The sequence below is a fragment of the Actinia tenebrosa genome, unplaced genomic scaffold (assembly GCF_029948245.1).
Source record: "Actinia tenebrosa isolate PJP-AT-01 unplaced genomic scaffold, QUT_ActTen_1.0 PGA_scaffold1__47_contigs__length_23844297, whole genome shotgun sequence".
In the NCBI taxonomy this organism is placed as follows: domain Eukaryota; kingdom Metazoa; phylum Cnidaria; class Anthozoa; order Actiniaria; family Actiniidae; genus Actinia; species Actinia tenebrosa.
In genome coordinates, this window is record NW_028292578.1 from 1,186,000 (window position 1) to 1,470,229 (window position 284,230).

Consider the following 284,230-nt stretch of genomic DNA (forward strand, 5'->3'; position numbering starts at 1 on the left):
AGCTTTCTAAAAGTACTTTAGAGTACTGATAATCAGTTAAGAAGATTTGTTCAAACAAGATATTTTCAAAAACGCCCTCTCGAAAGTAATTAAAACACCTGCTTGATGTTGTAAAGAAAGGGATGTAACTTTTCATGTTTATTTTAAACAATGGGTTATTTTAATTAGTTCGACCTTCGACATCTGCTAACGCCTTTGCACCAAACAAATAGAAAATAAAACATCTTAAGAAGAAAGAAAGAAAGAAAAACAGAAAGAGAGAGAGGGAGATAGAGAGGAAGGAGGGAGGGAGGAAGGGAGGGAAAAAAAGCAAATATAAAATAAAACATCTCAAAGAAGAAGAAGGAGAAAAGAGAGAGATAGAGAGACATGGAGGGGCGGGGGAGGGAGGAGAAGGGAGGAAGGGAGGAAGGGAGGAAGGGAGGAAGGGAGGAAGGGGGAAAAAAAACAAATACAAAATAACATCTCAAGAAGAAAGAAGAGAGATAGAGAGACGATATAGAAGGCGGGAGGGAGGGAGGGAGGGAGGGGAAAAAAAGCAAATAGAAAATAAAACATCTCAAGAAGAAAAAAAAAAAAAAAATATATATATATATATAGAGAGAGAGAGAGAGAGAGAGAGAGAGAGAGAGAGACGGAGGGAAAAATCCAAGACTTTATTCCCTACTGAAAGTTCTCATTCTAGTCTCCAACCGGTAGAAGAATTAACCCACTTTGGTTTACATTTTACATTTTTGTATGCATTGTAATTAAAATCACAAAGTTGGCCTACATATTAGAATCTTCTCATATATAATTCATAATTCCAGTCTGAGAGGGAGGGATTTTCTCAGCGATGCTAATCTATTACCTTTCTTTAATTAAACAAAAAATAAAAAAACAAAAACTTCTCTTACTTCGAAGCATAAATATTATTCGGCTAATAGTAAGTTTTCAATACCTTTTTAACAATATTTTTTATCAACTTTTTAGTCGATTATTTTTCAACGCACTGACATTGATAAACTCGAATTGATTTTAGAACAAAAATGTGTTAATAAAAGCAATTAATTGACAAGGTGGTATTTGTGGTCAATTGAAAGTTTCTATTTAAAAGTTTCCCATTCAAAATGGAAAATCCAAAAGTGTAAAAATTATGGAACAAATTAGAACCGAAAGCAATCGACATGCCTATTTCACTATGACTTCACAGCTTTTTAAAAGTGAAAAAACAATAACTGAAGAACGTGGACTAATTTTACTCTGCAGCTAAATGGATAGCTTTGAACTAACTGGTTTTCACTGAAATATTTTATAAACGGGTGTTAACGTTTATTCTATAATATATACGCTATTTGGTGGCTGTCATTGCTTTGTAAGTTTTAAAAATACGGTTTTCGCAGGTAATTGTTTGTGTTATTTTTGTCCCTTTTCGAACCATGATTCGCGTTAAAACAAAAGATTGGTTTTTAAAAGTATTTTGAGAAAAAATACTATTCTAAAAGTTAAGATGGTTAAATCCTAGAATAAAATAAAATGTTGTAAAGCGATTTGAATGCTGATGGTGTAACCCTTTTATAGCCACGCGTGTCATATTTTCCTTTCATAAAATTCACAGCTCGAAACCGTTATATCGAAGAAGCCATTCTAGTGCTTTGAAACATATTCAAAGAAACTCATGTAATTATCAGGCGACTTAAATATACCAAGCGATATAAAAGGGGTATTTTGATATTATGCATACTTTTGGAATCCATTACAATGCTTTACATTAAAGAAAACCATTTCAAAGCTCACACACATATAACCATTTTAGTGCCACACAGGGTTTTCCGTACATACTTTTGGGAACCCGTTATAGTATTCTTTTATATAGAAGCTCGTTTTCTTTCATGAAATTCACAGCCAGCATGTCATCTTTGGAAACTATTGTTATGCTTACCGATAGAGAAGCCATTTCAGTTTTTTTCAAGTATATAAATGCCACTCTTTATCAAGTATTTGTCATCTTTCAGAAATTTAATGTCATGTTCAGATGAATTTCAGTTAAGAGGAAAAGTTATTTTGAAATGATAAATATTTTTGGAATCCATTAAATGCTTTAGATTACAGAAAAACCATTTTAGAGTTCTTATCCCATATGAAACCCACTATTGCAGTGTCACAGCAAACAACTTTTGAATATGCATGATGGATGCATTTGGAACCCCCATTCCAATGCTTTTCTACTGACAAACACTTGGGACAGTCGATGTTAAAGAAAAAACTTCGGCTCCAAAATTAAAACTCGATTCCTAACCAACAAATTCTTGGGGTTCAACAATATTACTCAAAGTCCCTTGAGATATCAATAACAATATTATAGTCAACCTGCATCATAGACTTGTTTGGAACTTCCCCTTTTTCACGGAAATCTTAAAATACATTTTAGAGCTAGAAATATCTACCCTTTTACGCCAGAGTTCTCCATGCTCCCTTTGTTTATTTATTTGACGCTTCATGCTAACTTGCTCTCCCACGAATCCAGCTGCGTCTGTTGGTTCCCTTCTTCATCAGCCTTATTTTCTGGTTAGGTAGCTAAGGAAGAAGGAGAAAGGGAAAGGAAAAGGGTGGGAATTGAAAAGAAAGGAAGAGAAAGAAGAAAACAACTAAGGGAGGAAAGACAGAAACATAAAAACAAAGAAAAAAAGGAAGAAAGAAAGAAAGAAGAAGAAAGAGAAGAAAGAAGAAAATTAAAGAAAGAAAGGTGGGTGTGGAGAGTCAAAAAAACAAACAAAACAAAACAAAACAAAACAAAAGAAAGACAGTAAACCTTGAGCAATAGAAAATGTTGCAATCAAGTTCAAAAGAAATGAAAAAGTACTCAAATTTCGTAATTTCTTATCATTTTCATTATTTAGATTCGTTTGAAACCGAGAGACTAAGCCTACCCAAGCACATCCTGGAAGACGCCGATGTAGGGGATCCCGTAAGTATATCCTGTTGGAAACATATGTTATACTTTAGTTTCCAGCACTACGCACTGTTAGTCTCCCCCACAGCCGCTTTCAGTGTCGTCACGCAACGCTTTTGCGTGACGAATGAAGCGGCAATGTGGGGAGAGACTATACGCACCGATGATATGGTTTTCTTTCCTTTCCATTTTTTTCTCTTTTTTTCTTGTAACGTTTGTATTTACTTGAATAATTAATATATTTTGAACTTTTGCATGTAAATAGTGCGAGTAATGAATAAACTACACTAAAAAAACTGCACAGTATATGAAGGTGCACAGCATATGATCGGCAAGTGCTGAATGGAAAAACTGGGGCTTAAATTCTGGCGCAAAATGGGGGTTGTATTTTAATAAATGTGTGTTTTCGATTTATTTATCTTCAGCACTCTTCGATGAAAAAGAGAGGTAAGAAAATCTGTTATAGTTATCACTATATAAATATGGTTCATAAATATTTAACCATTATTCGCCGAAGGCGAAGTGAATATCGGGGAATATTTACCCAGACGCGAGTCTTCGAGCGGCGAGGTAAATATTCTCGATAATCACTGAGGCTGAGGCAAAATAGTTTAGTATAAATACCACAGATGATTCTTTACAACAAAAAAATAAATAAAATAAAATAAAAATTCGGGTAACAGCAACAAAGCGCTGGCCGCCATTTTGATTATTATCCCTGGAGGGTTCATCAGTGTGATAGTGCGAGTTCATAGACCAACCAGTGCGCGAAGATTTCTTTAATCACCTGGTATTTATACTAATTAATATTATATTTGAGCCTATTTAAAAAAAGTAACGATAAGAAACGGTTACGATTCTCATTACTAATAAAATGTACTAATAATATTTATTATTATCTTACAGGAGCTGACTTCGATAAGGCCTTAATCTATCTATGATGTTATATCAACCGACTTGAACAAGAGGGCAGGTATGTGGAGAATTAAAAACGTATACAAGAATTAGTAGGGTGGGGCGGAGGATCATTTAGGGGGAGGGGAGGGTGTCCTTCATCATAGTAATCATAGACTCATCGCGATTAGTGTTTAAAGGCATGTCTGGTTATATAACAACTACATTTGTAGGGGGGTAGGGTCTTTAGCCCAAACCAATGGAGGACCAGGGGATCACTCTCTTCTATAGTCCCTACCCTTATGAATGGCTCCTCCCTCCCTAACAGGAGTCCCTCTTCTTAGCGTACTTATTAATTACTGTTTTTTTTTCTTCGACAGCTTGTACTCACTACTTCCCAGCTTTGCCCTACGTTGGCCAGGAAAGGGTACTGCAGCAAGGCGAAAGCGGGCAGAAAAGCAGCATTGTGACCAGATTCTGTGGCTGGGTTTGTAATGGCTGTAGGTAAGCGAGAAAGAATGCACATGGTTTTCCCCATTTGCTTTCCCGACACAGGAGGCCCATGAGTAGAAAACACAAAGATTTAGGCCCCCTCCACAATAGTGCGTTTTCGTTTTTACTTTCAATGTGTTTTGGCCTTGCGTCCACAGTAAACTCTCGAAAACGCTGAGCCTTTTTCGCGGTTTAAATGTGAAAACGTTTTCCGTCGTCATTAATTTCCATCGGCAAGTCTGTTTTTCGCAAAACGCAGACGATGATTATTACAATATCTTTTCGACGGTATCTGCGCTTTTGAGAACGGTTTCAAAAAGGCTAGAAAGGATGCGAAAATTTCGATGCATTTTCGGTGAGACCAAAAACGTTGCGTTTCGGAAACGAATATAGTAACAGCCGTGGTGAAGTAGCAGTATGGGAAAATAAAGAAATAGAGAGAAGTAAAAATTTAAGTGATAAAGGTAACCACGGGAAGGGGGGGGCGGGGGTACGGTACTGACGACATAGAAAATGGGCTTTCCCTGCATTTTTTCCCAGGTGCATTTCAGTCTGGGACCTCAAGAACTAGCGAGCAGTCCCACTTTCCCCTCTCTGAATGTGATTTTTAGTTCTAATTGCACATTTTCTTGCTTTTCAGATTGTCCTAGACCACTCATTGATGAATACAACTTAAATGGGTGTTATTTCACATCTGTTATTCCAAGTCTTTTTAATATCTACATTTTTAAGTTAAATAAAAACTTAAGCAAAACATCGCTATCTAAATTTGGTCAACTTGTTTAAAAAATCCATTTTTCTCTGCAGTTTATCGCTAGTTAATCATACATATTCGAATATAGTCGGATGTTCGTTCGGGTGATGATCGGGTGATTTCGTCAATTCCGTTATGTGTAAGCGGTTGACACAATTTACATATCACGAGCTATTTCATATGATCAAGTGAAAACTACGTTTAATCACATGAAAATATTACCCAATAATTATTCATGGTCATTCACTAATAAAGGACTATAATCACTAAACTGTCTCTTGGTGAAAAACATTGTTCATAAATGCTGGGAATTGCTTACTACCAATCACGTGACTTTTTGGAGTTGACTGGGGGGCAAACAAGCGGTTGACTGAGGGGCAACTAGCGGATGTTAAGTCAAAACATATCAAAATAAGTCCTCAAACTATTGTATTTGACTATTTCTACGACATGAAACCAGAAAACAAGAGATCAAAACAACCTCCAGGTTTTACGAGCCATCAAAAAAGAGCTATTACCGGAAGTGATGTCTATTGATCGAAACCTATTGATCGGAATGGGCCTTTTGCATGTGACGTCAAAGCAGCTCGATCTCGGGGGACAAAACAAAAGAATTCCAATTGCCTGAGAATTGGAACCTATTGCTTTGTAACCCAGATTGAGCTGCGTTTGCAAAGTGCTAGTGGAACATAATCATGTTACTGACTGGCAAAAAAATCGGGCTTTCCTTATCTAAAACATGTTTTGCTGGGATTGGTACTAATGTCATACCCAAAACCTTTTCCAAATGAAATCTTTTTCTGTAACATGCTTTGAATTTCAAGATATGAAGCATTTTGAATTTTGTTTGCCAGTCAGCAGAGCCTTCCCCAAGGGACCTTTGGCTCAATTGATTCGTATCCAGCTGATATATCAGCACGTGACTGTTTGTTGCAAAGGGCCTTTGTGGAATGAAAAATAAAAAACAAACAAAGAACAAAGTAGCAAAAACATTCAGGATAGGGATTCCAGAATACATAATGACCTCTCCCCACCCTCCCCCCAGGTACGAAAATTACTACAGGTAAAGAACTTGAGAAAAATTGGGAATGAGTCACTCTAAGTGGCGAGATATATGACATTCATTGATCATTAGATTCTACAGGGTTGATAAATACTGATTATTAATTGGTTTCAATATGAATTTCCTTGGCAAGCTCCCCACCCCAGTGACATATCTGAGATATTTCAAGGGGTTGACTGTTACCTAAAAAGGCCATCACATTGCGTCCTTCTTAGGTCGTACCTCATCCTATATTCTTATTATTTTCAACTCCAAAGGGGTGGGGGGGGGTAATTGCTAGCCACCCAATCCGTGCACCCCCCACTATTTGCCCTTGTACTCTCTCACAAGCCTGAGCCTTAACATTCATTGGTACGGCACATTTTATGATTCATCTCTACATTGAAAATATTTGCTTTTTTAATAAATGATTATTTCTTATTCAAACTATATCCTCGTATTACTCATTTAAAATTTACACTCTAAAAATTTTACAATTTTATCGGTTATTTTTCTACAGGGATCCCAAGTTTGGTTTTTAGGCAATACTTACAAAATAAGAAAAAGGATATTAAAATATAAACATCCTGTAAATTTGAACCAGTTTTTCAAATATAAATGCTGCATGAAAACTGACTGAAGTTTATCAATAATTCTCTTACTTTGGGCATATGGTTTTCCCATATCAGGCACGTGTCATTCCCTAGAGTATCATTTCTTTGTTTAATGGTTTGACATGAGAGGCACTATGAATATGGATACAACTGAAACGAAGAATCTTATTCTCAAGAAAATGACACGTGGCCTGAGATGGGAAAACATTAGTCCAAATTCAAAACTCGCACAGATGTGAGGCTTAAGTTGTGAACAAAGGGATCTGGCGTGACTCCAAATGAATCTGGCGTGATTCAAAAGTCACGAATCACGCCAGATTCCTTTATTCACAACTTAAGCCTCACATCGGTGCGAGTTTTAAATTTGGTCTATACGGCCCAAAGTAAAGAGGTCTATGTTTCTTGAAAACTGGTATTTAATATAAACATTCACTAAAACCCTAGCTTGGGACTTTTGTGTTTTCTTTAGAGTCGATCGATAACCAAGCCCCTTCTGCATGATCACGTGACATGTCATGATCGTTTTAAAGGGTTGTCTGAGAAAGACTGGTTCCTTGTTTTGAGTGTAAACAGAGGGTATTCGGTTTGTCGGTGTAGAAGCAGATGATCTCTGGCAACGAGTCAAAAGCGTGTTTCCCAATCACAATTTCTTACTTGGAGTTGTCTCGATTGGGAAATGGCGAATTCTAAAACAAAACAATTTAGGAAAGCTAAGAGGTTTTGGAACGTTAAAAAAACATTTTCTTTGTCTATCAGTTCTACGTTTAAAAGACTGCACTATCCCCCCTCTAATTAAGGCAAGGAAGTCTTGACAGTGGTATCTTAGGTGCGCAAAAAAAAACAAGCAAACAAACAAACAATCAAACAAACGAAACTGACAAACGAACAAAAGAACGAACGAACGAACGCACGAACAAACGAACGAACTGACAAACAAACAAAACTGACAAACGAACAAAAGAACGAACGAAACGAACGCACGAACGAACGAACGAACTGACAAACAAACAAACTGACAAACAAACAAAAGAACGAACGAAACGAACGAAACGAACGAAACGAACGAACAAAAAGAACGAACGAACGAACGAACGAACGCACGAAACAAACGAACGAACTGACAAACAAACAAACTGACAAACGAACAAAAGAAACGAACGAACGAAACGCACGAACGAACGAACGAACTGACAAACAACAAACTGACAAACAAACAAAAGAACGAACGAACGAACGAGAACGAACGAACGAACGAACGAGCGAACGAACGAACGAACGAACGAACGAACAAATAAGATAGAATCACTTACTTTCGGGAGAACTTCACTGAGAGCACATACGAAGCGAACTGAAGAAAAGAATGGCAAAAGTTGGTATCAATTTTTGATTTTCCATCTAAGAATTCACAGGCTCTGTAGAACTCGTTTATAGAATTATTATAGCAAAATTCAACATTACAAATTTGATTACCTTCTGACTGCTTTCCCTCACAAGGAAGTCCAGCTCATTTGCCGTCTAGACAACAACAAAAAAAAAAACAATCAAAATATATCTAATAGCCTTAACCATCGAACAAAAATTTCAATCTTTCTCAAGTAGTGGCTCAATAAGAGCGATGTTATATGGCACTGTTTATCTTTAACAGTTATCCAAATGATAACCGCAGATTGATAGCCGTACCTTTAGCATTATTTCTTCGCATGTTTGTCGCTTCAGTTTGCCCCGTAATACCAAGGCGCAGAACCTGAATAAAAATATGTCGACATGAAAACGTCCGTCCGTGCTGCGAGCATTTATAAAGCATGCGGGATGTTGTGTTCTCATGAAGGATGGTGTTAAGAGAAATGGCGGAGTTCTTCTCGACATCTCTCGCCGGAGTGTTCTGCCAATTCCCCCAAGAGTGCTTTATAACTTCAAACAGCAAGAAAGCAAGTAGTAGTAAGCAAGTTTATTTATTTATTTTTGTTGTAAATACGAAAAAGAATAACAGTTATTTTGGATACGAATGACGAAAAAGAAAGTGTGCTGTGCTCTCTCATAAAGCACGTGAAGCCAACCATTCAGAATGCGAGATTCATAACAGTTACTTCATGACAGGTGTTATCCCCCCCCTCCCCCCTAGTTCCGCCACCCATCAAATACCCTCAAGTACATACTTGCAAATCCGAAGCTTAAGAGACTCAGTTCCTGAAATTGTTTCATAGAGGTCAAGATTGTCTTCTTGAGAACTGCTGCTCCCAGTTGCATCGAAGGATTGGTATCGCCTCTTATCCAGGCGTGGAGCAGGGACCGGTGTTTTGTTGTGTAGTTCTTTCAACTTCTCAGCCATGTCTGGTTTGTCCTCTTGTATGTCACCAACGGACTGTGACCTGCGATTGGGCTGGAACAAACAACACTTCTGTTATTGAATTTCGTAGAAATAAAAGTTACACAACGTCTATACTAAACTGGATGAGCTGGTCTATCAATCAATGCTGCATTCTGATTGGATGAGCTACTACTAGGCTATAAGGTATATCCTACTAGTACCGAAAAGTGCCGCCTTTGAAAACTAAAACATTTTTTTTTTTTTACATCTTTATATTTGACAAACTAGTTGGATTTGACTAAAACAATTAGTCCTCTCGCCTTCATGGCCTATGAGTCAAAAGCCCTTTCAGGCTTGAATACTAATCGCTAACAAGAGACTATTCTCTTGTTGCTAAATATTAAGTATTAGAGAGTTTTAGATTGACTTTTTTTCTCCCCGCAAACGGCAAACGTTACCACGTTTTCATAGTTTTCCTGTATTCTACTTTACTATTTACAAACCTTCTCATCAAGCGTAAATACTCTTTGTTTTTCTACTACTTGGACTTTTTTGCGATTCTTTTCAGTCATTTTAAAAGAATTTTTTACTGGTTAACTGACGTTTCACGTTTGCCGTGAACGTAAATCTAAACTCTCTATTTTCCTTGTTACCCGTCCTTCCAACGCCATTGACGTGTTGTAGGATGTGCTCAGGCACCCATCCTTGGCGAGATGGTTCATCAAGGGTTGACACGTAATAGAAGGAACCATCCTTGATCGTTGCGCGGACTATACATCCTGCTGATATGGGCAAGTCTTCATAGCGGTCAGGAGGGACGTCGTAGTCTGCAGCGGCCTTGAACAAATTGAACTGCGAATGCAGACAAAGTGCTCAGTAGAAACAAAGAGAAAGAGTGACACCAATATGGAAAGGAGGAAATTTCACAGCAAGAAACAAAATGGTCATCAACTTCACCATCATCATCGTCACCAACATCATTGTCAACATCATCATCATTAACATCAACATCATCATCCTCATCATCTTCAATCATGAAAAACATTGCCATCATCATTAACCCTTGATCATTTATTTCTTGCATTTGTGCATCATGTAAGAGGAGGAGGTAGGTAAAAAAAAACGTATATAAGAAATATAAGGAAAAGAGACAGAAAATGTTATGTATATCTTTTTGTATATCTGTATATTGTAAAGTGTCACGTCTTTGTTTTAAAAGTATTTAATAAAAAAATTAAACAAAATTAAATTTAAAAAAAAATGTACATCACTAAATCAAATCCTAAAGGACATGCTATGGTTTTAATATGGTATAGCAACTCACCCCGTTGCTCACATTCAAGTAACCATGCTTGACAGGTCCTGTACTTGTGGCCGTTTCCTCTGCAGGAAACTGTGTTTTTGAGTCAACAGGCTCTAAGTATTGTTCTTCCTGGGGGGTGAGTGGAGTACTATCATTGTAGCTGTTTACGAAGCATGGTGGCAGTGTTGGGGCACGATCTTCTTTGACTTCTTCATATGTTCGCTAGATTTGTAGAAGAAAGAAGGTTGGATTACTAAAGCCACAGGGAACCCAAATTAATTGAAGTGCTAGGTAAAGATAAAATCTGGAAAACATATCATCTATCAAAACATATTAGAAAAGATGATAATGATGATGATGATTGTTGTCGTTGTTTGTCATTATTATTATTATCATTATTATTACTATGTTATCTATTTTTTATATTTATCAATGTTATCATTATATTATTATTAGAATATTATTTTGCATGCTATATTTTACTTACACATTTCCTCTATCGGCCTTATGGTTGTCTTGTGTATACAATTTAGAATGATTGGAACTTTAAGCTTCTGATGAACTTACCTCTGGATTGCTACTCTTTGGGCTTTTCGATGGTGGAGGTCTGAACGAAAAGATTCGAAAAAGGTTACTTTGAATAAAAAGCTTTTGGCATGAATAAATGAACAAATGGAATTGAATGAATGAATGAGTGAATGGATGGATGGATGGAAGAGAATGGATGGATAGAAGAGAATGGATGGATGGATGGAAGAGAATGGATGGACAGAAGAGAATGGATGGACGGAAGAGAATGGATGGATAAAAAGAATGGATGGATAGAAGAGAATGGATGGATGGAAGAGAATGGATTGATGAAGAGAATGGATGGATAGAAGAGAATGGATGGATGGAAGAGAATGGTTTGATGGAAGAGAATGGATGGATAGAAGAGAATGGATGGATGGAAGAGAATGGATGGATAGAAGAGAATGGATGGATAGAAGAGAATGTATGGATGGAAGAGAATGGATTGATAGTAGAGAATGGATGGATAGAAGAGAATGGATGGATTGGATGCATGCATGAATGGATGGATGCATGCATGAATGGATGGATGGATGCATGAATGGATGAATAAATGAACAAATGGGAATGAATGAATGACTCAAAAATGGATGAATGTCAGAGAATGGATGGATGGATGGATGGATGGATGGATGGATGGATGGATGGATGGATGGATGGATGGATGGATGGATGGATGGATGGATGGATGGATGGGTGGATTGATGGATGGAAGGAGAATGGATTGATGGATGGATGGATAAATGGATGAATGGATAAATAGATGGATAGATAAATGTATGATTGATGCATGTACAATGTGATACCATGCAGTATTTACCTCAGGTGCTTAGGGATAACAGTCGAATACAACACATCACAATTTTCCCTGTTAAGACAAATCAACAATCACATTACATCATGTAATAGGAAATGATGTCAAGTGAAATCAAGCAATTGAACGTACTCTGTTGGTGATGCAGGAAAACCTGACCTCGGGCTGTCGACTTGAGCAACCGCATACTCAAGAGTTTTCGCATTGTCTGTGGAGATATCATAAAGAGCTAGTATATAGTCAAAGGTGTCTTCAAAGGCATTTTTATGGAGACAACTTCCGTTTGTAATCGATATAAGACAACAGACCTATAAAACTTGGGTTTTAAGACTACAGGGAATTCCCCGCGAAAGTCCTCAGAGAGCCAACGATTTCAGGAAGGATGCTCATGCACACGTTCCACTAAAAAACTGGGCCGAATTATCATTGCAGTACATGAGAATCAGATTGTAGGGCTGTACATACGTCCTAGAGGACAAATTTCCAAGATGGCGGCTATTTATAGTCCCATAAAACAGCCCCACAATGCACTGCAATGCCAACTCGACCCAGTTTTTTATCAACCTCAGGATGGCTAATAGGAACCCCCTCCCCCTTAAATACACTTCCCTGAAATTTATTTTAAGTGTTATTTAAAATTAAATTGCAGTACCTGGATTTGGAAGTGCTGCACGTGCAAGCTTTTCTTTGCTTGAATCCCTTTGGGAACAAACCATGTACATCAGTACGTTACAATCAAGCTTAGTCACCCATCTTTAAGTACCAAGTTTCACTATTCCTAGCCATCTTCCCCTAAGACGATCCTGGTATATAAATAGTCAAGAGAAGGCCGCAACCCAAACAATATTTCTCTATCTTCTCGACAGATTCTTGAAGCAGAAAACAACAACAACAACAATTATCATCGCTAATCACCACTGCAAAGTACAGCAGTTGCGCAGCTCAACGGGGTTGAACTGAAAGCATGTGAAGGCGCCTCCGGCAGCCGCTATGGTTGGCAATTTAAACAACAATTAACCAAAAATCTCTCAGATCTATCAGTAATCCTTTAAGAAAATACAAACCTTCTCGGTGGTGGTCTTCTCATACTGGCATAGATGGGTCCCACACTTGTAAAAGATGCTCTCTGGATGACAATGAAAAGACAAATAAAAATGTTCAGTATTGATCAGATTCCTTGCAGTTGATTTTACGTCGATCAGTGACGTAGGGGGTCGGATAGCTCACTCTTTCTCAAAGCTATTCTTACCCTGGTCGCTGGTTGGGCGGCAGTATTATAGGTGGGATTGCTAATGGTGATTTCATTGTTTTCCTGCTTTGGTCTCAGGTTGGATGCCGGAGTGACGCCTATCTTTCCATGATACCTATAACACAGTCATTGAGGGATCTATCAGGATGCATCATATATAATCAGTTATTAGTGAAATCATGAAATCTTTGGAAAAAATATCGAAAGTATCGTAGGATCATTAGGATCAGTATCTATAGTACCTGACTTTCCACCAACCAAAACTACTGGTGGCGATAACCTTCATCTCCTCTCCTTTAATGTAACTCACTTCATCATGACTCTGTGCTTTGTAGGATTGAATGGCCACCCACACACCTAAAAAATAACAAACATACTTTATACGACAGCCTTCTAACCCACAGATTAAACCCTGAAGTAACTGTGGGCTGATCTAGTCAGCTACGCTGGATTAAAAGGAGTCAAACTGAGTGCATTATAAGCGCTATGAACATTAAGCTCACGTGAAAAAACGAATGCGTTGACTTTAAGCGATACTTTCAGGGGGAGGAAAGGGGGGTACTTCGGAGCACCTTGTACGTTGTGTGGACGGACTTTCGACCCCTTAACCTTTTATTTACCAAAAATGTTAACATATTCACGACTCTTAAAACTCCAGTGTATGCAGGCTTAGCCTCACTACTGAGGTCCGTAAACAAAAGCAGAAATTAGAATAACAAAACAAGCAACTCCTAGATTCGAAGCTAAGCCCCAAGGGCGGATCCAGGGGGAGGGTCGGGGGGTCGCGACCCCCCCTGTCATTCCTGAGGTCAAATGGTCTTCCTGTGGTAAAAATGCGACTGGGATTCCTTTGCCCACAAAATTTACCCCTGAGACCCCCCTTCAAAAAACCCTGGATCCGCCCTTGAGCCCGCATACACTGGAGTTTTAAGAGTTGTCAATTCTATAACTAAACTCACGAACTTCCAACCCTTTTTATTTTAGGAAAGGAAAGAAGGCATACTGAGCAATTAATGTTCTGAAAGTCTTTTTACCGGCTACACCCCAAAACGAAAAGCATTATGGAGAATGTGAAAATGGCGACTAAAATAGTGGATACTCACGACAATCACCGTCATAATCGATCCATTCTTCGCACTCAGATTTCCTGTTTGGATCCAAAGGCTCTAGAAACGTTGCAGGTGCAAAACCATGCTGTCCATTATCCTTCGTAACCAGCCACCAACCTTGAAAGAAACTTAAGGTGTTATTTCGTAAAACAGACCCAAATGGCATCGTGGGTTTTTAGTCCTACGCTTTTCTCGTGTTCTCTCAGCATCACGCGTGTTTAGATCAGAGTATCTAAGACGGAAGACTGGTTTATATTTCTTAATTCTCCTTAAAAGACAGAGATTTGAGCTCTAAAGAAAGCCCTTCTCTACCGACCGGCAAGAAAACACGTCATCATAACGTTATAAATCCACAAAATCTTTGATTCCCAAATCCCCATTATCGAAGACTAATAGACTAATTCCATATACTATTAGTGCGAAAAATACTACAGTAAAATGGCTTCCAGACCCTGCGAAAGTTCTGATAAATGATCCACAGAACCCATTTCACACAGAAATCGCGGAGGGGAGTGGGGGCCTGAGGGTATTTTCCAGAGACACTCCCCAAAAAATTACAAAAGATTTTTGTACTGGCAGATTGTCAGAGTCTTTACGCCTCTTCTCCCCATCCTCTCTCCTTCCCTCCCTAACCGCCAATTGAAAACTCTAGCGTCGCACTAGCGCATGCCCTTCTCACTCAAACCAGACCTCAATACCCTCCCTACCTGTCTGATTCTTCTCTATCACTGTCAATACTTCATTCTCATCCAAGTTCATCTCTCCACTCGATGAGGCCTTGTAACTCGCCATCGTTCTGTACTTCTCGACTAAGTTATCCTTGGTTTGTTCCCCAGGCAAAGAGTTTCGTTCGAGCAAGCCTCTTTTGTGTCTGTCTTGGTAGACTGCATCTGTACCCCATTCACTGAAAAACCTTTCTACGATGTCTGATTCGGACACCAAGGAAGGGAGACGAATGATTCGCTGTGGAAATAACAAACCAAGTTATATGAGTTTACTGAGCCCGCCGAGAAATAAATAGATAGATAGACTTGGTAACTCAATCAGTAAAATAAAAATTGCTTTACTAACTATAAGAATTGCTGATTTACTCTGCTAATTTACTCTGTGATAACTAAGGCCCCGTCCACACGTATCCGGAAATTTTTGTATCCGCAATTTTTTTTTTTTGCGGATACGGGTTGCGTCCACACGTTTCCGCAAATTTTTGTGTCCGTATCCTCAAATTTTACGAAAACGGATACGTGTGGACGGTGAAAACGATTCGAATACGCTGCGTGTGAACGCAAACATTTTCGTATTCGCAAAAAATAATTTGCGGATACAAAAATTTCCGGATACGTGTTGACGGGGCCTAAAAGACGGACAAACAGAAAACAAAGAAAAGATTGGGATATTCAGATGTCTTTACCTGACAAAACTCCTCTATCACCTTACTCTCTTTCTTTGCTAATGATGAAAAGAGCATGGCCCCACGAAACTTTGGAACTGTAAAATAAATAAATAAATAAATGAATAAATAAATAAATAAATAAATAAATAAATAAATAAATAAATAAATAATACCATGAATATATATAGAATATGATGATGACCATCATGACACTGAAGCAACACTATTGCATGCCCCTACAAAAGGAAGCTAATTTACCTGGAAGTTCAGGGATTGTGATACTTGGGTTTCCCTTGTAGATTTGCTTCAAGCCACCCTGAAGAGGAAAAATGAATGGAAAATGAAACTCCACCCAGGATGACAACTGATTTTCAATGAAAATGTCGTTTGATAGACTAGTGTTGTAGATTATTACAATTTTATGAAATTTTATAGTATTTATTTCTGTCATCTAAAAAAATATTTTTTCACATCTGACACCATTATGAGTCAAGTGAAAAATTACTTAGACCTAGGGCAAACGTCGAACTTTCCATGCACCGAACTCATTAAAAACAATGGATATCAGGTGATAATGAGGCTGCATTCTTTGATGTAATTAAGTGCGGTGCATGGAAAGTTCGACGTTTGCCCTAGCCCTTACAGTATTTACTTGCTCAAAATATTTTGTTGGAATATTCAGTTCAGTCACTTTTAAGAATATAAATAAATAAATTGGATTTAACAGTGGCATTTCCAGAGAGTGGCTTTTCGATCATCCACTGAATTACATTTGGATTTTAGAAGTTCATTTTTGTGGAGGGTGGAAATCCAGAAGAAAACCCTCGAAGCACAGGCGAGAACCAACAAACAATAGGGACCTTAAGCTGCAGGATGGCAACGACGACGACGACTGCAAACATACAATAGCACTAATTGCACTATTCAATAGATACTCGTTGGAATGTACGAAATACTGTGCATCATTGCCGTCTTATGCTGAAAGTAAGACGTAAAATGTCCTATTTTTACGTACGGCTACGCCAAAAGCTTATCTTTGCTAATTTTCGTTAAAGCGCTACCAAAAGACGACATTTCACTCTAAAACGGGGATGCTTATTGAGTAAAATACTAGGTAAACACGAAATAATAATACAATAGAAGTTTGAAACGCTTCAATTTCGCCGCCGTTGTCGCCCACGTTAATATTTATGTAGCCAACGAAGTCAAACACCTCGAGGGAGAGTTGGGGGTTTGTCGTCATTCCCTAGTGGATGATGTCATCATCACAGCGGAAGTAATTATAGGATTCTTATATGGTAAAGAGGTTAAATCTTTTGGAACGAGCCGCGAATAAACACGCAAAGGACCCACTGGAACAGGCCTCAACAGCTAAATTATCATCATACAGCTAATAATGATTATAAAAAAAATTCGAGAAATTCATTAAGAATTCGTTTGAAATTCTTTTAAAATGCCGATCAACTCTGATAGCACAGAGATGTGAAACTTTGGTATTGTTATTTATCATAAAAGGCTGTTTAAATAATTATTGCCGACGAATTACATTATAATGATTCCTAAAGAAATTGAAACGGCTTGATATGCTGAAACAAAGCTAGGCTTGAAGACTACATTTCGCTATATATAATGAATTTTGCTTTCATTTTCAGTATTGTAATTCGCCAGACAAAAACCCTAGATATAATTGTCATTGTCGTTAGAATCGTTAATAACTGAAGTTTCAATTTAATTTTAAGATAAAAAAAACTTTTGGTTTAAAGATAACTAAGCCCTATAGTTGTATTTTTAAAAAGGTAGTAAAATTTTACCCCGGTATGTGGAAGGACTGACAAATAATTTTGATGTTTGGTTAGTCCAGCTGGCGGAAACATGTAATAAAATATCATCCCAGATGATCAGTTTGACCTCATAGTTAAAGTTTACTATCCATTGAACCGTTTCGCTGATGACAATTCTTGATAATTATTGCACATGTAATATTCTTACCTGTAGGTCGAAAAACATGCTGTACTGTCTTGCGATAATCTTCTGGTCGCCATTAGACCACTTGACAATCAGCACGAACTCCTGTTTAATAGCCCAACAAATCAACCAGAAATTAAAAGAATTATACTTTCCGAATTAATCGTATTATATTTATACTATTGCAGTTGGATGAAGAATAAAGTTATTTTATTAAGCAAGTTAAACGAGAAATGTTATGATATCTTAAAAGTTATATGGTTTACGTACCAAGTTTTTGTCCTTTCGTTTTTCAATTCCTTGAACTTTTACTTCAACGACAAGAGACTTTACGCAGTTCATTTGTGATGGCCTCATTTTGTCTCCTGACTTAGATTTCAACTCAAGTCAATCGCATCTTATACTACTACTAATATATGGTGCCAAAATATTAGAAACCATATCTGCTGAATCAAAAATTGACTGTAATCATTACTGGAACACTAGTGGTCAGACGTAGAGGACTAGAACAGGATATTGATGTTGATTTTGATGAATAACCAACTAACCGTAGCTGAATGAATGGAGAGCTATGGAGGAGGAGTCAAATGAACCGATGAACCGCGATGACAGATCGTCAACCATCACTTCAGGGGGAGAGGGCTGCTGAAGGCAAAAATATACCGAAGTAGACTAATAAAGAAAAGTTGCTTATCAAATAAAAAAAGGGCCGAAAACTTACAAAACGAACTTCAAAAATTGGATTACATCTAGTTCAAGGACGTTGCAAATGAGGGAAAGTCCGAGCCTAGTTCGATAGTGGACAGGAGGTTTTTTGGTTTTAGAAAAAATGAGGTAAAAACAATGAAAAAAGCTGCAAAGGAGGATAGGAGTAGATCAGGAATAACCCGGGCGACAAGGCCAAACTTTGGTCAACCGAGTTTACTCAAGACTGTCGAAGTCTTTCGAGGGGACATCCAACAAACCTCTTGACCCATTTCCTCTCAAATATTTTTATTTCGTAACTTATCGAACCCATATCTCTGAAGTCCTCAGTCACTCTCGATTCATCTCAGGGGAATTACCTACTCCGGGTGTGGATAGAAATAATATATTCACATTCATGGTGCAACCGCTAAATATGACATAAGATTTATGCGCGCGGTTCAATATTAAACATTTACTATCTAACCACACGCAAATATTCCCTGCGTAATTAGTCGAATGATTTGGAAATCGAATTCAATCGTATGAATGGATTCGATTGCATTCGGCAATCGAACGAAATCGAATGCTGAAAAAATTATGAATTCCATAGCATTTGATTTCAATCGAACGTAATGGAATGTCCAAGTACAAGAAACAAATTATTATTGATATCAGTAAAACTAATTTCAGTATTTCAAGATTCGATTTTCCCCACCCTATTCCTATCTTCCCAGTAAGAAGTCTTTTTCAAAACTAGAATCTTTCTAAGTTTCTATTAATTTATAATTTCGACAAGTTAACTTTAATGATAATGTATAATGTTATGGAATTGGTTTGTCGTGTCTGTGTTTGTATCTGAAGAGAACTCCGTTCACTGGGGGCCGACGTACTTGATATCAAAAAACATTGAGCTCCCCCAGGTAGACACGGGAAACAACATTCATTGATTTATGGTTCTGGAATACTGACTTAGAACCCCCCAAGTAGGCACGGAAAACAATTTCGATTTATATTTCTGGAATACCAACTTAGTTTCCTCTCTCTCTTACCCTCCCCTCCCCCCTACCCTGCGAGTAGAGGCTGTTTTTCCTTCTCCTCCGTAACGTAGGGCTGAATGACAGGCTGGTACCAAAATGGAGGGCAGGAAAAATCCTCTGCTAGCAGGCTAACCCTCTTCTCAATTTCGAAATTGGTAAACAGTGACAGCACACTACGGAGCTATAATCAAATGCTGTGTTTTGTATTTGAATGTGTTTAAAGTGCTTATTTACATATATTTTTGTTTGTCAAATAAACATATCCCACATAGCTTATGCTACAGATAAGGTGGCTTATCAGCTGATACCGCACATGGTACGATACGGTACTGTAACGAACAACTGTCACGCGATCCCACGGTTTCGTAACGATATGCCTCAATCAAATCACTAACAAAAACACATTATTGTCACAGTAAGAACGTACACGGTAGCGACTAGTGGCATTGGTTACGTTGATGTCACGCTATTGCCTACAGTCAAGGTACGAGCCCATGATGGTCAAGCTAGCTATGAGTTAACGACAGTAATGACACAAGAGAATCATGTTAACAACACAAAACAACAATACCATCACGGTAAACACACAGTAGAACTGACATTGGTCACGCTGTGGTCACGTTACGGTCACGCTAATGCGGAATAAGGATTTTCAATATTAATGGCAGCTGTTATAAGATTATTACCGGGTTACCTGTGATAAACCGGTCATTCTCCATCAAGCAAAGATGTAGTAAAAAATATCAATAGACCCCTTGCATGTGACGTCAAAGCAGCTTAATTTGGAGGACAAAACAAAAGAATTTCAATCTCATGAGAATTGGAAACCATCATTATGTCATCCAAATTGAGCTGCATACCCCTGCAAGGGGTCTATACGGTAGCCTAGTTTAATAAGACTATCATATTGGTGGTATTTTAACAAAATATTCTTCTCATTAGCCTCCAACATGGCCGCCATCAGAAGTTCATAACTAGACTAGTTATGGACTTCTGCCACCATTTGTTTATCATGTGACTCGAACTATCTCTGAATAATAATAATGTTGGTGGTATTCAAACAAAATATTTCTCATTAGCCTCCAACATGGCCGCCATCAGAAGTTCATAACTAGACTATTTATGGACTTCCGTCACCATGTGTTTGTCATTTGACTGGGATCTCTGAATAATAATTCTCTATAAATGTTGGACATTTCTTGGCCGGTTAAAAGAGTAGAATCCGTCTTTCCACCGGTTTTCTACACATTGGACATTCTTGCATCCTGTCTCCACACAGCTGGCACGTGCCGTGTCCACACAGGAATATCAGGTTCTTTCGTCTGTCCATGCATACTGGACACATGGTCTGGGAATAGAAAAACATTACAATATTGAGACCTTCCTCAAATATTGCATCCTCTTCCGGTTTCTGATTGCAAGGGCTACGCAACCACCCTACTCTTATAGACCCTTTGCATGTGACGTCAAAGCAGCTCAATTTGGGGGACAAAAAAGGAAGAATTTCTTGAAAATCTCCTGAGAATTGGAAACCTATTTCCTCCAAATTGAGCTGCATTCCGACGTGCTGCAAGGGTTCTGTAGGGGATAGTTGCTAACGAGAACAGTAATGGTTGTCAAAAATCCATATTCTAAATTCAAAATTATCCCAACTTCTATTCACTAATAACGAGCTTTCAACTCACGAAGTTAATTCTAGCAACGACTACAAAGTTGTTCACGCTATAAAATTGCGAGAATGAGTCCCAATGCTACGATAGATGATTTCTTGAACAAGTTCTCGTAGCAAAATTGCGAAGCAAATTTCGAGGAACATTGCGTAATGTAACAGAGTATAGAGCGTTTGCGCCACCACGTGATGGCGGCCATGACAGGACGCATGAACAATTGAATCTGGTCTAATCTGAGCAATGATTCAGTTTCCCAGAGGAAAAGATTCTATTGTTGTTTCTCCTGTCATGGCTGCCATCACGTGATGTTGCAAAGCCTCTTTTCTCATGAATAGCTTTTGGAAATTGTGTGGGATCGATTTAAGAGTGTTGCGCTCACCTGTTCTTTCATATCTTGCAGCTGCTGCTGTAACTGTGTCAGATCTTGCGTGCTGATCTCTTGTTTGTTGGACGCTTTTTCGGACAACGGTGAAGGAGCTACCAGAGGAAAAGTAGTTATGAATTTGCATTTACATCTATCGGTAAACCAGGAATTGACTTTATGGGGATATGAAACAAGCTCTGAGACTAGTGCATTTTAATGTAGGTCGTCAAGCCACACGGTAGTGAGTGAGTTTTTCAAGCGTGTGGGCTACCTGTGTTGCAGTCTCCTACGCAGCCGCTATTAGTGTCGTCACGCAACGCTCCCTCCCATAGAAAGAGAATACTCTGATGCTTATTCTATAAAGACCTTCCGCTGTCATATACCTTGTCGTGCAAAGAGACCTCACCTTTTCCTCCACAGCAGACGATAAACGGTACCATCTCCTCGATGTCTTCACGGCACTGAATACACTTTTTCATCAGAGAACCGCAGACTGAGAATCAAGATTATCAACCATTAAACTTGAGGTATAGGATCATGCAGCAATGATGAAAACAATGTTGATGACAACAGTGACGGATTTAGAACGATTTCGGGGGGTGGGGGGGGGGGGGGGGGGGGGGGCAATTCAGAACGATTTCAAGAGGGGGCACTTTTACCTAGAAAGGCTTCACATAGCGTCCTTTATTCTTATTTTCCAACTCCAAAGGGGGGATGGCTAGTCAACAGATTCAACTCCCTTGGATCCATCCTTGGAGCAGTAATAACGACAGACCTTTTCTGATATAGCGAACATGGTGCATTGTGTTTTAGCATCGGTACGAACATCTGATGCCTTGTATGGTGTTGTTTGTACACAGGCTAGCTCACAATGTTTCCTTTTATCGAAATCAGAAAAAGTTCTATTGAGAAGATGTTAACATAATCTTGATGATCTGGAATGATTTTGAGATCGGTGGATACGCACAGCCGAAATTCTGCTTTCTATGGGGGACCAACCCCAAAAAATATCAAACAGAAATCGTATCTTTAACCACATGGATAATGGATATTATGTAAGAACATGCGTACTAGGTAAATCACGAGCCTTGTATGAAACGACTGAAGAAGAGGGCCAATGGGCCTTTCACAACTTCAAGTCGCGTATATTGAGCCAGCTCAACTAGAAACCGTGGACAGCTGTTTCGGGCTGTATTGGGCCTCGTCAGCACGGTGTATCTAGTGAGCTGGTAGAATCCCACAAAAAGTAGTACATGAGAGGTGAGGCAGTAAGCCGTGTGGGATGGGCTCGGAAAACATATAAGAACATGCGTAATAGGTAAAGTACGAGCCTTGTATGGTTATTATGGGTAATGATGGCGGGTATAATGGGGGATGATAATGAGGTCCTACCTTCACATGCAGATATATGTCCACAAGGTTTGAATAAAAGATTGGCCTTCCTCTCTGAACAAACCATACACTCTTCGATCTGTATTAGCAACAACGAGGATATTTATTTTGTTAAATTAATGGCAACGAATTCATAGAGCTTTTATGTGTGACGTCACTAATATGAAAGAAAAAAAAAAAAGACTTCCGGGTCCAAAACAACAACTTTTTTTCGTGACAGGATTCGTGCTCCAAAGTTCTAATTGTTTCAGATGGAAGTTATATCGATGACAAAATTTCTCAATTTATTTTAGCGCTATTTATGAGCAGCTGGACCCGGAAATACGTCACAACTTGACAACTCGATTGGTGCAAATATTTGTAACGAACACTTGACGAACCTAGACGCCAACATGGCCGAAAGCTGGGTAATAATCCCCAAAAATCTAACGTAGATAAGGCGTATTTTTTAATTCCAAATGAATGATGATGTTGACAATAATGAGTTTTGATGGTGATGATGACGATGATTCAGTGGTGATGATGATGATGGCGATGACTACAGCTAGCGGAGAGTAATATGTATGCATAAGTAATCCAAACATATAAAGAGGCAAGCCCCCAATATCGTACCCAGAGCCCACGTTCCTCTTGGTCAGCACCGAGAATCGTTTCTCGGGCTGACCAAGAGGAACGGGGGCTCTGGGTACGAGATTGGATAAGCCCCTAGTTACCTTGGTCCTTGATTGCACCGGTTCTTTACACATCAGACATTTCTTTACCCGAGGAGAGCACAGTGAGCAAGTAGTCACGTGGAAACACGGTCCAAACAGCGTGTCTCTCTTGTTGTCCGAACAAACCACGCATTCTTGTAACGCTTCTTCGTTGATTTCTGTTTGAGATATGTTTAATTGGTTCTTGGCGATCCTAATGAAACACAATTTTAGCAGAACTTGAAATAACTATAGAATACGATGCAAGATTTTTAAGGTGGACGAGATAAGCCTTGGGCTCCCTCGGGAATAGCGTAACACAGGTGACAAATGAACAAAACGAACAGTGCTTAAAATTTCAGAAACGGTCTTTTTGCCTTGGGCGTTTTGTTTTCCTATTTCAGACCACGTGCCATTCTCTTGAGAATAATGTTTTTTGCTTGAGTTGTACTATCCATATTCATGTATTCTGATGCGCATTTGTTAAACAAAGAAATAATACTATAGGGAATGACAGAGTTGGTTGATATTTTATTGCGTAGCTTGACATTCCCCATGACGATGGGTTAACAATCCGAAAGCTTGTGATTTTCGAAATAAAACTCAAGGTAGAAGAAACAAAAATATTTCAAAGATTGATTGATGAAGGTACTAACCCCTTATCCTTGCGGCATTTAGCAAGTGCTTTACAAAGATTGGGGTCTGGGCACAAGTCCAGAGGTGTCTGTCCTTTGCTGTTTTTCATAGTCAAGTCGGCGCCATTAGCAGCGAGAAACAGTGCTATTGATGCGCTACTCTTCTTGTCTGTTCCCTGGGTACCTAACCCCATTAATAACTGAAGACAAGAAATAATAAACCAGCAGATCAGTATTAGTAGACTGTTAAAAGCCCAGCAAATTTCTTTCATTTTAAGCATAGCTTTGCAAGAGTTGGGATTTTGGCACCCACCACACCTTAAAGGCTACTTTTCAAAACTAGATTGGTTTCACTTCCTGTGCTCATTTCTGGGCCCGGTTGTACGAAGGGTGAATACGGATATCTGACAGATAAATCCTTGTCCAGTGGATTAGTGGATGCTGGTATCCAATAAATTTATCAACTGGATCAAAGATTTATCAGTCGGATAGTGCTCCACCCTTCGTGCAACCGGGCCCTGGCTGACAGAACTTGGCGGTCACTTTTGACGTACCATTTGGGGAAGATAATGACTTCCAAAGACTTTTACCAGCTGAATGAAATCCAGCAATGGTGCCCAACGTTGCAATGGCACGTAACACGACATATCAATATATCAACCCCCTGAGAAGTCAACAATTATCTACTGCTAAAAAAATAAAAATAAAAAAGAGAGAGAAAAGACCTTTCAAGAAATTACCTTGCCGACATCTTGCATGTCCTGTAGCTGTCGTAGCTGCGATAATGTATGGTGCCTCAATGCTTCGTGAAGAGGAGTATCTCCATCTTTGTCTTGGATATCAAGTTTACACCCCTCGCGTACAAGCAGCTGTAAAAAACAATGTACACCTTAAAGCCTGGTTCTTATTAGCGACGCTAACGACGCAAGCACAAACGCAAGCCAACGCTAGAAAAACAAAATCTTTCGTTCCCTTGCGTCTGCGTCACTTTTCATAGAGAGAACATGGAGTTGCGTCTACTTGCGTCACATCCTAGATTGGTATCCAGGGACACGAGACTGTAAGCCTGGTTCTTACTAGTGATGCTAACCGACGCTAAAGCATAAGCATAAGCGTAAGCCAACGCAAGAAAAACAAAATCTTTCGTTCTCTTGCGCTTGCGTCGCTTCTTTTCATAGTATCGTATTTGTAAAAGTATCTATTTTTATCGGAATCTGATTTCTACTTACTCTAACTACTTGAGTATGTTGTCTTTCCACAGCTAAATGCAGAGGTGTTTGTAGATTGCCATTCTGTACGTCCTTGTTAGCCTTACCCTATAATTGCGCATGAGAAGACACATGAATACGACTCAAACAAAAAATCTGAACTGAAGGGCGAAGAGTAAAAATTAACAATTGAAGGCTTTGCACCGTCACGTCATGGCAGCCATGCAGGAGGTACAATTATAGTCTTTTTTCCCTAGTAAACTGAATTCTCTCATGCCAACCAGCTTAGACCAGATTTAATTGTTCCTTCCTTCTGTCATGGCTACCATGCATCCCGTAACGGTGCAAATCCTCTTTTTACATTTTTACAAATTTCTTGCGTACTGATTGGCTATTTTTTTATCAACAATAAGAGGACAGACAAATAAGTTGACGTCAACAGGCGCACGCTCTTTGACACTAAAAACGATACGTTTTTATCGTTTTTGTCATTGTAATACGCCTCGTGGATCCAAACTATTTTGACCCTGTGAAGACGCAACTTATCGTCATTAAGAGGACAGATACATAAAAAACTGATGTCAGTTTTGTTAAATATTGTTAAATATACGCAATCCATATTGTGGCCAAACCTGTTTGACAAGTAGTTCAGCAACTTCCACGTGGTTGTTGAGTGACGACAGGTGTAAAGCTGTATAACCATCGTCTTTCTTTTCGTTGACAATCCAAGGACGAGGAAGCTTGTCCAACAGTATTCGCATCGCGCTAAGATAACAAAACAAAATATCAACTGGATTTGCGCCGATCAGTTCAATTGAAATGGTTTTGTTTGCCTCTGTTTATACATACGTCATTTGTATTCTAACGAAAATATGGTGCACATGGACGCAACCCAAGTTAACAATAGCTGACCTTACAAGAATGGGCGGATTTGGGGGGGGGGGGGGGGGGGGGGGTAGGTTCAATAATCCGCGAGCCCACTCTAGTTTGGCCTCATTTTAGTGTACCAATATTTACGAATTCCGACGGTTAAGTAAAGAATGCATAACTTGAAATATACAAACACTTTGAAATTCCACGAACCCTGACAAGTGCTTTATTATAACGGGATTCCTACATTAAGCCAGAGTTTCAAGAGTTTATTTATCTTGCACCATATATGAAAAATTAAGCCAACAAAATATACCTTGGATTTCCCCGTAGCGCAGCATGGTGAAGAGAATTAAAACCATTATTATTAGCAATGGAAACGTCTGCACTCGATTCTAGTAGCATAGTAACCATATCATCTCTCTTCTTGGAGATGGCGTCGTGTAACGGCGTGTCACCCTCAGAGTCCTGCGGCATAGATCGTATATCGAGTGAGAAATGGCATATAGAGGTTTTGCATCATCACATGTCCATGCACATAGTACAGCTTGGGCTGCCTGTGGTTAGATGGCAGAACAATAGAGTCCCTTTGCTCTTGGGAATTGAATTCTTTCTCGTGTAAAACGATTGTATTGTTCCTGCCATCTAACATGGCTGCCATCACGTGATGGTGCAAAACCTCTATTGATGGTGCAAAACCTCTATTGTACGGTCACGGTGAAGTATTTGACATTATTCGTAGAACCAATCAGAGCGTGAATCGTCCTCGTTTTATGAATGTAGCTCTAACCAACCTGTGACCCTTTTTCCATGATCGATTTGGAATTTCAAAGTTGCTTTTTTTTGCGGAGGGAGGAAAACCAGAGAACCCAAAGAAAAACTCTCAAACCACTAGTCCAGAACTGGATCCACTTGTAAAATGCCGCTCGCGCACGAAATACAAAGACAACTGAGAAAATTTATCACTACTCGGTTCGTCTCTGCCGCGCGCGCATCGATAAAAGTGGGTCCAGCTCTGGACTATAATAGCCTGCGTGCAGCCGAACGTAACTGTTAAGTCCGACTATACGAGAAAAAATTCCGGCTGCACGCAGGCTAGACTATAGAAGCACTGGAGTGAACCTACTAGAAACTCTATTCACATACGTAAGACAAAAAGTCCGGCTGCACGCAGGCTAGACTCGAAGCACTGGAGTGAACCTACTAGAAACTCTATTCACATACGTATGACAAAAAGTTCGGCAAACGAACCCGGGTCCGTGAGAGGCGAGCATTTTCACCGCTACGCCACCCATACCCATGCCTTAAGCACAGGTTAGCCCTCTCGTTTCTCGGTGCTGACCAAGACGAACTTAGTCTCTGGGTACGAGATTGTACCCTCTCATTCCCCCTAGGTAGAAATTATTTTTTCTCCAAGGTTATATATTACAGACCATTACCTGTAAACTAGGATGAGCATGGAGCTTTAATAGTGACTTTACGACAGATATATGGCCTTTATTAACGGCCACATGTAAAGGAGACTGGCGACGCTTGTTCCTGGCATTAATGTCTGCTCCTGCAAGAACTAACTGCTCGACAACACCAGACTCGTCACCAAATGCTGCATGATGGATGGCTCTATCGCCATCTTTGTCCTAGAAAGACGAAATAGATAAATAAATAAATAAATAAATAAATGAATAAATAAATAAATAAATGAATGAATAATATTTAATAAATGAATAATATTTAATAAATGATTATTAGATCGCTGCCCTGTTTAACTTAGCAAGGCAGTAAGAAATGTCAACACAATGCAAAAATACAAGGAAATTTACCTCCTTTTCTAAATCAGCTTTGTAACGCAATAAAACTCGAACAACGTCTTCGTGTCCATTTTGACTAGCAGCTTGGAGAGCTGTATGACCAGCAAAGACACCATTCGCCTGAATCCAACAAATAGCATCGTTAGGAACCCAAACTTAATATCAAAGCAACATTTAAAAAAAAAATTTTGTACTTTTTAGGAAAGCTGGAGCAAGGAAATTTAAGGTCGAAAATGTACCACACACTGAAAAAGTTATGGCATGGTATACGGTACTGAGTCAAAGAAAAATGGAATGCACCCTATCCTGGAGCACAGGTTATATTTCTTCCATCCATAGGGCTGGGTGGCTGGCTGGTCGGCCAGGTTGGGCAGAAAAGACCTTTGTGAGCAGGGCAAATGCACCCTGTAGGTTTGTGAGTATCAAAATCAAATGCTGGGGCATGAGAAGGAGACCTATTTCATACTGACGCTCACCTATCTCACACTTAGTTTTGTCCCAGTGAACTGTATTTACCTTACATTACTGTGCTTAATACAGACACCCTGTTAATACAGATACTTTCTCTAGTTCCTTTGGGTGTCCATAAACGTCTGATCTTCAGCTACATATGGGGTATCTACCCATTATGTTACACCCAATCTGAGGCTGTGTTGATATGTGACTGTGCTACTTACATCTACATCAGTCTTGCTCATCAGTTCCTCAATGCTCGACGTGTCTCCATTAGCAGCAGCCTTCACCAGTTCTTCTACCGCATCACCTGACACATGCGTCTCAAATAGCTTCTTGAGGAGAACGGACAGACGCTCTGGGATGAGAAGAATGAGAATTTTTAATCTAATTTCTACATTATAATCATTAATCATTATTATAATTTCTCATGCTTTCAGTTCGACTCCGTTGAGCTGCCCCACTTCTGTACTTTGCAGTGGTGATTAGTGATGACAATTTTAAAAAAAAATCTTATTTCATTTTTTTTATCACAACCACTACTTTCATCATTATCGCTATCACCAGTATCCCTTTTCATAAATACATCCCTCTACCATCATCATCACTATTTCCCTTACCTCCTGTCACCAGTAGATGCATTAGGTATTCATTATTACCATCATAATTATCACAGCCACTACTTTCACCTTCATCGCTATCACCAGTAACCCTTAATTATTAAATTTATATCCCTCCACCACCATCATCACTATTTCCCTCACCTCCTGTAGCTTCCCCTAGGGATGTAGAGTCACCAGTAGATGCTACCTTGGTTGCACACAAGGGATTGTAGGTCCATGAGGTTCCACAGATCTCAACCTGCAAACATGACCAAATGATATTGTACAAACTATTCCTCCATGGAATTTTTGGTGTCACCATAATTCCTAACTAGAGATACACTTATGATTTAATTACAATTTTTTACTATAAAGTTACTTCAATCCTAGAGATCTAGACTGCAAACATAGCTGATACACTGTCATTGCAGTCAGTGCATAACATTGTTTGGGGGGAGGGGGGGCAGGGCTATTCTGCCTGTAGCTCAGCACCATAGCATTTATAAATCTGGCAAATTGCCATAATTTTGTGCAAATGAGAATACCTTTAGGTCATTGTCATTGTAGATCTGCTGTACTCGTCCTATTTTACCCAGAGTCTGTGGAGAAATACAAACATGTTAGGTCTACTTAATGAGATGTGTTCATTTATGAACTGAGAGAATAGACTGTGTTCAGCAATTCTCAGAGCTGTTTAACTCAATGAAAAAACAATGAATTTCAGTCCTCCAAATTGGGCTGTATTTGGAATATCCTGTAAACAACGACAACAATGAATGTTTATTTGTACCATCCATAACAATTACAAATTATATAGGATTAATGAGAGAAGATAAAAGGTTTAGGTACTAGTTCTCTGTATCAACCATAAGTGCTAAATTGCAGTTTTAATATGCAGTTTTTAATATGCAGTTTTTCATACATGTAGGCAGTAAAAATTATGATATTCTCAGTAAGAAAAAAAACCAGACAGCCATTTTACGTTATGCAATTTAGAAAAGGAAATGCTAGCAGTCAGGAGGTACAAATAACAGTTAGCTATAGTCTGTAGTTAAGGTACAAAATTATACACGCAAAAGGAGTGTATTATTGACTTACAGGGATCATTGCCTCTGCCCATTCACCATGTCCTCTTTGCCACACCTTGACTCGTTCCATGTCATTAGTGACTTGAACCAGATCACCCACAGCGAAAGGCGATGGACTGGTAGAGGATCCTGTTGACGTGTTTGACACTGATGGCTGTAATAATGGCTCAACAGAAGAAGCACTGCTGTCAGTAGAGGTTGAACTACTTGATTTGGTCAACACACCTGGGTTGAATGTCCATCTAGAAAAACAATAGAGTCAAATTTTTGAAAAATAACCGGGATTAATACGAATGAGAAATACACAAAATATACAGTGAGGTTAGAATTATTGTAAGCTTACAGCTGCCTCTCGATCTCAAAATTATGAATCACCTTTATCGATTTGCTGCACCATCATCAGCACCACCACCACCACCACCATTATAATCAAAACCATCACCATCATCAACGCCATCATTATCACCACCATCATCACCATCAATATCATCAGCAGCAGGAGCAGCAGCACCATCCTCATCATTATTCCAACCACCATCATCAACATCACCACCACCATCACCATCATCATCATCATCATCACCAGCATTAGCATCAGCAGCACCATCATCACCTGCAGCAGCTAATCACCAGAGCCCAGTTGTACGAAGCCTGGATAGCCCTATCCAACGAATAAATCTTTTCCAGTGGATAAATTTATTGGATAACAGTGCTATCCAGGCTTTGTACAACCAGGCCCAGCTGCATAAAATCATAACCATTGATATCATCATCACCACCATCATCATCATCAGTACTGCCTACTGTATTTTGAGCTTTTGGAATACCTACCTGTTACCACTGGGATAAAGGACCACAATGTCATGATCTTCATCAATACCAACAACTGTACCTGCGGTTGTCAATGTCTGAAATAAAATAAAAAACTTAGCATCGAGAAGGTGAAGAAATCAGTGACAGAAACGAAACAAAAAAAATGCTGTAAAGCATGATCATCTAATTTGAAGGGCTAAAGATAATGAATGGCAAATGACTGGCAAAGCATAGATTTGACCAGACAAGTTCCAATTCTGGCTAGACACCAGGCATTATTCATGGTTCTGCTCTGCTTATTTACCATTGCTATGTCCCACAAGATGAACAAAATGAGCTAGAATATCTCAGAATTTAAAATTCTGATTGTGGCAAATTGCTCATAAATTGTTTCTTTTGTTTACTGTCCTTTGAAAATAAAGTAAAATTTCCTCATAGTCCTTATATTACTTGTTAAGACAGATATTGTGTAGCTGTTTGTGGGACAAGATTTTAATTCCACTGGGAAAACTGTGGCAACGGTGATTGGTTGGCTATTTTCTGAGGGGGAACCATGATTTTTTAGACCTGAGTTACAATATGAACTAACCTCATACATGCCATCTGTCCATCCACCATGACCATGCTGTAGAGACTGGACAATCTCAAGGTCAAGATCAACAGTTACTTGGTCACCAATTTGTAAGCCTTGAGCGGCAGTCTGGCTTCCTGGTCGGTTATCACCTGATGAAATGATCATAATAATGTTTTAGCTGCCAAGTAAAGTAGACTTCACGTGGTGTATGCAGGACATAGGACAATGTCCGGTCAGAACTGGGAGTTGTCAGGTCAAATATTTGCTTTGCTGGTCATTTTGACCAGTAACGCTTAGCCAGTAACGTTTAAAACTAATTTGGCCAGTGATCATAACCCGCGACTTATTGGCCATTATTTTAAGCCTCGTGTATGAAAGCCATATCAAAGCACATAGTTTTCATAAATAATAGAACTGGCGATATCTATTTATTGGTCATTATATCACTTGAGTAAAATTGCTTCCCATCCAAACAGAATGCTGGAAAACAACGTCATGACTGTGATTCAGCACTGTTTATCAATACAATATACAATACAATACAATATATATTATATTTACATTCTTTTTTACATTTTTAAAATACTAAGCTTCTAATTACAAATTAATCGGTTAATTACATTTTTCTTTTCTCATACTTTTGTTATTAGAAGTTAATTTTTTAGAATGTCAGTGTCTAATTTAACACTTAGTTTTTGAGTTAGACGCTGTCATTTGTAATTGTTTTTTTATCAAGACCATCAACATCAAATAAAATTTGCTATAAATACATTGATCAATGAATTCTAAACGGAATAACAAAGAAGCTATTACTAAGCCGTTTTGCTGTTTAGATGGCTATTCAAGATGTAAATTATGTTTCATCAAGCAAATTTTTCTCAGACATGGTCACAGGTTCAAATCCCACCTGGAGCTCAGATTTTTTTCCAGAGAAAAAATCGTTTGATGAAACAATTCACATTAAAAAAATCGTTTTACGTATTCTTGTACATCATTTTAATACCTACCAAGTAATGGTAGATGATCCCTGTACAATGAACCTCCTTTGCCATCACTAATGACCTTCAGATCAGACTACAATGCAATGACATGTTATTAGACCACTAACAGACTGAGTATAAAAAATAAAAACATATTGAATCACTCTTGATTTGATAGAAATCTGGGAATAAAATATCCCTCCCCTAATCCCATTTCATCTTTCTCCCTACTGGGAAAAGTGCTTTAATTAATTATTTTGTTGCAATCAATGCAGACAGCTGGGAAATAGCCACCGTCAAACTGGGGTGTCATGAAGCCTGTGAAAATTGACCAGCAAAAAATAAAAACATGCTGCCATTGCAATAAAAATATATAGCTCATTGGCTATTGTGGTACTGTTATTAACCTCTTATTAGCAATGTTATAAAGTTTGATTTTTACTACTGGTATGTACTGATCCTGTAAAATCAACTAAGCTGATGCTTGTCACCATGGCAACATAGAGAACAGAGGTCATAATATGCAATATTGAATCATTTTTCCAAAGCATTTGAATTTTTTTTAATGAAATATTTTAAATAAAAATAGAACACGCTTACCATCCCTTCAAAGCCAACCCTATAAAGATTCTTTGCTCCATTATCCCAGATGATGTATGCCGCACTACGAGGACTGTTGGCACTCCAATCCTGGAGTTCTGTAACTTTACCACGTCGACCAGGACCACCTTCCAAAGAAAAAGATAATTCATGGACCACTCTATATTAGAATCTATTATGATAATTATAATATTATAAGACTTACCATCCTGGTCTTCCCATTGCCAGTCTACTCCTCTAACAACTCGTGCACCAGGGTATATCCCACGTGCTGTGATCTTTTTGCTCTTCCTTCTAGCTTCAACAAGAATTCTGAAAAAAAACAGAATTATTCATCTTTGTTTACATGTACAATAATAATATGATAATTTAATATAATAATAATAATAATAATTTAATACTTATATTGTGAGTATAATATAGGAAGATGCTTATACTCACATTACAAACTGATTAAAATAAGTAACTTCCTAGAAATATAAATTATGATCTAAACATACCATGTAGACCCATTGCATGGACCCCAAAGCAGCGCAACCAACAACAACTGCTGTACTTACTTCCAAATTAATGGTCATTTTATTCTTCCCACCAGGAAATATTTTTCAAATTATGGCAAAAACTTTTTTTACTGCTATGTACAAGAAACCACCCTTAAAAATTGTTCAAAATTGTTTTCCAGGAGGTTTCCAGAGTAATATATAAATTCCAGGGCCCTTAACTTTTAAACTGTATGCAAAAATAGTGAGAGTTTTAATTTCAAATAAGCAACTACAATGTAAGTATTGGCAGAGAAACCACTTTTACTTTTACTTTCATTTGTCTATATTTAGCTTATTATTACTAGTTATAGCTATTGCTAAAGTGTCAACGAGCAAACTTGTTTTCCAGATTAAATTAACAGGATAGTTTAGAGATTGCTTGTGGGGTAAAATTCTTACAAGTAAAAACTGCTTGTTGACAAATGCTTTAAAATAGAGTAATTATTACTTACAGTGAACATCAAGTTATTATTTAGTTTTTACCTTTCTGCACCTGGTTGACTGATTCTGTAAAATCGATGTCTAAGCTGATGCTTGTCACCATGGTAACATAGAGAGCAGAGGTCATAATTGTTACATTCAGCGCACTTCCACCTTAACCCAAAAATAGGCTGCATACGACATCCATCGCACATAGTCCCATCATGTTTAATGCCTGTAAATACAATGACAAATGCGATCACTTTAACAAAGGTATCTTGGACTATGCGCACAATACTACTTTTGAGTCTTTAATCAGCATATATGAAGACATAAGGTTCTGTAAAGTTTTACAGTCTCCACATGTATTTGAATGAATGTCATTGACATTTCAGCTCCTGTTGCTATAAGATATCATGACAAAACAATGATTGTGAAAAAGGCATTCAACAGAATACTCTAAGCTCTACCTACATTTATACATGTAGAAGCTGTCGATAGAGTAAACAATAAGAAAACAACCCTAAATCGGCTTAGTAATTTTACTCAAACCAAAAAAACCCTGATCAATTCATAAAGTTAAAGACGTTGTAGATAGAAAAGAATGACTGAACAACTAATCTAAAAAAGGCTAGGTTTTTGATAATCATTCAAAATCAATGAAAGCCTTAGGTAAACTCACTCCGACATTAATTAAAACTTAATCCCATATAAGTCTATCTGCTTCTGCACTGACAATATTTAAGGATAATCAAAAGTCGATTAATGTTATATACCCCATGTGTATAAGTAAATATTCTATTTTATTCAAACTTTGTACAAAATATTTCAATGCTTCAAGAATTATTGTAACCTTTAGCTTCCTCTTTATATCATGCCTGTAAAAACTTTTGTCATTTCAGGAACAAAGATAGTGTTTTCCTATTGTTATTTTGATCAAAGGCATAATTACGTACTTTTATTAATTTTGTAGGATAATTAAAAACTCATGGAAAATAACTACAGAAAAACATGCTAGTAAATAGTATCCACGTCTTAGACGACGGAATTGAAGCTGAAGGGCTCAAAGTAAAAAATATCATCTGAATTTTAATGGTAAGTTTTAAAACGTCATTGGCAAAAAAAAGCATTATTAACTTGGGATTAAGTATATACAACTTAAAAATCAGCAGAGTTTTAATTTAAGAAAATGATTATACTTGAGTATAAAAGCAAAAATGTGATAGACTAAAGCAGTTAAGAATTTTATAAGCTTTTATAAATAAAGTAACATTTAGTAGACCCCTAAAGATGCGTACTCATTTAGGCTCACAAAAGATGTTTTAATTTGTAAACACTTCACAAGATATAATTTTTTGAACTCAAAATTTTCTAGCTATAAGTTAATATGATCATAACAAAAAATCGTTTAAAAGGTAGAGAAAATTTTGGCTGTTTATTTATTTTTTGTCGTCAGGAACTTATTTCCATTTGTGACATTTTCCTACAAGCTGTAAGCATTTTGAATGTGATAGAGTCAGTTCGTAAAAGCGATATTTTAAAACTCTTTTTCGTTTCTATTTTGCGTGTTTATTGATCATACAAGCGTTAAACATGATGAACAATTGTTTATAAAGCTAGAAAGTACAACAAGTAGGATACATATGCTCGTTATTAAATTTATAAAAGAAATTCTTCACTTATGGCTTCCATCAGATAACATGGCGTACGACACACTGTACTCAGATCTTTGGTGAATTCATTTAAAAGCAAAGGCTATTATTGTCTTCATTTTAGTTAGAACTATCATTTATAATAGTATATTTTTACCGGTTGGACTGCTGTCTAAGATCCTTAAGTCATAAACACCAGAGCATCGATAGTTGGCGGCAGTACCATTATCCCAAACAACCACAACTTCTTGGTTGCTCTCAAAGTTTCTCACCGTACCCACATGACCTTCGCCTCCATCTTGCTTTCCCCACTTCCAGTCAGGCCCTCGTACAACACGGTAGCCTACAAGGTCCATCATGAAGACAGAAAAACAGAGAAAATGGAGATTTTTCTAAAATTTGTCTCAACTTTCATGTCGCCATGTTTGACAGTCTCTTCCTTCTTCCTTGCAACTCTCTGCATAGGGGAATGGTTACGAAATACAATTTACTTCCGGTTACTTATTTACTTCCGGTATTCCAAAATCGAAAATCTTCTTTGCTCAAGCTCATTTAGTTTAGCACAATTTTTCTTAAAAATCAAAATTCATTACAAATATCATAAAATTAACTTTAATATAAAATTAAGAAATATTTCGTTTTGTCTTACGTGGCCTCTCACGGTTGCTAAGTAACCCTAATTGACAGCTCAAATTATTAATGAAAATGTCATTACCAGTGACTAGACTAATAGCTTTTGACTTAACATTAGCATAAATTCTTTCGTCTCCAGTGTGTACAGTCGCTAGGGTTAGAGCAGCACTTCAATACTAAGCTTTAAAATACAGACACGTCAATGCCAAAAAACTGGAAACATTTGGTGGTTTGAGTCTATGTTTAATAAGGCAAGGTAAGTCAAGGTGTCTGAGAGAGGCAGAGAGGTTTGTTTACCTCATATTGGCCCTTTAAAGTTCGCGGAATTTAGTATCTAACTATTACTAAATTAAATCACTGTGTATAAATTAGAAAGCGACCATATGCTATTATTTTCAATCTTAGCATACGAAGAAATCTTTCAATTTACTGAATGGGTTCTCGCGTTTCTATGACTAGCCAGATCAGAGTTTAAGTTAACTCGAGCTCTCAATGATTATACATCTTGATCCATAACGATCTCAGTCACTTCAAAAAAGCTTTTTATGTACCGTTATCTTAGGTTAAAATGTTATCATTCATGCTATGCCAGCCCCCTTACGTCGTAGATTTTTATTTTAGCGATTTTGGCCTCGTTAGTTGCATGGTTCCTATAATATTCCTATTGTGTAGACAGTACAATGTACTTTTAGCTAATGCTAAACGATGTGCTTACTTCTTTTGTCCCATGTACAACCAAAACAATGGGAGCGAATGAAGAACCACTTAGCTTCGCATTTGTCGTAATTAGTCTTGCTAATAGTCTGCTTAACACCACAGTATGCTGGTATTAGGATGAATTTTTTATTGTAAATTTAAACTTAAAGATTGAAGAAGGCCGAAGTGACATCGATATAAATTGTCAGTATACCAAAAAGCACAGGAAGCCCATGCCTGGTTTTTGTGTCATTATATCATAGTACCATTCATTGCCTGACGAGGGAATCATGGCGAAAAATCTCGTACTCTCAGCGGTTCAGTATCGCGGGCGCACTTTAAGTCGAAGGCCAGTACTAAGATGGCTGCCAGTTCCAACAGGAAATCACTACCAGGTTTTTATAAGCAACTTAATGAGTCACCAGTCTGGTTTTTCGAGCCAGTAAAGGTGAGAAAAAAAACTAAAAGGTCAAGTGGTCCATACTATGCCGTAGAGAGGCTGATTTCAAAGCGAATTTTCAAGGGAAATGTAAGTAAATTAAAGTTATTTTTGAACAATTTTTTATTAAGTAACTTACTAAGCATGCTTTACTGTTTTTCGAATCTTATTAAATATATTTTCTTTCTTACCATTAAAAATGTCTTACTTATTAAGGAATTAGTTGTCTCTTGTCTTTTTTGTTGTTGTTGTTGTTTTTAACAATAATTCTTTTACTGCATTCAGACTGAATATCTAGTCAAGTGGGAAGCCTACAGTTTATATTACTTTAGCTGGGAGGATGAAGGAAACCTCACCAGAGACTTGATAAGGTAAGATATGGTTGAATGTAAATTTTTGTCATTCATTTACTTTAATTATACATAGTAGAGGTATTGATTGATTTCTCCGTTTATATTAGATCATATGACAAGCCTGTAATTGAGAAGTCCAGACTTCAGGCTAACATTGACACTCTTTCTTGCACAATATTATCTTAAAGCTCAAGAGCAAGTCAAGAGTTCCAGTTTCTGGCTCTTTTGATCATGACTGCTTTCGTTATTTATTTGGGGATAAGGGTAATGTGTTGAAAGATGGGAAAGCATTAATGCTAGAGAAGGAAGATTTTTTATGTTGTAATTTTTTCAATGATTGGGACCAGTGCTTGGACAGAAATGGGGATGGGGAGATCATTCATTTTCCTATTCGAGTAGGCAAAGTTCTGTCTCATTCACCAAGTACAATTGTTTTTCAGAGTGGGAGGCTAGTAAAACAACCAACTATGCCTATTGAAAAGCTAAAGATTGATTTTGTTCGAAAGCCCTTCTCCTGTATTTGATTTTGTACAAATTTCTTACTTGTTTTGATCCAATTATGCACTGATACAAAAGTCAAAAGTTTTATAACTTGCATATTCTCTAATTTAGAACATTATCTGTATGTTACTAGCTTCAAAGTCAAAGCTTCAAACTTTCCATAATTGTCAAGAAACTACAACTGTATACCTGAAACTACATTTATCTGCAAATTAGCAATAATTATAATTTCAAAATTTTCAACAATATTGTGAAATATATTGCTAATAATATGTTAGATAAAATACATAGAAATAATACCACAAATGTATTCACTGAGGTGCTTTTAGTTGTCTTTTGATGTAGGAATCAAGTAGTTTGTAGCATTTCTTAGCTGACCTACACACTTCAAGACTAAACTAAAAGCAAAATATAGAAAGATATATAACTCAATTAACTGTTCAAATTGTTTACTATGTCTTTAGTTTCTTAAGTATTGTATTTTATATACATAACCTCTGTGAGTTAAAAGCAATTAAAAATAAATTTATTCTGTTCACATTATAAAAACTGTGTTATTTCCCCTGACATAATTTATCCTAGAATGATCATTTCAGTAACACAAGTCAATAGTTCACCAGCTAGGACTGACCTGTTCATAATTATCAAAAGTGTTCCCAAATATTTTGAACTCTAAACACCATTGTAGCCTTGAATAGAGCTAAATTCTCCCTTACCAAGATATTATTAAATTGAGAAACTTAGTGAGACTACTTCAGGATATTTTGGAATTTCAAAAATGATTTACTTTTTTCATTTTTTTTCAGTTTTGTTTTGTTGTTTTTCTTTTATATTTACACATCTGAATATATGAATAAAAAGATAAAATACAAAAAGAAAAATGAATAAGGGTATAAACCACCATCCTTAACCTGCATTTTTGTCTTTAAACTTTAATTATCTTTTAAGGCCACATGAAAATATTTTAGCCGTATAATGAACATAAACATTCAGCTCATTTTTTCATTTTGTTTTTTATCTCTTCTTCCAAATAGGCAGTATTCTTTTTGTTATATTTTCTTCTTTTTCTTTCATGATCCTGAAGGTTCCATTGCCTGCTCTCAAGCTTTAAAATATCTGCAGTTGAGTCCATGCACTTGTTAGATTTCCTAAGGACTATTGCTCTAGCTACATCATTATTCATGATAGAACTTTAAGAAATTTTCAATGCAAAAACAACCCCGTCGTTATCCCTATTATATAAATAATGAAATTCTGTATTACACAACTCAACGTTTGAAAGATCTTTATTCAAAACTGAGGGTCTGGTATTTTGGTAAACACGTCCGACATTTTGAAAAACTACAAATCAGCTGATGGAGTGACATGATTTTACCGCCAAAAACCCTGTTGATCGAGTCATCAGTCCCCCTCTGTTAAGTTAATCAGCGATAGTCTGGGACTTAGGGTATAAAGAATCATGGGATTCAAAATGGCCGTCGAGGAATAGCTAGTTTTTGAGATATTCTTGTCGAAATCTGTCCTGAATTTAGAAGGATTCCGCGCGCGATCGTAATCGAAGCAAGAGAAACTTCAAATTAGTCATTCTTCTTCATGTTTAGCTGATTTTGGAACCGGTTTAGTGAATTTTAATGCTTATATTTTTGCTTTGAAAACTATGTTTACATGATGAACTTCTAATCTGGATATGTGCAAAACTTGTAAATACTCTATCTAGTCTTTTAGAGCTCGACAAAGTCGTGCGAAAACGAGAAAAATCAGCATGTCGGCCATGTTTTCTATGTTTTCTGTGGGCATTAACGGCAAAATCTTCAAACGAAAATGGAACCGGTAAGACGATAATTGATTGCTTCAAAACTCGAGTAGAATTATGGATAATAAGTATGAAAAAAATACTGGATATGTGCAAAGTTGAAATAGTTAATAAAACAAAAGCTAGAGGGGAAAAAACCGGGATTACCGATGGTTTTCAAGTAAATTTTGTTGACATTTCTTTACTTTTAAGCACTCTATTGCGCATGCTCGTCCGCCATGTTGTACCAAATTTTTCGCCATGTATATAAAGAAATAAACATAATCATCACCACCGGTCTAATAGTGAACTACTTTTTTTAAGATGATGAACGAACTGGTCCTTCATGAAGCAGCTTCGACAGGAGCCTACCAAGATCTTCAGACAATGCTCATGTTGGGTCATATTGATCCAAATTACATGGATGAAGATTTTGGAGACAGGACAGCTCTGCATTGGGCTTGCACCAAAGGTACAATTATCGCATTTGCATGTGCTTTATTGGGCTTTCCTTTTATAGATAAGAATAACGAATAATATTGAGATATTCTGCCGTGCAAGTGTGAAAAGATGCACTGGGGAAACACAGGTAGCATAGCGGTGATGGAACGCTCTCTTCCCTGCAATGCGACCCCAGCCACTTGTTGGTTCTCTCCTGTGCTTCGATGGTTTTCTCCCCGGTTCTCTGTTTTTCCTCTCCGTAAAAATCAGCTTCTATATTCCAATTTGAAATGAGTGAAAGAACAGCAACTCTGTGGAATTAATTTCAATTTCCTAGTATTTAATCGATATTATTAAATGTGCATTGTGATTGTTTAGTTTACACGGTGCGGCACGATAGGACTTGGAGTCGTGGGTTATGGCGTATTGTGATATTGTGCGTTGTGGCATCATTTGCCGAGTTGTGATGCTGCGTGGTGTGTTTTAATGCAGTGTAATGCGCTCTGATGCGTTCTGGATGCGCGGTCATTAGCATAGCGCGGTGTTCTAGTATTGCGTACGGCATACTGCACGTTGTGGCACGATAGGACGCGGCGTCGTGGGTTGATGGCGCAATGAATGGCTTGCGGTGTGGTATTTTCGGAGACGCGATGCTGTGCGGTTTGCTGTTTAATGCAGACCGCGTTCTTGACGTAGGTTCATTAGTATGGGGCGGTGTGGTGTAGTGCTTTACACGTTGCAGCGCGATAGAACGCAGTCGTGGGTTATTATTATTGTTATTTCTCATTAACTAAAAGTTTTTAATTTGGTCCGTTTTCTTCGAAAATTTTGTAAGTCTTATACCCCATTCACACCAAGGCTTAAACATGTTTAAAAGTGGTTTAACTAAACAGGTTTGGAAAACTATCTACGAACACTGCGCAGTATTTGGTAAAATAATGCATGTAAAATTTCCTTTGTCTTGCTCTGACAATATTTTAGAAAGTTTCATTATATTGTAGGTTTCCAGTTTCTCAATTTTTTTCCTAATGAAAACCTAGTTAACTAAACACGTTTAGTTGTGAATGGGGTATTGGTTATCAAAATGTATTACGCATGTTGAATTTGGTATCCAAGTGACCGCTGGCCACAATAATACTGGCTTGAAAAAAGAGAAAAAGCTGCTGGCCAATCACAGCGCGCGACTTTCGTCAAAACATTTCAGATGTAGTTTAGGCTTTCCTTACGATGCGGCAAGAATTACTATGAAAGTTTGAACGTTCTTTAGAAAAACTCTTTGGCTAACACAGTGGACGGACAATCATCGAACTCCTATTAGTCGGCAGCCATGTTTTTTTCCTGTACTGACAAACTCATTATCCGCTTTACACCGTTATAACTATTCTAAGTTTTGCTTTGATTGTTTGTCTTTCCTATTAATAAAACTATTTTGTCCAGGAAAATCCATTTGATTTTAAATTGCAAAGCACTAGATTTTGTGTGCGTTCATAAGTAAATAAGGAACAATAAAGAACAATGTGCAATTCTCTTGGGACAACTCTTCTAATCCTTCAAAAACCCACATCAATTCGCTATAAACAATATGTATTTTTTCTTTGAATCAATTCGATGCGTCTAATGAGCTTCTAAATCATGCTCTAAGTGAATATACTGACAAAGATAAGCTTGTAAAGCAATACCACTCAAAATGAAAATGTACGCTCCATAAATGGACGTCTTAAGAAGTAAACACTGGTTCAAATTCCTAAAGATTTCAGAAGTTTTTTCAGAAGCAAAAGTTTCGCACGTGAAGATGAATATCAACATCAATGGGTTTCACGATCTTTTCCTTCACGAAATATGCGCCTTGGGCGACACGATCAAACTTGAAGAGTTAGGAAACTTTGTTCGTAAGCGAAAGATTGATGTGAATGTAGAAGACGAGGAATGTGGAAATAGAGTTGCTATGCACTGGTCTGCTTCAAGGGGTAAGCTCTTATTAAAATGTAAACGTAAAAAAACGTAATTCATTTTAGGACGAACATTCATGGACTGATTGCTCGATAAAGCACTCGATGCCAGATTGAATTTGAGTTAGGACTGGATTTCATTTGTGAGGGAGGAAAATCGAAGATCCGGACAAAACCCTCGAAGCACAGATGAGAACTAACAAACACCTCTACTTACATAAGAGGAGCCAAATTATTGGTGTTATTTGGTGCTGTTCTGGTTAATTACACTGAATAAATATCAAATCAAAGTCGCTGTAATGCGGTGGAATATTTACTTACAGTAAGATTGTGTACAACAAATGACGTTATGATCGATGAAAAATACTTCACCTCTACGTGTGACTTAAAGCAGTATTGTCGACTCTCGGGTCAGAATTGCCTCGCGATAGGACAATCGCGACACAAACTGACGGATTGCGATTTTGAGCCACCAAAAGGCGTTAGAAGAAAATATATCCCGTATTGGCCTTGGTCGCTCCCAACTAGCTAATATAAACCCAAATTGGTGGCTCAAAATCACAATAATTATAAAGTCTTGTCATCCAATATATGGAAAACGGGCGCTTTCGATTTACCTGCAAACCGGAAATTCTGGTTGGAAAAACAAATGGTATATCTCGTATCGATAGGAAAGTTCTAGAACACTCGGTCTTCCGATTGAGGTCATCTACTTTTCCCATTCTTTTTGGTTATTTCGGTAGACGCGTGTACTATTTTTTGAAAGTCAAAGTTTCCCGCTCTTTTCTTACCATTAGCGAATGAATTTTCAACCGGATGGATTGGTTTAGATGGTAAATGGTTATTATCATAGCGAGTTTTCTTGTCATACAATATGGCGGAACTAGTCCTATGAATTCTCGGTGCTTATCCTACTGAGCCCGGCTACATTTCCGTTTACTGTCTTTTTGCTGAAATGAATTTATTTCCTTCCAGGCCACGCCAAATGCGTCAAGCTTCTTCTGGAGTACGGTGCTGACCCGGCAGCGAGGATGGTTGGAGGATGGACCCCAGCACACTGCGCGGCAGAGACTGGCAAGTACACTGTCCTCAAGATACTAGTAGACCACAATGCACCTGTGACACTTCCTGATGACTATGGTGATACCCCAAGAAGAGTGACAGAAATCTATGGACACACGCAGTGTGTGGAGCTTCTAAAAAGGTAGAATCCACCCTCTTGTTTTCCGTGTCTTTATATTATTACATTTTTACTCCGGAATCATTTTGAGAATATACCTTTGAGTAAGTCCCATCAATGGTAGAGATTTACGTACGTCCATACAAATTTCGTCCAACTTCTAAAATGCTAGACACCCTCTCTTTTTCAACATTTTTATTTTTCCATATTTTCTTCTTGAGTCCCTTGTTCTCCGAGAATACGTACCGATAGAGTTGACTTATAAGTTCCCTAAATAATATAGAGATTTATTTACGACGTACGACGGACGACCACGCAAATTTCGTCCAACTTCTTAGATGGACACCCTGTTTTTGTCAATGAGTCTTTATACTTTTAGGTGACGATTCGGGGTATCCAATTAGTCCTCTCAGAGCAGGATTTCCCAGTTTAGTAGCTTGGCAGTACAGTGCGTAGAACTAGATCTAGAACTTCTAAACTCTAGACACTCTCACTTTGTCGATATCTTCATATCTGCCTCTCTAACACCACGGGGTCTCGTAGAATACTAAAGCTTTAGCTATGAGTCCCCTTGGAGCCTGATTTCTCAGTTTAGTAGCTTGGCAGTACAGTGCATAGAACTAGATCTAGAACTTTTAAACTCTAGACACTCTTACTTTGTCGATATTTTCTTATCTGCCTCTCTAACACCACGGGGTCTCATATAATACTAAAGCTTTAACTATGAGTCCGGTCGGAGCCTGATTTCCCAGTTAAGTAGCTTGGCATTTTCTAAAGGTGCATGTCTATTATTTCAGTGCTGAAGAAACCTGCGAACAAAAGAAACACGAAGTTAAGGAGAAATTCAGAAGCCAGACGCGTAAAATATCGAGAATGTTGGGCGAAAAGAAACAAGAAGAAGAACAAACAGATAAAACAACTAAGGGGAATCAGTAACAGCAGTGAGGCTTGAGCTGACGAATTCTCGTATCAGAAGCCATCACTTGCAACACCCTTTGGCTAAGAACGCAGACGAAAACTGTAGTGAAATTTCGCACGAGTTTCCCAATGCAGTGCTCGTTCTGGGCCCTTTTAGAAATGCGTCTGATGTTCATGTATTTTATCTCAGCGATTTTTTCATCACGCCAGGCCTCTCTATAGCGCAAATTAAAACTGTAGTGCAATTTCGCACGGGTTACCCAATTTGGCACTTGTCCTGGGGCTTCTAAAAATGCGTGTGCTTTGCGCGCATCTTTCTCAAAAACAGTAAAGCAAGCTGTAGACGTGTGTTCACCAAAGCGTACTGTCTAGTGCACCGCTATTTCTTTACGTTGAAAAATGCGTGGGAAATAGCTATTGATTGATTGTCTAGTGCCAATTAATTCAACACTGGCAGGGTGCATTGACCTTGACTTTAAGCTTAATGAATAACCCTTATTCTCAGGATTATTGCGCATTCAACCGAACCTGGAAATGAATGACGGCGACCAACGAACTCACTACAAGATTTTTGGAGCAAAAAATACTAATAAAATGCACAGAATTTCGGTTTATTTCATATGAAAGTCATATTGAATCCCGCCACTCATTTCAGTTCCGGAATCCTCTATATGGGGCGACCATTATAAAGGTCTAAGCATCTCAATTGTGTTGTTTTGAAATGCAGATCAAAATATATATTCAAGAATTTTAATAATTTAGTTCTTTTGTTCGTTAACCTTGGGTTTCTCCTGAAGGTCGCCTTTACTATTCGGACGTGGAGTCTTAGGTAAGGAAGGTGGCGTTCATGTCGTATATCGGTAGGGAGAGGGTTGAGAAGGGGTTATTATTTTTAGAGGGCTGCCGAAGAAGAAGAGATCATTAATTTATTTTTCTGACCGGTAAAAAAACAAAATAAAATAAGATAAGGAAAAGCGTAATATAAAAATGGTAGCATATTCTAGGTATCAAGAGAGCTAAAGTTGAGAAAATATATTCTGCGCCGGTCGTAGAAGTTATTTCCTCTGAAAGTCATCCAACATCCAACAGGCTAAGTTACCCCTTGCCAATCCAAGATAACATCTTACGAGTTCGTGTGTGAGCTTGAATTGTCTGTCGAATGCACAGTGAAATCGTTTCAGAAGTGCAGTTTATTAGTGCCGTTGATTTCGCAATTAAAACAGCGTGTTGCCTATTCAAACTATATATAGGTGCTATTATTTATTTATTTATTTATTAACAACCTTTCTGATGAAATCTTTGGTAAAGTTTTCCACATGGGGTATTTCACTCATGCTGTTACACTGTTATAAGATTTCGAGACACTTTGAGAAGGGTACACACTAAGCCGGATGAGAAATGCAAAGATAGTAAAATAGAAGCATTTTTTGTTGGTTTTGTTGGTACACCAACATGGCTGCTATGACGTCACGTGAAAACTCTATAGGAAGTGCATTGACGTATGACGTCATCTAGGATTAAGGCGGGAGAATTTTACGACTGTTCCAAGGTTATCTACACGTGTCTAATGGTTACAAATCTGTAATAAGAAATACTTGACAGTTAATAAAAGTTTGCCTTCTTTTGTATTGCCCAATGGACTCTTCTCAGGGTGAACGGTTTTGACGTCATTAATGATTAAAAACCATGGACCATGATAATACAATGTGACGTCATTTCCTTGACAATAAGATTCTTTGTTTGAGTTTCATCAATACGCGCATGGCCACCGAAAAAATGACCAGTGTCAAGCATTACTGGTAAAGAAAGGGATTAATTAATAGAGAGTTTTAGATTTACGTTCACGGCAAACTTGAAACGTCAGTTGACCAGTAAAGAATCCTTTTAAATGACTGAAAAAGAATCGCAAAAAAGTCCAAGTAGTAGAAAAACAAAAGAGTATTTGCGCTTCGTGAGGTTTGTAAATAGTAAAGTAAAATACAGGAAAACTATGAAAACGTGGTCACGTTTGCCGTTTGCGGGGAGAAAAAAAAGTCAATCTAAAACTCTCTAATACTCAATAATACTTGTGGTATAATCAGTATTGTAAGCCATAAATTTACCCATACAGGTTGGTTAGGAAGTAACGAAAAGAAACAAAGAGGTTTTTGCACTACAAACATAAATAAAATCAAAAATAAAGTTTGATAAAGTATAGGAAAGTTAGGCCCCCTCGCGCGTTCTTCTCGTTCTTCTATAACCCACGCTGAAACTTGAGCATCAATGTGTTTCTCGCAAATTCAGAAGACAAAACTATATAAAGGAGACCGTCTATCTTGTCTGGTTTATTTTTACTCCGGTCGGTCAGAGTTTTAAAAACAAACATTTGCCATTCTGGTGTAACTTTGGTACAAACAACACCATATACGAGTCTTAAAAACAAACATTCATCGTTCTGGTGTAACTTTGGTACAAACAACACCATATAAGGCATGATGAATATTGAATTTTTCAGTTGTCGTTCCAGCTACATATATTGATTATTTTCCGAGCTTTCGGATCTTAGATCCATCATCAGGGAATAAGGTGTTACAATCGAAAAATAAACGACTAAATTGATCACATGCTAAATGGAGTGAAAAAATATATAACTGCTATCTGCGTGAGCTGGAAAAACCTACAATGCGCGCGCATAAATAGATTTATATACTATTATAAAAAGTGGAAAAATATGAAAGAATAATGAATAAAAAATGAATATTCTTCACTTGTGGTCCAATGTCTTCATGTACAACAAATTTCAAACGACCTCAAGGGATAGTTAGAAAAAATGTCTGTACAGAACATAGAGCACTGAGAAAGAAGATGAATCACTTGCAGCTAGTGATGAAACTTTTGCATACTTATTTATAGGAATGAACTTGTGGAGTGGAGGGGTTAGGAGAAGATGGGAGTGGGGAGGCTAGGGACACTGAGGAATCTAACACTGAATAAACTGCAATAAATCATACTACTTTATGTAACAAAATACCAACTGAGGACAGACTTCGATTTCACAAAATAGCAAAAGCATCCAGATTAAATTTGACAACCACTTTCAACTTTCTAGATGAAACGATAAGAAACGATAAAGATGGATCAACTTTTGACTCTCGCGTTTCTAAATCAGGCAATAGCTTTATTTAGGACACGCTATGGGATGACATAGCGAAAACCTTTGAATATGCGAAAATAGAAAAGTCTTTGGATATGAACTTCGTATTAGGAGCTACAGTGTTTATCCGTAAATATCGACACGCATGTTTTAATAAAAACAAAGTAGGATCAATATTGATGGCTTTTCGCGATGATCCATGGCAGTTTTGTGCTGCCTCTAATAGCATACAATGTGTACACAACTATGAACAACACCGTATGTTTGTGAATTCCACGAATTGAATAGTTAAGATGCGTTGCCTTAGTCTTGATCTCATCTCTAAAGTAAACAACTGATGGAGAGAAAAAAACCCAAGTGCTGTTCAAAGGAATTGCCATTTTTAAATCATGATTGACATTTCCTATTAATTTCCATATGCAAAAAATGCTATATTTAGAAACGTTCTCTTCTTGACCAAGCCCAAGTTCTGCCGTCGGCTTGCAAAGATTGCTTGCAAAATTGTTGCAACACCACCAAAACTGAAGTTCTAATTTGTTAACAAGTTAAGGCAAGACCATTGGCGAGAGCAGTGTACATTTACTTTTGGCTCGGCTCTGCATGCTTCTGTGATTATATCATGGTTATTTATATAGGCGTCTCAATATTATTGATGAGTGAATTTTAGATGGCACTCTGCCAGTGCTTAGTTCAATAGCACTTCTTATATCGACTTAAAAGTCTGCGCCGCTAACTCATCCCAATAGAATGCGACGTGAATCGGTGACATTTATAGTGGACCAAGCTGCCATCAACTATTTATTTGTCTAAGTATTTGTGAATTTTAAATTCAGTTTCGTTCCAAGGCCATCTTGAATGTAAATCAAAGAATATTAATTTTCATAAACGTAATACTTATGAGAAATTCAGAACACGACAACACCTGACCTTGAAGAAATAGAATAGCTCAGTTTTGAAATCTGTCGGAGTGTTTGAGTCCCTGTGGGCATACCTTCGTACTTGTGAGTGACTTCTAATCGGAAACGACAATCTCGTTAGCCGAAAACATGTTTAAATATAGTGGCCCACCTTGCCCTTGGCTATTTAACATTTTATGGTTGGTCAATATTGTTGTCGTTAACCAACAATGAAAGTCGAGACTTAGTCGAGACACTGGTGCGCAAAGACTGACAAAATGTTTTAAATCTATCTCTTTCCCTTCTGACGATTCTCAATGGCCGCAACAATCGACAAATACCATCAGAGATTGAGGGGGGAAATGTTTCCTTGAATAGTAGGAAAAAAGAAAGAGAAAAAAATAGGTTTCAATTTCTTTATTTTTTTCGCCAACTGAATTTAGTCACAATACTGTAACGGATCATGCCAGCAATTTCCATTTATCTCCGTCCACACCCATTTGCTTACTAATGTTTAAAGTTATCAATTATCAAACTTTATAAGGCATTGGTTCACTTTCATGGGAGGTACGGTTCGTCGCTTAATCAAATATACCTCGGTAAAAAACTTATATTCGTCTTCTATATTGGATAGCAATACTTGACTTGACGTTTTCTATCCAATCATATATTCATAATTAGCGCACGCGATCCACACAGGCCCGTCTAAAAACATCCTTAGAAATTACGTCAACTTACATTTAACGAAGATTGCTATAAATAAAATATAAAATCTCCACGTTTTCGGTTACAAAATCAAACGGTATAGAATGTTTTTTAAAGTTGGATACGATTTTTCATTCAGTTTTCAAATCATAAATTTGGTTTTCGTTGTTTACTTTGTTAAGTTAGATAGAATAGAATTAAGTCCAAGTTAGTTTTGTTCAGTTCAGATAAAATTTCCATAAAATATTTGGGTTCAAAATCAGTAAAAAACTCTTGCTGATAGACGTTCATCAATGTTGGTAGTGTTTCGTTTGTCTTTTGATCGTTCAGTGTTCTCCTTGTTGTTAGAGCAATGTTCATTGATAATGGAAGACTTTTAGGCTTTATGGATCGCCAATTAAAGTCAAAGCCGTATTTCTCAAACTTCAGAACATTAGTTCTTGCATTAGATTCTTGAAATTCTCTTATAAGCCTTCTTAAAAGCTGTGTTTCTGCACTTTTGAGGCCCGTTACATAGGACCAAATTATTTTCTTGCATTCAAGACAATGTCTATTGTGGAATTCATTTGCAATGTCCTCATTGTCTACGACCTGGTTTCGACGTAAATTGTATTGTTCTTTGGGCGCAATGTCAAGCCAAATTTTTCTTCCATGGGTTCTTCAGTGCCATTGCGCAACTTGAGCTTTTGAACAAGAGTACCGATCAGAATAAACAGTGCTGACTTGGCAAAACCTTCTCCCGGACATTTCCTATCTCCTTCAGAGAATGCAACCATACACGAATGTGGCTTGATTTTTTGCTGTTTCTTGTCCATGAAGCGAATGGGATTAAACTTGAAAGGCTCCTCAAAGTATTCGGGATCGTGGCAGCACGCCCAGAGGTTTACAAAAACTACTGTATCTTTAGGGATCTTGTATCCGCCCACGCGCGTGTCTCGGATGGTACAATGGGGCAAGGCAAATGGCAAAAAGCAGCTTCGACGAAGGACCTCCATCACGGTAGCCTCAAGAAGTGGCAATCGTTTCTTGTCGTTGAGGGAAATTCTTTCTGATCCTTTCACGTGCTTGATCTCTCTGCATAACTGTTCCTGAGCATCGGGGTAGGCCACGAGGTAGGCAATGCACCATCTCAGGGCGGTACTCAGCTTCTCATAGCCCCCTCCGAATGAATCAGCCATCAGGTGCACAATATTGTCATCGTCAAATTCTCCAATGAGCGCTTGTTCCATGTCGTGCTCAGGAAGTTCATCTAACTTGTTTTTCCTGTCATGAACCAATTTGGTTAGATAATCAGACACAATTGTGTCGTTGTCGCTTTTTTCGCCCATATTGGTCATTTCTTCTTGGAGGCGCGCGGTGTACATCGTCTTGACAAACTTGACAAGACTTCTCACGGTCTCATCCACTTTTAGCACTTGCTTGTGAAAAACTGTTTTGACCCACGGCATAAAATCAACTGTATTTCCGACAGCACTGCCTTCAATGAAATCAGTTGATCGGGACATCAGTTCACAGGCTTCTCTGAGATGCTTCTTGCGAAGTTGCGCTCCAAAAAACATCCTTAGCATTATACTTGCAGAAACCGAAAGAAGATGTCTTGCTGGATTGAACTTTTCTTTTTGGGAGCTGAGCAGGCTCTGCACGAGTGATTCTCCTTCGAGCTGGGCTATTTCTGAAAATGCTTCGCTGTCACTCGTCAGCGCTTGCAAGGCTTGGTCCATGGCCCTTCTGTTATTGGTGTATTTCGATCCAAAGTCTGTAAACGCCACATTTCGGCCTCCATTGCTGGAGACGAGGAAAGTGTGGAGCGGAGGCCTTCCCGAGAAGTCGGACGCACGCTTAACAAGAGCCTCTTTCACAACATCTACAGAGTTCAGAATTACCACGTCACGACTGCCAAGCTTCATGGAAAAAACCTTGCCATAGTGCTTGGAAAGATTGGTGACGTTCTTGTGGGGTGATGCACCAAATAGGAAGATGTTGCCAACCACTGGAAGACTCCACGGTCCTGGAGGAAGAATTTTTCGGTTACCTCTCGGCGATGACAGAAAAAACATTCCGACGCACACAGCAGTCACAAAAGTAACAATGTACACGACCAAAAAATTTTCTGGCAGCAGAGATGTCAGGAATTGTTGGGCCATTTTTGTTGGCGTGTTTCTCTTTCAGCGTTTTTCTTGTTGTGTTGTTGAAAAAAATATGTATCCGAGCAAGGATTGCTCTTCGATCGTTTGGCTATTCTATGAGTAGAACTCGACTGATGCACTGTGAGCCACACAGCGGATTATATGTAGGATGGTTTACGCTCCACTGCATCTATCGATCAACCTATGACAAGTACTCAGTTGCCGTCCAAGGTGAGCTTCAGGACTCGCTCGAATGCGCTTCAAAACAACATCTCAAGGTCAAGTTAGAGAGTCGGCTTTAACAACGGATCCATAGAAGATAAACATGCAAGAATAGCAATACGTGACCTTATCCCGTAACGAGAGCGAACAAACCCAAGGCCAACTTGTTCAAGTCCTCAAGATATCTGAGATATTGAAACAAAGTTTTACAGCTCTTTTATCGGCCGCAGTTATTTGAATGATGGAACTTGTCCAAAACACTTCTCTCAAGTTCTTCAATAAACGTTCTTTTAATTTTATTCGAATACAATTTGCCTAGGAATTATTGTATTAAAAATTTATCAACTATTAATATTTTTTATCTAATACAGTTAAAATTGGTAAAACATCTGCCTTTAACCTAGAATGATATCTGTGCTCTCTATGAACTTTCAAAAAACATCAAAATCACACATAACAAAGGTTTTAGTCCAAAGTTAATTTTATCACCGATTCTTGTCTATTAATTCAATGCACAAGCTTAAAGGTTCTATTTAAATACAATACAAGTTCCAAAAGACAAAAGCACGGATATAAAATCTTTAGTAATTCATGGATTCGAGAAAAGAGATGCATTAGGTTATTGTCTCGTTCACAGTGAACGTGAATAGTCCTTTTATTTGATAGCTATTAATATTTCTTATCAATCACAGTTGAAATTGGTAAAACGTCCTAAGAACCTAGAATTATCTGCGCTCTCTATGAACTTTCAAAAGTAATCAAAACCAAACAAAGCACAGGTTTAGTTCAAAGTTCATATTGTTGAAACATGACGTAATGAGTCTGCGTATGTGGTGGAAAAAGTTTAATGAACTTTCAAAAAGAAAAACAGTGAAATTCAAAGTTGCTCAAAAATTGTAAATCATGCAGGCGCCGTGTCCTTAGAAGTCTTTAAGTTATGATTTTAAGCATGACGATACAGTTTTAAGAGGCGAAATAAGTACAAATAGCTTTTCTGCTCGTGTCATCCTGGGAGATGTGAGAGAGTGAATGAATGACCTCTTTCCTTCAGATTTGATTCCTACAGACGCCGTATCCGTATGAATGCTTTCATTTCCAGCTTAATGCATGGAATGCAACGTTGAGGGGAAGGAAAGAACAAGAAGGTTTCGTGGTAAAGTTTGCATCATCTAGAGAGGTGTTAGTGAGTAAATGAATGACCTCATTCATTCAACAAGAAAACAAACATCGAAGACTCTTCATGAGAATCGAGGAAAACAACAGAAATTATTTTTGGTTCAAGCTGAGAGAAGTAATTTAAGGGAACTTTCTGGAACTTTTTAAATTCGAGGTTCACTTCACTTGATCAATAATCTTTGTGATAAATCCACTCCCAAATGAAAACATGTGAATGCAACCCTTGACTTAATAATGCTGTACTGTTTACGAGCCATGGACACATCAGTGACTCGGAACTGTGATCCATGCAAGTATAAATTATATTCCCAAAACTAAACTCGGAGTTATCGCAAGAAAACTACTTTTTAGAATCCTTGATCATGGAGTATAGATAGGAGAAGGGTAGCCTTTTAGCTTCGCCCAGAGTCGAAACAAATTAAAATTTTCACACAGTAATTATAGACATCAATTTTAAGTAAACAACAGAGCTGATATTTTTTACATAATTCTTCATGGAACGCGATGGAAAAGAGATAGCTGAAGATCTCTTTCTTGTAAAAACGTTTTAAAAGAAATAGAAAAAGGCGCTTGAAGTCTGGAATATGGTGTATTTTTTTTATTTTGATAACGATCGGACAACCTTATCTTTTGTTATTTTTTTAAAAACACATCAACACAATCGTAAATGTATAAAGAATACAAGACATAACAACTCCGTTAATGAAATCCTTGGTTGGGAACTTAGTCACTTGAAAGCGTTTCCCTAAGATATTATTTACTTAAGGCTGGACTTAACGCTAGCTGATAAACTTTACTATGAAAGTGCAACTTATTAATGAAACTGGAATAATTTTGGATCAAACAACGAATCTCAACTGACATCGATCTAAAAAACATTATTGTAAAACATATTTAGCGTGTGAATATTCTTATTTGAACTTGATTTAAAGAAATTATCTTGTCAAAAAAAAAAAAAAAAAAAAAAAAACCAGACAAAAATTTGAACAATATAATGTAGGGGGAAAAATAGAAGCACCGAATGAGATGTCATAAATGTCCAAGAAAAACGAGAAAGATCGGAGATTTAAAGTCTTATCTATATTTAATATTGAAGGCTGTAGATGGAAATGAGTCGATTGAGGTTATTCAGAATCGCGTTTCCTGTTTGTTTTCCAAGGGCCGGACAAGCTAGCCTTGCACTGGGATTATATTACTGCATGCAGCCATTCTTTGTCTTTTTAAAATTCTTCATGATATCGTATACCCTTTTGAAGAGTAGGGCCGCTACTTGGAGGTATCTAAGGAGCGGCGTCGTTATGTCTTCTGCATAAGCCACACTGAGCTTGTTGGGGTCCTTGGGTTAATTACGATAGGTGAAGCAAATCTTCGGAGAGCAAGAATCCACCAGATATAAATTTTTGTATTAGATTCAGTATAAGAGTCAATCAGCCACTCTGACAACCTGTCGACCTGCAAAATGTTTTCCCCAATGGTATCAGTTTTACGTCTGGCGGAATTAAAAGAAGTTATTATCAGTTTAAACTTTTTGGATTTCTGCACTTCCCAAGGTCATGGCCATAGACAGTGTCCACGTGACACGCAGGCCCATGCCACGTGATCAGTCGTGATTCTGGTGTTGTCTGCATAAAACTAAACAAAGTTCGCCTTTTATTTGCTTTTCCTGTAGGTTTTTTTTAACTAAACAGAAAGACAAAACTAGTTGTCTAGGAATATAATTGGCGGAAAGAAAACGCAAGAGAAGTAGGGTTATGCTGTGAAGAATTGCGTGCGTAGGCCAGAAGGAATGTAGAATCACGGAACTACTTTTGCGACTTCGATGATTACTCTTCCATTAAACACGTAGAACACGGCATGTCGTGCAACTTCATCAGATTAAATCCATTTTTTGCGCCAAAGTCAAGAAAAGTGAAGAACACGTTGACAAAATCAGACCAGTAATGTCCCAATAAAGGAATAAGCGTCTGATAACATCTTTTTTATGTTTCTTGAAGTTTTCATGTACTCCCCTAGCAGATTATCATAAACGTGTGGAATATTTGAGATGTTGAGAAAGCCAGAAAGAGATTTAGTTGAAGAGGTTTTGGATTGTTTATGACAACCAGAGAATATTGGGCACATTCTGCCAAGGTCTTGATTTGGAAATCGTGCAGCACCTTATATTTCGTAAGTTGCTGTGCACAACCTTGACCCATCATCTTCCCCGATATTCATTCCTTGCCTCTTGCCCCAAACTACCTTGGCCCTGCCATGCACCACGGCCTTGTTTCACTAGTCATGAAGAAGAACACACAAATTCTTTTTAAAAAATTATCATGGAACTCGTATTTGCATAATGGGAAAACAAGGCAAGCACTGACAAGAGAAACGTACTGGGTGGCATCAACGGCCTTATTTCACTAGTCATGTAGAAGAACACACAAATTCTTTTTAAAAAGTTATCATGGAAACTCGTATCTGTATATTGGAACAGGAAGGCAAACACTGACAAGAGAAACGTTCTTGGTGGCATTCTACGGCATTTTTTCACTAGTCATGTAGAAGAACACACAAATCCTTAAAAAAAATCTTTAATCATGAAACTCGTGTTTGTACAATGGCAACACTAAGAGGAAAGCACTGACAAGAGCAACGTACTGTGGGATCAGAACCTGCAGATGACGACTAAGGATATACACTAATAAAGCAAGCAACAAGAAATGTAAAAAGTGGCACTCATGTGCCCTAAAGAACTACTCCACTGCCTATTGTGTCGAAAGAATAAAATATCTACTGAGTTGTAAGGTCTAATACACCAAACGAATGGAAACGTTTTTCAGTAGCTTGATTGTTTTATTCGTATCTCTTATTTCATTTTCAGCTCTTGATAGGTTGTTGCAAGCTACACTGCCCGGAATAAGCTCTGCATGATCGTAGGATGTGATGTCATACTTGCAAAGCGTAATCTTTCGTCTGCTTAAATCTTGGTGGGGTCTCTCAGTGCCTGTTCCCACTAATCGTGTAGGCTGATACGGGAAATCGCGTTTACTTCCTTCCCCGCTGCCTCCGCTCAGCGCAGAGACTCGGAAGAAAAAGGACTGCAACCAGTTTCTCAAACAGCAATGACAATTTTCAAAAGGAAATTTGTGCTTCGGACCTAGATTTAAATTCAGCTGGAATACAGACTTCTACCTCTTCACGAGAGGCCGAGCTGCACTACGACAAAGTTTGACGAGTCAGGCAATTTAGCACGAGCTAGAAAAGACTTTGTTTTTTCTCAAATTCAATAAAAAACCTTTTTACAAGTTTCATGCTGACATTCACAATGGCTTAGTAAGCAATTCCGGTATAAATGCTTTGAATATGATTTAGTTTTGCAAAGAGGAACCGAACCGAGAACAATCTATATCCAAGTAGAACTAGTCATTCTGCGGTATTTTTCATAAGAGGATTTCTGATATCAAAACGTCAAAATGTTCCACAAAACCCAATATCGAGTAGTCGTATCCAAAAAATAAAAACATACAGAACTTTAGGGTTAAAAACGTTAACTTTCCCAAGGTCACGAACAAAAAGTTATCAAAACTTTCGTTGTGTTGAGCAATCAAGGTCAAACCGGAACTAGGAGGGGGAGGGCTTAGGATGGCTTGTAACTTACAGAGAAAACTTCCAGAGCGATTTGATTTCAGCGTAGTACATTGTTATGTTCGACCAGTAACGTGGAGATTCTTTAACGGGAATACAAACGTGCTACAAGAAAAACATTGGAAACGCCGATCATTTCGCAGGCTCCTTAAACGTGCCTCACACCACAACGAATATTGAAATGATTTATTTATAAAGTCCTATACTATTTGCATGTCACTGTGTATTCAGTGGACCAAATTGAATGCCAAATACTTGAGATCTGCACGTAAGAAATAAGATGACTGCGCGCACGTGCTTGCTTACTCGATACCAAGCATGAAAACTTTACACGTTACCCTTGGAACATCAATTCGAGGGCAGGATGAATCTTTGGTGCATTTTACTCTGCATAATTTCTAAAAAATGCTTTCAAATGCTTTAAACCAAAAAAACCAGTGTATTGATGGAATTGCCATGTTTACACGTTTGGGATGCTGAATTGGCTAGTGACAGGTTCCGAGTTCGGCACTTAACAAAACTGTTGCAGAATCATTGAAATTTGGCGTTTGATTCAGTTTTCTAAGAATAACGATCACATTGCTAAAAATATCTCTCGAAATGACTTTGGAAGGCGATAAAAACTCCATATATCGATAACTTGAAGATAAATTTATTAAGGAATTTTTCTTTTTACAATTTCACGTATTTCATTTTAAAAAAATAATTTTATTTGAGCTTCAAGTTCACTGCTTGGGCTACCTATGATGTTGCAAGTACATGTAGCATACCAAGCCCGAAATTGCACCATCAGCACAAAGATATGAAATATTTCCAAAATCTGTCTGCACACTTTTCCGGTATATTTTCTTCTAGTGTGATGACATGAATATAACACACTGATTTCAAGCTTAGTAAGGCCCTGGCTAAACGAGGAAACGAGTTTCCAGAAACATTTTTCCCGCGCGCATGTTCCCGATGTTTCAATTTTGGGCACATGCGAAACATTGCTACGTGCAACAAATTTTGCTTCCAAGACGCATGGAAACAATGTTTTCCTCGTTTAGCCACGAAAGCCAACATCCTAAAAGTGCGCGGTTACTTAGCAACGCCAGCTCTATCTTGAAAGTGCGCATACGCTAACCGATGTTGAGCAATCATGTTTCCCGATGTTCCCTGACGGTTTTGGCACCTTTGGAAACATTTAAGAAAACATGTTTCTGGAAACATGTTTCCTCGTTTAGCCAGGGCCTAAGCAACAAGCAAGATGCAAGATGCAAGATGCAACAAACCTTTCGTACGGTAACCGTACGCCGACAATTTCTATTCGTACGGATATTCAAATAGTGTGGGACTTTGGTTTTCCTCACTTAGAAAAAAAAATTCAATGGCAGGCATGATTCGAACCCGGCACCCTTGGCACCAAATGTAGTCTGCGACTCCCCCAGGGGACTTTTACTCTTAACCAATCTTCCTCGGCCAATCGACATGGACAGACAGACGGACAGTGACCGAGGGAAATGGAGGTCCTTAGACTGCTCGCAGAGTCTACATAGTTATTACAAATGCCTTTCTCAACCCTACCCTAAACATAACCACTCAGCCACGAAATGAATTCGCTGCGATGCTTTCCAATTTTTTGTCATATTCAAAACAATATCAAAATATTTAAACATCCGTAGGTAAGAATAGAAATTGCGAGTCGCCGCGTACGGTTACAAAATGGTTAGTAGGAACCAAAGGAGAAAGTATGGCATGGTAGTGTAATAAATAGTTTAAAAAATGCTACAGTAGGAATCATGAACATTCTATCAGAGTGTGCGATGTCCTTTCTTTACAAGAATGAATGGGATCAACAGCTTCAGTGGGGTTGTAACTAACTTCATAATCCATCAAAGATATAGATTTTCCCCAGTTTTTCCCGTACCAAGAAGTCAGTAGCTTTTCCCACGAACGAGGCACCGCGAACGAAAAACCGTCAAACTTTAGCGTCCTTAAAGGAAATATGTCCCTCTCGGAGTAGTAGTGTGGTCCTTTTAGATTACGTAACCAAGGTAATTTTGATGTATACGAATCTAGAATGCTTCCTTTCGTGTCTTTCTTGAGGACTGCTATATCCATAAAGAGTCCATTTTCTTGAGTTCTGAGTAAACAGCTTTTCGTATCGATTAACTTTGCTCTTATAATCGAGTTAGGATGTTTCTTCTTTTCAGGCGTAAGTTCGAGAACTGTATTATTAACTTGCAGCGGTACTTTCAGAAGCTTTTGAATATCATTTTGAAATACAGCAATTTCGATATTTGGAAAGTCGGCGGGTACATGTCCTTTACATCTGGCTGCAGCTAAAAGACTTTTCTTATATAAAAAGTAAATGAGATTAGTTTTACTTGCCGCTAAACTAAACTGTCGAAGAAGTCGAGTCAGAACCAAGCGAGCTTGAGATAAACAACTTGAACTTGAGTGTCGAGAGTCCGTGCACTGATGAAGATCACATCGAAACAGGTCTGCGTAAGAAAGTGGTTCTTTGTTGTAAGGGTACTCTCTCTGAGTCATATAAGTAATCACACTTAAAAAAATCCATAAAGAGCTGATGTAAAATAAGCTGAAAAGCCTACGTCTTGCCATCTTCTTAACTGCTTGTTGGCAATCGAATTCAATACATATTATTCACCTCACATGTAATGTACCTCAAGCGTATAATCAACAAACGCAAACAGGAATAATAAAGAGGTACCTGGACTATAAAGACGAGAAAAGGCAAACGTTGAAAAAAAAAAAAAAAAAAAAAAAAATCAAATAAGATATAGTTTTAGAAACCTTACCAGTAGTAATATTTACTTAAAAAATGAATGCATACATAATTAAAGACACCAGAAAAAAGCTGGAAAACATTCAGTTCGATACAATAATAAAATGTAAATATGTTTCTCAAAAGGCATACTTTAAAAGCCGTGAGGATTATAACCTTTAGAGAAACGCATTTTTAAATTCAAGTAACATGATTCACCCCTGAAAGTCAAGTAACAGTAAATGTAAATGGCCTTCTTGAAATTAAACTTCCCTCGGGCAATGTATATGTGATATTTGATTAGTAATGAAATCATTATATATATGTAAAGCAAAATAACGCAGAAGTCTTTAGAAATATCAAAAGTGCGTACTTAGAAGTCATTCCTTTTGATATGTCGTCGTCCAATGCAACGACGAACGACTGAAACTCATCGTGAGCATTTTTTAATTAGTTCTAGAATTTTTTCACGTTTGGTCGCTGTTTCTTGGCTGAATAGCCAATTTAATTAAAATGCGTACTGTGCATTTGAGAGAGCTTTGTTCGAACAACCTTTTATACGATGGAAAACAGTGTTCCACTCGATTTATTTCGGACATGGTTCGTAAAATGCGCTATAGTAACTAGTAGATTTTTTACTAGTAAATAAGCTCCGGGTCTTACAGGAACTTCTTGAAAATGGGCAGTCAAAATTTATCGAACTTGCACTCTTAAAAAAATGATCATGGCAAGGTCCAACAAGGTCCAATATTTTGGAATTCGCTTCCATCAGATATTCAGAATAAATCGTACTTCTACTCATTTAAAAATAATTTGAAAAAATATTTATTACACAATATTTGACTTTTAACATCTTTAATACAAAAGCCTTGATAATTTCTGCGCATTGTATGCAAGAAATATTATTAGTACAGTTTATTTATTCATATATCTATGTAACATATACAGTATGAGTGGCCGTGTTGTATCAGATATTAAATAGGGACTTTAAGATTTGCAAAATCTACGACTGCGACGTCAACTGGAAGTGTAAATAACTTTTCTTTGGGGTTTCTGTTCATTGGAGATTTCATTCAAAACATTGTCAGTAAAGTCAACTCATCCATATGGAATACAGTCTATGAAGGCGCGAAACCCTATAAAGTGAAGTTGTTTACACTTCCGGTAGACGTCGCCGTCGTAGATTTTGCAAATCTTAAAGTCCCTATTGTATCGAGGCGTAGCCGAGAGTTTGTAGTGCAGATTTCGTATGACTGTGAAAAGTTCAGTTCCGTGCCGCAACCGTGATGTTTATTAGAATTTTGATTGGCTTTCTTTTCTCTTGCTCAATGTGATTGATTTAGCAGTGCCGTGTCCTTGTCGTGACCGTGTCCGCGTCGTGTTCGTGTCTTGCCGCGACCGTGATTTTTTTTAGATTTTTGATTGGCTTGGTCTTTGTTCGTGCCGTGAGCTTTTCACAGTCATACGAAAACTGCTCTATATCGGATACAACACGGACACGAATACTGTATATTACTTATCAAACGTCTAGGTTAGTTCCTTTGTGTTTCACTAAAACTTTCAAAATTAAAGTGAATCTGGCCAAGAAATTCCAACTTAAAGTTTATGCAAATAAACACAGTTTTGTATCAGATTTACAACAGAATAGAATAGAATAGAATATAGAATAGAACTTTATTTGTGCCCTCTGATTTGCAAATGAATTATCAAATATTTTGGAGATTACAATAAACATTTGAGGAACCACTTGCTACCTAAAAATAGTAATGCTAATCAAAGTTAGGTAGCAAATTGGTCTTGGTTCTGTTTGATAATTGTTACAATAAGTATAGAAATAGGAAAATTCAAAAACAAATGTAATTAGATTGGAGTAAAAAAAAAAAAATTAATAATAATAATAATAATAATAATAATAATAATAATAATAATAATAATAAAGAAAGAGAAAACCATAAAGGAAAAGAAGGAAGAAACCATGGGCGAAAAGTAAAGTGCATCAGAGTAACTAGCAAGTTTTTAAAATTTGATTTATTATTAGTTTTTTAAAACTTGAACGTTTAGTTCTTTTTAATTCATCTTTGATCTTGTTCCAAGTAATGGCACCGACGTAACGGATAACGGACGACTCTTCACAGTCGTGATTTTTGTTGTGTTTTCCTCATGAATTATTAATGCATTTGATAATGATAATTAATTCTCATTCAATTATATTCTCTTTTGAGTAAGTATATTTTATCTGTAAATATTCTACGAATGATATTATTAAATTATATTGAATTGTAAGTTATGCTATTTCACATATACCAGGGATTGATTATAATAAATCTGAATCTGAATCTGATCAGATTGATCAAAAATGATCAACTGATGAGATTTTTAGTGAACAGCCGGTCAAAAAGAACTATCATAAAGAAAAAGCATTATAAAAAATTGCTTAAAACAAACAAAGATGTCAGCTCTTTAAAGATAGCCCCCCCCCCACCCCCAATTCTGAAGGTTAAAAGCCGCTGATAGGTTGCACTGCAAGCATCCCCAAGAGAATCCAAAGACAAAAACATGGCAGAAATCTTGGTGTTGTTAACAATGCATGATTTTTCTTTAAATAGTACCAACATGGCCGTGAGTACGTAATGTGCTATTGAAGAATTAAGAAATGTGCAGCTTGTCTATACAAATAAATCGGATTCCAATTCATTATATTATTAACCACTCAAACACCGAACTCAAATGCATAGCTGTATTTTAGAATGGCCTCTTTTTTGTTCCTCAACTGTACTTCAAAGAGGACCATTTAAAGAATTTCCATGTTTAATTTTTTTATTCCCACATGAGGAATAAGAAAATAAAACAGGTATTAATTATTGAAATAAATGGTAATTAGGAAAATTGAATGAAATCTGAGAATATCGTGAAATATCCTTTTCATAAAATAATCAATTAGCAACAATTTTCAACATGCATAGCAAACACAAAAACTAGCTGATAATTTCAAGTTGCTCTTACCTAATGTATTTATTTTGATTGCTCCCTAATTTCAGGGTTGTCTTGGATCCATTTTTCCCAGTTTTGTCCATCCACTTTTTCAATTTCTATACTCTCTACAGTTCCTTCATCTAAACAATGAGGGGCAACACCATAGCCATCTTGATTGGAGCGAGGAACGTAAAAACTCTGAACCCCACAAGTCTTGCAGAAGAGATGTTTGGCTTTGTGAGTATTGAAAGTGTAGCATGCGAGGTTCTCTTCACCCTGTATTTGAGGATAGAAAAAGTTGAAAGTATCTATACTCTTGTGAGTATTGAAAGTGTAGCATGTGAGGTTCTCTTCACCCTGTATTTGAGGATAAAAAAAGTTGAAAGTATCTATACTCTTGTGAGTATTGAAAGTGTAGCATGCGAGGTTCTCTTCACCCTGTATTTGAGGATAAAAAAAGTTGAAAGTATCTATACTCTTGTGAGTATTGAAAGTGTAGCATGCGAGGTTCTCTTCACCCTGTATTTGAGGATAGAAAAAGTTGGAAGTATCTATACTCTTGTGAGTACTGAAAGTGTAGCATGCGAGGTTCTCTTCACCCTGTATTTGAGGATTAAAAAAGTTGGAAGTATCTATACTCTTGTGAGTATTGAAAGTTTAGCATGCGAGGTTCTCTTCACCCTGTATTTGAGGATTAAAAAAGTTGAATGTTTCCACACAAAACACCCACCAAATGGTTGCAAAGAGGCCTCTTACATTTTATGGAGTTGAAACAGGTCAATGCAAAAAAAAATCAACTAATTAAGAAATAAACTCCATCAAAAGAAAGAATGACAAAAAAGAAAAAAAAACGCCTTCAATCTTTGGGTTAACAGATTGGAATTAAGCTTATGCTAATTTTTTTGTGGAGGGAGAACATTAAAACCAGCAAACCCTTTAATCCTTTAATCAAGACCTAACAAACTCTTCTCACGTGCGATACCAAATCCAGGGCCCAGTTGTACGAAGAGTGGATAGTGCGTTTGGAAGGATAAATCCTTATCCAGTGGATAAGTTGATGCTGATATCCAATACATTTTTCCACTTGATAAGATATATCCGTCGGATAACACTACCCACCCTTCCTACAACAAGGCCCAGGAGTCAAACCAAAGATCCCAAAGGTGAGAGGTGAGTGCACTACCACTTCATCACCTTTGATTCCTTAACATAAAAATTGGGCAGAGATTGTATGCTCTTAATTTTAAAATAATTTTTTAGTTTGGTGAAATACAAGGGTTTTTGGATATTCATGCAATGAGCTTTTAAACAGACTGTATGGCAAGGATGCCATAATGTTTAGGCTAATCTCCACTGACCCTTCCTCTCCATTGACTGGTTTTTAATTCATAGAACCCTTACCTTGACAATAGTAAGCTGCTTCTTTGGCACTATGAAATGTCTGTTTTGTTTCTTTACACAAATACTGCAGCTAAAGAATGAAAAGACATTGTTGTCAACTGAACATGAATAGCGAAGCTCCCGTGCAGCTTTGGCCTGCATGAGTGAAGTACCATACTTAAGAAAAATTGGTAACCCATCGAGTTGATTTTCGATGGCTTGACTACAACATCACTTCTGTTTGTATATACATATTTCCATGGGTGCACCAGTAGGGATCCTGCTTGATGCCATTTTGGGGGACATTATCTTCATCTCGAATAATAAATAATGACTCTATTTTCCCCCAATCTTATTTTCACCTTTCAGTTTTATCTTAATTGGGCTCCCTGTACCCATTGGGAGCTCCACTTTTAGGAAGTGCCTAAATTTATATTACAGAGTACAACTCAACTTAGATATCTGATCTTTGCCACACTTGAATGAGATTAGCATTTAAAAGAAGAGATGTGATTGACTAAATTATACTTAATTTTCTATGTTTGTCCCCGGCTTCCCATATTTCAAGATGGCTTAATTCTGTACCAGTGAAAAAGCTTGATCAAATCTTAGGTGTGACACCCGGGGAGGGGGGGAGGGGGTACTACCACCTCAACTTGGGTAGGGGTGTGCCACCAGGACCTCAAAACCCTGACCCTATCCCAGACCTAAAATTTTGATTTTACATATCCTACCCCAGACCAAAACTAAGAATTGTATACCTTATCCCAGACTAAAAGACGGAAAATACGGCTTTACAATCGATTGCAATCAATATTTACTAACATTTTTATTGTTTTTGTGCCGGCAGAAAGCATAGACTATTCGCCAGACAAAAACGAGCAAATCGTTAACCCTATCCCAGACAAAAAGGATATCCTATCCCAGACAAAATGTCAAAAAAGGATACCCTACCCCAGACCCAAAAGCCGAAAAACCATACCCTATAGGGCGGCACATACCCGTATAGCAAATATAGGGGAGTACCCCCCCCCCCCCCCCCGGGGTGTGACAGGGGGGTCGACCCCTCCAATACTCCCCTTGGATTTGCCCTTGCTTTACCAACGCAGGGGTGCTTTTCACCGAACGTTTATACAAGTAATTTATCTAGAAATGGTCTGTTTTAAGTACACCGTTTACTGAAGGGAAGGAGAAGGTTTTCAGGAGGATCAGAGAATGTCGTGATCAGGCACCCCAACTTTTCAAACGGTTCCGTAACCTCTAGATAAAGCATAACTGGCCTCAAACCTAGCACATCTCAACCCTAGCACATCTAAAATCCTATAATAGAGCCTATATAAGCTTAAGCTTAGTTCAAAATTAGTTAATAGACTAAAATAAGCAAAGATAAGTCTCTTGGTCTACAAACTCACTTGCAATCATACACGTGCAAACAACGAGGTGCTATCACCTCAAACCTGATACTACCACAATGACAACCACCAGTATGCTTCACCAAGTCACTAGACATGTTATTCTGTGTCTGATTTGCCGGATTTATAATAAAGTTCTTGGGGTAAAAGTCAAAGTTAAACCAAGAAGATTCACTGGAAATTCACTGGGATACCACAGGGATCCCAATGTTTGAAAAATCTTCAATGTTTGCAAGGACCTGTGGGAAGGGCTTTAATTTGACCACGCTATTTTCGATTGAGTATTATTGCTTTATTCTGCATTCATTCTAAAAGTTGGATTAACTAGTTGAGAATTACTTTCGAGAGAATGGCGCCTGGTCAAAATCATTATGAATGGGAAAGGGAAGGGGAAAAGGAGAAAAAGGAGAAATTGGAAAAATAGTAGGAAAGGTGACAAAATGTCTCATAATACATTAAGAATGAAATGATTTTTTTTAAAGTTTCAAACGGATAAAATTTATATGGCCACTTTTAACTTCATGATCTGGCTCTGCTCCGTCTGGGGAATCTTGGGCACGAGTGCGCACGTTCTTTTGTGACGTCACAGTTAATCATTCTCATTAGCGTCAAATCTGTTAGATTTACTTCAGAAGAAACACGAGATTTCCCTGTAAACTGAAACTGATATTTATTGTCGAGTCTTATCGTGATGGACATTCAAGGTGGGTTGAGAAAAGATATCGTGATTGAGAATAAGTTAGTTTTTTGTGGGAAAATTAGACTTAACTGCGCATGTCAAGACGCGGGATGACAAGGCGGCGACAACTACATATACAATGACTTTACATGCATCAAAAGTGAAAGGAAAAAGTACAGCAATGTACTCAATTCTAGTGTTAGTTATTGGCTTAGTCTATTTTGACAGAACTGCTTGTGAACCGAAATCGAAGTTGAAATAATTCAATATCACTTAACTACAAAATCGCGTTATCAAAAACCGCGCGAAAATCACGAGGAATATAATCATGGAAATATTTTGAGTTTTGGGCAAACCTTTTCACTGTAAAATTAGAACATTTTTAGTATATTGCACTATATAACGAAGCTTTAAAGTGATAAGGTGGATTAATGAAAATTGAGGGAAAACTTAATACAGAATAAAAATTTAATAATGTAATCTAGGTTTGCAGATTTTCCCAAAAGATTTGCCCTTTGAAACAAGTTCAGGCATCCCAGCCACTTTTTAGACAAATTTGATAGGAAATATAGGCTGTGCAAGTTCTAAATATAGGAAAATATAGGATTTTTTCCCAAAAATATATTCACTTTATAGGAGCTAAGATATCTTTTCGGTGGCGTAACCAGGGATCGGGAGGATGCACAGGCAATGATTTGCAGAACTAAGATGCCATGGAAAAAAAACAGAACCAAAAAAATAAAAAATAAAAATAAAAAAATATATAAAAAAAAAGGGGGGGGCATTTTATTTCCTTCGCCAAATATGCTAAACAGTGTAAAATAGAAATGAATCACTCAGCAGTTGTCCTATTTATAGGAAATATAGGAGGTTTTCTTTAAATATAGGCTCTTTATAGGATCCTATACAAATTATAGGAAATATAGGATATATAGGAGGTCTGGGATGCCTGCAAGTTGCGCGCGAAAACCAAACAATGTTCTTCTGCTTCAAAAGGAAGTATACTGGTATACTATAGGTTGAAATTTCATCCCAGGCTGTCTTAATTCGTTCTTTTCTTTTCCTTTTTAGGAAACGACGGTACGCCAACCCTTGGCAAAATCATTGTTCTGCTCCTTTTCTTGGACTTTATTTTTAGGTAAATTTCATAAAAGTTCAATAATTTTATCATAGTTAATTTAGGATAAAAATATTGTTGCAAATACAGAGTTTATATAATCAAATGCAATTATTAAACCAGTTTATTTTTTTATAGCTGTTTAATAGCTTTATTTATGCTTTGGAGGTTCTGGAAGAGAAAGGGGCAGAAAAAGACGAGTGAACCAGAATGTGAGCCAAACGAATGGCAAACACATGCCGGTCAAGTGTACAAGATTATCCGGCAAGATAAAACACGCGTCAGCGGACTATTGCTTGTTATCTACCAGTACGAGTGCGTAGACGATGAACGTACGTATGGAGCGACTTTAGTTCATCTTACTGGGTTGTCAATTCAGTTAGTAGATGGTGGAGATATCAAACTGGACGGATGGGTCAACACGGAGGTTGATGAATAGGAAGCACAGAAAATGATGACATTTTGTACGGAACTCTACAGGGATTATTACTGGCAGTTTTGCAAACAGCAAAATACTGATGTAGCGCGTCCAGTGACGATGAGTGGAGGAGATGTGAGAGCCATACTGCAGCCACGACGGCTTGCCATATGTGCTGGTCCTGTTGCTATGGATGCTGCAGCTTCTGATGTTGTCACAACAGCTCCTGAAGGTGCTGCTACTGCTAATGATGCTGATGAAACTGTTACTGAAGGCGATTCTGATGCTGCTATATATGCTACTACTACTGCTGCTACTACTGCTACCTCTGATACTACTACATATGATGCAGGTGCTGATAATGATACTGTTGCTACTACTGCCACTCCTTCTGCTTCCACCGATGCTTCTACAACTACTTCCTCTGCTGCTTCAAACACGCCACTACACATTTTACTTGGTTGCGAAAAAAGCCCTTACGTCCCATGCCTGTGGGCAACGGGTCTAGCAGTCTGTCTAATCACTAGATTAGTAAGAATATGAGAATAAACATGGCTGTGACCCGTGACCAGATCGTCCCAGTCTCGCCGGTCACGCTGACATAACTATACGCTAAAACTAGCATTTCACAAATGAATGACTGCTTTTTTATAAAACAAGTGTTTGAAAACCTTCTTAATTGCATTTATGCTTTTTTATGTACAAAGACGAATCAAAGATTAAAAATAAAAGTAGTAGCGTAACATTACGTGACAGTCGTAACATAGGTCTTAACATACGGTAGATACGTATGAGAATAGCTTGTGCTTTCCTCTTCATACGAGGCTCAAGTTGGCAGTGCGCAATCCTGCTATCAAATTCTCGGTTTCCCTTGACTCCAACAAATTTTGGATTCTAGCCGTTGTTTTTTCTGAAACAATAAAAATAGTGAGTTGACACATCCATCCGGTAACGGAGTATATTCAGGTATTCTTGAGAGGATATTGAGGGTTCATAATTTATGCGTTGAGGTGGGGGAGTGGGGGGGGGGGGGGGGTGGGGGGTATGGTGGTTTGGAGGGGCCCGGGGACAGCCATGCATTTTCTCCGGTAACAATTATGTGGGGCTATCGAAAATAACTTTATATTTATGACATTTAGTGTAATTTGGAGGAGGGGAGTTCACTCACAAATTGGGGGTCACACAATAAATTGATTATTTCAAAATAAAAATTCCCCATAGCCCCCGCCCCCCCTCCTCCCATCCCATGAATTTTGAATGCTCGGTAAGACTATATTTTTATGACGAGTGTATGCATGGCCTGCTTAGGGCATTGGGAATCTATCGCTTCTTTTTTGGATATAAAAACATTACTGAGGCGAATCTCACCAGCTTCTGCAGTAGATGATGCCCTCAGATCTTCCTTCATGACGACTACTATGTTATCCAGAAAATCTCTTGTACCTTCAAGAAGTTCAATTTCTTTTTCCTTTTCTTCTGTCGCATAAAATCACCAAAAAAAAAAAAAAAAAAAAAAAAAGACTTATTTGCAATAACTTGAAACGTCATCATCACCAGTAAATATATCAAAGCGGGGCATGAACTTACTAGTATATCATCCATGTTCTATTTTAGGTGCATGGGTCAGAGGATTTTTGCTGCCTAACATAGGAATTACCAAATTTCCTCTATTAAGCCCCCTGCGGGCAATTCTTTTGTAGTGCCTTTGGACTGGGTGCTTACTGGGGGGGCTTTTTGAAGACTGGGGATTAATAATTTTTCCTGATCTTTGGAGGAAATTCATAATTACCTTTATTCATAATCTCGACAGATGAATGAATTTCAAAGGCCTTCCAAGGACCACAACGTACCTTAGGTGTGGGCTAATTATGATAGCCTGGGGGCTTATTGAATTCTTGGGGGCCTCAGACTGGGGGCATATAAAGAAAATAAGCTAACTTATCTCCGCCCTCCCCCAAGAGGCACAAACTTTTTGACTCCCCCTCCCCCCAAATAGCGGTTGCCAAAATGTTCTCATCTTTGATTGATTCGCCCCTTTGATCCCCACTCCAGTTGTCTAAAAGAAACACGTCGGATTTCTCGCCCTAAATCTTCCGCCCATTTGTAGTTTTTTACTCCACGTATTCAACTGACCTTTGGATTTTCCACGTCTTCTTTTTGCTGGTGGATTGCCGACTTCAAATTCAAACTCAGTTTTCCTTCGATGAACCTACCATGAATAAAAACCATAAATTATTGAAAATCCAAAGAAAAACCGAAAGAAAACTGTACTTTACCTCGACTCTTTCGGTGAGTTCACCTACAGGCCTCGAATTCGAAGGCACAGACATCGACTGGGTAATCGAAGCAGTCTCACTTGAATAACAAAATCTTGCCTTTAGACTCGATATCAGAGAACCGATGGAATCTTTAAGGAAGCTCAGAATATCTAATAGTTTGTACCAAAGAGATCTTATACCACCAACTGCATTATTGAACTGTATTGCAGCCCAATTCCATACTGAACGTATAGTAGCCTCCATTCTTTCTCAAGAATACTTTTTTTGAGGTGCTATTGCATGTACGTCGAGCACGAAGATTTCGATCGCTTTGCACCCAAACTCTGACTGACTATAGACTGGGCTGATAGCATAATATCTTAAGGGAGGGAAAGCCCCTTGTTGAGAAATATCGGGAAAGCCCGGCCGCGACCTCAAGGAAGGAAGAAAAAATCCACAATTTTAGCAGTTTTCATTGGGCTCGAAGGGAAAACTACCGATTAGAGCCAATTCAGTCCTCTGATTGGTTAATTAATTAAGTACAGAGGGGTTCCCTTTCGTGATTGGTTGGTCATTGATTGATTTCTTAAAGTGCAGAAAATTGGGGAATTTTTTTCTAGTACAATTTCCGAAAGCGAAAGTATGAACTTTGGCCAACGTCATTTTAATGGTACTTTGCCATATATGTACAATTAGGTCCTGAATGGCTTCGAATTTCTTTGACCTTGGTAATATTATCATAAATTATTCATGAAATTTCAAGGAAAAACATAACACTTTCTACAGTATTAGAAAAAAAAATGGCTTTAATGTTTTTAAAACTTCTTTATTCAATGCCAGTTGTAATCGTTGACTCTATTTTCAGAATCGATTTTTAATAGATTCAAACGGGGGCATTTAGCTTCGCCCACTAGCCCGTTAGGGAAAACCCCTGTCCGTGTTTATTACGTAAGGGAAACCCCCTTCAATGATTCTAGGTACATATCCCAATTTATTTCAAAAACCAATGAAGAAGGCAATAACGACTAAAGCAAAATAATTTTTTCGTGGAGTGATATGTGAAATTGGCCTTTCTGGACTTTTCAGATAGAGTTCAACTGTAGATCTAAAAAACCTTGAATACATGATATATTCAGATTGTCATAAAACGGCAGTCTTACCAGATCTATGGAAGAAATACCTCTATCTCCGGTCGAAACCTGCAGAGATACAGGCAGAGATACAGACTTAGAATACGAGGTAATAAAATAGTAATAATCGATTTAGGATTTTTTTCGGCAAGGGACAGATAAGTTTTAGGAATATCGATAAAATAATGTCTTCAGACTACAAAATAGACCGAAGAATGGACTTTTAAAGAATATTTTTTTAATAGACTTTAGGCGTTTAATCCATTCTAAAAGCTAAGCCATATTTGATTTAAGAACAAGCTAGGCTTGCACAAAGGCAAGAAGATTAATATGTCTATAATATCAACAGGAGAACTACTGTCCACACTACCAAAGATCGACATGTCTTCTTCACTTCTCTTGCTGCGAACACGACAATTTCTTTCCTTGTCACAAATGCCACAATGAACGAATTAGTAGTCCATCTGACGTGTCTTGTAAACTAATGGTCGAGAACGAAACTATGAATGGAGAGAAAAGAAAGGAGCTTCTGAGAACAGTAAACCATTCACAAGCGAAGAGTTTAGACGCTGATACAATAAAATGTACTTACTGTCAAGAACTCCAAACGGTAAGTATCTGACTCAGGCTTGGTTGAATTTTTTAGAACCAGAACTTATAAATTAGACTTACTGTGTGAAAAAGTGTTATGAACCAGCTCTATATAATATGATGCTCTGCTCCATCCCTTTAGGGACAGGTCACAAATTAAAGGGAGGGATAAGACAGGTGTTCAATGATTAATTTCTGTTCCGATAATCGTCCTCGCTCTTTTTACTTGGTAGTACCCCCCAGGACGTACTTCCCCTGAGGTATTTATGAGCTGGTATATTCTTTCCCTGTATTAATAAACGTTAAGTCAAATTTTGTCACAAAAGTCCCTTTCATAGTTCCCTGCACCATCACAAAAGGTAGCTGTGCCTTTGCATCGAAGTGAGACGAATGGTGAGCTTGCAATGATAGAGACCTTTTTTTTAACACCTTGGACAATATTATTCACAAGTCTCTATCATTGCAAGCTCGCTGTTTGTCTCGCTTCGATGCACAGGCACGGCTACCTTTCAAGATGGCACAGGGAACTGTGAAGGGGACTATTGACTCTTCATACTTATTTTCTCTGTTTTAGATAAGTTCACGTTGCACAAAATGCAGTAAAGATTTTGCTCCATACTTCTGTGAGAAGTGCAAAATATTTGTCAATAACATGGAAATGGACCCATATCACTGTGATGACTGTGGCATTTGCAGGTTTGTACTAGCTCTTACATGAACGACAAATAAACTTTATTTAAAGAGAGGGTGACAACATGACAGTTATGAGGTAAATTTGCTGCCCTCAAAATTGAAAATGGTGAATATGTCGGAAAATATGCAGCTGTAAAACCTATATTTTTGTTTTTTTCCCAGAGCAAACAAGTCAAATCACCAACATTGCCATAAATGCAATCTTTGTCTTGAAAAGCAGTTGTACAAAGATCACAAGTGTATGGAAGACAGTGGACATGATATGTGTGCTGTCTGTCTGGAGGTAAACAATAGACCTACTATAATTCATTGTGGTGCAATACTTCCCATTTCAGACCACATGTAATTCCCTAGAGTATCATTTCTTTGTTTAACAGTTGTGCATGAGAAGACACATGAATATGGCTATAATTCAAACAAAGAATTAGTACTCAAGAGAATGACACGTGGTCTGAAATGGGAAAACACTGCAGAGTGATTTTACTAGCTTCCAATTTGTGGAATTTTTACCAAAAAATTAAAATGCATGTGTCCTGCATGATAATGAAGCATCTAATACCTATCCAAATACATATTTTCTTTGCAAAAATGCTTAGTTTCAAAAATTCGAATTGTATGTTGAATGAGTACAAGGAAAAGATAAATTAACTAAGAGAAAAAATTGAAGGAACCAATTGTTTTATTTGTTTCTTTTAGACAGTCTTCTGTGGATGCTGCTTCCTTCCTTGTAGTCACAAGCTTCATCAGGAATGTGCACTGGGCCTAATTCAGCATGGCAGGTAAGAACCTAGGTTGTACTGTAGCTACAGTGGAATCATGTTATCTCCAACTACCTGGGCATCAGGGATAAGTATAGGAAATCGCACAATCTTGAGTACGATTCAGAATTGATAGGCATGAGTGATGTTTTGAAAGTTTTTTTAAAATTGGACAAGCCTTTCGGGATGTTCAATTTGAGAACATCACGAGCATCTATAGATTCGACATTGTATGAGAATATATTGCCATTTTTTGTTTATGATACACTAAACAAAATTGAGCAAAATAATTGGGACTCTACAGAGTACAATTAACAAATTAATTGTGCTCCTCTTGTCCAATCAGAATCGAGTAATTTTGTTGAGTGTTTCATAAGGTTTGAAATACTAACAGGTATATAGCAGATTCCTGATCCAGTAAAAACCTGCATAAAAGAACCAATATCTTCCCTAGTCGCTGGCTCTTACTGTATCCAAGATAAAATATGTACACAGGAAGTGACACAATTCATCTTCCACAGCGCCTAGTGCAGCTCTGGATAAGCGCTTTACAAATTGTAATTTTTTATTTTATTTTATTAAATGACCTCAAGTTTGATAAAGTCTTAAGTCCACAGCTAAAAGAGATCCCATTTCCCAAAGAAAATGTATTTCATTCCCCAAAGGAAATGTATTTCATTTCCCGAAGAAAATGTATTTCATTTTTATTTCATTTCAGCCTTGACTGTCCAATTTGCAGGAGAACATTTGCAGTTGAAATAAAAAGAGAAACGGGAACGTGTGAAGCCATTGTGAATTACTGCAAGTCAAAGGGCAAAAGACTTTTGAGTTTCTTCAATGTGTTGGAATAAAAAAGGTTGTAATAAAGCATGAATATAAACATCAATAGGTGATGTCAGTGTGAACATCGCTATGATTTGTTTAATCACTCTACTTTTGTTATTATTACAGTAAGTAATTTTATTATTACATGTAAAGCTTATTACAAAATATTCAGTTGTTTTTTTCTCTCATGAACAATAAAAATCTAACTTTTTGGTGATGAACAAATATGGCAATAGTAACCTAACAAAATAAAATAACGAAACATTTAAAACATTTCCTTTGACCTTATGGTTTAAATATTATATTTTATGAATTTAAGTCCTATTTTTGAAAAATAGAAAAACAGAAACAGAAATAAAAACAGAAACTACATGACTGCAGTAATTTTAAAGTGCATCTCTAGCCATATCGTGCAGTGTTTTCTTATTTCTGTTAAAAAGTGAGAATTGGATGGGATGGATGAATGGGTATCATGGAGGCCAGTTGGATGGGATGGATGAATGGGAATCATCGGAGGCCAGTTGGATGGGATGGTTGTATGAGGTATGAGAGGTATGATGAATTGGAATGAATGCATGAATGAGATGGGTGTATGGATAGGATGAATGGGATGGATGGGGGATTTGAAAGTAACTGAGAAACCTGTTCAAAATTTTTATAGATCGTTTTCATGTGATGTCACAGCGGCCATGTTGGTGTACCAAAACAATATGAACATTATGAACACTATTTTTATGCAAAAACTGTGCAAAAAGTTTCTATTGTTTGGTACACCAATACGGCTGCCTTCTCACATGAGCGAAAGCGCTCTATAAAAAATACCTCGTTAACGCAACTGACGCTTTAAATATAAAATTTTAACTTTTCTATGAACATTGAAGCAATACCAGTAACACAAATAGTGCAGAGCATTAAACGCAACTATGTTGGAGGGAAGAAAACAGCAGTATTCTCTACCATAGCACTCAGGTTGTCTGGGTCCATTGCGGCAAGCAGTGCACTACGTATACTAAGTTCATTAGGAGTCTCCTGAGCAAATGATCTATTACCAAGTATGCTACCATGACTACCATCAGGTGGTATGGTCTCTAGATCAAGTCCCCCTTCGTCATATTCCATTCCTGGTGCACCCTGGGAGCTGCAGTTGAAAGGCACAAAAGGTTGGTGTACGCTAGAGGTAAAGACGCAAGTCTCTGCAAGAGTTCTGGCTGATGATGTAGAGGTTCCATGACTAGGGTCCCTAAATTCGTGATTGAAGTCCACCTTATCCATAGAACAATGCTGCATTGCACTAGAAGAACCTCTTGCTATAAGGGAAGCTAAGGCCATTTCAGAATCAATGTCTTGTCTGGTGTTACAAAGAACCGGATCCACATTATTGGAAACAGAACCATGACATCCGACAAGGTAATTTTGTTGTTGTGCAGATGGAATAGAATGCGCAATATGAGAAGATTGAATCTTATCTGTGTTTTTAGACTGTACTTGTTCCTTTGGTTCATCAGTTTCTGTTTCGTTAGCTTTTTGTTGGGTTTTGGCTATCACAATATCAGTATTTTGTGACAATTGTCGCTGTGATATTCTATCGTCTTCTACACATACATCTGTCCTGTCAGAGTTCTTTATATTTTGTTCCTTTTCTTCATCAGCTGCCACTGTTGTAGTAGAACTTGTTTTATTTCTGAGGTCCTTAACCTGATAAAAGAAAAGTTTTCTCTTTTCACTTTTCATCCCCTGATGACCCCAAAGCTTGGGAAACAATGAATCACAGTCAACTCTCGCTTTGCGGGCACCCCTATATTATAGACACCTTGCTATTGCAGGTAGGAAGACATAATTATATCCCCAGCAATAAATATTGACAAAGAAATGACTGTAATTAACTCTCTTGACTCTCGCTAAATATTATGGATGCTTGCTATCAAGGACACCAAGTGACATTCTCGAGGGTGTTATAACCAAGGAACCACAATGGATAAGCCATAGATGAAACACATGAATGTACAACAACATATTCAAAAGAAAAGTTCTTAGCAAAAATATAATTTTTTAGAGAAAACAAATCCTGTGACCAATTTCATACTCATTTCCATAATTTCCATAATATGAAGCAACAACCTCAATGCTTGTTAGCTGTAACTATTACTGCAATTTTCATAAGCATGCCAACTCTGTGTCTGCGAGCTGCACGCTGGTGAAATTTGTTTTTTTGCTGCCGTCAATCAAACCGAATCAGTCGGTACCTTTCTTATTGTTGACTGGCAGCAGCAAAAAAACAAATTTGAGCATGCAAATCGGAGACACAGAATTGACATGTTTATGAAAATGGCACTGTAATACCTGAAAAGAAAGAAAATAAAATAAAATATTAACCTGTACCTTTTTACTCTTAAAGGTTTTTTTGGCCACCTTTTGTTTCTTAGAACTATTCTCTTTAGGCTTATTGGCTCGCTTTTCTAGTTTTTCCAGCTCACGACAAGGAAGATGTTTCCGTAGACAGATATGTTGATTGAATGTCTTGTTGCAAGTTTCACACTTGAAAGGTTTATCATCAGAATGTATGATAAGGTGATAGCGTAGATGGTCACGCCGTTTGAAGGCTTTTCCACACACCTGACAAAAAGGATGAGAATTAAGATAAATAAATTCTATAAATGGGAAATTCTTATACAGTACAATGTGAGTCCCACTGCACTTCATGATCTTTAATTTTCAGCGGAGGACTTTATGTCCTGCCACACAGCTCATCAAAGAGTTTTCATGACATTGTCAGAAGAAACACTAAAATGAGAATAAGTTTTCAAGGACAACTTCATGTCATATAGGTTTTAACTGAGGTCCACCAAAATCGTATCATGCTATTGAGAAGCACCGTAACATACAGTATTTCCTCTTTTAAGCCCCTTGAGGGCTTAATGGGTTTCAGTGCTTTTGGATTGTTGGTTTGTTAGAAGGGGGACTTATTAGATCGAGGCTGGAGGCTTCAATGTTTGGCGCCTCAGAATGAGGGGGGCTTACTACAGGCTAGGGGCATAATAAATTTTCCTGATCTTTGGAAATTCATAATTACTTTTATTCATAATTTCAATTGTCAAGTGTAATGACTTTCGATAATAGGCAAGCTGCCAAGGGAAAACACCATAATGTTCCATAGGGGTGAAGGCTTATTAGAGAATGGGGGCTTATTTAATTTTTGTTACCTTAGACTTATAGAAAGGGGCTTATTATAATCGCACCCAGTTAGCTCAGTTGGTAAGAGCATCGGTCTGTTGTGCGGGAGGTCGTGGTTCAAACCTCAGCCGCACCAACAATAAGGGTCTTAAAATAACTGAGGAGAAGGTGCTGCCTTTGTAATTACATCTGCAAATGGTTAGACCTTCAAGTCTTCTTGGACAAGGACTTAAAACCAGAGGCTCTGTCTCCCAACCCTTCCTAACCAACAGTAAATGGGGGACATAAAAGAACCTGTTGAATTATTTGTGTGAGGGTAGGAGATTGTCTCCTGGTCAACAGCCTATCCCAATTTGGAGGCAATGTACTAATAAATCACTCATGATTGTAAGCTGCACAGCTGCTAATAGCGCCTTAATATGCAGCCCGTAAAGTCCTCCACTGCAATGTAAAGCGCATTGAGACATTGTGAAATGCGCTAAAGAAGAACCCCATTATTATTATTATTATTATGAATATTATCATAGGCTGTCAGCTTAATAGAGGAAATGAAATATTAATTACACTTTTAGAGCAATCACACTGTACGTACCTCACAAGGAAAAGGCTTATCAGTAGAATGAGATATCAAGTGGACCTTGAGATTGTTTGACTTGGGGAAACCCTTGGGGCAATGAGGACATTTGTATGGCATGTTTCCGGTGTGCTTGTTCTCATGGACCTTGAGATCAAACCTACTGATAAAACCTGTATCACAGAACTGACACTTGAAAGGCCTTTCTCCAGTGTGCAGCATGATGTGCGTGCGAAGACTGCCTGTCATTTATAAGCAATTTAAATATCTTAATTTAAATGTAAGTACATGTACATGGTCCTTAGCAGATAAATGAAACACACTGTTTAGTATAAAAAAGCAAAAGTGGGAATTTTGGTATCGATTTTGAATCTGGGACCTGTGACTAATTCTACGTTGGGGTATTGTCAGTAGTTTGATGAAAGGATGGCACTGGCTAAACATCCCAGAGCCAACAGGGCTGAAAATGTACATATTGTACAGTGTTCACACATGCACAAAAATGTTTACATGTAACAATATTTTGCAAATAAAATAAATTCTTACCACTGTGAGCAAAGAATTTTTTACAGTATTTGCATTCATATTTCTTGATTCCAGAGTGCGTCTTCTTGTGTCGGTACACATAATTCTTGTCTTTAAATGTTCTGTCGCAAATGTCGCACTTGAATGGCTGATCCTCAGAATGGGTCATGTAGTGCTTCTTGAGGTTTCCAAGACTCTTGAAAATTTTGCCACATTCTCTACAGGTTCTTTCCTTCTCTGTTTTAAGTCTTTTCTCTAAAATTATAATTTCAAGCAAAACAAAAAATTAATTTCTGCCCCACTAGATAGTACTACACTCCAGTTTCAAATTATGTTGATCTTTGGTAGCCTTGGTTTTGTGTGCACTATTTGTTTCTTTTAGTGAAGGACTGCAGAAAGAGGTTTTGTACTAACTCATCTGTACTGACATGATCTTAAAACCGATGTGTAGGATCCTTCTCAGACATTTGCTGTTAAACACCTTAACTGCCTTATTGTCTTCTTTACTCATCTTCCATGTTTCACACCCATATAGCAAGATGGGTAACACTAGTGCCTTATGCAGCCTTAGCTTTGTTTTTCTCAAAATATTATTAGAGCTCCAAGTTCATGACACATGCCCCCCCTGCTTTGGAAAGTCACATGATGGCAGTAGTTGGTCATACAATTGTTTTACATGATTGTCTGAAAAATAATTCAATAGTCCTCTTCACAGTTCCCTGCAGCATCTTGAAAGGTACTACATGTACATGCATAGCCGTTTTTAAGACCTTTTTTAACACCTTGGACAATTATTATTCACATGTCTCGTTTTGCTTCAATGCAAAGGCATGGCTACCTTCAAGATGGTGCATGGAACTGTTGAGGGATCGAACTATTGCCAAGAGTAAAGAGGTTTTATTGTTCTTCCATCTAACATGGTATGAGGCAACAATTTACAAGGAATACAGTAGGGAATAATTAAGGCAATAGTGAAAACAATGGGAGAACATTACCTTCTTGAGCTTTCTCTCCCTTTTCAATTCTTTGTACAAGTTTCTTGATGTGCAGGAGCAAGCCCTTCCTAGAGAAGAACTCCTTGCCACAGTGTTCACAGTTCCGTTCGTCTTGGCTACTGCCGTTATCTTCACTGTTCTCTGGGTGACTCTCTTTAATATGGTTATCTAATTCTATCTGAAAATAATACTTCTCTTCGCAAAGCTATAAGATAAAAGGAGAACACTTGTGAAACCCCGGTCAAGTGATTAATCATAGCATTTTTCATGGTACTAAAAATAGATATTGCAGGCATCCCAACCACTTTTTAGACAAATTTGATAGGAAATATAGGCTGTGCAAGTTCTAAATATAGGAAAATATAGGAGTTTTTCCCAAAAATATATGCACTTTATAGGAGCTAAGATATCTTTTCGGTGGCGTAACCAGGGATCGGGAGGATGCACAGGCAATGATTTGCAGAACTAAGATGCCATGGAAAAAAAACAGAACCAAAAAAATAAAAAATAAAAATAAAAAAATATATAAAAAAAAAGGGGGGGGCATTTTATTTCCTTCGCCAAATATGCTAAACAGTGTAAAATAGAAATGAATCACTCAGCAGTCATCCTATTTATAGGAAATATAGGAGGTTTTCTTTAAATATAGGCTCTTTATAGGATCCTATACAAATTATAGGAAATATAGGATATATAGGAGGTCTGGGATGCCTGATATTGTAAAGCCTTGTGGGATTGCAATGTGGAAAAACATTGCAAATGAAGGCTTTGATTACATGGAAAAGAAGAATATGTGTAAGTCAAAAACTATAGTTCTTCCATGAATTGGAAATATTTTTGCAGCATGTTGGCATTTCAATCCCATGACACACATTGTGACGTCATCTGTGGAAAACGCTTTTTCGGTAACTACAGCCAGGAAATATGAAAATTTTCTTAACTAAATGAAACAAAAGAAGAAAAAAAAAGAACCTCACCTTGCAAGTAAATTCTTTTGATTTTGGTAGATCAATGTCTTCTAGTTTTGGACTTGTATTGATGAACTTGTCTACATCAATGTGGATATCACTGCCATCTTGATGATCACTGGAATCCTTTGGACATTCCTCTGACTGAAAATGCAACATGGTACAGTCAATTAGAAATTTATTCATTCTCGCATGTGGTTGGTCAGAATATGATGTTTAACATTCCAGAGATATTTTAGTTGTTCATGGTTTCCTTAGTTTGACTGTAAAATGACCAATTTATTTATATTACAGTGCAAGAGGAGAAAGAGTATCAAGAATTCCAAATTCCGAATCATTCAACTCATTTAAGAGAAAAGTAAGGAAAATAGATATTGATAATCTCATCTCAGAGAGATGTAAAAATTGTTATTTATGCAATACTTAGAGAGTTTTTAGTTGATGTTTTTATTTATATTTTAGTTTTGTCTTTTTTGATAATATTCTTACATTGTATTTTAACTGATATTTATTTTGCAGGGTTTTTTTTTTTTTTTTACTTATTTTTAAATTACATATGAAGGGTAGATGGGATGGGAGGGAGTTTTATAATGTATAGACAGGAAGATAGGAAGATAGGTGTCTTCTATTAGTTCACAATTTATTGTAAACCAGAAAATTTCGACACATAAATAAAGTTATTATTATTATTAATATCTCCAAAGATTGAATTGGAATTTAGAAATGTTGACTTTTGTGAAGGAAGGAAAACCATAGAAGAACCCTCGAAGCAAAAGGAAGCATCAATAACAGGACTAGCATCCGAAACGTCAGTTTTTTCATCTTTTCACAGTGTATAATTCACCTTTTTATCATTACTGTTTCATTAGAAACACCAACGCAGCTCACACTAGTTTGTAGCTATAGTTATCTCTTCTCATCAATCACAGGGCCATCTTATATACATGTATGGTCAACATGGTCGAGTATGCTAATCAAACCCAGGTCGCAGTGGTGAGAGGCAAGTGCTCTCACAGCTACAGCTGTATGTCATGCTTGCTGTATACTTAAAATCTGTTCCCCTTCTGACATTTTATGATATATTTTTGCTGAATTCCCTTGAGTGATCACCATAAATGTACATATATTTTATAAAGTCCAACTTTGACTTGGTGTCATTGTTTCCTGGTGACTCAAGAAAATTCAGGAAAGGTTTGTTATATGGAAAAAAATGTTGATGGAAAGTGGTACATGTAGAACACACCAACCTCATTGGAATTGGTCTTCTCTGAGCCCTTCAATGCTTTGAGTCTTGCACTTTGTCTCTTTTGATTCAGTGTCGGCACTGTCATGTCATCAGAGCTAACATCGCTAGCATCACTAACATCGCTGACAATACCAACATCAACATCAAAGTCTGGATCGGTGTCAGAATGACTGTCTTCATCACTTTCTTCTTCTAATTCTTCTTCTTCTTCGTCTTGTCTTTGTTTTTCATTTTCTTCAGCTGTTTCAATTGTATTATCATCATGACCATTATCAACATTCACTGGTAACTTTTTATTGCCATCTGAATTTGAAAAAAAGAGGTAAAAACAAGGGAGATAAAGTGGGGTGCAGTTGTAGTACACTGGTCTCTAAACCAATACCAATGCCTTGCCCAATGGTGAAAACAATAGCTGTTATTACAGTGTTGATTTGCAATGAGAATTTCTTTTACTTTAAGAATCATACAAGTGAGGCTAAGGGGTTGATACAATGCTTGTCAACTCATTGGCATGCATCCATAATAACTGCTATTTTTCTGGCTAGAGTAAATAAAGACTTGCATTTATCATAAGAAAACAAATAACTGTATCTCCACAGTAAATCAATGAGGATGATGTTAGTGGTGGGCCATACAGAAAGGAAATGAATATTCTGAAGGGGTTTCATTATGGATTGGGGATAAGAGAAACTCCAGGAAATGAGCGAAATTCTCCAGCTTAAACTATAATACCATATATCAATAGCTTAGTAATTCAAAAACCTTCTATCATTTCAAAACTTACAATAATGAAACCCCTGTTCTGTAAATATTACTTAACAAATGTCTAGGACTATAATTTCATGTTCTATTAGAAATTTTGGGATGGAAGTGGGCTTGACTGAGAAAATGAAATATTAAAGATCGGATTTACAATCTTCTCTTGGGTGACTGATTAGTGATAAATTTCTATCAATGTTTTTCCTCATCAATTATTCTGTTGACATAATTTAATAATAAAAACTTCAACAATAGGTTGAAAAAATAATTGGATAAAAAAATACAGTACAGTACTTTCTTGGATCTCCTTTACGAAGGTAAGACGATAATGCAACCACAGTACCTGGATGGAATTCTTTTATGTGATCCAACAACTCTTCTTTGCTATTCAATTGTTGAAAACATACACTGCAAGTTCCCTTTTTCAATGGCCAACTATTGTACACTAAATGTATGTTTGCCGTATCAATGTCTTGCATTTGAGGGACAATGCTCATTAATGCATTGATGTCAATGCAAAGATCATCATCTACTGGTTGGTAATTCTGCCTTGTTTCATCATGTTTCCCACTCAAATTTTTCTCATTATTAACAGATATTCTTTTGAATGCTGTTTTTGGCTTCTTTGCTTTTGAACGCCGTTTTTGCCTTCTTGCTTTTTCATTTCTTGAAGTTTTCCTAAAAATAGAAATGCAAATTAGATTTAGAATCTTTTATTTCCAATATTCCAGGGTCTCTAATTAGCTGCATTCCAGTTGTCAGGAATAACTAGAATTTTTAATTGATGACAGGATTTCAGAAGATGGTTGTCCAGCTCAGTGTGTCTATTTGCAGTATTTTTTTAATAAAAGAAAGACCTTTCTCAATGGTTTACAGTCAATTATTTTCTTATTCAGAAAAAGTAACTGTAAAAGAAATAAGAATGTGATGAAATGAATCTGAAACTTAATCTGTATCAACATTTTGACAGGGGAAGTACATTTCTGTTACAGTGCGACTACTCCTACCAAATCCACCTTGACAAATTTTCAACAAATTAGCCAATCAAAAGTAGGAATCTGATAGAATTGCTACAAATTGGACAAATATCCATGGGTTTACACGGCTTAGAAGACTGCCAGCGCCTTTGTTGTCGAATATAAACGTGCTGTCGCATAGCATCATAGTGATAAGATCTAACAGTATCAGCCTGATAATATCTTTGTCTGGAAGAAACAAACTGTAATCATAAAGACTGTGTTTTATACGGTCTCTAATTTGCTTTCCTGTCGTATTTGAAGTTGTACATTACTTTTTTTCTATATCTTTTGTGACACAAATCGCTAATTTGCGAAGAAAATATATTACAAGCTCTTCTTCATCATTTAGTTTTACCAACCGGAACAATGGAAGAATATTCAAATTCAAAATTTGCCGCTAATCTATTGTCTAAATACTCAAGCACTATTGGATAATTTGTGGAAAATTTGTCGAGGTGGCTTTGGTTGGAGTAGTCACACTGTAAACCCAGTTGCATGAGCTGTACCAAGTGCCATACTTTTATTGGTGAATAGACCCCTTGCACCGAGTCCCTAGAGGAATTGTTCTGGGGGACAAAACAAGGGATTTTTTTTTGCATAAGAAAAGATCGCCTATTGTTTTGTCCCCTAGAACAATTCCTCTAGGAAATAAATACGAGAGGTCTATAGCAACTTATTTTTGTTTTAAATTTTCCACATCTCATTTACATAATTTATTTACTGTACTTGCTCATTCAGAATTCATTATGAATGACATAAAAACTCATAAACAAAAATAATATTAATATTTTAATCTCTATATAAATGTATAAGTTTGAGAATCATTAAGAAAAAATACAAACATATATAAAGGAAAAGGGTAGGTCTCTCTCTCTCGGGATACTGTGACCTTCATGAAATAAAATTAAATACACTGTAATTAGAGACAACCCACTTTTTGTTATGTATATTATTATGCCTGATTATCAAATCTTCAACTTAATACAAACATAACTTGTATTACGCTCCATACCTTTGTTGAGGTGGCTGCATAGTTACTGTAACAATTTGTTGATCTTCATCAATCGAGTCCTGAAAATTAAATAATTACCAACAACATAAATTATTATCTTCTAATAGCTTTACTTACCTTTACTTACCATTCCAAAAATTAAAAAAATAAAAAGCCCCCTTTATATATTTCAGAAAATTTAGGGGCCCCTATTAATACTTCATGCCCCCCCCCACCCCCCTGCCACCCACACACACCTTTCCATATTGAATGAACCTTTCCTGAGGAACAATAATAAAATCTCTATTACAAACCAAATGTATATATCAATCAAGAGCAGCAAGAATATACAATGCCAAGTATTTTGTGCTGTTTACTGCTACCTTAAAAAATAAGGTTATGATAAATTCCTTTTAACCATCATAATACCTTACAATGGAACTATATTGAGCAGCTATTGGGAAACAAAAGGGTATCCACGACAAATCAAACGTGTCGAGAGTCGATATCAATCGGCCATTTTAGGTGTTTACTGCTACCTTAAAAACAACACGATGAACGTACTCCGGGGCTCACACTGCAGTGTTTTGATACAGAACTATGACTTACTCAGAATATAAAACCTTGTTTTCGTTGTCTATATGGACAGCGCACTTCTTTTTCTAGCTGCGATTCTGGATAATGAAATACAAATCCGAAGGAAGATTGAGGGTTTTTCGGGGCTACTCACCTCTGTAGGGTTGACGCGAACACACTGTTCTGACAGCTTCTCGATGATCGAGTGCAGCTTTGAACTGGACAAAATAGATAAAATATGAAATCAAAATAGACTGCCCTGGTATACGACTATCTACTTGTAAGCAATGTTGACAAACTAACCCTTTTTGGCTGGTCATTTTGAAGAGAATTTCACTAGTTGTTGCTCTTCAGCTTCTTGTCATGTTGGGGAACAAACTATTGGAACCGAGGGCTGCTCGGCTGACTGGGCTGGTTAAAGGGAGGGCAGGGGAGGGGTGGGTAATTGGAAAGTGTTTTCTGAGTTCTATTTCTATATACTGGCTTCGTTAAACACTTTACTTAATAAATTTGCGGTTAAAAATTAGTTCATTGTGCGAAATCAATAATTTGAAAATCTGAAATCTAAACTTCCTCACTCACTCACTGTGACACAGTGGTTTTCCTTAAAAATAAAAACGGTCAAATCACCGGTTTCCGAAAATACCCTTTATCGCTTACTAGTGCATGGCAGTGTTTTAATTTTCGTTCGACGATTTCTGAACTTAAATTAATTCTTATCGAATCAAGGAACCATTCTTTAGCTTTTCGGTAGAGAAAATTGAACAAATATCATATATTAAATAATTATTTAAAATATTATAATAAATAAATTTATTATATAATTACCAATGAAATATCTATTTTTCTCTATTTCGAAAGATTGATATCTTCACACGTGAAAATAACATGTTATTTTCACGTGTGAAAATAACACCATTGCGATGGCTATTCAAAAATACACGAAAAGAATTCCCCGAAAAAGCCAAAACATACTTCATTGATAATTATATAATAAACAGAATATTACATGGCCGCTTGGAGATACGAAATTTATCTTCTCGTGTTGAAAATCTCTCACGAGTGAGCGCAGCGAACGAGTGAGAGATCTTTTCAATACTCGAAGATAAAATTCGTATCTCCGCGCGCCCATGTAATATCCTCTATATATTCTATTACCATGTTCAAGTCGAAAAAGGAAAAACGAAGGTACTAACCCTCCTCAGACGGGCTTGACTCATTATCTTAAAAGGCCCAAGTGTTTTTTCCCACTGGGACACGGTTCCTGGTGAATCAGCATAACAATAGCCATGAAAACAATGCACCCGGATAGACTAGACTTTTTAACATCAAAATTTCAACCGATTCCGTGCGTGGCAGAGATGCAAGGGATTAGCCGATATGGTCTGGGGGCCGGCTGGTCTCTCCCCTGATGCTTCGGCTAGAACATTTTCTTGCGTAATTCGTACAACCAAGGGCAGAAGGATTTAATCGCCGTCAGGTCCGAAGTCCATACGCCGCCTCAGCTCTGCGGATGTCTCGGGGGTATGGCACATTAGAATCGATTAAAAAAAAATTTTTTTTTTTAATTTTTCGTTTTTATTCTTTCTTCCCCTCCCCCTTACTTCCTTCATCGATTTTTAAAGTGCACATGAACCCTTCGACAATACTTTCAGTACTGATTCTACACGAAGTAAATAGTTGAATGGTAAAATATTTCTTGATTTGAGTGATGCGTTTCTAAGTTATGAAGGTTTATACTTCCAATATGCTAATGAGTGTGACGTCTATTAAGGCTTAATCAAATATACAAAATCGAACTGGTTCATAGAAACAGTATTTTAAAAGCATCATTATTTTACTCATGGTTTACATGAAAGCTATTTACAATTTTTATTTTCAAAATGGCCAGCATTTAGTATTACTAGTTACAACAAAAACACTCAAATACCTTACCTGACGTCATCATCATTAACATATTGGAAGTATAAACCTTCATAACTTAGAGACGCATCACTCAAATCAAGAAATATTTTACCAATCAACTATTTACTTTATGCAGAACCAGTACTGAATGTATTGTCAAAGGGTTCATTTGCACTTTAAATCAAATTCTAACCCGTACTGCTGCCTCGGAATTACTGGAAACAATTTACAATAAACTTCTATGTGCGGCTCATATTTATTCAGTGTAGTATTCTTTAAAGCCAAACCATTTATCCCTTATGTTAATGACCTTCGATTACTACTTTGAACAGCTTCATCATGACATTTGAAAAGCTTTAGAAATCCTCGTTTTGTTTACGAGAAAATTTATATTTATAGCGCGGTTGTCTTGAATTACAGCAGTCAACGAAATATAGCATGCGTAGACATTCACTTCTGTCACGTGATAAGCTAGCTCCGTCCACTGTTACTCAGTTTGGAACATAGTGGCATTGATTGACAGCTGGCATATGCTAATTGATCAGACTCCACCGGGATTGCAAATACGCGCAAAGTAAGTTCTCTTGGTTAAGGTTCTGAAGACCCCTGGATACTATTGCGTATTTTACGACGGGTCACCACAGGTATCCCAGTAATTAAAATATATTTGCATCAGTTTATTTACACGAATATTAGCTATCTACAAGTTTTCTTCGTCTCTAAGGGTGTAACTAATACGATGATTTAGGGTTTTGGTAAAGTTCTTCAAATGAATGGGGAAATAACAGCATACGTCACGTCACAGTACGATGGTAGACATCCAATCAGAGCAAGTCAATCTATACCGCTTATCCAATCAGCATAATAAAAGCAACATCAAGGCACCGTACGTTACATATGGGCACGGTATGGTCGTACATGTGCACGGTAATCATATATGCGAAAACTACTATTGGCTTCGTTTGAGTCACCAATCTTCACTTGTTGGTTTTATTTCCGTAATTTCGGTTTTGGTTCCTGCTACATCCGCCATTTACCAGTCTTTGTTGTGGTCTAGTACGCTAAATCGTCTAATCATTGGTTTCTTCTCGTTTTACCGAAGACTGCAGCATGAAGCGTAGTCTGGCTTGAAGAGATTGACGAAGCTTCGGAATGATCTTCTGCACCTCATCTCGAACCAGATCTCCGATAAACATATATTTGATGTGATATCTGAACTAGTTAAGGAATAAATCACAAGACACATTAACCTCAAACTTTAGGAATTATGCCTATTCTTATATTTACGCGACCAACACAGCCACAGAAATCTGGGTTTTAGTCTTTAAAAATATTCAAAAACTTATTCTCATCAGACGCGAATGGCATCAGCTCCAACGAGCTAATCTGAAATACTAGAGAGTTTTAGATTGACTTTTTTCTCCCCGCAAACGGCAAACGTGAGGACGTCTTAATAGTTTTCCTGTATTTTACTTTACCTTTTACAAACCTTCTCACCAAGCGCAAATATTCTTTTGTTTTTCTACTACTTGGACTTTTTTGCGATTCTTTTTCAGTAATTTAAAAGAATTTTTTACTGGTCAACTGACGTTTCACGTTTGCCGTGAACGTAAATGTAAAACTCACTAGTGACGTGAAATGACGTCACTGCAAATCTGAGGTGTCATGAAACCGGTGAAAATTGACCAGCGAAAAATAAAACCTGTCCAACATTGCAAAAAAATATATAACTTATTAATTATTATGGTACTTTTATCAACCTCTTATTAGCGACGTTGTTGTTTTTAATCATTTGGTGGCCTGGAAATCAATAATTTCAAGAGGAAAAGTGACATCTAAGTTTTGCAAATTTTCTCGATTTTGATTGGTTAAAAAGGATACAAGAAGTCACAGATGGTCTCGATGTGGTACATGTGCTGCGACTCGCGATCCACTTTCTCAAGGAGATGATACAACTCGATTACTATCTAAAGAATTAAACAAAAACAAAAAATTAGTCTTACGCACTTTGTCTAGTCTGCAATAGACCCTTTTCGAGTTCCAAAATTACCGCTGTGTTACTTGATTACAGACTCATGTACTCAGGGTTAGCCTCGTATCAGTGCATGTCTAAATATTCACAAATATCAACCGTAAAGTAAAGAATACACAACTTCAACAATGCTACAACAGTGCCCTGCCAACATTGAAAGAACGGCGTGAAGACAGTACAAAACGTGAGATCGAAAGAACAATAAATACCGCCAATCACCCAAATCAGATATTTATAAACACAAATGTAAATAAAACACATAACCGCAGATCTAATGTTCAGTCTGCAGTTAGGATTCCAACATCAAGGACAAATAGACATATGAACTTGTTCATCTAGGGCCACCAGGCTCATAATTACATAATTTTTAGATATAAATATTATGTATATTAATAATTTTAACCATGTAAATGCACCGTATATTTTATTTCAGGTTGATAAATAAAACTTATTATTAACACTTTGATAATTTTAAGGACCTTAACAGGAACACATGAATATAGAGGCTTTGCACCATCACGTGATGGCAGCCATGTCAGGAGGCATTTGAGATTTGTGGCATTTGTGCACTACTTGCGTAACATTTGGGGTTAGTTACCTCCTGAAGACAGCGTGTTCGTTCAGTGAAGAACCTCTGCAAAAATGGACCAACCAGGAAGCAGATGTACAGCAGCTGAGCCTCATTGTTGACCAGCGGTGTGACGCGACTGCGAATGAACCTGAAACAATAACAATAAATGGTTTGTGAACGCATGGATGGATGGAATGGATAGATAAATGGATAAAAAAGGATCGAAGGATGGATGGATGGGTAGGTGGGGGAACGGATTGAAAGGATGGATGGACGGATGGATGGACGGTCCAATGGATTTATGGATGGAAGGATGGATAGACGGAAAATAGATGGATAGATGAATAAATGAATGAACAAATTGAAGGAAAGATGGACCGTTGGCTGGCTTGGTTTCCTGATTTGTAGGGATGTTTGTTAAAAAATGGATTGGTAAATTGAAAGGAAAACGGATGAATGGATGATTTTCAATAGAGACTGTGTAACAAATGAAACGGTTAAGGAACGGAATTAATGACCAGAGTCGAATCATAATCACAGTGTCGTCACGAAAATAGCAAGAAAAGATCCCAATCAGGAGGGGGATACCCCAAATGTATTGAAAACTACATGACATTTCTAAATTCGGATTCCAACCCCACGGACCCCTCCCCTGATCCCGAACGACGTCATATAAGATGCGTAACTTACTGTGGCATAGTCGTTAGCTGACCAATACTAGCATGATGCCATACTCCATGTGTCAGTGCAAGCACGTAATCAGCATGAGTCTCCGAGTGCATCGCCATGTTGGCCGAGAAGTCAAAGAACGAGTACGGAAAGGGACTGGGTCTAGCTGTTTCGTCAAGCACCATGGGATTGGATGCCACGTCACGTGCTGCCAGGTCAGACCTGAGAACCTCGCAGATCTTCTCGTAGATGACGCTCCAGTAGGAATCCTTTTAGGAAAAACAAAATCATTTAAAAAAGGAAACTCCATTAAAATAGGAAGATTTAACAAAAGGGACGCGTTCTCTGCACGAAGTTGTCTTCGCTGGCAATGCTATTTTATAAGCGGAATTCACCAATCAAGGCAGAAAATTAGTCTCCAGATCCCTCTTGGTCAGCACGCTGACCAGGAGAGACGCATGCTTTGGGGACAAGAATAAGCCCTCTCCTCTCGACGCATTTTTTGTCATCAACCTGGAATGAAAAGACAACTCAATCTAACGTCACTATTCCAAAAATAAACATACTAACCGGAAGTGACGTCATGACATGGGCAACTGCGTTAATCCACGCCATGATGTTCTTCCTTATGGAAGTCTTGGTGTAAGTAGTGCTTCCCTTATAGATCACATCAAACAGATTAAAACCCACTTGTTTAGGTGTGATAGGCAGCGCCATTAGCTCCATGCTGGTCACGTAGAGCGCATGTGCAGTAGCGTTAGGAAACTCGTTAAAGCGCCAGTCGCATTCGGGAAAGGCTGGGGGTGTCTTGCCTTCAATTGCTTTGGGGTTTTTGTTAAGGTAAAATAAGTTACTACTATAAAAGACAATGAAGAGTAAACGTAATATCTGAGAACAACGCTTGCTTACAAAAACAAACTTTCCTTGAAAATCTTTCAATGAAAATTATCCAGACACAGGGAGCCCAGAATGAGTCCCGGGAAAGATTATTTTTTTAAATTAACAATTAATTAAATGCTATATATAAGATTATTTTCATTAGTAAAAATGTTTGTAAACCTCTCCTGGGTACCCTGTGGTTTCGATGTATTTGAGAGGGAGCTGAAATGTAAGAGCCTCGACTGATGGTCATATTTTTGAAAGGATACTGTCGACTAGTCGACCAATCAAATTACAGTAGTAAGACAGGTCTGGTACCCATGATGCTTCCTCGTAACTGAGGAACTCGAGGTAACCTCTAGACAAACACCTGGGAAAACATGAAAGTACGTGAGCTACTTTAACAGGGTGTTTTGGCGATTGGGATTCCTGTGTTATTACTCTAGCACATTAAAACCTATCGCCAGAACGGCCAAACGCATTTTTAGACCTCTTAACATTGGGCGTAGTGTTCTACCAGTTCATAGAGCTCAGACCATGTATCACTCCTTTGAGTATCATACTTTGTCCAACGGTTTGCATGAGAAGACACTTAAAACAGAGAAAGCTTAAAACGTGTCATTCCCTAGAGTATCATTTCTTTGTTTAACAGTTGCGCATGAGAAGACACATGAATATGGCTACAACTCAAACGAAGAATCGTATTCTCAATAGAAAGACACGTGGGTGGTTGAAATGGAAAAACATTACAGCCAAGGTAAAGAGGTCTATCGAGCGTACAAACACGATACTAATCTTTCGAGGGAGGTATCAACGTTTACTCACCAGTCGGGTGGTTTGATATCGCGTTGTGCGCCTAAAAAGAGAAAGCAATACACTGCAGTTATGGTGGTTTGTCTTGGTGGGTATGGGGTAATACGACACTATAATATTGGATGATATTCCGGTTAAAGACGATGCTGTTGATGGGCATTGTTGATGATGATCATGTTAATCCATAATGTAGAATTAAAAGTGATGATGATGATGATGATGGTGTTGTCGGTTAATAACAATGAACTTGATGATGTTGATGAACATTGTATGATATGATGGCGATCTATTTTCAAGGGATACATACCTATAACTACACTAACCAGTTTCTTCTTGAGCAAAGGTTTTCCTTCAAGACTGTTCTCGTAGTAGTGAAGAGTGTTGTACAAATACGTGATTGGCCGAGCTATCAGAGAGGGAAGAAAGGAACAAAGAAAGGAGAACCTTAGTAATTCCTTTTTTTTTTCGATTCCTTGCACTATTTTTAAGAATACAAAGGTTTTACACCATCAGTGATGGCAGCCATGTTAGATGGCAGGAACAATACAATCGTTTTACATTAGAAATAATTCCATTTCTAAGAGGAAAGGGATTGTATTGTTCTGCCATCTAACCACACGCAGCCCAAGGCGTATATATTAAGCAACAATAAATACCATGGAATTTGTAGAGACTTCCAAGATGATCAAGTAAACTCTCTAAGGACTTGTATACTGGAGGGAGCTCCAAAAAACGATGAATTACGATATCAAAAACCTGAAAAATAAAAATAGACAATTCTAACGCAAAGGATCCCTGTTGTATTACAACCGAGATGCCTGGTAAGGAATCGTCTTTGTTCCCAAGTAAGTCCGTATTACCGATTTTTTTTTCGTCTAACAACCGATCAACTACAACACTTACTGCAAGAAACCTGAGGCAGACATTTCCAAAGTAGATGGGTAAGTACTGAATAGTTGGTACAGTGCTGCCTGCATTCTCCAGCAAACCTTCGTAGTAAAAACGTTCTGGATAACTCTGATACAAAAACACAAGACAAATAATCAGCCAAGCAGATCAGACGGTCATAATGGCAGACAGTCAGAAAGACAGAAGGTTAGAGAGACAGACAGGCGGTCAGTCAGACAGACAGACCGGAAGACAGACTCACAGACATATACAGACCAAGAGGCAGAATCACAGACACAGGCAGAACAAGAGGCAGACTCACAAACACAGACAGACCAAGAGGCAGACTCACAGACAAAGACAGACCAAGAGGCAGACTCACAGACACAGACAGACCAAGAGGCAGACTCACAGACACAGACAGACCAAGAGGCAGACTCACAGACACAGACAGACTAAGAGGCAGACTCACAGACACAGACAGACCAAGAGGCAGACTCACAGACAAAGACAGACCAAGAGGCAGACTCACAGACACAGACAGACCAAGAGGCAGACTCACAGACACAGACAGACCAAGAGGCAGACTCACAGACACAGACAGACCAAGAGGCAGACTCACAGACACAGACAGACCAAGAGGCAGACTCACAGACAAAGACAGACGGTATAAAATGATTAGCCCCTAGTGAGAGACTGATAAATATATGAGACACAAAGAGATCAGACAAAAACACGTGATTAGCAAGACAGACAGACAGACAGACAGAGGTACGGGTATGGACGGACAAAGGAATAAACTGAGAGAGGGATAGAATATGCAGATCGGTAATCAAGGAGGAAGGGGCAGACAAAGGCAAAATGGAGACCAAATCTTTTTTAAATGATAATATAGTATATTTTTAGGCTCATCACAATACCGCTGGTTTGTTGGGGTGGCGTGCTCAATAAACCTCTTCGGCTCTGACGTAATGTTTCCCCATTTCAGACCACATGTCATCCCCTAGAGTATCATTTATTTGTTTAAGGTTTGCGCTCGGTTGCACATGAGAAAACACATGAATATGGATGCAGCTCAAACAAAGAATCTTATTCTCAAGGGAATGACACGTGGTCTGAAATGAGAAAACATTACCCCAAACCGAAGAGGTGTATTACGAGAACAGGTAGGTTCCAAGAAAGAGAGGTTAATCAACTTACCGTATGGTATGCCATGTGTTTCTGGTACCAGTCAGTCTGCATCCAGTGACAAGGAGAGTTCTATCAAAGGAAATCAGGCCAGGATATCAATATCGATTAGAAGTGCTAATGACTCTGTGTCAGTCACTACCTACCTCGCGAACAAAAGCATTTACTCGTGTTCTAAAGTCTGGAGGTTTGAGGAGAAGCAGCTGAATGATGAAGAAGCAAACCTGAGCCTCGTTGCCCTCGTGGCTGCGAAGAGCCTGTACAGGAAAGAAAATCCAAGAACAATATTTTAATATCTAATATTGCCTCTTATGTATTGACTTGCTGTTTTTGGTAACGCAAAAGGTTCGGAAACTTGGTGGAAATGTTACACGAAATGAAATCGAAAAATATCGCCCAAAATAAAATCAAGAAATGTGGCGCAAAATGAAATCGATATCTTCTTCAGCAACGTTGCGCGCAAAAAGGCCATGTGTGTCCGAGTCTTAGCTCGGCTGTAACAAATGTAAATTTATTTTACGTCTAAAATGTAGGGAAAAATTACTCAATTTTTCCCGCCAGATGTTCATAGCCTGCGTAGAGGCGCTTTTGGAGGGGGTAGTGGAGGAGGAAGGAGAGGAGGACTGGGCCGTCCCCAGTTCCCCTCCCTCCTCCCCAAAGCGCAACCACGCAGGCTAGAGGCTCATGACTAGAGCTTTCGACGCCAGATCAAAATGGAATTATACTTGTACGTTTTATGCATCGCACTGTACGTTGCATGGGCGTATTTGACACAGTTTGACATAGTCTAGCAGCTTACAATGATTATTGCGTTAAAAGTTGTTCAATTCCTTACCAGAGACAGCACAAGACGATCTAGTGTCACTACGTTGTACTTCCATATCAGATCATTCAAATGTTGGATACACTAAGACAAGGAATAAAATAATGTTTAACTAACCTAAACATGAAAATGACTAGGGACACGTAAGAAGAGCAAACGCGTTCATTTGTTCACCTTGTTCACGTGTTTTCCTCCACCAGATACAGAGAATTCGTAGACAAGGAAATCAGAAAAGACACGCACATGATTGGAAAGTGCGCGCGCACCCAGTCTTTCGAGCACTCTGGATAAATAACATTAATGAAATATTAGGGTAAGTTATACCGTGAAAAAAAATCGATTTCTCACACACCACTGGGAGCTATTGTCCAGCTGACTGCCGCCAACTGACTTCTTCATTTCTGAATAACTCAACATATGCATTATTGTAATACATCATTCTTATCATCGCAACGTGGTTTCCACAAAAAAACCACTCTAAAGTCCTTCCAGCAATGCTGGCCTAGGGTTGGGGGGGGGGGGGGGGGGGGGGGTACTGTGGGGCTAACTAACAGTCATGGCGGACAGCGAAAAAGCAACTGATGAAAACACTGACCACGTGACTAATATCCCTTGGCCCAGGCTCCAGTGGTGTAAGAAAACATTTTCCACTTATTTCGTTCCTCAGCCAGTGGAAAATACAACATTTTAATCAATTTTTTTAAAGATAGCCTATTTCCTTCAATGAAAATCAAGCAATGCTTTATCTTTTCGAGGTCTCCATAGTATGACTTAAACGAACTTTGATTTTCTTATCTGAAAGACAGCCTGACTACAGTTAAGTCTTCAACTAACATTTTTACTTAGCATCACCTACATACATCGTTGTAACGGTGTATTCTCTAGGTTTTCTTTATCTTTTTGGTCTCATACGGTTCACCCCTTGATATGCCTATTAGCACGCAAGTCTCCCAATTATTTCTACTCGAGTCGACTTACTTGTGACACGTTGTGCTGAGTCTACCAGATTCAAGAAGAATCTTCCACAAAATACTGTCAAGAACAAACCATGAAGAAATCATAAGAAAACAAACTAGTGTGGTCACGCAACGCTTCACTCCCAACTCCTAAGAAGCTACAGAGATGTGTAAAAATAGTCAGTTGTTGATCTTACCAGATAAAAACATTTGATGAAGTAGGTTCACCAAAATGGGTAAGAATTTCACTTTCTGATGTCATTCCTGAAACGAAAATTACAGACGAAAATCAGTCATTCTTTGGAATCCAGAGTTCAAACAGGATTTTTAAGACTCAATTCGAGCCTTTTTTCAGGCTTAATAAAGGCAGAACGTGGGGGGTGGGGGGGGGGGGGGGGGGGGACGACGACTTCGAAGATATTAATTTGCATTACGAATGGAAGACAAGAAAACGAAAAAAAGAAAAGAGATAACAAAAATGGGAAGAAAGAGTGCCTACAACGATTTCATTCTAGAATTACAAAGAAAGAGAAAGTGAGATGAAAGAAAAGAGAAAGAAATGGGAAAAATTGTCTACCTTTCCATCGACGAAATTCATCCTCTACTCGTGTTTTTAGGGCTTGTTTGGTTTCAACAGGACACGGGTTCTGGTTGTAAAACTGTTGGAGGGGCTGCGGGAAGCACGCTAGGGTATGAGAAGCCCAGCTGGAAATACCGATAGAAGAAAGTTAGACTAACAGCTCTGACTAACAGCCAAGGCTGAGCTACTGATAGTACCATTCATTGTTCCTCTGCCATACTGAATATATTATGATAATTAACATGATTAGAAACAAGACGAACGGTGAGTTACATATTTACAAACTAGATTAAACTGAACAGAAAAGCTGTTGAGGAAAACCGATAGCACTTTGTAACATCCGTAGAGACGATGGAAGACACTACCATGTCTTATAATCAACAAGCACTTTGTAACATATGATGGAAGACACTGCAAAGTCTTATAATCAACAGAACAAGAAACGAGAACAATTAAACGTTCGTCTCATTTTCATTATCATAATTTATTCAAAATGGCAGAGGAACCGTGAATGGGTCTATTTGAGCTATGTTTCAGTCAACAGGTGATCAACGTCCATTTAATGTTAGATTAGTGCTAATCCTGAAATATATCAAGTCTGTAACAATCAAGGTTGGGGAGGAGAGGGGAAGATGGCAAACTTGAAATTTGTGGCGAACAAAGAAATCCAACTATTTTATCTAGGAATACTGGCCACTACACTAACCTATGTGGAGTGTTAGTAATCAAAGTTCTAAGAATCCCTTCGCACCAGTTGCCACAGGACTCGGCTCCTTTAAATTTAACCAAGATACAAAAACAAGTTAGGTTTTGGGGGGTTGGAGAGTTGTCTAAAAATGGGGAGAAAAGCCAGTGTATTCACGTATGACAATCCGACGACAATGTCCGGACATTTTAGTCACCGTAACACAATTCATAAAATATTTGAAATAAAAAGATTTGCGCGCTGTATCAGAGGACAGAGACACGCTAGCGCAAAATCGATCAAAAATATTTTATAAAAGCAATATAAAACGGCTGCTTATTTCTCCGTACTGTGAAATCTGGGAGCTGTACAGCACTCAAAAAGCCTCGTGTTTTTAAGCTTGCTTCTCTCGTACTCTACAACTCCAAGCGTATTTATATCACAGTACAGAGACATGTGCTAATGTGGAATCGGTTAACACTCTTTTCACTGCTACGCGCTGATCGAGAGAATAGTCGCAAAAGGGAAATAGTGCAATACACTGCCGCCAATCAGAGAATATAAAGGTACCGACCAATTTATTTGATTGACAGAAGTGTATTGCCCAATTTTCCTGTCGCAACTGTTGTCTCGATCAGGCCGTAGCAATGAAAAGAGTGGTAATTAAAAGCTTGAAGATAAAGTTGAAAAAGCCAAACCTGTAACGTGCATGGCTCTTGCAATGGTCAGCACAAGACTTCGATTCAATTCTTCAGACTCTGCTGAGAGAATCTATAGAGGAAAGATGACGTAGTATTACAAGCATTCCACTATTTACGTGGCTTCTACTTATTATGTGCGCGACGTTGCGAAAGTAGCAATGAGGTATATTTTGCAAGGTGCGAACATAATAATTTCATGTCAAAGTAAACCTGGGGTGGGGTATAGAGGTAGAGCACTTCTCCCTCACCTCTGGGGTCACACTGTATGTCTGTCTGTCTGTCTGTCTGTCTTTCTATCTGTCTGTCTGTTTTACAATCAAGATTTTGCATACAAATTTGCTACATGCGTCACAAAACCCTGAGTGTCTCCTGCAACGCGACAACACAACAATGAGTTGCTCAATGTGGCCAAGGATTTGGAAGAACAAGGCCGAAATGAAAGTGTGCTTTATTAAGTTGAAATATAAACAACCTACTTGTTTTGGTTCAAAAGTGAATCTCGATAACTGTGGCTGCACCTCTGAGCTTCCAAGTCCTGTTATCAGTCGCAAAGCCGTGCTCTCCACGCTAAAAAATGAAGCCGAGTTAATACACTTAAACTTTTTAACCAACATTTGTTTCATGAATTGGCAATATTTGATAGGGTATCAAGGTATGTAAAGACTTTGTAGAGTTGGAAATGCGGTTTTCATCCGTTGCGCATGCACGAAGCCTGGCTCTTGATTGGATAGAATCTTATTCCATTCCCCCTCAAACTTTGAAGCTCGATTTCTCAGAAACTTAACTGCTATTTTCACAAACACGTGAACTCGGTAGCTGCGAGTTTCACACTGGCATTTGTTTTTTCGCTGCCGTCAATCAAAACAAAACAGTCGGTACCTTCCATATTTTTGACTGGTAGCAGCGAAAAACCAAATTTCAGAGTGTAACTAGCAGATACAGAGTTCGTATGCTTGTCAAAATAGCAGTAAGATTTACCCGCTGAATATCATGAAAACATTACTTCTAAGTGGAATGGTTCCAGGGTTTAAAGTGGAAGTTCGAACTAGAAAGAACTACTGACTAACACATACCATAGGTGGAGTTGATTTTGGTTGGTATGAGGTACACTTGCTATAGAATGGAGATGAGAGAGAAGAGTAACGCGGTAGACTGGCTGGATGTGGTGCAGGCGGTAGCTGAACATCTCTAATAATGTGTGTAGTATACCCCAGGCATGACCTTTGAAGACAGTAGGGAGAAGTTGACCTAGCGATGGAAACAAAGATAATCCTCTTAAGATGCCGGGCTAACAAGAAAATACAAAATAAATGCCACAAATTCCATCGAGAAAAAGTGCGATTTCTTAATTTGTTTTCTTTTTCCTGTAAGTTTGGCACTCGAGTTAATGAGTAAGAACCAAGAAAAATAGCAAATATGATGATGAAGCCAGTGAACAATGCGCTCGTAAGCCAAGCAAGGCGAATTGAAAAACAATCAGCCTCAAGGAGTTGTCTGATAAGTATATGTAATAGGACTACATGCTGTCCAATTTGAAAATAATTGGATGAAAAAAATTCCGAGGACTGACAAAATTGGAAGAGGCTGAGTCGAATTTGGCAGTCAGAGGGATTTTTTGAATTCAGTTATTTCCAAATTGAACAGACATGTAGTCCTATTGCAGATTAATTATATCGTCCCAAACTATACTAGACTGATTCCATAAGTCATAGTTTTCCCTCGAAAGAATGCGAATAGAAACGATCCAAATAAATCCTTTATTTGGACAGGAAAGAGAACTTGAAAATAATACAATAGTTGCTTATGTGGGATTATAGAGTGATGATACAATTAAGTGTGTAACCAAATGTGTAATCAATGTAAACTAATAATTTCGTATTAATTGAGTACACCAATATGATAAAGTCTTTGTATATATGGTCAACGCCGCCATCGAATAAACGCCGTCCCGACTTAACGCCACCACGGCGCTTCAAAGAGTAAATACGGTAGCTCCTACTGTGGAAGAGATTAATGTTCAGTTTATTAAAAAGCACACTATAGATAAATCTTCTTACTAATAAATCCTTTGATTCCCAGAGATTCTATCTCCATGTAGACCAGCAGACGACTGTAGGTTTCTACTAGAGCAGGAGCAAGAGCCACAGTAGCCCCCGTCGCCCCCATCTTCATGATGCGAGAATAGATATTGTGGATCAAACTGGTAAAGAATTTTCACAGTATAGTTAGTAGACAGATCTCTTTGACTATTACACATTTACAAGCAACAGACCCCTTGTATCTGACGTCAAAGCAGCTCGATTTGGAGGACAAAACGAAAGAATTTCAATCTCCTGAGAATTGGGAATGTACTCCAAACTAAGCTGCACTCCGACGTACTGCAAGGGGTCTATAGACCTCTAGGACATAATGTTTTCTCATTTCAGACAAAGTGTCATTCCCTAGAGTATCATTTCTTTATTTAATGGTTGTACACGAGAAGACACATACATTTAGATACAACTCAAACAGAGTCTTAAGCTCCAGAGAATGACACGCGGTCTGAAATGGGAAAACATTGGCAGTGAAAAACCAAATTAATAGACAACTTGCAACTACTGACTTCATGTAATATTGAAAATTGCGGTAATGTTGCAGTTACGCCCTGACTAAACGAGGAAACATGTTTCTATAAACATGCTTTGTGAATTGTTTCCAAAGGTGGCTAAAGTATCAGGAAAAATTGGGGAACAAGTGTACAATTGTTTCCATGTGGCGCAGGAACACGAAATGCTTATTCTGTACTGCAAAAACAGATTTCGCTTCTTAGAAGCAAAATTTGTTGTGCGTAGCATTGTTTCGCAGGTTTATGAACTGGAATGCATTGAGAAAGCATGCACGCGGTTAACATGGAACAAAAAAAAAACAACTTTGTTTAACATGTGAAACCTCGTTCTGAAAAGCTTGAATGCAAGGCAGCGCGGGGAAATCTATTTTTTTCAGTCAACACGACTGCCATATGATAAAGGTCCATGTTCCCTGAATTAGCCAGGGCTTTACTGTTACAGTGGTTGTGATGTAGCCTCCTCCACAGGCGTCTTTCGTCTTTCTTTTCTTTTTTGTTGATCCTAAAGACACAGGAAGCCTAATACTCAAAAGGAGAGAAGAGACAAGAGAGATGCATGCGGAGGAGGGTAGTCGTGGTGATAGATGGTGTTTCGTGGTACCTCATTTTAGCATGTACAGTCAAGGAATCCAACAAGCTCATTGGACAGGGAACAGTAGGACCAGAAGCAAGAGTATTGGATGGTCCAGGAAGAGCTGTACTTGGCTTTCCATTCCCAAAACACATCTCCACAAGGACAGACATGGCAACACTGAATCGTGTGGGAATAGTACTATCTGAATGGGAAAAAGGAATGGAAAATGAATGGATATTCCCATTCGTTTATTTTTTCCAGTTCAAGCAGAATGTCGACATACTGGAAATGTTAGATACTTTTAGATTCTTTTAACCCACTTTCAATTCTCTGGGGAATCAAGGGTGGTGTTGTGGAATTGCAGTCACCTCTCACTTCTGAACTTACAAGCATTGCAGAGAATAGGAATAGCATAGTTGCCCATGGAATAAGGAGTTGACTTTGCATTAGAACACTCGTGTATAAATCTAAAAGAAAAAATCAAAACTTCATCAGCAATGCATCATCATTTACAGCTTACAATAATGATCATAGAAGTATTTTGCCTTTTTTCCATTATAAATTTACTATATATTTACTGTTACTTTTAAAAGAACTTTTCCCACATCTATAAAATAGACCTCTTTACCTTGGGTGCAACGTTTTCCCATTTCAGACCACGTGTCATTCCCTACAGTATCATTTCTTTGTTTAATGGTTGTGCATGAGAAGACACATGAATATGGATACGACTCAAACAAAGAATCTTATTCTCAAGACCACGTGTCATTCCCTAGAGTATCATTTCTTTGTTTAATGGTTGTACATAAGGAGACACATGAATATAGATACAGCTCAAACAAAGAATCATATTCTCAAGAGAATGTGAAAGGTAAAGGTAATTTGTTTTACTTCAATAAGGCGGGGAATGGTTGCCCAAATCTCCCGAGCCAGGGGCTCATGTTTAATGTACTCGAAGGTGTGCCTCTACCGCCTCTTACTATCAATGCTCCTTTTTACGGGTATTTAAAGCTAATTAAAGCTACACAGAACAGAGAGAAGTCGAAACAGACTTGGGAGTTCCTGAGGATCGAAACCTAGCTCTGAAGGCCGCACACTAACCAATTGAACTACGCCTGCTCCTATGTACATGTGGTCTGACCTAGGAAAACATTACGCACAAGGTAAAATGCTTTCACGAGTCTGAGCATTTTTACTTTTGCCATGGCTCTGCTTTCTCAATGAAATAAGAAAATCAAACTATTTTGAAACTGGTTGTCGGTTACAAACTTTTCAAGTAAATAAATCTTTTTGTACTTACTCAAGCTGCTTTTTGAGGATGTGTGAAGTAGGTGATTTTATAGTCAACTTTTCTCCCTCTGCCTAATTGTTCAGACAAGTAAAATATGTTCTTTTAAGCTGCTCTTGCTCTATTCAATGTTCCATGCAACTTGGCTTGCATTTTGGAGCAAGAGAAGTTGCACCAGACATGCACAAAGTTGAATGCCTATAAGTGTTACTGACATACTAGTAAACAATGCTAGAAACAACAAAACTTCCTCACTTCTTTATACATTGTTTGGAAAAATCGTAAAATTGACAAAGATACCTGGGGGGGGGGGGGGGGGGGGTGCTCCCTTATATTCGCTACACAGGTACATGCTGCCAAACAGGGTATGTTTTTTTTATACTCTGGAACAGGGTCAGGGTTCCGAGTTCAGAACATTATGTGAACAAAACCTGCTTTTGTAGCTCCATTAGCACTAGTGCTTTGAAACTATACCAATTATGAGTATTGGTAAAAACAGCAAGACAGCATACCTTCTGAGTCAAATGAATCCAGATACAAGACATGGCAAGTGAATGAACAGACTCAGGACTGTTGATATCTGGCTCTGGAAGAAGCTTTAAACAAATGAGAAATTATGAATGACGGCAAATATGTTCTATGGATGGAAATAGAAACTGCCATATGCATGATGGCATCATTTTATTACCACTACCAAAATGCTTTGTGAAATTTTTTTCTTATTCAAATTTGCATTTCATCATGAGAATAGTAAGACAATTATATTTTGTGCTAATGAACTGAACAAAAGAAAGTGTGAAGGCTGTTTGGTAGTGGTAGTAAATGATGCTATAATGCAAGTGAACTATTATCTCCTGTTGAGAAGCCTGCTAATTGCACATACTGTAGATGCTGCATCTTATATACCTTGACTACCTTCACCAATGAAATATTTTGAATCCAGACTCAGCAGAAATTAATCAAATTAAAGTAGATTTTTCCAAAGGGAGTACAAATCTTTGAGCACAGAAAGATAGAGCAATAGCCTTCTCTCACATGTGCTCCTGTGTAAAATGTAAAATGAAATTTTGAAACTCTAAATTACTATGCATTTTCATGCATGCATTTACCTCATTTTCAGGGTATAACAACTCAAAGAGTCTCAAGACAGGCTTGAAATCCCTCAGCTGTTGGAAAATAAAAATGATATATTAAAAAAAAATTAATAAAATTTTTAAAAAAGATTCGTTTATTAACACACTATGTTTATATTAACACATTTTATTCCCCCTTTGCAACAGTAGGTGGTCATTTTTACTGGACATTTGTCCAGTGCCGTCATTAGTGTCATCACCCAACACTCACTCCCCAATGTGCATAGGAAACTACATACTCATTTGCAGCCTTGCTGTTCCTATCATTAATTTCAAATTAAGGTCAGAAAAAGGCCCAGTTTGAAGTAATATTTCAAACACTCGAGAGAGTTCTTCCTCCGATTTCCAAACACCGAAAAGTGAGTTGAAAAAACGAGGCGCAGCCGAGAAGGAAGAACTCTCTCAAGTGTTTCAAATTACTTCTCAAACTCATGAATATTTCTTGGAGAAAACAAAGAAAAAGTTTACGAAATTTAATGCAAATTAAGAACACATTTCCAAACCACCGACACAGTAGTGATTTGCTTTGTTTTCTCCTCATTAAATATTCATGAAAATTTTAGAAAATATGAATAACAATTTATCATATTCAATTTTTTTTTTTTTTTTCAAAGTATGACTGTGTATTATAAACGTTTTTATTAAGAACATACCGGGTTTTTCTGAATACTACCAGAAATAAACTGTAGCAAAACCCACATCAAATGATCTCTGCCTTTCTTCAATGTTCTTCCCAGAAGCTTTGGAGAAACAAACACAGGTAGTAAGTAAGTATTAAGCTATCAACTCATTGACAAGGCTAAAAATGATGGCCTGCCAATGAACAATACCAAAACTAGCACTTGTTTGACAAAATGCTAGTGTTAAGTCATTCCTTTTGACTGGTCACACTGACTGATCATGTTATACCTCAGTTGTTTTTTTGTTTTACAAGGATAGCACTGTGAATAGCCATTGGCTAAGAAACCTGTGGCCCTCATTCCATATTCGAACCCAGAGAAAACCCCTCAACGCACGTAGAGAATGTTCATCATATTCAGCCATTTGTGAGAAGTGATTTTTTAAGTTTTGTAATTAACAATTATTAACCAAAGATAAAGTGAATATTGGGGAACATTTACAGAGACGTGAGTTTAACACATTTTTAACACAAGGGAATTTAAGAAAAATAATGGTGAGAGAGTTTTGTTTTCGTTTTTTCCCCAAAAAATTTTAATGATCTCTGCATGCTTGTTGATGATCCAGATCAGATCAGACATCAAAATACGAGATATTACTCAGCCTATATATCTAGATCTACCATGACAACACACCTTATCATACAGAGCTGTAACCATGTGCGGGAAGCTAGCAAACTGAAACAACACAAAGAAAATAAGGTGGCTGGAGAGGTGGTGCCATAGCAACTGGCATCCAGACTCATTCAAGCCTGTTGGGTGACTTTCAGTCTTCTCCATGGCAATGACGATCAGATCTACTAGAAGTTCTTCTAATGCTGGACATCGCTGCTTTTGCTGAGGAAATGAAAGAAAACGCACTGTTAAAATGAAATGCTTTATAATAGTTCTTTGCTTTCCATTCAGCACCCAGCAACATTCCATTGATATACTACATGTAGCTGTGGTTATGATGATTATTTCTGTGGTTATTTATTGTGGGTAATGTGAAGGGGTCTTATTCACTAGTAGGTAACCTTTTTGGAACACTATGCCAGGCCGACCTCATCGCCAGCACTGAGGGTGGTCGCTGCTAGGGTTTGTTGCATCCTCAGTGGTTCTTTTATGTCCCCAAATTGGAGACGGGACTCCCACGAGGGATTCACTGAGTCCCCAATGTAGAGAGCCAAGGTTTTTACACCTTACAAATTTTACCCCTCAGCTTGAACCACTGATCTCTGGAGTGAAAGTCAGAAGCACTAACCACTGCACCACCAAGCTGTCTGTTAATAAATTTCCAACTGGATAATTCAGTTCTTTTTGTCTTCAGCAAATAATACACGTACATGTATACTCCAATTTTGAGTTCATTTTGCTCAGGCTCAGCCACGGCTGTGATGTGGTTTTTCTCCTGGTTTTTCTCAAGGACAGTTTTTTTAAATTTATATTTTAAGTGTTTTTGAAGTGAGTGGTACTGTAAAGTACTTTGTTTAAAATTACATTTTGACCAATCAGAGGTGATTACCATTTAAACCAATCATCCAGTTGAAAATTTGTTTGCTTTTGATAAAAAAAGAGAGGGAAAATTTGAATTCAGACAAATGGTACACTTTCTACCGGAAGAATAGAAAAGTGTGAAAAAAGTGGATTACCTCAATCTGAAGACTGAGCTAGTTTTCTGGAACTTACAGATTGGAATGACACACACAGTACCATTTCTTTTTCCAACCAGAATTTCCAGCTTTTCCAGGTAAATAGAAAGGGCCCCAGAGCATGCATTAGAACTCTGTTATTTTATAATACCTGTTTGTTAAGGCCAAGTAATGTGCAGACCACGTCACGTGAATAAGGCTGCCCAATCACATACTGAAGAAGCTCCTTCTGGGGCTCGAGCATTTCCTACGTACAAACATTAACAACTACTGGCTTCATGTATTTTTTTATAGTCATCTTCATCATTATCACCACCATTATCATCACCACCATTATCCCCACCATCATCACAACCACCACCATCATCACTATCATTATCATCATCATTATCATCATCATCATCATCATCATCATCATCAAACATTGCACAAGAAATAATTCAGCTGATCAAATTTCTAGAAAACATGATGGTTGTGGCAAGGTATGCATACAGCGCCAGGCTTTTCGCAGTCATGCAAAAACTGTGCGGTAATCATGTACTTCATGATCAGGTGACATGTGTCGAACCAATATCACTCGACTGTTGGTCGACAGTCAGCCGACTATCGGCCGTGTGTTGACCAAGCGTTGACCAACTATTGGCCATGTGTTGCCCATGTATTGGCCAAACTGTGCTCTGTACTAACTCTGTCATATGGTAAAAGCCCCTTTAGAGGAAAGGATCTGGTAACAGGATCCAGTTTCCATACACCAATAGATGATCCAGGGTGTCCAATAATAGGCAGCAATGATGAACGACCTGGGAAAATAAATAACTTATTTAAACACAGAAAAAAGTTATCACTACTAAAAATATTGTTTTAAAAGGCTCCCATGTGGGAGCCTTCTGTAGAGAAAAATGAACTAAGCCTTCTTCTGTTCTACCTGTGACTGTCACAAGATGAGCCAGGGGTCTGAAGGTATCCACACAAGAAGACAGCAACTTGCTGATTGACTGAAATGATGATTACATGTAGGTTATAACAACATTTTGAAAATTGAACCTCTGAAAACTTATTTTTCCATATCTACTGTACAGTACAGAAAAATAGGCCATTTGCACTAATAGGTCAAGCTTATTTTTCAATACAAATTATAATTTAAAATAAGTTCATATTTCACACTATTTCTGCTGTGCAGATTATTTTGAGCCGAAACTTCACATTCTTGTAATATGGAGACGCTCTTTTCATTTTTGGAGTTGATTTTGACACTGAGGTCTGGTACTTGTGTGTAGCCTGATGACCTGTTAGTGCAAATGGCCTAATATTCAACCCAGACTATGAGCCCAACATATCTCCACAGATCTTGCACTATAACAAGTCATTTCTGTCAATTTTGTTTCATTTAATACTCTATTAATTTTTATAAAGTTGTTCTTACCCAGTGAGGAGTTACTGGATTTTCTGTATTCTCAGGATAATGATTATAAATCTGAAGAGAGAAAATACTATGTACTTATTGACTGAGTGGGAGGGCCGTACGGGAAAATATTTGGCTCGAGGTCATGTTGTACGGACCGAGTGCAGCAAGGTCCATACAAATGACCGAGAGCCAAATATTTTCCCGTACGGCCCGACCTAACTCAGTCAATAAGCATTTTATCATATAAGCCTCACGAAAATAAAAATAATTAAGAAAAAGAAAGTGCGCGGATTCGAGCAGGGCCGGACGGGTTTTTCCGGCCCGCTTACATCAGCCCGTCTGGCCCCCATCACGTGACTTTTTCCAATGGTTTTATTAGAGCGCGCAAGCAGGGCCGTACAGGTCATATGATAAACTGTTTTAATGACTGAATGACTGACTTGCTGACTGACTGACTCGAGGAAAGAATGATTGAATGAAACTGACAGACAGACTGGATGATTAACTGACTGACTGACTAACTGGTGGACTGGTTGACTGACCCACTGACTAACTAACTGGTGGATTAATTGAGTAACTGACTAGCTGACAGACTTATCAACCTCTAATTCTCACCTCACTGATGACAAAGTAGGCTGGAAGGAGACAAGCTTTACGATCAAGAATATACTGAAGCACCTGTTAAGAAAATGGTAAAATCTGTTTATTTTGTTTAATGAGCTAATAAAAAGTCTTTCTCTCGATAGATTTAAGATCCAAAGACTTAGAACCAGCTAGAATGAGCCAGCTAGCACCAGCAAGTAGAGGACACAGCTAACAGCTAAAGTTACAAATGTCGGACAAGAAATATATTATGGGCTTTGGAAGAATGTGCCCTGGATCTGCTGCTGTGTGACTGGTTGCCATTTCACAACACTACAGTACAATCATCTATTGTTTTCATTTGTACAAATAATTTATACCTTAACTGCATGATTGACACGATCCGAGTAGGCTTGATCAGGATCTTTTGGAATACTGTTAAACTTGATCAATACCAGGCTTAAAACACCACGGCATCCCTTTAAAGGAATAACATTAAATAATACTATTTATTATTATTTATTATTATTATTCATTTAGTATTTATTAATTTTATCTTTACCTTGTAATCAGTTCCGCCAACAATCTTGTGAACCAGTTGAAATGTCTTGCACCAAGTGATTTCTTTCTCAAACTTCAGGTGCTCTGACTTGAGTACAACTTCACAGACAGACCTACACATGTACCCAAAAGGAACAGGAGTAAATACTGTAATAAGATGCAATACTTTAATACTTTTAATATTTCATTATGTTCACTGGTACAAAGATGTAGTATCAAAATGATAACAATAATCTTCCAGTGCAACCACACGAGACTAACATAAATCTCTTGAGATATAAATAACAATGAAACAACTACAATGTTGCTTGATCTACATGTACCAAGAGAAGCTGATTAAGGAAGCATTGATTTTTTAGAAGGGGTAGAGGGCCGGAGGAATAGCTGTTAGCATATGTGCCTAATCTACTGTACTAGCCCAACTGTCTTAGTTTTGAAATGCTCAAATGGTCTACCAATACCTAATTGTAAAAAAATTTGCAAAAATACAAGGCTATTACCAGAAAAAAGGTGATCCCCTTTTTACACCTTGTAAATATTAGATGACACACCCTAATTCCTCGGGCCCCCTTTCCCTCCCTCTCCTAAAATAAATAAATAAATAAAATAATTATGGGATTCTTTACATTGCAGTGGAGGACATTACAGGTTGCATATTAAAGGTGCTATTAGCAGCTGCGCAGCTTACAATCATGATTGGTTTGTTAGTAAGTTAGTATTATGCCTCCAGATTGGGATAGGCTGTTGAACCGGGACACAATCCCCTACTCCTAAAAAATGAAGGCTCCCTAAGTTTTACTTTTGAAAAAAAAACAATGGGCTTATTGATATCCCTTTACCTGGCTGACAGCACATTGCTTTCAACAAGGCTCGCTAAAAAATCGAAGCAAAATTCAATTCTTCTCAAACTATTTTGTTGGTGAATGTAGGCCACAAAATCCAGTAGGACCTCATCTTTTAAAGCCTAGAAAATATAAAATAAAACGCAAATTAACTTGAAGCAGAGGGTATATCAAGGATATTGAATTTTTATGCTAGGATCATTTTATTGTAATGGTTAGTGGTTGGTAAGGTAATGGTAAAGTAACAGTAAGGTAACAGTAAGGTAACAGGAAGGTTACGGTAAGGTACTACTGTAAATGAAAGGTAACTACACGGTAATGGCCTGGGGGGAACTCTCTTGAAAAGTGGGTAGGGGGGCTCGACGGACAGTTGTGAAAATGACCCTAAAAGGTACGCATAAATTATCAGAGATGCTGACTTCAGACCCTAAAAGGTACGACCACATTTAAAATGACAACGTTTCCAACCATTACACTGTATATTCTTTTATGACATTTGATATTTTTCAAAACGAAATCTGACCCTAAAAGGTATGGAGTCAGTCAGGAGTCAGTCAGGAGTCAGCTAGAGACCCTAAAAGGTATGCTAGGTCTCATTTTCAACCCTAAAAGGTCCATCGGGCCCCCTACCCACTTTTCAAGAGAGTCCCCCCCCCCCCCCCCCCCCCGGTGGGAAATGGCAAGGTAACAGTTAGGTAATAGTAAGGTAATGGTAGGGTAACAATAAGGTAACAATAAGGTAACAATACATGTAGCTAACGGTAACGTTCCTTTTAATTAATACTTACCAGTGGAACAGTGGCCCAGAATGGCTTGAATGATTCAATAAATGAGTTTCTCACATTAATGTCATCATTTTCTTTAGGCTTTAAAAACCTAAATAAAGAAAATCAGAAGAAAAAGAGGCTAATAATCAGCCAAGAGGTTCAGATTAAGAAAAATTGTGCCCTATGTAGACCTTGAATAATTATATAGAGTAAGGCCTGCCAACAGGCCGAGGCACAGTTCTTACCTATCTGGACCAGTTTGAGATAGTAAATAAAGTTTTTCCAACTTACCCATAAAATGCCACTTCCAATGCCTCAATTTTCTACGAGGAAAAACAAAGATACATATCAAGTCAAAAAAGATATTGAGGATGCATATTATACATGTCAGGGCTGTCAACACCCGAGATATACAAATCTGGAGAATTGATAGGGAAGGGACATGACGTCACAGCGCGTCAAAAGCCCATGAAAAGACGTCTTTCACTTTGTAACATTTGATGTGATTGGTTTATTTCTGACCAATCAGATTATCGCTTATTACAATTATTACAATGGCCTGCTTGCAAGAACAGTTTATGAGGAACGTTTTGATTTTGTTAGCAATGTAAAATAACACAAAAAAACATAAAATAATTGGAATTTTATGGTTGTGAAAGTCGAGTCTCACAAGAAATGGTCAGTTTCGGGGATTATCCGGGAGAGTTGACAGCCCTGACATATGTAATATTGAGCTACTGGGATTCTAATGATGAGCAAGGTCATGTTGGGTTATGTGACATATCAAATAGAAAGACATAGGTTTAAGTGCTTAACTTGGCTATTGAGGGAAGGGTTTTCTATTTCATTTCTCTCAATTGTTTTCTTTACGCATCATATACATTGTCATCACTATATACATATTCATATATATATATATATATATATATATATGACCAAGCTGACTTTTATTCTTCACTTGACTCTGAAGATGACTTCCGCTCAGGTTGTCGAAACGTCAGTCACATCAAACAGTCCTTCTCAGGACTACATCCACCCGGATGATCATATTACTTCGATTTTTTTTTTTTTTTTTTTTTTTTTTTTTGCTATATTAACTAGTTAGCTTTGTGATCTATATTACCTACTACTGATGATGGCAGCTGGACTGCCGAAACATGTCTAGCATTAAAGGACTCATTATATATCTATAAATGATATTCATACATTTATACGATAAGATCCTCATTATCATATATGTACAATCGAGTCTTGTACTCTGACATAGCCATTCCGTGTAGTACATCAGTCGGTATATCACATAACCCATTAAGACCTTGCTGATCATTAGAATCCCTAGTTCAATATTATTTCCAACTAGAAAATGGGGAAACGTCGCGGGTTTCAACAATAAACAATAAACTAAATCTTCTTACCAGTGAATCATCCAGAAGCGATCTCAACTGCGTTTTGTGATCCATTTTGTCATAAAAAACGACTCAAACTAGATGAAAAGATGGTAGAAATCAAAAGAAATGCTGAATGCTTTCATTTCCCTTTACTTGACCGCCATCTTGGCCGCCATCTTGGCCGGGATAGGAGCAAGTGGACTAAGACTAATAACCCAGGAAACCCAACCAAGAAATATAAATACTTAGCCTCAAGCGAGAAAAAAGCGAAAAAAGCGAAGGGAAAAAATAATATATATAAAGATATATTCTTTTTAGAGCATCACCAACTCTGGTTTTCTATTTGCCAACTAAACGCTTATTTACACTGTAATACGTTTTCAACTACGATCAAATTTCTGACTTGCTCTTTTTTAATATTGCCGGGATCGAAGGACCTTTGATAGTGAAGTACAATGTCACTTTCCGTTTTCAAATATATTTTTTCCTCCAAAAGATATTGGATTTTTAAAAAATGGCAGCCATTTTTCTTGATAACGTCATATTCCCAATGCTTGTAAATTGAGCAACATACACAACATATAGTCAGGCGGATATGTGAAAAATCGTTCACTTTGTGAAGAAAGCACCAAATTTGGTACATTTAAAGCTTGTGGTGTCCTAAAGAGATTCAGATATGGAGTCACATAGGGCATTTACGGGGGACTTTGCACGAAAACGAGGCTAAAATCCAAAATACATGTTCACTTTATTAAAAAAGCAAGAAATGTGGTACAGTGAGAGCTTTTGTCGTCCTAAAGAGATTCGGATGTAGAACCAGTGCTAAAAACCTATTATAGGGCATTTAGTGGGGGGTTTGCATGGAAACGAGGCTAAATTCCAAAATCTATGTGAACTTTGTTAAAAAAAGTGCCAAATTGGCAAAGTTAGAGAATATGGTGTCCTAATGACATTCAGATATGGAGACATTGCTCAGATTGCTAAAAACTGCATATAGGGTATTTAGTGGGATTTTAACATGGAAACAAGGCTAAAATAACACGATCCAGGATAAGGCCAGCTATACTTAGTCATGTTGACACAATTTACCACCTTGTTTTCTAAACTGGTTTTTTATAGGAATATAACAAGCTAATAGATAAATAGAAACAGAAACTATGCAATTAACCTATTATAGGGTTGGGGAGTGGCAGAGTTTTGCTTGAAATCGAGGCACAAATTGTGAAATTGAAACGCTCTTAATATAACTCTAATCCTAACAATCGCAATGTGATAAAATGTCATAACTTGGCCATAGCTCTTGAAAATAATTACTGTTTAAGCGATTAAACAAAAATATATGCTATTTTGGTATCCCTGAATTTGTTCTTTACCACGAGGGAATGGTACCAACTCTACCCAGCATGCATTTTGAACACATTGATGTCGGCCATTTTGTTTTCATTGTTGCTTCTCTGTTTAGCTGGTAAGTACTCTCCATTACTTCAGCTTTTTACACATTTATTTTATTAGTACTCAATAATTCAATTTGTGGGAAATATAAAAGATCAAAAACCCGTTGATTTCAAGCACACTGAAATAGCTTATTCAATATTCTATTCAGTTTATAAATCGTGTAGTTTGATGGAAAGACTTGACTGGACAAAGTGTGTTCTATATCAAAATGAGATGAATCACTGCAGTGTCCTGCAAATTCTAAACGAAATGATGTTGGTTCAAGATACTAAACACTTGCTTCGAATCTTCAGAGTTTTATGAGCTGGATCCTAAACTTCTTCCATTAAGCCCCGTTTTTACACTGGCGATTTTTGCGGCGATTTTTGCTGCGATTTTTGTGGCAATTTTCGGAAATATGAAATCTTTTGTCTCATCTTTTAAAAGAGACATTCGTCTAGGAAAATCTTGGTATCCTGAAAAAAACTTTACAATGAACAATATCGCAAAAGAAATCGCAGCAAAAATCGCCGCAAAAATCGCCGCAAAAATCGCCAGTGTAAACGGGGCTTTAGACTATAAAGTTTTGCATGAAGGGGATGGAATAGAAAAATGCTTGGCGAGCAACAGTGCTTCTTGGCATAAGAGTTGTGCTCTGAAGTATAACAGCACTGAGCTTAATAGAGCTAGGAAGCGATATTGTTCGGAGGCTGTCGAAAATGCGGCACGAAAATCAAAACGCACAAGAACAAGTCTAGAATGTTCCAAGAACACATGTTTCTTTTGTGATGAGCCGGAAAACAAGGAGCCTCTACATAATGTGAGCACATTTGGCTTAGACAGTCGAGTACGACAATTTGCTTTGGAATTTGTACAAGATGAAAACCTATTGGCCAAACTAAGCTCCGGAGATATGGTAGCACAGGAAGCAAAGTACCACAAATCTTGCTTAACAACGATTTACAACAAAGCACGCTCACAAATATCTAACAGAGACCCCAAGAAGAACACTACGAAAGTGTGGGTCATGGTATCGTTCTGGCCGAGTTATTCTCATATGTGGAGGAAAGACGATCCGAAATAAAGGGTGTTCTGGTTTTCAGGTTAAAAGAGCTTACCAACATGAGTATACCTCTCGCTTAGAGCAACTTGGTTTTGAAGAAGAATGCATTAATTCATCTAGATTAAAGAACAGACTTCTCTCCAGTATTTCTATAATCTACAAGCCCACCAACAAGGTCGCGACACATTGTTTTCCTATCGGAAGGTGATATAGGGATGGCTCTTCAAAAGGTATTTGAAGAAGACAGCGACACAGAGGCTAAATACCTTGCAAATGCTGTTGGAATTGTCAGAAAAGAGATGCTCTCATCAAAGTCAACTTTCCAGGGAACATTTGAAGGCAACTGTCAAGAAAATTCTGTTCCATCATCCCTCAAATCATTGGTTAAAATGATTCTCTACGGACCCAACATCCAGGATCAATTGGAAAATAACACCTCTCAAGCAGCTTTGACCATTGCCCAGTTGCTTCAGTTTAACTGTTCTTTCCGACGGCGAGAACAAAGCACTGGTTATGGTCGTCATAATAGAGATCGTGAGACACCTGTACCCCTATACGTCGGGCTATCTACTCGTGCATTAACTCGTAAACGCGAGCTAGTAGATGCTCTTTATAAACTGGGAATTTCCATATCTTATGACAGAGTACTTTCAATATCAACTGACATTGGAAATGCTGTATAAATTTTATGTCCAGTCCAAGAGTTTTATGTCCAGTTAAACTTAGAAAAGCTATAGATAATATTGATCACAATCCCAGTTCAAACACTGCGCGAGGTCATTTTATGGTACTGGGATTTCACTTTTTCAGAAAACATCCCAAGGGGATACTGGCATTAAACGAAACACAGTTATCTTGGAACCGATCGAAGAGGCATCTTCCAAAACAGTTTGCCCTCTACCAGATTGGTACACGGAGGTTCCCCCTTGTGTCCTTAGAGACAACAATGCACCGGTTCCATTAATTGATAAGCATCAAGTAGCAAATAAAGAAGTGTTGGCACGAGCTCTCGAAAAGGAATACTAGTGGCTGGAAGAAGTAAAAGTCTCCACGGAATCAGACTCATATCAGGGAGAACAACCTATTACTTGGAGCGGGTATCACGCAAACTTACATACTGAATTTTCTTCGACGTCGGCCATCACATCCCTTCTTCCACTGTTGATTGCAGACACATGCGCCGTAAAAAAAATCGTGAGGGGGGGGGGGGGGGCACACCCGGTTCCGCCGCCCCTGTAAGATTATGATAAGCTATTATGTCTCAGCCCAATTTCAATCAAAATCAACCAAATTTGCTAGTATTACAGTTCTCAATCTGTTCTGACTTCTGACTTCAAAATGAACTATAAAGATAGGTTGCCATAGCAACAGCCTAGCTTCCAGGCCACCCTTACTTAAAATTCAGGTTTTTGACATTTCTACCTTTACAAGAGGTAGTATCGAATAAGGCTAGGTTAAAATATCTGTAATGGTCGTAGACACAAATTAAGTCAAACAATTATCTGCTCAAGTTAATATCTCGCGAACCAAAAATGCTAACAAGAAATGAAAACCGCCAGTTTTCTTCTTTTGCAAAGTACTTTCTCATACTCATTAATAATTCATGAGTAAACCAGCCAATCAATAGGCTATTTTTGGGTCACATGATGTTACTTGAAACCTGGTAAAGTGAAAGGAAATGAATGCATTCAGTCTGGAGTAACTGGAACAAAATTAATTCAGTCCTAGTAACTGGAACAAAATTAATTCAGTCCTAGGACTGAATTAATTTTGTTCCAGTTACTCCAAGTCAAATAATTAATGAGATGAGAAGTCATTTCAAAGCCTCCAATATCGGACTGGACGGGATTTCAAGTCGGTTGCGCCTCAGACTGGAACTAATTGCTTTGACTTGAAATCCCGTCCAGTCCTCATTGTCGGCTTTGAAATATTACTTAACAAACTTCGGCTGCGCCTCGTGTTTCTCTACGACTTCTCTCTGCTCTACAGCTCCCATCGTGTTTATATCACAGTATATAGACATGCGCGCCGTTTTATATTCCTTAAATGCATTTTTTGACTTGCATAATATGCTTATATATATATTCTCCTTTAGGCCTAGGGCAAACGTCGAACTTTCCATGCACCGAACTCATTAAAAACGATGGATATCAGGTGATGATGAGGCGGCATTCTTTGATGTAATTAAGTACGGTGCATGGAAAGTTCGACGTTTGCCCTAGCCTTTAGTAGTCTGTTGATGAATGTTTTCAAGTATCTTGGTGCTGACGGTGCTGGCTGTTGGTAAGATGTGGTCTGGCATATATCCGCAGCACTTCACTTACATTATGTAACGACTGAGTTATTTTTATATTGTATTTGATTTGTTAACTCAAAGAAGGCTAATAAAGCTAGAAAACTAGAAAGAACTCGAAAAGCCCCATATATAAAAAGATATGCTTAGAAGAGCATCACCAACTCTGGTTTTTTATTTGCCAACAACTAAACGCTGCTTATTTACACTATAATACATTTTCTCCTTTAAATTTCATTCTCCTTAAGCAAGATTACTTTTGTAATTTGATTGTTAAATAATCAAGTATTACTTTTTATAAACTTTTTTTTTTATTGCTTATTTTTTTAATTAAATCTTTAAAAGGTTTGTACGTGATCTCTGGGCTCGCTGTGTTCTTTAGAATACCGCTGATTTTGAATAAGATTCTGGATGATCAATTAGTTTTTTCCCTCCACAAAATGATTTACATATTTTACCGGAGCAAGTCGATCTTTAAGTTTAGACCTTCAGCATCAACTTATATATTTTTTCTCGTTTAGATCTGGGCAAGCTTTTTTCGGTTGAATGGTACGGCGTTGTTTATGCGATGCCAGTGAAGCGGAATATAATAGCTTGAGAGAGTTTTCTCAGCATTCCGAATACATTATTTTCCACCCGGGTGATCCCTTCAATCGGAAGCTAGAATTAAGCTGTCACGCCCCTCCACAGAAAACTCATTTACGCGTCTATAACGCTCAAATATTGTCCATCCTTTGCTTGCTTGGCTTCGTTGTGGAAGGCAGTGACTCAAGAAGACATCTTTAGCTTCAAGATGGCGCGCTTTATCAAGCCTTTGTACATCACCGTCTTTATTTTCTTCGCGTTTCAGCTACTGAGCCCCTCTAGTTCTCACCCTCTATTTCGACGGGTAATGTTTATATTTACAACGAAAGTCTAGTTGTTCTTTTGCTGTGGAATTGTTTGAAGTACAACTTAGCTTTGCAGTGGGAGTGCCCGATTAGAATTAAACTCTTCGTTTGCATGTTTTTTCTTTTAGGCTGTTGAAGAATCAGGGAATAAAAGCAAGGCGAATGAATCTGAGAAACTAGCGCCATGTCTGGAAGAGAGAAATGGCATATATCCTTGCTCCTCAACGGTAAGCCGTTAATGTTTCATTAAACATTCATTTTTATCCACATCTTGTCTATAATATAACATTCTTTCAAGTCTCATTTTTAGAATAAAATTCTAATTTAAAGTCAAAAAGTAAATATGAGAAGCAAAGCTCGACTCTTCACTTAGGTCGTTGAAATTCTATATATGCAATATTTTTGACTGCTTTTATTACCTAAAATTAAGTCAAGAAATAGGATCAAGAATTACTTTGATATATTTGCCACTTTAGATAAACAAATCTTATATTTGTGAGGTTTATGATGTATTTTCTTCTCTAGAGGTAAAAGAAAAAATGAAATTCAGGTTGAAGTTAGATGAAAATGCTACATAAAATATAGCTAGTGTGATAAGTTTTTAGTTGCATGTATTGGCAATAAGAGGCTTGTATTGTTTGTAATACTTCTTTCAATTAAGATATATTAGGAATTATGGCTATTCTAGCTTATGGCTAGTTAGTATAACGTAGTTCTGTTAAATTTTTTAGTATTTTTTCTGTAAATCAGCTAGATAACCCCGAGCACGCCGGCTCAAGTTTGTATTGAGATCGGTTTTAATTGAAAATCGCTTATAAGCTGTATTTGTCTAAGCAGTGTAAATTTTTCCTAATATATTTTCGTACATTATTTTTTCGTACATTGATATAAAGAACGAATTTTTTGTATACTAAAGTGAACATGGCATGATGCTAAGATTGTGATTAAACAAGCGGACCGGTTGAATAATGTAAAAAAAATAAAATAATCCGTGCGGTTGTTATGATATCTGTTCTACTCGATCCACTAAAAGAATACAGAAGGTTTAATATATTCGAAAATTCACCAAAAAACATCAATAATTGATGATGTAAAACCATGTCTAATTCTAACGTCGTTTTTTTCTTTTCTCTTTTCGCCTAATAAATACGTATAAATTGAAAGACTTGGGCGATAAAATTTACAGGTGCAGTGTAATAGTTTTCGATTTGTTTTGAATAAATTTCCATTTCAAATGAGTTGAGTGTTTGTATAAAATTATATGGCCTGTGGTATCTAGGAAACAGTCTTTTGAAAAAAGATTAGGATATGATCTGTGGCTTTGTGCGATTATAGTAGTCTTCAAGCAGAAATTAGTCATAATAGGAATATTTCAGTTTTGCATTTAAAAATATCTATTGTTATCTATCTAGGTTTCATTGAAGTGTTATTGATTGATAAGCTACCGTAGAAGCATCAAGTCCTTTGAGTCATTTGTTTCACTGCATGGTTGATTAAAAATGATTTTGATCCATAAGGTCCAATGCATGTCGACCAACTAATTTATCGACAAATAGTTTTTGTCAACCCTGTCATGACAGAGTCAGGCATTCTTAATTATCTTCTTCAACTCATTCACATTGCATTTCATTTTCAGAAAAAAAATTAAAAAAAAAAAAAAATTAAATGTACTAATTGAAAAACTCATGAATATTGAATATTTCTTAGCTTCTTGAATTATTAAATTTAAAATATGTGGTTTTTACTCTCTCGGCGACATCACTCATAAATATACAGCACAAATATATTTTTATAGGATTATTCCTTTTCTTTATTGCAGGAGTCTAAAAAAGAGCCATAATTTAAAAAACTAATTTTTTTTCTTTCTCATGAAATTGTATATAGTCCTTTTAAAAATTATTTTGTAAATGCTTAATGATCAACCAAGCAGAAAAACGTGTTTTAAGGCATTGAATATTGATAGATAATACACACAATAATAAGCATTCATTCAATAATCTAAAAAATGGTCACTGATGACTACATTCTAGAGGCTGTAAACAAAACTCCAAACACACCCAATTTCATCATTTACATTAGTGTAGATTATGATAATATTATGAAAGAAAGAAATTGTTGAGAAATAATGTTTCCTAAAGGTTCTTATGATGGTAACCTTGTCAACTTGCATACATTTTCATGGTTTTTTGATGTGATAATTTGTGTGTGTGTAAAATTCATTCCTGTCTTCAAACCTATATGTTATGCATGATTGAGGTTTTTAGCTTGGCTTCAAAACCACAGAACCATAAAATCATGCAAACCTAGCTTGATAATGAAAGAATGTGTAATAAAACTGAAAAACGTTTTTAATTTTTAGAGTATCAACCATAATGTAGGACATATTTTAATACTTACATATATAATATGACATAAATTCATAAAGTTCATAATAATTCCTTACTGTCCTTCGCTCTCATTTTATTGTTTTAAGAGAATATAATAATAGCTTAGTCTTTATAATGGCATGTATTTACTGAACTAAAGATTGATCTTGTATTTTTAATGACTTACAAGTGGTTTTTTTCTAGATAAGTGGGAATCTTTTGTTGATGGTATTCTATGGTGCTATTCTTGGAGTTGCAGCAAAATGTATTTCAGGTAAATATGATATTATATACACAGTATATATGTAACCGGCGGCAAGGCGCTCAGCTATGAATCAGATTGCAAGTGGTTTTGACAAAAGAATTTATTGAAAAATTCACACAACTTTACAATACATGAAAAAAAAACGGGAACGAGATTACAGGATATCTCTAATGAAAACAAGAAAAATATTTACAATGAGATAAAATAAATTTGTAGCTTATCTAAATAGCTAAAAGTTATGAATAGAATACAGTCTTGCTAGATATAAATAGAAACGGAAATACGTAAATTACGTCACAGGTAATTTGAATATTGCATACTGATTAGCAGTGTTTACAATACGCGAGTGAAAATTACTAGGTTGCAAAGTTTAATGTACAAGTCGGTAAACCGTTTAAAATGAACTAAACCAATGGAAAAAGCAATAGGAAAAATTGACTAGAGGTTAACTATGGCTTTAGGTAAGTATTTTAACCTTTGTTTATGACAAACTAAGAATTACACGGTTTACTGAACACGCGGTCGCGACAATGACCTTGAGTGTAGAGTTTAAGTAGCGAACAAATTAAAGGTTGGAAAGAAAAGGTCTTTTATCCCGCAGTTAAGGCTATTTATCGTAGTAAAAAGGTTAAACAAGCGAGTAAGGCGGTAGCGATCCTATAGTAAACGTTTTAAAGAGTTTAAAAGACAAGATACACTCAGCGTGATTACTAAATTACTACTGCGTGAATAACTTTGTACTAAATTACGCGCTAATGCGACTAGAATTACTACAACATGAAACGAATGCTTAACAAATATGTAGAAAATCTAAACTATAAAATATAATGACTAGTTAACGATATGAACATAGATTTGTCCTAAATCTATCCTAGGTAAAAGTGTAAAAGGCTTCAAAGATTCATACCTTTACATCGTAGAGAATTCCTTGTCTTGATATGTGCAACGTCTTCAAGAACTTTTACTACACTGATTTAAGCTTAGTTTGGGCCTATTTTTATGGAAAAACCTGCATTCTTAAGACCTTACACATCCTATGCAATGTTGCACGCCCTAGGCGCAAACAGGATGTCCCAAACACGAACTTACGTAAACAAGCGCCAAACCTAGGCATGACTCACTGTAATGTAATTACGTACGGAAATTATTTCTTGCTTGCGCATTTTCCACGCAAACAGTTAACTAAAGAATTACATTCCTATGTGTACACGAGGCATTCCTAATTAAAAATATAGATTTATGACTAAATAATTACTGTCCAAAATAGTGTCTTTTGACTCTGTCACATATATCTAGTTTACTTGATATTCCCAAGCTACCAGTAGTGTCGCGACCATTTTTCATATCAAATTTGGGAAAAAATTGGGATAAATGTGAAGACTTTTTCAGACATTGTTCTATACCTTAAGAACCTTCTTGGGGGTAATGGGAGTACAAATGGAACAACCTTGCATATCATTTCCTTAATTTATTTCCAGTTTTCACTTATGTTTCCCATTTATTCCCAGATGGTGCTGAGCTACTTCTAGACATTGGTGTTCCTGCAGCTATTGTTGGTAAGTTATCTCGAATACCAGACTGATATCCTTTCTATTGCCTTAGCTACCAACCTCCCCAGGGCACTTAGATGTACAGTCCAACTCCCACACACATGCATTATGCAGCTAGAGGTTTTTTTAAAATTACAGTAATAATTTGAGCAACATACATACACCTGATTGCAAGATTGTTGTGGCATATAAAAAATAAATAAATAAATAAAAAGGAATTAGAAAATGTAATTTTATTATTTATTTTGATTCTAAAGCCTTATTAGAGACTCAACTAGAACCTGTATTGATCATAAAAATAGCTGTTTTGGTATATACCATCAAGGTAATATCAAAAATGGCAGTCCTATACCTTCAAAACAGAGAAATAGTTACAAATGTTTTGCAAAAATAATTAATCCTGGACCTATTTTTTATGTTGCTGTTTGAAAATGTCATAACTTGCAATTAGGTGATCATTAATAATATTGTGTTTCCATAAGTTATACGTGTGATAGTTTTAATTTTAAGGTCCTGTCTACATGTATCCGCAAATTTTTGGATCCGCAATTTCTTTTTGTGGATGTGGGTTGCGTCTACACGTGTCTGGAAAGTTTTGTATCTGTATCCAGAAATTTTCGAAAACGGTCTCCAGAGTGGAAATTTTCGAATATGCTCTGAATACGGATACGTGTGGACTGTCGTAACCGCAAATTTTCGAATATGCTTACGTAAACACGATTTTGCGCATGCTCAATAAGAAAAACTATCCCTCAAAGGGACTAGGCACTAGCGTGCATCAGGGCGGATCAAGAAATTTCTGGATACGTGTGGATAGTGAAAACGATTCCAAAGTGATTTGAATACACTGCAGTGGACGCAAACATTTTCGTAACCGAAAAAAAAAAATTGCGGATACAAAAATTTCCAGATACATGTTGCAAGACAAGTTGCAGCAATCTTTGCGAAAAGTAGAATTCCTTTCTACTTTTGGCAACGATGTTTAATATTTAATGTTCTTATGGTGAAATAGAATACTTTAGCGTATATATATACATATATCATTAACACTTTATTTAAACTCTTTTTCTAGGTGGCATTGTTCTTCCACTCCTGGGAGCAGTTCCTGACTCAGCCATCATTATTGTGTCTGGTCTCGGTGATGATGCACAGAGCAAACTGTCAATTGGCATGGGGTGAGTTCATAGTTAGTTGCAGCTTAAACTTCCAGAAAGGTTGAGTGAGGTCTTGAGTGCTGTTTAAAACTGTGCCTATGGACTAACCTTTTTTATTTATTTTTATTCTATCATTGCCCTGAAGATAGGTGATACACATCGGGCACAAAAGACCCTGAAATAGGCACCAGGGATATAACGTTTCTGGTTCTAAACCAAAGATAATGAAACTTGGCCAAAAAAAGAAAAAAATATTCTCGGAAATCGTAACGTTTTAGATTTTTGGATTTCTTGGATTTTAGCAGAAAATGACCTCATAAACATGTTACTAAAATTTAAAATTTACACTGTGAAAGTTTTATTGCATGGATTTTAAAGTCGTAAAACCAGAAGAAGAAAAAATTGAAAATTTTAATTGTCCAAAAGCTTGGCAAAGTATAAATAATTGCCTTAATCAGTTGTCTCCTAATGTACCAATGATAATGAATATAATAAATTATTGATCTTGTTTATTTATGCTCTGGACTTCTCTCCAAATCAACCTATGCTTCCATATAAATACGAAAGTGTGAAAACATTTATTTTTGTTAAGATATAGTTTTCACATCGTTTTCTAGCACCCTTGCTGGTAGTACCATCATGTTGCTGACAGCTGCATGGGCCGGCAGTGTGTTTATTGGCCGATGTGACATTGACAGGAAGGGAGAAGCAATTGAGGGAACTGGTACTGGAAAGTTGAGCTTAACCAAACAGGTAATTAAATACTTTTTACCAACACAACTGATAGAAGGCTATCTTTAGATTTCCTCCTAGATATTGACACAGTATATAATGTATGTAGTCCATTGCCAACATCATCTGGATGAAATTATGTTACTCAAAGAACTCTGTAATTTTTGAAGTGCAGGAGGGCTGCTTGACAAAATAGGGGGCTGTGTTGCTTTTATTTTTTATCATTAATTGACTCTGCTGACTGTAAAATAGCCGATGTCTAGTGAGAGGTGAGTATCTGGCAATCAACTGCTGGTTAAGCTACTTTCTATTGAAACCTCTAGTTATTGGTGGAAAAAGATATAATATTCAAGAGCAGGATGCATGGCATGAATATATGCTTCAGATAAAAGGGGGGAAACCTGGGAAAATATGAAATCTTGAGATTTGCATGCATATGCAGCTAATGCTGTAGATTTTGAATTAAATTTTCCATCATTTGTTCGCCAGGGTGTTACAGTCCTTCCTGATGTAGTCACTGCTGTTGTTATTATGCTTGGCACATCTCTGTCCTACTTGTAAGTGCTGAGTTATCGTAAGAGTGATTTAGCATCAAGACGCGAAGTCAAAGATTTTTTCGTGTGCCCTCTGTCCTCAACGTGGTTGATGCTCTTGACAGACCCCATTTGCAGCATTTTTACGTCCTGATGAAGACATTAACCATGTTGAGGACAGCACTCACACAGGAAAAATGCACTCGTGCAGTTGTCTTTGTTGTTCATGTCTTGATGCTAAATCTCTCTATCATCTGTATGTAGGAAGCATTCATAATTTATGGGTTGGGGGAGCTGATTAGTCTGGTGTATGGATATTTTTGAAAACAATTCCCACTTCTCTCCCAACATCCCTGAGAGATTGAGATTAGGGAGCTTGTTATTTATTGGGCAGTTACGGTGACCATTCAATTTTTGTTTTGTTCTTTTGGTTGTAGTATTGTCCAGGGTGCTGATTGGTATTTTGGCCCCCACAACTTTGGACCACAACCACCCTATGTTAGAAAGGCTGCTCTTGCGACAATGATCATTTGCTTCATCCTTTTTGTTTTCTACCTTGGTTTCCTGGTAAGTCTGTTAGCACTAAAATGTTTCTCACACTAAATAGAAGATGTATATGTTAGAGTTAAGTCATTAAACTAGTGCAATAGATATTGGACTAACACACTTTAGTAGACCTTAATTCCATTGTTTTCTTTTGTGTCTATTTGCTTATTACACATTGACTAATAATTTTTATTTTATTGGTTAAATGCCTTCACTTCATATATTTTTTTATTTTTTATAGTGTTATACGACAAGTTACAAACTGAAATAGATTATATGTGCAGTGAATATTAAGTGGTTTATTTTTCAATCTGTAGGCATATGACAGCAAAGCTGCTGAGAGGAGAGCTGACAAACATCGTCAATCACTGTAAGTTAATAAATTGTTGATTAATAATGATGCTGATTGAGGGTGAGGGTGATGGTGATGAAAAGAAGAGACTTATGCTTGATCTATTATTCAGACAATAATAAGTATTAATTACAATTTTTTAATGAAAATAACAGGATTCAGCGCAGGGTTCTTCACCGCTTTGTCTTGATGGCCAGCAAGGAGACGGGACATGAGCGCATTGGCGGTGATGAGTATGACTCCCCTGAAGACATCAAAGCTAAAGAAGGTAAACATAGTAGCTGGAACCTTATACAACGACTTACTTTATATAAATACCAACCACTGGTAGACAGCTTGAATAGTCCCTTTTAGAGTTCCCTGGACCATCTTGATAGGTAGCCATGCCTTTGGAATGAAGTAAGAAGAATGGTAAACTTGCAGCGATAAAGACCTTTTTTTAACACCTTGAACAATTAATCACATGTCTCTATTATTGCAAGCTCACCGTTCGTCTTGCTTAAATGCAAAGGCACTGAGATACCTTTCAAGATATTGCAGGGAACTACGAAGGTAACTATTAACACCCACATAGGATTGACAGTCTACTAACCACTTGCTTAGAATTGAACCAGTAAGGACTAAATATTTGCTTGATTGACAGATCACATTCAATCCAAGTATTTCAAGGCCTGGCATCTTGGTTCTGGCATGAGGTCCAAGAGTGAAGGTACTGAAAAGGATCCAATACTCTCCAAGGATCATGAGTCAATTACTGACGACGAAAAGGTATATTCTGGAAATACTTTTAGGAATTAACATTTATTTAATCCTAAATCTTGGGTCAATATAGAAGAGAGAGATTTTATTATTAATTATAAATAAAGGTACTAGTTTAATAAGTATTTAATACATTGAGGAATAAATGTTTCATATTAGAATATGGTGAAAATTGATTCTTCAACTTTATTAATTACATACAGGGTATAGCTATCTTAACAATTTATTGAATAAATACTCATAATGCATGGTATTAAAGTAAAACCTACGCTCACATATAGTAAAACATAATTGATATGTGATAATTGATAAAAATTGTGTTTTTTAAAAAAAGTATGCACCTTCCCTGCTAGCAGAGCCTATTTTCCTTCTGTTTTGGTTGACATAACTACACCATAAAATCTGCATGAATATCCAACCACTTTATAAACCTAAAAAATGACTTGTGATAAATGATAAGTACATGAATTGTGTTCCCACATTAATGCACCTGTATTCACCGCATGCTACAGGATGCAATTTTGCTATGCATTATGCCGACCACTCACGCACCTAATGGTTAATTTATTTACTAACGCTGATTATGTGCCGAATGTATCGTGCTAACAATTTAAGAGCTAGTCAGTACTTGAATTTGTTATTAAACAATAATTGTGGTCAACAGGCTCCATTACGAAAAGAATCCTTTGAAATAAGTGATCAGGTGAGCAGCGTCTGACCAACCTTAGATCAGTCAATAGTTTCCTGGAAACTGTGTATTTGAATCTTGAGTGCTTTCTTTCCTACTATACCTCTGTGTGATATGGGATGAAAAAAAAGATTGAGATGTCTGATTCTCCCAAATGCTCAGGTTCTGGTTTTGGTCAAGAAGTGGTCAATCTTACTATCTACCCTGATTATCAGAGCCTCTTTCACTTGACTTTTGCATCTTTGTCATAAATAAGGAATTAGTTACCCAGTTAGGGATCTAGAAAGATTCCAAGGGGGTTGATGGTTACTAAAAAGGGCATCACACAGCATTCTTTTTAGGTTTTACCTTATCCTTTATTCTTATTGTTTTTCAATCCCAAGGGGGTCTAGTCACCCAATTCACACCTCTCCCCCCCCCCCCCCCCCAATCCTTGTTATCTATGACAGAGAAGTATTAGAGCAAGAGACTCTCTGACAACCAGCTTGGTGCTTGTTATGCTTTCTTCAGATGGTTGAATTAAGCTGAAATGACTGAGAGATTGTATGATTGTCATGGATAACTCTAATGTTTGACTAATGGTTTAAAACAACAGCTTATGAATAATGACTATTGTTGATTAGCTACTATATGATCAGATTTAACATAGAATTAATTATTACTGACATATAACGAAATTAAATGATTTTGCTCTGCTGAAAAAATAATAATCTCAGAAATACAAGTGATATGATACTACAAGTGTGTATAGAGGTTGTGGTGAGGTGGGGGGATAATGAGAGAGAGGAAAAAGATTATTGTTCTGTATGCTATTAATATTTGATTTAAACCAGTCCTATGTAACTAATACTTATCAGATGCTTCTAATGATAATAAGCTAACAGTGCACATTACTTGCATGGGCATAATCACACAATGTTAATGTATAACATGATATAAACAGTTAAAGCCGCCTTATGATAGTGAAAAATAAATCAAGTATGCAAATAGTAACAGCATATAATTTAGTTTATAAATTAAGGCTAAGTGATATAAGCTGCAGGGGCAGATCCAGGATTTTGTTCAGGGAGGGGTGCTGCGCACAAAGTTAACCCAGGGAGGGGTGCACTTCTTAGAATCAAAAGGAAAAACAAAGTGGAACCTGGATCCGCCCCTAAGCTGACTTCAGCTCGTATTCAAAGATATTATACCAATTTCCTTAACTATGCAGAGATTAAGGCTCGAGGATTGTGGTAGCCTGCTTAGCGGCCTTCCGTATAAGATGGAGCTAAAAATTTACGAACTTTGTCTGCCAAAAATTTGATTGACAAGAGCCATAATCAATGACATCTGGTATTTTAGTTGGTAGGGTGTCTGCAAGTTACGGGAAATTCGTGTAACTAAAACATGAGTTAATTTTCTTTGTTAATGAATACAATGACACCTTAAACTCAAAACCTAGTATGGGTAAATATATAATAAGCTTTTTTACGAACAAATTTTCTCGATATAAAGTATAAATCATACGTAAAAGAAAAAAATACATGCGTGCAACAGAAGTTGAGGTTAAATTATAAAATTGAATATTGAAATCATAAAATTCTTGTTCGTGAAAACAATCTGAAGAAAGTTTCCTTTTCCTTTTTTCTTTCTTTCTTTCTTTCTTTCTTTCTTTCTTTCTTTTTTATTTTTTATTATTTTTTATTTTATTTTTTGTGTAGATCCCGTCCTCATTTTTCCATTTCATTTATTTTTCATTGTTTTTTTTTCCTTCTCTTTAATTCGGTTCATTAACCAATATTCGTTCTCTTAGTATTTATTCTTTATTTTCCTTTTCCCTCTATTTCTCCCATTATGTCATTTTTCATTTCCCATTTCTTCAGATCACCTTGCCATCCATTCCATCCCAGTTTTATTCTCTTTCCCCCCACATCAATAAAAATATAATGTTTTGTTATAATGTAAAGGAGGAGCACGAGGAGCCAGAACACGAGGAGAGTCGCTCAGTCTTGACAATGAAGTCCATTGGTCTTCTTGTTCTTGGTGTCGGCCTGGTAAGTATCCACCATAATATGCTTTATTCTGATTGGTCAATTACCTGTACACCCCTCAAACATAGATTGGATGCAAGGCTATGGATCCAGCCCGTCCACACCGTTATCCGGATATATTAACGGATTTTTTTAAATTCCACCTAGCGTTTTCGAATCATTTCCGCCCGTCCACACGTAGCCAATGTTTTCGAAAAATTTTCAAGTCTAATCGGCAAAAAAATAAAAATATTTTTTCAAAAATATCCGGATACGTGTAGACGGGGCCTACTAGGAAAATACACAAGAAAACACTACGAACGACAACTTCAAAAACAATTAATGTTTGATGACCTTGAGGCAAAACCAGATTATTTCAATCTGTTAATTAGAAAATGGTGTCTAGGGTTCAAAACGCGCATAACTAAAATGACGTAATGATCTTTGACTTTCCGTTTTCATGTTGAATAATTCATCATCTCTTCTTGATTGTCTGGTCTTGCGCAAGTTTCTTCGCAAAATAAAATAACGGAATATAAGATATATTTTTGCTTTTACCTTTCAAACGCACAATCTTTTTTTAACTTTTGATTTTGAAAACGCATTTCAAAGCCTTGGGAGTGCGCTTCCTATACACCTTGCTTATAAGGCTGACAAGTGCACTAAACGAGGTCACCCATTCATTAGTTAAAAGCAGATGGAATGCGTTTATAGAAGGAAAATATAGAGATTGACCTTTTTAACCTGAATTCGCGCTATCCACCTTCATTTAGAATGAGCCGCCTTGTTCGGCCTTGCAAGATGACTGGGTGACCTCGTTTTTGAAACGAAAACAATTTTTCAACACTCATTGTTCTCTTATTTTTATTGTAAGCTCTACTGCAATAAATCCCTAAATATTTGCATGAAATATTTACTTTTTGTTTGGCTTTCCATTGTCCAAGCAAATTGAATAGTTTTTATCGTAATTACAACCTATATGAGCCAACTCAAGCGTTTCCACTTTAAATCCACACTTCACTATATAAACTTAGGATAAACTTTTCTAAGTTTTTAGAATAATTTTTTAAAGATTTCAGCTTTTATGTTTCCAAAGTTTCGATAGCTTAAAGCTTTTCATTTCTGGAAAATTCAACGATTCTTTTCGTTAATAAAAAATTTATTTCAAGTGAATTGAAGAGAGGACAAATAGTAGTAATTAAAACTAATTCAAAGTTTGCCTTCTGAAGCCACCGCTTTTCTGGTCTACGTATTCCATTGTCTTTTGGGTATTCTGGACATTTAAGCCTACACGGAATTTGCAGGTTCGTGTTTGAAACGAATAGAAACGGATTTCACATTCGAAGACGCTATATTGTTTTCTCAAAGGAACAAGAACTAGTTTTCTAGCTATTGGTATATATTCGGCTTTTAAAGATGAAGGATTGGAGCATGGTAAGGAAAAATGTTTCAACAGCGCATTTATTGTTGTCGATAAAAGATCGTCATGACGAAACCTTTAGCAAGAGGAATCCCAAACTGATACCAAAGAGAGCTTTGCCGTTTGTAGACGTAAGAAAAAAGTTTGACGACAGCCCATTAAATCAATACAGCAAGAAAACAAGCCAGGATGAAGAAGATCTTGATAAGGTGGCTCGGGAGATTGAAACTATGAATTATATTCTACAAAAAATGAAGAAAGATTTTGAAGATATTCGACAGAAAACTGAACAAATTCATCACAACCTCGTGGAAGTTCGTCATCAAAAGTCCCGTCTTGAACTTATTAACTAGCCAAATAGATTGTTTATATGTAATTTTAAGGTCACATTTATTTATTGTTAAGATTGTTAAGTACAATACATGGCTCCAAGGCTTGTTTATAGTAGAAACATAAACGTTACCAAGCAAAGAAGATGTCCTCGCAGATCTTGTGACAACATTATGTAAAATAACATTAAGACGAGATGTTCAATGAAAGTTTATTCTGCACGTGTTTAGCTTCTTCTATTTTACGTTATTTTGTATAAAATTATATTCATAAACTATAGGAATAAATTATGAATAAAGATGTTAAAGCTGACTGAATCTTTCATAGCGCCATTGAAAGCGCGCCATTGAAAGCGCGCTCTCTCTGTGGTTGGCGACAAGAATAATATGTTGTCAAATCCTATGCCTCAAATCTTAAATATACTGATTAGGAGCTTCCATACATGCAAAAACGGTTCTCTACTGTAGTAGATCTTTCCATGTCGAGATTTGAAAAAAAAATTATGAAGATCGACAGTAATCTGAACCTACGGAACCTTTATAAAGATCCAAATTTTTAACGATTTAAAAAAGCTTGGCGATTGGAAAAGGACTCAATCGTATGCAAACCCTCGCGCATCGTGGTATAGATTCCTATATACCATGGCCAATCATCCAATCAAAAATTTAGGGTCATGTCGAACTTCATATGAGCCGAACCTAATGACACCATAGAAGACCGCCTTGTTATCCACTGTTTCAATTAGGTTCGGCTCTTGTGAAGTTCGATGTTTGACCTAAGCCTTAGAAGCCTAATATTTACCTTATATTTTAGTGATATGACTAAATTTCTTTGTTGATTTTATATAGGTAACCATCTTCGCTGATCCTATGTGTGATGTGCTGGACTCGTTGACCAACCCACTCAATCATTCACACATCCCCATCAGCTGTAAGTATGATAATTCCTATTTATCTTGGTTATTGTTGAGACCCACCAAAATGGGTTATTGGGAATCCTGTGTAGTCAGTCAGAGAACACGAGGAGAGTTGTGAAGACTGTAAGAGATTGTAGAAAGTCTTTGTGATTTCGGATGTTTGAAATAAAAAATAAAAAATAACAAAAAATGACGAACAGTTATGGATGTACTATTTAGAAACATTCATTTCAGTCGAGTGTATTTTCTACGTTTTCAACTTCTATTTATATCTATTTATCTATGTTTCCTTAAATCGTATTTTCACTCATCAGCCTTCTATGTGTCGTTTGTCGTGACACCACTGTGCTCTAACGCCTCCGAGCTGGTCTCTTCGCTCATCTTCGCTTCAAAGAAGAAGAAGGAGAATGTGTCCATGACATTTTCACAGGTTAGTAGAAAAAAAAACCTTCCTCGGTCTTGTCCTAGAAGTTGTACTTCCCCGTACTTCTGGTGTTCTTTTTTTTTACCTCTTTCCACCTAGCCCTTCTTTGCTCGTATAGTATATGTTTCTGTCGATAGTTTAGTTCTTGGCACAATATTGGCATTTATTTGCTAGAGACCTAATCACTCTCATTAAAACCTGAGGCCGAATGAAGTATCTATCTATCTATCTCAGTGAGCCTATTCAATAGTAGTATGTCCCCCTTTTTGGGGGTTCGACTTTTACCCTCGATCTGCACTACGCTACCGACCCTTCCTCCAGCTCAGCAGTGAATTTTGTTTCAGGCAATCAAAGAGCGTTTAGCTTATTCCCATGCCTGTTTTCTTTTGACTAAAATATGATATACGTGCCTACTAGAAGCAGAAATATGGAATGGAAAAATAAAAACAATTACACAACAGTTCAACAACGACAGTTCTTTCAAGCTCCGAAAATCCTTAGAGCCGGTCATTTTGCCCACTTATGCTTAGCACGCCGCGTTCACCGCTCAGCTAGCTGCTGTTCTACGCTCTGTCCAGCTCAGTGACCCCAGTATATAATACGCCCATCCCTGATTTGTAATTGAGTTCAACTTCACTCATTTATGTCCCTTGTTTTCTTTCTAGCTGTACGGTGCCAGCACCATGAACAACACCCTTTGCCTTGGCATCTTTGCCGCTCTTGTTGTCTTCAGAAACCTGAGGTGGTACTACTCAGCAGGTTAGTCATTCTTGTCTGTGACGTATGCGGCCCGTGCGTGACCGTCACAGCGCTGTGCCCGAGCATTTTAGTCAGAAAAGCAGCGATCTCGTGCTGTAATTGGTCTGTTAATCCCTTACTGTGACAGTTTCCTGCGCGCTGCCATTCACAAGCCTAACACATCTAGAATATCTCAGAATTTAAAACTGTGATCGCGGAAATATTGATTATAATTTGTTTCAATAGCGCAGCGCACGGATTCTAAAAATAGCTTCAAGACTCAGAAAAGCATTGCATTCCGTTCAACCTTGTCGATTGTTATACGAACCGATTTTATTTTTGTATTTGAAGTTAAAATAATAACCTATGAAAATTATCTGCTTGAAGTAAGTTATAAGTTTGTTTGCCTCTGTCTTCGTTTTGATGAAGTCATCTGCGCGCTGCGCTATTGTTTACTGTCTTGTGAAAATAATAGAAAAATGTTTCGTAACCCAGTTGCACTCTACTGCTGTAGTAACGTTGCGCACTCCTTCATTTATACCTCAGTCTTTGACATTATTCGTTTGTTCGTTCGTTTCAGAGGTGACCGTTATTGTGCTCGTGCAGTGGGTTGTCGGGTTTGCTGGACTTCGCTACACCTACAAGGTATTTATCTTTGGAAATATAACGCAGCCTTATAACGAAGTTGCTGCTGGAAGAGCCGCCATATTGAATTTAGAGAGTTTTTTATTAGTAATGATAATATAATAAACTTGCGCTGGGCAGCCATACTTGAGCCTCCAATAAACAAGGTCAGTTAACATAGACTTGTCCCAGACCTCTTGGTGAGTGAAATACAAGATGGCGGCTAGGTTCGATTCGTGTCGTTTCATCTGAACTTTCACCTTGTTCATTGACAATATAATGCGACTTTTATTATTTCATAGTACTCTAAATCTTTTAAAATTATCAGGAAGTATTCTTTGAATAATTCATGCGCCCTTGGGGGCGCATAGAGTTGACATTTGTGCGCCATTTCTGTTTTTTTTTATGCGCGATTCCGCAATGGCGCGGCAAGGTAAGAACACTGCTAAAGGTCTTATCCATCAAGCCGTCCTCTTATTTCTTTTTTCTCTTGGTTTCTCTCAGATTTGGATGGGTATGATCGTTGGATCCATGTACATCATTTCAATTCTCTTCATCGCTTTACTAGAGAGTAAAGCAATTGGATGGAAGTAAACCTGCCTGGCGGGAACACTTCCTCTACCCGCCAGCTACTTGGTACATTCTTCATTGGATAAGTCAGAACACCTTATTTTTGATTGGAATATGAATAACGACTTTAAGAATAATAATTGTATAATTGATGAAACTAAGCGGTAAGAAGGAATTGTTATTCTGGATACGGCAGTGCGCTGTTTTTGTATTTGGATGTACCCGGGTGTCTACGGGATGCCTGTATACCGGGGTTTGCCAGATATCATAGTGTATCCGAAGTTTGTCCATATACGCGGACACAAGTATGTTCCTGGGTGACTCCGGGTGTCAAATAGCCGGAGAGTAACGTAGCGCGTCAATTAGTCGGGTGACATTTTGGTATGAAGCACTGGGTCAACAATTGTGTCGAAGTATCGGGTGTCTACGAGTTTGTCTATATACCCAGATGTCACTTGGGTAAATTGAAGTGTTACCGTAGTGTATCCGGGTGTATCCGAGGGTACCGGAACTATCGCACTGCTGTATTTAGACTAACCAATAAGCCCTCATGCATTTTTCTAGCAACTAGAATATTGTAATTTAAAAATTTCCTGTAGATAAATGAATTAGGACTTAAAATAGTTCCTTCTTTAAATAACGAATTGCTATCTTCCTAAATCAAGAAGTCTCAAATAACGACACTATAAACTAATTGCAACTAAAGTAGATGGCTGTCTATTTCAGCCGCCTACTCAATTTAACTGTGAACAGCTTGGAAAATACGGTCAGTCTGCTCTAGTTGTTCCAGACAAGCAAAGAGTATAAAAGGCTGGGTTCAAAAATACCTCACTACCACCCCCAAGGGTGTACTTGACTCAACCCTGTTTCCTGCTCGATCAAAAGCTGTGGGACTAAAGTTATAAAGAAAAATACATTCAACTTAAGTAGTCCTTAAACGGTGTAAATTTTCATAAATGACTATTAAGGGCCCGGACACGTGACGCAGCTATTGAACGCAACGTCGTCCGCAACGAACGTGTGTGTGGGGGGGGGGGGGGGGGGGTTGTCATGAGTAACCATTTCCTTGAATTAAATACGAATTAAGGAACGTTACCCAAGTCAGACCAGAAAATGGTTTGCGCGCAACGTCGTAGAAGCAGAAAGCTATTCCACTATTGCAACTTCGCACACAAGGCATTGCATCACGCACAACGTCGCATAAGCATACGCGATTCCACTATTGCAACGTTCGAACACAAGGCATTGCATCACGCGCAACGTCGCATAAGCATACGCGTTCCACTATTGCAACGTTCGCACACAAGGCATTGCATCACGCGCAACGTCGCATAAGCATACGCGATTCCACTATTGCAACGTTGCGCACACAGGGTTTTACAACGCGCACAACAGTTGCGTCATGTTTCCGGGCCTTACAAAGACAAGAGAATATCTCGATTGTATGGTTTATTTTTTGGTTAAGTGTTAAGGTGTAATTATCATAAGGTATATTATTACGAGTATATAATCTTTTTTTTTTATTATTATTTATTTATTTGGTGTAAAAACAATAGTCAGGTTAGGCATGAGTAAAATATGGACAGTCAAATGGCTTCCGCAATCCGCTATCCTGATTGGATAGATATATTTTTGGAGCCTCTAATTGGGTAAGGTTATATGTCATTTGATAGTCATGCGCGTACGTTTGTCTGAACTTTGCGTACAGACTCTGCCGAGTGGCATCAGATTTTGTTGTGGATCGTAAATTAGTTAGGAGTTTGGAAAAGCTCGTTATATCTTTATATTTACTTATTAGTTATTTTATGTGGTTTTAAGTTTAAAATTCTCGTAATTGCAATGTTATTTTTACATGTTAATTTTCAGTTTCTTTTTTTCTGAAAGCAAACTCTATTTAGGATCCGTTTTTATGAAGGTAAGCTACAGACACACGGCAGGCAATCGATGTCGCGAGCCATGTCGCACGACGCAAATTGCTACACGCAATGTTACTGAAATAGAAAACTATCCTACTCGAGCAACATTGCCTGCAATAATGCACTGCGCGTGTAATGCTGCAACGTGTCGCCTTCAGCGTGACTCTAGCTTGTGCTTCCCGGCATTCCTCCTCCTCCAGAAAGGGGAGAAAAAGAGCATGCTAGCTGGTTCTAGCGAAACTGCTACATCATTTGTTATCTTCTAGAGAAAGAAGACGCTAGGATCACATTGCACCTTCATGTAAGCGGGTCTTAGAGGTTAAGTTACAAAGTGAAATATTTTACAAGATGCGCGTGCAGCAGCATTGGCTGTTAAATTCTAATTCAACTTGCTTACGGGAAGTTCACTCTCGAGACTAACACTTCCTAGTTGCAACGTAGTTTTTCTCCAAGAATTTCGACAAAGCTGATCATGTCATGCTGTTGCACACACGAATCAGCTCTTGATCAGTCAAAGATTTCAGTCTGGGGTAAGAGCCCCACTTAATTAATTTTGAACAATGGGTAATGGGGCAGTGAATCATACGCAGCACCATCACAATACATCCTGCACCCATACATAAGTAATGGATAGGTAAAGGAAATGCAAAATGATGATAATATTTCTCAAGGAAGTGCTTCAAGTAAAAATTGTGTTTCAATTTGTAGAAGTACAGAACGTGAGAAAATAAAAATATTGATAAAAGTACGTAGCTTACGCTCTATGTCTTATATTCACTCTGGGTTTTGGGATATATGTGGAGGATATTGCATTCCTTTTTCCATCTCCTTCTCTGCGGGTTGTACCCTGGGTGCCAGAGGTTCCAGGCTATGCGGGTTGAGGATACCGGCTGTTTTTCTCCTCCTAGTTTAAACACATACAGTAGTCAACTAGTGATATTGCAATTAGAGATTTTTAAGTTTGACAATACCCACGATGGCCCATAAAGGAAACGCAGCAAGTTAGACTAGTTGCTAAAATAAGAAACGCGTTGCTGCTTGCACTACGGAAGCACATAGGGGACAAAGCTGCAAATAAAGTAATATAACGTTAAACGATAGGCACTGAGCGAGCAGTTTGCCGATTGGGACTTTGTCTAACATACAGCAGCAACTGATTTCTTATTTGACAGCAACTCTTCTAACTTACTGCGTGTCCCTTATGGGTGCCCGTCCCCTCCCTATTACTTTGAACTAATTAGCTCATGGGATGGCTAATGCTTGGACTTGTTCATTGTCAGTCAACATTGCTGATGCCACGGTCAAATCTTGCCTTATTGTTTAGTCAGTGTTCTATTTTGTAAGGGAATAACATTTTTCGGACCTCTCATGTTTGAGGACCAAAATGATGAAGAACAAACTTCGCACATTGGTCAGTGCAGAGTATTCAAACGAGGCGTCTGACGTCACAAGTCACGCTATTATCAGCGGATGTACTTGTTTGACGTCACAAGTCACACTATCATCACTCTTACGTAACACAACTCAAAACTCATTCAACATGGCAACAGGGTCTACAATCTTCGTCAGCATTTTCTCGGTTCTTCTTGCTGTCTCTTCGACTCTCTGCCAAAGCAACATCCCTAAGAATCCCTTGGGATATGTATTCAATGGTGGAAAACCAACAGCTCCGATTCATCTAGAGATCTTTGCAGACCTGACCTGCCCAGACTGCCAACAAGCCTGGCCTGTGGTCAAACAAGTAGCTGAATACTATGGACCTGAAAAACTTCGAATGGTCTTTCAAACATTCCCTCTTGCATTTCACACTAATGCTTTCATTGCTGCACAGGTATTTAAAGATTTTTTAATCAGCTGATACAACTTACTTTTTAATAGCATATGAATGCTTCTAGTTTAACATTCCACAAGTTGACGCACAAGGAATACGTGTGTTCCATCCTTTACCAATATAAATGAGAGAAAACCTAGATATTTCGCAAAACGAAACAGCACTTTGCTGTCAAGCTTTCAATGCTAGATAATAAGCTAGGTCTGAAACTTCAAATATTAATTACGTAATGAAGTGGAACATTCCGGTAATTTTGGAACTTGGAATGCTAAAAGTGCGGATTCTTTGGAATAAAAGCTAATTTTCAGATGGTTCAGATCACCTATTAATCTACATATTATTATTCATAAAACAACATAATTCTATCTGACCGAGTTTATCTTCATACTAATATGTTATCATATTGACTAAATTTTGAGGTATAAAATTGATGTATTAAAAATGGATGTATAATTTTTTTTTAATACTCCATTTTATAGTTCCATTCAGTGAACACGAATACTAGTTCCAAGTTGAGGCTGGAATTGCTGCGCATAGCAAATCTATTCTTTTTATCATTCAAGGCAACTGGAACTATTATTCATGGTCACTGAACGGAACTGTAAAATGGATTATTCAAATTTTTTAAAATATTTTTCTCAAAAGTTGTTTATTATGAAACACATATAAAAGACATATGGTCAGAAGTTGGAAAATATTATGCCCAACGCTATGGATCTATTATTTTGAGTATTTTCTGGTTTTCCTATATAGAGTGTACCAGTTGCTGAACGTTTTAATTCCAGTCTTGTCTTTACATGGATTGACGTGCTGTTCAAGAACCAGAACCTATTGTACAACTTCCAGACATTGGACAAAAACAGATTTGATATTAATAAGTAGGTTGAGTTTCTTCATGAAATGTGGTATGGTTATTTTTTTCCACATATTTTTATAGCTACTGTTTATGTAATGTAATGATGACGGCTGTGTTTTCACTAGGACAAGTTAAACTAGCTTAAATATGACACCAGAAATAAGGCAAAGTTAAACTACCTAGCAAGATGGTTTAAGTTGTCCTACCAAATAAATGGGCCAATCACAGTGTTATTCTTGAAAGGTGGTTGTCGGATTAAAACACCTCCAGGAATTTTAGGCAAGTTAACATTTCTAGTGAAAACACAGCCGACCTCATGTAATGATTCAGTATCTTGACCTCTGACCTTGACCCAACTTGATCCTCATTTCTCAAATTCATGGGTGGACACTTAGAATCTATTAATTTTCTACTTTAGTATCATCGCTTCACTAGCCCCTAAAGCAGGCATAAGTCAGTCAGCTATGAAAGCAGGATTATCAGAAGCCAGTCCAGAACGACAAGCAATAATCTCTTGGAAGCATGGATGCTCTAGTACGTATTCCCTTTAATTTAGGAATACTTTACTGTGTCATTCAGTCAAGACCTCTGTATGTATTGCTAGCTGTCATGGTTACAGTAATGGAATTACACTGCATGGCAGCTAGTCTACTTGTAAATGTCAGAGCAGTTCTCTATTATTTATTAGCCTTTATCATTGGCATATCCCTTCTCCCACTCCCTATCAGCTCTATTAACTTTACTATCTCATTCTCAGTCAAGAGCTCAGTATAAAGTATGAGCTGTCACAGTCACAATAATTACAAGGGGGAATCCATGGGTGATGAAAGGAGTGGCTAGCCACCCCCCTTGTGCTTAAATTTCTCAGTATTATCCTCAGTAAGCCACCCCCTTTTCCTCACATTCATGGTAAAACCTTTGTAATAGTCACCCCCCCCCCCCCCCCCCCCCGCTAATATTCCTGGATTTGCCACTGAATGGCATCTATCAAATTGTACCTTATGGACATTAAAAATGTTGGAAGAGTTGTCTATTATTATAAAAACCTGGTTGGATTTCGCATTAGTGTATTGTGGGACTGTTTTAGGTTCAAGGTTCAAGGCTTTTTATTTCCACTTACAACAATATAAAATAATACATGAAAAAACATAAGGGTAAAATTATTATGGTGGTAGAGTGCAGGAATACAACCCAAAGGGTTAATGAAGAAGCTTCCTACACTCTAGTATTATTAGGAAAGAATATGGTTGAAAGTAGCGGAAAAGAGAATTACAAAAATGTGAATAAGTATAGTTTGAGAATTTAGAATATTGAAAATTGATTACAAATAATCCATGATACACAAGTAAGCAAAATAGATAAAATTATTGAGATAATAAAAATAAAAAAAAAATGACGTGTTTTAAACATCTTATGAGATGAGCTTGATTTTATTTCAAAAGGCACATTAGGGGACGAAATAGACGCCATCATGAAAATGCACTACAATGCCAACTCTACCCAGTTTTTTTCTCGACCTCAGACAACTAAATTACACTCTTCTTCAGAGCTCTAGTCTGATTATGTCTTATTTCTCTTGATCACTCCAGAAACCGTGTCAGGTACTCCAACGTTCTTTATCAACGATGTTCTGGTTTCTGAAGCATCTTCAACGTGGACTATCGACCAGTGGAAAAAACTGATCGATTCTATTTTAGAACAGTAAGTTACCGTAAACAAAATAAAAGTGAAGAAAAAAGGAGAATCTGCAATTTCTTTTGATATTACTTATGAATGATATCGACTGTTTACAATATGTTTATAGACCTGAATTTTTTTCTGATTAAGATGGTAAACGTTTCCTTATCATTTAGGCCCCGTCCACACGTATCCGGAAATGTTTGTATCCGCAAATTTTTTTTTTTTGGCGGATACGGGTTGCGTCCACACGTGTCCGAAAATTTTTGTATCCGTATCCGGAGATTTTCGAAAACGGTCTTCAGAGTGGAAATTTCGAATACGCTCCGAATATGGATACGTCTGGACGGAGCATATAGGCAAATTTTCGAATACGATGACGTAAACACGATTTTGCGCATGCTCAATAAGAAAAACTATCCGTCAAATGGACTAGGCACTAGCGTGCATCAGGGTGGATCATGAAATTTCCGGATACGTGTGGACAGTAAAAACGATTCGAAAACGATTCGAATACGCTGCGTGTGGACGCGAACATTTTCGTATACGCAAAAAAAAAAATTTGCGGATACAAAAATTTCCGGATACGTGTGGACGGGGCCTTAGTTGCTATCATTATGAATGAACGAATGAAGGAAGGAAGGAAGAAAGGGAGGGAGGGAGGGAGGAAGGAATGAAAAAGGAAGGAAAGAAGGAAGAAAGAAGTGAATGAATGAATGAATAAGATTTGATTCAGTATTGAATGAAGACCAATAAAAAGATTTTAAAATATTTTTTTATTCTGGTTTTCACGGTTATAAATTAACAATTTTCATAAAATTCGTTCACTTTACAGTTTTGAAGTAAAAGGAATAAAACGTTTCATTCAATAGTTAATTTAATAAATAATATAATAGTTAATTGTAATTCAAAAGCTCATTTGAAAAATCAAGATTTGGACTTTGAGATTTATGAGTACGATGTACGTTCCGGGTGTAGCGCACTTAATTTCACTCAGCGTCTGAAAATCAAAATGAAAAAAAAGCTGAAAAGTTGGTTATCCTCAGGTTTGGGTACTAATGTTGGAATATATGTAAACGCTATGTAATCGATATTAAATTTTGTTTAGAATGACGACATGTGGTCGTCGAAACGTCAATCCGATATTGTCGTCTCTGATTTTTCTTTTAAAAAAGTGGATTTGTTAGCGATCAAGGGGTTTAATATAAAAAGAAGTGGAAATAAATTCTATTTCCGTCACCTTCCTTTTATGACCACCCATGATGCGTAGCTTGTTTTATCTTCATACGGCTTCGTAAAGAAGGAAGTTGGTGCCAAATGAACAACTTTGGTAACAGACCACGTGTCATCAGGGGCGGATCCAGGGAGGAGCAAAGGGGGGCTGTAGCCCTCCACTTCAGTCATATAAAGTTTTATTTGATCAAAATAATGGATTTACAACAAAATGAGCCGTTACTTACAAGTCAAGCAAAATTCGGTCAAGTTCCCCCCCCCCCCCCCCCTAATTTTGGCTGCACCCGCCCCTGTGTCATCCATGATTATAATCGTTATTATTCACTATCACGTGTTTGATGTTGTTCCTACCTTATGAATCTAGTGATTAGACAGACTGCCAGACTCGTTGCCCACAGGCAGGGGACGTAAGGGCTTTTGTCGCAACCAAGTAAAATGTGCAGCGGTGTGTTTGAAGCAGCAGAGAAAGTAGTTGTAGAAGCATTGGTGGAAACAGAAGGGGTGACAGTAGTAGCAACAGTATCATCATTAGCACCTGCAGCATATGTAGTAGCATCAGAAGTAGCATTGACAACCAAAGTAATACCATCAATATCAACATCTGTAGTAATAATAGCATCAATAGCAGTATTGGTAGCAGCACCAGTAGCAGCACCAGTAGCAGGATCAGCATCAATACCAGCTTCAGCAGCAACATCAGAAGCAGCATCAGAATCAGCAGCAGCATCACCATCAGTTTCAGCAGCAGCATCAGTATCAGCATCAGAAGCAGCAGCAGCATCAGTAGCAGCATCAGTAGCAGTATCAGCATCAGTATCAGCATCAGTAGCAGCATCAGTAGCATCATCAGTAGCATCATCAGTAGCATCATCAGTAGCAGCATCAGTAGCATCATCAGTAGCATCATCAGTAGCAGCATCAGTAGCATCATCAGTAGCAGCATCATTAGCATCATCAGTAGCAACATCAGTAGCAGCATCAGTAGCAGCATCAGTAGCATCATCAGTAGCAGCATCAGTAGCAGCATCAGTAGCATCATCAGTAGCAGCATCAGTAGCATCATCAGTAGCAGCATCAGTAGCAGCATCAGTATCAGCATCAGTAGCAGCATCAGTAGCAGCATCAGTAGCAGCATCAGTAGCAGCATCAGTAGCATCATCAGTAGCATCATCAGTAGCAGCATCAGTATCAGCATCAGTAGCAACATCAGTAGCATCATCAGTAGCAGTATCAGTAGCATCATCAGTAGCAGCATCAGTAGCATCATCAGTAGCAGCATCAGTAGCAGCATCAGTAGTATCATCAGTAGCAGCATCAGTAGCAACATCAGTAGCAGCATCAGTAGCATCATCAGTAGCATCATCAGTAGCATCATCAGTAGCAACATCAGTAGCAGCATCAGTAGCAACATCAGTAACAGCATCAGTATCAGCTTCAGTGTCAGCAGGAGCAGCATCACCATTAGTTTCAGTAGCAGCATCAGTAGCAGCATCAGTAGCCTCATCACTATCAGCTTCAGTGTCATCAGCAGTAGCATCAGTTTTAGTAGCAGCATCAGTAGCAGCATCAGTAGCATCATCAGTAGCAGCATCAGTAGCCTCATCACTATCAGCTTCAGTGTCATCAGCAGCATCACCATAAGTTTCAGTAGCAGCATCTGTAGCAGCATCAGTATCAGCTTCAGTGTCATCAGCAGCATCACCATTAGTTTCAGTAGCAGCATCTGTAGCAGCATCAGTATCAGCGTCTGTGTCAGCAGGAGCAGCATCACCATTAGTTTCAGTAAGAGCATCAGTAGCAGCAACAGTAGCAGCACCAGTAGCAGGAACATCATCAGTATCAGCCACAGTATCATCATTATCAACAGCAATATCAGCAGCGGTTGCAAGAAAGGTAGCAGCAACATCAGAAGCTGCAGCATCCATAGCAACAGGATCAGTACATATGGCAAGCCGTCGTGGCTGCAGTATGGCTCTCACATCTCCTCCACTCATCGTCACTGGACGAGCTACATCAGTATTTTGCTGTTTGCAAAACTGCCAGTAATAATCCCTGTAGAATTCCGTACAAAATGTCATCATTTTCTGCGCTTCCCATTCATCAACCTCCGTGTTGACCCATCCGTCCAGTTTGATATCTCCACCATCTAACTGAATGGATAACCCAGCAAGATGAACTAAAGTCGCTCCATACGTATGTTCATCGTCTACGCACTCGTACTGGTAGATAACAAACAATAGTCCGCTGACGCGTGTTTTATCTTGCCGGATAATCTTGTACACTTGCCCGGCATGTTGTTGCCATTCGTTTGGCTCACATTCTGGTTCACTTCTCTTTTTCTGTCCCTCTCTCCTCTTCCCGAACCTCCAAAGTCTTAATAAAGCTATTAAACAGCTATAAAAAAATAATAAACTGGTTAAATAATTGCATTTGATTATATAAACTCTGTATTTGCAACAATATTTTTATCCTAAATTAACTATAATAAAATTATTGCACTTTTATAAAATTTACCTAAAAATAAAGTCCAAGAAAAGAAGCAGGAGGATGATTATGGCAAGGGTTAGCGTACCGTCATTTCCTAAAAAGGAAAATAAACATTCATTTCATTAGTTCATTAACATAGTTTTTGCTATTTAGTGCAACCCTTGTTAAATTAAGGATTTATTATTATTATTATCATTTATTATTAGAATGGAGGCATTTAACCCGTGAAATAAAAAATACTAGTCAACGTATAATAGTCAAATAGACACAAAAGAAAACAATGGAATTAGGGTCTACTAAAGTGTATTAATCTAAAATGTATTTCACGGGTTTAATGACTTCACTCTATTATTTATTACTATTATTATTCATTATTATTACTATTTTTATTAATTATGCAACCAATAAGACGAGGGATGAAATTTCAACCAATGAAATACGTCCTTTTGAAGCAGAAAAACATTGCTTGATTAGCGTGCGCAACTCGTTTCAAATGGCAATCTATTTGAAAAAACTGGACAACTAGCTTAGATTAACCTTCTATTTTGCATTTAATATTTTACTCAATTTCTTAATAATCCTTATCGCTTAAAGCTTCGCTAGTGCAAGATACTAAAACTCAAAATTTCCACTTAGTATTCCTCGTGATTTTCGCGCGCTTTTTGATAACACAATTTTGTAGTCAAGTGATACTGACTGATATTCCAACTTCAATTTCGGTTCGCAAACAGTTCTGTCACAAAAACTAAGCTAATAACTAACACTAGAATTCAGTATCATTGAACTTGTATTGCTGTACTTTTTCCTTTCACTTTTGATATAAAGTCATTATATGTCTGTTGTCACACCGCTTTGTCATCCCGCGTCTTGACATGCGCAGCCAAGTTTAATTTTCCCACAAAAACCAACTTCTTTCCAATAAAGAACTCTTTGTCAACCTACCTTGAATGTCCATTACGGTAAGACTCGATAATCTAGATAAGTTTTAGTTACTAAAGAAAACTAGTGTTTCTTCTAAAGTAAATCTACAAATTTGAAGCTAATGAGGATAATTGACTGTGTCGTCACATAAGAGCGTGCGCACTTGTACCCAGGATACCACGGATGGAGCAGAGTCTGATCGCGAGGACAAAGCCCGCAGCCAGGGTTGTCGACCACAGGTAGCCCAAGCTTGGTTTCTGTGGTGTCATGTTATAAGGAAATGTATGGGGATTCTTCAAAAATGTCAACAAAATCATTGACGAAAAATAAAGCCTCGAAATTCTACGTGATCATTGAGAAATAGCACTTCTTTCGCTAGCTTCGCCTACGAAGGTTCGTGCTGTCGAATAAGATTACTGCAGTCAACTCGGCTTCAATGATTGCTACCCAGAATTCCTTTCGGTTCAGTTGCGTAGGCTTGAGATGGTCGACAACAACGTTTTTTGAATTGACTGTAGTTGAATAGTGCCATTTCATGTAGATATAGTCTTGCATGAAGTGGTAACCCCCGCTTGCTACTTCGACAGTCTCTCTCAGTCTCTCTCTGCCATATCGAAGGAACGCCTGTTTACTTTAGCAATCAAGGCTGACTCAATAATGGCGACTGAATCTTTTTATGGTCGTAAGCTTCCAGAAAATCTCATCGACTACCGCTCAAATGAATCAAAAGCTCGGCTGGTTCGCTGTATAACTAATGGCACTGCTGTTCCATTTTTATCTCTTTCGTCTTGCTTTAATACTCAAACAGAACCAGCCTATTGTGGTCCTTCAACTTTGGCTATCATCTTGAATGCACTGCGGATTGACCCTCAACGTTTGTGGAAAACTCCTTGGAGATGGTTCACAGAAGAATTACTGAATTGTTGTCGTCCACTAGAATTAGTAAAGAAATATGGTATCACTCTAGATGAGTTTCAATGTTTAGCTACATGTAACGGAGCAGTTTGTAAGATACTTAGGCCGAAAGATGACGAGAAAGATTTCCAAGAGTTCAAAAGAGCTGTTTACTGTGTTTGTACCGAAGGAAGAGCTATTGAGACCATGAATGATGGTGATCAGGACTATGAGGTAGATCACGAAAATCCCAGCACATTTATTGGCATATCGTATGATCGCCAAACCTTAAAGCAGACTGGCTCGGGGCATTTTAGTCCCATAGCAGCATATGACGAGGAAACGGACTCAATATTGATTCTTGACACTGCTAGGTTTAAATATCCCCCATACTGGGTCCCTCTGGAGCTAGCCTTTCGCTCTATGCTTCCTATAGATGCCGAGACTGGTAAAAGTCGGGGTTATTTCTTGGTCAAGGCGAAGAATCAGTTCCAGGGTCGTCGTGTGTGCTGTGTATGGAAAGAGTTTCTTGATGATACGAAGATGCAAGATGATCTGTCCATGCCTCATCCTGTTTATAATGCCAGTGATAGTTGTCGTAAATCATGCGAAGAAGCAAAATGTTTGCTTAACGAAAATAGTCTTTCAGAATCCAAATAAGCTCACGGACTTAAGTTAATTCACACAGCAGCAGTAAGGGGGACTCGCGGTCAATGTCAAAGATTTACGGGTTTTACAGGCGGTTTAAGGAAGGCGCCGGCAGCGGGAATAAGCCGCGCGACAAGTCCTTACTGCTGCTGTGTTGGGAATCAAAGATAAGTGTTTATAAAAATGTACGATATATATACGATGCATGAATGTAAAAAGTTCACCAATGACTTCTGTATAATTTGCCTAAGATCCAAAGTTAACATACCTAAGCCCAAGGGTTTCTGGTGTTGTGGTAAGAAAATGCAAATAGAAGACGACACGTCAGCACAGTGTTACGAGTGTGGTAAGAATATTCGTAATGCCGTACCAAATGCTACCAGAGAGCAGTATTACGCCAATGGAGGTCGTAAGAAAACGCCATATAAGAGAATAAAATACTTCAGGGACTGGATGAGTCATATCCAAGGTTTACATCCGATATATTTAAGCGACGAAGTAAAGAAGAAAATCATAGACCATTTAGAAGAGCCAACCCCACAAAGTCTACGGAAAACGTTGAAAAAATTAAAGCTAGGGAAATATTACAAAGCTATTCCCTATCTTTTGTCTGAAATTACCGGTAAGTCTATTCCTGAGGTTTCTGATATGACAAAAGCCGAGTGGATGTTTTGTCGGCTGAATAAGGATATTCCTTATTATCCTGACGTAATTTACGAAATATTTTACAAAATAGACCCCAACCACCCCCTGTTAGGATGGATTCCGAGAAAATAAAAATGCAAAACTGGCGTTTATTTTGCCAGAAACCCCACTGGGGAATGCATCGCGCAGAACACCAAGCTATCCCCAGTGGGGTTTTTTGCATTTTGGGCTTACGGGGCTTATTTCATCCCGCGCCAGAGGCCCTCTAGTACATACACATATATCTTTCTTACGACCCACCAGAGGGTGAACTCCGGACAGCGTCCCGAGACACCCCCTGACTTTTCCAACTTTTCCTCGCGAAACCCCCCATCGCGGGGTTGAATCGCACTTTCTACCCCTCCCCCCACGGTTGCTGTGAGTGGGAGAGGCTTTTTTTTCACTCACAGCAACCGGTCCAAATGCATCTACAGCGAGGCTCGAACTCGGGACTTTAGGCCTCCCCAGCCCCAAAGTCCACGATCACAAGCGAACGCCAGACACATCTGGACGCTTATGTATGTGAAAAATATTATATTTAATCTGCATAATTTCTAGACTGACGTTCGATATGTAAATAGAATCCCGTCACGCTCTTTTCGAAGCAGATGTTTACTGAGCAAGCTTTCTTTGAAGCTCTTCTTTTGCCTCCTGGTAGATCTTTTTGCGAGATTCCTCGGAAAGATCTTTTACGACTGTTTTTTTATTCCTTATGTCCGACTTTAATTTCTCGTATTTGTCTTCTTCGGCCAGAATAGAATTCTACGTCGTCTATCTTTCTGTCACGCAAAGCCTTTGAGACAAGATCGGTAATTGTATTTACTTTAGCCCTTGACAGAGCTATTGTCGTGTCATGCTTGGATATTTTGCTTGACAACTGTTTCATAATACCCGTAGCAACAGCAGAAATAATACCACAGGCTGCCCCAACGCCGGCCAAAGGAACTCCAACGATTATTCCCGGCCCAGTAAGCGAAGTAGCAACGCCGGAGCCCGTTAACACAACAGATATGGACCCCAAAGTTATCGAAATCTTATGTAGCGTACTCCGGGCTCTGACGTACTTTTTTCGGACTTTTTCGTAGTGTTTTGCCTGCCCTTCCAAGTAAGCCAAGATTAAGTTCGCTTTATTCAGACGAAAGTTTTCGGCGTTTAGTTCGTTAGGTGTAGTATAGGGAACATCTGGGTACAACTTAGGTGCTGATGGTATAACATCCATTATATATACTAATGTACGACGCTTTTGGGAATGATATACAGGAGCAGCCACATCACGACAACCGGGATTACTGGAACTGGAGGGCCTTCAGGGAGATGTTTCCGCACGCGGATGCTAGTAAGTTCGAAAGGAGGCCTGATGGGATTTACTTCAACGGCTCCAGGATGTACAGCAATGAGGATTTGAAGCCTACGCTGGTTGATCAGATAGACTCTCAGCTGAAGCATCCTAAGATCTTACCGCATAAGCCTAAACCCGTGCATGTCGAACCTAAACCTAGTTGGTCAAAGGAATTATTGCTGGGTACCAGTACTTATCCGATACCCGCAGTTTCATTTGATAAACACCCAAGCTTGGACCTAACGCTGAACATGCGGATCTCTAACAACCATTCCTTTCCGTTAAAGGTGCGAGATATCTTCAAAAACGTTCCCATTGTTCATACCACCGCTAAGGAATCTCATGAATGGTTAAGTGGTCCTAACATGCGTTATTGGCCGCAGCAACTAAACTTTGCGGTTTGGTGTGCCACCAGCGGCTGCGGTGTAAGTGCGAAGTTGATGAAGAATTCGATATTTATGTTTCACTTCCACTTTACCGTCCGAAGAATACTGCATGAGATGGGTGTTATTGCGCTGCCGGGAGATGCTGCGTTTTATCCTAGAGATAACAAATACAGCGTGCCGGCTTATGATAGACTTTGTAAGGAGTTTGGTGTTGTAGGGAAGGATTTCCGATGCACTACGGGCGCTAACAATGGTTTGGGACATATTTGGGCTTATTGGGGGATTGGTGGGCACGAGCTAAGCAACAGGGAAGTTCATGCGCTGCAGTTGCGATGGGACACGGGATATCACAAAGAAACTCACGACAGTAGCACCTTCTTTGAACCAAATGCTAAGACCACTAAGGAAGTCAGAGACGGACCTCTGTTCAAAGACGAGGGTGGTAAGTATGCAGGGGCCAATCCACTGATTATCAAGATTACCAACGAAGAGCAAACAAAGCAATATTTTAATTTCATACCCCCGGAAGGTAAAGGACTAACTAGAGCCGGCCTTGCCCGTTTGAACCGCAGCATAGAAGCTTACGTGTATTCTATCCTTGGAGCTCAGGTAAATACCCGATCAAGTATAATTGGAAATACGGGCGCCGCAGAAGAGACGCGAGCCGAAGCCTTGATCTTATTCGAAAGTTCGATCTTGGAGGGCGACATTAGCAAGGGCGTACAGCGTTACCAACTAGCTATACAAAATTCCAAGGCGAGGTTGGACTATGCAGTAGCCCCGGGTTGTTGGTTAATGCCTAGTAATTTATCTATAAATACTGGTTCTGTAGTAGGATACAACAACAAACTTCAACGAGCTACTAAGGATATGAAGTTTGGGGTGAATGACGTGAACTCTGACACTCTTAGAAGGCACTTTGTTGAACAGCCTAAAAAAGTGCACCATACGCAACCACCTAAGAAAGTGCAGCTAACAAAAGAAGTATACCGAGCGCCTAAAAAAGAAGAGGAATATGACCACAACTTATTAAAAGCCGGCCTAGCAGTCGCGGGTGTTGGTCTGAGTTATTATATATGGCGATGAACAACCCCTACGTAGCTGGAGTAGATTGTGTCTATACGACTTACGCAGGCGAGAAAAAATACAACCAGGCATCTTGGGTTGATGTCACGGGCATGTCCGTGAATTTGAATTACTCAGGAAAGAAATTGATCCTTTGTAGTATTTGCATGGGCGCGAGCAGTCACGCCAACATTGGTTTTAGATTTTGTGATGAGAATGGCGTACTGCAGCCTATGCGCGCGAAGACAAACAACAGGGAGCCTGTGCATTTCTCCGTAGAGCCGAACACCGACAGCGCTGAGAATTTATCGGTTTGGACTTTTCATATGGTCGCCGATTGCCATGGGAAGGTAAAGCTGCAAATGCGCGTAGATGACACCGGGAGCGTTTGCATAAATAGCATAGAAAATCAGAGAGATGAAAAATATAACCACGCAACCATTTGCACTCTTACGGTAATGAGTCTCTAGAAGCAAATTTATTTGCTGGTATATATGAACCCACATACTAAGGAGGATTCATTCCTTTATTTTCTGGAGGAAGATAGATACTTGCGTAATGCTAATTGGGTTGACACGGAATTGTGGGTGAAGGTTGGTGGGTTGGGAATGATTATGTGCACAATTTGTATTAGCGTAAGGGAGGAATATGGTATTGGATTTAGAGTAGTAGATGAGAATAACGATCCATTGTTACCATACAGAACACTGAAAAATACTAGACGGTCAGCTCATTTTTCATATGAACCGCCAAATAGTCTAGACGATATAGTACCAATAACCTTTCACATGGTAGCTAATTGTCAATACGCAAAGCTTCAGATCAATACTGACGCAACATCTAACGTTAATGTCGAAGTTAAGATAAACGCTGTTATTTCACAATCAGCTGCGCCAAGCGATTCTACTTTTAATCATAAGACCATTTCTACTATGACTGCCATACCGCTAGTTCCGCATTATCAAGGCGGTGCGAATACTATCTTTACTTATTCCCAGTCGAGAACACCCCGTGCACCCGACGACGATTATAAGCCGCCAGTAATACACAAGGATAAGATCAACCCCGCATCTTCTTCAAAAGGACCACGCCGATAGCGACGACCAAGATCCAAATGTTATTCCCCACAAACTTTAGCAGTTCTCCGCCGGCCCTAAGTGCCAGGCCAAGAACGCTACCCAGCAGCCCAGGAAGACCGGCTGCCATCTTTTTTCCCAAGTCCGTTAGTCCATTGCCTAATTTCTTTACGCCCGCGCCCGTAGCCTTAAGCGTGGATAGGATGACTCCTACTACGGTACTAATAGCGACCGCAAATGCCAGTGGAATACCATACTTCAAAAGGGCTCTTTTTACCTTTTCCTTGGTGGTAAGCCCCAGCTCTTTTTCCAGGTTTTCCTTTTGAGCCCGCAATTCCGCAAGGCGTATTTCGAGCGTATCTACTTCCTTTTGAGCTGCTTCCCTTTCTTCCTCGGTACGAGTTTGGTCCTCGATTACTTCTTGCTGCCGCTCTATTTGCCCCTCCAGGTCCTCAATGGCCTGATCTCTTTGCCGGATTTGTTCCTCCTTGGTGTTAATTTCAGCCATTAACCGTCGCCGTTCCACTAAAGAGCCGGCTATGGTGGTTTGCAGGTTATCGGTATCGTCTTTAATTAGATCCAACTCTTGCAGGGCGAGGTTAAGAGCCCTTTGAGTTTGATTTCTTTCGCGTCGAATTTGGGTTCTTTGGTCTACCAGCTCACTTATTTCTTGATTTTTAAATTCGACTTCCCTCCTATGCGCGTCGGCAAGCCGCTGGTTTTGCTTCATGTATTCCTCCTCCCTTTCTTCCAACGTTTCCCGCAGCGCTTCCACTGAGGCGCCAGAGCTTTGGGCTTCTCCTAAGTCCTCCCGTGCTTTGTCTAATTCGCGCAGGGCCTGATCCACCTGATTTCCTATTTCTTTTATTCTTTCATCTTGATGGGCGGACTTCTTTTCAGCATCGGCAAGTAGCTGACCTTGCTTTGCATATTCTACATCTTTTTCTCTTAACTCCCTTTGCAGATCCGCGGCACGTTTTTCCGCGTTGGTCCTTTCGGTTAAGTTGTGCAGCCTTTCTAACAGGCTTCTAGTAGCACGCTGAAAGCCTCTTAATCTCAAGACGTCACCCCTAACGTTGCCCTCCTCATCAAAGAGGTTTTGCGGTTTTGTCCAGCGGTCTTTGTCGGGAAATCTTAAGTCTTGGACGCTTATGAGGACTTTGTTTCCCTTTTCCGTGAGCTTTACGTCGTCAGCATCAAAGTTGTCGTAGCGCAGCTCTAGCTCTTGCGTTGCCCACTCTACGGTTTCCCGCGCGGCTGCTTCCGGCTCGCCCATGTTTTGAAGCTCTATGTGCTCACGCGGAAACGTGTACTCGCGTGCTTTGGGATGTCTTAGGGCCTTTGCAATCCTATCCCTTAGGGAATCGTCGACTTGTTGGGTGGGAAGCAGCGGTTCTTCATCACCGTCGTTAATGTCAGCCTGACCTTCCTCAGTGGTGGGATCGAAGTCGGGGTCTGTTCCTTCTACTTCCATTATATATGATAAGCTCAAAGTTAAATCCCAACGTATTACCTAAGCAGGTTGGCGGACTAAAGGCAGAACGCACCTTTCACCGGGTCACCTTTACCCCCAGCAGCGCAAAACCAGGGGAGACGCTGTATGTAGGCGTGCCCCGCCTAACAGATAACCTAGTCTTAGTTCCTGGCACCTTGGCTTTAAGGTTTGACCTAGCGGTGCAGTCAAGCCCCACAGATGAAAGGATTATCGTTAACAACGTGGGTCGCAACATCGTTTCTAAGATGCGCGTAAAGTTCGCCGGGGAATCCTTGCTGGACTTAAATAGGTACGATCTGTATACCACCTATAAGGATCTATGGTTGACAGCCTTTGACCGCGCGCAAAGGATAGAACAAGGAATTGGTAGTGTCATTCTGCGTAAGGTCCGCACACCTACGAAAACGCAACCTACTGACGGCAGCGGAGAAACCGCAGTGGCAGACGCAAAGCGAATAAAGACCGCCTATGGTAGCAAGTATGTCATACCACTGGACTTTGAAGTGATTACGAATCACGGTGTGTATTACCCAAGACAGTTATCCGAGCTACAGTTTGAAGTAACCTTAGCAGATGCTAATAACATTATTGGTGGGCTAAGCACTGCACTTACCACAACAACCCCATACTCTATCACTAATCTAGAATTACAGTACGAAACGGTGTACAGCGAAGAGCTGGCCCGTAGCGCTGGCATGGAATACAGCTCCGGGAAGGCATTCCTTTACGACCACGTGGTGATGTATAAGACATTTAGCTTCTTGGATAAGACGGATGAGGTTATCAACCAAAGCATTAACCTCCCCCGAAGAAGTCTCACGGGGTTGATGTTGGTGTTTGCCAAACCCTACGAGGCTGGTAAGCGCGACTCCGAAGCCTTTCACAACCCTAACATTACTAACGTAGGGGTCAACATAAACGGCGTTCCAAACAAGGTCTACTCCCAGGGAATAAAGCCCGCAGACGTGTACAGGGAGGCAATGCGCAAGTTTGGTGATCAGATATCCCCCGCAGAATTCTTTAATGATAAGTATGCGCTGTGGATCGATATGCGCACCATTAACGACGAAGACCTACATGGCCAGGGTTTGCGGTTGGTAAATACGCAGGACGGCATAACATTGGAGATCAAGCGCACCAAGAACGCCGGTGCGAGTGACGGCGACAAAATAAACTGCTACGTCTTCGTCGTGTCTGACGCGCAACTGAGCGTAGAAATGAATCAGCTAAAGAGCGTTGCATATTAATGTTAAAATATTTCTTAAATATACGATGCTTCGCGTATTTGAAAACAACGACACCAAACTGCAATGCATAATGCAAGGCGAAACTTTGTACTTCAAAGCAAAGGAGGTGGCCTTGGCGTTGGGTTATGAGCGCCCTAGAGATGCAATTAGAGCACACGTATCTGAGAAATACCAGAAAAAATGGGTTGATCTACAAGGGGCTGCGAATCACCGCTCCTTTACTACGCAACCAAATGCCGTGTTTATATCCGAACCTGGCTTGTATGAACTGATATTTAGCTCCAAACTACCCAAAGCTGTGGAGTTTCGTGATTGGGTCTTCGAAGAAGTCCTACCCGCGCTAAGGAAAACGGGTAAATATGCAATAGAAAGGCGGTTTGGCGGCCCAAACAAGTTAGTATTCAAGATCGAAAATGAAGCCGACCTACACGCGAAGGTCGTCGACTACACACGTAGGTTTTACCCCGATTTCATCATAGCGCCGGGTCTTGGCGAACTTCAAGATTCAGACAGCAAGCGAATAACCTGCTGGCGAAAAGGCTACCAAGCCGGTCAACCCGACCTCTTAATCCTAAATGCGCATAAGAAATACCGCGGGTTGTGTATCGAGTTGAAAACCCCAAAAGGAAACGGCGTCTTATCCGCGAAGCAATCTAAGAAAATCTCGCAGCTTGACGTAAATGGTTACCTAACGATGGTTAGCAACGATTACGACATTATCTGCCGTGCCTTGATGGATTACGCGGATGGCATTCGTATTCCCTGTAAGGGCTGTGTAAAGCGGTTTAAGTCCTACGCCACTTTGAAAACGCACCTAAAGATATTCCATAGGTATAATGAAGCTCAACTTGGCTCACTGGCGTGATCTTGCCCACGGTAAAGCATACGAAATAAAAAATTACGTCGTCTTCGAAGACATCGACCGTTTACGGTTAGTCCTCAAAGACTTAGAAGGCAAGGAATATTCCCTTTGGGCGCCGGATTGCGTGCGGTACGTAATTCAGGGCGAGGAATTCACCCACGTACGCAGCTATGGTAAGGTAAATGGCCGATGGAAGTTTGACATTGAAAGAAGAGTCACTCCATCTCCTCTTTGTAGTTAAGCGCGTCTGCTAAAGTCCGCTGCGCTTTAGGATCCGCGGAGCACCAATGCCCCACAAAGGATCCTTCGGAGAATACCCTGTCGCAATGAAGGCAGGTGTATTTTTTACGCGGCTTACGAAGGGTAATGCAGTCGGCAGGTAGTTCGCAAGTAATACAGTCCATATATTGAAAGGGTAATTAGAATGCCTCCCAGAAAGGCAGCTGCGTAGGCTAGCATATACCTTTAAAAGGGGTCCTTATTTTTATTTATTATTATTAGATTATGCAAGCGCCCTTAAAAGGGGTCCTTATTTTTATTTATTATTATTCATTATTCTTAATAATAATAAATAAAAATAAGGATGGGATTTGAGACTCTTTGCACAAACCCTATCTTACTATCTTAGGTCCTTTCTAACTTCTACGGGCTTTCCTTGCCGCCTCATTGCCGGCATGCCAGGCCTCAAAGCGATCTAAGTACTCTTCAAAACCGCCTTGGCCGTCGTAAAGGCACTGCCAAATATGTTGGTCACTTCTTTGACAGCCGCAGCGCTCACAAAGCGCCTCCCAATGTTCTCTATCCTCCCACCTTACGCCTTCGACGCAGTCAAACTCCGCAAAGCGCTGGTCAATTTCCTTCTTCCGGCGCGTTAACTTCCTTTGGGTTTCCTTTGGGCAACATCGTGCAGCAACGTCGCCGTGCTCCTCGCAAGCCACGCTCAGCAGGTCGTAATTGCCGCGGCACCGATGTCGATGCCATTCGTCGTTCTTGTCCTCCTCGCAGCGCTCACACACGTTCTTTAGGCAAACGCGGTTTTCTACGTGATAATCCAACATCTGCGCGCTGCTAAAGAGTCGATTACACTCCTTACAACGTCTTTCGCGTGCCTTCTTAGCGCACACCTTTTTTTCAACGTGGTATTTTAACATTTGCTTCGAGCTGAACTCCTTGTTGCAGTGCACGCACTCCATATATAATAAGGATTTAATAACCACTATAAGGGATACCGCATGAAGTCCTTAACAGCCAGAAACTATTTCAAAAGTGTCTCAGAATGTTGACGTTTAGGTTAAATCTTTGTTAAGGATGCCTGGAAAGCCCGTAATGGTTAGTAGGCGGCTTAAAATAGTAAAGTAGGGTTTGCGCAAAGAGTCTCAAATCCCATTCTTATTTTTATTTATTATTATTAAGAATAATTAAGGATATTTAATAATAATAAATAAAAATAAGGACCCCCTTTAAAGGGCGCTTGCAGGATTCAAAATAGTAAAGCTAAGACACTCTTTGGAATAGTTTCCAGGCATCCTTAACAAAGATTTAACCTAAACGTCAACATTCTGAGACACTCTTTGAAATAGTTTCCAGGTATCCTTAACAAAGATTTAACCTTATTGTTAACATTCTACGGGGGATATCGCATGAAGTCCTTAACGGACTCCTTAGCCCAACCGGCCGTCGTCAAAAGCGCACCAAACCTTTCCGCGCGCTTCAGGCCGCCCATTTCATCGTACAATTCCTGCACGCGCTCTTTTAACCGATCGATCTCCTCCCTTTGCATTTCTATGGTGTCTCTTTTATCCTTTGCGTCGCCGGCAATCCTTCTTACTGCGTCCACTGGGTCCATCGTATATATAATGGATCCGAACCATATTCCCTGCAATGCTCTGATAGTAGGACCCACCGGCTGCGGAAAGACCCAATTCGTAGTGGAGCAGCTATTAGGACCCTTTAGATACCGTTTCGACTACGTCGTGCTATTATGCCCCACCTACGTGAATAACCGCACCTGGACGGGCATAGGAGTGAAAGATGACGACTTCTTTGTAGATATCTTAGATCCTAACGAGTTATCCGGCCATCTTAAGTTTTGGCACAAACAATTCCCCAAGAATACGCAAACCCTCCTTATACTGGATGACATTGCCTGTGGGGACGACGTAAAAAGACGCACTTCCGAGCTCGTTAAACTCGCCTTCAGCGGTAGACACGACAATATCAGCGTTTGGTTGCTCTCGCAGCAGCTTACCAGCGTCTCTAAGCCCTTCAGGGAAAACATAGGTTCACTTGTCGTATTTTATACTCCGAGCAAGTCTGACCTGGAAACCATCTTAAGCGACTACGGCGGTGAGATATCCAAGGAACAGTTACACGAATACATGCGGCACCTAAAAACGCACCAACATTCCAAGATGATCTTCTCTTTGAGGTTTCCGTATTCCATTAACATATATGGACATTGAGCAGCTCTTAGATGAAGTCCCCACGCAGCTAGATGAAAGCAACCTCAAGGAACAACTTAACATCCTTGTGTCATCTGGGAAGTGCAAAGAAATGATAGGCAAGGAACTTACCCATGAGCAGGTTAATAAGTTGTCAGAAGAGGAGGTTAAGAAGTTCCATAAGAGGTACGAGGCCGCCCTTGCAAGTAAGACCACGGACGCCGTAGCAGACTCAGCCATTAAGCTGGCCACCAAGCTTCTCGGACTTGCGCTGCCCATAGACGACGTGGAGCAACTACGGAAGGACATTAGTGATGACTATGTCATCGCCCAAGAACTTAAGATAACCTGCGGGTGGTTGTCTTTGAAGTGCGGTAAGTTAATGGCAGTCGCCTCTGCGGCACTTCACGTAGCTCAGCACGTTGACTTGAAGGAACTTACGATGTCTTGGAAGGACTTCAAAAAGGACAGAGAAGTCGAAAAGGTCTTCCAGGCAGCACTTGCTGAGGTACCTGATCAAGTCGCCTCAAGTACTTAGTCAAGTCGTCCTTAAGTACTTACTTAAGTCATTCTCAAGTACTTATCAAGTCCTTCAAGTCCTTAGATATAAATGAGTGAACCAGAGTCGAAGGTAGAGCAGCCCCAAGAGGAGCAAAAGATTACCAAGGCTAAATCTCCAGGCAGAGATGCCGCGGGGAAGAAGCTCGCGGAGATGAATAAAAAGAACAAAGCCAAAAAAGAAGAAAAGGTGGAGGAAAAAGAAGAGGAATCCTTCATTAATCCTGGGTACGTCATTGGCGCGTTAGGAGTTGCTATAGCAGCAGGCAGCCTTTACTTACAATGGCGGGCTACGAAGCCAAAAGTAGAACCCGTGCATGTACCGCCAACATATCACGCGCCCGTGCACGCACCCGTGGAACCGGCTGTTAGAAAAAGTAAGATCCCTGAAATGGAGTAGATTTATCACCACGTGCCGTGGCGACCTAGATTTTCCTTCTCGCTTTGTAATATAATGTCAACCGCGTTATTGAAAACTGTTGAAGAAGCAGCTATCATTACTTCCATCGTTGCGGGTATTGGTTGGGTAGGTAAGAAAGTGCTCAAAGAAGACTTTACTGAAGACCCAAGCAAGAGCTTCGCTAATTTTGCTAAGATGACCGCTGCCGTAGGCGGGGCTATCATGGTAAAGAATTACCTACGGAAGGAAAAGTACATTCCTAATGTATAAATGGCTAGCGTGGTCGCAGGTGGAGTTATTGCAGCTTTAGCATTCACTGGAGCTAATTATGGTGGTCAGTATTTGGATAGATTAGTCAGAGGCGACAAAAGCGGAGATTTAGCCGCCGAAAGGAAGAGACACGACTTAGCGCTGGAGAAATATCAGCGAGACGTGGCAGCTTGGAATGAAAAAAGACAAGCTTACAGGGATTGGTTGGACAAGAATTACCAAGACAAGATGCAGGCGGATAAGAACTTCGAAAACACGGACTACGCCTTTAAGCTCTATGCGCAAGCACACCCCGCGGCATTAACGGGGTTAAAAAGGCCTCAGTTTAAGAATTACTATCAGCCTTCTAAGAAACAAAAAGACAATGAGTTGGTCTTCGTAGGAGTCGCAGGGCTGGCCGGAGGCGTAGCTTTGGCGTATCTGCTCTAACGAAGGGAACTGTGTTTCCTGAAATATATGATCGTCTTTTTGGAAAGCGACAAGAATAACTTTACCACTTATCTGAATCCTCCCATCCGCGCGGAAAGGGTTAGGCTCATAAGTTGCTCTTTGTACAATTCTTGGTATAATTTAGTCAATGCCTTGATCACTGAGCATAAAGGCGGCGGCAATTATCAAGGCGTATTGCTGCCCGATGGACATTACACACCAATCGCCCTTGCTAAGGAATTAGCAAAACACGGTTATACGCTCACCACAGGATTGCCGCACGAAATGACCTTCAAACATAATATGCCAAACTATTCAGTAACTTTTGGAAAGTCTGACCCATTGGGATCTTTATTATGTGCCTCGGGCAAGACAATTACCGACACAGCCATACCCGTGAAATGGAAAGTCGCATCCTCTTACGAAGTCTATTGCGACTTGGTCCATAGTTACAACAATGGAGAAAAGTCTTCTCTTATGTCCAAGTTTCTGCCCAAAGGTAATCCATTTGACCCAGTAGAATACACCCCCATTTCTTTGAGCTATGACTTGTCTAATTTGGTAGAAAGCATAAACATCACCATTAAAGTGGACGGAAAGACGGTGGATTTCAACGGGCGAAAGATCAATCTCGTCCTGGAATTCATATAATGGGCCGCGTAGAGGACAAACTCAAGAGGATTTACTATGGGCCTGAAGGCTATTGGAAAGGAGCGTCGGCCATCAAGAAACTCGCGACCGCGGCCAGGGTATCAGATGAAACGGCTAAGAACTGGCTAAGAAAACAAACCCTCTGGCAGGTTTATCTTCCCGTGCCCAAGTACATTCCCAGGCCCAGCTTTACCGTAAATACCCCCAATGAAGTTCATCAGGCGGATTTGCTTTTCTTGCCGCACGACAAGGTGAGAAAGAAGACCTATAGATACGCTTTGACCGTAGTTGATATCGCAAGCAGATACAAGGACGCCGAACCCATAACCAGCAAGGATTCTGGGGAAGTCGCAGAAGCCCTGAGTAGGATTTATAAGCGCGTTTTGAAATGGCCCAAGCTGCTGCAAGTGGATGCGGGGACAGAGTTCATGGGCGTGGTTACTAAGACCCTGAAAGACCACGACACTAAAATTAGGAGAGCCGAAGCTGAGTACCACAGGGGTCAGAGCATCGTCGAAAGATTCAATAAGACCCTGGCCGAGCGTCTCTTTGGGTACCAGTATTGGAAAGAGCTGGAAGATCCCTCCAAACGCAACAGGGAATGGACTCAGAGGCTCCCCCAGGTCATCGCGGCTTTGAATAACGAGGCGGCCAGGGCTACGGGGATGAAACCCAAGGATGCCATAAAAAAGAAACACGTGGAACACAAGTCCTATGTCAGAAGTTCGAGGGCGGTCGGACTGAAGGAAAAAAAGCTACCCCGCGACATAGTGGTCAGATACCTCTATCAGCCGGGGGAACTCGAAGGTGGCAGTAAGAGAGCCACGGATCCTAACTGGTCCCTGGAAACGTATGAGATTTCGAAGTCCGTCACCAAGGAAGGGCAACCCGTGTTGTATTACCTAAATGGCCCAAGTCGCGGATTTGTCATGGAAGAGCTGCTCATAGTCCCCAAAGACTCAGAGTAGCGCAGCACCACGCGCCCGATTGCACTCTAGGCATGTCAGTCTTACATTGCCTCTACAATGGCCGCGTTTATTATTTATGCGATCCACGGAGAACTGCTGATCGTCATTTGGGTCAAACCTCCATAGTAGAGGTATGTTACATTTGGCACACCTTGCCCCTTTCTTATAGACGTCGTCCGCGCATAGGTCGAACGTCATATTTTTTTCTTCGTCGTGTCTTTTGTAGCGAAGGAGTTTCTTAGCAATGTTCTCTTTGGCTACGTCCTCTGGGGTGCGGTCGTAGCGCAGTTGCGGACCCCAGGCTCTTTTTAACTGCTTGGCATATTCTACGCGGCTTACGGCAGTGTAGATAAGGTTGCTCCAACACAGCCGCTGGTCTATGATCCATAAGGTTTCTTTTATGGTAAGCCCTTGCGCGCTGTGGACTGTCATGCAATAGCCTAAGCGCCAATCTGGATGGGAGGTTATTTTTTCCACCTTTTCTATGGGTACCCAGGCTTTGTCATGCGTTACCGCGTTCTGCAGTTGGATGTCGGTACCAGGTACCCAGACGTCTCTTTTTTGCATGCGGGTGTCGTGGGGTTTATAACAAACAGGTACGGGATGCGTAGGGAAGCGCTCTCGGTGTATATTGAGTAAGTCTTTCTGTATGCGAGACTGTGCTGCGCGTTTGCTGCTCAGCACCAGATCCTTTGGATGCCATGCGTAAAGGAAGTCCTCGTATTTCTTCGCTCGTACGCGTTTGCGCAGTGTTTTGCATTGGTCGGCGTCACTAAGGCCCCTTAATTCCGCTTTCAGGTTCCTTACTTGATCCTTGCTGCGGTAGTCGGCGTTAATTTCTTCAGAGTAGTCTACGAACCCCTTTAGCCATTCGTGGGGCATCTCTCCGGCTATTGGAGGAGGCTGGCAGGGATCTCCGGCGAATATTACTTGACACTTTCCACGGAGGAATTCTACGAATTCTTTGAGGATTTCTAAAGGAACGGTGCAAATCTCATCCCAAAGTATCACCGGAGGTATGTCGTGGATGGCTTCTGGTACCCACTTTTGGCCATTCCAACGGAAGAAGCTGTGGTAGGTCTGCGCGTCGTAACCCATTTCGCAGATTTCTCTTTCCAAACGATGCGTTGGCGTTAGCACCTTTATCTTAGGAAAGAGTTCTAACACACGCGTAGTCTTACCGCTGCCTCCTGTACCGTAGAGGTAAGAGAAGCGTTGGTAGGAAATGGGGTCGGCAACCGAAGGCAGTGGCTCCCCGGTTGGTTCCACGCTACCGCAAAGATGTTCTCCGTGATATTCTACACGTTCTCTCCATGCTTTTATCTCCTCATCTTTAACGCGCCATTGACCACTTTCCGCCAACTCATCTTCGGTGTAGAATTCTTTCATCTTCTCTAACACTTCAGGCTTTACGTACAAGGAATCCGTGGCTACGCGCGGAACGTCCTCTTTGTCAAACCGTAGGAGCATCGCAAGTAGGTTAATATGCGCATATGCTAACATACTCGCACGCAGGTGGTAATATTGCGGCCTGTGGTCTTGGTAGTAACAAAGTGCATTCCATTTCTGTTCTTTCTGACCTTCTATGAAGTAGTCCCATTTCTCCACAGACACCATTGTTCCTTGTTCGTGGGCGCGCTTAATAAGGAAGCTTAACTCTCCTTCGTCTGTTATCAGGCGTCGCTGCATGTGTTTCTCGCCCTCCTTAGCGCCCTGCGTGAATTTTCCTATGACAACGCGTGCTGTGGGGTTGTGTTCTGGGAGCCATTGCGTAAAGGCGCCATGACAAAGTATGGCTTCATGCGCCGTGTATTTTAAAAGCTTGCGCTCTTCAAAGAACTTCAATAGAGGTACGGGTATCCATTCTTTCTCTTGTAGATGCTTCCCGTACCACGCGTAAATTATGGGATGTAAGTCTTTAGCCAACTTCCAAGACGTTAATCGTACGAATCCAGTTGCTGGGGCGTCGTAGTGACCGTCTAACGAAACGCGGAAGAATTGGGAGTCTGGATGTCCGTAACGGTCGTAATATTCCTTACAATCCCCTAGACCTTTAAAACTTGCAGGGTAACAGTGTTTCATATCCAGCGACACATACTCATCTTTGTCGTACTCCATGTTCCACAGACCACCGTGACCGTGTTCTACACAGGCTTTGGCTATGTCTCCGAACTCTTTTGGGGCAGGTTTCCATCCATTTCTTTTCTTTGCGGCTAAGAAGTCCAAGCTGCGACTGCTAAGGACCTCGTCAGAGAAGTCTTCCCCTAAGGTCTCACAGGCGCTTTGAATGCGCTGTTGTTCAATTTCGGGTCGATACAAAGTGCCGTCTTGCGTCATAAACTGACTTCCTTCTGAATCCATCAACCAAATGGAATTCTCATGGATTAACTCTGCCAATGGAGAATTCTTATAGACCTTCGTTTCCTTCTTTCTTGGGAACCGCAGTTCGCGCCAGGCGTGCCCATTGTGCTGGTAGATGACTATAGGCGCACCACGGCCCCCATATTTGTGTGTTCCGGAGTAAATAAAGCCGTCGGTGATATCTTTCACATGGATTCGCCTCTCCAGCGCCGTTTCTAACTTCTTGATGTTGTCTATCGACCCTCCGGTCCTATTAGTATTTTTTTCCCATTTCCTGATGGCTTCTCTTCTCTTTAAAGTCAGTTTACCGCCCCGAGAGGAGTCTTCAAAGAACTCTCTTACTAACTTCCCTACGCAATTACCGGGATGTCGCATCGGTTTCAACTTCTTAACGTCTGGCGTCTTTATCTTGTACGCACCGTAAATGACTACGGTAACAGGGTAAGCAACCTCGTAGAACAGCATGTCTATTCCTACCAATGCTCCCGGGCGTGTGTTTTCGTTTAAGACAAACAGGTCCTTCTTACCAGACGCCCTGATAGGATTGCGCCCCTTTTCTACCATCCACTCGCCGTCTAAATACTTTATGAACGTTAGCTCCAACCGGTAGTTACCTTCGGGTATTAAGTTAATTATTCTTTCAGCCCTTTCTTCTGTCATCGTCTCGTCCGTATCTCCCTCCATAAATGTTGTGAAGGCAAAGTCAGCATCCAGGCGATCCAACACCTGAGTTCGCAGTCGGCGCACAGTTTTGTTACGAATGCTTGTGATGGTGTCCATCTATATGTAAAGGATATCTTAACCTCCGTTTGCGGTTCGACAACTAGCAGCAGTAAGGACTTGTCGCGCGGCTTATTCCCGCTGCCGGCGCCTTCCTTAAACCGCCTGTAAAACCCGTAAATCTTTGACATTGACCGCGAGTCCCCCTTACTGCTGCTCACACACTTACTACCCATAAACCAAACCTACTAGTATATATGAGTTTTTAAATTACTTTTTCTTTATACATGTATTGTCTATTTTTTTTTTGTGGCATTACTATTATATGTTTATTTTAACTTCAGACATTTTTGCTACACGAATACAGAATATTGCGGGCATGAATAGTCTAAGCAAATACTCTGCATGACTGATTTTACAAAGATGTATACAAATTTAACAATTGTACAGATGTTATCAAAATCTCAGAGTTCTGTTAAATAACCCATTTCTGACACTTTCTTATAATTTTTAGTCCTTCAGTGAGGCCTACATCAGCCAGTTTACTAATCAATTAAATCCGTGTGGTACCCAGATAGAAAGTCAAATACTATGCTGACTTGCGTTACTTTATATCCAGGGTACATTCTTTTAAGACTAGATCTTAAATCAGTATGTTCGTAACAGTTTTCTTTTTATCCCTGTCAAGTATCTCTCCTACATTACAGACTGTTCCTTCAAATATAATCCATTGCCTGTCTTTCTTATTCCGCATGAGGATGTCTGGTTTATTTGCACCGCCTTTTGGAGGGCTGTCTTGGTAGATTTGGATATTCCACAGTACTTTTGCTTCATCATTTTCGACAGAGCTCTTTGGGGGTGGTTCTTTGTGTCAAGGTGTTACGCTGACTTTATCATCAGAAAGTTCAAACTTCTTAAGTATCGCGTGATACACAGGTCTAAGCATGTGATCATGTCTTGATGTGTAGAGCGATTGGGCTATGGCCGAGCATTTGCACATGATGTCCATTTGCACATTTTTTTTTTTTTTTTCTGTCGTTAATTGACCCTTAAAGGAAATGTCAAGGAAAGGAAAACGAACGAAATGGACAGAGGGAATGAACAGAGATGTTTTAGAATGTACTGAGGAAAGAGCATTCGAAATACAGTAAAAACCCGCATAAAAGAACCCCCATTTTTGGAGTTGAGGCTGATTTTGTTCTTATTTAACGGGTTTTTACTGAAAAATCAGCCTGAAGGTGTTCTTAAGGTGTTCTTAAAATAAATGTTTCTAAAATATATACAGTATTACTATATATAGACTACCAATACATGTAGATGATATCAATGTGTATGTTCAAAAATGTTATTTAAAAAAATCTTGACTGCAATAATAACTGTATCAAAACAGTAGAAAAATAAATATTGTCAGGTCTGGCTTGGAGTCTGCTACTGGTAACACTGTAATCTAAACTCTCCCCCCATCAGTGTATGATGAGTACTGATGAGGAGGCATTTGATATTGATTTTTGTTTTTTTAATATTTCAGGCTGATTGTGTTCTTATTTACATGAAATTCAGGCTGGGTGTTCTTATAACCCACTTGTTCTTTTATGCGGGTTTTTACTGTAATATCTTCGAAGGATCCACCGCTTAACCAAAATGGCAGAAAGAAAGGCTACATTCAAATAATGACGGAGCTATGGGAAGAGAAAGGCTTTGGAAGCCTTGGTTTAACTGGCCAAAACCTGAGAGATCAAGCCTCAAGACTGCAAAACACACAGAATTGCTCTAATATGATTTTAACACAGGAAACCAAAGAAATTATCGAAAATATCGAACAAAATGAGGACGAATATGCAGCTAATCAACCAAGACCGACCAAGGGCGTCAGCAGACGGATTGGGTTTCAAATATGTGTGATTGTTTCAGTTATTCGTAGATTTCTAATTGAATTGATATATGTTTGTTTCTAAATGGATACTAAGTAGTGTTCACTTATCTTTCCATCCAACGGTCTTTCTGGTTCGAATATGCTGTACGTACGCTCTGAGTATTTACCGCTGCACTATCCGTGCCAAGCAGCGCCGGTGTCGCTTCGTTAGCGATTACTCTCCTTTAATAAGTTAATCAAATTTACCTTCAGTACATTTCAGTCTATTTCACAATGACATTCTTCGATCTATTGATGACAAAGGTTGTGTTTTGTTGTTAATGCTGGACCTTTCATCTGCATTTGACACTGTCAATCATGATATACTGTTAAATCGTTTATTCATCTGCTATGGTATTGCTGGTACTGCCTTTTCCTGGTTCCATTCCTATCTTAAGGGGAGGACGCAGCATGTTTGTCTGGATGGACATACCTCTGATGACCATGTGTTAAACTGTGGTGTTCCTCAAGGGTCAGTACTCGGACCTATCCTTTATTCACTATACACCTCTCCGCTGGGTGATGTCATGCGTTATCACGATATGAGTTATCATTTCTACGCTGATGACACGCAGGTTTATTTGTCGTTTCAGCCTTCAATACCTGGCCATATGGAAATGAGGACTGAGAAATTCCAAGCTTGCTTGCACTCTATATCTAACTGGATGTTAATGAACAAACTCAAACTCAATGATGATAAATCTGAACTGTTAGTTTTAAGAGCTAGTCATCGTCCTAGTCATCAGTTAGGCTACCTTCTAATGGGTGATGAATACATCAAGCCATCTTCTAATGCTAAGAACATTGGTGTTGTTCTTGACGATACCATGTCAATGGACAGCCAAATTATGGATGCATGTAAGTTATGTTTCTATCACATTAGATGTGTTTCTCGTATGAGGCGATACTTGAGCCTTGAAGACACTAAACAACTTGTTCAGGCTTTTGTAATTTCTAGGATTGACTATTGTAATTCTCTGTTGTTTGGCTATTATTACAGCACAAAGGACACAAACTTTGAAAGCATTGTCATTAGATGTTTGTTAATTGTTTGTTCAGAAGATCAATACTCCTTCACAGTGCTGGATGTACTAAAGCAGACATCACGGCATGGGGGACAAAATAGACATCTAGCACCAGTAGTCTTCAAAGAATTTCCTAATGACACTAAATTATGTCCTTTTAATTCACTTAAAGAATACATTGCCAGAACAGCTAGTTTAAGATCATCTCAGCAGCTTCTGATTTGTTACACAAAACCACAAGGTCCAGTTTCCCGAGACACAATAGCTCGCTGGATCAGACAGTCACTGAAGGCTGCAGGAGTTGATACTACTATTTTTAAACCCCATAGTACCCGCAGTGCTTCAACAACTGCAGCCAGTTTGACAGAAGTTCCAATAGATGAAATTATGGCTGTAGCAGGATGGAGGTGAGATTCTATGTTTACAAAATTTTATAACAAGCCTGTTGCCCAGAAACCCAGTAATTTTGCAAAGGCTATTTTGAGTTCATGAATATCAATTGTATGCCAGTATTTCAGCCTGGTGCATTTTTATGATTAAATATGCATCAAGAGCATGTATTGTATTGAATATTGCTTACTATCAATCACGTGACTTTTTGGGGTTGGCTGGGGGGCAAACAAGCGGTTGCCTGGGGGGCAACTAGCGGATGATAAGTCAAAACATATCAAAATAAGTCCTCAAACTATTGTATTTGACTATTTTCACGACATCAAACCAGAAAACAAGAGATCAAAACAACCTCCAGGGTTCTACAAGCCATCAAAAAAGAGCTATTACCGGAAGTGACGTCTATTGATAGCAACCTATTCTCTTGATATGCATATGATACAATTATGGGCATGTGTGTACTCTTGTTTTATTTTGGTGCCCATGAACTCTAAAATCTCACGTGACCTCTGATTGTATGAAAATGCGAGGTAGAATTGTAAAATTAAACGAGACTTACCTGGAAGTTGAAGTTTTGATTAAAATTCTACCGTAGCATTTGCAGAAATGAGGAGGTCACATCCCACCCATATGGTACCCAACCCAACTACTGGAATCTATATTTTCGACATGGCCACCAAATAACTTCGTCTTTAAAGCCTGAGCTCGAAGTGCATGCTTGCTATCTCACGTGACCTCCTGTTAATAGTCCATATAAACTGTTGTAATAATACTCATTTGTAAACTCCCTGAAGAAGTCTGTTGCTTACAGTCGAAACGCGTCGGAGTAATAAAAAAGTTTACAAAATCTAAGGAAAGTTCAGTCGTTCATTTGTGCTGCTCACCTGTACACTTAAAAAAAAAGATTGTTGCGATATTTAACGTGCTTTTACACCTTTTGCTGTTCATTAACCGCAAAGGAATATTCATTGAAGCGAAGAAGCATTGTCATTAGAGCGAATACAATATAAGTATATTTTCCACTAGGAATTTTAGGATTCTAACTGTCTTTTCATTTTTTTTACAAGCCGTGAATATGATTTCGTACAAACAAAGCGCCGTTAGGTATAAATATCAGTCAGTTCTGAGTTTTTTAATCCCTCTTTTTTGGATATTGCTATTGGTTCAACAAATAAACCAACTTCCAAATGAGTCAGACTAGCGTCTTTTGAGGGCCTATTAAGATCCACAGAAATGCATAAAATGGTACAACCACATGTAAACATATCGTCCAAGATGTTTAGATAGAGAACACATTCAAGGATAAATTCCCTTTTTTGTTTTTGAAAATCTACAATCGTAAAAGCACAATACACTTATATCGTATTGCGTAAATGAATGTCCAAAACACTGTATTGAATGTGTGTTGTGGTTTATTGTCTGCACCAAAACGCTAATGAAAGTTCAAGAACGCTAATGAATCCACGCAAACATATTCATGATTGTCAAATTCAATGTTAAATTTCTTAATGAACGTTCCATCGCACTGTTGAGACTCCGTTCGCCTTATTGTATGCCTGTTCGCTCTAATGACAATGCTTCTTCGCTTCAATGAATATTCCTTTGCGGTTAATGAACAGCAAAAGGTGTAATTCAGGCAGTAATCGCTAAACACTCTCGCTAAAACCGGTCTCCAAACACGATAGACTCTTGTAAATCGCACATGCTTTAGTTCGATTTTTTTCAATCTTTTACATTCACACAGCCTTATTCGATATATTCTATGTTTTAGCTTGCAGCGGTATACAATTCATATGACATAACATTCAACCGATAGCCTTTTATGGAAATTGCCCCTATATGCAAGGTAACGTTACCAACCCCCCTCTTGCAGCCGAGCAAACAACGCATTGAGCTGAGCGAGCAGGCGGCGCAATCTCACGTGTTCTCCATATGACGCAATGAAAAGATATAACTAGCTAAAAACTAGTGTGAGCTGCGTCGGTGTTTCTAATGATGACGTAATGGTGAGGTAGAATTGAGAAATAATAGAGCAATAAAGCCTTGTTTGAATTGACCGTAGTCACGGAATCAGCCTCACCGGAGGCGGCGCTCGGCGAACATGTACTGCAAAAATCTAAGTCGCCTGCTACGGCTTCGACAGTCTCTCTCTGCCATATCGAAGGAACGCTTGTGTACTTTAACGGCTGGCTCAATAATGGCGACAGAGTCTCTTTATGGTCGTAAGCTTCCAGAAAATCTCATCGACTACCGCTCAAATGAATCAAAAGCTCGGCTGGTTCGCTGTATAACTAATGGCACTGCTGTTCCATTTTTATCTCTTTCGTCTTGCTTTAATACTCAAACAGAACCAGCCTATTGTGGTCCTTCAACTTTGGCTATCATCTTGAATGCACTGCGGATTGACCCTCGACGTTTGTGGAAAACTCCTTGGAGATGGTTCACAGAAGAATTACTGAATTGTTATCGTCCACTAGGATTATTAAAGAAATATGGTATCACTCTAGATGAGTTTCAATGTTTAGCTACATGTAACGGAGCAGTTTATAAGATACTTAGGCCGAAAGATGACGAGAAAGATTTCCAAGAGTTCAAAAGAGCTGTTTACTGTGTCTGTACCGAAGGAAGAGCTAATGAGACCATGAATGATGGTGATCAGGACTATGAGGTAGATCACGAAAATCCCAGCACATTTATTGGCATATCGTATGATCGCCAAACCTTAAAGCAGACTGGCTCGGGGCATTTTAGTCCCATAGCAGCATATGACGAGGAAACGGACTCAATATTGATTCTTGACACTGCTAGGTTTAAATATCCTCCATACTGGGTCCCTCTGGAGCTAGCATTTCGCTCTATGCTTCCTATAGATGCCGAGACTGGTAAAAGTCGGGGTTATTTCTTGGTCAAGGCGAAGAATCAGTTCCAGGGTCGTCGTGTGTGGTGCTGTGTTTGGAAAGAGTTTCTTGATGATACGAAGATGCAAAATGAACTGTCCATGCCTCATCCTGTTTATAATGCCAGTGATAGTTGTCGTAAATCATGCGAAGAAGCAAAATGTTTGCTTAACGAAAATAGTGTTTCAGATTCCAAATAAGCTCAAGTACAACTGTTAGGTACGATGGAGTCATAGGCAGGATTTTCAGGGTCGGAGATGCAGCGTCGGAGATCGGAAAATTGTCCGGTAACTGAGCATTAAACTACCAGGATAGAGTACAAACACTAAAAGTGTGCAACACTTTGCACTACTTAGTAGTAAATAGTGCTAATTAAAACATAGAAAACAATAGGATTAGCATAATTTAGCAGTATTTAGTGGTATTTATGTTGCACACTTATACGGGCATTTTACCATAGTCAAGTTCCGTAGAGTGGGGAATTTGACGCTGAATATATGTCAGAATGGGCGGGCATTTGACTTTTGACTAAATATAGCGGTCCTTATCTAATTTGCATAAATTAGCGTATTGCAAAACATTTAACGCTTGTGGATCGTGCCTATTGGACCCTGGTTTGCCTGTGAATTAAAAAAAAAAAAAAATCCAAATACTTTTGTTTAAAATCTGGGATGGCACAAGAGAAGTTAGAAAAGCTTTTTTGGTGGATCCCTTTACGCACTCTTTTCAAAAGAAAGGTTGAGCTTCGAATTGATTACGATCTCATTGAAATCGAATCGCCACGGTAGAATATTTGGTTTCAACATACAATCTTATACTTGTCGCTTCTAGTATGATAAACAGGGAAAGAAAAAGAAGCAAAACATTTCAATGTGGATGACAGTACAGTACGAGTAAACGAAGATAAGTTCAGAAGATATAATTCAGTCAAGTTTTAATTTACGTGGTGTAAAAACATGGCGTGGTGTGAAATATGATTAAATGAACAATGAACATAGTTCTTGGGCCGAGCCACCTCACGTTTTGAAAGAATAGGAGAAGATCGATAGAATACAAACACTATGAGGCATGTTCCAACATTTGCTTAGCTCATTTTTCAAATGCCCCACCAATCCCCACCCTGTCCCCGGTTGGGGGTGGGGGGGGGGGGGGGGGTGATGGTTTACTTTGACTAGTGCATAAGTTTAAAAAAAGAGTGAAAATTAAATTTTCCAGAATTTGTTAAACCCTCCAGAAAAAATCCAAAGCCTCGTTTGCAAATATGTGCACGAGTGCTTTCAATTAAGAGGACAATAATATGACTATTTATCATACATAATAAGATCTTGATTTATAAGATTTTGATTGAATGTATTTTCTTTAGCCATGTGCCAATGTACAAATTGTATACGGTGGCCTTTGAAATAAATAAAATGTAAAATGTAAGTCGTACGTGGATTAGGCCGATTCCTCATCAGATGGGATACCTGTGTGAAACCTCGTCTTGAAGGAGAACATGACGTCCTTGCCGCCATTTTGTCAGTCTCTACAGCAAGGGTGAAAAACATTACTCGGGTTTTTATCCACAAGGAAAGCGATTTTCATGAATTCATATAACCTAGTATATCCTGTAGGCCAACAGTATGTGCAAGATGAAGCTGGTAGACCCTGTAAGATAAGAAATACTGTTCTTTCCGTCGCAAGACGTTAAATTTTCTTCAAGTTACTTTTACTTTGAATTTAACAAGGGAACCTCGTATTTTTTTGCTAAAATTCATTTGAAATGCCCAACTCTAAAGGAGCAAACCCTTCAAGTGATCCTTGCTCGAGGAAAGTAAGCACCGTTAACCGTCTTCGAGAGCAATTACGCCGTAAACGAGAGGCTTTGGCTGACCATTTTGAGTATGAGATGTACGTTGTATTTGTCTTCAAAGACAAGGTAAATAAGACCTTTTCTTGTCGAGTTTTACGCTATTTATATTACAATACCTGTACGTAAACGTGTACATAGCTTACAATATTAAGTATAAGTGCATTAATAGATACCTCGGGGTATACGAAAGTAAGATTAACATTCTAGAATTTGCAGTAAAAGTTATATATAAACTTAAAGTCAGTGAGTAAGGAGGAGGGGGCTAGACAAGGGGTGGTGTTAGTGGAGCTAGGGTGGTAAAGATGTTAGCAGAGATAATGCTTTCAAAATTTGCTGCATGCTCTTTCAGGGCCATAGCCACCAGTATGGTTGGTCCACTTTTAACCACACCACTTTTTACCTTCAGAACCATTCCCCCCCCCCCCCTGTAAAAAATATTATTTAAAGAGTTGAGTAAAAAAACCAAGCACTGTCCAAGTGGTGGCTGCGGCCTTGTTGTAGCTACATTTATTGCTATTTAGGTTTCGCAGCACATGATAGACTGTTTTCTTAACGTTGCGTGCACATCCAAATTTAAGGAACTGAATGTAAGATGAAGAAAGGGGGAAAGGTGGAGGGGGAGCTATAAAACCTCCATTTTACCCAGTCGATAATAAACCCTCCATCTTCAGTAGATATTTAGCAATTATAGTGAATATCAGGGAATATTTACCGAGATATGAGTCTTCGAGCGGCGAGGTAAAATATTCTCCATATTCACTGAGCCTGAGGCGAATAATTGTTTTAGCATATACCAACTTGTGTACAGAGTAACTTATTTTTATATACAATAATTCAATAAAAACAAACAAACAGAAACATTTAGTTTGCGTGACAAATTCATGCAAAACTTTTAGCAAAACTTTTAGGCCATACTTCGTTGCCTTTTTAGTATTGATAGGAATGGCATTTACTTTCATTTTTTTAATTTCCTCATCGGAAATTGTAGCAAAACGATTGCCGGCAGATGCCATTTTGTTGCAGACTCAATATTCCGAGATTCATAGGTGAAAATTGTACAATATTCACCTCCAATTAACCAATGAGTGTGCACATTCTTAGGAAGTTCACAAGTTGGTATATGCTAATGTATGATAGGCAGGACATAATAGTGGCTGCCAGAGACACCTTTACACTCTTTCAGTTCAACCCCATTGAGCTGTGTCATCGCTGTACTTGTGGTGGTGATGTTTTGTATTTGTTTTTTTTGTTGTCTAATATCTCATTTTTTTACTTGGAAAACTCCTTTCATAGAAAAAGAAGCCAGCTCTTTTTAAAGTAGCAGAAGTTATTCCTATCATGACTAACAACTATGAAGACAGTATCATGAAAGGTGTCAAGGTGAAGAGAAAATATTTATATATACAAGACCTATGGTTTGCTTTACTAAACCCTTTTTTGTTTCTTTTCTTTTTTTTTTTTTTTTTTTGAATAATAAGATTTGAATAATGTGTTTTTCATTTTGGTACAGGAGAATGCATACACTCTGGAGAGCTCTCAGGAGTTGCTAGAAAAAGATGTTGTCCAACTACATGCACCTAGGTACCAATGTATGAGAGAGGTAATACTTAGAGCAATAACAGGATCCATACATTAGGTTCACTGATCAAACACAAAGCATTCAGTCGAGGTTGCAAGGAAATTTGAATAATGCTTTGAAAGTACCTTGGTGCCTCGCTTGAGCGCTTTGTGTTTGACCAGTGAACCAATGTATGGTGAATGGAGGGCAAGGGGTTTGGTTACACCCATCAATATGCAATAAAATGCATGCATCACATATTTAGGGAACATCACATTAAGGAATGCTAATTTTGACTGAATTTTTATTCTTTCATGAAATCCAACCAATCATTCCTGAATCACAAACCTTTCAAGGAAGAATCCCAAGTCACAGTAAACCTGCAGTTCACAAATTGCTCCCTACATTTTGGTATTTGAATGTATCATGCACTTATCTTAGCTTGTATCACATGCCTTGGAAACTTTAGCGAAGGGTTGAGGTTAAACTAGATCACAAAACATAGTGGATGCTGTAATGCTGTTCTTAAACAGAATAGGGGCCACAGAAAGGGTTGGGCTATAGCCCTTCCGCATTTCTTCGTAATCTACAGTACACTGATTATAAGTTGATTAAAGGTACTCCATGATCCCTGTCATCAAAAACTAGCCCCACCCCCCTATAAAAGATAGCCCCAGCACTTTCAAAGGTCCTTTACAGTCCCTGTGAAACCAAATGATGTTCATTAAAAACCTTCTGCCTGATATTTCTAATGTGATTCATGTTACTGATACTATCGCTGTTGTCTTTTGGCATGTTTTTTATAGGATGTCCTTGGTGTTACTCAGTCTGTAGACTTTTTTCTCTGGCCACGGAATGACATAGAGAAGATTGTATGCCATTTATTTTCTCGGTGGAAAGGAAATGAAAGCTCTGAGTTCAGGCCAGTACAGGTAATGTTAGCTGATAGATATTGGTGTTCAATCCATCCATTTATCTGTCCGTCTGTCTGTCCATTCCTTCCTCCCTCCCTCCCTCCCTCCCTCCCTCCCTCCCTCCCTCCCTCCTTCCCTCCCTCCCTCCCTCCTTCCCTCCCTCCCTCCCTCCTTCCTTCCCTCCCTCTCCCCCTCACTCCCTCCCTCTCTCCCTCCCTCCCTCACTCCTTTCCTCCCGCCCTCCCTGCCTCCCTTCATCCATCCATCCATCAATCCTTCTTGTTTTGCAAGGGTACGGCTTGATAGCTTGGGGTCCTTCTAGAAATACAAGTCTGAATCAACTAGGGGTAAGGGAGCTAGGGCAGGGACCAAGGAGGCAAGGGAGATTGAGTTAGCTTAATCCCCGATTTTCTGTTATGAATTGCCTAATGCTTTGACATGACTTTATTGCTTTAAATATGTTGCATTTGCTCCTTAAAACCATGGTCAAAGAGCCTCAATTTTTGAAATTTTCAGGGGGTAAGGGCATTCCTGCAGACCCCCCAGATCACCCCCTCCCCAATCAAAACTATGCTATGTCGTCTCTGCAGGGGAACAGTAGGTACATTTAAACACCCTCCCATTTCCTAGCTTTGATATTCCTAAAAGTGTAGGAAATAACATGTACCTCCTGAGCAAGGAGGGATAGTATAAATCAATTTGTATTACAAAAGAAAAACATAGTCATTGCCTAAAGCAGGGTTTAATGATTCAAAAGCATGTTCACTAAATTAAACTAATTTCCTGTCTTTAATTTCTTTGATCAACCAGGTAAAGTTTGAGTTTTATCACAGTGATTATGAGAAACAGCTTCTTCACCTGTTGGCCAGGAAAGACTGTACAGGACTGATCATGAACAACCCTTCACAGTCCATGTTCTTATTTGTGAACAGAAACAGATTGCAGGTAGGAAACCTGGATTTGCATTAATGGTATAGCACTAATTGACCCTTTGCAGCTAAGCAATCACGTGCTGATTAATTCACTGAGAGCAAATGAATGAACATCTTGATTCCCATGGGTGAAATATACTGGTGAGCAAACAAACTTTCTACAACCTGTTTCAAGAGATTGTAATAAAACTGCATTTTGTAATACACTGATTACACCTCGTTTCATTTAGTTCTTTACAAAATAAAAATAAAATAAAAAAATTTTGCTTACCAGTACAGACACATTACCGCTAACTGCAAAGAGCCTATTGGGTGCAAGGTCGCAGCTCTAAGAAGATCTAACCCCATTGGATGAATACAATAGAACGAGAAACAATATAAACAAAAAAATAGAATGAGTCAACAATGAAAACTATTGTTGATTTTTTTTTGGCCAATCTCGACAACTCTACTTAGCAGATGCGACATTACTGTACTGGATCTAACCCAATTGGATGAATACAATAAAACAAGAAACAATATGAACAGAACAATAGAACGAGTCAACAATGAAAACTATTGTTTATTTTGGCCAATCCCCACAACTCTACTTAGCAGGTGCAAAATTACTGCTAATTGCTGCTTAGATGCATTAGCATTATGATGTTAATTTGCCAACCATTATCATGATAGTTCTTGCCAAGTTGCTTTGTTTCATCAGGGAAGTGATCTCTGGTTGGCAAAGTAAAGACAATATCTTATGTCACAGCAATTAGTGCTATAGAAAACAATATTGGATAAATATTACATATTACATCCATTATTGGACTCTTTTAGCCCAGGGGGGGACTCCGGGAAAAAAGTACTGGGGATGCTCATCGTATCTCTTAGGGGTAAAAATTCGCGATTTGGTATCTTTTAGGGTGTTAAATGCGAATTTTTGAAAATCAGCATTTTCTGGTATCTCTTAGGGTGTCAGAAAAGGAGAGAAGCGTGCATCTATATGGCTTATCCTAGGAGGTTTTTATATAAAATTTAATACTATTTCTTGTGGTATCTCTTAGGGGCTAAAAATCATTCAGCCACGCCCTTTTTTAAAGACTTCCGGTATCTTTTAGGGGTCTTTTTCAAAATTTCCGACGAGCATCCCCGGTACTTTTTTCCTGGAGGCCCCCCCCCCGGGTTTTTTAGGGGAATCGAAATCTTAGAAAATAGTCCCCTAAAACAGTCCCACATTGTACTGCAATGCCAGCTCAACCCAGCTTCTCCTCAACCTTGGAATAGCTAATAAAGGGGTTTGTAACCTTTTGTTTGCATCCCACCATGTGTGCACTTGTTCAAACAAGGGGATATAACAATGTTATTTATTGCTCCCCAGACACCAAACAACAAGTCTATCTACTTTAATCTGTCAAGCTTTTGTCTTCATGTTCCACAAGTGAGTGTTTGCCATATTTTTTTTTTTGTAGTTAATGTCAGTTCCAGATAACAAGGGCTGTAGTGAGGGCGGTGACCACCTGCCCAAAAGTTTGACTAAAGAGACTAAAAATCATACTTTTTTTTGTGCTTGAAAGATAATATCTAATTTCTATTGATTTTATAGTTGATTTTTTTTTGAAAATGATTTCAAGTTACTGTTTTGCACCTTGTATCTCAGCACCCACATTTCATTGATTCACGCGGGATTCCTGTGGACACACTGAATTCAGTTCAATCTTTGAGTTAGCCATTCACTTTACCTTAAGATCAGCCCTAAAGTTGCTTCGGGGTTTAATTCAAAATGAGGTTTGTTTGTGGAGATGGGGGGAGGGGCGTAAGTTTGGGTAGTTTTGCTGTGCCTAATGAAAGCAGCAGTGTCCAACTTAACAATACAACACTTCGACGATACGACGGCTATCTTGTCAGGGGTCAAAGAAAAACCAAAATGATGGTAAATATATGGAGTTTCGTGTGTTAAATATGCCATCTGAATTCATCTTTTGTTGTATTCTCTTGTGGTGAGCTGTTGATATCAATCGACGTCATTACTGGAGCGAAGTTTTATTTGCCCCTGGACGCCCCATTATGCCTTGCGATCCAAGATGGCCGCCATATCGTCGAAGTAGTCCATTTATTCTACTATTTTCTTTGCTGCAGGACAATTTAACTTTCTGGGGACCAGGAACTGTCAAGGACGTTCTTTCAACCTATCAAGATTAGGATCCACAAACTTGGAGACAAGTAGCGATTATGAAATTCCAACCATCAGCGTAAGAGGGACAGGGACTTTTGTCATGTTTGTTTTGCTGTTGTTTGTCTTGTTGGGTTTTTACCTACATTTGATATATTTACAAATTAATCCTAGATTAGAGTGGGTGTAACGTACTCATTTGTGTCGTCCGTGTTCAGTTCGGGTTTGTTGGTTTACAGTTAATCGTTTCTATTTTTATATTTATAGTTAGTTAAAGTTCTTTTAGAGGGTGTTAGCAAGAGTTTGGTAAGGAGGGTAGAAATATATTGAAAAATATCTAGGAAAATAGAAGATATGCATGCTTTTAAGTTAAAAATCAAGGTTACTATATTAAATTCTTATAAGAATATTATTAACCTTTTAAACAAATAAGCCGTTTTATGATTCCAAAATTATATTTATGATTACAAAATGCACTAATGATTTGGCATTTGAAACTACTGTTTTTACTTCAGTCTGTTCACTGGGGAAAAATTAAAGATGGTCATTTTCACTTTCTTCAGTCGTAATTATGTTACTGGGATTCCTGTGGTTTCGACGTTTCTCTATGCTGCATTTTTTCCCCTTCAAACGTCATTTCCAGATTTTATGGTAATCGGAACATTCCGAATCTTTGGTCTCTTTCCAAATCAGTAAATTCTTAAACTTCTTGCATATGTAATTTTCCCTTATCTTGTTTTGAAAACGCCTGTTTTTTTATACATTTTTTCTTGTTGGATCTCTGTGGATTCTCGATTTCATTTTTTATATTTCGGGATCCCTGTGTTGTCTAAGCTTTTTTATTTTTTGGGATTCTCGCGTGTCGTATCTATGTTTTGAGGTATTTTGACGGCTGTGATGTCTCCCGAATCCTTGCGTTCCTTTGATGTGGGAAACCCTTATTTTTCTCGCGAATCTCGTATTTTCTCCCAAATCTTGTGTATGTTGTCCTACTGACCATTTTTGTATGCACATGTATGTCCGATGACTAAATGATAGACTTATTCTAGTGTTTTCACCGTTCCCTTCTCTTTTACTTTGTTCATATGCATTTCAAACTAAAAACGTAAAATAAAAATTCTATAAAATGAATTCAAAAAACATCAGACACGATTTCTCTTTTGAACTCATTTCCTAAAATCATGAATGAGTAGGAGGAGGAGGAGGAGGATCGTATTATGCTTTTGATGATGATGATGATCTGGATGATTATAATAACGGTTTCTTAATTTCAAGTCTACAGATATTATCAAAGACTTGATAATTATTGAACTCACCCCATCTACTTGGCTAACCATGGCAGAAGACGATCATACAAACATGACACTTTTAAAATAATTATTTACATTTTAAGAAGCTGTTTGCGCCTCCCGCGTCGCCGAGAGAGCAGCTTTTCCGATTAATTTGGCATGCTTAATTAAACTGATAAATTGCTTTATTCTTCAGTAGATGAAGAGTGTCTAAGAGTGAGTGGGAGAGACCAGGTTTATCCGATATCTGCTATAGACACCTTGCACTTGAAATTCCATCCTAGGGGTGGAAAGAACACCAAAAAAGATTCCAAATCTCTAGAGAAGGGAATTCTCTTGTTTTGACCGCCAGATTGGTATATGTAAGCACTAGCTTCACCTTGCTTTCTCGATACGTGAGCATCCCCATTCAAACTAATAGTTCAACCTGGAAATTTCACAGACACTTTTTAAATGAAAAAACTTATCGTCGGCTGCCCCTGGTAACAAGCGAACTTCTTCATCTTAGAGTTCGACTGTATCATTGAATAAAAACATCAATATTAAAGTCATTAATAATTAAAGTCAATCTACAGCCAGAAACATAATCATATCTATAAATAATGACATACTTATGAGCAATAAATTTTCTGTGCCAAGCAACAACAAAAATAAAACTAGTTTGGCTGAAGTTCGTTTCCATGAAGAATAATATTAATTCTTACCCGATTTCCGTTCGTTCAGACCTGATTTATTCAATTTGACGTCCAGAAGGATTTAGAACAGAGAATAGACGCTTTGGATTCGTATTCGATGCCGAAATTCTAACTGTGAACATTTCTATCAACTGAACGGCCTTATTGACTATACTTGAAAGGCATTATTAACTAAAGTATCGGTTAGAGAGTTTATTCTTGACCAATCAGAACGTCTCAGCGTCATCATTAAACTCCCTGTCAACTCGATGCTAAATCTATATGTTGAATCCTCCGTCAATTACAGAGGATCGTTGATTTGCTGAAAGCTACTTGCTTGTTCGCTGGATTTCCTGCCACTGGCGAGAATGCTGTGAGTCTTGGTTTACAAATGTGTTTTCTTTGAAGACAGTGATGTTCTACGAAGGATACTATTTCGAAGGGTCACTAGCCAGTACCGTGTTCTATATGATCGTAGCAGTTTTCACAGTGGTTGGGAATTCGCTAGTTTTCATCACCTTCGTGAAAGATCCATATGGCCAACTTCGCAAGCGAAGAAACTATTTTCTGGTGAATTTAGCGGTGAGTGACATCATCATGGGAGCCTGCGCTGAACCGCTGCTAGCGTGTGGTTATTGGTACAAGAAAGATCAAATATTCTTTGCACATTATTTGTTCGCCATTATTTCAGGAGCTTCCTCGCTAACCAGTCTAACGGCTCTTACCATAATCCGCTATTATGCGCTCAAGGACCCATTTGAATACGAAATGTTGATCAGTAGTAAGCGGGTTCTGGCTGGAGTGGTTTTGATCTGGCTGCAGAGTGGCCATCTGGCGCTGTTGCCGGTATTAGGATGGCAGACACCTTCGTATCAACTTTATCTCTACGGAGTTGGCTTCTCTATCCCCTGCATTTTCATCTTTTTAGCATACTTTGGGATTTTGAGATCGATTCGTCACTATACTAAGAACGTAATGAAAGTAAATGCTACGATTGACTCGCGCTCGTCATCCGCCTTTTACCTAAGCACCGAAGCTATTGAAAACCAAGGACAAGTTTCCCGTCCCGAGAATAACGGGGTTCGCACTCGACGCGCAGTCGAACGAGAAAAGAATGTCACAAAGACGTTACTTATTGTGATGTGCATTTTTGTTCTAAGTTGGTTACCAATGCTCATCGTTGACGTTTTAATGGTGCAATGTGTAAGTTGCCGGAATTGGGAAAACATCCACTTAGCAAGAGATGTAACGCTAACTATCACTTATTTCAGTTCTGGTGTTAATCCAATTCTATACACCCTTCGAATGCGGCAGTTCAGAGCTGCGGTCATTAAACTCTTGGGTTTAGGCGATTGGGTCATAGTGATGCCTTACAAAAGAAATCAACAAAATTCGTGACACGACTTTGGTTAAATGTTAAATCGAAAAATAAATAAATAAATGAACGAATGAAAAAATCGCCGGCGAAAATGATAATCACTGGCAAAGGTTCCGTTGATATTTTAGAGCGTACGTTCGCGAGCACGCGCGAAACTCATTTCTTCGTACTAAACTGTCATAGTTTTAAGTCCAAATATAAGTGGTTAATATTGATACAGCTAGTAGAAGACAAACACTCTTTTATTTTTTATGTACGAGAAAGTTTGCTCTTACGACTTTTGTTTAAGAAGCTTTGGTTTTGCTAGCTGTGATTCGCTGGTCGAAAACAAAACACTAGCGGCAGAATGGAACGCTTCAAGCCATTCTAGTGTTTTCTGTTTGACAGTTTGCGGATAACGAATTAGACGACCAAACTAAACTAAATGTTGGTATAGGAGAGCAGCAATTTCCGCAGCGGGAAACTCTGGCCTTTTACGTACGGAAAATAGATTAATTCAATTTAGAGCTGCGAACGAGTCATCCTGAAAAGAAAAAAAAAAAAACGAATAAAAAAAAAAAAAAAAAAAAAAAACTGACAAAAGACTATTTCGGTTCTACCGCAATATTTCCAAAATACGTGAATCGGTAGTGACATTTTCAAGAAAAATCTGCTTTTTTGGAATTAAGTAATATGGATAGAAGTTGCATAATCAGTAACTCACAATCATATACTGACAACAAGTTGTGACAACTGACAACAATCAGTGACGAACAGTCAAAGTAAAACAAAGGAAAAAAATGGAATTAGCGTGTACTGCTATGTATGACGTTGAACGAAGCAAAAAAATCTTGCTCTATGGCATAAGTTTGCTAATTTGACCAATTGTATCCATGGCACTGAAAACCTGTTTGGTGATTGGCTATTTTGTAGGGGGAAAAACGTTTGCTGATTGGCTATATTTTTAGGATGAAAAGCTTTAACTGATTTGTTAATTTCTTAATCGAGAAAAGTCAACGCGGTAAGAAGTGCTGAGCTTTAACAATGTCTACCCGCTGATTGTATTCCCAATTACCAATCCCCTGGCTGAGACAACGAACAAAACAATCCGGAATCATTCGTAGGGTGCTATAAAGCAATCTTGTTTTAATTTTAAAATCGAAAAAAATCTTTTGATGTCCGGAAGCTCGAGTCTTATTCATTACTAACACCTTTTCGGTAAAGCGGACATCTCTAGATGATTCGGCACGTGGAATAAGCGTGAGCTGTGGGAGGGGGAAAAGAAGGCGTCCGCGTTTTATGCGAAACAGACTTCCCGCCAAATCCAGAAATCCATTAGAAACGGGCTTTTCTGTTATATTAATTCGAATAATCTAGAACTTGCGGCGCATTTTTCGCATTTTCATCATGTGTTATGATAAAGATAATATACGGTTAGGTGATTTGCTTAGGTGCTCAACATTAACGTCTCTTGACTCAAGGATGTTGTCTCGGTGTGATGGGTGGGCGTCTGAAGTGGATATTGATATTGACAACTTCATCAGAAGCTAGACGTTTTAATACATTCCGAGAAAGGAGGCTATAATTCATATACACCTATTCAAAAATTCGTTGTCGCACCGAAAGCCTCAAGCAACAAGCCAAGACCGCAGAGAACGCCGGTACTTTTAGCTGTAATTAGTTTATTCATGGTGCATTTTCATTTATTGACTTCACAAATAGTCCCCTTCACAGTTCCCTGCGCCATCTTGAATGGTAGCCGTGCCTTTGCATCGAAGCGAGACGAACGGTGAGAGCTGGGACTCATTCGCTAACAATTTCAGCTTCCAATCTGATCGCAGGCCTGCTTTCTCTTGTTCTGGAGCTGACCAACCTCGTTCCCAGGGCCTTATCTTCTCGCTTTTTTCAAGATGGCGGCGCTTAAATAAAAAGCGAGAAAAAAGGCCCTTAGAACGAGGCTGGGAACTGACCAATCTGTTTGCAGGCCTGCTTCAATTATTGTTCGGGTGCTGAGCATAAGGAACACGGGCTCGACAATATACAGTCACTCTTAAGCTCTGCATGCGCACTGGTTTAATTCTAGCATCAAAAAAATATTCAGTCTCTGAAAAAGTATTATCGATGACTGGCCCAATATTCGGTTCCATATATAAAATCCAATATTTGTTTATGATATTGTTATCAAGATGGTTTTATTAATTGGACGTCAGATGCGATAAAAGGCGGCTGGTGGTATATTTACACACGCGGCGATAATGAATTTTATAACAAACTGAAATTTTGGTGGTCTTGTAAAATAAATTTTTTAATAAAGTATTGTATTGAATGCATTGATATTCAAAACAATTGTGTAAAATGGATTTTTTTTACTACTGTTTAGAAAGCTTAGCGGGATTTTGAACAGAGGCGGAGTGTTTAATATCTTATGTGCACTGATACTCAAAACAATTGTTTAAAATGAAATTTTTTTACTACTGATTAGAAAGTTTAGCGGGATTTTGATAGCAGAGGCGGAGTTTAATATCTTATGTATGTGGAACGAGACTAAAACGGCCGAGAGGGAGACTACGTCTTATAAAGAAAGAGAGAAAAAAAGGATTGAAAAAAAATTGAAAGTTAGGTATAGTAAGTAAGAAAGGTAAATGAGAATGAATGGGAAAAAGACAAAGAGAACACGAGAGAACGATAGGCAAAGCAGAAAGCTAAAACAATGCAGTGGTAGGGGAGAAAGGAAAGAAAAAGAACGAATGAAATAATTAATAAATGAAATTAGAAAACAAATGGTTGAATAAATTGATTGATTTAACGAATTAATGGAATGACTAAATGTATAGATTTCGCTCTTTTTTTTTCTTTTTTAAAAAGATTCGCTCGAAAATCTAGTCGAATTGAAACGACTAAAATAAATAGTCATTCATTTCAACCTTGTATCCATCATGCCTTTTTCACCTTTTTTTCCCCCCCCCCCCCCCCCCTCAAAATACAGATTTTCTCATTACGTTATCTTGACTATCAAAAGGCTTTGAATTTTGACAGTAATTAAAGTCACAATACCAGCCTACCCTGTTTGAATTAGCCTATCTAGATCCATTATTTGATAAGTCCATTGGAAATAATTATTTCATATATTTATGATTACCTGCCCTTTATAACCTAAACTTTACAACTTGATATAAATACTACTGCCATAAATATTCGAATCAATACATAAACTTCACAATATAAACAATCAAAATAACTGACGGACGTTATATTTTTCGAATTTGTCAAAGCCAAAGCAGGAAAGGAAAGTGGAAAAGATCTGAACTTCCGTTATTATTAGAGAGATTTAGATTGACATTTTTTCTCCCCGCAAACGGCAAACGTGACCACGTTTTCATAGTTTTCCTGTATTTTACTTTACCTTTTGCAAACGTTCTCACCAAGCGCAAATACTCTTTTGTTTTTCTACTACTTGGACTTTTTGCGATTCTTTTTCAGTCATTTAAAAGAATTTTTTACTGGTCAACTGACGTTTCACGTTTGCCGTGAACGTAAATCTAAAACTCTCTATTTTCTGTAACTAGTCGCCAACGGCTCAAATAAAACTATATTGGTCGCAGTCCCACATCAGATCTTTCCTGTCATTATCTTATTTATCTTCATATATTTTAAACCCCTGCATTGCCAAATAAAACACTCTTTCAATTTCATTTATTATATCGGTTTAAGGCTGCGTTCATAATGTATGGCAGGGGGGGGGGGGCAGGGGAAATTGAGGGGGGATCGGGAAATTTTGGTAGGAAAAAGGGGGGGATGGGCAAATTTTTATCAGAAAAATGGGGGGGTGCACAATTTTTGGAAGAAGCTACAACCCTTGCTTAGGGGGGATCGTATTTCTGCATGACTTTAAGGGAGGGTGTTAAGAATCATTTTGGACATTTCAAATTTGCACCTGCCATAAAATATGAACGCAGCCTAAGGAAGATTTTGTAATAATTCCTGGAAGTATTGCCAAAAAAATTAAAAATCTTTTTTTATCCATTCCATGCGACTGTGTAAAGTTAATTGTCAGTCCTTTACTAAGATTTAATGAGAATGAGTGGTAGGTATAGAAGTTATTTGTTTATCTAGTATTTTATTTGAAATTTTTTCAAGCTGGAAGACAATTTTCTGTAAATTAGAGAATTAGAAGGTGACTCGTGTGATGACTTCCACCATTAACCAATCAGAAAGCAAGGAATTGCTTCTCAACCAATCACAGCACTAGAATTAGCAAGCCATAAAAGTGAGTGTTTTTCGCACTTTTCGTTAGAAAACGTCCAGTTTTGGGTTTTACAACAGCACTTTACCGTAGCACTCTAGGTATTCCTTAACTGGTACTGAAGAAAGAAACAAAAAGGTATGATTCTGAAATTTTATGATAACAGACAAAGTTAAGAATAAGAGGTTTAAAGAAAAATGCCAGGTTTTTTTCCTGGATCTTTCTAAAATCAGTCATTAGTTTATAGGTATAGCAACTCTTTTTACAACGATACGATCCGAACGCCCTTCAGACTTTTTAGGGGCAAAAATTTCAATTTTCACAGATAATAATGCTACTTAGTGAAGGAGTTATATGCCCGAAGGTTTATTATTGGGACCTCACAGTCCCTTTTGGAATTTATTCTAAAGTCAATGTATGGATTCTTCGGCTTCTTTTACGAAAAACGACGCATTACTAGCACAACTGCCGGTAGTTTTTTTACTAATTCATATCGAAAAGCGAGAATTTCCAGAAATCCCCCCCCCCCCCCCCCCCCCCCCTCGGCTTAAAATCAGCTCTCAAGCGCTTTATCTCTATTAGAAATCACACTTAATAGAAAGAAATATTACTACTTGACAATATACGATAATTTAAGAGTGCTAACTAGCCATCATTTTCTGAGTTCGGCAATGCCGCCTACTTGACAAAATAATATGAACACCTTGTAAATTGGATTCAGAAAGTCCTCGAAAACATACTAAATATTTGCTGTCTAGTTTTCCCCCATACTCTCAGTCTTTCAAAGTAGCAGCCGTTATATAAATTCTTCTAACATTAACTAGGGTGTCTAAATACTCAATTATGAGTACCCCTTCGGGGTAGGGTTTTTCTTTATATCGGGAAATATTCAGCGTTGATGAAGAATAAAATTGATATTGGATGCAGTTAAGAGGAGATCAGAGATCCTAAAAGAAACGTCTTATACTAGTGTTTAACTCAGTGTGTTTCACTCTATAGTCTCAATTCAAATTGGTGGGAGGTCAGTTGACCAAGTAGCGTGACCTAATGTTTTACTTCATTTAGTATTATCGCGGTTATCATTATTATTATTATTAGTATTATTATAAGTATTAGTATTAGTATTAGTATTAGTATTAGTATCAGTATTAGTTGTAGTATTAGTATTAGTATTAGTATTAGTATTAGTATTATTTATAATTTGATTTTGTTGGGAGTAGATTTTCTTTGTATAGTTTAGTTACTTGAATGGGAAGGTGCAAAACACCCAAACTAACAAACAGTAAGTCTTTTTATTTTTTCATTTATATATATATAATATTAGTTGAATCTTTTTATTCTACTCCTGTCCTGTCGGCGTCTTAAGATTCAGATTTCTGCGCGATCGAGTCCAAAGTCGTAAACGTCGTCGGTATTTCTCAAAAACTATTGTAAAAGAAACTATATTATATTTGATCTTCGCGGGGTATTTCAAGCAGAATATAAAATAATAAGCATAGATTTGTTTATTATTTTCTAAGATAGCACTTTACGATGATAAATTAAATCCTCTTCCACTATCTGTAATATTTACTATAAGCAACAGGAAGTTGTAGTTTTTCATTTTGGATTCGTATAATTCTGCTTGCTGTTTACAGTGTTGTCCGAATACGAATTTGACACAATGTCGTCCGCATTACTGTTAAATTGGTTATGACTTAAATAAGAACCGTTACTTCTTCTTCTTCTTCTTCTTCTTCTTCTTTTTTTTCTTTTCATTCATTAGGGATTTATTTCACTTTATTGCAGGTATAGCGCACTTATTGTTGACTTATTGATCATGAGTAGTAATCCCCATATTTGATTTACCTCGCCGGTACATACAGCCGCGCGCAGATATATTTGAAGTAAAGAATCAGGTAGTACAATATCAAAAGGAAGCGTTAATGGGTTTTCTTCAGCAATGTAATCAAAACCGGGCGTCTGAGCTTTTGCTACTTCGTTTAGTAGTCATTAAAAAAAACTGCCAACCACTTCGCCGAGGAACCTCCACTAGTTTAACGCCGCTACGTCGACGGTACCTTACTATGAACGCCTAGTAGAATCTTCCTATGATCATCAGAACAGACGGCAGGATCCTATTGTCAGCTTTACAGTGGAATATTACACCAATAATGGCATCCCTTTCTGGATACGCTGAACAAGAGCAAAAAAGACCGACTGATCGATATCTCTATCTACAGGAAAAAGACGCACACAGACAAATATATGAATTTTACAAGCCACCATTCATCACAACATAAAGCTGCTGTTGTTCGGAGATCTTCAAACATAGAGGCGACTGCCTACTAACACTTGTACACCAGGGCCCGGTTGTACGAAGGGTGTATAGCGCTATCCGACGGATAAATCTTATCCAGTGGATAAATTTATTGGATAACAGCATCGAATTATCGGCCACTGTATAGGACATAAGTCCCGACAGAGAAGATAACAGCTAGGTGTAGTCTATGCTATTCCGCGTGATGAATGCTATGCCTTCTACGTGGGCGAGACTGGAAGATCCTTAAGCTCCTGAAAACGTGAACACAACAATGCAGCCAGAAAAACCTGCGTGGGCTGAGTATACGCATGCTGCCAGAACAGCCCATGGGATGGAAATACTCCGGCCAAGGTAATCGGGAAAGAACTAAAATACCATCACAAAAAATGGCTAGAGTCCTGATCGTATATCACGACCAATAAACGCTCATTAACAAACAGAAGCAGTAGTAGAAGATTACCATTTACGTTTGACTAGTAGAGCGCGCGGAGGGCTAACACAATTTAACTTGTAATTTCTAGCATAAAATTATTATGACGACGAAAAATACCATCGTAATCTCTGAAGCTGGCCACTAATGCCCGAAAGCCAGAGCTGGGAAATAAATCGCTAAGATGTATTGCAGATACATTTAATTTACGATACTTGTGCCTTAATATTGTAATTTTCAAATCCATGCCAAATCTCATTCCAAATTTTCTTTTTGTGGTTAATTTTGATTCTAGATATAATCTTCAGTAGCAGAACGAAATTTTAAAAATCCCACCGAGAGCCATCACTTCACCTGTTCGTTTTTCTCTTTATTTTACAAGGCCGACATGCAACACTAAACAAGCACAGACTGAAACGTGCAAAACCTGTGGCAGTTTTTATAGCGTAATTTATCTTGATCCTTCGTCTTCTAAGGAGCGTAATTTATATATCTCTGCTTTTTTACGCCATGTATATTGGATAAATATTAACCTCTAATTTGGATTCGCAAAAAGAGGATTGTAAATTAGGAGAAGTCAGTTTCTTCAAAACGCTAGAGTGCAAACCATTTGTATAGGAAATCGCACGATCTCGAGTACAATTCAGAATTCAGTTATAAGTGCGAGTGATGTTTTGAAAGTTTTCAAAATTGGACGAGCCTTTACGGGAAGATTGTGCGATTTTTTGTTTAAAATACACTCAACAAAATTTAGCAACTTAATTGCGACTCTACAGAGTACCGATTTGGGATTTAATTGTACTCCTCTTGTCCAATCAGTAATTTTGTACAGTGTATTATAAATCCGTGAAATAGCACTATCTAATTAGTACAAATACCACTAGATGTGATTACTTCTATTTAGCGGTTTTTGTGCTATATCACGGATCACATATAATATATGGTTTGCACTCTAAAAAAAAATTGTCCCTGTGGATTGTCGACTCGAGTTTGGCTTCACAAAGAAACGCTCAATTTCTTTCTATCGAATCGTTGTATCTTTTTATCGGAGACCTCGGCAGTGTCTGCGACTGCTCTGTTTTCAAACAGCAGGACAGCTCGGCTCACAGTAAACAAGTAACTGTTGCATCTAGCCGAGTCTAAATCACCAATAAACCTGCTGAGATTAGTAATTACAGAATTGAGTACAACCTCGAAGACGAATCAAAATTTCGCAATGTTGCCTTCATTGTTTCCTTTCTCTAAGTCGAAATGTTATTATTATTAATACTAATAAAAAGCAAAAAAGGAGCTGAACATCATGTTGTTGAACATCTTCGCGCCAGTGTATAATATGGAACGAATTACAAATTATTCTTAATACTTTTTCTTTTGGAAAGAGCGCGATCTTCGTGTTCGTCGAGTTTCCTCTGCACAGCTTGCCACTCGCAGCTTAAAATTTTATTCCTTATATTGTTGAACACGGAATTTCATCTAAATTTCACCCCTTTTGGTGTCATCAAAATCTCAAGCTCTCCAGTATTTACTTACGAAAGAATCGAGAATTAAGCTATATCATTATATTTTTTTTGGAAATATCATCGTCAAATGTGATAAAAACTTCCTGTGTCCAAATCAACTGAAGACGTCAACATGCCAGTGATATTTCACTCCTCAATTGAAAATTACCGGAGGATTTGGAGTGATCATAAATAACAATATAAACACAACAAAAGAGGGTTTTTATAGTCTCAACTGATAAAACCCATTTAAAGCAGTGTTTGAACACTGGCGCTTGAATTTTTATTTTTATTCTATTTTTATTTTTTTCGCATTCAAGATCAAGATTTACGAAAAAGTGAAGATTTTCTGGCTGAAGAAAGTCAATCAGTTCTTTAAAATTTGGAGTTTTTTAAATCGCAGAAAAGGTCAGAGAAAGTTTTGTTTACCAAAATAAGACTATGAACCAACTATAAACTATACGATATTTATCCGGACAAAAGACATTTTTGTTCTAAATAATATAGTCAATAGTTTAAATTTGAAATTCTTTCGTGCGGGTGCATCCCTTGAAAACGAAAAAAAATATTTGAAAAATTACATAATTGAAAAGTTACCAATTGAAATTTTACAAAATTGAAATTTACAAAAGTTTTTTTTCTTTCTTTTCTTTTTTTTTTTTTTTTTTTTTGCATGAGAAAGAAAATAGCACGAGAAAAGCAAAATTCACGAACCTTTAACACCAAATATGAAAGGTTTGAGAGTTTTAATTTTACAAAAATGTCTATGATCTTGACTCAAATATCAATCGGATGGTCAAATAGTTTAAAAAATCTAAAAGCTTTAAACAATCTATCAGCAGAAATGGTGTCATTTCTCTTGTCTTCGTATTGACGGCCATCAACGGGCTGGCTTGTCTCGCCTTTTTCTGTAAATACTTTTAGGAGAAGATTATTTGTTCACTGCCAACTGACATCTAATTACCCTTCTTGGATCTATTCAGGCCGCATTTTACCCTGACAGTCTTATTTATTTCTAATTTACTTTGAATAGAACGTTTGTATTACATTGTACTGGATGAAAATAAGCGCATAGATATTCTCACACCCGGCTGGGGCTTACACAGCTTACACAGTCAAGCAACTGAGCAAGTAAGTACAATGATTTCCACGTTGCATCTATCTATCTAAAATTTTTGAGGAAAAAAAATCTGTTTAGCCAATATGAGTTATCGATATATATTTAAAAGATTTTTTAAGGTATAAGATTGGCTTAAATTTCTTGGAATATCTTCATGTATATTTACCGCCATGCACACATCAATATAACTGCCTTTTCTCAAGTTACTCAGAATTCTAGACCCGTGAAAAATACGCATAATAGTTCAGTAGTAGACTCTACTAAACCCATTTTCTTTTCTTTTCTTTTTTATCAACTAGTACTAAATAGTCTTTTTTTTTTTCATGTGTTGAACAGTGAAATTCTCTTGCTCAGAATTTTTAGACATGAGAGTGCCTAGAATTTCTGCAATGTCTTCAGGTATATAGGCCCTCAACTGCCCATCCATTTAGTTAAGAAATTCGAGTGGATAGAATTTCTTTGGAATATCTTCATGTATATTTACGATTTTTCTTCCAAATTTTGAGCATTAGAGTTATCAGAATTTCAAAAAATATTTTTGATGTAGTTACAATCAATATCACTGCCTAGATTTCCTCTGGTTCCATTTACCGCCAGAAAATTCCATTTAATAACACGGTGAGAAATCCTAAGTTCTAGACTCTAAGCTTATATCTTATCAAAACAATATAGACTGAATATCGCCGACAGTTTCTTGGCGAAGTCTCTGTATGTTTGTCTTTATCAGTTTCAATGCCCTTCGCAGAGGGAAACATCAAAGACCTTTGAATTCAAAAACGAAAAATGAGTAAATTATGCATCGTCACTTTGATAAAAAGTAAATTCTTACTAGATTTTATTGTTTTGATAACATGAATATTTTTTCATTACGAAAATAACACCCGAGGGAAGTAGTTAGGAAGTTTTTAAGCGAAAAATTTTGGGAAGTAATTTTTTTGAAGCCAAAGTTTTGGTATGTGTATTTGAAAGTAAGTGAAATGTGATAGTTAAGCTTGAAAGTCATTATTGTCGTTGTTATGCAGTTAAATCCTGGGTCCCCAGACATTTCATGATTTTCGTAAAACAGAGGTCGACTAGTATTAAGTATTTATGAATACTACGGTATTTATTTTGATGTAATTGAAATATTTTGTAAATCACCGAAGCAGGAATCAGTGTTAAAGAGCTTTTTTTTCCCTTTTGAAACATTCGCGATACGAATCAGTTGATCTCATCACTGTTCAAAAACTTCAAAACCATATTCCAAGATTTTCCATCGTCAAATAATTAACACTTTTACTGATAGTAGATAAGGTCCTGAATACATTCTGTATATAGTCAAAGAAGAATTAAGTCTTCTTTCCGGTTTATAAAACTATGCAAATAAATAATAATGTTTTAAATTTCAAATTTAGGAAACTCAAATCAGATTTGAAGTCGACAAGTATCGAACCGGACGCGAAAATAACCGACTTAATAGGATTTTTATTTAATTGGTCATCTGTAGAAATTGTTTTTCAATCTTTGAAATTTCCTCTTGCTACAAGGCTGATAATTATCTCATTTTTATCACGAAAGGAAAACAGAAAATGTGGATATGCGATTCAGTAGTTTAAAAATATATATATCAGTCCAAAAAAGGAAAAAGAATGTTCTTGGAAAGATGTTATTTTGCATGTGACGTGGTTTTACGCAAAAATACGAATCAAGTTTGGAATCTCAGAACTAGCTTTCGGTTGTTTCACTAAAATCAGTTTATTTAAAGAGGAACGCTAGCAGGATACAAGGAAAGAATGATTTTGGTTCTTGGCGGGAGTTTCTTTCGATTAGCAATCATAAAGTTTCTTAATGACAGAAACCATCAAAACCTTGGCGCCGAAACGTTTCATTTAAATGATTTCTCTGGACTAATTAAAACCGTATTTAATGATTTAACTTCAGAAGGGATTTTCTTCTAGACACACTGGCTTTCTCTCCATAAAGACGTTGCCTCGCAACGAGTGATGCTAAAGAAAAAGCCAAAATAAAAGTACGAACAAAAACAGCTTTGAACGAAGAATAAATAAGACTTAGCGAATTCCACTTCCCTTTCTCTCTTTCCAATTTGCCTAAAGGGTTTAAATTAAAATTCGCGGAAGCTAACAAACTGTAAAGCAAATATTGAAAATACAAAGCTTGCTTTACTGTCAGACTACAGCTTGTTTTGCCATTATATGATCTTCAGTTGGATGGACGAATCTTGATGCTAAATGCACTTGAAATTTAAGCTGAAATCCAAAACAAAGAAGAAAAGAAAAAGTGTCACCCCGCCTAATGCTCAAGGTGATATCACTTATTTTATCTAAATAGCTTATATAGGCCTATAAGTGATATCACCTTGAGCATTAGGCGGGGTGACACTTTTTCTTTTCTTCTTTGTTTTGGATTTCAGCTTAAATTTCAAGTGCATTTGAATGATATCTGATTAACGTAAGAAAATTATTTCCTAACTGTTTTCAGATCACTAGCTGCGAGTGGCTCGTTTTAGCGCGACATGCCGGACAGATAAAAGAAGAATGCCCGAATTAATTCCAAGAGCATAAAAGCTGGTTTATTCTGCTCTGTTAATGAGGAAAGCTAAACGGAGCCATCTAGGAATACAGGGGTAAACAGCACCATTAACTACACAAACAAACTGAGGGAAAACAAGACGAAACAGAGCCGGGATATCTACGAATTTTACAGCGGAAAAAAAATGTTTTACGAAGGATATTGGTTTGAAACGACTCTATCAAGTACTATCGTCTACTTTTTCATTTCTTTTGTCACCGTGGCGGGCAACGTACTTGTTTTCGCTTCATTTATAAGAGATCCTTATAAACAACTGAGAACTCTACAAAATTATTTCATTGTGAACTTGGCGGTCTCTGATCTTGCTATGGGCTGCTTGGCTGAGACTTTGCTTGCAGCTACATATTGGGAAAACACGAGCGACGTCTTCTATGCTCATTATTTGTGTGCAATTGTATCGGGTGTATCATCTCTCCTCAACATGGCTGCACTCTCTGTTTACCGGTATTTTGTCATTCGCAACCCATTCACGTATCATGGTATTATCACCAAAAAGCGTATTATCATCACTATTATTTGCATATGGGTCTATACTCTGCATTTCGTTGCCCTTACTCTCGCTGGTTGGAAAAGTCCCTGGTATCAAATCTACCTTTATGGGTTTGGATGTACACTACCTAGCGTGCTCATTATTTTGACCTACTTCGGTGTGTTCCTAGCTATTAGAGCCCACACGAAGCAACTAAAAACTACTACGGATTCTAAAAGCAAAGCATTACAAAATGCCATCACAAGAGAAAAATCCACCACCAAGACAATGTTGATTATTCTGGGTGTATTCATAACATTTTGGGTGCCATTTTTGATCATTGATGTCATCATGGTGCAGTGCTACCCTTGTCGTTCGATCCACTCCGTACACATAGCACGAGATGTTGCTTTAACTTTCACGTACTTCAGCTCGGGTATAAACCCGTTACTGTACGCCTGGAGAGTCCAACAGTTCCGTAAAGCCTTTATTCGTGTTCTGGGGCTGTCGAACCTGAGATGTGTGAAGCGTCAGAAAAATAGGATTCAAGTCGCTGAAGCCAAAACGGTGCGACTACAAACTCTTGCTATTCTACCTGAGAATTCTGCTTGGATTCCAACATGACATGTTGAAAGTTTATGACCACACTGAATCATAACTAGTGGAGAATCAGCCAAATAATAAGATATTTACACACTATTTCTGCTCTTATCCAGGTATTTATTAGGAAAAGAAAAGGGGGGCATCTTGTTATCATGTATACGTGAATTCAAAAACGACATTTACTTCGAAGAATAGCTTTTTTTTTTTAAAAAAAAGGTTGTTTTTGGTTTCGTTGCATGTTGGGCATACCAATTGCAAGCCCGAAAAAATGTACCATGTGAATCCAATCAGCAAAATGTCACGATTGGCAGAACACGAGAAAAAACCTATTACTCACTTATTACTTATATTTCCCCTGTTTCATTCAGATATGTGCGCGTGCTGTGTGCTCTCATATAGCACGCGTTCCCAACCAATAAGAAAGCGAGATTTAGAACAGTTATTTTATAACATACATTTCAAGCTGCAACAAGCATAACATGCAACAATCAACATGCGAAAGAAACTTCAACCTTTTTGAAATAGCTGCCGGTGTATCTAGCAAAAAAGCGTTTTTCCGATATAGTATGGCTCGTAGTATTTATACTGTTCTATTTAAATAATCCTAAAATACGGATATATATCATATATATACACCAACTTTTGTTATACGAAGTCTAAGTGAAGAGAAGAGAAGAGAAGAGAAGAGAAGAGAAGAGAAGAGCAGAGCAGAGCAGAGCAGAGCAGAGCAGAGCAGAGCAGAGCAGAGCAGAGCAGAGCAGAGCAGAGCAGAGCAGAGCAGAGCAGAGCAGAGCAGAGCAGAGCAGAGCAGAGCAGAGCAGAGCAGAGCAGAGCAGAGCAGAGCAGAGCAGAGAAGAGAAGAGAAGAGAAGGGGAAAAAAGAGATAGAGAGAGAAGAAAGTTAACCAACTAAAAGTACGTTACAAAAGCTGTTATAGATTAATCATACTAGTGAGTGTATAGATTAATTATAGTCTTCGGATGTTAACATTTAACTGAAATAGGAAACCAATTTATCTGCCAAGGTATATCCTCAGGCTATTTCCTTCATAATCGTTGATTTTGAATGAAATATTTCTGCATAGGTGACTCACGGACTGACATCTGTTTAACGAATAGATATTTAAGATTAAACACCTACGCGCAAAGTGGAAAACAAAGTCAGAAAGACTCCCCAATAGACCGTTTTCTCAAGGCTGCGTGCGCATCCAGCTTGACGGGCCAAAACTGAAAAACGCAAATTCTGTAAAATTGAGAAGCCAGTTTAAGATTTAAAGAGGAGAATAATCGATTTTATGACTTCTTATCGAAACAAAATTCATAGAAATGTATGATAATTCTCATTATAAAGCTCCTGTTCTGGTTTCGTGGCCTTTCAAGTTTCTTACATTTGGATGAGCGCGCAACCTTGAGAAAACGGTATAATTGGCTCGAAAACCAGCGAGGACCGTAAGTTAGATAAATCCTGGGGTTATTTACGTCATCCTTTAAAAATAATAAAGTTTATTGTGTTGTTACATGTAACTGCTGTGAATCTCCCATGACTTTGTCAAAATCAAAATACGAACATTACGCGGGCATGACTGTGATGCTGTACATAGTGCGTTTTTGATTGGATGATTTGCGATCTAAGACTTGCTGTGATTGGCTCTACTAAAGTCCTCAATTTCATGTGTCGTGACTTTTGTCCTTAAAAATAAATTAGCTGTGAAATTACCACAAGATGGGTTATTAAATCGAACCAAGGAAATTACGACACAAAAATACTTTGTCAATCCCAGACGATCTGCGCACCATCAACTGGTCGCCATGGCACGTCCATACTGGCCTCTTCCATCCCAGTTAGGGCGCGGCACTGTAATGTCAAGGTTGGGATATCCATACCTCTTCAGTCCCAGATAGGGCATGACACTCACGGCTTGATACTCTACTCAATCACAACACCGAGTCCGGCAAACGAGTTAGGAGTCCCTTGGTTGCATTGGTGAGAGGTGAGCACTCTTAACCGCTACCAGATGACAGTTGTTTTATATTCAATCGACAATCATTTTATTGCAGTCAAGTATAACTATATGAGAAAAGATTTTGAGTGTTCTTACAATTGTCTTGATATCTTCAAATCAAATATAAGACCTAAACTTAATCATCGGAGTGCTGCATACATGAACTAGGAGAAACAAAATGCTTGAATCCATCCTCGATTCTCCTCCCACACTGGTAACAGTAGTGTTTCTTACAAGACCAGCATTTTAAATGGTTGTTGTTTAAGACCTTGATATTCTTCTGTGAGCACGTTGGACATTTCTTTAATTTTATGTTTTTTCCTGGGTTGTTTTTCTTGTACACAGCAATCAATAGCTCTCCTTCACTAGGTGGCTTGACTACTAATGGTGGTGGTTGATATGCAAACGTTGAGCACTGAGATGATGAGAAATGACTATAACCAGATATTGCCCTTCCTGATTAATGTAAGAAAAAGACAGTGTTTTATTAGAGTGGTTTTCAGGAAGGTGCCTTGCATGGGAAATTATAAAATAAAACAAACCCCTTGAAATACACTTTAGAATCTTTAGCACTACTTCACTCTAGTTCTTTTGTTTTCTATTGAGTTTATCTCCAGCTGATCTGAGAAAAACTGTTAGCCAATCAAAATTGAGAAAAAAATAATGTTGCTAACAGGCATTTGATAACAGAGGCACAACAATGAATGAGTTTTATATTTTGATTTGAATGCCGAGCTTGTTTTCATTTCTTGTTGGTCAACTTTCGCAGGATTCATGACACCTCAGTTATACGTCACTGAAAAATATATTTCAGATAATCTGGCTTACTATTACACTTCAATCAGTAAATGTGGCAAAAAAATGGCAGCTCTATAGAATTTAATATACAGTAATTTTCAAATTAGTTTTGTAAAGAGAAAAATAAATTGTAATGTTGTTGAAAAAATTGATTTTTAGTTTGGTGTTTCGGAGCTCAAACTAAATCGTAGGTTTTTGAATTTGGGCCTCCCCCTTGGAAAAATCCTAGGCCCCTGATGAATGAATGGATAGTCAGATGGATACTAGTTAGGCCAAACAAAAAAATAAGTGTGTTTCCTGTTGCGCGACCGACCCTAATTTTCTTGCCAATTTTTGCTGACCCTAATATTGCTTTCATTTATGGTTGTGAAAGTCTAGTCTCACAAGACAAGAAATGCTCAGCTTCGGGGATTATTCGGAAGATTTGATACTCTAATCTGGAGACCGGGAGACACGGTCCAAAATCTGGAGACTCCCGGTTTATCCGGGAGAGTTGACAGCCCTGTTATCCACCAGCCATCACACAATCTTATTTACTACAGTAGTTTTCGATATTCTGTTACTGCCATCAGTCAAGAGCATAAATAGGTACCCACTGATTATTTTTTATTGATGCCAGCAAAAAACCACATTTCAGCATGCAGCTTGCAACTACTAATTTAGCAGAAATATCAAAACTGCAGTAAGTCAGACTCTAGAGACACGGCTTTGGAATTACAATAAGAGTAAAAAATAGATTTATAGATAGATGGATGCGTGAATATTCAGAAAATAATATTCTACTTACCACAGATCCAACAGAAATTTCCATGGCACTGGGAACAGGTCATAAAATTACAGCCCTCAGTTTTTTCAATAACCATTTTACATTTAGGGCAGTTTCTATACATTCCCTTGGCTTTCATTGCAACAATGAATTTAGTATTACTCATTTGTTGACTCATGACTTTTCTTTGTGCTCTTGAACCTTCTTCTACTTCATCATCTTCGTCACCCATTTTTTTCTTCTTCTTCTTCTTTTTCTTCTTCTTCATTTCTTTCCCTTTTTCCTCTTCTTCTCCATCACAGGACTGCCTTGCATGCCAAGGCCCCTGGCACTCAGTGCAAAAGGAATAAAAACACACAGCACATTGAGCAAGCCTGGAAGATTCATCTTCATCAGCAACAACTACACTGTTACATCTAGGGCAATAGTAAACATCTCTCATCATATCAAGAGTCTTGCTCAGGAGAAGCCGCTCCCACCTCTTGTATGTTTCTTCTTCAAGAACTTCTTGTAAAACTTGAGGAGGAATTGTCTCATTACAGTCATGAGTTGGGCACATTAACCTAGTGACTGAACCAGATTGAATATGAGTGTCGCAATGCAGCTTTAGACACTCACTCAAGGCAACAGAAGTGATGACACTCCTCCAAGAAGCAGAATTCTTTTCCTTCTTTTTCTTCAAAGCAAATTTCACAAGTGTGTGGAACTTTGAAAAATTCCTGCCTCTTGATGTCCAGATCATGCTCAAAGATATTCAAGAGTGCAAGCTCTAGGGCACTGTTGTTCATACCATAGTCATCAGATGAAAAATTCTCTTTGAAACCTTCTTTGAGAATGATATGAGAAGACAACCCAAGAACCTCCCAGGAAGAATTCTGCAACCATTCTGCCCAGGTAAAGACCACAGGTGCATTAACATTCTCTTGCCACAATTCTTCAAGTCTTCTTGACAGCTCTTGAATTTGACAATCACTCAGCCAGTCACAATAGATGTTAAATTCTGGGAGAGCCTCTGTGGGGTACAAAGGAGGGAACTTACAAAACAGATGAATGGGTGTGAGTGTGCTCACTTCAGATTGAATGTGCCAGTGTTTTGTAGAGAGTAACCTTGATAATCCTGGTTTCTTTTTGCACTGGGAGCCACTTGGTTCAGTCAAGTTACTCCCACTGCCCCCAAATTCACCAGCTGCTTCTTGGAGTTCGCCAACATTATTATCATTGATGGCATTGTTCTCAACAACCTCGCCATCACCATTTTCGCTCTCGTCTGAATCAGAGCTCAAGGCAAGTGGTTCAGGGGTAATTACAGGGACAACTGCTTCAACGATAATCTTCTCTTGAGGATGAGTAATCTCCAGACTCAAGGTGAACTCAATTCCTTTGTTGTTGTTGTTATGTTCGCCATCATCGTCTTGTCGGATTAAATTAAAGTTGTCCCCGTAGATTGATTCCAGAACGACTACCTCGTCATTCTGCTCCGAGAGTGCATTTTCAAGAACTTCATCCATACATATGAAAAGTTTCTTGCAACAACCATGTAAATTTTAAAACTTTTTGAAATAGCAAGTGCCGAACAAAATGTAAGAAGAGACAAAGATATTCCCTTAAAGTCACCTGTGAGAGGAAATTATCTGAATAAAATGTCTTGTCCACAGATCACGGTGTTAGGAGCAGAATGTTCGATCAAAAGATCAAAAATTACTTTTCTATTGTGCTTCAAGTCCGTTTGGAACATTGCACCATCCAGAGAAATGAATTACTCCCTACCCCTCTCCCCTTGGTATGATTTTAGTCACATGTGTGCAAAAGGTATAATTTAGCATCATTTTAACTCTCTTTTATTAGAAATAGCTTTACCTTCTCTTAAAAATCAAGAAAATACATAACTTAGTTAGTCCGGGAAAATTTTTTGTTGCATATCATTTTAATTCTGCAGGTTTAGTTGCGTGACTACATGTTTGCGTGACGAACTCAAACATAAATAGAAGACTGAATAATATTTCATCAAAGCAACGTAACACAACCAGCCATTGTTGGCACTGTTGAGTCAAGAAATATCGTTTCTATCAAGTCTTGCTTCCATATAATTATGAAGGTAAGAAAGCTTTTATTTTATTTTAATATATAGGATGAAATACAGTAACAAATACATAATATTTGATAGCCAAGCTGAAAGCATACGTGCTTTATATGTAAATATAACACGATGTAAGAGGTATTTTTGAGAGGTGAACGGAGGTGAATTACCTATAAAAAAGCGAAATTTTGTCTTCTATAAATTTCAAATTTACCTATTAAGAGCTGTGACAATTTTAATCCCTAAATATGTAGAATAATACGCTGTCAAATTTATATGAGACTTATAGTTATCTATTTTAGAAAAATATTTCTCATCTTCTACAACTCACTGTTCTAAAATTCAATTAATTTTACTGAAGATGGTGTTCGCATTTTTTATTGGTTTACTTTCTCTTTCGAATGTCATGTTTTTGCAATTTCGTATGTATACAGATAGTATTTGTGTGTAGGGCTTTTTATTGTCGTGACAATGTTACAAGTATATGCAGCTATTAAATAATGGCGGGCATTTGAAAAATTTGTAACTTTTGTGCGATTGAAATAATATGGGCAACACCTGTATGAGCTACCAACCATTTAAATGGACCTTAAGAAACTCAATTCAAGACTTTAAGAAACTTAAGGAATTCAAGATTCAAAGATGTTGGTCGAAACACCAAAATGATCTAGACTTTTGTGGGGAAAATGAACAAAAGTAAATGTAGGGGATAGTGTGAGGTCAACCACAGGAACCCCAATTTTGAATATTTTGAAATCTATGTATTCTACCATAGATTGAAAGAAATAAGTGCTCATGGGAATAAACCGAATCGAAATATAGCGACCAATTTGAATAACTATTGTTATTTTTTTACCATCCGATCCCTAAGAGCATTCTCTGATATTGAAAATCTTTTCATTTTCGACCTAATACACCTATTATACATGTCTGTAAATATTTTTGGACAGTCCATTCATTTCCCATTTCTATATTTCTATTTTTTCAGCCTTGGTAACAATGAGGTTTCACGAGGATATAACCTCAACAGAGAAACGTCACGGAGCTTATGTTCATTTTATTTGCAACATTTTACGTGGTATCGCATATTATCTCGAGTGGTCCACAAAATTCATCTTGCATTTCGCGCTTCACTTGGTCGATGTCCTAGAAGCTCTAACCAGTGTGTTATTACAAGTATTTAAGGTCGTAAAACTGTTGATCAAGGTTTTATTTTCCTTCGGAGACCTCCTGAAGTTCGCTGGACGAAACGTTGGAGCAGAGGGCTCGTTTCTCTTCGTGCTGTGTTTGATCACGTATTTTTGCTTCTGGCTCGGAGGCAGCTCTTCTGTTTTCTCGGTATCTGGTGCTCTCTATATCAACGTGTGCATAGTTTGTGTGTATGTTTGGGCTATTACTATTCCAGTTGGAGGTTTTCTTGTTTTTGTTCGTCTGAGGAGAAAGATTAAACGACAAATCGACTTGTTGGTAAATTACGAAGAATTTTATGAAGATTCTGAATATGCTGCTAAGAGTACGGAACCTGTGAGTATATTGCAGCCGAGGGCTCAGAGAATTACTAACAAAGAACTCTTTGCAGATAAAACCACTGAAACTGAGGCGGAATCAGTAGAATTCACAGCCATTGACGACGACGAAGCATCAGATTTAAGGCAGCGGAAAGATTCCTTGTCTAGTGAGGGAACAGGAAAGGATGAGGAAGACGAAGTAGGGTCGCGGTCCGATGAGAAGGAAGGCAAAGCGGGGAAAGGAAAGAAATCATTTCTCAAACGTACCCCACGAAAGCGGATAAAAGACAAGAAAAATTTAAAAAAAATTGCACAAATTAGTAAGTTTAGTTGACCTCGGTATACCAAAAAAACTTTTCACTAATTTGTATTATTTGTTAGTTCACTTTTTCACGTATATATGGTATGCACTCTTGCATTGTGCATAAACTACAGTTAGAATTTTGAATGACATTTTCCCCCCTCACTTGCCCTGTGACGAGATGACAAGTCGCAAGTAGAATTCTGTTTTCACCGCGTTCTGTGCGCATCTACTATCTTAATACTTGGCGTACGAACAAGGATTGCGAACAGCAAATTTTGCGCATACTAATACCTCGCGCGCAACTACGATGTATACGTTTTCTTTACCACACCAACGTATACACCTAGGTACCTATTCTTTACTATCACTTCCGGTAATATCTGTGTTTTGAGGAGCTTGAAGGACGTTGCATATGTGTCTTGATTTTTGCCGGGTTTCAGGCCATAGAAGTAGTATACACCTAGGTGCCTATTCTTTACATCAATAGACGTCACTTCCGGTAATATCTGTGTTTTAAGGATCTTGAAGGTTGCATATGTCTTGATTTTAGCCGGGCTTCAGGCCATAGAAGTAGTCAGATAGAATACTTTGAGGACTTATTTTGACATGTTTTGGCTTATCAGTTGCTAGATGTATATCAATTGCCCTTCAGTCAAATCAAAAGTCACGTGATTGATAGTATGCGTTTTTGCCATTCGCCATATTCCTGTCTACCCAAATGCTTAACCCAATCTTACGGCAAGCGGAAGATATTAGTACCCAGTTTCCCATTCGGTTTCTAATCAATATGGCGTCGATGACGTCATTAATTTGATGCAATACCACACGAATCAATAAAGATATTTTTTTATTGAAATATTCAACGTGTATAAACGTTAACCGCATATATATTAAACAACAACTGCTTCAGTGTGCTCGGTTTTTTCTTATTCATTACATGTGCAACAAGCCAATCACGGGTGAGTACGCAGACGTTCTTAGGTTCGTCACGCAACGTTTTTCTTAGAGAGAAACGATCCTGAAAACGCATGCGTAGGAGGCTAGGATGAGTTGTGCTACGGGTATATGTCACGGTGAGATCCATCATTATCGTTTACCGAATCAAAACATTCAGTGATTTCCTCAAAATCTGAAAACCTTTTTTCTTTAACATTTTTATTTGTCAGAATAAGTAGAGTGCATACCATATATCCGTGAAAAACTTTGTAAGAAAATGCACAAATTTGCACAAATTAGTAAGTTCAGTAGACCTACAAAACTTCTAGAAAAGCGTGCAATTTTTTTGACGATAGACGGAGCAGCAATGAGAATGTTAAGGTAAAAATCACTCCGTGTGAAAACGCCAAAAAAACCCAGGACATGTCAAAGCGCGGAAAACTTGAGCTTATAGAAACACAAGAGTCAGTTCTCTAGCATGACATGACGCAAAAAGAAACCGTATTATATTAGAGCGATATCACATAAGCAATGTTTAGCATGCAAATGAGCTGGTGAGTAAAATAGCATGTTAATGATGTGCTCACGTGGCTACACGCTTCGGTGAACCAGCTAAAGTTTTAAAAAAGACTAACGACAAAAATTCGCTGTCAAGCAGTAGAAAATTTATTCCTTTTTTTATTACCTACCCAGCCAAACTACAAATATAAGCTCAACAAAACATGCAAAAAATTTCATCTTAAATAATCTCTCTTGCAGTCTTTTCGTACAAATTTAACCATTAGACAGGCTTATCTTGATTTGTTTTCTTAATTTGATTATCCACACTGACTAGCAGACTGTTCACTCTTTCGAGTGTGTCCATCGCCTTGGTACACAAATTTTTATGTGCTTCTTGAGCTTCTCTTGCAACTTCCCTATCACTTTTCATTTTCTTCTTGCTTTGCTCTAGTCTTGCTTCGCTGTCACTGTCTGTGGAGGATGCAGTAAAATCCTTACGCAATTTGTTTTGCAACTTTCTATGGGCTGGGGTCCCTTTTGACGCGTACTTCATCAGGTTCTCCTGTATTTCGGTTTGCTCCTCTACATATATTGGCTTAGAGGAGGCCGACGTGGAAGTGGATGGGAGTGGAGATGAGAGGGCCTTCTTGACGATATTTTTCATGCGGTTTATAACGCGGTCTTGTGGAGAATCCATGTATATCTGCACAACACGTTGAGGCAGCTCCGCATCTAGTATTCGCTCTTTCGTAAACAGAAGGACATGTTTCCAATCCTTCCCCATGGATAGGTTGTAGCATTGGAGAATAAACTTCCTTTTCAGGTCACCTACATTCGCTCTTGCTTTCTTTTCGGTGCCTGTTTTATTTTGAAGGGAAATGATTAATAAAATGTCAAAGTATTGAAATGTTTCATTCGCGAGTTTTCTGCAGTTTCAACTCCCTGGGCACTTACCTGCTTTATTTGATTCTTGTTCATCGAGTCTATCGTTTGAAGAGGTACTTTCTACTTCCAAGGGACTCCACATTTTCGAGGAAATCGAATATTAGCGGAAAATATTTCAAATTTAGAACAGCTCCTAAAACTCAACACCCGCAACACTGGCGAGAAATATGGTGAGAGTGGAAAAAATGCATGAAAGAATTTGTAATTTGTATTGTCCTTTAATTAGCATCACCATGCAACCATGAAATACAGTGCATGCATGTGAGAAGACCTGATGGATCTCGTACAGCTACAGTCCTTGCTTCGAACCTTAATAGCGGTCGTGCTGCTTTTTGTTGCCTTGCAGCCTCCACTAAGAGGTGGTCGCTTTTCCTTGAGCCAGCGTTTGCTACCGGGTTTTCACGGATATGACTTTCGAGGGCGGGACGTGTTTTCTCTTATTTCTGGGCAGTGTTGGTTATTTTGGAGGAACACTGGCGAGACTCCAGGATCTTTTTTACAACTGGTTAGAGATTTGACACCAAACCTTTTTCAGTTGAATGTTCGCGGGCAACCACGACAGCGTCAAGGGCGACAAAAGATAAATCTTATCAACCAAATTTTGTTAGTGCTCATGTGGTTGAGGAAGTATCCCCATGTTGACACCCTGGCGCTATTGTATGACATCGATCCTATGTCTGTCGTCCGGATCATTTACAAAGTTTTGCCTGAGCTCTGGCAGTACTTCCATAATCAAATAAGATGGCTCAATGATCTGGAATGGGTGAACTTGATGGGTAATTGGCCCGAATTTCCGAATGCAGTGGGTGCGATTGATTCAACTCCGCACGAGATTTATCGGCCCTTAATCGAACCACAGAGACAATTCTACAGTGGCCACCGTCACTATCACTGTTTTAACACTCAGCTGGTTATAGATAACGAAGGGCATTTACGTTTTGTGCAAGCTGGCTTCCTAGGAAGTACACACGATGCGACTGCATACCGGCTTATGACCCCGATTGGACCTGGACAACCCCTTAGCCTACCGCGTGACGCTAATTTTCTAGCTGATAGAGCTTACCCAGACGGCGGACCCCTACTTACTCCAATACGAGCGATGCAAATGCATTTACTGAACGCTAGAGACCAAAGGCGAGCTCGGAAATTTAACAGGTGTTTGGCAAAAAGACGCATTAAAGTAGAACACGTTTTCAAGGACATGAAAACTTATAAGGCTATAGCAAATATTTGGAGACATCCAAGGTGGTTGATGCCAATTTGCATTGAGCTTGTGGCGTTTTTGGCAGAAAGACGGGTCAGACTTTTTCAACAAATCTAAGAATTTACTGGAAACCCGTCCTTCTATATTTTCATTAAGTTGTAGTGAACGATATCAATGCATTTCATAGAAATTATAAGTCAAAAATATATTATAGAAAGGAGTTTACATCTTAAATTCGACTCTGCAGTCTATAAACTCCTTTAAATGAAAATTGTTATGTTTTGATTGTTTAGATATTTGAGATATGTGAACCCCAAAAAATGTTGTTTACAGTAAGCTTGCATTAAACCCATATCTTATAAATCGTTATAATTCATTTTAAATATTTTGTACCAGCGAATTTTTGTCGTTATAGTCTTTTTTAAAACTTTAGCTGGTTCACCGAAGCGTGTAGCCACGTGAGCACATCATTAGCATGCTATTTTACTCACCAGCTCATTTGCATGCTAAACATTGCTTATGTGATATCGCTCTATTTACTGGATCAGAGATGAGTATTTATTGGTAAACATGTCAATCAGATGTAAAGTTTTCTATTTATTGTTTCAAAAGTGGCGTCAATAATATAAACGACTTGAGATGTGAGCATTTTGATGCGAATCTCTTGGATCTTGTTTGGTATTGCTTACTTGGGGACACTTTTAGACGTGGCTTGCTTTGTAACGACTTCCTCTGCCTCGGGACTGAAGAGAAATATGTCACAACGATAGTTAGAATGTCTTATTTTGGTTTGGGTGGGGGAGGGGAGGGGTGGTGATAGATTTAATAGCAAAAGAGATCCCTAAAATACACGGACGCAAACAAGATGGACAAAAACGTTTGCTCTTTATCTAACATCGCTAGTAAAAACTAATCTTAAACTCAGTTTAAATGAGTGCATTTTTTATGGATTTTGATTGACTTAGAATGAAGTGTTATTAAACATACCGAGGTTGAGGAAAAAACTCGCATAGATGTGCATTGAGGGAATGTTTTAGGAAACATAGATCCAAGATGGCGTCTACCTCGTCCCCTAAGGCAATCCCACAATGCACTGCAATACCTATTCGACCCAGTCTTTTCCTCAACCTCAAAATGAATAACAATATGACTATAAGGTATCGCACGTTTCCCACTCGTCTACTTTTAGTCATTTAAAGTCATCCTCTTAGCACTAGCGTAGGGACGGGGCGGGCAAAAAAAGAAAAGGTTTGCTTTGGGTACCAAAATTTTCATGCGGTATTACTGTGTATTCAGCGGAGAAAATGGTAAATTGCCTCCACCCCCCATCCTAAAATCGAGTGCTACGACCTTGCCTCTGAGGTATAAATGTGATACACATTTTAAATTTCCATCCATCCATATAATATTTTTATCAACTCTACCTGTTCGCTAAGTTCTGAATCCATGTTATGGCATGATTGGCTAAATTAATCATCATATTCATAGCTATGACAGCGTATTCTTTAACCACTGCAACTACTTTGGGGATTTTCTCGGCTATTGACTGCCACAGGTTGTCTAAGGAGACGGCTACCGACGAGAAGAAATCTGGTGCGAGGTCGTAAATCCTATTTCCTAATGATGAAGCCATTTCGCAGACTTTATTGACGAATGGAGGAACGTATTTGAGAAATAGATCTTGTAAGATGACTAGATAATGGTGGACTATAGGCCAATATATGTTCCAGTAATGGATGAAGAATCCGCGGATTTTGGCCCAATATTTCGGCACTTCTTCCTCAAACTAGGAAAATAAATATAAAATAAATAAAATAAGCACGGCTTTAGGCTTTCCACGCGTAAATACTCAATGACAATTGTTTATATTTCTGGCAAGACTAACCAAAACCACCCAAGAGGGCGCTACATAAAGATGTACTACTTCAGAATTAGGCCTTCTAAAAAATCGATGCACGAAAACAAACAACTGAAGAAATAGAAACGCGTGCTGTGTGCAGCTATAAAGCACGCGGTGATAAGCAGAACACGAGAAGCGGGACGAGAAGGTTAGGAGAAACACTTCTCATGTGTTCTGCTTATCCCCAAGTGCTTTATAACAACTGCAGACAGCACAGAAACCAAGTTTTTTAAAATTATATTTAAAAAAAATACGAATTAAAGTAGCTGTGATTTTGGATGCGAAAGTTGATATAGAAAGAGCGTGCTTTGCGCTCTTATAAAGGACGTGCTCTCAACCAATCAGAACGCGAGATTTATATCAAAGTACATAACGCAATGTTTTTACTTTGCCACGTTGCGCTCAATGTTGCGCAGGTCAGTGGACTTGGTCAGTGGATCGTTTACACGCGCAAGAAACACTGCGTCGTGTGTTGGCATCTTATCTTGTATGAACCTACCTTTTCTAATATCTCGGGGATTTTCTTATTGAGATATTTCCTTGCTGGTTTAGTTTGTTCTGCTACGTAATTGCCAGCGATTACTAGCTTGTCCTTGGCATACTCGGCTGCTGGGTCCATATACTCTCGAAACTGACTGTAGTATGCTGGGTAGTTCTTCTGAACCCAACTAAACGCGAAAAAAAAAAAAAAAAACAACAATTTTTTCATTCAAAGTCGGGTAAGCGAGTAAGTGTGCTAATAAGTTGAATGCAAAACAATATGCCCGCGGTTCGATTCTTCACGATCCCTCAACTTATTTAAATATGTTTAATCGTGTGCATTCAGTTTTGAAATTTCTGGCTGTGGTTAACTGACAGACAGAAATGTTCTGAGATGGCGAACATGGTCTATTGTCGTCTAGCTTCGGTACCAACATCTGATGCCTTATATGGTGTGGTCTGTACCGAAGCTAGACCAGAATGCACCCTGTTTATTGAACTCAGAAAAGGTCTATGACATACAGATACGTTTCTAGTGCGAGGACAATAAATTACAGAGTGCTTCTCAGATAGGAGAAATAAAAAACATAACGAACCTGTTTCCTTTATTGAAGCCATTTTTAACATTTCCATAAACTCGTAAAGCTCCGTCTTCGATTTTGTACTGTTTAGCAAAGTAGGCCGTTTTGCTTCCTGAAAAATATCAATGCAATCATCACTGAGAAAAGAATATAATGGCGCTTCCCCTTAACCGAACTTACCATGATTAGGCATACGACGAGTTTTGATTGTCGATCAAATAAAGGTGCCCCATACCCACATGGAATGTTGGGAATCGAAAACATTTTTGTCAAGTGTCGCATGGATGTTGCATACGAGTCGTGCGCATCAAAATCTTTGTGTCGAGCCGGTGACGACAACGAGGTTTGTTATCTCCAACATCAAAAATGACCCACATCCTCATGGAATCGTGTGCATCAAAATCTTTGTGTCGGGTTTCGCAGGTTGTCGCATATGAGTTTCGATTGCCCATCGAACGTCAAAGACGACCCTTACCTTCGTAACCCTTGTGCTTGTAGAGATCAAATGCTATCACTCCAAGCACAATCACTAGAATTAACTTTAAAAAACCCTTGATGGAACAGCACGATGACTTCTGCTTGAATTTCTGCTCTGCAGTCTGAAACGATAAGAGGCGCAAAGTGAAAGACTCCATGTTGCCTTCTACACAAGCGTCGCTCATCTCTTCTTTGGGCTTTCTGTGGCTATAAACATTTCCACAGGAAGCCCAGAGAAGAAAAGATAGATTGCTAGTAACCAAGGGATGGGTAGGGGTAGATTTGAGTTCAGTAAAGCGAGGCTAATGGGTCAATACAATGCGTAACTGATGACAAATTTAATAGCCGCTATGTTGTTGCCCCACACTCACCATCAATTCAAGTTCACGCTATAAAATCCATTAATATTTCATAATTCCATATACTAGATACTATTATTTAAAAATTTTTTGGCGATGAGAGAAACAATTTTTGTAGTAAATATCTTGGAGTTGCTAAAGCAAAGTCCTGAAGAGATATAATTAGCAATGCAGAATAAAAAAGTAAGAGCTGAACTTGCAAACAAAGTGTATTGACAGAATCTGCAGGTACGAGCATAGGTCCCATAATAGAAATGCAAATACCCCAAATGTAAACACCCAGAATTTTAGATCAACAGTACATGGTACAAAAACATCTTCAAAATTCGACAAAAATTGCTGAATAAAGGAATCCAATTTTTACATATAAAATGAATAAAAAGATCTCAGCAACTTTCGGAAATAATTTAAAAGGGACACAAAATGCACTAATTACTAAATTGTTCAAACTAATGCTAGTTAAACAAAAGAAAACGATAGAATTAGCATAAAATAGTGTAAGTAAGTATTACTAGTATTTCACGGATATATTTTTTGCACCCTATACTCGAGTCATGCCTAAATCAGTATTCGAATTTCGTCTGTTTTAACTGTTAGAATAAGATTGCTTTAGTTTACAGCCTTTATTTATAAATTGTTTTTAAAATGTAATAGAAATAAAAAAAGGGATTGTCATCAGTACCGGTTGTGAATGCGCTGGACCACAAGCCATGAAAAATAATTCGAAAAACCAGATCAATAAAAATAAAAATTGCTTCGCGAATTAGTTAAAAAACGTCTCTCCACAAAATACTTTATTGAGCATGCGGTTAGTGCTTAAAAATTATTGATCAAGTATCAAGAGAAAAAACTCTTAAAGATAAATGACTGAGTAGAGACTTTGAATTGGAAGGGTAAGAAAAGATCTTATCCTAAGTGTAAACAAACTAGGGATAGAGAAAGAGAGTATAGTTTAACACGACTAATATGTGTTATAATTCTTAAGTGATAATTGAATATGCAACGTACATAGATTTTTTCGATAGTTACAAAAATGTAAGTACTTGCGAGGGATAGAAAATGAACTCATTTTCTCTTGTTAGAAAGGTTTCTCTTATTAGAACATAAAGTGTACTGCTCACAACAAGGTAAATTATAGCGTTTCGAAAATACACTCAAGGTTTCAAAAATACATATCTTCGAAGGACGGACAAACCTTTTCGACGTTTTGTTCTTGTTCTTGTTCTTTTTCTTTTACTACCATTTTCTCGATTTCTTTAAACGACCTGTGAACTCTGTTAGGTCATTCGAACTGGATTGTGCGAAGATTATGTATAACGATGGGAAAAGCCGTTCAAAATATTATCATCTGAAACACTGCACAGCTGAACCAATCACAATTAACGACTGTTAAATCGATCCATTATGCTAATGAGGATTAAAAGTTAAAGCGGAATATTAAAGTGCTACTACGACGAAAATCGCTCAAACTTGGATTCAGCTGAAACTTCCTAAAAATACTCTTTAAAGGTCCAATAATCACTGTATGAAGTGTTTTCTCGATATTCAGGACGAAAGTATGATATTTTTACGATTATTTTATGGAGTCTGTGACGTCATACACTCAACATCAAACATTGCTACATATATTTCTTTGTATATAAATCCTTAATTTATTTTATTCTTATGAAGCCCAAAGGGTGGCTAATGTGCTTATTTCACATTACTCGTGACTATAATTTATATTTTGGGGTGTTTGGGTATTTCTTTCTCCCTTTACTACTGATATTTTGATCATAAACTACAAAGAAATGTATGGAGCGATGTTCGATGTTGAGTGTATGACGTCACAGACTCCAAAAACTAATCGTAAAAATATCATACTTTCGTCCTGAATATCGAGAAAACACTTCATACAGTGATTATTGGACCTTTAAAGAGTATTCTTAGGAAGTTTCAGCTGAATCCAAGTTGGAGCGATTTTCGTCGTAGTAGCACTTTAAGGAATCGAGGGAAATACTTTTGTTGGACTACCACGTTGTGATTGGGTTAAACTGAGGCAAACAAGTTTTCTTTTAGTGGCAAGTTGTTGAAGACGAAAGTGATTGACACCTGTCATTATTGCCAAGTTTGTTTTTGTTTAAATCTCAAAAAACAGTGTCCGGAAATGACTATTTTGGCTTATAAAAAAGTAGGGTTCGGACCACCAAGTGAAGAAATTTTAAAAAAGTCGAGCTAAAAACGACAAAAAAATGCACAAGTTTATATTTCATATCAAGAACCTGCTCAAAGATTTTCGCGACATTAACTGGAGATATTCGTGTGGGCTCAACTTCAGCTCCCTTTAGCTCCAAGTGCAGTCATATTTATTATATATGGTTTCTTTCTATCTCAACAACATACCTCACAAGCATGAACGCAGTCTTCGAAACCAGGCTAAAAATGAGAAAAACAGCGAATGTTAGACGCGTTAAAACTCAATACAATTACAGTGAATATTTTGATGGGCGATTCGGAGAAGAAAACACAAAAATAGGTAAAGTTTTCCAACAACGAAGACTTCTGGCCCCATTCTTTGTTCCATGGATCTTTGTCTCGCAGCAGCCATGTTCTACATTGGGCTCCAGAGGTTCTACTTCGCTTCCTGTAGTTGTAAACGCTAGTGCGACAATAAATAACCTCTGGACCCAAGGGTAGCCATGTTTCTGCCTGTTCAAACTCATGCACAAGGGCGGATCCAGGGGGGACAAAGGGGGGCTGAAGCCCCCATTCAGCAGAGGAAAAAAAACCGAAGAATAAGATGCTTTTTTTAATTGTTTTCCGTTGTGTTGACGGAAGAAACTCAATTAGCCCCCCCTAAACTCAATTAGGCCCCCCTAAAATTTTGGCTGGATCCGCCCTTGATGCAGAAGAGCTTGGCTGCCGCGTGAGAAAGATCTATTCAGAAACATGATTAAAGATTCAAAATCTTTACAGCTTGTTACCACTTTTTCTTACCAGTTGCTTTCCCTTTTCATGTTCACTGTGAAACACTTGGAACGTTTTGATGGCTTTTCGAAACTTTTCTTTGGGAACCTAAAAAAAGTGCGAGTGGTTAAGTTTTTTGGGGGGGGAATCATTGTATTGCGACGAAGTAGGTTTAGGAGGACGTCAATCAAGGCGTTTCCATGACATTACATGTGCTTGAAAAATTGAAAACTGTATTTTCCAAAGATGTTATGGATCATGGAAACACTTTGACTTCCGTCCACCAAAAATCTATTTTGTTGTGGTGGGAAATTGTACGATTGCGCTCGTGTGATTGGGCAGAGACACTATATAGATAGACTACATAGATAGACGTTTGTTAGAGTATGGTATATATAATGATAACCTACCCTGGCGGATCTTGTTGTCCATGTGTCTACTACATGATATATCAATACACTGTAATGTAATAGGAATCATCAACATCAATACTTGTAATCAAAAGAGCTTTATACAAGATTAAATCTGAAAGTATTACTGGTGTCTTTAGGCAAAATAGATCAAAAGAATGAGTCAACAAGCCCCGAGGGAGAAGGGGTGGGGAACAGGCGATGATTTGTTACAGTGTCTTAACCAAAGTTAGAATGAAAGCAGCACTCCCGCTAGATATGAGTTAGGGACCTGAGGGAATCAAGGGTGCAAAGGAATCTTGAATCCTGAATCACAATACTTTTACTAACAAGAACACTGCACAGTACTGACACATCTGTTGGACACAAAGTTTTTTCTTTCTTTACTATATAACGAATGGAGCAGCTTTTCCTGCACTCCGTTCAGTAATGAATCATCAAGGAAGTGACGAAAGCACCAAAGAAGCATTGGAAGCACTTGCCTATGCCTAGTTACAGGAAATCTTTAATTTTTCCCATTGTTTTGGGAATGGTCAGACCCCCATTCTACATCCGTCGCGAACAAAAATCCAAGAAGCCTTTGCAGGGGAACCCATTTTATTATACGACGTATACCTTGACTCGACTAGAGCTGTTGGGTAAAGCTCCACCCAGATGATAAAACACTCGGGGTCATTCTCCAAACAAAACGTTAAACAGTCAAGCACCTGACATGGAAAATAAACAAAAAGTCAGCATCATTTTGAGTGTGCAGAGAGTTCCGGGTAACACCGTTTTCTTGATAACAGCATCATCAACAACAAGAACAACGACACCAATAACAACAACAATACGAGAGGATGAAACGTGCAGGTCTGATAAACTCATTTGTAACCCTTTATGTAGGGCTACAGTCTCCTGTACAAACGCTCTTATCGTCGTCACGCGACGTTGCGTAAAACGTTGTGTGACGACCTTAAGAACGTCACGTCTGCGTAGAAGGCTGGTGAAAACTTCTCTGGATGAGATGGGATACCATTTTGGTCATCCGAGACAAGGATATTTGGAGGTATTTTAGAGCAAAAGCAACCTTCTACTTAGATATCTTCAGATCCTGAGTGTTGATCGGGCGGATGCTCGAATTCACAACCTCCCGCACGATAGACCGATGCTCAACCAACTGAGCCAACCGGGATTCGTTTCATTTCTACATGTAAAATTTTTAACAACTGAAGTTTACTGCAACTAACCTCGGTTAGATATTCCATTGATATCTCATTGGAGCATTTGAGGTAACGCAGCAGAGATGGGAAGTATACTCGGCCACTAGACTTTGGTTGACTGCTGAATGAGATCGCCTGGGAAAGTACGAAAAATTATTACAGTGTAGAAAATAGTTTCTGGAACGCTCCAAGTTTGATCGATAATTTTATCGTAGTTTAAAGCACGCTTACCTTTAGCTTAGGGTAGAGAGATAGCATTTTTCTTTTAAGGCTAGAATTAAGAGAGGGAAGATTTATTTTGATGAAGTACAGGAAAAGTGAAAGTAAATAGAACTGAACAGGAGAAGTGACTTGAGGAGAGGAGAGGAGAGGAGAGGTGGGGAAATATAACGAGAGGAGAGAATGTAGCATGCAAATTCATTCTCATTAAAAACCCGGGTCGAGTTGGCATTACAGTGCATTGTGGGACTGTTTTAGGGACATATTTCCAAGGTGGCATCTATTGAAGAAATAGAAAATGCACGAGTGTGCTGTGTGCAGTTATAAAGCACGTGGGGATTGGCAGAACACGAGAGAAATGTTAGGATAAGCAGGATGCGTAGTGGAGCTTTATAACTCCACACAGCCCACCAAGCAAGTTTTTTATTTCTTTTATAAAATGCAAAGGGCGTGTGCTTGTGTGTGCTCTCATAAAGCACATGCTCCCAACCAATCAGAATGCGAGATTTATAACAGTTATTTTATAATTCGTCTTCTAAAACAGTCCCACAATGCACTGCAATGTAATCTTGACCCAGTTTTTTCCTCAACCTCATAATGAATGACTCTCTGCAGTCATGCATATGTTTAAAATCAGGCTTTACTGACAAATACTTTTAAGAGAAATATTTTCAGTTTGTATTTCAAGGACCCATTTCAAAGTTGTATTTTCCACTGGCTGAGGTACGAAATAAGTGGAAAATGTTTTCTCACACCACTGGAGCCTGGGCCAAGGGATATTAGTCACGTGGTCAGTGTTTTCATCAGTTGCTTTTTCGCCGTCCGCCATGACTGTTAGCTAGCCCCACAGTACCCCCCCAACCCTAGGCCAGCATTGCTGGAAGGACTTTAGAGTAGTTTTTCATGGAAACCACGTTGCGATGATAAGAATGATGTATTACAGTAATGCATATGTTGAGTTATTCAGAAATAAAGAAGTCAGTTGGCGGCAGTCAGCTGGACAATAGCTCCCAGTGGTGTGTGAGAACATGAATTTATAAAGTTTTGGAATCTACAGATTACTTACTTATGATTGCTAACCAGAGGAGATCGTGAGCCTAAGGTCAGTGCCAAGACATTGAAGAAATCTTTAGAAGTCATCAGACCTTCCTTAAGTTCAGTGCTTGCATTCCTGTACAAATGATAATGAAAAATTGTCAGAATGAGACTACAAAAAATTACCATTACAGTGATGAAAACAGAGACACCAGCTGAGTTGACCTTGAGATTGACCATATTATATACCCTATAGACTTTTTTTGAGTTCCAAATTACCGCCATGTTCCTTGATTACAGACTCATTCACACAGGGTTAGCCTCATATCAGTGTCTAAATATTCAATGACATTCTTATTGTAATATTGCGTAATGTGAACTTACTGCATTAGCTTCTCCAAATAGTTAACTGAGAACTTTGCAAGCTGCTTGGAATAAATCATTGGCATCATGATTGTAGTCCACACTATGAAGAATAAAATATATGTGGTGAAAAACTTCAAGAAAATAAGGCAAAATGATTTGAAACAAAAGTTGGTCACAGGAGAATATAATCTTATGTGCTACCTTAATTTACATATTCTACTTAGATGTATTTGATGAATGCATTATAAGAAAAAACACTTTATAGTGCAAGTACTATAACTGGGGCCACTTGGGCAGAGAGAACTAATCAAATTGTAGAATAAACACAATACATCCCAACTTTGGGTAGTGGAGCCAATCAGAAAGCAGCAGATAACAATAGCCTTTCAACATATCATTTCATTCCCACAAGAAAATGACGACGGCTATCTAGTTGTTTACATGTAACATCAGGGTCAAATTACTTTTCTCCTGCAGTCTAGGTTTCTGATTGGGCTCCATGACCTAAATTTGAATGCATTGTTTTCATTCTACATTTTAATTGGTTCTCTTGTCTAACTAGTCTAAGTGGCCGCGGTTACAATAGTTGCACTGTAATGACCATCCCAACCTACCTTTTAATCCTTGAGCCAGGTCATTTCCAGGTAGCTGTCCCAAAGCCCACATGATGGCTAACGCCTCTCTTGGTCTACTCTTCCTGCCATTTAGCATCTCTTCATACTAAAAATAACCCCACATTTTAGAAAAGTATAATTAAGCATTCTAAGGTGAAGAGGTTTATCATTCTGATGCGGAATTGTTTTCATTTGAAAAAACCTTAATTTCAATTTTTTTTCAAAAACATTTAAATGATTGCTTCAAATTTCAATACAACATTATTTTGTATCTGTCGTAGCAGATCTACAATCACCCAACAGTTTTGTTCCTTTTGTAAATCTGATTCAATACACTGGTTGCATAAAAAATGAAGCATCAAGGTTAATGTAGTATTAGAATATAAATGTAGTATCAGAATATAAAGGTTAGTAACTAACCTCTTCAAGTCTAGTGACAGTAATGTTGGGACACACTTTGACTGTACATTGAATCATAAGCTGCATTCCATATGCTGAATGGCCTAAAATAACCAGAATATGCCATCATTATAATCACAATGGTAGATTTGATTTATTTTGAATATGGATGAATGGATAGACATATAAATGACTGGATGAATAGATGAGAATATGTGGACCGCATAGCACTTATGAAATACATAATGATGGATAGATGGATAGAAAATGGATGAATAGATGTGTTGATGGGTTGATATGATGGGATTTGATGGATGGATAAATAAACGGTGTGAATGTTATGGAATTGGATGGATGAATAATAGAATAGATAGATTGATAGATGCATGAATTGATTGATGGGATAAAGAATGAGTAAATCAATAAATCATAAAATTAATGAAAGAAAGAACAACTCATCAACCGATGTGGTCCTTTATCACAAGGCGGCCATGTTTATTTTCATGAGAATAGAAACCTTTGTTTCACTCGCATAAATTTATTCTCAAGTACTTCAATGTGATACCATGTGTGTTGGACTCTACTGTTCAAACCAACATGGCTGCTGTTTGAAAAAGGCCCATACAGGGGTTTGTACATGCATTTATATGGTTGGATTGCAAAATAAAACAACCTCTTCCTCCAGAGGAGATCTTTCTTAAAGGGGCACTTGGATGAAAATGGATAAAAATTGGAAATGACTTTAAACTTAGTTAAACGTATTTATATGGCCCTAATAGTAGCCAAGCAACACACTTTCTTAAAAGTAAAATGTAGCGGATAAAAATTATCAGTTTCATTCGGCATCTAAATTTGGAGTAAATGACGTCATTTACTCAACCCTATTGTTCTTTCTGCTTTTTAACCAAAATATCTCAATAGCAAGTGGCTCCCAGGCTAAAATGTTCACTAATCTGGTTTACATAGTCATAATTGAGTCATATTATCCTCATATACTTCAATTATTTGGACTTTCAAAAATTGGGGCGTTTTCATCCAAGTGCCCCTTTAAATAAAGTAATTTCATTGTTCACACCAACTTGACTGCTTTGAGATGGTACTGTACACTGTAGCACAAACCATCCCTTTTTCATTCTGTCCTTATCAGCTCACCTCGGCTCAATTCCTGCACCATTTCATTCATACAATATTGGAAGAACAAATCAAGAGTGGTTGATGGAACATTCTTCAGTATTTTTATGATGAAGGATTTCATGTCATCCTTCAACAAGCAAAAAGGATAGTCTGTTGGAATAAAATAAATATATAAAGACATTTAATTATAAAATATATGAACTATATAACTATGTAATTATACAATAATTAGTTTTAATAACACAAGGAATATTTGTTTTTTTACCTGAAGGCATATCCTCAAAAACTAGATCCTTTTGAGAAACATTTTGGAGTTGTAAATGAAGATAAGATGCCAAGTCCTTGAGCCATAGCTTATGAGAATACAAAAAGTAACTGAGATGGAAATAATTCATGAATTGAAGCATCACAACAACTAGCACTATAGTTTTGCATGATTCTTATAACCTGTCTATTCTACTCATTGTCCAGCGTTATACTTACCGATGGGTTATTTGGGAATGCAGCTTCATCTTTGGCAAGAATATCCTTCATCAGCACGATGTCCAGCTACAAACAAAATACATTTTTAATTCACTAAGCTATAATAACATCAAAAGAATATGGTACCTGGGGATTGTCTAAGGCCTATATGCTTTCTTTATATGCCTCACCTTTCGATCAGAGATCTGAAATCTGAGGCCAAAATGAATTTTAAGCTGTGAGCTAAAGGGATAATTGTTTTGCCTTTTCATTAGTAGTTGCAATGAATTAATACCTAAATAGGCCATCACCTTTAAGTGATGACCTCGCTCGCAAATTGGACTCAGATAATTCCAGATTTCAGATCTCCAACTGACAATTGTTTTTGGAAAAAGGTGTATGACCTCTCTAGAAAACAGGGTCAAAATCAGTTCCCCTGCAATTTTTTCATAAATTCTTCAAGATTCACATGTAAGCAATTTATCTGGGTAAAGAGGCCTTACTTTCTTAATAGCTTCTGCTAGCTGTTCTCTGTCACTTTTCTGTGGTTTCGCAGCAACTGGTTTCTTCTTGATAGGCTTTTTGACATCTTGTCCTTTGTCCGATTCATGCCTTTCTTCGGCCTTGTTTTCGTAGGGATTAAAGAGGTTGTTGTCCTTGTTTAGTTTCTTTTCATGCTTCTCAAATGCTTTGTAGATAGTTTCGGCTTGCGGAACAGGACCTATAATTTAAAATCATAATAGAACTCTTTAGCTTGGCCATAAAGTTTGTATTCATATGCATGTATCTTCTCATGCACAACAATTAAACAAAGAAATGATACTCTAGGGAATGATACGATCTGAAAACATTATGAACAAGCTTAAAGGTCTAAAGACATTTTTAAAAGTGAATGGAAATTATATGTCCTCTCATTTTAAACTTATGTTTGTCCAAGTGTCTTTCTGTTTGAACAAATATGTAAACATTCACTTACAGGTGCATTTTTTTTTCTTTATTTCACACCAGCATTTCACTTTATTATCAGAATTTCATACTTTCTACTCTAAAATATCAGAAATTTTAAGCAAAAAGAATCAAACGGAAAATACGAGAAATATTAAAAAGGAATATTTGTTATAAGCTAAAACACCTAAGTAATAGGCTAAGTATCCCATTATTGTAAGCGATTATTAAGAAACGCATTTTGAAATTCGAAATATAAGCTCATAAGCTTATAGATTGTTTTGTTTGTTGTCAAATCCTTGTTTTCTAGACAAGACTCGTATGGTACCTAGGAAATTACACTTAAGTTCTTTTTTTTTAAGAATTTTTTTTAAATCGAAATTATTTTTGTACCGTAAGTTTTTGTTCAAATTTTTATAAGCTTATATAAGATACTTAGCATAGTTAATTAGATATAGATTCTAGCAACTTAAATGCAGTTTTATCAAGGCACAACTAAATAAACTTTGTCAAACTTGTTTATGTCTTTTAAGGCTTGATTCCAAGGCACTGAAAACAATTTATCATATTTGATTATCGTCCTAAATTTTATTTTAAAATAGCCTACGTGTCAAGACAACATTAGCCGGCGTTAGTGATGGATTAAAAAATACAACAAGGCTAAAATAGGTGATAATTTGACACGATTAGGTGCTTACTTGCTACGTCAATCTTTGGGGAATCATTGATCTTGGGCTTTTCTTTTTTCTTGTCGTGATTTGCACGTCTTTTGTTTCCTTTTCCTACAACTTCCCATTTACCAACCTGAGTCGCCATTTTGAAAATAATACTCGCTTTGAATTCTGGGAGACACGTGATATTTTTGAATTTCCCGCGAAGAAAGGTAATCACAGGTAACCCAAACTTTTGGTTTGAATGGTTGTAATCTCGTAGCTTTATTATTAATCCATACGACCAGGAAGGTGTGGTAAAACTGGCTTAATTTAAGGGTACTTTATAGGGACACTCATTATTTATCGGAGGGGTGGGGGTATGGCTGAGAAACAGAAAAGTAAATTATTTTTTAGTAAATCCAAGTTTTGGGGGGAGTCTCGGGACTGCCTTTTTATTTCCAACATTTTATACACTCCCGTATATGTATCTCATCAACTATTTCAAGACCCAAATTTGCAGGGTCAGTAAAATTCTAAGGCCCCCATTTTCTCACCCATATCCCCCTTCTGAATATAATAAATGGTCCTTAAATAAATTTGGGTCAAAACGTTGCGGTTTATTAGAACATATATTAGTCATAACTATCAGAACGGAAAACAAATCGTTGAAAGCAATACTTTCTAATTTCGCCTGGTCTATCTTAGTGTCACGTGACAGGGCCGAAAGTCACTTTTTGACAGAAATAGAAAACTAGGGATAAATGGAACTTAGTGCTTTGTTTGTTGAAAGTCTACAAAAAAGCAAACAAGGTCAACTTCGTATTGTCTACGCTTACACTTTTGAAGAATTTGGCAAACCTCTGTGTGTGAAAAAAAAGAATTGTTTGCTTGAAGGAATCTTGAAGGAGAATAATATTCTGTAAAGATCCGACAAAAAATCCAATAGAAAAACAGCTTCCGGGATGGTTGTCATGTGAACGACAAGACAATGGAGTGACCTCCATAACGACGTACATTTGTAATCAAAGACAAATCCCCAAGAGACTTTTTGCCCTTGAGCCACAACAACTCACGGCAAGAAAACTATCACTTTACCAACATTCCCTTCATCAAGCCTTGGACGATACTCCAAGATGGTTTTCATGAATAAATCAACTCTCTGCATCAGATGGACTGCTTTCTTTCTCAATACTTTGATTTGGGTAAGCTTTTAAAATTCTTTTAGTATATATTTTAATTAAATATCGAACACATGCGCTAAAGTAAAACGATTTTTTAAAGCGTTGTATATCGTGTAAACAGATATTTATTATCTTTAGAGTACAGAGGCAAAGAGATCCAAATATGCCCGAAGAGTGTTATGTTTGCTTTTCGTACGTCTGCTTTGTGGCTACTTTTTTACGAACGAAACCTAAAAACTTTGAAATACCGAAGCTTATATCATGTGTTCTTTGCACATTTATAATTTTATAATTGAGTTAAGTTCCTGCAAAATTTAATAAGTATTAGAAATGTCGAGCAGTCCGTATATCATGTAGTTAATACTTTTTTTTGGTTTTAATACAGATTGGAGGTTCAATAATGCTTGGTCTTTCGATTTGGGTTTATAGTAAAGAGACTGAATTCGATCACATGGCCAGCGATAAGGTGAGAGTTATTTAATCTCGTCTCTATATGCTAGACTATAGCAAATCATTGGCAATTCAACTACAAAAACGACCCTTTTTCTTGCATATGAAATGTAAAAAATACCATTAAGAACACCCAAAAATATGAGACTGTCTTATCAAAAATCAAAGGGTCTTCTTGTCGCTTTAATAACTCGTTTCGTCTTAAAACAATAGCTACTATAATCCCCTCGCCGATCGCCTCCGGCAACTGGTATAAAGCGTAAAAAATAATCAGTAAAAGGTGTAAAAATATGAGAAAAAATTCATTGCATTACTCTAAAATGATTAGCATTTCTTTATTTTTATAGACTGCATCTGCTTGCTATTTGGCACTGTCCGTTCTACTCTTCGTCATTGGTAGGCCTACGATATTAATTTCGCTTTGTCTTCATCTTATAAGAGAAGAAAAGGAAGGATGTGTATATACCCTGTATTAGAAAACAATCTCAGAATAATTGCTTTAGGACCATCAATAATTAAATTTTGATCAAAGCCTCTTTTTTCGTAGGTTTTTTAGGCTCTTGCGCAATACTTCTTCTAAAACCAAGTCTTCTAAAAATTGTAAGTAAATGGGGGGAAAAATAATTTAATATTGTTGTATAGTTAGCTTGTTCTTTATTTTTCTTGCCTTTATATAAGTACCTTTCAGGTCCCTTTGATGTTTTTCATTGTGGCGTCACACTATCGAAAATTTTAATTTTCTGTTTTATCACAAAAAAGAGTTCGCAGCCAAATTTTAGTGAAACTGTGCGGTTTCCTAGCCTCAGATCATGTAAGCTATATTTGTATCTTTGTATTGTAAAAGAAATATCGCAAAATCTTCTGATACAATTCGGAATTGATAGACACTCATGATTTTTTGAAAGCCTCTCAACTTGGACTCGCCCGGCTTGTCCAATTTTGAAAACTTTCAAAACATCACTCCTACCTATCAATTCCGAATTGTAAACAAGATCGTGCGATTTCCTATGTACTTAAAACTTTTACAAAGAAATGTCAGTTCTTGGGATGAACGTCATAGCCACCATATTGGCCGAACGATAGATCAAACATGGAAACTGTTTCATCGTTATTTATTTATTCACAAGGGTTTTTTGAAATCTGGTTGCGATCCAATTTGCCCGCCAATCTGACATACATTTCTCATTAAAAAATTCATACCTTTGATATGTAATTTACGTGCGATCATATTATTATCATTATTATTATTATTATTATTATTATCTTCACGAAACTTCACAGTTTTACTATAGATTAAATAAATTTCTCTACAGCGTGAAATCACAGGATGAATTCTCATATGTTTATATTTTCTTTTAGTATTTTAGTTTCATAATGACCATACTTCTAGCGGAGCTCTCTGTGTCGCTTTATCTGTATTTTGAGCAAGATAAGGTTCGTAACGTTACTTCAATAGATTTTATCATTTGTGCTCCAAATCTCTTCTTCTCTGCCTTGTTGAGTTCCATTCATACACTACTCAATAGACAAAGGCGAAATTCGGACAAAAAACCTTACAAGTTTACTTTCAGCAGATAATTTTCACAGCCGATCGCAGTTGATCTTAGTTTACATGGGTTATTATCGTAACTTTAAGTAAAAATAATAAAATCGGTTCGTATAATCCTCGTAGCGGTTAAACAGAATGCAATGTTTGTCCGAATCTTTCAGCTATTTTTAGAAGCAGTGCGCTGCGCTATTGAAACCCCCGTCCGCCGGGATTTAACGCGACAAGATTTGGGATTTGGCGCGCATTTAACAGCGTAAATGCACGGGTATACGGGAATCTATAACGCGTACTTCAACATTTTAATAAATAAACAGCAACAACTTCAATCAGAAGTTCATAACTAGATAGTTATGGACTTCTGTTGCAATACTTTCAACAGACAAATTTTCCCGGGGGGGGGGGGGGGTGGTAAATAGAACACTAAATGAAACCTTATCAACTCAGAAGTCTTTTTCGTCCTTATGATTATCTAGATCAAAGGCTTCGTAGAGAAAAACTGGAATGCTACTAATGATGCAACAAGAACGCTGATCCAAGAAAAGGTAAATCCAATAAACTAAATCGGATCTGTATATGTTGTGTTCAAACCTTTAGAGTAGGTAATCAGTGGCCGATCCAGAACGATTTCAAGGGGGTGTCTGTTATCTTGAAAGGCATCACATAGCGTCCTTTTTACCTTATCCTTTGTTCTTATTATTTTTAACTCCGTGGGAGGGAGGGGATGGGGGGTCTAGTTGTTACCTCAGTGTCCATCCTTGATATTAGTAGGTAGGTAATGCCAATCTGTTACTCCAACAGTTCGAATGCTGTAGTATGGATCCAGTCATAACGAGCCACAGTTCGTCCGAGGACTCATCGTGCTATGAAAAAAATGCAGACAATACCATGGCCAGACGGAGAGTAAGTCACGCCAGTAGTTTCATATGACTGTGAAATGGCACGGCACGGCACGGCGCAAAAAAAAAAATAACCCCAATATGTGAGATCATTGCTTAGAGCAGTTTTCGTATGACTGTGAAGATCTCACTGCCGTTTGCGTGCCTTGCCGTGACCGTGATGTTTTCTCAGATGATTTTAATTGGCTGATTGTTTTCTCGCGCGATGTGATTGGTCTGGCAGTGCCGTGACCTTGGCGTGACCGTGTCCGCGCCGTGTTTATGTTTCGTGTTCCGGGCATTTGATTGGATGCAGAGTAAATTCTCGAACAATGTGATTGGTCTGATGTATCCCTTGCCGTGTCACGTCCGTCACTGTGCCGCGAGATTTTCACAGACATACGAAAACTGCTCTATCCAATCAAAATGCGTGAACACGATACAGTCATGGTCACGGTACGGCACTGCACACATCACCAGGACATTACGGGATTGACGGCGACATCATATTTACACCAATGCACAGTATGTGAGATCATTGCTTATCCAACCAAAATGCGTGAAGGCCATACGGCCACGGCACGGTCACGCGTGGCCTCGTCACATTAACGCACGGCCACGTCACGGTCACGCACGTCCACGTATTTTTCATCGGTCATACGAAAATGTTGACGACTGTTAATTGCAATGGTAGTAGAATAGAAATAGGGCCAATAGAATAGATCTCATTGCGACGACAGTGCAGCTAGGTTGTTTAGTTCGCTGCTTTAAGATCAGTTGTGTGAGTGAGCATTATGTCAAACTATTTTCTGTGCGCACTACGCAATAAACACACACAGAGAGAAGGAGATGGGTGAGAATGAAGGGTGCGCATTCGCGTGGGGCGGTAGGAATTTAACACATTTATGGACCACTGATATTCGCAATGTCTAAGAACTTCAGGACTCTACTTTTCATCGTTGAATCCTCTTTGTAGCTTGCTAAACGGAGATATATCAAAGCCATTTGTTTATCAGAAGACTGGTTTCATTTGTAGGATTGCTACACACAACTGTTAAGCTGGGTGAAACGAAATAACATTGCACTGGCTACTAGTGCGGTTTTGGTGGCTCTCATACAGGTACGTCGTTTTTTTTCCTGTTCGTTTTTGTTGAAGTATTACCGGGGGAAGTTGTTTGTTTGTTTGTTTGTTTGTTTGTTTGATAGTTTGTTCGTTTGTTCGTTTTTTCATTCTTTCTTTCTTTACTGGCTGGCTAGTTAGTGTTCTGGTCCATACACACGACGCGAGGTTCTTTCTTCCCGTCATTATCATGTCCTAGACGCCTGCGCTTATTCCCAATCTTAGGGTCCAAACGAAAGAATTCCTTTCCCTTGGGGATAAAAATCTTTCATTAGAGAGTTTTAGATTTACGTTCACGGCAAACGTGAAACGTCAGTTGACCAGTAAAAAATTCGTTTAAATGACTGAAAAAGAATCGCAAAAAAGTCCAAGTAATATAGAAAAACAAAAGAGTATTTACGCTTGGTGAGAAGGTTTGTAAAAGGTAAAGTAAAATACAGGAAAACTATGAAAACGTGATCACGTTTGCCGTTTGCGGGGAGAAAAAAAAGTCAATCTAAAACTCTCTATTGTTTCAGTGAACCCCAGTTAGAAATTTAATGCAATAATACTGATAGATCTCCCTTCAACCGTCTCATGATAGCTTTGCGGCTGTAGTACTCTACACATGAACCAGAAGTTCATTTTCATTTGTTGATCTTAATGAAAAAAAAAAAAATATATATATATATATATATTTATATTGACAGGTATTCTTACTGGCGAGCTCTTGCCGGTTACTGGCGACTATCGACTCAGGAGATCGAATGATAAGACAGATTAAGGTACGACCACTAGCTTCGAACAATGAACTACATCCTGATGGAAGCACAGCCTCTTACACACCTCCATCTACGCCTGTTAGACATATCATTGAAAGAAAAGAATGGGCTAAACTCAGCTCAAAGAGAAGCTTTAGAAATGCATTCGTTGAGGGTAAGACTAGTAAAGCATCTTAGGAAGAGGCACAGAGAGTGTTTCGAATCATGGGAAATGTTAGCGTACAATATGAGGACTGTAGGTGGACGGGAGTCCAAGCACTGTAGCTGGTTGGTATGGCTTTTCATTGCTTCTTGGTGAGAAACCATTTGTTGCCCATTTCTATCACAAATGGATCAATAATATGAAATCAAGACAATACCTGTGTGACTTGGCAACAGTTGGAGATCATGATCATGATTCCTTAGTTTAGCGCGCTCCGAGTCATCAGAGAAAAGACTACGGAACATTTATAGTGCAAATGCATGCCAGATGATTCATGACGTCGAAAGAAGGAGAAAAAAACGACTTTAGCCGACTTATCAGAAAGGGATGAATGGATATCATGTTGGATGAATTTAACAAAAGATTCATCACGAATCTCTTTTGTTATATTATCCAACATGGCAGACGTGTCTTTTGTTATTTCTTTCTCTTGGGAACGACTGCAAACCAGCAATACACTCTAACATAGTCTTATTGAAGCTCCAAAAATTCCCATAGTGATACCATTTTCAGTCTGTAATTTTGCTCTGGACCCAATCACGTTTAATGATGACCCAGCACCAAATTACGGATCGTTTATTTTTGGCCAGGAAGGATTTGGGGGCCAGTTACTAAAAAAATCAGGATCAAGATGGGCAGGGCATGAAACAAGTCCAATCAAATGGCAGGTCAATAAAAATAGCACCTTTACTTTGGATTGTGTTTTGCGAACTGAGTTAGTATGTATGATATATGCAAACCTGTCAGTGGTTTTATTAAATGGCATACAAAAGTAGAAATACAGAAATTTTATTTTTTAAACAAAAAAAAGGGGAGTTAAAAGATGCAAGTTACCGCACACAGCAGATGTCTTTACCAAAAATTTTAGTTACTTACAGTAACTAAAATGTTTTTGGTATATTTTGTAAATTTTCATGTACACTTAAGTATTTCAAAGACCTTTTGCATTTGATGTCAAAGCAGCTCAATCTGGAGGTCAAAATAAAAGAATTCAATTCCCTTCTTCTTTTATGATGTTAATGTTAAATTGTTCTGACCCCCAGGTAGGGATTTAGTGCAAGGGGTCTATAAAGAACTAAATGACACTTGATTATTGAAATCACTTTAATTTATTTCAATGTACATAATGGTTTACTAAGAAACTTATGTATGTATGCCTCGAAAGAGTATAATTATTTCTAATTAATAATTCATTTATGCATGAAAGAGTTCTCAACCTATGACACTAATGCCATTATTACATCTTGATTCTATGCACTACTACCAGAATCGAATCCTCTTCAAATTATTTTTCTGAGTCAAAAGTTTAAAACTCACCCAAGTTCCTTATTTGCTTGGAATAGCCAATTGGGGTCCCAATCGGAAGTCGCAAGATAGTATATGGTGTTACTGGTAGTTAGGAAAAGACTATGTAAAGGATTCTAGTAGTGGTAGAGTGAAGGCATTTAACCAGTGAAATATAAAATACTAGTCAACGTGTAATAGTCAAATAGACACAAAAGAAAACAATGGAATTAGGGGCTACTAGAAGTGTATATAATAATAAATAATAAAATATCTATTTCACTGGTTTAATGACTTCACTCTAATATCCTAAAGGTGTAATAATATAAGAACAAATAATTTACGACATACATTAAAAAGATAGATTGAGTAACAAAAATAATTAATACAGTAACTAATACTATGTCCTAAATTTGAATTTTGAGGTAACATTTTTGCACTTGCATTTAAAGCCTTTCATGGTAAATCCTTACTGTGCGAACACACTTGTGATCACAATATAGAGTGAAAACAAAGGAAACAAACTTGATCCAATCAGGAGCAAGCAATGAAGCCAAGATATAGAACTGAGAAGAAACTTAGATGTTCTCAACAACTGTGGCAATGAGTGCTTGTGATTGGCCGAGGTCAATATCATACCAATATTGCTCTCTCCTGATTGGCTAAAGTCTTTCTTATCTTACATTTTGTTTAAGTGTTCCCGGTTAGTGTGTCCGCAAAGTAAAGTATAGATACATTCTTAAAAGAGAAAATATAAAAATATAAGGGGTATGCAAATTCGTTAATGGCGAAATTTGTAATCTGCAAAAAAACTGCTAAAATCCAAATCCATGATTTGATAGTTGCTTTCATTGTATTTTTGTGTTGGCTAACAAAAATAAACATGAAGCATTTCTGAAGAGGATTTATATCTGCAATCCAAACTCTATGACAAGCAAAAACTAAAATCCGGACCAAAAAATGGATAAATCTGCAATCCACTGCATTTATAGGATCTGCCAATCTGTTAAAATTTTAATCTGAATCTGAAACTACCGGACTAAATTGTTTTTGAAATCTGCACTCTAGTCTAATCCCTCCCCCTAGTAGACAATATGGTAGTTGAATGATGGCAAAATTTTACAACTACCATTTGTACCTCATTGAAATTTTTTTTGAGGTATTAGATTAAGTAGAGTTATTACAATTAATGCATTTTTACATCACATAATTCATGCATTGCTTTTTTCCCATATGTAATCAACATGTTTTATCCATTCACCTAATTTAAATAATTATATATATTACATGTTTTTTTATCTCTATATAACAGTGTGCATTACCAATAAAAAATGGAAAAGGATGCACGATTTTGAAATGTTGTAGGTCTTTTGGCCTCAGATCTATATGTCAAAAAAATTGGGATCTATACGTGTACGTTTCCTTGAAGTAGAACTTTCCCAAATTTCCTTGGATGACCACGAAACGATTTGAAATTGAAACTGAACTTGATTCCCTATGAAATTGCTTTCATAATCAAGAGAAATTTTAGGAACATCACTTGCATCTCATTTCGTAGAATTATCTACAGTATTTACAGCAATCACAGACTCGGCATCTCATGTGAGTGTACTTTGTTAGGTGTCTCCCTTGATTCAAGGATTTTTCTCCAGGTTTCCAGTTTTCCTTCCCACAAAACCTAACATGCTAAAGTGCAATTCAATATGTGTGTTAGCCGTGCCCTGACTTTGATTGGCCCAGTGATTGTTTCAGGGTTCAATGTGTGAGTTAGCCATGCCCTGGCTTTTATCAGCCCTGCAGAGATCATTTCAGGGTTCTATCTGTGAGTTACAGTAGCTCTCCTCTGACTTTGATCATTATTAGCCCAGAGGCTGTTTTAGGGTATACATAAAATTCGATTATAGCATCTTAAACTAAAATCTATCTTATATGTAAACTGTTGATCATCATTTAAAATAATAGCCTAATAGTCATCTTTAATTTGTAAACGCTTCTTGAAGTCAGAGTTCCATAAGATCAAAAATAACAAGATGTTGATAACAATTAAACTCCCCATTCCAAGTGAACCATAAACTGCATGCGCCAAAGGCATGGCATGACGGTTCTTGATAACGTAGTTCAACATCCACCCACTGGATAGAAAGCGGAACATGATGAAGGTGACTAGTAGTAAAATACCGTTGATTTCATAAATGGTACTAGTCTTGCTGAAACCATGGAAGGACATCAGTCGCCTAACATGGAGAAAAATACTATTGATTTCCATGAGAAGAGAACACATTGCAAAGCCTATGTATTTTTCAGAGAAGACTGCTATTCCAAATGCACCAACAACCTGAAAAATATACCAAGAAATCAAAACTAATTAAGTAATGATTTCATCATATCTATTGATACTTAAATCAGCCTATGTTTAGATAGAGGGTTTAAATATCCACAGAAAATAACAGAATAGACATCCCCATACTCGATAAAAATCCTGGTAAAATATTGATTTTTTTGTTTGCTGGTACTTCAAATGTATCAAGGTACTCTTTCAATTTCTGATTTTTATTTCACACAACTGTACTAATTTAGTGAGGTAAAGTCGTGACCTGATAATGCATATGGCCTTGACCTACACTGTATCACAAATCAGTGTTATAAATAATGTTGAGATTTTCCAGAGAACTCACCACCACATGATGTATCAAAATTACTCCTGAATTTTTTAAATCATTGAATACCAGGTCAAAGAAGTCGTGTATGAAATAACCTGAAAAATGAAATAAAAAACATCTTATTTCCCTATCTAAATATTGAGAAGTTATACATACAGTGGTGATAAGTGTTGAAAGAATGCCATGTACTCAGAATAGTCATTTGCTAGGGAGGAAGCTAACAGGTAAGACAGACAGCACTCGGCATGGGTGGTCTAAGCTTCTACTGTGCAGACACACTAACTGGGACCACCTGAATATAACTGAATAACCAGATAACAGTAAACTAGACATAAATTGAACTGATAGCGTTAGCCAATCAAATTATCCAGTTCTCTGGCTCTTATTATATCAATGTGCTATATGATTGGCTGGTTAAACATGTGAGTGGAGTTTTGTAACCCACCATAAGAAGAGAGATTTTTTTATTTTGTGCATGTATTAGTTGAAATCTGATCTGAAACCTTTTGGTTCTGGTAATATAAAACAATCAAAACTCTTTAAATTTGATTGACATAAACCCAAACAACTCACTGTAACCTGTCTGCACTCCTATTGTCTAAATTCTATTGTCTAAACTAAAGGAATGAGATGGAAAAAGTGGGATTTCCTCATATTTTTCACAGAAAAATGGTACCTCATACACAGGGAACGGGATTTTAGAGACTCAAAATGGTAAATCAAATGATTTTTATAAGGATTTCAAGTGCCATAGAATCTTGCAACATCTACACTGCACAAAAGATATTTAAATGTTGCATATAGACAGCTCATACTACAATTTCCATCAAGCACCTCAAGCTTGAATTAATTACTTTAGTTACCAAGGTGACGAGACACGGTTAAGCATGGACGATAAAATTCATTTGATGAAGGGTATTTTAAAATGGGGAAAAATCTTGTTACAAATTGCACTAATTGCTGGGTTTCAGTTAGCTGATAAATGTCTTTGAATTTTATTATCTGCTCCAAATGGCTGTCAAATACTGACAACCATGTGCTGTCAACCAGAAAGATTTCAATTGAAAAGGTTTGATCCAGCATGAAATGACATCAATCGAAAGTAAGCAATTTCTAAATATAAAGTGTGACACATATACCACACATCTATCAAAACATGCAAATGATGGAAGGTGTAGTGCACACACACATGCACACAACATTAGAATTTACGTTGTGTGCATGCCTGTACAGGTCACTGCTATAAAACATCATTAACAATATTTGTCAAATTGTTTCTTTTAATTGTGAAATTATGAAAACATTGTAAACTTAAAGTAAAAAGCTGCTACGATACTGTCACAGCATTGTCTACTTTTCTCATTTTTTACATATTATTTATTACAAGAAAATACAAGTACATCGTATTTTTTTACGTTTCTTTTTAAAAAAATGTCACTGCTGCATCATATCTGAGAAATAATATTACAATGCGTGATTTTCTAAAGCGTGAAAATTAACCAGTGACGTCTTGAAATGTTCTTAACATACTTACAAATGAACATGCTATTCGTATAATTTCGAAATAAACCCTGATAAATAAATAATAGATTTTTCCTTGACTGCAGGTACATAATGAACTGCCCTGCTTTTGATTTTCAAAGTGAACTTTATTACGTAACTATATATTTGTAAAAACGAGTGAGTCTCTAGAGGCCTCAAAGGCTGTGAATAGCAAAAAGAGTGAAAAGAATAACTTACTAGTAATACAATGTACATGTCCCCACGCATTTTAGAGATCTTACAATTTTTTCCACGAAAACAAAAAAATTTTGACAAAATTTCTTGTTATTATTACATAACATGCCTTTTTCACTTGACTCTTGCATAACTATCACTATTAGTTTAATGGTATATGCAGTCTTTTCAGCAAATATTTATAGACTTACCCATTGAAAAGCAAACCAGGTAGTAAGAAATCCAAGTCCACGTTCCAATCATATCTGAGAGCATAGCTGGCTCGTCAAAAAAGCTATAAAAACAAGGCAAGTTAGTGAGCGCAGACGGGGTAGTGTGCGGGTTGTAACTACTGGAACGACTTCCATCGACTCGCGCGCCAAAGGACAGTAATCGTCTTTGTATTTTAACGAGTTAACAAACACTCCACTACCCAAGCAGATCTTACCTGTAGACTGAAAGGACTGCAGTGACGAAGGAGTGTACGAGAGAGATGGATATATTACAGTACATCCACTGTTTTCTTGGCGGTCCCTCACAGATAGAACTGGGGTATCGCACTACAGACTTGAAGATAAGCAATAGTAATCGCATCGATACGAAGGACAAAATAATCGCCAATCCTCCTAATTGCATTGTCGTTATTGCAGCCATCATGACAAGAAAGCGGAAATTATGGATATGAGTTTTGGCGACGAGATTTCGCTCTGCTTTTATTGAGCAGACTTCTATGTAGCGAAGCAAAAACAAACGTACCGCATTCGTCACACTCGCGTCTGGAGTGGTGTGATACACAGGGAACCCAACATATAAAAATATCGTCAACATTGGGGGCGCGAGAGGGGATCGGCGAGGGGGCTGTTAGATTTGAAATGAGCAGCTGAAAATTTGGGGCTCATTGGAGATGAGAATGAGAGGATGGAATAAAATAAACTGACCTTCCTTTAGGCTTGGACTAAATATCACTTTAAAATCTCCGTACGAGAATTTTTACTTGAAATTTCTACTCTCTAAATTACTATAGCTCATTTTAATATGACGGTGAAATCATTTGGTCTTCATTTTTATGTCGTCTTTCATAAGATCGTTCATTTTCAGGAATCTAGACACAAGATAAGATACTGCAACCGTGACCTCGATTGCCGTTAATCAGCCTTTGTAAAAACCATGGTTAAAAATAGAAAACCGACAAAAAGATTTAAAAGCCTAATTTTGTTATATATGGGGGAAAAATTTAAAAAAGGTTACTGAAATGAAAAAAAGCTTTTGTTTTGATAGTCTAAATATGGTCGATGAGGACTTTGGGTACCTTGATTTTTAAAACCAAATTGGGTTCCCTGTGTTTTATGTCGAAGACTGATCAAGATGGCGGCTCAAGGTCAAGAAGAAGGTGATTACGACAAACCACGCAAAATACCTCGAACTCTAAAGGAGAAGGATTCGGGTAAAAGACTCATCGTAGTTATAGAGAAAGCGTCATTAGAAGCTGTGAAAGTAAGTTGGAATAACCTTAGATCAAACAGAAATCTTAATGCAAAAAGCCAAAATCTTGTTCCACGTGTTTGTGTTTATGACCCGGTTATGAACGGTTTTGTTCCTTGTACTCGTTCAGAATGGTAAGAACTTCGAACTGCTAAACTGCGACCACCATAAAGGAATAATGAAGAAGAATAATAGAGACCCTGCAACAGCAAGACCAGACATCACTCACCAAGTAAGAAAATTATCTAAAGGGGCACTTCAAAACTTCAGTTTTGTTGAATGCATAGTTTATCTTATTATTTTGAGTCCCGGGGGGGGGGATCCTCTCAAATTTGTGGATCCTGTTTGAGATATAATTTATTGCACTGAGTTCCTGTTTCAATTATCATGTCATCTCGCGTATCGTTTTTTTACGACCATAATAACCAGTTTCAGTCAGTACGAAAGTAGAAACCCTGAATATGACAAGAAACTCAGGAAGAACTTGGACCTTGAGTGAAATTGCATACCCTGTTTATGACAAGAAGCTCGACAAACCATACCAGGGTATCAGGTATTCAGCGGGATCATCCCTGTATAGTCCATATATGAGAGTACCCCCCCCCCCCCCCCCGGGTCATTATGCGCTAGCATAGCAAAATACAGAAAAATTATACATAAGAATTGAATGGAAAAATTTTCTTCTTGTTTTTTTCTTCAGTGTCTGTTAATGTTATTAGACAGCCCGCTAAACAAGGCTGGCTTACTTCAAATCTACATCCACACAGAGAAGAATGTATTGATTGAAATCAATCCTCAGACAAGGATTCCCAGGACGTTTGATAGATTCTGTGGGCTCATGGGTATGAGAAAACTTATAATAGGGACTGTTCATTGTTTAACAAGGGGGAGGGGTGGGTCAGTACAAAAATAGGTTTAAGAGGGGGGTACGTGTACAAAAGAATTCAAGTTGCACAGAACGTAAAACAATAGAGAAGCCATTTTTTTGCAACAACCGTGAGGGAGTTTGATTTCTTTTATGGATACCAAGCTAATCCCACTGCCACCCTCCCTGATAAAAAAATAATGGTCACCTTAAATGTTGTCGTATGACAGAGGAAGGGGTGGTATATCATATTCTTGCAAAATCCCCCTTGATTTAAGACATGTTTTGCTAATTTCCTTTTTTTATTTCCAATTTTGTGTTTGCTTTTAGTTCAATTATTACATAAACTTAGTATCCATGCATCAGATGGACCCCAAAAACTTCTAAAGGTAAAGTATCAAGCATATTCAAATACACCATCTTCACCATCATCATCATCATCATAACCATCATCATCTTCATCATTATCATCACCACTACCATCATCATCATCATCACACCACCAATATACACTCAATTGAAGAATCTTTGTTGGGTTCAGAAAAACAAAGAATTAAGCTGAGACCAAAATGGCACATGGGAAGTATGTTAATTAGATGTATGCTGTGACCGGCGACCCGTGGCATCATCCACTGTTTTTAATACGCGTTAGGCATTCTAAACCGACTGCATGGATGTCGCAAATGAATAAATTATAATATAATTATGTCATTTCCCATGTGCCATTTCGGTCTCAGCTTTTATGTTCTATGTTTCTGAACCTGACAACAATTCTTCAATTGAGTGTATACCATAATATGTCCACCAAATGTAAGTTTATGGTGAAATTAACATTTTTATTTGAGGAGTCTTGTTAAAACAGGGCTAAGTGAGTCTCATTATTTGATTGCGTGTTATTGGTCTTGTAGGTCATTAAAAATCCTGTTACAGATCACTTACCTACTGGTTGTCGTAAAATTGGTAAGATATTTATTCCATTTTATTTAAGTTGGTGATAGTTTTATTGAAAATATTTTGGGATGACGTGGAAGTGTTTTAAATGTTGCCTCTCATCAATGCAGCCATATCATACTCTTTAATAAATGATACGTATTCTGATTTTTCTCGTGATTGAGAGTCATTTGTAGAGGACTGCGATGTTCCTCTATGAATGACCCTCAATCATGTGACAAATGAATAAGTACCATTTATTACTTTTCCATGATGAATAATATTTTTCATTTAAACATAATCTTTGAATACATGTTTTTTAATAGGAACATCTTTTCATACTGATAACCTGGTGAAAGTAAGAGACATCGTACCTGCGGATGAACCTATAGCAATAGTCATTGGAGGAATGGCTCATGGATCAGTAAGCAAATAGACATGTGACAGAACTTTAAGCTATGGACACATGGTGCAACATATTACACACAATGTTGTATGCAATTTATGTCACGAGCCATGACAGGATGCAATTATTTGTTGCATGCAACATTGCTGAAGTAGAAAACTATCCTACTTCAGCAACATTGCCTGCAATGTTGCGCGCAATGTTGCATCATGTGACTGCACCTTTAGACTCGCAGAAAGTAATGTTAGGGACAATATTTTTTAGTTCTCCTTTTGCAAAGTTGGAAATTTTAGGTTGATTTGCAAGAAATTCAGTTTGAAATTGAGAGCTCTCTGCCTCTCTTCCCCCAATGAACTACTCTGGTATTTCAGAAGCTGGTAATGTGAATGGAAATAACATCCATGTCCCTTGTTTTTTCACCATCTCCTCCATCTAGTGATGATCGTAATTGTCAGTTAGGTTGTGGGATTGATTTCTGGAATGACTGACACTTAAAATAACTGCAGAAAGCTGATGAGTATAAGGATGATGTTTGGATTGTTGATGATGATAACGAGGCTAATGTTGATGATGTTAGATTATGATTATGATGATGATGATACATGTGTTCATGTTCTTTTTCCTGTTGCAGATTGATCCTGATTATGTAGAAGATACTATTTCCATCAGTCAATACCCTTTATCTGCTGCATTGGCATGTGCTAAAATCTGTACAGCATTCGAGGAAGTTTGGGGGGTTGTGTAATAGTAAAAAATTATTTTGTCGAAATAAATAAAGAACAAAATATAAAATGTGTGACAATCATGTTGGTGAAAAATCGACAGGTCAGATAAATGGCACCAAATGTCTTTGGGTTTATTTGATTAAGTCTTGTTATATAATCAAGGGAATGCCTATTTTTAGGGAGGAATGAACCCCTCTCAAAATAATCGTGATGTGAGGCTTAAAAAAATGAAAATAAATGAGACATCAGACTTTTCTCGATGGAATTTGTACATTACTTTTGTATTACCATGTTAGCCATGCTTGCATTCAAGATAATAATATTCTGAGATGGGTCCATTTTCTGGCCCCCCTTTTTTTGTAAGAAAATAAAACGAAATCTGACCCTTCAATCTTGAAGAAATAGAAAACGCGCGCGCGTGCTGTGTGCTGTCATAAAGCACGCGGGGTTGACAGAACACGAGAGAAGTGTTCGGAGAAGCACAACGCGTTTCGGAGTGCCTCTCGACACTTCTCGAGTGTTCCGCCAATCCCCAAGTGCTTTACGATTGCACACAGCACAGCAAGCAAGTTTTTTATTTCTTTAATAAAATACAAATTACAATAATAGATAGGAATGACGCAACGGAAAGTGCGCGAAAGTGCAATGTGCTGTCATAAAGCATGCGCTCCAAACCAATCAGAACGCGACATTCATAACAGTTATGCTATAATGTTGATTGCTAAAAAAAAGATGTACAGAAGTTCAACTTTGTATTAAGTCTTGATTTGCTGTGACATCATAGCGCTATTTCACTATGTCACATTAAAACAATCTAATGTTTTAATGCTAACGGTCATGGTTGCCAGGAGGTACGAAATGCCAAATGGGAGATGGTGAAAAGTAAGAACAGCTAAATATTCCCTAAATATTCTGAGTAAAGAAGAGTTAGTCTAAATTTCTATTATTCTTGCCAATGTAGACAAACTGTGACGTCATTCTGAAAAATATTTCTGAAATGTCGTCATTGATAAAGATAATTTTCGATTTATCCCATGATCTCCCATGATGCTTAATGCTAATTTTGATTCCTCACTGTTGGGAGAACTTACACCTGATCAGATCGAATTCCAAGTGCACGCTCACTGATTTACGTCAAAGAGTGCGTATTTTTCTCCATAAATCCTTTGTTTTATGGTATATTGAGAAAAAAAGATACAACCATGGCCTCCTTTGTGCCTTCGATGAGTTCCTTCAAGAAACAAGGCCCTGCAGCGGACAGAGAAAAACTGGAAAAAGATCAAGTAAGTAGTAGTAGTTTTCAACGAAGTTCACAAGAAGGTCGAGTGAACATTCAAACTAAAAACATTGTTTTTTGCGGTCGTTCCATTTCGATGTGATCGCGTTGGCGAGCTTAACTGGAAAGTATTTGAAATACTAAACTACCTTCAAGCTTTCATTCATTCATTTTGACGCCTGTTTTTATGTAGTGGCCGAGTTTTGCAGTAGCGTTATGACACCGGGTCACTCTGAAGTCTTGAGCAAATACAAACTCTTTACTCTACTAGTATAACGTTTCATTTTTCCATAAACACACCCTTATGAATACCGTTAAAGTATTATATAGGCATCATAGCGTTAAATGTTCAATAATACTTGTATTTTTCTGCTGAAATGTGTGGATTTTTATATACTATCGCGCCTAAACTTCAAATCTAGCCATTCCATCTCGCCGCATCCCCGTATTCCAATCAAAATATGTCGAATTTTGTTATTTTTTCTGCCTCCTTTTACACAAACTGACTTAGTAACGTATTGTTTACATATATAGGAGCTAAATTTAATAGGAAAATACTTTTTTAACGCATTTTTGTATGCGTATTATTATACAAATCAATGTACGTGACGTGCGAGGTTGTATCAAATAATAAATGTACACCGAACAACAGCATAACATATAAACATACTATCATAAATAAGTTAATCATTAACAAAATGTTGTCCTTTCGAATTGTTCTTTCTCTTTTCCTTTTAATTAATTTCATTTCTGATTGCATAGTTTTGACATTACATGATATTAGCAATTATTGAAAAAAATTATTCAAAATGAAAAGCCAATGTTTTATGCTCAGCACGCTGCCACTTATAAATTGGGATTCGGAAGGTAGCTTTTGATATGGAAATTTGTAAAATCTTGTAAGCTTGAAGAGTCTTGAGTCCTAAAAGAAAGTGATATGCTGCTGAACCGTCTCGCCTAGGGCTAAAAATAATGACTGGTGATCAGTTGCAGACAAATTTAGTTTTATGCTTGGTCATTTGATGATATCTTGTTTTTGGCTCAACTGGACTAAATTGGACAAGTTCCAATTTTTGGAATACGTTGTCTTATGATGCTGTCTTGGGCCAGGTTAATTGATGAGTCTAAATAACCACCTTGATTGCCATTTCCATGGGTTGGGGGGAGGGGGGGAGGGGAAGGGTTACTAACCTGCATCCCTCGGTTAATTGGACATCACAAGTTTTTTGATGTGTACCCGTAAGTTTATACATTAAACAAATCATCATGTGCTCAAGGTAATTCATTTGATTCCAAGCTTGCAAAATCATTATCGTTATTTATTTTAACTGAAACTTTTTTCTTCAGGCAGAAGCAATTGCTAAAGCTGTCAACCCTGTGGAGACCTCTGTCAAGGAAAAACACATAAGAAATATCCTTTTGATTTTATAATTTGATTATTTCAGCGACGTTATTTTTTTCATTTGGTGACCTGGAAATCTGTGATTTCAAATGGAAAAGCAACACCTCAGTTTTGCAAATTTTCTCAATTCTGAGTGGCTAACATTTTCCCCCAGATCAGCAGGTTGAAATTATGATACCAATAAATAAATATGAATAGTTATGAATCCTTGACAATACCACGTGCCATTATAGGGACATGGCAGGAACATGGTGCAAATATTTTTTGGACTTGTCTTGGCAAAATGCCATTACCATCACAGGTTTTCATGTGTTGGAAAGCCATGTTTCTTATCCACAAGCTTTTAAGAGAGGGTCACCCTAAGGTATGTTAGAGAGAGTTAAGTTGCTAGAAAAAGGATTATAAAATGAAGGGACATCACTTACTGAATTTAAAATTTTGAATTTAATTTTTTTTTAAATTTTAAGGAAAAAAACTAATAATACTTTATATTGTTTGTGTGAGCCAGTTTTTTATGCATATATCTATGAAGGCTTTGCACCATCAACAATAATATTTATTGAATCTGGTCTAATCTGATTTACGTTAGAAATAATTAAGAGGACATGGTTTGAACCCGGGTGTTGAAGTTTACTGTGAAATGTGATCGTCTGAGTGAGTGTTGTCTTGAGAAAAACTGTTGCTGGGGTGAAACGTCAGTCACGACCAACAACAGTCTTTCTCAAGACTACACTCACCCGGACGATCACATTTCACAGCAGTCATAATTCAGTTTCCCAGGGGAAAAAGACTATTGTTGTGCCTCCTGCCATCGCGTGATGGTGAAAAGCCTCTACTGAAGCCTATTTTTGATATTCAACTATTCACTTTGGCATGTAGAATCAATACTGAAAATACTGATTAAAGGGCATTGCACACACTTTGAAACACTTTTATAAATAATGCACCAGTAAAATCTAACTTTGCATTTCCTTTTACAAGGCATTAGAAGATTCATTTAAATATCGTCAAATTCTCGTAGACATGTACAAATTTTGGGTAAGTTTAAATTACAGACAGACATAATGATGTTGTCATGGAAACAGTATCATTGTAAGTTTAATTCTTGGTATTTTTTACTAGGAACTCTCACCAAAAGGTGGATATGGAATCCTGATTGCTAGATACTTAAAAGTATTGATAGCTAAGCTAGATTTTCATAAAAAGGTATCATTATGATGATTTTTATGTTAGATTATTCTTATTTTAAAAATATTATAGATTAAATTTTTCTATTTATAGTTTATTTTTGTTTTAAATATTTTTCTACATTTTTGTAAATTCTCCTCTTTTGGGGCCATTCATTTTTTTAAGGTCTGTGTGTGTGTGTAGGGGGGGGTGGGGGGGGGAAGGTGTAATTTTTTTGGGGGGAGAGGTCTTTAAAAAATCAGGCTCAAGGGGAAAACACAAAAAAATTCAAATCTCACACCACTTTTGGCATAAACAGAATAGATGGAGGAGCCATGTTTTTACGTAATGACAGAGAAGGGAGGTCGGTTTGCTTGTAAGATTTCCCCTTCCCAATAAAAAATGAACTGTCTCTTCTTACAGTTTATTGAGTGTTATTGAACATGTTTCTAGAATTCCTTTGTACCTGGGAACTTGAATACAGTCAAAGATGACAGAGTTCAGTATGCCAGTACTGATGTCAATGACTAGTATGTAATATCATATTTTTATTTCTCATGTATTTTCACTCTTGACACCAGAGCCCTGTCAGTCTTACCGAGTGCATGCTCAAAAAATGAAAAGAGCTATGATTGGTTATTTATTTCTCGTTATAATTCATTGAAAACTATGAAGTCAATGAAATGGTAGTGCAGCTATAAAACGATGAATTATTTTAAAATGACAGGGTTTTTTGGGGGAGGGGGGGGGGGTTGGGGGAGGGGGTAAAATAAAAACCCATTTGTTTAGGGAATGCACACGCACACTCTAACTATAATTTACATTAAAGCATAGACATTACATACCAGGCAGCCAGAGCTAGAGTTTTCCAGGCTCTTAAAACAATAAAAAGATTGCCGAAAACAATGAGTTTGGAGCTAAACAATAGTTTACCCTTCAATACAAAGAACGGCAACCCAGAATATGATACATTTTGCAACACCAAGAAAGACCTGTTTTCTAGAGTCTCTGGCATTTTGTTGAGCATGTGTAGTAAGATTGATAAGGCTCTGGGGTCGGGAGTTCATGAATTTTAGATACCTTGTCAATATTTATGTTTGATGGGATATCTGTGGTACATAAACCACAGGCACCCCACTTTCCAGATTTAAGGTTATAATTAATCTCATTTTCTGTTAACAGAAATAACCTAATAATTGTCTGTGGTTCTATAGTTTTCAGCTGTCAGTAGAGGTGTTTGATTACATGGATGCACTGATTGAATTAGAGAAAACAAGTAAGTAACTTTAATCATACTGATTCTAAGTTCTTCAATGACATCCCTTTCTTTTTGAAGAAAGAGATGCTTCTCGATGTCTGATAGTATTTTATTCTACAACGATGATAGAGTCCTAGGATACAAATATATAAAATCTAAGCTAAATAATAGCACTTAAAGTAAATCATGTATAGATAAATGTGAAGTAAACGATTACACATATAATAAATGGAAAACTTACATAAATAAAGATATACTGGTGCTGAATAGTCTTGTATTATAGTTCTGTCCTAAAACGTAATCTTAACGTAAACAAGATGGCCGCTCCTACTGAGCCGGTCAGCGGTATCTAACTCGTGTCCAGGCCCTAGTGGCCAGTAGAGAACTCTTCATCCCCCCCAGTCCTGGAATCTCTGACTGGGCAGTCAGAATTACTGGACTCAGTTTCTAACCCAGGTGCCTGTCTCGGGTTCATAGCGCCGTGGTGTCCTTCTGTCACGTGTAGGGCGTATGTATGGAGGTGCCTGGGTCAACGGGTTTTCTGGGGGACTGACGTCTGGTTGTGGTCCCTCGGTGGCTGGTGGTTGGGGGTGTGTGGGGACAATGGGTTGAGGAACGTTTGGGGATGTGGCACATGGTTCATCTTGTGGTAGCTCACAGGCCTCTTCAAGTGGTCCCTTGTCTGTGGGTATCAGTATGTGCTCCTGCTCCTGGCTTCTTCCTAGGGACGGCGGCGGGGATACTGTCTGCTGCGGGACTGTCGGGTGGACTGGTGTGTAAGCTCTCAGGAATCGACGATTGCGCAGTGTCAGCCGTCCCGATCCATCTACTTTCACTCTGTATTGGTCGTTCTTCATGGATTTAACTACAAGGCCAGATCGGTCCCACTTAGTTGGGTTTGGGCCATGCTGGTTTTGAAGGAAGACTCGGTCGCCAGGGGTTAGTGGGCGAAGTGGTCTCGAGTGGATTCTCAAGGACTCGGTTGTGCGGGACATCCTTGTGCGCAGGGCTTCTTCCTTCGCTATCCAAGCCTGACGCCATAGTGGTCGGACGTTGGGGTTTGAGAACTTTTCTAGTCGACTTACAAAGGTAAGTGAGTCTCGTAGTGGCCGACCAAAGATTATTTGTGCGGGTGATAAGTTGCAGTCGCGGTCGGGCGTGTTTCGCAGCTGTAGGATTGCACGCAAGAAGCGGTCTTGGTCGAGGTTCCCGGTTGGACCAGTGTTGGACATTAAAAGTCTCTTTGCTGCCTTAACAGCAACCTCCGCTCTCCCATTGGACTGGGGGAAGCTTACTGAGGACACGCGGTGTCGCGCGTTCCAGGAGCGGAGGAAGTTTTGAGTGTTACCTGCTGTGAACTCTGGGCCACCATCACTCCCAAGTTCCTCTGGGACGCCGAACGTAGCGAAGAATCTGCGTAAATGATGGACCAGGCCTGCTGATCCTCCTAGATCGGTGCCAGCTGTTGAGCGTAGAACCTCTACCCAACCTGAGAGGCGGTCTCCGACGACAAGGTAGTGGCAACCCCCGTGGTCGAAGAAGTCTGCAAAGATCGCTTCGAAGGGGGTGGATGGTGGTGGCGAAGGTAGAGGGGGTGTGGCCGCTTGTGACGGGGCATTGCGGTTGCAGTCGGCACATCTTTCTCTGGTGTCCTGAATGTCCTTTGATAGCCCAGGCCAGTAGACGATGGCACGGGCACGCTGTTCCATCGTGGAGGCCCCTTGGTGGGCAGCGTGGAGGTGCTGGAGGATCCCTTGGCGTAGGGAGGAGGGAACAATGACGCGGTCGTTGTACAGCAGGACACCTTCTTGGATATAGATGGATTCGCTGATTGGGGAGAGATTGGTTAAGGTAGGGTCTTTGCTGTCTATATTGCCGTTTTGCTCGAGGAGACGGAGAGCGTGGCAGAGGGATTCATCTTTAGCTGTTTCCTGTGCTAGGAAGGACCACGATATTGCACTGAGGCCTTGAGCGTCTTCGCGGATTGTAGACATCAGCGCTGATTCTGCTAGGTCAGGTTCGCTTGGTTTACCGAGTGAGTAGTGGTTCTCGGAGCTCGATGGTGAGGGGTGTCTTGAAGTGGCGTCAGCGGCGTGGTTGGTTTTCCCGGGTCTGTGGACAATCTCGAAGCGCCACGGTAGGGTGCGCTGCTTTAGTCGGAACAGGCGGGAGTTCGATATTTCGTCTAGTGTGCGGTCACCGAAGATTTTTACTAGTGGCTTATGGTCGGTTACTATCACAAGGTTGTCACATCCTTGCGTAAAATATCGTGTTTGTTCGAGGCCCCAAGCGACAGCAAGTGCCTCACCTTCGACGGCTGCGTAACGCTGCTCTGCTGATGAAAGGAATCTTGAACCTGCTAGCGTGATTTTCCATCCCCCTGGGCAGCAGTCTGGTATACCGGAGGGGCAGTTGCAATGTTGCTGAAGCAGGAAGTAACCGATCCCGCGGTTGGACCAATCAGGCCGTAGGCAGGTGCGCCGTTGCATGTCAAAGATTTCAACACCTTCCCGGATGGCTTCTACGATGACTTCTTTGGACTGTTGGAATGCTGCCTCCAGGTCTTGGGACCATGTGAACTTACATCGAGGGCTGAGAAAAGGTTTGAATACGGCCATTGTGTCTCGCAACTGTGCGTAGTTCGCCACCTGGTTGACGAGGCCAAACCAGCTCCTGATGTCTGTCGTTGATTCTGGGGAGGGGAAGTCGCGGATGGCATCCAGGTACTTGGGGAGCGGTTCGATTGTTGCGTCCGATATCTGGAATCCCGCAAAGCTGACACTTTTTCCTGCAAATTGAAACTTATCTGGGTTGAGGACGATGCCGGACTGGCCGACTCTGGTCAGGAAGTCAATCGTTCTCCACCAATGTTGTTCCAGATCGGTGTCGTGGTGTATGGTGTCATCTACGCAACGTTCCTTTCGTTCAAACTCCGAGAGGATGGCACTGAAACGGCGATTGTATCCGTCTCCTGAGGACAGGAAGCCTTGCGGCGCCCTGGTGTATCGCCAGCGTCCAAATGGTGTGATAAACGTGGTGAGATGGCGATCTGATTCTCGCAGTGGGACGCTGTGATAACCGTTCCAGGCATCCGTGACCGTCTTCCACGTGTTCTTGGGGATGCGTCGCGCCAGGTGGAAGGGTGACTCAGTGGCGAAGGTTTCGCGTTGGCAGAACTTGTTAAGGGGTGATAGGTCCACAGTCCTGCGGGGTGAACCGTCGTGCTTCCGAGTGACCACCATGCGGTGGCACCAGGTCACCGGTTCCCCATACGGCACTCGCTCAACAACACCGAGTGCCTCATCGCGGAGGAGGTCCTCATAGACTTTCTGCTGCCAATGGACAGGTATGCTGGCTGGTTTGTGACATGCCTTTGGTGTGGCCTCTGGATCCACATGTATCTCAACTGGAGGTCCTGCCATGCAGGGCAATGCTCGATGAGGGCAAGTGTTGAAGGTTGAAGATGCGTATTGTTCGAGGAGCCAGGCTTTCATTCTTTCATTGTTTTCCGGGGTGCACGGAAATGGTAGCTCGTTGGGGCGTTGTGGTGGGGCTGTGCGCAGAGGGCATGAACACGTTGTGTCGTTGGCATTGGGTGGCGTAGTACAGCCATCGTTGATAAACCTACTGGCGTTGATGGATGAGGGTTGTTGTGGTTTATGGACGCTGTCGTGGACGTGTATGCCGTTGAGGGGTGTCTTTGTGTTCTCTCTGGTAGGGAAGTGCTCGCCCAGTAGGTCGAGGTTGAGCAGTGACTCGTAGGACAGGTACATGTCTCGCACGGAGCTGCTTACATACACCATCGAGCGGCAGGTTGTTTTGGCACCGTCTCGTGAGGCTGCTGTTAGTGTGGCAAAGAACGCACCCTCAATGGCGATAGGGGAGCGGTTGGCGGCTGAGAGGCCAAGACTGACTGGTCGCAAGTCATCACGGGAAAATCCACAGGCAGTGAACTCCTCTAGGGACCAGAGGTCTGATTGTGCGCCAGTATCTGCGATTGCAGATATTTTTGCCTCCTTGTTAAAGCAGTGGTTGTGAGATCGGTTGTTTGGTCCGTCAACGGTGATGGTGACGGACACTCTGGGGTGTTCTCTGAAACGAGCTCTTCTCCATTCGCCCTTGGAGAATATGTGATGCTCTAGTCTCGTTGATGGGGGCCTATGGATTGTACTATGTGTTATGGTCAGGTCCCGTTTATAGCGTTGAGAGTGCTGTCTTCTTCGGCGCCGATGACTGTTGTGGGTGCTGTGTACGCTGACTGTTGTGATTTGGGCGATAGGCTCAGATTCTAGTGCCTGGATGTTGGCGGGTTTTTGGCGTTGCTTTCGTCTTCGGGCCCTGTAGCAGTTTATGCACACTTGATGGGGCTTGGTGTTCCATCCTCGCGCTCCTTCTGTAAAGGTTTTGAAGGGACTCTTACAGTCGGGGCAAGTTGCCTCTTTGGCTTGATCTGGATGTGATGGGGCCGCAGAGGGTTGTGTTCTTCGTTGTTGCTGGAATGATGACATGCCAGAGAGGGTTGATGGTGGGAGTGCATTTCAGGCCATTTCTTTGTTTTCCACCAAGGCAATAACGTCGTTCACCGCTTTCTGCAGGATGTCTTTGGTCCCGAGTACCTCGCGACGTATGTCGGGGTCGTAAATGCCGTTGAGTAGGACGTCTCGGAGGATGTGGTCTGTATAGTTAACGGTTTTGCCGCACTCGCACCGTGTGCTGTAGGCACAGGTTTCGGCCTTTCCTCGCGCCCGAGCTGTGAAGGCACGGAATGCCTCGTCGCGTTCCTGATGTAATTGCAGCAACTCGGTGCGTATAACGCACGTGGCAACCGGGATGACGGCCAGTGAGCGCATAGCAGAGAGAAGATTTCCGAGGGATTCCGATGTTGCCTTGTGGTTGGCCTTTAGGATGCTATCTCCCAATGCAGGTCCAGCACACTGAAAGAGCTGAGATGGGGCTGAAGCATCGTCTATGCCAGAGCCAGAGCGAAATACTTCCCAACGGCGGACGAATACGTTCCATTCCTCTATTGAAATGCCGATGTCTACTTTCGGCCGATCTAGTTTCGGTCCTCTTGACGCTGGGGCCTGGAGCGTTGTGGCAGTGTCTCTGTGTGCTAGCCCATGGTTATTTAGTAGTGCAACGGCGACGGCGTCTGTGACATCCTGTGTCTTAAAGGTGCAGCTAGGAACAGAACATTCAACTACAACCATGACTCTATCATGAAGAAAGAGATGCTTCTCGATGTCTGATAGTATTTTATTCTACAACGATGATAGAGTCCTAAGATACAAATATATAAAATCTAAGCTAAATAATAGCACTTAAAGTAAATCATGTATAGATAAATGTGAAGTAAACGATTACACATATAATAAATGGAAAACTTACATAAATAAAGATATACTGGTGCTGAATAGTCTTGTATTATAGTTCTGTCCTAAAACGTAATCTTAACGTAAACAAGATGGCCGCTCCTACTGAGCCGGTCAGCGGTATCTAACTCGTGTCCAGGCCCTAGTGGCCAGTAGAGAACTCTTCACTTTTGACAGACAAACACTGTCTGATTCTATCCCTTTATTGAAAATCTAATTACACTCTTAGTTCCTTATTATATAGCTGTTGTTGCTTGGCAGTCTGCGGTGTTGAGAAGTAGGAGGAAGATTTTATTATTTTATTTTATCATTTAAAATTAATGTTCTTTCTCCTTCTCTTCTTCATAACATCACCTAATAATGAGTAGACTTCAAAGTCCTTCATCTTCAAATAAAGCACAGGAAGCCCAACCATGATCGCACTCCCAGAATGAAGGACTTTTCCAAATTGTATCCCACAAATTTTGACACCCAAAATGTTTTGCTGATCGCACTCTTTATCAAAGTATAAAAATTTAGCTCATGGTACAGAAATACATGGTATTATTGGCGTGAAACACAAATGAAGATCCTGTGATGAACAAGTCGACCCCTTACAACAATTACTTTGATGCTCCCTTTTTTTACATGCTTTGCTTGTGGCTCAGAGGGGTTGACTTGAAGCGAGGCAGATAACATGTATAACTAATGCATACTAAATTAACGTGAATGATTTTAAACATTGTTTTCCTTGCTACACGCTTTTTGATACAAAAGTTGAAACAGGAAAAAGTTCGATTTTGTTCATAATGATTGACAGCAGTCTATTGTTGATTTTCCTATCATAGCTTTTGTGTCAATCAGTACACGCATGTGTAGTAATGAAACGGCAGTAACTTGAATTTTTACACACTGTTTTCTAGTATTTTCCACTTTGGACCGTTACCATTCCAACTCTCAGATAGCAGCTGTTCAATGTAGAATATGTCCCTTTCCTGTTATTGTGCAGGTATGTACATTCACTGTATCTCTGCATTAGGATTCATCTAATATCTGCATCATTTCATCATCTCATCATCTTCCGTGCCACCCATGCCACCGTGATTGATCATGGCAGGCAGCTGATTGACCATTATTTTAAGCCCTGTGGTTTTCAATTGCAATTTCTCTCCTTTCAGGAATGTTCAGGACTTTACGTCATATCTGTAGACCTCATGTACCGGCTACATTCAAGTGAGTTGCAATGCTTTAGTTCTTGTAGAGTATTTTAGAGTTTAATTTGTGATCACGTAAGACTAAGTTTATAACATCATTTATAGGAACATAGTGGCTGCGGCACAGAATAGTAAGTGTTATATGCTTTATGATACTGAGGCTGATTGAAATGATTTGATTTATACTTCCCAGGTCTACCTGTTGATACTCTAGATGGACACAGAGAGAGATTCTATGCACATTTTAAAGAGTAAGTATAGCACAAAATAGATTACGAGGATCACCAAGCAAAGGGAAAGGTCTCAGTTTTCAAATCCTTGTGTGTGTGTGTGTGTGTTTGGGAGGGGGGGGGGGGTAGCAATTTTCTTTAAGCTGATTCATCCCATTTAAGATTTATTCCATTGTGCCTGAAATTGCATATTATCAAGAACACCTCTCTCACTAAGTTCATTGCTTTTAACCCTTAAAGATAAATGTCACCTCATAAATGTTTCAAGGCTGATGTGATAAATATTACCACACACATCGTACTGACTATTAGATTCTGACAATCTTTTCATAATTTATAACAGATTAAAAAGTTTCTACTTCGATGCTGGCAACATGGCTTATGTTAAATCTTTAGTTGTGGTTCCAACATTACCAGAGGTATGTATAAATATTATTTTTTACTGTATTTTTGAATGATTTGATCAGATCAAAGGTTGTTTCAGGGTATTCATAAATTTGATGTTGTTTTTTGCATATCATATACCTAACCTTCAGTTAAAAACTGAGCACTATTTAGCAATTAGTCCTCGATCCTGAATAAGCTATGAGTCAATAGCCCTTGAGGCCAAAGAAGTTGGTCAAATGTATAGATGCAAACAAGTTTTAAATTAAAGTTAAATTTAATGTTTTGGTTTTCAAAGCTGGCCTTATTCACTACTAGTAGACTATAAGTTATAGCCTAGTAGTAGCTCATCCAATCAGAATGCAGCACTGATGATAGACCAATAGTTGGATTGTGTAGTTCCAGAAAATATCCGTACCCCACCCACGGAAGAAATTGTAAATTCTGGAGGGGAGGGGGGTCAGAGAAAGGACAAAATTACAAAGTTGGTATGGAAGAAAATTCATAATATAGTAAATATAACTAATATGGTTTCTGTTCACAGAATCCACCATCATTCCTACCAACTGATAGTAAAGGTGTGCTAAGGAGAAGTACCAGCTATGAAGGCCCTAAGACAGAGAAAATCCCTCTTCCTAGTCAAGATCCTAAACGACAAAGCTTGATGGAACCCCTTACTGTTGCCATGTCAGAGCCAGTGGTTGAAACGATGATTGTAAGAATTTTTTTAAAATTTATTTTGATCACTTATAACTTATTGATAATATATATATTATATCAATTTGTTTTTATTAGTTACTTATAAATATATAAATATAATTATACTTTTGGCAGCATTTTATGAAGTGCTTACATTGATGTAACTTTGTTAAATTTGAAATTAATTAGGATGAAAGTGACTTTTTTGGATCATCATTGCAAGATGGGCCACCGCCACCAGCTAGATTTGAAAGGTATTATTGGCAGCTATTTTAGTAGATAAATTTTATTTCCTTTTGAATGCCAGGGCTTAGAATATTGTCCGGACATCGGACAATGTCTGCCCAAAATTGGGACTAGTCAGCTGGTCAAGCCTTTGCTTTACTACTCATTCATTTTGACCAGTAATGTTGAGCCAGAAGGGAAATATGACTGGCGAAAACTAATTTGGCTTGTAATCATGATGGATGACTGACCAGCAATTATATTTAGCCCAAAATGTCTTCCATTTTCCCTTCCATTTTTTCTTCCATTTTTTCATTCAGTTTTCCATTCAATTTTCCATTCAATTTGATATATATAATAATGATAATAATAATATTTATTTATATAGCACTAAATCCACTAATTGCTCAGAGTGTAGTGTTACTTCCCATTTTTGCATTCATGCCATTGCATTTATGCTCATTCAATGTGCCATTCACTTTCCTGCAACTCTACTTTTGTATTGACTAATGTGGACTCATAACTATAACTTTCATTCTCATTTTCGTTCATTTTCTCATTTCTGTGTCCCATTCCATTTTCACTTTAAATGTCTCATCATTCAAATTTCCTATTACCCCCCCCCCCCCCCCCCTTCAGAATGTCTTTCATTTTCAGTTTCATTTAGTACATGTATTTCTCTTTCTTTCTAATGTAGATTCTTATTCGTTATTTGGTCTATTACTCATTCATTTTCTTCTGGAATTCAGTATCCCATTAATTTTTCCATTAATCTGCCCCATCTATATTTTCATCTAATCTATTTTCCTTTCAGTTTGATAGACAACAAAGATAGTATCATTGCAGAACTTAGACAAGAAATCTTAGAGTTAAAGCAAGAATTACAAACATATAAAGCTTATGTAAGTAAATAAACAGAAATGGTTGTTCGTTTGACCACTGATAAAGAATGCAGGCAAATGAAGTTGCATAACTTGGCATAAACATAACCCAACATATTGTTTAAACCAACCAGAATGGGGAGTCATGGAATTCATGGATGTACAAAATAACATTATCGATTGATTGACTAATTTATTTATTCCAGATCATAATTACTTACTTATATTTACTTATTATTATTATTATTATTATTATTATTTACTTATTTACTTATTTACTTACTTACTTACTTATTTACTTAAATTTACTTATTTAGTTATTTACTTATTTACTTATTTACTTATTTACTTATTTACTTATTTACTTATTTACTTATTTACTTATTTACTTATTTACTTATTTACTTATTTACTTATTTACTTATTTACTTATTTACTTATTTACTTATTTACTTATTTACTTATTTACTTATTTACTTATTTACTTATTTATTTACTTATTTACTTGCTTGCTTCCACAGGCAGAATCAATGGAAGAATCTCTAAAACAAGAGATTGCTAGGGTTGGTACTAACACCTTGTTACTTATCTCCATTATTCAACTTCAAGTAATTCTTATGTCTAGGACTTTGTTGTTAGCAATCTAGTATCAATTATTATTTGTACTTGTTATGGTGATTAGCTTGAAGAACAACTAGCTGAACAGAAGAACATACTGGAGATGACGTCAGAGGTATGGTAACATTAAACAGAGACATCTTGTTATTTAAGTTGCAAAACAAGTGAACATTGTAGTTGTTGTTGTTTATGTGTCATCGTCATCATCGACGCATCATCCTCAATGGGTTATCGTTATCCTCATCGTCATCCTCATCGTCAATCATTAACATATGGGAATTTGATAAAAATTATCAAAAAATGGGCATACTTACTAATAAGAGGGTGCAAAATGTAACGTTATATTTTCTCATCCATATACCCCCTCCCCCTTATGCCCCACTCCAATAAATAATAACTGTTCTCTAAGATTTCTCTCAGTTGATAACATTTTTTGATTTTCCAAAGGAAAATGCATCATTGAAAAAGGAACTGGAAGAGAAAGAAGAAGGAAAGAAAGGTTGGTTTAGGAATGTTGTCATTGAATCTTTTTGCATTTTGCATCACCGGTCATGACCACAGGCCAAAGTAGTTTTAGCTCATTTCTGGCTTAACTTCAAAATGACCAGCAAGGAAAAAATTTGACCAAACAAGTTCCGTAGACACTCTCCGATGTCTGCCTGTCATTTTAAGCCTGATTTCATTAGATTCTACTTAGTAACCTGTTCATTTAATCGACTATACAGTGGCAAGCGAGGATAAATTTTCCAAGCTCAAAGTAATTTATGGCAAGTTACGCGAAGAACACATACAACTGCTGAGAGGAGTAAGTATATTTAGTTTTTCATTTTTCTCCCTAACAAAGTTTATTTAGGAATCTAATAACATTAGTATGTACGTAATATTGTGCCCGGAGGGGGGGCGGGGTACTCCAGCTATATCCACTACACAGGAAAGCGGTAAGCAATTCTACTCTGGAACAGGGTGTATAAAATTGCTCTGGGACAGGGTATATGACAACACACTCTCTCCTCTCTGGAACAGGGTATCCATTATCACAATACCGGAACAGTGTATGATTTTCAGCGATCTTGCTCTGGAACAGGGTATGAATTTTAGCAATTTTACTCTGGAACAGGGCCAGGTTCAGAGGGCTCAGCGGCACATCCCTACCCTAATTGGCAAGAGTACCCCCCCCCCCCCGGGTATTGTGCATTGCATTTTTAATTTGGCATTTCCATCACACTTCAATACGTATATCGTCTGTTTTAGTCCCAACCAGCATGCACGCTATATCTCAAATATTTTATGATTATAGATGTTAGATTGTAATTTATACTAAAGTATTTAACATTCATTTGCACCTTTTGAAAATAACAAATAGAATGCAGAAGTGAAACAGAAGCTGAATGCTTCAGAAAAGGCTAGAAAAGTAAGTATAATGGAGTATCTATTGATGAAATGGAGAAAGGGGGGAGGGTTAGATAATCTGCATTGACCATCATAACAAAAGCAACAACAACACCCCCCTCCCCCATCCCTTCCCCTCTCTTCAAATGAATAAATATTGTGACCCTACTGATTGCTTTTGTAGAACTTTGGATTGAATGAAAATGCTGATTACCCTCCCTCTTTGGTTGTGTCGAAACTTGATGGTCCTCCCCTTTATAACTTTGTCCAACCCCTCTTTCAAAAAATGAATACTCCCTAACTCAATGTTTTGTCACTGAGACCTATGCATATTCATGATGCCAAATTATAAAATAACTGCTATAAACCTCACATTCTGATTGGTTGGGCGTGTGCACACAGCATGTGCGTGCACTTTCAGTTGTTCACTTTCATTCCTAACCAAAATAATGGTTATTGTAATTTATATTTTAAAAGAAATAAAAAACTTGGTTGTTCGCTGTGTGCAGTTATAAAGCACTTAGGGATTGGCAGAACACTCGAGAAGTGTTGAGAAGCTTCTCCTAACACTTCTTGAGAGTGTTCTGCCGACCCCTGCATGCTTTATGACTGCACACAGCACGCTTGCATGTTTTCTATTTCTTCAGTATTGCTTGATGTTCAGGATAAATGTTCTCATTAGATATTCACTGTTATAGGAATGTACTGAGACAAATGAAAATCTGAGTCAAGAACTCCAAGCAAAGGTGAATACTACATACAGTTACATTACCAGGATTGAATCATAGAATGAATGAAGAAAGAACAGATTCATGAAAAAACGAACAAATTCTTACTGATTGAGTTACTGTGTTTTATTTCTTCGAAGACAAATGAACTGGAAGAAGTTCAAAAACAACATGAACAAGAAGAAAATGCAAGAAAGGTAATATAAGGTTATACATGTATGATGAGCAATAAACTGGAAATGAGATTTAAGGGGGGTAGGCAGGGACCATGGAGGGGGGGGGGGGGGGGGATTTTAGCCAAGAATAAATTTCTGTTATGAGTTGCCTAAAGTTTAACCATGACTTAATTCAATAAATATGTCGCAATTGCCCCTCACATGACCTGTTAGTTCAAAATTCGTAACTGGCTTTAGCATGACTGTCTCACACCCATGTGTGGCCCTACGTACTAACTATTCATTTGATACCATACTGATTGAATTATAATTATAGCTTGCAGAGGCCACCGTTGAACAACTGAGAATAGAACATGATGAGAAGGTTAGTAGTATATACGTATACATACACATTCAGTAATTACGATCAGCAGTTATCAGACTATTGGTTGATGATCAGTCGATGTTTTACCAACACTTAATAACCCTTTATCAACATTTTAATTTCAATAATCGGCAGACTGTTCACTCCAATGATTGGCGGACTGTTGCCTGATCATTGATCATTGGTCAACAGTCCAGCAGATTATTGATTGACACGTGTTGACTGGTAATTAAGTACAAATTACCATCATTTGTCACCGTTTTATGGATTTCCCTTTTTAAAGTACACTCAACAAAATTACTCGACTCTGATTGGTCGAGAGGAGTACAGTTATAGCGTTAATTGTACTCCGTAGGAGTACCAAATTCAGTCGCTATGGTAACACGGCCAAAACAATGTCAAAACAATTATTTTCTATCATTTTGTACTTAAAAAGCATAAATAAAATTTTAAAGCCGTAAGAACTAATCTTTTTTATGCATTTCAGTTGCACAATGGACTGGAAATCGGCCGCCAAATAGACAAAGATGAATGGCGTCGCTTCGCATTTTTTACTGAAATTTTGTTGAGTGAACTATAAACAAAAAATCGCACGATCTTCTCGTACAATTTGGAATTAATAGACACTCGTAATGTTTTGAAAGTTCTTTAATTGTACTCGCCTAAAGGCTCGTGCAATTACAAGAACTTTCAAAACATTACTCGTGTCTATTAATTTCCAAATTGTACTCAAGATCGTGCGATTTCCTATACTAATTCTAGATTTGATAAGTTTTTAATAATTTTCTTTTGCCTGCTAGTCTGTTGAATTTTCTACCCAGCTGCAACAAGCTGCCAAGACTGCAGAAGAGGTTGGAAATGAGAAAAAGGTACTACAATATGTTAATAAAAAACATAAGCGTAAGCGGTTTTGCATAAGCATAAACGTGTATAAGCATGAACGTTCTGTTCTTCTTATGCTTGTGCTCGTACTTAACCTTAATTCCCCTGAGTTTCCCAGTGAGGACACTAGCACAAGTACCAGCACCAGCACCAGCACCAGCACCAGCACCAGCACCAGCACCAGCACCAGCACCAGCACCAGCACCAGCACATAAACACAAGCTTATGCTTATGCTTGCGTTTATGTTGCTAGTGAATTCCAGGCTTAATCGTAAATAATCGTAAGATGTTCTGTATTAATTTTGGATTTTTTGTCAATTTCAGGCAAAGGAGAGTAAAATACAAGAATTAGAAAGTGAGATCCAAGCCCTAGTAAGTGTCAAGTACATAGGTCTAAGGCTGCATTCAAAATGTATGGAAGAGGGGGGAAGGTGAAATTTAAGGGGGATCGGGAAAATGTTGGTAGGAAAATGGGGGGATGGGCAAATTTTTGTCAGAAAAATGGGGGGATGCACAATCTTTGGAAGAAGCTACAAGCCTTGCTTAGGGGGGATCATATTTTTTTGCATGACTTTAAGGGGGGTGTTAAGAATTATTCTGGACATTTCAAATTTTCACCTGCCCCCCCCCCCCTCCCCCCTCTGCCATACATTATGAACGCAGCCTAATATTAGGCTTGAGATATAGGGTTTATCTTGATAAAAGCAGGGGAAAACACTTTTTAATCAGATCTTATCAATACCCTGAACCAGCCTCTAAACTGAGCAAAGTCAGGGCACAAATAGCTCACAGATCAAGTTGGAATTAAGCGTGATAGGGTTAGTGAAGAAAGAAAAACCAGAAAACCCAGAGGAAAACCTTTGCATCAAGGGAGAGACCTAACAAACTCTACTCACATGTGATTCCTAGTCTGACAATCAAACCATAGAATCCAGAGACAAGACACAATTGAACTTTCCCAGTGGTAACCTTTATTCCCTTAGTAAAAGTTAATATAATAATAAGAGGTTTTGTTGTAGTTTTGTTTTTAGTTACTCTAGGGCTTCAAATATCGGCTGGACACGGGCAAAGTTGGGACAGAACTGGAACTTGTCAAGTCAAATCTTTGCCTTTTCAATCATTCGACTGGTAATGTTAAGCCAGAAACAAAGTATGACCAAGCTAAAACTAATTTGGTCAGTCATCAATGTTTCTGGCGACTTATCAGCCCTTATTTTAAGCCTTGTACTATAGGGAAAGCAGGTAGTGATGTTGTTCTTGTAACGAGAGCCAAACGAATTGACATGTTGGATTGGTTTGTTATCAGGCATCTTCTTCAGGCGTAGAGATTTCTGAGTTAATGCAGAAAAGAAAAGAAGAAGAAGAAAAGCGAAAAACAGCCGAGGAGACAATAGAAAAAGAAAGAAAGGAGCATCAAGATAAGGTACATGTTGTACTTATAACGGTTTTTTGAAAAATGCTTCATAATTACCGTGTAAAAACTCATCATAGTGATAAGTTTGGCATGAGTGCCAGGTACGAAGAAGGAGTGGTCGCTCCTAACCAGCCCCTTCACAGAGGTGACCATGGCAACCGGGCCACAGTCCACCATCCACCTGGCACCCGTCACACCTTAAGAGGTGGAGATACTTACCATCACACCCTAGTCCTCTGACTTGAGAGGTGGGTGGGGGGGGGGGGGGAGAAATATTATTTGCTGCTTGCTCAAACAACAACGCAATGACAAAGCTGCCACACTTCAAACCCTGCCAATACCCCTGAACCATCAAGGAGTCCCCCCCACCCTGTCCGATGGTTAACCACTGACCGATTAGACTCGGTTTTAACTTTGCATATCAGACTCATTATATGATTTTTTTAAATAATTAGAAGTAAAAAAAATTTTTTTTTCAGATCTCCACACTAAACATTGAACTAAAGAAGATACAAAGTCAAATGGAAGAGCTAGACGAAGCCAAGAGAAAGGCTGAAGAAACTATTGAATTAGAAAGAAAAACATATCAAGAAAAGGTACTAATAGGAAAGCTGTGGGGTTACACTATTCGCCAGCAGAGAGTACATTTTGCAGTTCCAGAAATTATCCATACCCACCCCACACAGGAATTTGGAATTTCCGAAGGGTGGGGGGGTCAGAGAAAGAACAAAAATTACAGAGTTTGTATTGAAAAAAATTGAAATTTCCAGGTGTAGGAGGGGGGTGTCTTAAAAAATTCCTCCGTGGGGGGGGGGGGGGGGATATGGATATTTTTTGGAACTACACATTACACGTCCATTATGGATCAAGTGTACGAAGACCAATGTACATCTCTAAAAGAAGGGGGCCTTAGATTTAATAATACAGTAGTCTAGAATGTATAAGATTAATCATGTGCTGTGGGTATGGGATGGGGGTTTGGTCTGGGGGAGGGTCCAGGGACTAAAATTTGAAAAGTTAGTGCATTTTGTCCACCCCTCTGTCCCCGTAGTCCCTGTGCCCAAACTATAAACAATTTTAGTTGTAAATATGGCTAAAATATTTGCAAATGTCACTAGTTAAAACAAAAACAAATTCTTTAGTATTTGACAAGTTGACTACCACCAGGTATGAGTACTTAATTCTTTCCAAGATATACTGGCAATTTTTTAAATCAAAGCTAACAATTTTGACCTATTAGATTGCCGAACGAGAGAGGAAGACTCAGGAGAATAGAATGAAGAGTAATCAAGATATTGTAGGTACTGTAGTAAGCACTCGAATATCGATATAACATTAAAAACCTGTTTACCCATTTCAGACCATGTGTCATTCCCCAGAGTATCATTTCTTTGTTTAACGGTTGCACATGAGAAGTCGAATGAATACGGTTTTAACTCAAACAAAGAATCTTGTGGTCTGTTATGGGTAAACATTGCAGCAAGACGAATTATTGGAGGGAAAGTGCAAATCAGGAGAAGTCTTTGTGCAGTGCACGAAGCCTCAGAAGAAGGGCATCATTATTATGTCTGTGCTTGTTACATCATTAAACCTATAGAAGCTTTGCACCATCATGTGATGGCAGACATGACAGGAGGAGGCAGGAACAATTGAATCTGGTCTAATCTGATTTACATTAGAAACTATTTAGTTTCCCAGGGGGAAAAGACTCTCTGTCATGGCTGCCATCACGTGATGGTGCAAAGCCTCTATTCTTATGGTTGTAATTGTGTTCTAGTTTTGTGCATCGATGATGCGGAGAAGATTATTCAAGACTCACTCGACCAGTTTGATAATCCACATCATAGTTCAACCACATGTACAGCAGGTGGGTATAATGTGTGGTAGGATGGTAGGAGCCACACCCCATTCAATCAATACTGCAAGTCTGCACAAGTTAGATAATGTTCATCTATCCACACATCCTATTCATCCATCCCATTGATCCATCCCATCAATGAATCTATCAATCCCACCCATCTACTAATCCATCCTGTATCCACCCATCCATTCTTCCATCCGTCCATCCATCCATCCATCCATCCACACACCCACCCCTCCCTCCACCCATCCATCCATCCATCCATCCACCCATCCATCCATCCATTTTTTCTATTGAGTACCACATTCCCCCTCTTGCAAGTCATTGTATCATTAACCCCAAGAACGTGCGTTTTTCTTGAAAAGGTAACTTCTATGTCCACCAAACTTACTTCACGTCATTATTCCATCCTTTCAGAATACCTGATCAGCCGGCTTGAGGGCATCAGTGATCACCTAGACAAAGTTACAACAAGTTTCAAGACGTACCAGTCCAATTCTGAAGGTCAGTGATGTAGGAAAAGCCCCTCGCGAAGTTTCTTTAGTTACCCCTAACTAATAAGTTGGAATTTTACTGTATGGCAGCTGTTGTTACAGTTGAGCACCTAAAGAGAGATTGTTATGTTTAAAGAATCACACAAATGAGGCAAACGGGTCGATACAATGCTTGTTGTCTCTTTCGCATTTCATTTGCAAGCATCTGCTATTGCCTTATATTTTGCTTTTTTTATAGATTTTCTACCACTCGTATCGTTCATCTCATCCTATTCGTATCATCTCAGTGACTGTTTAATCAACGCAAAAGCCACGTCCCACATGGCACCATCACAAGAAGCACAAGGTTTGACACCAAGAAAAATGTTGTGTGGGAAATTTTTTATTGCGGTGATCGTTATTAGTGGTGATGTTGGTGTTGGTGACGCTAATGTTGTTGTGACTGTAATTGTTGCTGGTGTTGGATTTACATCCTTTTGTCGACAATGTTGTTGTTGTTGGAAATCTTCATGGTGCTATTGTTGTCCTAATCCTTGATAAAGAATATTTTTCATTTTTGCTTATTTATAACTAGTTTTCCTTATCTTAGTATCGTTGGTCATCATCACATCATATCGTTGTACTTGTTTTGCAATGATGTTGCTTGTCACCATCAGGGACCGCGGAGACGGGGGCCTATAAGGGGGCCCCATTTTTTCCCTTTTCCCAAACTAGTCTCTTATATTTTCCAATCTTCCCCCCCCCCCCCCCCCCATACGTTTTAGGGAGGTCTGCACTCCTTGATCGTCATTGTTTTTAGCAGCGTCGATGATGATGATGTTGCTTTGGTGTTAACTGATAGCGGCGCATAGGAGACTAGGGGGAATCTAAAATGAAGAATGTATATAGAGGGACATCCCCTGGATCCGCCCCTGACCTGATAGTTACATATATTGGTGGTTGTAATGGTGTTGGTGGTGGTGGTGATGGTGGTGAATGGTGGTTCTTCATGCTCTTCTTGCTGCAGCTGACATTGCTGATCAGTATTATTTTCCTATTTTCCTTTAGACTTGACAACACGTAGTGAATCTGCTGGTAAGATGTCACTGGAGCTATTGGAATCTATGAAGTCTAGGGATGTGGGTGAGTGCAATGATATGAACTGTTTCGTCTTTTCCTTCTTGCCTTCAAGGACACAAAAATAACCCAACAAAATATAAGTGCAATGATATGAACTGTTTCGTCTTTTCCTTCTTGCCTTCAAGGACACAAAAATAACCCAACAAAATATAAGTGCAATGATATGAACTGTTTCGTCTTTTCCTTCTTGCCTTCAAGGACACAAAAATAACCCAACAAAATATAAGTGCAATGATATGAACTGTTTCGTCTTTTCCTTCTTGCCTTCAAGGACACAAAAATAATCCAACAAAATATAAGTGCAATGATATGAACTGTTTCGTCTTTTCCTTCTTGCCTTCAAGGACACAAAAATATCCCAACAAAATATAAGTGCAATGATATGAACTGTTTTGTCTTTTCCTTCTTGCCTTCAAAGATTCAAAAATAACCCAACAAAATATAAGTGCAATGATATGAACTGTTTCGTCTTTTCCTTCTTACCTTCAAGGATTTAAAAATAACCCAACAAAATATAAGTGCAATGATATGAACTGTTTCGTCTTTTCCTTCTTACCTTCAAGGATTTAAAAATAACCCAACAAAATATAAGTGCAATGATATGAACTGTTTCGTCTTTTCCTTCTTACCTTCAAGGATTTAAAAATAACCCAACAAAATATAAGTGCAATGATATGAACTGTTTCGTCTTTTCCTTCTTACCTTCAAGGATTTAAAAATAACCCAACAAAATATAAGTGCAAGGATATGAACTGTTTCGTCTTTTCCTTCTTGCCTTCAAGGATTCAAAAATAACCCAACAAAATATAAGTGCAATGATATGAACTGTTTCGTCTTTTCCTTCTTACCTTCAAGGACACAAAAATAACCCAACAAAATATAAGTGCAATGATATGAACTGTTTCGTCTTTTCCTTCTTACCTTCAAGGATTTAAAAATAACCCAACAAAATATAAGTGCAATGATATGAACTGTTTCGTCTTTTCCTTCTTACCTTCAAGGATTCAAAAATAACCCAACAAAATATAAGTGCAATGATATGAACTGTTTCGTCTTTTCCTTCTTACCTTCAAAGATTCATGAATAACCCAACAAAATATAAGTGCAATGATATGAACTGTTTCGTCTTTTCCTTCTTACCTTCAAGGACACAAAAATAACCAACAAAATATAAGTGCAATGATATGAACTGTTTCGTCTTTTCCTTCTTACCTTCAAGGACACAAGAATAACCCAACAAAATATAAGTGCAATGATATGAACTGTTTCGTCTTTTCCTTCTTACCTTCAAAGATTCATGAATAACCCAACAAAATATAAGTGCAATGATATGAACTGTTTCGTCTTTTCCTTCTTACCTTCAAAGATTCATGAATAACCCAACAAAATATAAGTGCAATGATATGAACTGTTTCGTCTTTTCCTTCTTACCTTCAAGGACACAAAAATAACCAACAAAATATAAGTGCAATGATATGAACTGTTTCGTCTTTTCCTTCTTACCTTCAAGGATTTAAAAATAACCCAACAAAATATAAGTGCAATGATATGAACTGTTTCGTCTTTTCCTTCTTGCCTTCAAGGATTTAAAAATAACCCAACAAAATATAAGTGCAATGATATGAACTGTTTCGTCTTTTCCTTCTTACCTTCAAGGATTCATAAATAACCCAACAAAATTTTAAATGATGTTCAAATTTTCTGCAGATTCTCAGTTACTGGAGGACAAAGTGAACCAAATAAAGAAAGACCTTGAAGGACTTACTAATGTTGCACGGGTAAGAAGGGGATGGGTTAGATAAATACTGCATTAATGCTACACAGGCAATGATTAGCCTTACTCACGCGGCGGCCATGTTTCTTCTCATGAGAATAAAAACTTTTGTTTCACCATAGTTAATAGAGGGGAATGGTTAGGAAACTCTATTGTTATAGGTTATTATTATCACTTTTTTCAAGCGTGACCGTGCACAATCCTTTGTTTTACCATTGTTTTATCATTGTTGGCAATGGCTGAGTGAACAGACCAAAATCTTTCTTTTGGCAGCTAGTTCAAAATACTTAAAGATTTTAAAGAGATATTTGAATATTCCTTACAATAATCCCGTAGACAAAGTTTATGTTTACTTATTTTGCAATTTTGAATGAGCATAAATCAAACATATTGCACGGTCAAGACCGGTTCAACCTCACAAGCGAACAAAGACCTGATAACAATAGGTTTCCTAACCATTCCCCTCTATTAACTATGGTTTCACCTGCAAAAGATGCATGTCATCGGCGCGGTGGAATTTGTTGTTCAGACCAACATGGCTGCCGAGTGAAAGAAGGCCATGGGACGGATTATTAGGATGCAAGGAATGTACTTAATAATGATGCAGGGTATACATTCTTGAATATCATCCACAGGATCTTGCTCCCAAGGAAAAGGACAACGCAGAAGCCATTGGTTCTGAAGTAGACAAAGAAATCAATGCTACTGCAGAGGTACGCGATGAGCCAGTGAAAGAAGGAGTTCACTGTCATGTGCAAACCAGAAACTAATGGTGCCTTGACTCTATTCGTTCCTGCGATAGACGTTGTTCTTGGAGAAGCAACGTGTCATTCCCTAGAGTATCATTTCTTTGTTTAACGGTTGCACATGAGAAGACTCTATTCGTTGGTACAATTCTTGGAGAAGCAACGTTTTCCCATTTCAGACCACGTGTCATTCCCTAGAGTATCATTTCTTTGTTTAACGGTTGCACATGAGAAGACTATTCGTTGGTACAATTCTTGGAGAAGCAACGTTTTCCCATTTCAGACCACGTGTCATTCCCTAGAGTATCATTTCTTTGTTTAACGGTTGCACATGAGAAGACTCTATTCGTTGGTACAATGCTTGGAGAAGCAACGTTTTCCCATTTCAGACCACGTGTCATTCCCTAGAGTATCATTTCTTTGTTTGACGTTTGCGCATGAGAAAACATATGAATATTGATTAAACTCAAACAAAGAATCTTCTTCTCAAGGAATGACACGTGGTCTGTAATGGGAAAACATTACGCCCAAGGTAAAGAGGTCTATTCTTTGCTATGTTCTGACATTTCATTTATTCTCTTTTCCTCCACCTTTTTGCAGCTCGTAGCGGACGCAGCTCGTCGTATTGAGGTAAGATTGAGTTGTTTAATGGTTTTTTAGACAGGATTTTTATTGTGGATACTGCTTACTTCACTTTACAATGGTTTGCCTTGCGCTAGGAATATTCATTGCTTGGTTTCAATCAGTTAATAAAAGCCTTGGAATCTCATTATCTGCTCCAAATGGTGTCAAACACTGAGCACTATAAGCTGAAAATTTGCGATTGTGAACATTTTGCACGAGTACATGAAAGGAAAAGACGGAAAATGGGCTCAAAGAACACGAGAGTCGGCCACATGTTTGTAAGCTCTGCTATTCAGCGTCACCTTCTTAAAATAAAGTTTATTGATTGATTGATTATTGAATTGAGTCGCGACTGTGCGGTAGACGGAAAATAAAGAAACAAAATAAGGAATGTGGCGCTGAGGAAAAAAGAAGTTATTTGTCAGCTTCCCATGAACGAGTTTAATTATTGAAAAAAAAAAAAAAAGAAATTTTCATGTAATTTTTAAACTTTTTTAAATTTCCTTTAACAGGAAATGTTAAATAATACTCGAGAGAAGTATACTGGTGTTCAACTTGAGGTTCATGGAAGGTAGGTGTTTTTCGGTGCAGTTTTTTTGATACCGCGATTTTTGTTGATGATGCTGCTTCCTCTGGTGACGGGTGGTGATGCTGCTGTTGTGATTGTTGCTGCTGCTGCTGCTGTTGCTGCTGATGTTGTTGCTATTGTTGTTACTGTGGTTGCTGTTGAGACTAAGCTTGTTACTGGTGCTGTCGTTGCTTCGGTTTTGCTTCTGTTGTAGTTGCTGCGGTAGTTGTGGCGGCTACTGCTGCTATTGCTATTGTCGTAGTTGCTGCTGTCATTGTTACTTATCCTGCTGCTGCTGTTGTTGCTTTGTTGTTGTTGCTGCTGTTGTTGCTGCTGCTGTTGTTGTTGTTGTTGCTGCGGTTGCTATTTGTAGTTGCTGCTGCCGTTGTTGCTTATGTTGCTGTTGTTGTAGCTGCTGTTGTTGCCTCTATTAGTGTCGTACTGACCATAGTTTTTTCTCCTTAGAATCTTAGATTCATGCACATCATTGATGCAGGTAAGAAAACCTTTTTCATTTATATTAGTGACCATGCATAATATTAATAGTAATATTTTTAAAAACCTTTTGGAAGAAGCTGTTGTTGCCTCTATAAATGTTGTTCTGACCACTTTTCAAACTTTTGGAAGAGGCTTTTGTTGCCTCTATTAATGTTGTTCTGACCATAGTTTTTTCTCCTTAGAATCTTAGATTCAGGACTATACACTTCTTCCAACATATCTCATATCATTACTCTTGGTTTTTTAATAGGCCATTAAAGTGTTGATCATAAAATCCAAGAATCTCCAAGAAGAGATAGTCGGGGAAGGCAAGGTCAGTTCGCGATCTGAATCCAACGCTTTCCAAATAACAAGAATTCATTTCAATTTTATCGAACCCTGAAACGCTTCCAGGCAAATCTAAGTAAGGGTAAGATACGGTAGGACTTCAGTACTGTTACGAATTGGCCGTATCGTTTTCCACTCACACTTGTGTCCGCACCTCAAGAGATAGAACACATGACCTTGGGTACTTAGGGGTACCTGTGCAACACTGCGCGCTACAACCTCGGTCCGTTTGAGTAGCTGAAGTCAACATCGCAACAATAATACACTTGTGCCCGCACCTCACGAGATAGAACACATGACCTTGGGTACTTAGGGGTACCTGTGCGACACGACAACCTCGGTCCGTTGGCGCAGCTGCAGTCAACATCGCAACATTAGAGAGTTTTAGATTGACTTTTTTTCTCCCCGCAAACGGCAAACGTGACCACGTTTTCATCGTTTTCCTGTACTTTACTTTACCTTTTACAAACCTTTTCACTAAAGACAAATATTGTTTTGTTTTTCTACTACTTGGACTTTTTTCCAATACTTTTTAAGCTATTTAAAATAATTTTTAAATGGTCAACTGACGTTTCACGTTTGCCGTGAACGTAAATCTAAAACTCCCTATTAATACACTTGTGCCCGCACCTCACGAGATGGAACATGACCTCGTGTATTTATCATTCTATTTCAAGCCAATCTATACGGTTTGAAATTATTTTGCTAATGGTAAGAAAAGAGCGGGAAACTTTGACTTCCGACAAATGGTACACGCGTCTACCGGAAGAACTGAAAAGGGCGGGAAAAGTGGATTATCTCAATCAGCGAAGACACATACCATTTGTTTTCCGACCGGAATTTCCGGTTTTTCCGGGCAAATGGTTAGTACCCCTTATATATGTTTGTTTTCTTCTTCAGGGCACTGCCACTGCTAGAGAATTCTATAAACGTCACCACAGATGGACAGAAGGTCTTCTTTCCGCTGCCAAAGCTGTTGGTTGGGGAGCCAAGGTCCTGGTGTAAGTATACAGACATTATGACAAACTGAGATGTCTTGTGAAAACCTAAAGGCTGGGTTTTCCTAAGAGCAGGTTTTGTTTTATATGAATGGAAAGTTTGCGGTCTAATCCGCAATATACGACCACCGTAGTATCACGGGCTCTTGTAAAATCACAAGTATAAGCCCTTCTCCCCGGTTATGCGCCGTCCTGTTGTTAACCCCACTAGTCCCTTAGTGTAAGCCCAGAGCTTATGACGAGGATTTTATGACGAGTGAGAAAAATAACAGCGGTCACGGAACGGAACTGAGGACGACAACTGAACTGACAACGCTCTTATTTTTTCTGGAACAATCAGAACGTTCTTATTTTTTCTGGACCAATCAAAACGCTCTTATTTTTTCTGGACCAATCAGAACGCTCTTATTTTTTTCTGGACCAATCAGAACGCTCTTATTTTTTCTGGACCAATCAGAATGCTCAGACACGGCACCGTCACGTCCACGGTACAGCAGTCTATTTTTTTCCACTGTCGTACTCATTCTGTTCCGTATGTTTTCCATCCTCGATAATCCCTAACAGGTAGCAAGAAACCATTCATGGTCTCTTGAGGTAGCTAATGATTTAACATTAATTTCTCATTTTAGGGATTCTGCAGATAAAGTCGTACAGGGTAAAGGAAAGTTCGAAGAATTAGTTGTGGCATCCAATGAAATCACTGCTAGCACAGCCCAGTTGGTAAGTGGGTTGTTTCGTCATCATAAAAGAGGTTTTGCACCATCACGTACGGCAGCCATGTTAGGTGGCAGGAACAATACAATCGTTTTACATAAGAAAGAATTCAACTCCCGAGAGCAAAGGGATTTTATTGTCCTGCTATCTATGGGCGTGGGCACGTGATGGCGCAAAAACTTTATTAGCTTATTCATTCTTCTATTATTGTTATCAATCTTTAGAAAGTTACATGGATAACGTCATGGGCTACCTGTGGTAAAGAAGGAACCGAATTCACAGCCCTTCTATTTGTTTCTACAATTATGTTAGGGATATTTGAGAATAAAATCCGGGATTTCACTTTCAGAGGTGGGTGGGTGTCGGTGGGTGAGTACCGGTGGGTTGGTACCGGTGGGTGGGTACGAGAAACGAGAAACGAGAAATGAGAAAGAAACGAGAAACCGGAAAGCCTGAAAAACCCGCCGAAGTCGGAAAAAGAACCAACCAACTCAGCCATCCTGACTTCCCTGAATGAGTATGACCAACCACCCTTGCCACGTTGGGTTACTAATCTTTCTTTCTGTACTCGGTGTTGTGTAGGTGGCAGCGTCAAGAGTGAAAGCTCATCATGGAAGCCCTAAGTTATCTTCATTACAAGTCGCTTCAAAAGACGGTAAGTTGAAAACCTGATTGCCGTACATAGCTGAGTGGTTGTTTCTATTTCTCTTGTTAATAAATATCCCAAATTTGAAAAAAAAACCAAAAACATAAAAACTAATTGCCAAATATATTTACGAAATAACAGCCCTTAAGAAAAGAAAGAATGGAAAAATAAGATGTATCCGGCATATTCACAATTACTTATGATATAATTATTTACAATATTTAAACTTTATTTGGAGTCAAATCGATGTACCACTCGTGTATAAGACCAATTAAAAAATATATTACTTACTTAGCGGGGACACAATAATTTGAAGGAAGATTCAGGGCGCAAGGTTCCGTAAAAACCTCTCATATTTAACGACCACTGATATTATCGCTCGCATTTTTAAGGCATTAGTTGGAAGAAGAGAGGTGCACGCCTACATGTGCCACTGTTATCGTCTTCTATTTATGTAGGAAGACTTAGGTTTGATGGCTTTATTTTATTACTCTCATAGTTGTTGAATCAGCTGCAAATGTTGTTGCGTCAGTCAAAACTGGAGCGGAAATGATCGAGGACAGCAGTAAGTATTAATCTGTCATACCCCCGTTTCTTTTGAGAAGGTGATGGTGTAGGGTGTGTAGAGAGTATCTGAGTCTTAGGATCATGGTGTGTCAGTGAGAGGTAAGGTGTGGACGTCTGGGATAGAGTAAGGGGAAAGGTGGAGGTTTGGAAGAGATTGATCTAAGAAAGAGTGCAGCTTAAGGAGGAAGTTGACTGGTATCCCTCGCAACTGCTGTCAGTGTCGTCACGCAAAGATTTCTCCCCTGAGAGTGAGAAAGCGTTGCGTGACGACACTAATAGCGACTGCATGGGAGACTAGAACATGACTGGCCCAAAAGTGTTATATACACTAGCCAGAAGAGCTTGACTCAGCATTTTCTCTTTTAATCATACAGAGACTGTCCCTGACTACTCCAAGTTAACGCTAACGCAAACCAAACGAATGGAGATGGACTCCCAGGTTCGTTTGTTAGAGCTGGAAAGCAGCCTGACGAAAGAAAGAGAAAAACTTGGCCAATTAAGACGAATACACTATCAACTCGCTGCTGCAGAGGAGGAAACTGAAGCACAATAACAGGTAAAGCAGGTTTAGACCAGCCAGGTCTGAGGTTTGTGGCATAAGATTAATATAATTATAGTTCTTGAAATAGGCGTTTTGGGGTACTTTGGCGCAAGGTGGAAGTTAAATCAGTGAGGAAAAAAATTTTAGCTTTATTTTTTGTGAGCAGTTGGTCCCGGAAATGCGTCACAACTAAAAAGCTCATTAAGGAATTTCTATGTGGTACTGCAGCCATACATTTGATTCCTCTCTACTTTTATTTTGACTCTCGTAGTGTGTCTGTTCATTAAGGTGAGCTCTACCAGCCACTCGTAGAGTGTCAAAACACAATGACATGGCGGCCATGTTGGTGGTATAAAGGACCAACACGGTGACGATGTCTTAACTTTCAAACTATCTGTATTGAGCGCCCGCATCCAATCCGGGTGGGGGTATTGGTGGGGGAGAAAGGACAACTATTTTCCCAGGAGGTCCTTGTCTCTCGTTGCCTCAGTCACTTCATACCACAGAAATCGAAGACACAAGCATCCCTCAAGTGATCAAACGCACACCCTTCTTATGATTTCGATAGTGCAGACTTTCCCTTCAATAACAATTTTTTCCATTTTGTAAAGCTATTTTTCTCAACTAACAGGAAAAGGAAAGTGCAGAACGTTTCAAGTAAAATTAACAAGTCAAGATTTTTTCTGGAGAGAGGATAAAATCATGTATCATACAGACACACTGGTGGTTGTACTGGTGATTCCTTGAATCAAGAAAAAATGACAGAAAAACTCAAATATTATTTTAAGATAGGAATGGAAGAAATGATCATATTTGGTTTAAATGATAGAATTCTCGTTCGTTCAATAATAACTTCTTGGTTCTGTCGTCAATACTTTTAAGACTAATTGCTTGTCTTACAGCTGTAACGTTGTAAAACCCTATGAGAATATTCGCGGTACTTTCTGTCTACCGAGTAGCCTGCGTTGCGTTCGGAATTTTCTTTGTTAAGTCCGTGGACTTTACGAACAAAATTCCAGATGCAATGCAGACTAGCACCCGAGGTGAAGTAATAACTACTCTTACTACCGCTGAACGCAGGTTATTCAGTCGTAGCTTTAAGAGCGAGACTAGTTTTTCAAAAAGATTTTCGCAAAGGCAAGTAAGGCTAAAACAGAAGTTAAGCGGCTGATACATGACAAACATTTCAGTAGGTTACCCTACTGCTAAGGTTAAGCTTGGTATTTTGAGTGTCAAACAAGAGATTAATGATGTGTCTAAAAGAACTATCACAAGGGTCACCAATGCAACCTTCAGGAGCTCAAATTTGCGTAGCGAGGGTAGTTTCACCGTGCCACACTCACTCGTGAAACCTTTCGCGCGCATATATCACTTCAGTCATAAATTGGCCATTCCAAGGTTGAGGGAAAACTGGGTCGAGTTGGCATTTTGGGACGGTTTTAGGGGACCAAAAAGACGCTACCTTGGAAATATTGCCCCTTAAACACCCCACGATGTACTGCAATACCAACTTCAACCAGTTTTTTCTCATCTTCGGAGTGGCTATTGAAACGGCCACTGAGGTCTCGGGTTGAGCCTTTAAGACTGTCAGCGGGTTTTGAAGTGAGACTGAAAAATTGGGTAATTATATATGAAAAGGGACAAGGCCGGGTTACGTAAAAATCGTTTTAGAAAAAGGTGCCTTACAATCAATCTTTCGTGGTGAATAGAGGCTTTGCAGCATCACGTGATGGCTGCCATGACAGGAGGCAGGAACAATTGAAACTGGTCTAATCTGATTTACTTAAAGTGTATATCAGGTCTAGAATTTTTTTACGGTTTTGTCATCTCTAGATGATATAGATAAATATTCCAAAAAAAATTTTTCGATTTCGAATTTTTTTCACCTCGAAATCAGCCTTCAAAGTTAGATTTCTGGCGACGCCCAGTCGTGTTGGCCGTGTTTTGGGAGACGCTAATGGACTGGCACTAGTTTTTCTGTGACGTAAATTCGGTGACACAGTTTAGATCGGCCTTTCGAAGTATTGTAAATATGCCTAGTAGGTGCGTGGTTGGAGGATGTTCAAATATAACGAAGAAAGGCATAAAACTTCATACGATCCCTTATTTTAATGATGACCGACCAATAGCAAAGGCTAGAAGGAAAAGATGGGTCGATTTTGTGTTGAAAAGACGAGCAAAATGGACGCCTACGGCGACTTCGGCAATATGCTCGGAGCACTTTTCTCCAGAGGACTACAGTCAGCGTTACTCTTTCGGAGAAGACGACAGAAAGCTGGCACACTTAGTAAGGGATGAGACCGGAATTGTGTCATACCCAAAACTTTACCCAGTTCCATCGACTAGTTCAGCTGAAGCCAACAATTCTCAAAGAAATCGCCGAAAGGTAAGTCGTCGATTGATAATAAAAAAATGTCACACATATTGGACTATATGCCCCAACTGTAGCACTATCGTTTGTTTACTATATAGATTCTTAGAGACATGATCGCTGCTAGTACTGGTGAGTCCAGAGAAGCCATGGGACCTGTTAGAGAGCTTGAGAATGAAGACAGGTTACCTGTAGACAATGCAGAGGAGCCTGATACAGTAATCAGTGCCGAGGATTGTTCTTCAGCGCGGGATTTCAGCACCCAGACTCCAGATTGCTTGGCTTGCAAAAAGCTCAAAGAAGAAAAACGATTGCTACATAATAAATGCATCGATTTAAAAAACAAGATCGATTCTCTGGCAAAGGAACCCACTCCAAAATCGTCCTGTGGTATTCAGTGTAATTTAACACAGCTGAACGACCATGAAGAAGGTCTTGGAGAAAGGATCGGAGAGAATTTGGAACAAGACGATGAGTATGTAAATATGGAAGTGGAGGAAGATGATGAGGACACAGTTGACTATGACATTACAGAGGAAGAGCCTGAGAGTATCCCTGATGACGTTGACTATCACCCCTACACAGATACAGAGACAGAAATTGAAACGGAGGATGAAGAGCATATGACAGGAAAGAGGTATGGAATAAATTTGATCTTTATAGTTTAAATCTTGACAAAAAATAATTTGTTTTGCTGTTGTTTTGTCTTACAGATTCAATTCAAGCAACTATAGCACTAGAACTGAGCCTAAGTACATTGTCTTCTTGTCCAAGCTGTTATTGTTGTTCTCCTTCTGCCACTCCTGCAAGACTGAAAACCCTGTTGTGACATACCGAGAAGTAGGGACTATGGTCAATATCACTACTACATGCCAAAACCCCAGATGCCCAAAGAAGGAAAATACTTGGAGAAGCCAACCCAACATGACAGGCACTAAGATCCCAGCTGGTAATATTCTCCTCTGCTTTGCTGTCCTAACTGCAGGTGCTTCTGCAAGCAAGGTTTTCAGGCTATTTCAGCACATGGGAGTTGCCTGCATCACACTTACTACTTTCTTTAAACATCAAGGGGTACGCAATGTTTACAAAATGCTTTATTTATAAAAATGATCTATCATAGTTGAATTTAGTTGAGTAATGCAAACAAGGGCTCTGTACCTGAGAAGTAGGAGAATTATTTTCCATGTAAATTTATTTTTTGAACTTTAGGAAAAGCTGTTTCCTTCCATCCTGCTGTTTTGGAAAAAGTACCAAAAAGTAATGCTAAGTGAAGTAAAGTCACTGCCAGAGCCCCTAACACTATCTGGAGATGCCAGGCATGACAGCATGGGGCACAGCGCCAAATTTGGAGTATACTCAATCTTTCTTTGTAATTTGCCGAACATTATTCATTTTTCCCTCGTACAAGTATGTTATCATCATTGGATGTTATGATTCTACTATATCTGTCCTTACTGCCAAAACAGGTAGTGAGAATTAAACTTGTAAAAAAGCACTTTGTTGACTTTACATTCATTATGTTCTGTACACACATTCTTATTTGACTCTATAAGATAATTAATGCTAATCTTTGCATTGTGCCATTGTTCCTTTTAGAGAAATGAAACTGGTAGCAGTACGGCGATGGAGTACGTTGGTTTCAATAGGAGCATCAACTTCCTTCTTCAAATTGGCCTTACAATTGGCACCTTCGTATCTGACAGACATCTCTCCATTGCCAAACACATGCGAGAAAAGCTGCCAAATATTACTCACTATTTTGATCTTTGGCACCTAAAGAAATGTATGAATATCTAGTGGTATTATTATTAATATCATATTTTATTAATTATTGGTGTGACATATTTTAAACCTCTACACCACTTATTTAATGAAGGCAAAGCAAATATTAGTAAATATTTACTACAGTTATCTTTGAATATCTCTTGGTCAACTATACCTGTTTTCATGTCACCTTTGGAGTCAGAATGATTGTTTATGAATACATTTATTCTAATGGCATATGTATATTATGATAATAATAGTAATATATTGCATTTAATTTGCAGCTGTCAAGAAGGCTCTGAACAAAGTTGCAAGAGAAAAAGGATGTGAATTAATCAAGGACTGGATTCAGCCTTGCTTAAACCATCTCCATTGGAGTGCGACATCAACTGTCTGTGGAACCGGAAGAATCATCTGGTCAAAATTCAACTCCTTCAAAAGCCACATTCTTAATAGGCATAAAGATCTACCTGACCCTCTGTTCAATAAGTGCTCACATGCCGATGACATAACACCTAGGAAATGGCTTATCCCTGGTACTCTTTCTCTATTTTTATGTTGATAATTTCAAAATTTGTCACCACTGTTTTGTTCACACGGTTTTGGAAGAGTGATCCAAATTCCATTTCCTGGCCAAATCCCATGCTCTCAAATTAGTTATGTTTTTGAGCAACTCCAATTCCCACTTCTTATTTGCAAATCCCAAACCTGGTGCATAAAATTGAATTTTTCTAGCCCAGAAAAGTTGACTCCTAGTACCTAGCACCTATTTGACTGTTATAATTATGTTATTTTTCTTTATTAGATTCTGTGGCATATGAGAAACTGGACAAAGCATTGAGCAAAAAAGGAATTGTTGCTGGCATTAAACAGGCTTCTCCTTTATCGCAAACAAGTTGCCTCGAGGGATTTCACTCGCTACTAAATCAGTTTTGTCCCAAAATGATTGCATTCTCTTTCCCTGGAATGTATTGCAGGTATCTAGTACTGTGTATAACTTGTATTAATATGTATTTTTGCTATATATATTTTTCTAATATTATAATCATAGTATTATTCTCATATAAAAGCTATCAAGAAATAAGACATAAATGCATGACTAAATATTTGCATTCTTGCAAAAACTTGAATTGCAATATGCAAAATAAAGAAACAAATGAAATCAAACTAAGATATTCGAATAATAAGAATAATAATTTGTTATAATCATTCTCTTTGTTTTCTTTCCTTCCAAGACAAATACTTGCTGTAAGCCACTTCAACTACAATATCATTAGAGAGACAAAAAAGAAGCCAGATGGATCAGACCAAGTGAGATTTATTTATCCGAAGTTTAAAAATGGGGAGGCTACTGTAAGAGATGTGAGAATAAAACCAGATTATGGTAAGAATTGCTATTTCGGCACATCTGATTTAACAAAAAGTCAAAAAATACTTGTATACATGTTATTGTTTATCTTTTATCAATAGGGTATGTGGAAGAGATATACATCACTTTTCTCGAAGCATTGCAGAAAGAAGACATGTTAAGAGAGGCACAGAAAGAATTAAAAGAAATGACCCCACCATCAATGAACACGATGCTGGTAAAAGAAAGTAAAACTGTGGCTTTGTAAAAAAAGAAAAAAAGAAAGAGTATGGTTGTAGACAATGTACCACCCACAACACCATGTGAGTAGGATGTTATTTCCCATTGATGTTTCTAAGTTTGAAGAGTGCCATCATCATACCTGTGAAATTTGCTTAGCTGAATAGCACTGAATAGTGCTAACCAAACAAAAGAAAACAAATGAATTTGTGCTAATTATTACTACTATTTAGATTTTGTACTATTTCACTGGTTATACTGACTGCACTCTGTTTCAGTGTTCAAATATCACCAAGTCCTTATTCAGTGCTTTCACTATAGATCTTTCTTCATAATTAGACTGTTGTGTCTAAGTCATGAAGGTTTATTTCTAATATGTTGAATAATCTAACAGTCATAACATAATAGAAGTATAATATAAACTAACAATTTTGTCATCAACTATTCACTTCATGCTAATTTGTGCATTACTTTTATCAGTATCACAGGTACTTGAACAAGAAGCCAAAGCTGCCGAAATGAAGAAAACAAAGAAGATTGGAGAAGGCAGGATAGAGAAATCAATCCCTCATTGCACTCATTGCAAGAATCCCATGAAAGGACACAAGAATGTGAAAGACTGCCCTAAAAACCAGAAAAGCAGTTAATACTCTCTTGCTTTTAGAGTGAAGTTACTAAACCCGTGAAATAGAAATTACTTGTTAAGGTGTAATAGTCAAATAGACACAAAAGAAAACAATGGCATTAGAGTCTCAGTGCCAAGGTGTATTAGTCTACTATCCATTTCACTGGTTTAGTGACTTCACTCTTATATTATGTAGAAATGTATCATTTTGTAATACTTTTTACAATTAATTATTTTATAATTTTTTATTATAGTTGTAAGTGCAATACAAAGTGACAAATACAAAACAACCCTCATAAAGGCAATTTGAGTCATTTCTATTAGACCCATGATACAAAGTTGTATAATTAGTGAGGAGAGTCGAAGTAAAACAAAAGAAAACAGTGAATATCTACTACTATGTAGTGCAATTTTTTTCATGCTTCAAGTAAAATCACTCTAATGCAATGTTCTGTTTATAATATAATATGTATCACTCGTTATCTTCGTATCCACAAAAATCGGTGCTAGGAAACTGTTTTCTTATCGAGTGGTATGCACAAGCAGGCAGTGGGATTCTCTTGGATCCTCCTCCTTGATAACCATGACAAGCACAAGCAGGCAGTGGGATTCTCTTGGATCCTCCTCCTTGATAACCATGAACCAATTGGGTGAATTCCCTGTAAGCTGTTGCACGGAGAAGCCTAAAATATGAAATGATAATTTGTTAGTATATAAACTTATCAAACAAACAAGAATATATTCTTGAAATAACCAACTGTCAGTTACAATTGCTATTTACATCATTATCATGGAAATAAGTAATACTTTAAAACGGCATGGTATGACTTGTAAAGCACGTGAACAGTAAAAGATATAAGAAAATAAGGAAGAAAACATTAGTCATAGTTATCTTACTTGTTCTGGGCCCATGTAATTAAAACTAAGCTTAGAAGAAAAAAAAGGATTTACTCACTCTTCTTCACTGCCAGTTTGTCTATACTTATATCCGTCGATAGTGCGGTACTTGGCACATGATGAACGTAGGGACCAGCGATTTAAACAAACAGGCTCAAACCCTGGATGTAAGGTCACACAAATGGGAGGTACTTCCAATTCTTCGAGCACTTCGGAAGACTTCAGTGACTCGAGACAACCCTCTATTTCGTGACAGCAATTACACTCTTGAGGTTTTTGAAGTAAGTCTTTCTTGCAATGACCGCATCTACACCTAAAAGAGGAAACGTTTAGATTTGCGAGTTAGTAAAAAAATCAAAACGAAACTAAATATTTTGCAAAAAGAGTGAGCTTGTAGCTAGATCTTGATAGTTACGTACCAAGCGCTATTCGGCGTGACGCCATCAAATCTTTCTTGAAGCGTTTCATTTCTCTTCTCGATCTTTGAAATTTCTTCGTTATATTCACTGAGCCAGTCCGCATCAGCAAGTGGTTCTGAAGAATATGGTCCTACCAACTCGTGAGATTCAGACCTGGGGTAGCTATCATCTGACTCGTGTGTTTCAGCATGTTGATGGCATTCGTCCTCTATTTCTCCATCCTCTTCCTCTGAATATATACTTGAAAATCTCGCTTTCAGAGCTGCAATCACTCCCGTAATAGTTCGTAGCCATCTTGTGAAATTATATATTGAAATTTATGTTTTTTGAAGGAATGAAAGTCACTAACGGGTCAATGTTTACAATACTTTGTCTACTCGTATCCTTGACAATCGCTTTTCTCGGTTCTCGAATTTACGTCACTAGTTACCAGTCTCCTAAAACACGGCCAACACGACTGGGCGTCGCCAGAAATCTAACTTTGAAGGCTGATTTCGAGGTGAAAAAAATTCGAAATCGAAAAATTTTTTTTGGAATATTTATTTATATCATCTAGAGATGCCAAAACCGTAAAAAAATTCTAGACCTGATATACACTTTAAGAAAGAATTCAGTTTCCCAGGGAAAAAAAGATTAAATGTTGTTGTGCCTCTTGTCATGACTGCCATCACATGATGGTGTAAAACCTATAATCTAAAAGACTGTTTACGCCAAGAGCTTGAAATTTTAATAATGACTTTGTAATATTAACTCTCATATTTTTAGACTGGTTTTCGTATGGATGGGAAACGATACGGCAAATTCGTATATGTAGAGTACGAGTAAAAGTACCTCACGTTCCCTGTGATAACTGCTCTAAAGGAACAAGTACAGGGGCCGAGTTTTGAGCGCATGCCTTTAGCAATTACAAAAATTGAGGATGGGAAGTGAAAGGGTGGGCTATGGTCAGCCTATACCACGGCCTAAATTGTATTAATCAAAAGCTAGTAAACGTACGTATGAAAGGAAGTCCTAAAAATCTCCAATAAAATCATCAAAAAGTGATATAAAGTAATGAATTTTAGAAATGCTGCCTCCTGATTTTGATCATTTGACCGAGGATTTCAAATTACTTTCTTGACTCGGGAACAAAACAATAGCTTGGATACCTGTGTTTTTTAGTCTTTGTGGGGGAGGGGTAAGGGACCATTCATTGGGATTGGGGGAGGGGGTGGTATGTGGATTTTTAGTCCTAAAAACAACATCTTATTTAATAGCCCTCTCTTTACAAACCTAGTCAGTATTTTGTTCCCCTGAATTGTAGAAAATAATTGATATAAATATGAAATATTCTTTTTTGAGAGCCCCTCCCTAAATTTTGAGTTAAAAAAATAATGCCCCAACCCCCCCCCCTCAAAATCCACACATCCCCTCCACCCATAAATTATGAACGTTCCTTTATATCTTGTAAAATGAGGAAAAAAAGCTAAGAATCACTAGAATTTCAAAATCAAATTGTTTTCTGAATCCTTTCTGTCCTTTTGGGGACCTAAAAAGGCTTCGAGAGGGTGTAATAACATCGCGCTTCATATCGATCCGGGGTTCAGTGAAACCTCAAAGGGAAATAATTTACATACAGAATTATTACAGCAATAGAAATGTCCTTTATGTCCTTAAATTGAAGTTCCATAGTAAGTACAACCAGTTAAATATATGAGGAAAAAATCACAATTTGATATAAAATCGCTAATCAACTTCCGGTCTGAATTTGTCAGAAATTAAAAAAAAAATTTTTTTTTTCGTTTTTCACATTGTAAGGGACCTTGATAACATGTGTCTGTCATTGTCGATTAGACTAGTATCCGGAATATTTATTTAGGTTTGAGAAAGTAGGCAAAATTCGTTAATGATTTAGTGGAAGAAATTGACAAAACAGCTGAAGAAACAAATAAGTAATATTTTGAGGCTGTAAATCTTCAGCCAAGCTCCTGTGGCACAGTCGGTTAGCGCGTCGTACTTATAAGCAGTATGGGCGAGCACGAGGGTGCCCTACTACGAAATGCGAAGGTCGGGAGTTCGAGCCTCCCCAGGAGCAGAGGCAATTTTTTTACTTTTTCGTTTCCCTTCCTGCCAATCCATTAACTCCTTTTAATTTCTTAACTCTTCTTTCCTTACTATTTTTGTTCACTTCTCGAGCTTTCATTATGAAAATGCTTCTTGAAATTCTAGAAATTTATAAACGATTTTCAAAAGCACACAGGAAGCCCAAACACGATAATAATTTGAAATATTTAATGTTTAAAGAAATTTACGAAAGAAATTCTCTTATTAATTGTTTAATCTGAGAGTTTCAGCCCATTTATATAAAGATGAATTATTTTTGTCGTTATATTTCAGTGGACTGGAATACCTACCGTGTGAGACTGGAAACCGTTTTCTGAATCTTTAAGGTCACAGAATTTGCACGGAAACCGAATTCTGACGTAACTCTGCTCTTTCTATTTAAGCAGAAAATCTTTATTCTTTTAGTCCTTTTAGATATGCCAGATTACTGTTTGATAGCAGGGCTAGGATGTGCTGCATTATCGAGTATATTCTATTCGATATACAGAAGCAAAAACGGCGAACTACAGAATCTACAGGTGAGGTTGAAGCTAGAAGTCTGTTCCATTACCAAATAATGAATTTTGTAAGCTTATATCATTTTGAACGTTAAATGTTGGCCAAAAGACTCACAAAAGTGGCAAATATAATCTAGCGTACTGGATTTCCCTAAGGATGGTTTGATCTGATTGAGCTTACATAACAATGGGGTTACATTTAGGAACTCCATATTTTTTAGAATATTTGTCAACCCTACTTAGTACACTCAAAATAAGCTTACTTGATTATCCTGCTTTTATGATATCCTTGAAAAGACTTTTGAAAGATTTCAAGGCTTCATTTGTACGACATAGTCAATTTATAGATTAGTCAATAAGCTATATTACTCTAGTAGTGTAAACCTTGATAAGAAGCATGCAGATGTCTAATGAAATATGCAAAATTTATGCAGAAGATGTTCAGTCCCATACTATAAATATACACTTCCAAGCTTTATTGCAGCATTCAGTGTTCACACACGTTTGTGAATCGTCTGAAACTTCCCTAACCAGGATCATACTCCCTAAATGACATACTTATTTCCATAAAGTTAGTCATGAAAAACCCAGAAAAATGAGATCACTGAAAATCATGGGAAACTTTTTTCACCAAGCAAGTAAGAACTGCAGCTTGAGGATGCTAAGAAGAGATGAGACTGTAACCTGTAAAAGTTCTCCAGTCCATCAATAGTTATCAAGCCGTTGAAACATGTAAAATGCCTCTACCCATGATCGGCTTGTCAGTCTTAGCTTTGTAGCTTTTCAGGGGGCTAACTTTATTGAAATAAATATGTACAAAGTTAGATCATTTTTATTTTATGGAAATCCCTAAAAGATGAGTTAATACCCCCTAATTGACAATACAAGCTATAAGCTGATTAAAACAAGTTAGGCTATGTTGAACATTTTGAATTTTTGCTGCAATTTTGCAGATGTTGTCCATCTTCTGTCCTAGTAAACATCCTGCTCTGAACCATGAGTCTTAATATCCATTCGTGAACTGTATATCTTTCTATTTTAAATTTAGAATGCAGTTAGATTAGAGATTGGCCCAGAGTTAGTCAAAAAATTGCAGGAATCTGAAAACAATACCATACCCTATGGTGCTATAACTGGTGAAGCTTTGCCTAAACGTCCCTCTGATGTACTAAGGAGTCCCTATGTGCCTGATCTTTACAGTCTGGTACAGAAAGTTAAGACATTTGAGCTCAAAAGTGAGTGGAGTGAATCTACCAGAGTATGGTAAGTGGGTTATAATTTGAAGGATGACAGTTTATGTAATGAAATGTAAAAGGTGAGGTGAAGTCTGTCAGTTGAAGTTGGGAGTTAGAGCTGAGCATTTGTGCTTATTATTTGTTTCTGTACCATGATAAACTTGGGCTTTTTTCAGTCCAGTCTAGTATCCTAAGAATCTTGTGTAAGAAAGAAACACCTGCGGAGGGGGTGCCCTAGCTTGGACTTAAAGATCACTGGTTTCTTTTTAGGTTTGATGTTAAAAAGCTTATCAACACAGTGGCGCAGGCAGTACCCTTCAACTTGCATGCAAATGACATGTCTGTTGTAGTCACTGAGCCTTTATCTGCAAGCAATCTTGAACTACAAAATGTTTACGATAGATTTGAACCTCTAACACACAATACTACACACAGTATAATACAGTGGGCAAGTGGAGAGAAAACCAAAGGATTTCAGACTGTAGAAGAGGTTTTACCAATTGGAACAACATTGGTTGGGATCGGAAAAATCTCCCTTTCAAAAGACAGGATTATACTAAGCCCACCAGACAATGGAAAGTCTTACTACCTATCTCAGCTCACGATTGATGCACTTATGAGAAATGCTCAGTCTAATAAGAAGTTTTGGAAAATATTGAGCATCACATTGGCATTTGGTGGAGGAATATTATTGTGTATAGCATTGTACCGTTACTTCAAGAAACGAAAAGAGAGGCTTGAAACAGAGGAATTTTTCAGGACATTGAATGAAGGAGGAGGATTTGATACTGAGATTGCTGGAGAGACTTGTGTAGTTTGTCTGGATAGGCCAAGGAATGTCGTGATTTTGGACTGTGGACATATCTGTGCCTGTAGGGAGTGCGCAGAGCAAGTCACAGAGTGCCCTGTTTGTAGGAGAAATATAGCTCGTTTGCTGCCAATTTACAGGAGCTAAGTTGATATCAGTAGCAGAACCCTCAAAAAGTACTGAGTTTTTATGTGTTGATGTGCGAAACAGTGTTGAGAAAAACTACCATTTGATAAAAATGAGTACAAAAAGCAGTCTTGGTGGGGGGAGGGGAGGGGGTAACTGCTTTTGAGAGGTTAAAGCACTATACATCACATGTTAGTATTTGAAATATTAGGGAACAAAAGTCCCCATTGTCCACCCAATAGAAAATTATGCAGTAGATTTTTCCTGGTGATGTTTAAATGTCGGCTGAATTTTGACTAAAATTTCATCTTATTCTTTCCCTGCTAGCAGAATCTCCCTTGTTGGCAATTTTTATCAACATGAAGTTCTATTTTTTAGAGGTTGGAGCTAATTATTTAGTTAAGCCTTCTCCTCAGGTAACTTATTGGCTCTTTTTGCTTCTTGGGCTTCCTGTGGCAAGGACAAAAAAGACGAAGGGGGAGGTGGAGGAGAGGGAGAAAGAAGAACCTTCTTTTTTCTCTCCCTACCTTATCTCCACTCCTCCTCCTCTCTGGTTTGTTCTCTGCCATAAAATTTAGCAAAGGGATCCCAACAGAGAATATATGGGGTAGCCTGCACAAGAGGCTATATTTAGTTGCATTTGTGTATGGATACAATCATTTTAGGGATGTCATTAAAGCATTTTGTCTAAAATACCGGTACTATAACTAATTCTTGATAATAGAAGTTTAATTCCTATTTCATATCATATTTTTAAAATTCCTCTCACTACATTCAGGCTAAATGTTCATTCACTCTTTGTGAAAGGTGTTCGTTTTGTTGAAACTGTTCACAGGGAGCCCAATTTAGATAAAAGTGAAATGGTTAAAAAAAATCTAGGAAGTCCAATAAAAAATTGATTAATATTTGTTTGAATCTATTTTCAACTTTCGCTTTTATCAAAATTGGGCTCCCTGTAACACCCATGTTTAAAAAACCAATACATTCTGTTATTATTGAATTTAAGAATCGCGGAGTAAATGGCTATAACTTGTGAAAGCTTGTTATATATCGACGTTTCTAGGAAATCCTTTGAAGCAAATAGTTATGAGGTCAAAAGGTTTGTTTGATAAGATCAGTTATGCTTGATAGTCAAAGCAGCTTCATTGAACATTACTGGTGTTTGTTCATTGACCGCTGCTTACTGGAATTTCATTGAACCTCGATTTTATGAACCAAGGGGGCGGAGAAATAGGAGATAAAAATTGCATCTCTTATGCCATTTTCCTTTTTTTTTTTTTTTTTTTTGAAGCAGGGGTTTCATCGTAATGGCGTCCTTTGAACGTAGCTGTCCATAAAACTAAAGAGCTAAAGCATATTTTTCTTTTAAACTTACCTAACTATATACAGAAGATAATATAGGTAAGTTGTAGTGCTTGGGAACGAGGTTATTCCGGGCGAAAGCCCTTGGAATTAAATTCGGAAAAATTAATTTCCGACCTCGCTGGGAATCGAACCCACGACCTTCGGAATTGTACTACCGATGCTCTACCAGCTGAGCTAGAGGTCAGACTGAGAGCAGGCCGGGGTGAAATAGATGTTAGGTCGCGGTAATTATGATGCAAAGATGAGAGTATGTGGACCGCGTGGCACTAATGAAATAGTAGAAGATAATATAGGTAAGTTGTAGTGCTTGGGAACGAGGTTATTCCGGGCGAAAGCCCTTGGAATTAAATTCGGAAAAATTAATTTAATTCCAAGGGCTTTCGCCCGGAATAACCTCGTTCCCAAGCACTACAACTTACCTATATTATCTTCTACTATTTCATTAGTGCCACGCGGTCCACATACTCTAACTATATACACTTATTTCTATGAAGTAAGTCACCAAAAAACCTAGAAAGCTGAGATCAATGAGGATCATGGGAAACTTTTAATATCAACCAAGTAAAGCTTTTGATACAATTTGCAGCTTGAGGATGCTCAGAAGAGGTGAGACTGTAATTGTTATAAGATCTAAAATCCATCAATAGTTATTAAAGCGGTTGAGACATGTAAAATGTAACTACCCATAATCCTTGTTGGTCTCAGCTTCGTAGCTTTTCAGGCGACTAACTGTATTGAAATAAGTGTATATCTGTGGTAAACCTAGTGACAGAAGATTTCTTAGATGGGTAGCATGCATGGAGGCGTATAGGTGTCGCGTTAATGCCTCACCGTGACGAGAACTACGATTCGAGCCTTTAAGGATCGCTTCACTTTATTTGAGTGTTGATTTGAAATAATCAAATAACCTAGCATAACATATTCCTAACGCCAGGTCATTAGTTACATCGGTCCATGACTTGTCTTGGACGCACTGTAACATCTAGATCTAAAGTGTATACCCAGGTCTACCTATTTAGTTAAGATATTTTTTGAAAATATGATATGTGATTTTGCTATATTTTTGACTGTAAATCGCGGTGAATTTAAATAATTTTATTGAGAATAAATTTGTCGTGCAGTACACCTTTTTACTGATACGGCAGCCATCTTAAATTATGGGATGCCAGGGAGCAGACGTAGACATTTATAAAGCCAAGAGTGGCGACAAGAGAAAATTTTCTCTTGGTGGCGAAGTTGCTTTTTTTCAAATAAATGGAAAGTAACAGTGGATTCTACAGGGTGGCTCTTCTTCCACTGGATTGCAATTGGAATTTAGATGTTTTTTACAGAGAGTAAAAACTGGAGAGCATGGAAAAAAAACCCTTGAAGGACGGTAGAGAACCAACCTTGAAACAACTACTCAATTACGAATCGAACCGTGGTCGCCTTGGTGGCAAACGAGCGCCAATAATTTTACGCTTTCGTTTTTACGCTTTAGGGTGGATAACGTAAAGTCATATAAAAAGACACCCTGACAACTGTGTACTCTAAATTTTCCAATATTTGCTACCTCGGCATCCAATAATCTCTTACTAATAGAATTCAAGATGGCCGCCGTATCAGTTCTTCGAGTAAACGTATACACTTATTTCAATAAAGTTAGTCACCAAAAACCTAGAAAGCTGAGATCACTGAGGATCATGGGAAACTTTTCATATCAAAAAAGCATATATATACAAAGCTTTTTTAATACAAACTGCAGCTCGATGATGCTCAGAAGAGGTGAGACTGTAACCGGTAAAAGATTTGCAAGTCCATGAACAGTTATCAAGCGGTTGAACGTGTAAAATGAATCTACCCATAATCCTGGTCGGCCTCAGTTTATAGCCTTTCAGGTGGCTAACTTTATTGAAATAAGTGTATCACGAAATCCCTAATGAAGGCTTTTAGTTTTTTTGCTGGAGAAAACTTAGAATTAAATATCAGAGAGAAAATTAACGCGTGTTTTAAATAATTTTGATTGGACAAAAAAAAAAACACGAAAGGATGGAAGTTTTTTTTGAAATTGTCAAAGCGTAAAGCGGATGCTGTTTCCAACGATCGAGTTACGGTTAAGTGAGATATTTATTTTGTTTTCACTGCGTTTAATTGGAACAAAAGTAAAAACGAGCCGTTTTTGTTTCCAATTGATTCGATCGCTCTCCTTCAATTAGACAACAGGTGCTTTTTTGCTTGTCAAAAGCGAATTTCTTCACAATATGGCCACCAGACGGACTGTTATGAGAAATGCCACACACAAAAATCAAGCTACAGTTCCTTGGAATGAAATTCTGTCGATAAAATCAGTGAAAAAAAGACGACTGCCTTCTTTAAAAAAACTCTCGTTTTTAATTTTTTTTGTCGATGATTTTTGCTGGGTGTGTATGACGTAGGCTATGCGTTGGTTTGCCTATGACCTAGCGCCTGATACACTATGACCCAACAGACGCCTTTAAATGCTTGACTTTCTTTGTTGAGGTAACAAGGCGGTCTAACAGTTCACATGCATAGGACGGCTGATGCTCCAATACTTCTTTTTCTGTCGTTTATGTTATTGCGTCCCTTGGTGTCCTCTATTAGCTGGAGACGATCGAGATCCCTATTTATGAAGTGGCGTGCGATTTTAGTTGCTGTTTCTATGGTTAGGTAACTATTTAGTGAGCGTAAAGAAGTCGCGAGTGATGATGTTGCATGCACACTTCGAAGATGATTACTTCGAAGATGATTACTTGTGACAAAGTAGATTTGCTGCGCGAGGGCCGCAATGCATACCAGCAATATTCACCCGCTCTACAATTTTACTTTGAAACACAATACAGCGAATCGAAATATGGCGACCAATTTGAATAATTAGTTCTGCACTGACTAGCGACTGACTAGCCTCGCGTTCACGTGGAAACATAAAAGCGTTTTCACATGTATGAGAGGCTAGTCAGTCGCTAGTCAGGGCAGAATAGTAGTTATTCAAATTGGTCGCCATATTTCAATTCGGTGTATATTGCTTCGCGATTCATTGTACGATTTTGTCAGTCTTGCATTGCCTGTATTAGATTATCACACCTTTACTTCTCATTAACCGCAAAAGAAGTCACGACATCGTGCGCGCTTTTATTGATGCACGAATGCGTTCATTGCTGTTTCTAGGGTTACGTAAGTTGATTGGACATGCAGGGTGGAGTCTTCGCGCGGTCATCGGGTTGTGACGTGGCCAGCGGGTGATCACATGGCTCTATGGCCACGATCAATGAATGAGTCACCATGCAAATGATAATTCTATCACAAGGAGTCATCGTCTTCCCAAGCAAACGCCGTTAAGTAGTAAGAAAATAATGTGCGACACAAGAGAAGACAGGCATGCGTTTCGACCGATGAAGTGATTCACACACATCAACATTAGCACACGGACAGTTATTAATCGAAAGAAAAGTCTTTTTTTCGGGAATTTTGGCATTCATCGGAGGAACATTGCAATGGAGGACGACGAAACTTTAGCAGTCGGAAAAACCGTGATTCTCGCGTTAATCTTCATCGTAAGCATAACTGGAAATGCAATGGTGTTTTACTGTGGTCTCCACACACAAAGAATGTCAGCCATGAACCATATTATTGTAAATTTAGCGTTGAGTGAGATTCTGATCGCGGTTATCGTCATCCCTATTCAAATCGAACGAGAACTCACTGACAATCTTATTTTTGGAAACACTTTTTGTAAATTGTTGGAATATATTCAGACTGTTGCTCTGGGCTCTGCTATGATGTCGCTAATCATGTTAAGCGTCGACAGATACTGTTCGGTTTTCCATCCTTTGTCTAAAGTAACCCGCCGCCAAGCTCGTCACATGATGGTCTTTTCCTGGTGCTACCCTCTTCTTTGCGCCAGTCCTGTGATGTACTATGTCCTAGGAACGACCCACCAACCCGATGCACTCTTACTTCAATGTCACCCAAACCACGAACATTCACTCACCCAACTCGATCGGTTATATTCCTTGATTGAGTTATGGTTGATATTTTTGCTACCTGTTCTCATGGTTGTGATGGTTTACGTTGTTATAATTACGCGTCTTCTTCGAAGTGGAAGTCCTTCTCGAGGAAGAGCAACAAATAATGGCACACCAACAAAGACTGTCAATTATCCTGGACCCATTCATCGAAGCTACACAACGGCTTTGGATTCAAATATCGTCCCTTTAGCCAAAAGGCGGTCTGTGATCATGAACTTGATAGTCATGTCGACGTATTTATTTTGCTGGGCTCCTCTAGCCACCTTGTTTGTTATCAAAAACATCCAAAGTTTTAAAAAAGACTTTAGTTTTCAAACGATACACGACCTTTCTTCGTTCCTTGCTTTAGCCAAGCTCTGTCTTAATCCCGCCATTTACAGCTTTTTCGACAACGCCATTCGAGACCAACTCTGTCGTTGCAGGTGTAATACAACCAACGAACAAATCGTATACTCTGAAAAATGCTCTCGGGGGAAGCTTAGCGAATTGAGTGTCAGTAAAATTGGATTCTCTAGAAGCACTGGAATCCCTCCCAACAATTCTGAACCACTTCTTCTTACTTCGTCGAATCAACGGAGCTCGTACAAAGCAACCAGCTTCAACACTGAGAAACTAGTGCAAATGATCTCAAACACTCGTCGATATAGAAGCTTAGGGATGTTTACTTCTCGAAGTTCTCAAATTTAGTCCAACAGGACACTGATGAATATTTTTCTAGTCATTTGAGTAAAACATGACTGACAGTAAGGTTTTGTAAAAAAATAAATATGAATACGATGATTAATAGAATAATAATCATATGGTTTTAATTTCAGTGAAAAAAAGTCAGCAAACAACAATGTATTTAACAACATGCATTTTATTAACCAAAATAGCTAATAAAGTTGATATATTTCGTTCTCTATGATTTTTTTTTTTAAAGTAGGAATCACCTTTTTAACGCCTTCTCAACTCGCAGTTAAGTAGCTTCCAGGTCGAATTGTCAAGCTAGGGACACGGTTCAGCCGAACGAGAACATGCAATCTGTCACAGTTGGGCGCCATTTTTGATTACTCATTAGATCATATATATACCTGCTTGGAAAATATTAAAAACATGGTTTGTTATTGTTCGATACCAATAGAACCTCCTAAAAAAAGTATCGCGTATATGCGAGGCTAATTAACATGCAAATATAAAGGAAATCACGCTTTTTCTCGATGGAATTTGTGGCATTTCTTTTGTATTTCCATGTTAGGGTCGCATCCAAGATACTTCAGCAATAATGGCCAATAATCAGACAGTGCCTGGATGCGTTAGCCTGCGTAGCGGCGCTTTGAAGAGGGGCGCCCACCCGCTTCTCCCCCTCTTGAAAGCGCCACTACGCAGGCTGGGATGCATGGCCTATAACTTGTACTTACGCGCACTGATTGGTCGAGAGCTGTGCTGTATTACTGAATGGAACATGGAAAAAAATTTTTTTTCGAAATGTTTTCCTGTTTACGTAAGCCGCTTGCCTGCGCAAACTAGCAGATTCGCCATGTCCCTATGTTTGAATAAAGTTGTTGACAGATGGATGCGGGATTGGTAAGATGAATACATGAGTGAATGAACCATGCATGCATAGATGAACGAATGAATGAATGAATATTTGAAATGAAAAATGAATGAATGAATAGATGAGTGAATGGGCAATTCTATTATATTATATCAATCAAACAAAGAGCCTAAAAAGATTAAAAAGAATGCAAACGTCATTTTAAGCGCTTAACGACCTAGAAATGCGACATGCTAACTTAATTCTTATACATCGTATTTCATTATTTGTATCATAAGTAATTGGAGTTTATGGCTATATTTCTTTGTGTGTGTGTGTGTGTTTGTTAACAGGGCTCTCTTTAAACGAGTTCTACTAAATGAGACATGCATGCCTGTATAAATATCGTTAAAATATATTAATAGATGAATGAATGAATGGGAAATTCTTTAGTTATTGTGCATACATATGAGAAAATCCCGTGCTTAAAGAACCAAACAGCTAGGATACGTGTCATTCCTTTTTTTCTCTTTCCACTCACAGCCATTGTTTCTTTTTCTGTTGATTTCGATTTTTTCGATTTTTTCATTTAGTTTTTTGTATTTGGGCTCCCTGTGGTTCGTGACCGCTATGCTTCCTGGGAATGCGGAAGGAAGCCCAATGCATTGTGGATGATATGGGAGTTTACTTCCTCTGAAGCAGTTCTAAGTTTACTCGTATTTTGTGTCATTTAAATCATGCCTGTGAGTAAATACCACAATTCTATTCAACAAA

General features: G+C 38.3%; 26 protein-coding genes, 1 non-coding gene and 1 pseudogene across 36 annotated transcripts in view; 17 read left to right on the plus strand and 11 right to left on the minus strand.

Annotated features, from left to right (window-relative positions):
* Positions 1-7,086: 7,086 nt before the first annotated feature.
* Positions 7,087-17,977, minus strand: LOC148909665 (uncharacterized; annotated as a pseudogene). The gene is made up of 20 exons (XR_016120337.1): positions 17,710-17,977; positions 17,464-17,544; positions 15,733-15,790; positions 15,493-15,569; positions 14,789-15,044; positions 14,076-14,198; positions 13,215-13,329; positions 12,973-13,087; positions 12,788-12,849; positions 12,376-12,422; positions 11,856-11,931; positions 11,730-11,777; positions 10,907-10,946; positions 10,361-10,561; positions 9,652-9,888; positions 8,885-9,108; positions 8,409-8,472; positions 8,199-8,243; positions 8,039-8,076; positions 7,087-7,414 (listed from the first exon to the last, which is right to left on the minus strand). The product of XR_016120337.1 is annotated as an uncharacterized LOC148909665 (transcript).
* Positions 17,978-19,345: 1,368 nt separating this feature from the next.
* On the minus strand, positions 19,346-35,978 carry LOC116296111 (E3 ubiquitin-protein ligase MIB1). The gene is made up of 23 exons (XM_031704069.2): positions 35,684-35,978; positions 33,938-34,109; positions 33,118-33,224; positions 32,913-33,040; positions 32,340-32,406; positions 31,348-31,481; positions 30,777-30,853; positions 29,956-30,187; positions 29,403-29,456; positions 29,020-29,116; positions 28,480-28,613; positions 27,815-27,922; positions 27,434-27,631; positions 26,311-26,462; positions 25,757-25,889; positions 25,146-25,232; positions 24,657-24,785; positions 23,938-24,116; positions 23,303-23,495; positions 22,590-22,668; positions 21,604-21,690; positions 21,213-21,310; positions 19,346-20,511 (listed from the first exon to the last, which is right to left on the minus strand). The coding sequence occupies exons 1-23, from the start codon at positions 35,883-35,885 to the stop codon at positions 20,371-20,373; spliced, it is 2,988 nt and encodes a 995-aa protein (XP_031559929.2). The 5' UTR covers positions 35,886-35,978; the 3' UTR covers positions 19,346-20,370.
* Positions 35,979-36,285: 307 nt separating this feature from the next.
* Positions 36,286-46,054, plus strand: LOC116296112 (ankyrin repeat domain-containing protein 66). Of its 2 annotated transcripts, none has more exons than XM_031704070.2 (4): positions 36,286-36,415; positions 40,265-40,412; positions 43,306-43,534; positions 44,308-46,054. In XM_031704070.2, exons 2-4 carry the CDS (start codon positions 40,265-40,267, stop codon positions 44,444-44,446), a joined length of 516 nt encoding a protein of 171 aa, XP_031559930.1. In that variant the 5' UTR covers positions 36,286-36,415; the 3' UTR covers positions 44,447-46,054. The 2 variants fall into 2 exon arrangements, with proteins under 2 accessions (XP_031559930.1, XP_088888447.1); XM_089032321.1 differs by lacking the exon at positions 36,286-36,415 and adding an exon at positions 39,624-39,978.
* Positions 43,691-65,035, minus strand: LOC116296113 (centromere protein V-like). The gene is made up of 4 exons (XM_089032324.1): positions 64,843-65,035; positions 63,452-63,521; positions 62,081-62,326; positions 43,691-44,319 (listed from the first exon to the last, which is right to left on the minus strand). The coding sequence occupies exons 1-3, from the start codon at positions 64,938-64,940 to the stop codon at positions 62,090-62,092; spliced, it is 405 nt and encodes a 134-aa protein (XP_088888450.1). The 5' UTR covers positions 64,941-65,035; the 3' UTR covers positions 43,691-44,319; positions 62,081-62,089.
* On the minus strand, positions 48,860-51,534 carry LOC116296132 (cytochrome P450 1A1-like). Its single transcript, XM_031704090.2, has one exon. The coding sequence runs from the start codon at positions 51,304-51,306 to the stop codon at positions 49,747-49,749; it is 1,560 nt and encodes a 519-aa protein (XP_031559950.1). The 5' UTR covers positions 51,307-51,534; the 3' UTR covers positions 48,860-49,746.
* Positions 65,036-66,761: 1,726 nt separating the features above from the next.
* On the minus strand, positions 66,762-69,689 carry LOC116296129 (uncharacterized). Of its 2 annotated transcripts, none has more exons than XM_089032319.1 (4): positions 69,333-69,689; positions 69,190-69,265; positions 68,425-68,529; positions 66,762-67,966 (listed from the first exon to the last, which is right to left on the minus strand). In XM_089032319.1, the coding sequence occupies exons 1-4, from the start codon at positions 69,576-69,578 to the stop codon at positions 67,872-67,874; spliced, it is 522 nt and encodes a 173-aa protein (XP_088888445.1). In that variant the 5' UTR covers positions 69,579-69,689; the 3' UTR covers positions 66,762-67,871. The 2 variants fall into 2 exon arrangements, with proteins under 2 accessions (XP_088888445.1, XP_088888444.1); XM_089032318.1 differs by having other exon boundaries at positions 68,425-68,532; positions 69,333-69,685.
* Positions 69,690-70,308: 619 nt separating this feature from the next.
* On the plus strand, positions 70,309-73,683 carry LOC116296128 (uncharacterized). Its single transcript, XM_031704085.2, has 6 exons — positions 70,309-70,553; positions 70,794-71,054; positions 71,610-71,731; positions 71,891-72,011; positions 72,425-72,507; positions 73,205-73,683. The coding sequence occupies exons 1-6, from the start codon at positions 70,482-70,484 to the stop codon at positions 73,335-73,337; spliced, it is 792 nt and encodes a 263-aa protein (XP_031559945.1). The 5' UTR covers positions 70,309-70,481; the 3' UTR covers positions 73,338-73,683.
* LOC116296127 (uncharacterized) lies at positions 73,382-84,504 on the minus strand. Its single transcript, XM_089032304.1, has 11 exons — positions 84,439-84,504; positions 84,290-84,353; positions 83,581-83,639; positions 81,893-82,227; positions 80,792-81,093; positions 79,554-79,688; positions 78,577-78,781; positions 77,603-77,836; positions 77,075-77,298; positions 75,691-75,924; positions 73,382-75,006 (listed from the first exon to the last, which is right to left on the minus strand). Exons 1-11 carry the CDS (start codon positions 84,453-84,455, stop codon positions 74,233-74,235), a joined length of 2,583 nt encoding a protein of 860 aa, XP_088888430.1. The 5' UTR covers positions 84,456-84,504; the 3' UTR covers positions 73,382-74,232.
* A 2,192-nt stretch (positions 84,505-86,696) lies between these two features.
* LOC116296136 (mediator of RNA polymerase II transcription subunit 23) lies at positions 86,697-119,806 on the minus strand. The gene is made up of 41 exons (XM_089032300.1): positions 119,497-119,806; positions 110,306-110,373; positions 109,182-109,213; positions 108,912-108,999; positions 108,121-108,245; positions 107,283-107,394; positions 107,101-107,199; positions 106,754-106,816; positions 106,157-106,207; positions 105,659-105,728; positions 105,421-105,533; positions 104,885-104,980; positions 103,739-103,939; positions 103,079-103,165; positions 102,402-102,458; positions 101,805-101,888; positions 101,305-101,366; positions 100,392-100,471; positions 100,032-100,206; positions 98,883-99,025; positions 97,899-98,073; positions 97,302-97,392; positions 96,823-96,895; positions 96,146-96,212; positions 95,437-95,564; positions 95,057-95,123; positions 94,882-94,935; positions 94,078-94,186; positions 93,916-93,987; positions 93,227-93,337; positions 93,093-93,152; positions 91,908-92,021; positions 91,661-91,760; positions 91,312-91,410; positions 91,017-91,047; positions 90,461-90,561; positions 89,883-90,133; positions 89,334-89,581; positions 88,671-88,791; positions 87,922-88,007; positions 86,697-87,252 (listed from the first exon to the last, which is right to left on the minus strand). Exons 2-41 carry the CDS (start codon positions 110,348-110,350, stop codon positions 87,111-87,113), a joined length of 4,083 nt encoding a protein of 1,360 aa, XP_088888426.1. The 5' UTR covers positions 110,351-110,373; positions 119,497-119,806; the 3' UTR covers positions 86,697-87,110.
* On the plus strand, positions 115,575-134,598 carry LOC116296137 (uncharacterized). 3 transcript variants are annotated; one of them, XM_031704097.2, is made up of 18 exons: positions 115,578-115,957; positions 116,087-116,185; positions 118,529-118,598; positions 120,098-120,145; positions 121,212-121,314; positions 121,911-122,046; positions 122,515-122,582; positions 122,996-123,125; positions 123,422-123,474; positions 123,612-123,724; positions 124,100-124,224; positions 124,880-124,918; positions 126,850-126,936; positions 129,511-129,592; positions 129,893-130,008; positions 130,668-130,761; positions 131,321-131,385; positions 131,869-134,598. In XM_031704097.2, exons 1-18 carry the CDS (start codon positions 115,862-115,864, stop codon positions 131,956-131,958), a joined length of 1,614 nt encoding a protein of 537 aa, XP_031559957.1. In that variant the 5' UTR covers positions 115,578-115,861; the 3' UTR covers positions 131,959-134,598. The 3 variants fall into 3 exon arrangements, with proteins under 3 accessions (XP_031559958.1, XP_031559957.1, XP_088888435.1); XM_031704098.2 differs by lacking the exon at positions 124,880-124,918 and having other exon boundaries at positions 115,575-115,957; XM_089032309.1 differs by lacking the exons at positions 115,578-115,957; positions 116,087-116,185; positions 118,529-118,598 and adding an exon at positions 118,900-119,050.
* Positions 134,599-135,351: 753 nt separating this feature from the next.
* Positions 135,352-138,441, plus strand: LOC116296138 (uncharacterized). Its single transcript, XM_031704099.2, has 4 exons — positions 135,352-135,681; positions 136,435-136,559; positions 136,956-137,071; positions 138,127-138,441. Exons 1-4 carry the CDS (start codon positions 135,391-135,393, stop codon positions 138,240-138,242), a joined length of 648 nt encoding a protein of 215 aa, XP_031559959.1. The 5' UTR covers positions 135,352-135,390; the 3' UTR covers positions 138,243-138,441.
* Positions 138,442-138,971: 530 nt separating this feature from the next.
* LOC148909666 (uncharacterized) lies at positions 138,972-143,512 on the minus strand. The gene is made up of 4 exons (XM_089032308.1): positions 142,877-143,512; positions 141,962-142,028; positions 139,799-141,841; positions 138,972-139,214 (listed from the first exon to the last, which is right to left on the minus strand). The coding sequence occupies exons 1-4, from the start codon at positions 142,887-142,889 to the stop codon at positions 139,208-139,210; spliced, it is 2,130 nt and encodes a 709-aa protein (XP_088888434.1). The 5' UTR covers positions 142,890-143,512; the 3' UTR covers positions 138,972-139,207.
* Positions 143,513-144,624, plus strand: LOC116296105 (uncharacterized). Its single transcript, XM_031704062.2, has one exon. The coding sequence runs from the start codon at positions 143,513-143,515 to the stop codon at positions 144,407-144,409; it is 897 nt and encodes a 298-aa protein (XP_031559922.2). The 3' UTR covers positions 144,410-144,624.
* Positions 144,625-166,732: 22,108 nt separating this feature from the next.
* LOC116305086 (uncharacterized) lies at positions 166,733-168,693 on the plus strand. Its single transcript, XM_031714919.2, has one exon. It carries the CDS (start codon positions 166,778-166,780, stop codon positions 167,771-167,773), a length of 996 nt encoding a protein of 331 aa, XP_031570779.2. The 5' UTR covers positions 166,733-166,777; the 3' UTR covers positions 167,774-168,693.
* A 364-nt stretch (positions 168,694-169,057) lies between these two features.
* LOC116305088 (uncharacterized protein C6orf62 homolog) lies at positions 169,058-175,536 on the plus strand. The gene is made up of 7 exons (XM_031714921.2): positions 169,058-169,491; positions 170,719-170,805; positions 170,936-171,025; positions 171,790-171,915; positions 172,708-172,842; positions 174,187-174,246; positions 174,945-175,536. The coding sequence occupies exons 1-7, from the start codon at positions 169,336-169,338 to the stop codon at positions 175,005-175,007; spliced, it is 717 nt and encodes a 238-aa protein (XP_031570781.1). The 5' UTR covers positions 169,058-169,335; the 3' UTR covers positions 175,008-175,536.
* Positions 175,537-177,036: 1,500 nt separating this feature from the next.
* LOC116305087 (5-hydroxytryptamine receptor 2A-like) lies at positions 177,037-180,658 on the plus strand. Its single transcript, XM_031714920.2, has one exon. It carries the CDS (start codon positions 177,356-177,358, stop codon positions 178,337-178,339), a length of 984 nt encoding a protein of 327 aa, XP_031570780.2. The 5' UTR covers positions 177,037-177,355; the 3' UTR covers positions 178,340-180,658.
* A 7,207-nt stretch (positions 180,659-187,865) lies between these two features.
* Positions 187,866-192,282, plus strand: LOC116305093 (alpha-1A adrenergic receptor-like). Its single transcript, XM_031714926.2, has 2 exons — positions 187,866-187,903; positions 190,371-192,282. The coding sequence occupies exon 2, from the start codon at positions 190,606-190,608 to the stop codon at positions 191,572-191,574; it is 969 nt and encodes a 322-aa protein (XP_031570786.1). The 5' UTR covers positions 187,866-187,903; positions 190,371-190,605; the 3' UTR covers positions 191,575-192,282.
* A 69-nt stretch (positions 192,283-192,351) lies between these two features.
* LOC116305092 (E3 ubiquitin-protein ligase RNF14-like) lies at positions 192,352-195,995 on the minus strand. Its single transcript, XM_089032312.1, has 2 exons — positions 195,141-195,995; positions 192,352-194,011 (listed from the first exon to the last, which is right to left on the minus strand). Exons 1-2 carry the CDS (start codon positions 195,859-195,861, stop codon positions 193,692-193,694), a joined length of 1,041 nt encoding a protein of 346 aa, XP_088888438.1. The 5' UTR covers positions 195,862-195,995; the 3' UTR covers positions 192,352-193,691.
* Positions 195,996-203,171: 7,176 nt separating this feature from the next.
* LOC116305095 (transmembrane protein 214-A) lies at positions 203,172-216,942 on the minus strand. Its single transcript, XM_031714929.2, has 20 exons — positions 216,822-216,942; positions 215,682-215,899; positions 215,200-215,265; positions 214,982-215,069; positions 214,735-214,866; positions 213,604-213,686; positions 213,184-213,289; positions 212,588-212,669; positions 212,235-212,339; positions 211,181-211,220; positions 210,977-211,084; positions 210,363-210,454; positions 209,748-209,796; positions 209,368-209,445; positions 208,774-208,806; positions 206,031-206,154; positions 205,571-205,667; positions 204,994-205,162; positions 204,019-204,380; positions 203,172-203,337 (listed from the first exon to the last, which is right to left on the minus strand). The coding sequence occupies exons 1-20, from the start codon at positions 216,937-216,939 to the stop codon at positions 203,280-203,282; spliced, it is 2,208 nt and encodes a 735-aa protein (XP_031570789.1). The 5' UTR covers positions 216,940-216,942; the 3' UTR covers positions 203,172-203,279.
* A 738-nt stretch (positions 216,943-217,680) lies between these two features.
* LOC116305089 (leukocyte surface antigen CD53) lies at positions 217,681-225,097 on the plus strand. Its single transcript, XM_031714922.2, has 9 exons — positions 217,681-217,978; positions 218,343-218,423; positions 218,755-218,803; positions 218,955-219,007; positions 219,767-219,841; positions 220,430-220,498; positions 220,755-220,856; positions 221,868-221,951; positions 222,641-225,097. The coding sequence occupies exons 1-9, from the start codon at positions 217,910-217,912 to the stop codon at positions 222,887-222,889; spliced, it is 831 nt and encodes a 276-aa protein (XP_031570782.1). The 5' UTR covers positions 217,681-217,909; the 3' UTR covers positions 222,890-225,097.
* LOC116305090 (TLC domain-containing protein 2) lies at positions 224,005-229,343 on the minus strand. The gene is made up of 4 exons (XM_031714924.2): positions 229,023-229,343; positions 228,787-228,869; positions 226,874-226,953; positions 224,005-226,533 (listed from the first exon to the last, which is right to left on the minus strand). The coding sequence occupies exons 1-4, from the start codon at positions 229,229-229,231 to the stop codon at positions 226,162-226,164; spliced, it is 744 nt and encodes a 247-aa protein (XP_031570784.1). The 5' UTR covers positions 229,232-229,343; the 3' UTR covers positions 224,005-226,161.
* A 452-nt stretch (positions 229,344-229,795) lies between these two features.
* Positions 229,796-233,236, plus strand: LOC116305091 (ribosomal RNA small subunit methyltransferase NEP1). Its single transcript, XM_031714925.2, has 7 exons — positions 229,796-230,068; positions 230,187-230,288; positions 230,757-230,898; positions 231,252-231,310; positions 231,830-231,881; positions 232,178-232,275; positions 232,889-233,236. Exons 1-7 carry the CDS (start codon positions 229,940-229,942, stop codon positions 233,000-233,002), a joined length of 696 nt encoding a protein of 231 aa, XP_031570785.1. The 5' UTR covers positions 229,796-229,939; the 3' UTR covers positions 233,003-233,236.
* An 835-nt stretch (positions 233,237-234,071) lies between these two features.
* On the plus strand, positions 234,072-264,991 carry LOC116305098 (huntingtin-interacting protein 1-like). Of its 3 annotated transcripts, none has more exons than XM_089032302.1 (43): positions 234,072-234,265; positions 235,606-235,669; positions 235,882-236,024; positions 236,642-236,698; positions 236,783-236,866; positions 237,281-237,357; positions 238,042-238,103; positions 244,360-244,445; positions 244,615-244,669; positions 244,844-244,901; positions 245,224-245,299; positions 245,809-245,979; positions 246,153-246,217; positions 247,003-247,090; positions 247,591-247,632; positions 247,752-247,802; positions 248,135-248,186; positions 248,413-248,492; positions 249,051-249,098; positions 249,775-249,822; positions 249,945-250,001; positions 250,297-250,344; positions 251,145-251,213; positions 251,551-251,598; positions 252,533-252,649; positions 253,120-253,236; positions 253,881-253,941; positions 254,418-254,507; positions 254,919-255,005; positions 255,234-255,341; positions 256,043-256,117; positions 257,822-257,892; positions 258,524-258,601; positions 259,235-259,264; positions 259,771-259,829; positions 260,292-260,322; positions 260,575-260,637; positions 261,552-261,652; positions 262,279-262,369; positions 262,946-263,018; positions 263,509-263,574; positions 263,951-264,163; positions 264,729-264,991. In XM_089032302.1, the coding sequence occupies exons 1-42, from the start codon at positions 234,185-234,187 to the stop codon at positions 264,127-264,129; spliced, it is 3,207 nt and encodes a 1,068-aa protein (XP_088888428.1). In that variant the 5' UTR covers positions 234,072-234,184; the 3' UTR covers positions 264,130-264,163; positions 264,729-264,991. The 3 variants fall into 3 exon arrangements, with proteins under 3 accessions (XP_088888428.1, XP_088888429.1, XP_088888427.1); XM_089032303.1 differs by having other exon boundaries at positions 264,749-264,991; XM_089032301.1 differs by having other exon boundaries at positions 263,951-264,132; positions 264,749-264,991.
* A 946-nt stretch (positions 264,992-265,937) lies between these two features.
* Positions 265,938-270,862, plus strand: LOC148909667 (uncharacterized). 3 transcript variants are annotated; one of them, XM_089032306.1, is made up of 10 exons: positions 265,942-266,503; positions 266,590-267,125; positions 267,202-267,559; positions 267,698-267,895; positions 268,085-268,271; positions 268,537-268,788; positions 269,058-269,229; positions 269,488-269,636; positions 269,723-269,838; positions 270,321-270,862. In XM_089032306.1, exons 1-10 carry the CDS (start codon positions 266,150-266,152, stop codon positions 270,360-270,362), a joined length of 2,364 nt encoding a protein of 787 aa, XP_088888432.1. In that variant the 5' UTR covers positions 265,942-266,149; the 3' UTR covers positions 270,363-270,862. The 3 variants fall into 3 exon arrangements, with proteins under 3 accessions (XP_088888433.1, XP_088888432.1, XP_088888431.1); XM_089032307.1 differs by lacking the exon at positions 270,321-270,862 and having other exon boundaries at positions 265,938-266,503; positions 269,488-269,563; XM_089032305.1 differs by lacking the exon at positions 269,723-269,838 and having other exon boundaries at positions 265,946-266,503.
* Positions 270,863-273,744: 2,882 nt separating this feature from the next.
* Trnai-uau (transfer RNA isoleucine (anticodon UAU)) lies at positions 273,745-273,855 on the plus strand. Its single transcript has 2 exons — positions 273,745-273,782; positions 273,820-273,855. It is a non-coding gene; the product is annotated as a tRNA-Ile (tRNA).
* Positions 273,856-274,136: 281 nt separating this feature from the next.
* LOC116307476 (mitochondrial ubiquitin ligase activator of NFKB 1) lies at positions 274,137-277,243 on the plus strand. Its single transcript, XM_031717743.2, has 3 exons — positions 274,137-274,402; positions 275,430-275,644; positions 275,887-277,243. The coding sequence occupies exons 1-3, from the start codon at positions 274,301-274,303 to the stop codon at positions 276,569-276,571; spliced, it is 1,002 nt and encodes a 333-aa protein (XP_031573603.1). The 5' UTR covers positions 274,137-274,300; the 3' UTR covers positions 276,572-277,243.
* A 3,916-nt stretch (positions 277,244-281,159) lies between these two features.
* On the plus strand, positions 281,160-282,808 carry LOC116307477 (orexin receptor type 2). The gene has a single exon (XM_031717745.1). The coding sequence runs from the start codon at positions 281,407-281,409 to the stop codon at positions 282,625-282,627; it is 1,221 nt and encodes a 406-aa protein (XP_031573605.1). The 5' UTR covers positions 281,160-281,406; the 3' UTR covers positions 282,628-282,808.
* Positions 282,809-284,098: 1,290 nt separating this feature from the next.
* LOC116307479 (actin-related protein 2/3 complex subunit 3) overlaps positions 284,099-284,230 on the plus strand; it is a 3,912-nt gene continuing 3,780 nt past the window's right edge. The window contains exon 1 of the mRNA XM_031717747.2: positions 284,099-284,199. Within this exon, the coding sequence (XP_031573607.1) occupies positions 284,194-284,199 (6 nt within the window). The 5' untranslated portion in view covers positions 284,099-284,193. The remainder of the gene's footprint in view (positions 284,200-284,230) is intronic.

Bases quoted from the DNA above. Each gene is read 5' to 3' on its own strand.
- LOC116296132 (XM_031704090.2), bottom strand. From the start codon at position 51,306: ATGGCCCAACAATTCCTGACATCTCTGCTGCCAGAAAATTTTTTGGTC.
- LOC116307477 (XM_031717745.1), top strand. From the start codon at position 281,407: ATGGAGGACGACGAAACTTTAGCAGTCGGAAAAACCGTGATTCTCGCG.
- LOC116296137 (XM_031704097.2), top strand. From the start codon at position 115,862: ATGGCGCGCTTTATCAAGCCTTTGTACATCACCGTCTTTATTTTCTTC. The intron at 118,599-120,097 runs GTAAATATGATA...ATTTATTCCCAG, and splicing joins TGCAGCAAAATGTATTTCAG to ATGGTGCTGAGCTACTTCTA. The intron at 123,725-124,099 runs GTAAACATAGTA...CTTGATTGACAG, and splicing joins AGACATCAAAGCTAAAGAAG to ATCACATTCAATCCAAGTAT.
- LOC116305098 (XM_089032302.1), top strand. From the start codon at position 234,185: ATGGCCTCCTTTGTGCCTTCGATGAGTTCCTTCAAGAAACAAGGCCCT. The intron at 253,237-253,880 runs GTACTAATAGGA...TTGACCTATTAG, and splicing joins GAAAAACATATCAAGAAAAG to ATTGCCGAACGAGAGAGGAA. The intron at 263,575-263,950 runs GTAAGTATTAAT...TTAATCATACAG, and splicing joins GGAAATGATCGAGGACAGCA to AGACTGTCCCTGACTACTCC.
- LOC116305088 (XM_031714921.2), top strand. From the start codon at position 169,336: ATGCCCAACTCTAAAGGAGCAAACCCTTCAAGTGATCCTTGCTCGAGG. The intron at 171,026-171,789 runs GTAATACTTAGA...TGTTTTTTATAG, and splicing joins GGTACCAATGTATGAGAGAG to GATGTCCTTGGTGTTACTCA. The intron at 174,247-174,944 runs GTGAGTGTTTGC...TCTTTGCTGCAG, and splicing joins TTTGTCTTCATGTTCCACAA to GACAATTTAACTTTCTGGGG.
- LOC116296127 (XM_089032304.1), bottom strand. The intron at 82,228-83,580 runs GTATGGAGCGTA...TTCTATTTTTAG, and splicing joins ATGCAGCCACCTCAACAAAG to GAAAACTTCAAGAAATGAAA. The intron at 77,299-77,602 runs GTAAGAATTTAT...TATAAATGACAG, and splicing joins AAAATTCTTTGCTCACAGTG to GCAGTCTTCGCACGCACATC.
- LOC116296138 (XM_031704099.2), top strand. From the start codon at position 135,391: ATGGCAACAGGGTCTACAATCTTCGTCAGCATTTTCTCGGTTCTTCTT. The intron at 136,560-136,955 runs GTAGGTTGAGTT...TTTCTACTTTAG, and splicing joins AACAGATTTGATATTAATAA to TATCATCGCTTCACTAGCCC. The intron at 137,072-138,126 runs GTACGTATTCCC...TGATCACTCCAG, and splicing joins TTGGAAGCATGGATGCTCTA to AAACCGTGTCAGGTACTCCA.
- LOC116305090 (XM_031714924.2), bottom strand. From the start codon at position 229,231: ATGATGGCTGCAATAACGACAATGCAATTAGGAGGATTGGCGATTATT. The intron at 226,954-228,786 runs GTAAGTCTATAA...TTCATTTTTCAG, and splicing joins CCTGGTTTGCTTTTCAATGG to GTTATTTCATACACGACTTC. The intron at 226,534-226,873 runs GTGAGTTCTCTG...TATATTTTTCAG, and splicing joins TTTTGATACATCATGTGGTG to GTTGTTGGTGCATTTGGAAT.
- LOC116296129 (XM_089032318.1), bottom strand. From the start codon at position 69,578: ATGGAGGCTACTATACGTTCAGTATGGAATTGGGCTGCAATACAGTTC. The intron at 69,266-69,332 runs GTAAAGTACAGT...TATTCATGGTAG, and splicing joins AACTCACCGAAAGAGTCGAG to GTTCATCGAAGGAAAACTGA. The intron at 68,533-69,189 runs GTCAGTTGAATA...TTTATGCGACAG, and splicing joins AAGACGTGGAAAATCCAAAG to AAGAAAAGGAAAAAGAAATT.
- LOC148909667 (XM_089032305.1), top strand. From the start codon at position 266,150: ATGCCTAGTAGGTGCGTGGTTGGAGGATGTTCAAATATAACGAAGAAA. The intron at 267,560-267,697 runs GTACGCAATGTT...TTTGAACTTTAG, and splicing joins CTTTCTTTAAACATCAAGGG to GAAAAGCTGTTTCCTTCCAT. The intron at 269,230-269,487 runs GTATCTAGTACT...TTTCCTTCCAAG, and splicing joins TTCCCTGGAATGTATTGCAG to ACAAATACTTGCTGTAAGCC.
- LOC116296128 (XM_031704085.2), top strand. From the start codon at position 70,482: ATGGAAGAAATACCTCTATCTCCGGTCGAAACCTGCAGAGATACAGGC. The intron at 70,554-70,793 runs GTAATAAAATAG...TAATATCAACAG, and splicing joins ATACAGACTTAGAATACGAG to GAGAACTACTGTCCACACTA. The intron at 71,732-71,890 runs GTTTGTACTAGC...TTTTTTTCCCAG, and splicing joins GATGACTGTGGCATTTGCAG to AGCAAACAAGTCAAATCACC.
- LOC116305092 (XM_089032312.1), bottom strand. From the start codon at position 195,861: ATGATCTGGACATCAAGAGGCAGGAATTTTTCAAAGTTCCACACACTT. The intron at 194,012-195,140 runs GTAAGTAGAATA...TACATTAATCAG, and splicing joins AAATTTCTGTTGGATCTGTG to GAAGGGCAATATCTGGTTAT.
- LOC116305091 (XM_031714925.2), top strand. From the start codon at position 229,940: ATGGCGGCTCAAGGTCAAGAAGAAGGTGATTACGACAAACCACGCAAA. The intron at 230,069-230,186 runs GTAAGTTGGAAT...GTACTCGTTCAG, and splicing joins CGTCATTAGAAGCTGTGAAA to AATGGTAAGAACTTCGAACT. The intron at 230,289-230,756 runs GTAAGAAAATTA...TTTTTTCTTCAG, and splicing joins GACCAGACATCACTCACCAA to TGTCTGTTAATGTTATTAGA.
- LOC116305086 (XM_031714919.2), top strand. From the start codon at position 166,778: ATGTACTGCAAAAATCTAAGTCGCCTGCTACGGCTTCGACAGTCTCTC.
- LOC116296112 (XM_089032321.1), top strand. The intron at 40,413-43,305 runs GTACAATTATCG...ATTTCCTTCCAG, and splicing joins GCATTGGGCTTGCACCAAAG to GCCACGCCAAATGCGTCAAG. The intron at 43,535-44,307 runs GTAGAATCCACC...CTATTATTTCAG, and splicing joins TGTGTGGAGCTTCTAAAAAG to TGCTGAAGAAACCTGCGAAC.
- LOC116296111 (XM_031704069.2), bottom strand. From the start codon at position 35,885: ATGATGGACCTTGTAGGCTACCGTGTTGTACGAGGGCCTGACTGGAAG. The intron at 33,041-33,117 runs GTAAGTCTTATA...TTTCTTTGGAAG, and splicing joins GCAATGGGAAGACCAGGATG to GTGGTCCTGGTCGACGTGGT. The intron at 29,117-29,402 runs GTATTCTCATTT...TCATGTTTGCAG, and splicing joins ACAATGACAATGACCTAAAG to GTTGAGATCTGTGGAACCTC.
- LOC148909666 (XM_089032308.1), bottom strand. The intron at 141,842-141,961 runs GTAAATTTTATA...ATTTTTTTATAG, and splicing joins TTCTTGGACTTTATTTTTAG to CTGTTTAATAGCTTTATTAA.
- LOC116296105 (XM_031704062.2), top strand. From the start codon at position 143,513: ATGGCGACTGAATCTTTTTATGGTCGTAAGCTTCCAGAAAATCTCATC.
- LOC116305093 (XM_031714926.2), top strand. From the start codon at position 190,606: ATGTTTTACGAAGGATATTGGTTTGAAACGACTCTATCAAGTACTATC.
- LOC116305087 (XM_031714920.2), top strand. From the start codon at position 177,356: ATGTTCTACGAAGGATACTATTTCGAAGGGTCACTAGCCAGTACCGTG.
- LOC116296113 (XM_089032324.1), bottom strand. From the start codon at position 64,940: ATGTCTAGTGACTTGGTGAAGCATACTGGTGGTTGTCATTGTGGTAGT. The intron at 63,522-64,842 runs GTGAGTTTGTAG...TTCATTCTTTAG, and splicing joins TTGCACGTGTATGATTGCAA to CTGCAGTATTTGTGTAAAGA. The intron at 62,327-63,451 runs GTAAGGGTTCTA...CCTCAAATACAG, and splicing joins AGCAGCTTACTATTGTCAAG to GGTGAAGAGAACCTCGCATG.
- LOC116305089 (XM_031714922.2), top strand. From the start codon at position 217,910: ATGGTTTTCATGAATAAATCAACTCTCTGCATCAGATGGACTGCTTTC. The intron at 219,008-219,766 runs GTAAGTAAATGG...ATTTTCTTTTAG, and splicing joins AACCAAGTCTTCTAAAAATT to TATTTTAGTTTCATAATGAC. The intron at 220,857-221,867 runs GTAAGTCACGCC...TTTCATTTGTAG, and splicing joins ATACCATGGCCAGACGGAGA to GATTGCTACACACAACTGTT.
- LOC116296136 (XM_089032300.1), bottom strand. From the start codon at position 110,350: ATGGATCACAAAACGCAGTTGAGATCGCTTCTGGATGATTCACTG. The intron at 102,459-103,078 runs GTATGTTCTTAA...ATTTTCCAACAG, and splicing joins GTAGTATTCAGAAAAACCCG to CTGAGGGATTTCAAGCCTGT. The intron at 101,367-101,804 runs GTATGCTGTCTT...CTGAACAATTAG, and splicing joins GGATTCATTTGACTCAGAAG to GCAGAGGGAGAAAAGTTGAC.
- LOC116307476 (XM_031717743.2), top strand. From the start codon at position 274,301: ATGCCAGATTACTGTTTGATAGCAGGGCTAGGATGTGCTGCATTATCG. The intron at 274,403-275,429 runs GTGAGGTTGAAG...TTTTAAATTTAG, and splicing joins GCGAACTACAGAATCTACAG to AATGCAGTTAGATTAGAGAT. The intron at 275,645-275,886 runs GTAAGTGGGTTA...GTTTCTTTTTAG, and splicing joins AGTGAATCTACCAGAGTATG to GTTTGATGTTAAAAAGCTTA.
- LOC116305095 (XM_031714929.2), bottom strand. From the start codon at position 216,939: ATGGCGACTCAGGTTGGTAAATGGGAAGTTGTAGGAAAAGGAAACAAA. The intron at 215,266-215,681 runs GTAAGGCCTCTT...TTTTGTTTGTAG, and splicing joins TAGCAGAAGCTATTAAGAAA to CTGGACATCGTGCTGATGAA. The intron at 215,070-215,199 runs GTAAGTATAACG...TATTCTCATAAG, and splicing joins CATTCCCAAATAACCCATCG to CTATGGCTCAAGGACTTGGC.